This window comes from Cervus canadensis, chromosome 24, assembly GCF_019320065.1.
Source record: "Cervus canadensis isolate Bull #8, Minnesota chromosome 24, ASM1932006v1, whole genome shotgun sequence".
Lineage (NCBI taxonomy): Eukaryota > Metazoa > Chordata > Mammalia > Artiodactyla > Cervidae > Cervus > Cervus canadensis.
Window position 1 is genome coordinate 28,601,984 of NC_057409.1, and position 283,124 is coordinate 28,885,107.

The window sequence follows — 283,124 nt, forward strand, 5'->3', positions numbered from 1 at the left end:
CCCCTCACAGGAGCGGCCTTTGTCTCCTCACAGACAAAACCAGCCGGGGGTACTGTGGCCCTGGGGACCCGGGACAGAGGAGAATCTGTGCTTACCCTGTCCCCAGGGAGCTGGCGGCTGTGACCTGCTCTCTTGTTTCCCTGACACCTTCTTTGGATGCGGCTGGGAAGTTTCCCCGTCTTCTCCCGATTCGCAGGGAGTGGGGTGTGGAGACTGTGGGGTGAGGGGAAAGCAGCCCCCTTTCCGTGACTGTGGCTTCCATCCCGCCTGGCTCTAGACTCTGGAATCTCCTCCCTGGCCTGGCCTCAGAATTCAGGTCTCTGGGCTGTGTAAATAAGAGTGGGGTGTGGAGAAGAAATTCCTCCTCCTTCAAGCCATGGCCAGACCCACTTGGCTGCCTGGACTCTAGCTGAGGGGAGGAGGCGGAAGGAAGAAGGGTGGTCCCAGGGGCTGGCAGGGCTGGGAGACAGGCCTGGGGGTCTGGGGGAGCCTGCACAGGGCAGGACAGACAAAAAGCCCCCAGAGAGTTGGTTAACCCTCTGAGGATGGCGGCCAGCTGTTCAAAAGCTTCACTGGGGAGGCCAAGGCGAGGAACTGGGGGGCTGTTGTCAGGTACCCACCTGGGGGCTGCAGAGCGGTTGGAATCTGATGTCAGGTCTTTTTGACAGACCGGACTCTGCCCAGGCTCTTCTTTAACCGTGGTCCCCTACGTCCCCTGCCTCTGATCCATTCTGTGGAATCCTGCATCTCTGTCCCTGACACCTGGGGGCCTGGAAGGAGAGATGGGGGCTGGGATACACATTAGAACCTACCAGATGCAGTTTCTGGTGCTTTGAGGAGAAATGGATGGAAATCGAGGGACGAATTGCTGGGATTGGACCCCTCCATGCATCCACAAAATTTGAAATGGGAAGCGTAGGGAATCCCTGCTAAAGCTTCCCGGAAGGTTCTGGGGATCCTCTAGCTGCTGTCCCTGGGGTTCTGATCTCCTTTGGTGATGAAAACAGAACAGAGGATGTGTGATTTCCCATGAGGCACCAAACCCCAAAGGACACATTTCTGTGTCCCGTCGAGGCCATGCACAAGGGGGCAGGATTTCACTGACCTTCAGGAGCTGAGAAACCAGGCATTAAGCTCAGTGAAGTGTGCTGGAGCCAGGGGCTGGGAGGGGAGAGCTGGGGAGATGCTCCAGGCAGGGCTGGGCCTGCCTTCTTACCCTTGTCAACCACGGTCTCTTCCCTTCCTCTCTGGAGGGTCATTGGCTTAAGGACACCTCCTGCTGGCCAGTGGATGAAATTAAGGACTCTCTACCTTCTGAGCCCTATTCATCAAGATCTCCTTGTCCGAAAGGGCTGAAGCTTAGAAATCCCTTCCTTTTCTTTCTTCCCATCCTCTCTTCCTTCCTTCTGTTTGATGAGTACCTGTCATGTTCTTAGTGTTGAGAAGTGTTAAGAATCCTCATATGGAAAATCACCTTGTCCTCCTCTCTCAGCCTAGGCAGGGCCAGGTTTCAGCCTATCTGAAGAACTTCCTTCTCTTTAACAAATTCAACCAGTGATCCCTTTCGATTAAACTTTGCTCCACTTGCCCAGTTTCCTCACATCTCACAACGTATCCAATTCCTCTGGCGCCAGGGTTGGGGCGGAGGGGGGGCTGTGGAGATTATAGGACCCGTGCCCCCACCCCCAACCTCCGCCACCAGAGAGAAGGAAGGCCTGCTCTGCAGCCTGGCAGAGATCTCAACAGTGCCAGGCACTTGGCTGGAGGTCGTTGGCAAGAGCAAAGGCAGGGTCTGCTGGGGATGGGCTCATATGCTCTATTTCCACCTAACTTCCCTGGTACCCCCGCTCCAACTTTCATCCAGAGCCTCCTTGGTGCTGTATGCTGTGGGGGCGGGAAGCAGTGGAGGTACCCCTTGCTTGGAGATTGTTGGGGGCTGAGGTTTGTCTTTCTTCTCTCTCTAGCCAGGCGATGGCAGGGCCCCCTTCCCTCTTCTTCACCGTGTTCACTGTGCTCCTGCCAACCTTCCCCAAAGCTCTTTCCTCACTGTGGGGAGCTGAGCTGGGGATGTAGCGGGGGGCCTGACAAATTTGCTGAGTGGGGGAAAGCTTGGAGGCGGGAGTGAGCTCGCTGAGAAAGTCGGTCCTCAGGCCGCATGCTGGGAAGAAGGAGACCGTGTGATGCTGTCTCTGTGTCGCCATCCTCCCTTGAGGAGGAGGGGGCCAGAGAGACGGCATTGCCATGGGGGAAAAAAAAAAATGGCCCTGAGATGGTGCCCAGGGAAGCCCAGACGGGGAGTGCAGGCAGCAGTAGGGGCGGGGGCGGCCCTTGGCTGGCGCTCCAGTGGCCTGTTACCGTGGGGAGGCCCCCGCAGGGTCTGCTCTCAGCCGCAGCTCTCCAGCTCTCCCGCCCCTTTTCTTTCTGGGCTTGGCTGCCTGGCTCCCCTCCCAGTTTCTCTGCAGCGACAAAAACCAGGGGCAAAGCTCACCGCTGCCTCTCCCCCTCCCCGAAGTCTGTCTTGGGTCTCCCTCTGCCTTTGTCTCTCTGTATCTCTCTCCCTCTCTCCAGAGTCCAGCACCTCCTTCTCACCCGCTCCTTTCTCCTGCTGCCTAGAGCCAGGGTCATAGTAGGGTGACTCCCCCCTCCCCCAAGCAATATTCCTGAGAGGCCCCAACCTCTGTTCACATTCTCTGAGCACCGCAGAGGCAGAGAAGGGTCCCTGGCATCTGATGGCAGCCACGTGACACGTGGTGATGGGACGGGGCACACCCTGAACCCTGAGGGGTGGTTCAGCCATAGCTGTGGGTGGCCCACCAGCTCTCATCCATCAGAGCTGGTTCAGCCTGGGAGGCAGGGGCCTTTCCAACTCATGGGGGTGCCTTTGGATGCTCAGAGCTCCTTCCCTCCTGTAGTTGTCTGGAGAGGGATCCAGGCAGCGGAGTTGGGGTGTGGCCAGGGTCAGAGGTTGCTGAGTTGGAACAGCCCTGTCTGGGAGGTGTTCTCACGTGCATGCCAGGCCCACGGATGTTTCTGCTTCAATCAGGGCAGCTGGAGGCCTCCGTTTAAGTTAATCACATTATGCTCTGGGGAGCAATATGGAAATTGGAGTGATGTCTGGAGGGAAATCCGCACACACAGGCACACACACGCACACTCACACACTCACTGCAGCTTGGAGCACAATGCTGCCGCCACCGCCGCCCAGGCTCGCGCCGCCGCCGCTGCGCCTTCCCCGCAGGTGGACGCCGGGCGCCTGGTACCGCCTCTGCTCTGCCCGCTCAGCCTCGCCTGCGGTCCTCTCCCCAAGCCTCCTTCGAAGTTGTGGTGCCCGCCCCCCAGCCCGCCTGGGAGGCCGGCAGGCGGAGGCTGTCAGGCCGAGGGGAGGAGAGAGGCAGCAGCTGGAGGAAGTCCCCCAGGGTGGAAGCGCCCTGCAGCGCCCGCGCCTCCCATCAGGGCTTCCGGGCAGATGGAGCCACGTCGGGGCCGTGCCGCGGGGGCCCCATCGAGTTCCTCCCGCTAGAGGGGCCGGGACACCCGGGCTGCTCCTGCGGGGCTAAGCGTCCCGGAGAGCCCTGGGCGGGGCTCTCGCCTTGGTCCTCACCGCCTCCCCAGAGCAGCCGGTCCTCCTCCCCCCGCACCCCGACCCTCGCGCCCGGGGTGGGGGGGCACTCACCTCGGGGGTCAACATGACTCGACTGAGCTGGTGCTTCTCTTGCGTGATTCGATGGAGCAAGTACCTCTTCTCCTGCTTCCTGCCCCTGCGCTTCTGCCTCCGAAGACAGGTAAACTCACCTGACACCTGCTCCACTCTTTCCTACCGGCACTCTCCTCGGGTTTATCACCCTCGTGCCCTCAGGGACACCTACCTTGAGCGGGTCAGTGTGGCTTTCGGGAGGCTTTGGGAACTCCTGGGGAGCCCCCTCCCACGCATGGATCCACGTCGGGGAGTGGACGCCCCTCTGCCAGGGCACAGCATCTGAGGTTCAGGTCAGAAGTCTAAAGGATAACACTGGAGTCTGTGCAAGGACGCTGGGAACCTGGGCACAGAGGAGCACTTCTGGGGATGGGGGGTGGGGGGCTTTCCGCATCTCTCTGAAATTTCTGTGGAAAAGGAGGCCAAGTCCCTGGAAACTCATTCCCCCCCACCCCCGCACTGGATTCAGAGGTTTCCGAGTTAAGGCTGGGCCCTTAACAGAGTGAGGCTAAGACTTAACAGGGTGAGAAATGAGCCTGGTGGATGTCAGGAGGGACTTCCTATCTATTCAGGAGGATGGAGAGACCTGAACCAAGCATGGAAGGGATGGGGGCTGGGGCAGTAGCTGGGTTAGTGAGGGAGGAGGGGTGTGGTGGGACCTGCAGTGCTGTGGGTGGGCATGCCATGGCTGAGCATCTTTCTTCCGGAGATCCTTGACTGTCTTCAGGGTGTGTGTGCTTGTGTGTGTGGTGGAGTGGCGTGGGGGAGGCTGGGGAGAGGGAGGAGGTGGGGGCCTAGCTGGCCAGCAGAGTAGGGAACTGGTAAAACTGCGTGTAACCTTAAATTCTCCCCTGGAGGCACAGAGAGAATTCCGAGAACGTGACCTTGAGCCCCCAGAAGGCTCCAGTGAGGGGAGGGATTTCAGGGGCTGGGGGTCTGGCTTTTGATCCACTCCCCTTTCCTTAGGGAAACTAGAAAGGGCCCTGTCATATGGGCGAAGGGGCTCAGTGGTACTCAGGTTAAGAGTCAGTAGAGCTGGTCTGCCTGGCTTTGAATTCTGGGTTTACCATGTCTTAGCTGTGGACCTTGGGCAAGTGACTTACTCTGCCTGTACCTTAGCTTTCAAACATGTGGAATAGGGATTATAAAAGTACCTATATCACTGGCTTGTTGTGAGGATTAAATGATGTAGGACATTTGGAATGGTTACCGAGTGCTTATTCCATAGTAGGTACTCAGGAAATATTTGGGATTTATTCTTGTTGTGCCTTTCCAGCAGGGCTCTCCCTCCTTGTAGACCTTCAGGCAGGCCAGACATGGGATATGTGAGGATGGAGGGGTTTATCCCTATATCCATTCTTCCCATCACACGCATAGGAAGGATTTTTCCACTCCATAAGAAGCTTGAATGTTCAGCTCCTCCTCCCAGGTGCTGCCTCTGGGACTCAGTTTCCCCCACTGCTACTCCGCAGTGAGGAAGAGGTGCCAGCAGGCTCCAGTCCCTCCAGTCACCCAAGGTGTGCTTTGAAATCTTCTAGCAAAATGCATTGTGTCCAGGGATTGGCTGGGAGGCACGCGCTGCGGACCGCGGGGCCAGAGCCACATCTACAGTCCTGTGGGCTCTGAGTTCAGATGCTGCGGAGTCCGGCTTTGCAGACTGGGGAAAAGGCAGCCTGCAGTGGGAATGGCCAGCCGAGACCAGGTCAGTCGGACCCCAGGCCACTTGGCAACTCCCCCTCATCATTTGCAGAGGTTGAGGATGACCTCAGTGCTCCTGGGTTAGGATAAGAGTGGGGGGCCGGGGGTGCGGGAGTTGGTGGTCAGCTGCAGCTGCCTGCCTCCAGCCTCTGAGAGTCCGAGTCAGGCAGGAAATTAGAGCTGGGGAAGAGATCAAGATCACCGAGTCAGGCTCTGGGAAGGGTTTTATTAAAAATTGTTAAGATTTGGCCCAGACGCTGTCCCTACCCAGGGTGCTGGTGGAGGGGAGGTAGGGGAAGGGTGCTGGTGGAAGGGGGTGTGAGTAATGTTCTTTCCTGGGTCGGCTGGGCCCAGGCAGGGCCTGGTTGGAAACTCACTTTCCTTCTTAAGGAGCATTCTGATTTCTGGAGTGCAAGGAGGCAACTCCGTCTCATACTAGAGGGGTGGTGGACATGGGGGAAAGGGCTGGATGTCCCTGGCCCATAGGATACTTTGGCGGGCATTCAGATGAATGCCCCATTCTCCAGGCTGATGTGTTTCAGGTCAGGCTTGGTGACTAGAGCATGGTTGGGACTTCAGACCCCATGCACCCTTTGGTTGCAACCTAGTTCAAAGAACATCCTGTCCAGTGGCACATGGAGGCTCTGCTAGGGCCCTGAGCTCCCCAGGACTCAAAGGCCAATTTTTAGGGGGCTGGGGGGCAGGGAGAGGGAGTGCGGATTATCTGAACAGAAACCCCATGGCTTCTGTTCTCACTCAGCACTCAGGCCCCAGGGCTTACTAGCTGTTAGTCATTTAGTTGTGTCTGACTCTGCGACTCCATGGAATTCTCTAGGCCAGAATGCTGGAGTGGGTAGCCTTTCCCTTCTCCAGGGAATCTTCCCAACCCAGGGATCGGACCCAGGTCACCCGCATTGCAGGCAAATTCTTTACCAGCTGAGCCACAGGGGAAGCCCCAGAATACTGGAGTGGGTCGTCTGTCCCTTCTCCAGCAGATCTTCCTGACCCAGGAATCGAACCAGGGTCTCCTGCATTGCAGGAGGATTCTTTACCAACTGAGCTCTCAGGGAAGCCCCAGGGCTTGCGAGGACTGTGGTTTTTCTCTTCTGATTGGCTCTTCTGGAACCACTAGGGAGCCAGTCAGTTTCATCCTGACCCAGGTGGCAGCACTGTCCTTGGCTTCCCTCTCTGTGTCCCCCTGCCCCCCAACCCAAGCCAGTCCTGGGCCTGGGCAGCTGACCTTCTCCTTGGCCAAGGAGTGGGGAGGACAGTTAACATATCACCTCAACATGGGACAGTAAGCCCTAGTCTCTGGGTGACAGTATTCCTGGAGGAACAGCAGGAAAATTCTTGATGCCCACAAGATGGTTATCAGACACCCTGGCCCCACTCTCACACATAGTAGCTGTGTGATGCTGAGCAAGTTGCTGGGCCTCTTTGTGCCTCAGTTTCTGCATCTATAAAACAAGAGCTGGTAGGAGGCTTAAATATGATACCACAGTTACATGTCTGGTTAGTTAATATTGCTGTCTCCAGGGGCACGGAGAGAAAGGCCCCAAGGGGGCCAAAAGATAGAGACGCAGTTACCGAGGGCTTTGGTGTCTGATTCCTGTGTTCTGTGCTGTTGGAATCTGTAGTTGGACATTGGTGGGGAATCCCAGCACCAGCTCTGCTCCTGCCTATTGAACGGGAGGCCCCTGGGACCGACTGGGAGGAGGGTTGTGGTGTGTGCGGCCCCGCGTGGAGACAGCGGGCTGCAGGGTTGGCAGGAGAAAGGCAAGAGCATGACTCTGGTCCTACAGCGACTGGACGGCAGGTGCTGGGAGCCACAGCTCCGGGACACCAGGGCGATCCCACCCCTCCCTCTGCTGCAGGGTGGTCATCTCTCAGATGAGAGGGGGCTGGGTTAGGTGAGCGGGGCCCCGAAAGCCAAACCCTCCTGGCAGACTTGTTTAATTTAATCTGGCAGAACGGCTTTAAAAGAAGAAAAGGCCAGCACTTAAAAAGTGCATTTTTCATATTTTGTAGAAAAGATTTTGTAAAATAATATAGATCTGGGGCTTCTCTTCACAGATCAAAAGATCTGACAGTGTGGGCCATGTCACTGATCCATAGCAGCTGTTGATGAGGAGCGGGGTCCCCTTTAGCTGAGCCTGCCGGCTCTCTGGGTCTCTGAGGGACTCCTTGCCCGCTCCTTTCATTTAACTTCTATCGAGCCCCTTAAGGTTCTGACTGTGACCCCTGGAAAGACCCTAGATCTTTCCAGCTCTGATGTTCCTGACCTTTGAATTTTGTGACCATGGTGACCGAGAAAAGACTTGAGATGTGCTACAAATGTAAAAAATAATGTAAAGTCTCATTAATAACTAATTACATGTTGAAATGATAATCTAGTATAAATATAGCATTAAAATAAAAAAAAAAAAGACTTGATGCTCCATTAGGAGATGTGCTGACAACAGGAAGAACTTTCTGATGGACAAGTGTGGAAGGAGAGGAAGAATGGGTTGGAGGGAGCTGGGATCTTGGCCTGGGAAATTGGTGGTCTCACAGGAGGTGGGGCTGGCAGGGACCTTTGAGAACATCAGCTCTGCCATTTTGCAGGTGAGGAAACTGAGGCTGGGATACAGGAATGCCAGGCGCAGGCTTACGAGGCCTGTTAGCTCTATTCCTGCCCTCACTCACCCTTCCTTCTGCCTCAGTTCAGCGCCAGCCCCAGAGCCTGCAGTCCTGGCTCTTTCCTCAACTGACTGCTGAGCTAGATAGAGGCTGGAGGCTGTGGGCAGCGAGCAGGAAGGCTCGGCCTGAAGAGGAGAGTGGGGTTAAATACCAGCCACTGCAGAAATGGCCGGGGCAGCGGGTGTCATGGCACCGGGCGGGGGCAGGTGCTGAGGCTTCTGGGATCTCAGCCGGGAAAACCCACCAACCCCAACAGCTTCTGCCTGTGAGTCTCTGGTCCAGGCATGGGGTCAGGACCCCAGGAAGGGCGATACTGGTCCAGCCTCTGGAGACTCCCCCTTCTGGGAGAGCTCGGAGATCAGCATGTGGCAGGAAGATATGGTGCTGAGGAAAGTTGGGTGTGTAGGCAAGGTATGCCAACATCCTTTCGGGGGGCTGGAGTGGACCAGGAGGAGGGTTTGGGAAGGGAATGTGCATGTGTGCGTGCTAAGTCACTTCAGTTGTGTCTGACTCTGTGGGACCCTATAGACTGTAGCCCGCCATGCTCCTCTGTCCATGGGCTTGTCCAGGCAAGAATCCTGGAATGGGTTGCCATTTCCTCCTCTAGGGGAATCTTCCTGAGTCAGGGATCGAGCCTGCTTCTCTTATATCTGCATTAGCAGGCAGGTTCTTTACCACTAGTGCCACGTGGGAAGCTCCTGGGAAGGGGATGCATGCTTGCTGTGTGTGTGCTAAGTCACTTCAGTCATGTCCGACTCTGTGTGACCCTATGGACAGTAGCCCATCAGGCTCCTCTGTCCGTGGGATTCTCCAGGCAAGAGTACTGGAGTGGGTTGTCATGCCCTCCTCCAGGGGATTTTCCCGACCCAGGGATCGAAACTGTGTCTTCTGTGACTCTTGGATTGCAGGCAGATTCTTTACTGCTGAGCCACTGGGGAAGCTCTGGGAAGGGGATAGTAAGTGATAAAAGTAGGAAAATATGTCAGGACCTATTGATTGGTAGATTGATCCATTGCTTCTACAATCATGTCTGATACCTGCTAAAGGCCAGGCTCTCAGGATTCAAAACAAAAGACAGGTCCTTGCCCAAGGAACTCTCCTTGTGTGGGTGGAGCAGAGGAACCAGCTGGGAAGGATGAATAATGGGTAACAGGGTCCTGAAACAGGGTCATCACATACAGTTAGAGACACTTCTGGTGGCAGAGTTGAACCTTCAACAGGGAAGATGGTGGTTGGGTAGGAGGAAGGACTTCCCAACTGCAAGAGATTAAGATACAGGGGAGACCTCCAGAGTCTCAGAAAAGAGGGATGGGGGAATTCTGGGGGCTGGATTCTTCCAAGAAGACCCTCAGTGCTAAGGTTCTCTACTCCAGTCTTTCAGTTCCAGCTGAAGGGACTGCAGAGGGAGCTGGCCTGGGGGCTGCAGGGCCCCCTTGGGCTGCGTGGGAGGCCAGACAAATTGGTTCACTGTGACTTGGTTTTCTGTCTTGTTCAGCGTTTCTGGGAAGCTGTACGGTGATTTCTCAGAACTCTTGAGATAGCTGCCGGCAGGCACATCTAGTGATGCCAGCCATAAAGGGCAGGGCTGTGGGAGCAGGACAGGGGGAGATGGGGTGGGCATGAGTGTGGAGATGGCAGGGCTGAGCTGGCTGAACCCTTGGGAGGGCTGGCAGCACTGGTGATGGTGGCTAGGGGTGGGCTCAGGGGCTCCCAGAGAGGCCCCCTTCCTATACCGCCCTGAGCTCCAGCCAGTCGAGAGAGGGAGGGTTGGCAGGAGTGTGTGCCTGTGGACATCCCCTCGGTGGCTGCAGGGCCGACTCCATGTGGGACTCTGCTTCATTACAGTGTTGGCTAAACTGTCATTTGAGCCCTGGCAGGCTTGGGAGGGGATATCCAGGGGGCACTGTGGTTCTGGAAAGGGGTGTAGGGTAGGGGCAGAATCCTTCATTGTTCCACGGCTCTGCAGAAGGGCTTGGAGAGATGTGAGAAGGGCCCTGATCTTTTACCTTATCATGTCTTCATCAGAACAAAGACTCTTAACTCAGGCACCCGCCCCAGGAGGGACAGAATGAGACATCTTGCTATAGTGTCCTCCCCTGACATCTTGGAATCGCCAAGTAATAGAGTCCTCTGTGCGCATCCACACATGGCAGCCCTTTCCCAGGTAAAGTGTGAATGTTTCCCTCTCGTTCTGGGTTTCCTAGGTAGATGTCCTGACTGGGCTGTGGGCTGGAAGCCAGTACACGGGGCTGGAGAGGTCCACCTGAGGGGAGAGGTTGGTTGTGTAGACGCTACCCTGGGATGGCACCGTGTGTGGTGCTGACAGAGAGTGGTGAGGGCGTGTTCTTGGGTGAGTCGGGGAGAGAGGCAGGGGATACATAACCCTTTTTACATGTGGCCTAGGGCATGTACCACACGCTGATGTGTGTACATAAGTCCTCAAGCAAGAGGACTTTCTTGCCAAGTTACTCAATCCAAGAAAATGGTCTCAGAGTGCCTGCTCTGGGTGGGGCCCTGTCCTCGGCATTCTATGTGTGTTTGTGTGAGTTGGACTATGGTCCTGGTGTGTGTGTGTGTGTGTGTGTGTGTGTGTGTGTGTGTGTCTACAGAAGGGGGTGGGGCTGAGCCCTCCTTCCCTCCCCTGGAAGTCTCCAAAAAAATAGTGCGGGTGATTCACCAGCCCCACCCACCCTCACTTGGTCCAGCTGTGGCCAGAGCTCAAAGAGGAAAGTTTCTGCGGGGGGACAGTGGAGGGGGGAGTTGAGACAATGAAGGCGCGGGGCAGATTTTGCTGGATTCCCCTGCAGCGAGCCCTGGGGATGCATTTGGAATCTGTACCCCTCGTCTTCCCCCCCCACCCCGGACCCCAAACTCTAGTCCCTGGGGTAAGGTGGTGGGGGGCGGAGGGAAGGGCTGGCAGGAGTGAGTAGGGGGGGACAGTGTGCGGGAGAAGTAGGCATGTGGAATGGTGGGAGGTGAAAACGGCCCTGGGAGGGGGAGCCGGGGAGGCGGAGGAGGAAGTGGGGAAATGCAAACCAAATGTTGGCCCAGGGCACAGTCAAGAAAAACAGACTCTCGCGGGAGCCTGGAGCGGGGCTCCTTTAGGAAGGGCAGGAAGGGCTGGGACAGATGTTTGGAGAAAAGAAAGAAAGAAGGGGGGGAAAAAAAGTAGGAAAAAGACGGAACGAAATTCACAGCCCCAAGGGCAGGGCCATTCTCCAGCCATCTCAGGCCTGGTTTCTCTTGAGTCAAGTGAGGTACAGGCTCAGAACTCGCTGAAGGGCACCAGAGCTAGCTAAGTGTGTGCAAGGGAGTTTGTGTTCCCAGGGCAGGAGGGCATGTGTGTGTCCTTGGAGATGGGATGGGACAGAAGAACCACAGTTCAGGCTGTGCCATCCCTTGTCAGTCTGTCTGTCCCTCCATCGGGGTTCTAGGGGTAGGGATCTGCGGGGAGTAGAGCGGTAGTGCTGGGTCAAACCAGAAGGCAGGAGCAGCCTGGGTAGCTCATAGGGCTTGGGTGTCTGGGACTGGGGGTACAGGGGAGGGTTCTGGGGGGCAGGGGCTGTCTCCAGTAGCTGTCCCTCTGCTCCGCCTCATGCTTACCCCTGGCAAAGCAAAGGCTTCAGACCCTGCAAGCCACCAGAGGAGCTGGGAGGAGGGAGGAGACCGGAGGCTGGGACAAGGGGTGGAGTGGGGGGAGGAGGAGGAGGGAGGGTGAGTTGGAGGCAGGCAGGGCGAGCGATGCTGGCTGAGCCAGAGCCGCGGCTGCTGCGGACTCAGAGCTCCCTTCTGCCTGCTCTGTGGGGGCTGTGAGCTGGGGGGGACCATCCGCCGGCCCCAGCGTGGCCCCAGGGACAGCACTCAGCGAAGATGACATGGATCTGTCTGTCCTGCATGCTCTGGGTAGGTGTGGTTGTGTTAGCTAGGAGGTCGAAGCCCCCACCCCGGCCCCTTCAACCTTAGCCTGACGCTGAGAGTCTGGGGTGGGGGGAGTGCTGGCCGTGAAGGAGGGGGCCTTTCTGCCTCTGAGGGACAGAAGGAAGAACCGAATTGAGTAGACTCTCAGCCTTAGTCCTTCCCCATCAATGGGGGCCCCTCGCCCCGGTCCATCCCCCCACCCTCCTTCCCTCTCCCCTCCGCTGAGTCCAGGAGCTGTGAGGAGAGGAAGCCGTCACAAAGTTGGTTTTTTCTTGGAGCTTCTCCTGTCTCCATTCCCACCCCCACCCTATCCCTCCTCTGCACTGGGGGGAAAATTCGTCACCCCTCAAGTTGCTCAGCCTCAGAGTTTGAGGAAGGTGCCGTGGTAGGGGGCCTGGGGAACAAGGGGTATTAACCTAGAAAATGGAATCTGGAGGAGCCCGGCTAGAGGGAAGTTCTGCTTGGATTCCATCACTGTTATCGCAATTTCAACGTCTAACCATTGCCACCTCTTCCTCCACAGCCCTCCCACCCTTAACAAGAACCACCCCCACTCACCCCCTAGTCCCAAGGAGGAAGACACGGCCTTGTCTTTCCCCTTCCTTGGCCCCAGATTCAGGAAGGTGTGTGTCGGGGCGAGTGCCTGAAGGGTGGGCAGGCAGGGTCTGGGGCCACGCGGTGAGGGTTAAAAGTCTTGAGGCCTGTCAGAGGGAGAGAGGGGGCTGACGGCTGCAGGAGGGGAGGGGGCGGGGGCGGGAGACCCCTTACTCAGAGGGGCTTGGCTGGGCTGTCAGGCTGGGCGAAGGCATGCGAGGGTCAGGAGGGTGAGGAAGGCTTCCCTGGCCGAGGTTAATGTTGGTCTCTCAGAGTGCCGGCTGGTTTAGGGGAGGGCGCTTCAGCCCTGGGTCCAGATGTGGTCTTTCCTGATCTTTCCCTGTTCCAGCTGGCTCTGGGGAGGACTCTCCTGGGCTTAGGCAAGCCCAGGCTGAAAGACAGTGGCGGGACATCAGAACTGGGCAGAGAGGGGAAGTGAGGAGGCCCTGGGATGAGGGCGTCTGGGTGGCGTGTGGGGCTCTCAGTAACAGACTGAAGGTGTCTGGAGCGTCCTGCACAGAGGGGGCTCACCGGGCTGCTGTCCACATCTGTATGATGGGAGCCATGGCCAAGTTCCTCTCTCCAGGCCCTTCCAGCTCCCCGGGCCCAGCTCTGGAAGGCCTGTGGACGGTGCTGAGGATGGAGCCTCAGGGAGGCTGGGAGGGAGGGAGGCCTGTGGCGGGAAGATTGGTGGTTAAACTTCCGGGGTGATGCTATTGTGGATGGAGACAAGGCCACGTCAGCAGAGAGGCTGTGGGAGAAGCGCCTCGTGGCTGTGAGCCTCAGTTTCCCCGGGGGGTGACATGAGGGGGATGGAGGGGAGGTGCCAAGACGTGAGCACGAGTGCCTTGTCCAGGTCACTCCTCTGCCCGAGAGCTGGGAGAGGGGACTGGGGACCAAGGGCTGGTGTGAATGTGACGATTTCTCCAAGGTCCTCCCCCCTCCTTTTCCTGTCCTCTCTCCTGTGAATCCCCACCCTCCTCTGTGCCTCTCTGGCTTCATGGGACAACCCAGCGGGCGCCTCTCTGTGGTGGTGGAAGAGGCTGGTGGGGTGGACTGGGGAGGAGTACGTCTTCTCTCCATCCTACCCTGGCCTGGATGCCCATCGCCAGGGTGGGCCCAAGTCCGGGGGGGTCAGCGAGGACTGGCCCCAGGGCACAGTCCTGGTCCCATCAAACTTCTTGTCCCCAGTCCTCCCTTGCAGTTGTCCCAGCAACTTTCTTCCTTTTTGCGTGGACCTCTGTGGGGCTGGGGTATAAGTTTGTAGCAGGGAGGGGAGGAGTAGATGGTGCAAATTGAGAGGCACCTGCTGGTGGGAAGTGGGTGACCTTTGTCACCAGGCAGGGCTAGCCTCAGACCAAGAAAGGGGAAAGATAAGGCCGTGTCTTTCATCATTTATCAGATGGGCAGCCTTGGCTGTCACAGTTCCCTCCTTGAGCCTCAGTTTCCTGATCTGTAAAGTGGGGAGAAGAATATACACCTTGTTCAGCTGGGGTGAGGAGGGAGATGACATGTGTCAGAAAACCAGGTACCCAGCACATAGTAGCTGCTAGGTATATGCGGGTCCCTCCCCCCAACCCACAAGCCCCTGCTTGGCTCACAGGATGCCCTGCACCCCAGGTCTAAAGTGGGGGGGGATCTCCCCAGGAATAGCTGCAGACATTTCATCCAAGAAGTCCTCTGTCCATGGCACATAGTTCTAACAAGCTGTAGGAATAAAAACCACTTTATTAGCTGAGGCACGTAGCTGTGTATCATGCGTAACTTGATTTTCTCATCAAATGCTCCCATCGTTTGCTATTACATATTCAAGTATGGTTTATTTAGAAAATAATTACATGCCTATTAATTGAGGCTTTTTGGTGTTAGGGCTGCAGGCCCTGGGAGAGGGCTTATTAGGTGGGGCTGAGAGAGCTACAAGGCAGCAGCGGGGGCCAAGTACAGCGCTGGCCCTGTGCTGAGCGAGCCGTGTGGCCTCTGGCTCAGCATTTGACTGTTCATCCTGAGTTTCTCATAGGAACTTGGATGCTGTCCTCTGAGGCTGCTCACAGCTGCAGACAAAGAAGTGTTCTCTCTTCTGAAGCCCGTGTCCCTCCCAGCGCTAAGCATGCATTTTTGTCAGAGGGTCCTCGTGAGCTCCAAGTTGCCTAGCGTGCAGTTCTGCCCTGTGAACCCGACTCTGATCCCTCTGTCCTGAACTCACGCTCTTTGGAGTTTCATTGGCCTGTAGGACTGTGCCCACTGTGGGGCCTCCTGACTGTGGGTTTGGGAGCTAGGCTGGGTGGTGTGACACTTACAGGGTCTGAAAGAAACCAGGCCCCTTTGTAAAATTTTTCAACATGACATTTGAGGCCCAAAGTCAGGGAGCAAATACGGTACTGTTTTTCTGTGGTGCTCAGAGGAAGGATGGCGGGCCGGCCAAGAGTGTGGTGCCTGGGTTTCATCCTGCCTTGTCACTCGGGAGCTCTGTGACCTTAGGCAAGTGGCTTCAAATCTCTGTTTCTCCATTGGTTTCCCCACCTACCTATAGGGTTGTTAGGTTTTAAAGGAGCCGATACATTTTAGAATAGCGTCTCTCCCCCAGTAAGGGCTCAAGAAATGTTAGCTCTCTTTTTACGATGGTGCAGTTCAAGGCCATGCAAGGTTAGGCACAACTAGGACCTGGGTCTCCCACCTCCCCATCCAGGGCTTTCCATTCTGGGAATCTCCCGGGAAGGGCAGGTGGGGTGTGAGGACAATGTGAAGGCCCAGAACACACAGGCTTTCTCCTGCAGGCAGCATGCATAGTCGGAGCACGGATTCTGGACATAAATCCTGGCTCAGCCACTTACTAGCCGTGTGGTCCGGGCAGCCATGTAGCCTCCCTGTGCCTTCCTTGTCTCCATGTCTCTGACTTAACTTATTTCATTTGAACCTCATTGTAATTCTGTGAGGTAGGAAGGGCAAGGATGGCTAGTTCCAGTTTCTGGCTAAGGCAAAGGGGACCCGCAGAGGGCAAGTGGCCTGCCCAGGGGGCCATGGTGAGTTCAGTGCTTCTGAAAAGTGGAAGGATATGGGCTGGAGGTTTTGCACCTCTGGTTGAGGGGTCGGAGGCCAGCAGCCCAGAGATGGGAAATGATGTTAGGGAAGCACTGTGATGCCTTCTAAGCACCACCCACCCATATTTCTTCCACCTGTCTCACCACTGATCTTGGAGTGCCGACTTTCTTCAAGAAGCTGGCAGATACTGGACAAATGATTGCAGTAAGATGGATATTATCCAAGAGGGAATCTGTAAGGACATTTAAGGACAGACCTCGCCTAGATTGAGGGAGAAGGAGGGACATATCAGGAAAGAGATGTTCTCCTCTTGGGAGGTGAACTTTACACTAGATCCAAAGATGAAGTTGAGACCGCAGAAATCCAAGTGCAGGAAGTAAGCATAACTGAGGAAGGATAAGATGGGGTAAACTGGCCAGAAGACGACCTTTGGGCAGAGGAGTCCTGACAATGTAGCTGCCAGGGCTTCTCCAGATAATACAGGTGGCAGCTGTTGACACACCCTTGGAAGTGGTGATACTGCCGTGGTTAGGGACTGGGGACCCTGTCTCAGACAGAATCTGAATCTTTGCTCCATCCCGGCTTCCCTGGTGCCCCAGAGCATGCTCCTCAGCCTCACTGTAGGATGTTGCGGTGAGGAATCAGTGAGAGAAGCCGTACCAGGCCCTTGCCATCAGGCCAGGCCCATTAATGGGGTTTCAGACCACCCACATCTCTGTGCCTGGTGTCTCAGATGGTAAAGAATCTGTCTGCAACGCAGGAGACCCAGGTTTGATCCCGGGGCTGGGAAGATCCCCTGGAAAAGGGAATGGCAACCCACCCTGGTATTCTTGCCTGGAGAATTCCATGGACAGAGGAGCCTGGAGGGCTACAGACCATGGGGTCGCAAAGAGTCAGACATGACGGAGCGACTAACACTTTTACCTTCACTGTGCCTTCCCACTCCAGGAGGTGATTTTTTTCATGTTAGAGCACAAAAAGGGACCCGGAGCTTAATGCTCAAAAATGTTGGGATGTGGTTTATGAAGGAACCATGTGGAGAGAGAGAGAGAAAGAGAAAGAGAGGCAGGCCAATGGTGAGAGATGGGCCAGCTCAGGAAGCCCTGTCAGGGGCCGAAGGCCACCAGGCAGAATCCGGGCTCCCCAAGCGTCCGTGTGCTCCTCTGTCACATGAGGAGCTCATTTATAGCCATTCTCTGCATCTTTCCTCCCTTGGAGACCCAGGGCTTCATGGCATAGGAGAGCTCTCTCCTCAGCTGGGTGAGGACCCCCGAGCCTGTGTTCTGTCCCCCAAGGGCAGGACAGCGGCAGCGGGCGCAATCACTGTAGGGAACCGAGGTCAGGCAGCAACTCCATTCGATTTGCTCCTTCCGACTTGCTTTGGGCTCACATTGTCCGGGACTCAGTGGACACGGAGCAGAAGCACAAGCAGGTGCGTGTGCCTAGTGGGCAAGTCCAGTGCACACCCGGGCGTGACAACACAAGACAAGAGTCCACATCTAGTGAGTGCTTACTATGTGTCAGGCGCTGTTCCAGTGGCTTTTCAGACATTGTCACAATCTATAGATGGTTACTACAATTAGCCCACTTAACAGATTAGTAAAGTGAGGCAGACAGGGGTTAATTAACTTGCCAGGGGTCACCTTGCTAACAAGTCGATTGCACAGGGCGCTGTGTCAGGGTGCCAAGCATGTGTGACTGAGGAAAGGAAGGGGTGCTGGGTGGCGCTTAGCCCAAATCGAATCATGAGGAAATGACCAGACACATCCAGATACCGAAGGCCATTCTGCAAAACAGCCGGGGCTCTTCAAAAAAGTCCGCGTCATCAAAGAGAAATCATAAGGTGGAGTCATGTGTCCACATGAAGGAAGAGGAAGGAAACCCAGCAACTAAACGTAATACAAGATCCTGCTTGGATCCTGAGTCCAAAATAAAAACAAAGGCAAAGACCCAGCTCGAATGGGTGCTATTGTGGCCAAAGGGCCCAGAATATACTACTGAATGTTAGATAATGCTATTGTTGTGAGGTTGAATTTCCTGAGGGTGGTGATTATATTGGGTTGAGGTGGGGGACAGAGATAGAGTGTGGACAGAAGTGGCAGAATGCTCACAAGCGGTGAATCAGGGCCAAGGGCATATGCATGTCCAACTTTTCCAGAGCTTTTAAACTTTCCACAATGAAAAAAGAAAAGTAGGATGGAGAGGTGGATTTTTGAAAGGGATGGTGGGGACGTTATTTGGGAAGATTTCCCTTCGGGGATGAGATTTGAATGAGGCCTTCAAGGATGCCTAGAAGCCTGACATATTGAGAGGCAGGTAGGACATTCTGGGAAGAGGGAACAGCAGAACCAGGGCTCAGATACGGGCCCAGGGCAGGGAGTTGGGGAGTGGGGCGTGGGGACTGAGATGGTTGGGTGGGCCGGGTATGGACCAAGGCTGCTCCCTGCTGCATTGGATAATGTGGATAAAATGCATCCACATTTTATCGTGGATGCTCGGGAAGGCATGGAAACCTTTCAGAGTGAGTGGGGATGACCCCAGAGAGCTGTGTACCTTAGAGGCTGTGCAGGGAGGAAGGAGACCAGGAGGCTGTTGCCACAGTCCCAGGCAAAAGTGACAGGGCCTCTAATAGGGCAAAGGCAATGGAATGAAAAAGCACAGGAGGGCCAAGAGAATATTTAGGAAGCAATATTTACAGAGTCTGGCAACTGGTTGGATTGGAGGGTGGAGGGCTGGGAGGCATTGAGAGTGACTCAGAGTTTTCCACCCGGGGTGACCAGGAACACGGTCAGCCCATTAGCTGGCTAGGGGCTGGGGGGTGATGGTGATGGTGAAGAGGAACTTCGATGGGGTGGTGTGTACGTGAAGGTGAGGTGGGGTTGGAGGGAGCTTGCATGTGCGGTGCTGGGGCGGGGGAGTGTCCCAGACTCCAGCCTGCAGCTCCACTGGGAGTCCCAGTCTTCCTCATAGAAATAATCGCTGATGACAATCAGGTCCTGGTGTCCCAACCCACGGTGATGAGACATGGAGGGGTGGATGGCTGCGAGAGGACCGTGTGACCCTCCAGGTCTGTCTGGGGCCTGCTTTATAGTGATTTTCTTTCCCAAGGCTCACTGGCTTGCCGACTTCTGTCCTCTGGCCTCTTCGTCCATGGCTCCTAGTGTGGGGCCCAGGGAACCCAGTGGGGCAGGGCTGGGGATGTTTTCTTGGGGAAGGGGCAGGAGCTCATGAGCTGAGGACCTCTAGGGTTATCAGTCCCTTTTCATCACCACCCCCACTCCATTGCACTCTGCCCCACGGGGCAGGGAGGAGCCAGTAAACAGCCATTCCCACCCCCAGGCCAAGAACTCCCGCCAAGGCTGCCCAAGCCAGATGTGCCACACCCCTCTGGCAGGCAGCTTGGCTGAACAGAGTGGGGGGAGTGGGGCAGGGAGAGATCCCCCAGAGGGCCAGGAAAGCCCTCTGATGCTGGCTGGGCTCGTCGCTGGGCTAGGGCTCTGGGCTTGGAGGGTGGGGAAGAATGACTTCAGCTAGGACCCTTTCCCTTTTCTGAGTTCTGGCTCTCGAGGGAGGTGGGCTGGGGACAGACCAGGCAGCTCCTGCCTTGGCCGGGCCTCTTTTGCCCTGAATTTTCCCTAGGTCCGTTAGGAGCTAATCCGGCAAGGGAGGGGCCGGCGTGCTTTGTGAGGCTGTCTGCCACTTGTCAGGGAAAATGATGCTCATTGTCATAACAAGCCACTACCCTTGAGCTTGGTGCTTTATGGGCTCCATGCTCAACCTCTGCCTGTACCTGCAGAGTAACCGTGGGCGGGGCAGGGGAGGTGCTAGACCCTCGTTTATCTTCTTCCTCTGGATTTTGACGTAAGATTGTTTGGAAGTTCTTTTTCTCCTGTCTAATCATGAATTCTGGCACCTTCTACCCACTGGGGTTTTGTTTTGCCTTTAGAAACTTCACAGCCATGACAGCTCCTTCAGATATTTGAAGATATTCCACCCTACACTTCCTCCTCCATCATCCCGGGAAACTTTCAGACCTCTGTGGATGACTCAACAAGATTACCAGACATCCCAGTGTATATAGCCAGGGATGCTGGCAGAGTCAAGGTCATGACCTGGGGTCACTTTCCTGGGCATGGCCCAGCTGGTCTCCTCACTCCAAGTGGGGTTGCCCAGCCCCTCACGGAGGGGTGAGCTCTCTCTGTAACCATCAGTAAGGCCCGCCCCCTAGATCCCACAGTCCCTTCCTCTCAAACTGGCCCATTGTTTCCCTTACACTGTGTACAGGCAGGCTGTCTTGTCCGAACCCCTCACTTCCATCTGGGGACTGTGAGGCCCGGAGAAGGCCACTGATGGTCCCAAGACTGCCAGTCTGGAAAGCCGGTCTCTAGACTCCCATCCCAGAGATCCTTCAGCCAGAGAACCAGGATGCGGTGGGTATAGGGGACAGGAATGTGATGGACCATCACCCAGGGCAGCTCAAAGAGGCCGTGAGCGAGGCCAAAGAGCGTGTTTTCTGAACCCCATTTCTGTTCTCCAAGCCCATGGGGGAGGATATTTTGTAAACCAGACTTTATGGAGTTGGCCAAGCAGAACAAGCAAGCCCAGGACCCAGGGGAGAAGCCTGGGTGTTTGCTGGTCAGCCTGGAAGGCCAGCCTGCTCCTCATCTGTTTACTGGGCAGATTCCACTGCCCTGACTTTGCTTTAGTGAGGAGGCCTCTTTCCCTGGGCTTTAGGGGAAGGGCTAGGTTTGGGGTCATAGGCAGATAAGGCTGGGGGATAAGCTGGTATGGGGAGCTTTGCTGACTTAGTTGGATGGGAGAGGCAGGCTTCTGGGGGCAGAGTAGGCTTGAGATGATTGGGCTTTAGGGCTTCCTGCAGGCCCCTTCAGACATGCCTTAAATTGAACCCCAAATCCCTTCCCTGCTTCTTTCCCCATCTAAGCCTTGGCTGCTGCAGTTGACAACGGACTGGGTCCCCTCCCTGGAAGGTCAGTGACAGAGATCATTTGGAAGGTCGCCAGCAGGGGGCTGAGATGGGAACACGGGAGGTGAGACCTCAGGATAGGAGAGGACTCATCTGCCCCTCCTGGTGTGGGATAGGGGGTACTGGGTCAAGTGCAGAGTCGGGCAGTGGCGTGCCCCCACTCTCAGTCTACCCCCGTCACACCCAACCTCAGCAGAAGCTCCCAGAACAAAGTGTCTGGAGTATCAGAACCTGGGTCCTGCTGCCTGGTCCAGCCAACAGGGGCCGCGGCTGGGCTCCTGCACCTGCTGGCTCTGCTACCCTCTGCTCGCTCTGTCTCGGCTTTGGGCTTTATCTCTGCTCCCTTCTGCCTCCCCACCATCTCAACGTATAGTCTGTCTGTCTCTTTGAATTTTGAGACAATCTAAAACTTCAGAAAAGTGTCAAATACAATACAGAGAACCTTCCCTCCCGCCCCCGAACTATTTGAGAGTAGCTGACCCATTGCCATACCCTCTCTGAATATGGCCCTATTTTCCTACAAGGACTTTTCCTACCTAACCCAGCACAGCCATCCAGGTCAGAAAATTGACACTGCTGAGTGACTACCTTCTCATCCTCAGGCTCCACTGAAGGTCAGCCCGTTGTCCTCATGATGTCCTTTAGGGGAGTGGAAAGAATCCAGTTCAGAGTCAGTGGTGGCATTTGCTTGTCAGGTCTCTTTAGTCTGCTTCAGTCTGGAAGTCTCCTTAGCCTTTGCTTGACTTTCGTGACCTTGTCACTTTGGGAGATTCTAAGCCACTTCATTGGTAGCCTGTCCCTCCGTTGGGGTTGGTCCGATGCTTCCTCCTGATTAGATTCAGCTTGTGTGTCTTTGGCAGGAGTATCGCAGAAATGATGTTCTGTTCTCACTCCATCCCCTCCCTAGTGCACGATCTCCACTCATCCCGTTACCGGTGACGTTAGCTTTGATCACTTGATTAAAGTGGAGCCTGCCAGGCAGAGTTACTCTTTTTCCCCCTTTGTAATTTATAAGCATGATGTGGGGAGGTGCTCTGAGCCTCGTAAATGCTCTGTTCCTCACCAGACTTTCAGTATTTTCACTTATTTCACGTATCAGTATGGACTGTCATTGCTGTTAGCATGTATTTTGATGTATCATTACTATCATGATGTATTTTGATGCTCACGTCTTCCCAGATCTGAGGAGCCCCTTGAAGCTGGCTCCTGTGTCCTTTTTGTCTGTCTGTTCCCTTTGGAGTCTCTGGTTCCCATTATAGTCTCTCTGTGTTTCCATCTCATCTCTCTCACTATCTATGTGCTTGCTTGTCTCTGTCTTTGTTTCTGTCTTTATCTTGATCCTCTTTTTTCCCTTCTCTGTCTGACTGTTGCTTTTCTCTCTCTCTGCCTCTCTTTGTATTTTTCTCTTTTGTGTCTCTCTCTCCCTCTGCCTCTCTCTGTCTTTCTGCCTCTTTCCCTGCTGGCTTTCTGTCTCTCCTTTCGTCTGTTTTTCTCTCTCTGTCTCTCGTGGCTCCATCTCTTCTACCCAGGACTCAGCTCTACAGGGCTTTCAGCTGCGAGCCCTGGACATGCTGGTTTGTATTCCAACTTATAGGCATTGCACGCATTTATGTATGTCTATTTGCTATCAAAACTTTGTGGGACACTGCCAGCCGTCCCCTGAACACCTAGAGCTGGGAGGCTCAGACTGGGGTGCTAGGAGAGGGGCTTGGAGAAAAAGAACCTTCTCCCTGGAACTGTGGCGTGTACAGTCGCATCTGTGTGTGCCCATGTGTGTGCTGGGGGCTTTGGAAAGCTCTGGGCCTGGGAGCCGGTGGGGCAGCATCAGAGTCTGGGCTCTGCTGGCCCCTGCTGCCGGAGCTGGGGAATGAATCCAGTCAGACACCAGGGGGAGGTGCCTGGGAGAGGAATGGGCGTTGGTACTCAGGGCGTGACTTCCCGGGGAGGGGGGGCGGTGTCCTCGGAACAGCCTGTGCCTGGGCTGGGGGCTGCGGGTGGGAGGAGGGAGGGGTTCTTAAGCAGCATGCATGACTTTGTGACTTAGAGTGTGTTGACATCTGTGGTCACAAGGGGGTGTGGAGCCCAACCTCACTGTCTGGAGGGGGCAACTGAGGCCCGGGTTAGTGGTAGGCTGGCGGCTGGCCCAGAGCTCACCGAAAACCAGACACAGAGAAGGCTTGGACTTGCCAGCCCGTCTCCCATCCCACATGTGCGGTGGTGTCATTTTAAAAAGGATATTTAGGGACTTCTCTGGTGGTCCAGGGGTTAACACTCCACGCTTCCAGTGCAGGGGGTGGAGGTTCAGTCCCTGGTCAGGGAACTAAGATCTTACATGCTGCATGCAGCTAAAAAAAAAAAAATTAAAAAAAAGATATTTAACCTATTGATATTTTCATAATAAAGAAGAGGAAATAGAAATAAAAATGGGAGGGGGGATTGGGATGGGGAATACATGTAACTCCATGGCTGATTCATGTCAATGTTTGACAAAACCCACTACAATATTGAAAAGTAATTAGCCTCCAACTAATAACAATAAATGAAAAAAAAAAGAGATGAAGATGGAAGACACCTTCTGGGCTGAGGCAGGGAGTAATAATGAGGATTCGAGAGAGAGCGGAGGGGCATGGCACTCACAGGGGTGAAACGTTGAGGGCCATCAGCAGTGGGATGGATGAACAAGTTAGCTGCATGCACTCGTGGAGTGCATGCAGCAGTGAGGAGGGAGCTGCCGCTGTACGTGACCGCAGGGATGAATCTCACAGATTCTTGCTGAGCCAAGGAAGCAGACAGAGGGGTATATACTGTGTCATTCCATTCATATGAAGTTTAAAAACCTGGCAGAATGGATTTTGGTGACAGAAGTCAATAGTCTTTACCTTGGGGTGATAGTGACTGAGATGGTCACGAGGGAGCCTCCAGGGGTGTGAATCCAGGGGGCACACATGTGTCAAATTGTACTGAGCAATACATTTAAAATCAGTGCACTTGGCTAATACGGAAAAAGTGATTAAGAAACCATGGAGGAGCCTGTGCTGCCTGGATGCTGGGGTTTTTGGTTGTCTGAGTCCCACTGCCGTCTGGGAGTCTGGGTCACACCCATAGTTTTCTCTTTCCATGGGCGTCTCCTTCCAGAAATGGGCTCAGTCCCTTCACCACTGAAGGGGCTCCCACTTCTCCTTCTCCCAGTGCTGGCCTGCTTCTCCCTCAGTCTCCTGGCTCTTTCCCCAGGAGCCCAGCCTGACTTCTGTGCCTCTCCTCCCACAGCCAGAGGACCTGGAGGCCCCCAAGACTCACCACTTCAAGGTGAAGACCTTCAAGAAGGTGAAGCCCTGTGGCATCTGCCGACAGGTCATCACCCGGGAGGGCTGCACCTGCAAAGGTGGGTGACTGGTGGGGCCGTGGGGGAGGGGGAGCGTGTCTTCGCGGAAGGGAGAGGCTTGGGGTCCCGGCGGGGCTGGGATGTCCTTGGGGTTCCAAGTGGGTGCCTGGTTCTCATCTGGGAGGAGAGGCTGAGCACACGGATGGCGAGCGTGTAGGTGTGTGTGAATGGCACACGGCAGGTGATAGATGGCATGGAAATAGCAGGTAGTTTGTGTGTGGATGACATGAAGTGTGTGGGTGGCCTACAGATGGCATGTGAATGGCATGGGGAAGGCGTTTGGATAGTATGTGGTGGCAGGTGGATGGTGTGTGGTTGGTGTGTGGCTGGCGTGTGGGGGGGTGTGTGAAGGGGTGTGGTTGGCCTGTGGATGTCATGTGGTTGGTGTGTGGCTGGTGTGTGCAGGGCGTGTGGAAGGTGTTTGGGGGCGTGTGCCTGGCACTGGGAGTACTGCAAAGATGCCAAGCCACGGTCCTTCCCTTGTGGCAACTGAGGGGAGAGTCTAAGAGGCCCCCGGTTGGCCTCGGCAGAGGGCCTGCTGGCTGGCAGGCTGTTGCAGTCGGTGCTTTCACGTGTTCCTGGAACGGCCCGGGCTCGGCTGTCACCGCCGCCAGAGGAGTCCGTGTCTTGCCTCAGATCACACGGTGAAATCAGCAGGAGGCCCCGTGCCCAGTCTCGGCGACGGACACCACCACCCACATCCTTGCCACCGGCTGCCTCCCTCCGTCATCTCCCATCAGTCGCCATCACACCCCCCGCCCGCCATACGGCTTGAGTCCCTGAGCTGCTCATCTCAGGTGACTTCTCTCTCCTGGGCGACTGGAAGCCCCTCTGCCTCTCGCATCCCGACCCACCCTCTCAGCCCACCTCCGTGCCAGCTTCCCTGGGACTCGGTGTCAGTTCCCTGGGTTTCGCCTCGGGAGCCCCCACGCCCTCAAGACAAAGCGCACTCCTTCCTGCAGCCGTGCAGCCTGGCGGACTCGCCCCTTGCCAGCTCTCTGACCCACGTCTCCCCTGCCTCCCAAGTCCACAGTGAAACCAGCCGCACCCGTCGCACTTCCCGAGTATACCAAGTATGTCAAACATGCCAAAGCGCCAGGCTCTTTCTTTCCTGGAGCCTTTACTCACCCGCTTCTTTCTACCTGGGCTCTCCCCCTCCCTCCCCTCCATGCCTGTGTCCCAGAGGGGCTGGGAAGATGGGTGTCAGACCCTAGTGAACAGTGATGAAAACAATAGTGAGGCACACAGACACGTGATCTCATGCAGGGCTCATGGCATCTGGGAGGTGCTGGTGTCATCTCTGTTCTACAGCCAAAGAAACTGAGGCTCCAAGGAGTCAAGTCTCTTGCCCAGACATGCAGCTGGCTGGGTCGCAGTGGTATTTCCAGCGTGTGTGCTCTCTGGGCAAGGAGGGCTTCCTAGACGAGGAGTTGCTGCTGGTGTTGAAGTCGGAGTGGGTGGATGGAAGTGTGTGAGTGTGTGCATGCATTTGGGGGGCATTCCAGGCAAGCCTGTTACAGGCCAAGGGCAGACTGCAGGATTGGGACACCCAGACTGAGTTTAGGGAGCCAGCAGGAATGTGTGTAATACCAATATTAGCCACATGGTGGCACCCTCCTCCCAAGTGGTCTGACTGAGATGTGTTCAGTTGCTCAGTGGTGTCTGACTCTTTGCAACCTCATGGACTACAGCCCACCACGCTCCTCTGTCCATGTGATTCTCCAGGCAAGAATACTGGAGTGGGTTGCCATGCCCTCCTCCAGGGGATCTTCCCAACCCAGGGATTGAAGCCAGGTCTCCTGCGTTGCAGTTGGATTCTTTACTTTCTGAGGATGGATGGTGCTTAAGGGTCAGAGCTGGGAGAAGTCCATCACCAACTCCCAGAGCTTACTCAAACTCATGTCCATCGAGTCGGTGATGCCATCCAACCGTCTCATCCTCTGTCATCCTCTTCTCCCATCTTCGATGCTGGGAAAGATTGAAGGCAGGAGGAGAAGGGGATGACAGAGGATGCGATGGTTGGCTGGCATCACCAATTCAATGCACATGAGTTTGAGTAAGCTCTGGGAGTTGGTGATGGACAGGAAAGCCTGGGGTGCTGCAGTCCATGGGGTCGCAGAGTTGGACGTGACTGAACTGAACTGAACTGAACTGGGAGAAGTCAAGGAGGTATTGCCTAAGGTGGGGTCTTGCATGTTGCTTGCATCATAGCCCCCACCTCATCCTGTCTGTTGAACCTGCTCCTGTTAACTGCTGGCCAGTCCCCAGTTCCTTCCTTCCTTTCCCAGTGCTTCTTCCCTTCACCCCAGTGATGCCCGATACTGCTCTGAGAGGAGGCGACACAGGGCTGGGAGTAGAAGGAAGTCCCAACACACTCACCGGGTGACCTTGGGCACTCCGGCCGCACGTTCTGTGATAGTCTGTGGTCTTAGGTTCCCAGGATGACCTGGCTAGAGGGCCTGGGTGGAGGAGGGGCTTTGACCCCATGTGAATGGAAGGCTCCCACGGTGTGCAAAGATGTCCCAGGTCTCCTCTGGTTTGGAGCCTGGCCCTGCTAGTGTGAACCAGACTGGAGGGCGGGTGGCCAAGAAGGCTGCCAGGCTGGTCTGGCAGCTCTGAGTGAATGAGTGGCGAGAAGGAAGAAGCCGGGGCCACTCTCCAGAGGCACCAGCAGGTGTCAGAACTGGGCCACGGAAGGCCCAGGGGCCTCCAGCCCTGCAAGGGAAGACAGAAGACCCCTCGCTCTTCAGGCCACGTGTGCACCCCAGTGAGACAGGTGAGGTCACTAGGTTTGGGGGCAGGGTTGGGGCCACTGGGCTAATGGCGGGAGATGCAGAAGTGGATCGACTCTCTGTGGTTTGGAACCAGGAGGTCATGGTGGCAAGAGACCCACTTATCCTTCCCTCTCTCCTTCCCTCCACCCACCCACCCTCTGTCCCATTCATACATTCACCCACCCGTCCATTCAGGGGCACCAGAAATGGTTGCATAGATAGTTTGCTGGCTGAGGGGTCAATTTGCCAAGGCCAAACCAAAGGATTTGTTGTGCTCTCTAGCTCATGGCAAATAGATGGAGAAACAGTGGAAAAAGGGGCAGACTTTATTTTTGGGGGCTCCAAAATTATTGTAGATGGTGACTCCAGCCATGAAATAAAAAGACACTTACTCCTTGGAAGAAAAGTTATGACCAACCTAGACAGCATATTAAAAAGCAGAGACATTACTTTGCCAACAAAGTTCCGTCTAGTCAAGGCTATGGTTTTTCCAGTGGTCATGTGTGGATGTGAGATTTGGAGTATAAACAAAGCTGAGTGCCGAAGAATTGATGCTTTTGACTTGTGGTGTTGGAGAAGACTCTTGAGAGTCCCTTGGACTGCAAGGAGATCCAACCAATCCGTCTTAAAGGAGATCAGTCCTGGGTGTTCACTGGAAGGACTGATGTTGAAGCTGAAACTCCAATACTTTGGCCACCTGATGTGAAGAGCTGACTCATTTGAAAAGGCCCTGATGCTGGGAAAGATTGAAGGCAGGAGGAGAAGGGGACAACAGAGGAGGAGATGGTTGGATGGCATCACTGACTCAATGGACATGAGTTTGAGTGAACTCCGGGAGTTGGTGATGGACAGGGAGGCCTGGCGTGCTGTGGTTCATGGGGTCGCAAAGAGTTGGACATGCCTGAGCGACTGAACTGAACTGAGCTAGCTCCTCTTCCAGTCTTCAATCTCGGGCTGCAACCTGGTGACTGTCTGAATTAGTGGCTGGGGGTTCAGGGTTGAGTGTCAAGGCCCTGGATGCAGAGTCTCCATGGGGCTTGCAGTGTTGAGGGAGCTTTTGCTGCAGGCAGGGGCAGTGAGAACACCAGCCAGGACCTAGAGAGATGGGGGCACTGGGTCCTGCTTCCCACTGGCCGCCCTGCCCCATAGCTCCCCGCCTTGCACTGTTGAACGGACTATGGCTGAAGGGGGTGGGTGGGAGACAGGGTCGGGGAGACAGTCAGGGAACCCGGGGTCTAGTTCTGGTTCTGAGAGGCTCAAAGGTGAATGAGGCAGACAGAGAACAGAGGTGGGTGGACATGTGAGTGCCAATGTGGCAGATATACTGGCAAAGAGGTGGCTGTGAGACCGTGGCCTGTCTTCTGATGCACTGAGTGTTTCCTCCCAGGTATCAAAGGGTTAATAATAAACCCAGCCCTTTCTCTGAGTGGTGATTGTGAGGAGCACTGAGATTCTTTGTGTGGCTCAAAGTGAGCCTTGGTGTCAGGACTAAGGCTCCCCGTGGGGAGACGGAGGTGGATGAGACAGTGGGAGAAGAGGCCTCTGGGGCCTTTGTCAGTGGCCTAGCCTTGACTTCTGGGGCTGGCCATGCACAGGCCAGGTGAGCTCAGATAAATCTCTTGTCCTGTCCGGCATCAGTTTCCTCATCTATAGAAAAAGGGTTGGACCAAGATTTTCCACGGAGGCCCAGACCGTGGGAGGCCCTAGAGAATTCCCTTGTTAGCATCTGCAAAGTCTGGAAAACTCTCCAAATGCAGGCTGCCCCCCCACCACCTGCGTGCAGGCGTGCACCCATCTGACAGTCATGAACTGGGCCCCTCTGGGCTGAATGCCCTGCTGGAGCCAAAACTCAGCTCCTACCCTGGCAAGGCAGACGTGCTATTGGACAATTCCGGAGCCCAGTGTGTGTGAAAGGCTGCCTCTGACTCAGCAGATTTTCCTGTCAGTCTTCAGTAGGGAATCCATATGTTGTCTGGATCTTGAGGGATGTGTAGGAGTTCCTCAGTCCAAAGAGAGGGTTTCCCACAGGCCCCTGGGGGGCAGTGCTCTAGGGAGTCTAGGGTCTGCACCAAGGGCCCCAGCCTCCCGCCAGGCTGACATCCAAGGGAAGAGACCAGAATGGCACCTCAAGAGCCCCAGACTGCCATCCAGCCTTGAGTGGGGCCCAGACTTAAGAGCCCTCCCCTTCTTCATCTGGTCAGCTTGCAAGGTGGGGGCTGTCACCTGCAGTGTCCCTGAGAGTGGGATGTACCTGGGGAAGATGCTTCAGCCCTCAATGGGACAAGTCCACCTAGATGCCCTCACTAGCTGGGTTTGGGGAAACCTTGTTTCAGGGAGATTTCTCCTCTTTACTGGGAATCCCAGCTTTCAGCCTGTGTCCCAGTCACTCCCTTCTTGGAGTCACTGGAAGCAGCCTGGTCAAGTGGGAAGACACTGGGTTCTAGTCCTGGCTTCCTCTTGCCTGGCTGTGTGACCTTGAGTGAGACGCTTAACCTCTCTGGGCCTAGTTTTCCTGGTTCTCCAAACGAGGGGTTGCACTTGATCTGAGGTTCTAAACTGTGTTCCAGAGGAGCTGTAAGGTTCTTCAGGGGCCTGAGAAGGTAGGAAAAAGGGGGAAATCAAGGGTAGGCTTAAGGACCTGGGGCCCTGGAACCTCTGCCCACTTTATCTGGAGCAACTCTGGTTTCAAGAGTTAAATATATCAGTGAGCAGAATAGTGTGGTGATCCTGCATTTGGCTCAGACATCCTAGATTCAAATTCCAACTTTTACTAGTGAGGACAGCTTGCTTCATCTTTCTGTGCCTCTGTTACCTAACCTTTAAAATAAGACACACAGGGAACCTTCCTCCTTGAGTTACTGTGGGAATTACCTGAGACAATATATGTAAAGTGCTCAGAACAGATCCTGGCACATAACAAGCATTCAATAAATGCCAACCAATATCATTGACTGCAGTCACTAAATTAAAAGACGCTTGTTCCTTGGAAGAAAAGCTATGACAAACCTAGACAGCATATTCAAAAGCACAGACATCACTCTGCTGACAAAGGTCTGTCTAGTCAAAGCTATGGTTTTTCCAGTAGTCATGGATGGATGTCAGAGTTGGACCATGAAGAAGGCTGAGCACCGAAGAACTGAAGCTTTCAAACTGTGGTGCTAGAGAAGACTTTTGAGAGTCCCTTGGACTGCAAGGAGATCAAACCAGTCAATCCTAAAGGAACCTTGAATATTCATTGGAAGGACTGATGATGAAGCTGAAGCTCCAATACTTTGGTCACCTGATGTGGAGAGCCGACTCATTGGAAAAGACCCTGATGCTGGGAAAAACTGAAGGCAGGAGAAGGGGGTGGCAGAGGATAAGATGGTTGGATGGCATCACCAACTCAATGGACATGAGTATGAGCAAACTCTGGGAGATAGTGAAGGACAGGGAGGCCTGGCGTGCTGCAGTTCATGCAGTTGCAAAGAGTCGGATATTACTTAGTGACTGATCAACAATGTCATTGAGGGGGCTTCCCTGGTTGCTCAGTGGTAAAGATTCCACCTGCCAATGCAGGAGACATGGGTTCAAGCCCTGAGCGGGGAAAGATCCCCTGGAGAAGGAAATGGCAACCGACTCCAGTATTCTTACCTGGGAAATTTCCATGGACAGAGGAACCTGATGTGCTACAGTCCTTGGGGTCTCAAAGGAGACAGACACAATTTAGCAGTTAAACAACATCGTTGAGAATCCATGTAAGAGTCTAGCTGCATCAAGAGTTTGGCTACAAAAACAAAAACCACTGGATGGGATGATCTAGAAGGTTTCTTCTTGCTTCAACTTCAGAGCCACACCATACCCACTCCCCCTACCACCCCAAGTCATCTTGCATTAGGGTTCTCCAGAGAAGCACAACTAATAGGATGGATAGGTAGGTAGATAGACAGATATTTATTGTCAAGGATTGGCTCATATGATTGTAGAGACTTGGCAAGTCCAAAATCCTTCAGGGAAGATAGTCAGGTTGGAGACCCAGGGGAGAGTGACTGTTCAAGTCTAAAAGCTGGCAGAATTCCTTCTTTCTTGGGAAGATCAGTCTCTGCCTTTCAAACCTTCAACTGATTGGATGAGGCCCACCCACATTATGGCCGGTAATGTTCTTTACTCACAATCTACTGAAAGTTGACGATGAATATAAACCATCACACACCTCCAGGCCAGGCCACAGAAATAAGCAAGGCAGGGAAGAGCTGTGAAGCCCGGTGGGCAGCTGGGCAGGCTTCTGCCAGCTGGGGAAGGAGCAGAGGCCTGCCGGGCATGCAGGCGTTTTATCACCGGGGTCAGGTGCACACCGAGGCTATGTGCTCATTTTCCGACCCGAGGCCAGGAGGAAAAGGCCATTTAGATCCCAACAATGTTGACTTCCTGTGTTCCCAAGAGGCAGGAAGCCACCCCAGGACAGAGTCCAGGCAGCCCAGTGAGGCAGGAGTCAGCCAAGGGCTGGGGTTGGGGTGCTCCACCCCACAGGTGACCTACAGACCCCTGCCCGCTCCGAGGCTTCTGGCTCCATCTCAGCCCACCGGCCTGGCTCTCTTGTGAAGGGGCAGTGTTGACACCCACTGGCCGAGGTGGGGCTCCTGGGCTCCATGGAGCTTTGGTTTGACAGGGTTCCTCCCCAGGAGTCCTCATCTTGCATGCTCCCTGGCCTTCTGTGGGTGTGCTCAGGTGGGGTTGATCCTGAGATGTGTGTTGTCTACGGAGGTCTCGGGTATCTGAGGGATGCTAGGAGGGGGAGGTTGGAGTTCTCCTGCCTTCGTTTCCCTGGAACAGGGGTCAGAGATGCAGGGGACTTTGGTGGTAAAGCAGGCAAGTGAGTGTGGACAGAAGGCCATGATGGAGGCCCCAAGGATCCAGAGAGAGCTGCTCTGTTGCACGACACTCCAGCTGAGAGAAGAAGCCTTTGTATTTTAAACACTGAGCCAGTTAAAGAAGACAAGGGCCCAGGCCCAATCTGCCCTGGAGGCTGCTAGTTGGCTGCCTTATTTTCTGAGCAGGAGTCTGAGACTCAGAGATGGGAGTGACTTGCTTTGGGTCACACAGCTGTAATAGCAATCAGGACTAGAACCCAGTTCTCCTGACTCAGGGTTTTTCTGTATAATATCATAACGGTGATGGAGATGCTGCTGGTACAACTAACAGAACATCCTCTGGGTGCCCAGGTATATTAACTTCTTTAATTCTCACAACAACTCTGTGAGGTCGATGCTATTATTAGCCCCATTTTAGAAATGAGGAGATGAAGGCTCAGAGTGGTTAAGTAACTTGTCCCAGATCACAGAGCTGGTGATGCATGACCTGCATCTGAGCTGAGAGTCAGTCTACATGCAGCCAGGTAGGAAAGTGGGTAGATAGAAAGCAGGGCCCATGGGGGAGTAGGTGAGGATAAATCAACTCCTTCAGTGCTCCCACCCTTTGCCAGGCTTGATTGTAGGTGGTGTTTGCCCTGAAGCACTTAGGAAGACTGGCTATGGTCCCCACCTGCCTTCTCCCAGCAGGGGGTGGAGCTGAAGTGTGAAGTTCCCTACCTCACTTGGGTGTTTTCCGTTGCTTCAGAATGTCCACCCTGGTCCCAAGGGTTTAGGCTGCAGAGAATCCTTCCAGTTTGAAATTTACTCCACATTTACTGAGTCTCATCTATGCTAGACCCAGTACTAGGGGAAGGGGCAGGACACAGATCTACAGGGTTGAACAGGACCTGCCTTTCTGTCTTAAAACAGTTGAATGTGGGGGAGAACAAATAATAAAGGAATGCTTAGATAAGGTGATAAGAGCTTTGTTGTGGGTTGAGGATTCTTGGAGCACAGAGGAGAGAGAGACCATCTTTGAATGCTTTATTATCCAGGGTGAGCATTTTGAACTGGGCCTTGAAGGATGTATAAGAGTTCACCATTCCAGACATAAGCCTTGTAGACTCAGAGTCTGTGGAGTTTGGTGTGGCAGGGACAGATCTCTTTATGGACAGTGGCAGGAGGTGGAGGCAAGACGTAGGCCTAATAGGTGTGTTGAGCTGGACAGAGGGTTCTAAGCAGGGGTGTGATATGATCAGTTTGTTCCTTGGAATGGCCTGTGACTGTGGATTGAAGGGAGACAAGGCTGGTGGGGAGATGTGGCCCAGGGAAGGATAATTGGTCTGAACTGGTACAGTGGTAGAAGAGAAAGGTTGAGACTCAGCAGCCTCTTTGGATGACTAACTGCTTGGTAAGGTAATGAAACGGAAGAAGGAATTACAGAGAGGAATATATAGATACTCAGGGAGCAAGGAAAGACCCAAAGGATGACCTCTAGTATTAGTTCTCAGCATCAGCCTTTGGCCTCTTGCTTTCTGAAGGATCGTGTGCTCTGGTATCTGTATTAGTTAGCTGTAGCTGCGTAACAAATTACCCCAAATCTTAGCAGTTTACATCAAATACAAAATTATTCTCTCACATAGATTCTGTGGGTCAGGGATTCATGAGTGGGGCCTCACCCATATACCTTGGTGGTTTGGACTTGGGGTGTCTCATCAAGTTACTGTCGAGATAGCCAGGGCCGTAGTCATCAGAGGGCCTGACGGAGTAAAGATCCACTTCCAAGGTGGTTCAGTTGTATGCCAGTCAACTTGGTGCTGGCTGGCAGCAGGAGGCTCAGTTGTTCCCCACACGGCACCCCCATTGAGCTGCCTGAGTGTCCTCATGACATAGTAACTGGCTTCCCCGCAAGTGAGCAATCCAGGAGACAGAAGCTGATAACTTAGCCTCAGAAGTTACACACTATCTTTTCTATAATATACGATTGGTCTATAAACCAGTTCATCGTGTGAGGGGACTGCAGAAGGATGTGCTTACTGGGAGGTGATTCACACTGGGGCCCCCTTGGAGGCTGCCTGCCACAGTTTCCCTTTCTATGACCCATTTGGACGCCTCATTGATCTGAGAAGTGAGAAGCCAGATGATCAGCATATTTCAAATTACAGCAGGAGGGATGCAAGTTAGAGAGTAGGAATACTGCCCTGTGGGAGAATACCGGAGACAGGTGACCAGGATTGTAAAGGAGTCTTCCCTGGAGGGGGCTCAGGGCAAGAGGATTTCCTTGGGGTTGGGAGCAGGTGCTTCTTAAGGCATAAAAATTCACCTGTGGGGGCTTGACCACGCTGGGGCTGCCTGGAACCTGCCACTTGAATTCCGTTTGCCAAGCTTTTGTCTTTTGAGCTGGGGGCTGGGGAGGTATTTCTTTGCTCCCCACTGTAGAGCTTTCAAGGACAAGCTCTTTGCATTCCAGCACGTAGGGAGCACTCAGTACATTGTGCTGCAATTGGCCAACGATTTCCCCATCTGCCCTCCGTTCAAGGGCATTTGCTGAGTGTCTGCCCACTGTGTGACAGGCAGGGCTGCCCTGTATACTCACGCAGGCCACTCAGTGCCAACGGCGCCTGCCCAAGAGTCTTGGAATTAGTCTGTGCTTCGTTCACCAAGCCTTGCATCCAGGTACAGGGCTGGGTCCACCTGGATGAAGGACATCTTTGTGCCATTCCCACAAAGACCATGTAGTCAGTGTCCTGGGGGCTGGTCTGGTGGGACTTTTTCTAAAAGATGTTGTTTGGCACCAAAGATGGTGCTTGTAACACACACTGATCTAGCTGCTGGGGATACAGTCTGAACAAGACAGACATGTTCCCTGCCCTCATCTGTCTAGTGTGGGGAGACATACTATATAAAGGTAAGCAGGAATTTCCCAAGATGACTTCAGATTGTGAGCCGTGCTAAGAGGATTTTTATCAGGGTGCTGCTGAGAAAGAATCACGGGGAGCCTACTGTAATTTGAGTGGTCATGGAAAGACTCTTTGGAAGAGATAGCTTTCAGTGGATTCTAGAAGTAGAAGACGGATGTGGATCAGTGAACAGTGGAGAGCTGGGGTGAGGGAGAGCCTTCCAGGCAGTGAGAACAGCAAGTGCAAAGGCCCTGAGGTAGGAAAGAGCTCGATACACGCTGTGAATGTCAGGAGTATGAAGTCTGATGCTGGAAGAAGACGGGAGTCCTGGCTCTTACTGTGCTCCCAGTGTGTAGACTGGGCTTGGGAGGCCTGGAGTGGACCCTTAGGGATGCCTTTAAAAATTTTTAATTTAACTAATTATTTTTGGCTGTTCTGGGTCTTCACGGCTACACAGGCTTTTCTCTAATTGTGGCGAGCAGAGGCTAGTCTTCGTTGCGGTGCGCAGGCTTCTCATTGCAGTGGCTTCTCTTGTTGTGGAGCACAGGCTCTAGGGCATTTGGGCTTAGTTGCCTGAGGCATGTGTGATCTTTCCGGATCATGGATTGAACCTGTGTCTCCTGCGTTGGCAGGCGAATTCTTCACCTCTGAGCCATCAGGGTAGCCCTTGAGTTCATGCTCAGTCGCTCGGTCTTGTTTGACCCTTTGTGACAACAGGGACACAGTCCTCCAGGCTCTTCTGTCCATGGGATTCTCCAGGCAAGAATACTGGAGTGTGTTGTCATTTCCTTTTCCAGGGGAATCCTCTCAACCCAGGGATTGAACCCGCATCTCTTATGTCTCCTGCAGAGGCAGGCAGATTCTTTATCGGTGAGCTACCTGGGAAGCCTGGGGAGGGAAGCCCTACAGAATGCCTTTTTGATTGACTATAAGATGCTGTAGGGAGGGTTATGGCTCAGGAAAAGACTTAAGTGCTGGGTGGGGATGATTAAATAGGTGTGTGTGTTAGTTGCTCAGTCATTTCTGACTCTTAGACTGTAGACCCAGGACCCCATGGACTGTAGCCCGCCAGGCTCCTCTGTGTGGAATTTCCCAGTCATGAATACTAGAGTGGATTGCCATTTCCTTCTCCAGGAGATCTCCCCAACCCAGGAATCGAACCCAGGTCTCCTGCATTGCAGGTAGACGTTTTACCATGTGAGCCACCAGGGAAGCCTGATTAAATGGGGGTGCATATAAATTCCTGGGGAGATCTTCAGTCAGGTCAATGCAGCAAACATTTATTAAGCCTCTACTCTGCACTAGGCACCACTTGTCACATATGTGTGTGTGTAGGTATGTGTGTTTAAGAGAGAGAGGGAGAGAGACAGAGAGGAAGACAGAGAGAGCGAGGAGGTCCCTTCATTGAAGGAGCCAACAAGTGTAGGAAGCAAGATGGTCAGGAGAAGTACACTCTGTGGTGATGCCTTCAAGGAGGAGGGGACAGTGTCTGCAGAGGCCTCCAGAGGAGGGGCCCAGGACTTATTCTTGTAGTTGTTCAGACGCTAAGTCGTATCTGACTTCGGGATCCCATGGACTGTAGCACACCAGGCTTCCCTGTCCTTCACTATCTCCTGGAGTTTGCTCAAATTCATGTCCACTGAATTATTATTCTTGAAGACCTGGCTTTTGACTAGCAGAGGAAGGGGAGGCACTGGGTCAGGAGGCACTGGCCCAGTGGGCGCCTACCTGGCTGGAAGGGCTTTCAAAGCTCAGGCCACATGGCCTGAGGCTTTCTTAATTCTACATTCCAAGGCCAGAAAAGGAGGCACGGGGATGGGAATGGGAAGACCGCTGTTGTCAGAGTGGACACACCCTCTGGAGGGAGTTGCCACCTGGGGGTGGTGAGGGTGGGACACTCAGAGAGAGGGCTAGAAGGATGGGCATGACTTGACTTGGGTGGCCGGGGGTGGAGAAGTCCCCGAGCTGGACTGTGTGACTGGTGGGGTCAGGAAAGCTTTACTCAGCACTGGCTGAGTCACAGGCCTGAGCTGTGGCCAGAACTGGGTTCTGGGAGAACAAGGTCCAGCCAAGGTCACATCGCAGACTCCGCCCCATGTCCTCCAGCTTCTGTCCCCAACCCCTACCACCGCAGACAAACCAGAAGCTTTCATGTGGGGAGCCATGGAGGCTTTATCGACAGCTCTGGGCCTTCCTGTGTGCCTCGGTCTCCCCTCTGCACTTGGCTGGAGATCTGTTTGGCTTGAGGTTGGAAATGGGTGGGTAACTATAGATTCGGGCTTCTTTGGTGGCTCAGTGGTGAAGAATCTGCCTGCCAATACAGGAGACCTGGGTTTGATCCCTGGATCGGGAAGATCCCCTGGAGAAGGAAATGGCAACCCATTCCAGTATTCTTGCCTAAGAAATCTCATGGATAAAGGAGCCTAGCGGGCTGCAGTCTGTGAGGTTGCAAAGAGTCAGATGCAACTTAGTGACTAAACAACAACAACAAAACTGTAGATCCAGGAGGAAAGGCAGCTGACCGAGGCCAGGGCTGTGAGGCTCTGGGGTCAGGGTCCATGGCCCACCTGCCTTTGCAGGCCTAAGTGCGTGCAGCAGCTCAGCTCAGGAGACCCCTCACCCCATCTCTGGGACCTGGTGGGAGGGGACTACCAAATCCTGGGTGGAGGGCCCTGGGGGTAGGGCGGGCAGGGCTGGGACATTCCAGGCTGAGGGAACCCCACAGGAAATTTGATTCCAACTTCTGGTAGTGGGAGGGCAGAGCAAGTCGTGTGTGTGTGTGTGTGTGTGTGTGTGTGTGTGTGTGTGTGCACGTGTGAGCATGTGTGTGTCTGTGTTTCAACTCATGTGTGTTTTCTCATGAAGTTTGTGAGTTTGTGTCCAAGTCTGTGTCAGCCTGTACTCTGAAGGTCTCCCATGAAACTGTTTGTGGCTTGCCAGTGGGTGTGTGAGGCTGGCTGTGTGTACTGCGTGTGCACGTATGCCGAGTGTACGTGTGTAAGTGGTTATTGGTGTGTGTGGGTGTCAATGTGTATGTGTGCGTGCACAGGCCCTCTCCTGGCCCGCGAATTGGGTCCGTGTGTCTCTCTTTGCCAGAATGAGAGTGATGTGGTTCTGGGGTACCGCCTGCTGCCTCCTGTGTAAGGAGAGACGGTCCTCTTATGCCTGGCTCGGCTGGCTAGGGGCCTGGGTCCAGACTGGGTCGGCCAGGACCTAGCCACGGAGTGGGTCCCCTCCTCTCCCGCTGCTCCTCCCAGCTTCCCGCGCCGCCCGAGGGGCTCTGGGCGACTGGGGCCTCGGCGCCTCCCGGGCGTTCCCGCCCCGCAGGCCCCGGGGAGCCGCGGCAGCCCCCCGCCCCTCCTCTCTCCGTCCCTCCTTCCCTCCGTCCCTCCTTCCCTCCTGAGCGCGGGTTGCGGGCGGGGGTGGGAGGAGATTTCGCCGGAGTTTCCATTTCATACCTCGCGGCTAAACTTTCTTTCTGTGTCTCGCCCTCTTGCAGTCTGCAGCTTCTCCTGTCATCGGAAATGCCAGGCCAAGGTAAGGGGGCTGCTGGCCGCCCGGTCCCGCGGGGGACTCGAGGGCCGGACGGGCTTGGGGTCCCGGGACTGGAGCGGGGGCTCCGGCGGGCCGGGGGGCGGTGCCCCGATCGTCCCCTCCTTCTCTCTTTGTTTATGCAAAGCTCCTGGGCCCCGGAGAGGACTCAGGTCAAGGTGAAGGCGAGAACTGGGGCCGGGGGAGCTGCGAGCGGGGGATGGGGGCGCGGTGCGCAGGCTCGGCGGCTGCTGGGGGTGGCTGGCGGAGACCGAGCTCTGGGGGCAGGGCCTTTGAAGGTATTTCCCCTTAGTTCTCCAGGGGGTGGGGGTATGGAGGGGCAGAGGGATGCTTTACAATTACCCCGTGGGCCGCGCGGAGATGTAGCCGGCCGGATTTGGCGGGATGGGGGTCACAGCCACAGGACCCCGAGGGCGGGAGCATGGGATAGGTAGGGGGTGGAGGGGTGAGGTGGAAAAAGGTCAGAGCTCAGTGTCGCGACCTCTGGGCCTGGAACCTCTTGAGCGACCATCCTGCTCTTGATTGGCCGGGTCCCTCATCCTCGGTCTCATCCTCGGTTTCCTCATCAGTGTTTCCTGGCTGGTCTTGAGGGAAAGGAAAACCAGAGGCAGGAAGACCAGAGGGTTTGCTGGGTCCTGATTGGCCGAGCTGGCTGATCCCTGGGTTGGCTGTATCCTCTCAGGCCCTGGCAGAAGAGTGATGGATCACCAGTGGCAGCCTTTTGGAGTCATGGGGGTGGGGGTAACACCAGGATGGATTATGATGGATTACTTGGGAAGGAAATTGTTCTGTTAGATGCGCTCAGCTTTCTGGAGCTGGAAATGCCCTGCCTTAGCTTTCATAGGCAGCCCAGTCTGCCTGCCTTCCTCCATTATTGTTAATATCTTCCCTGCCCTCTAACCACCCGCTTTGCCATTCACTCTTGATCTTTCAGGAAGGAGTTCAGGGAATGGAAGGAGGAGGAAGGATGCTTCAAAAAGGAACTTTGAGCAGTGGAAACCAGCAGAGCATCTTCTGCTCTGCTTCTTATTAGCTGGGTAAACTTCTCTGAGCCTCTGTTTCATTCTTAAGGATGTGGGAATAAGAAAAGGCTATTACGAGGATGAGATGGGATAATACGTGTGATGCTCAGCACAGTTCCTGAGACACAACAGGTGCTCAAAACATAGCAAGTAATTGATGATTATCAGTCGGTAGCTCTGAGGGCTGAGGGTTACCTTGTAGAAAGGTGGCACTTGTAGACCTTGTGGACCCAGCAGGTCTCTCTTAGAGGGGACCCACTTCCTCCTGAGTGACTTTGCTCAGGCCTTGCTGAGGGCTGTGTCCTCCTCATCTGGAAACTCCAGGCTGGGGGGCTCTCCCAGCACAAGTGTCAAAGGCCTGGCTTGTTCCTGCCATCTGGGTGGTTTCTGCCTCTTCTGTTGTCTTCTGCTTTTCTGACCCCCTCAGCCTTTTCTTCTCCAGGTGGGGAGTGAGTTTCTGCTTCTCCTTCCATCTCCTTCCTTGTTTTCATTCAGAGCAGAGTTTTTCCACTCTTAATCCCAGAACTTTCTGGTGTTCTAGCTCCTCCCCAATATGCCCCCTCCTTCCTGCACTTGTTTCTCTCAATGACAGTGGACATTTACAGTGCTGTAGGCCTTAGAAAGCACTTCAATGCATTATCGGTTCTATTCTTTTGATTCTATCAGAGGATAAACAGGCTGAAAGATCCTTTGGTTTTACAAATAAGGAAACTGAGGCATCCAAAGGCTGGATGACTTTCCCAAGGTCTCCCAGTATAATCCCTCACCCACCTCTGTCCCTGGGCCCTTGTACTTCCTTCTAAACGTCCCCTCCTTGCCTATGGGCAGACATTCCTTGGTCCTTACCTGCCCCTCCCCCTTTGCCATCCATCTCTTGCAGTCCTGGATGCAGTCAGAGAGGAGAAGGGGATGAATGCACAGTGAAGGGTCTGAGTGGGCTAATGGTGGTGGCTGGGGGGTGGTGGGGGCAGTGTTCTGGAGAGGCTGAGACGTGTGATAGAAGATGGGTCCTTGTTGTACCGCTGCCTCCTGTGTGGAGGCAGAGGGATGACAAAGATGACTTCTGGGGGGTGGTGCACAGCCTGCTTGGCACTTCTCATATATGTTGGGAGTCAGAATATACCAGGCTGCAGCAGCCCTGCTCTGCCCAGCCGAAGAGGCCAACGCAGAGGGGAGAGGTGGACTGCCAGGGCAGCAGCCGGCCAGACGGACAGATGGGCCTTTTTGTAGGATTTTCCTCTGTAGGAAATGGGACCCACTTGTGCTGTGAGCTCCACCCAGCTGGCAAGCCTCTCCCCTAAAACCACAGTTCTTACTACCGCCCTGCTGTTTCCTTTTGCTGGGAAAGGGTGATGTGAGCCCCAGAACACAGCAGAGCTCTGTACTCCAGCTTTTATAACCAGATCAACTTGGAGGTCATCTCATCCATCCCCCTGCCTCTAGACAGGATTCATTAAATCAGTGTTTTTTGAGCTCTTTCCATGTGCCAGACACTGTTGTAGGTGAACAAGACCAAGAAAGCCTTTGCCTTCATGGGACTGACATTCGAACATGGGAGACAGCTGATAAATAGCCAACCAAGTTATGAAGGAAATGAGCTAGAGCGGAGGTTAGAGGATGATTAGGCTGAGTGGCCCAGGGAAGCTCCTCCAAGGGACCGTTGTGTGAGATGAGACCCAAATGATGCTACATGATGATTTGAGAGATGGAAAGAGCCAGTACAAAGTTCCAGAGGTGAGCTGAGCTTGTCACACTTCAAAGAGGGCTGTGTAGAGTAGAGAACGCTGGAGAGGAGAGAGCGCTGGAGGGTTTTGAGCAGGAAAGACATAAGCCACGCTTCACTTGGAGAAGCCCATTCTCACCTTGAGCAGGCAAAAGGGCAGGAGCAGGGAGATGGGCCAAGAGGCAGCTGACATTGCCCAAGTGAGAGTGGCTGGCAGTGTAGTCCCTGGTGCTTGCAGGAAAGATGGTAAGAAGGGACCAGACCTGGGATGCATGGTGGGCCAGAGCCCAGAGCCTGGCCGGTAGAGGAGATGTTGGGTGTGAGAGGCAGAATGGGATGACTCCCAGGTTTTTGGCTGGAGTCGCTGGCTACACGTGGTTCCATTTACTGAGATAGATGAAGTGTATGAGAAACTTCCAGCGAAGAGGGTGCCGGGATGTCTGCTTTGTTTGGTCTCTTGTTTCACAGTTCCTTTCCCACGCACTGGGGAATTCTTGCTGACGTCGATTCTCCTCTGTCCTCTCAAATTCAGCTCAGTCTGGCCACCCCTCTAGTAAGTGGCTAGCTCTGGATGCCTAAACATTCTTTCGCCCAGGCTGTTCCTGCAGCATGAACCCAGGACTTTGAGAGGTGCCCTGTTATTTATAGTCACAATACAATGTAACAAGTTACCCTCAAATTTAGTAGCTTAAAAGCAGCCAACACACAGTTTCTATGAGTCAGAAATATGGGGGTGGCTTGGTGGGGTTTGGTTCTAGCCTGGGGTCTCTCCTGGGGTGGCAGTCAAGATGTCAGCTGGGGATATCGTCTGAAGGCCTGATGGACTGGAGGATCTGTTCCAGGATGGTTTACTCTTGTGGCTAACGAGTTGGGGCTGGCTTTTGGCAGGAGGTCTCAGTTTTTTGCCACACAGACATCTCCCTAGGACTGCTTGAGTATGCTTACAACATGGCGGTAGCTGCCTCAGAGTGGGTGAATCAAGAACGCAAGGCGGAAGCCCCAAGTCTTTTATATCCTTGCCTTGGAAGACGAACACTGTTTCTGCAATATGCTGTTCGTTAATGCAAGTCAATTCCATTGAGAGGAACTTCCCTGGTGGCTCAGAAGATAAAGAATCCAACTGCAATGCTGGAGACAGGGGTTTGATCCCTGGGTCGAGAAGATCCCCTAGAAAAGGGAATGGCTAACCGCTGCAGTATTCTTGCCTGGAGAATGCCATGGACAGAGGAGCCTGGTGGGCTATAGTTCTTGGGATCACAAAGATTTGGATACAACTGAGCAACTACCACTTTAGCCTCATTGAGTGTGGGAAGGGCCTTGGAGACAAGAACCATTGAGACCATTTGGAGCCTGACTTCCACAGATTTCCAGGAAGAGAGCAAAACTGATCTGGCTTTTGGAAGGTCTCAAGAGTGGTGGGAAGGGCAGGACATAGGAATTAGACTTACCTGGATTTGAACTCTACTTCTGCTGCCTTCCAGCTGTGTCAGTTGGGTTATAGAGGATTAAGTTCCCATTGGCACATAGTAGGCATCTTCTCCTTTCTTGGAACCATAGGCAAAGATAGAAAAGAGCTCAGATATTCTGTGCCCCATTCTTTGCCACTTGGAGTTGCTTGAGAGGAAGTGCTGGTAGAGGGGTCTTAGTGCTAAGCTCAGAGTAGATTGAGCTGTTTATTGCACTTAGAACTGTTGAGAGATATGTTGCGCCCTTAACTTCTAGAACAGTGCCTGTCTGATAGTAGAGGTTCCATGAAGAAATAAAGGAGTGGAATAAAGGAATGTTGAGAAACAAGAAGTTCCTATGTAGGGAGAGGCTGAGGGGGTGGATGAGAGCATAAAAGAAGGAGCAGAAAAACCATTTTAAAACCCCTTCAAAATGCTCTCCTACAGCTTGACACAAAGATGCTCCAAATAAAGAATTCCCTGGTGGTCCAGTGGTTAGGACTTGGTGATTTCACGGCGATGGGCCTGGGTGTGATATCTGATTGGGAACTAAGATCCTGCAAGCTGCATGGTGCAGCCAATAGAAGAGAGAGAGAAAAAAAAGATGCTCCAAATAATAAATCTAGTCATTTACATTTTCTAGTTGGGATACAACTCACATATCATCAACTGATAAATTTGTACATATTTATGAACCAGATCAAGAGCTAGAACATTTCTGGCACCCCAGAAGCAGTCCTTGTGCCCCCCTCCAATCAATATCCCCCAAAGGTAATTGCTAGTCTTACTTATAACCTCAGAGATTAGTTTTGCCTGTATATGAACTTCATATAAATTGAATTAAGCAGTATGTTTACTTTTGTGTCTGGCTTATTTCATTCAGCATTATGTCCGGGAGGCTCATTTGTGTTCTAGTGGGTTGCGGTGGTTCATTCTTTTTTTATTGCTATGTTGTATTCCAGTAGGTGAATAAACCACAATTTATTTATCCATTCCACTGTGTATTGCCTTTTGGGTTATTTCCAATTTGGAACTGTAATGAACAGACCTGCTATGAACATTTAATCACCTGTATCTACACTGAACTTTGTAACACACAAAACATTTTCCCTCACCTTCTCAGTCCTAAGAGGTGGGCAGGGCTCATGGGAGCCCCGTTTTATAGATCTGTTGTTGAGACTCAGGGAGGGTCTTGGCTAAGGGCACCTTGATGCCAGTAGCTTTCTGGTACTGCCCTGGTAAAAATGGGTGGGAAGCAGGTGAGAAGAGAAGTGAGTTGAGAGTGAGCCAGAGAAATGGAGACAAATAGAGAGAAGGGGCTGATTCAGGCACTGGCATTTCATCGTGGTTCCTGGAAGCTCCACTATCTAGCTGCCCCTCCAAATCTCCTTTTTAAAAAGCTAGTTCCATTAAAAAAGAATATTTATTTTTGGTTTTGCAGTGTCTTAGTTGAGGGTCTTAATTTCAGCCTGGGGTTAGTTGCTCTGTGGCATGTGGAATCTTAGTTTCCAGACCAGGGATCGAACAAATTCCCTGGTCCTGCCTAGACCCCCCAGACTCCCTTCGTCCCCCCGCCCCCCAACCCCCCGCATAAATTTCTCCAACGGGAGCAAATTGTGAGTTTCCCTTAGTCCTCACCCTTAAGTCTCATAGGGGTCCTCCTCTTTCCCCATTGTTTCTCTCAGTTGAGGATTTAAAATGAATGGCCCAGGATTTGTCTTCCACTTTTATTTGAGCACGTGCACAGTGTGTATATACACAGTAGATTTTCTTCTGTTTTGCTTTTCTCTTCACTCGCCTGCTATAGGGTTCCACAGTCTCCAGATACATTTGTTCATGTATGTATTTATTTACTACTTTAAAGGAGATTTTACATTTTCGGTTGGTTTTGTTTTTATTTGTCGTTTTTAACCTAGTTTGTCTTTTAAAAATTTATTTTTAAAATATCAGTGTACAATATACAATGTTGTGTTAGTTTCTGCGGTGTAACAGCTGTGTGTATCCGTTTATCCCCTCCCTCTGAGCCTCTCTCCCATCCCCCCCACTCTTCTAGGTCATCGCAGAGCACCCAGCTGAGCTCCTTGTGCATACAGCAGCTTCCCACGAGCTATCTGTTTTACACGTGATAGTGTATGTATTGACATACATATTCTTCCAATTCGTCCCGCCCTCCCCTCCCCGCCAGGCTGGTTGGAGATTTACAGAAAAGTTGAAAGAGCACAGAGTTTCTGTGCAGCCCACACCCAGGTTCCCCTAATCCGGATACAGTGTTTGAGAAAGCCTCTTTTCACTCCCGATTTGCCCCCTCGCTTTGAAATAGCAATTCTCGCAGACAAGGGTGGCTCCTTCCAGCAAAATGCTGGTTGTCCATTCCGGGTCTGATAAGAGTTCAAAGAGCCAGGTAGCTGCCGAGCAGGCAAATTGCCGGGACCTGCACCTCAGCCTCCGGGCAGTCCCTTCTCACCTTGCTTCCTTTACCTTCTCCTATCCTTGGGCTTCCTTGGGTGGCTCAGTGGTAAAGAATCCGCCTCCCAGTGCAGGAGACCCTGGTTTGATCCCTGGGTTGGGAAGATTCCCTGGAGAAGGAAATGGCAACCCACTCTAGTATTCTTGCCTGGGAAATCCCACAAACAGGAGTCTGGTGGGCGGCAGCCCATGGGATCGCAAAGAGTTGGACACAACTGAGCAACAACCACGATAACACGCTCTTCGCAGCCCCGGCTCTTCGTTCTGCTCTGCACCAGGGGCATGAAGGGAGGAGGCTGCAGCAATGACTGGGTCCCCTCCCCTGTACCAGAGGGGTTTAAATCCCATCCTTTAAGCTTGAAAGGAAAGGAAATCCCATAATTAACCCCCATCTTTCAGTCACATTATTCAGTCACATTACATAGCACCTTTCCTGCTCTCTCATAAACACACCTGCAGCCTCCCTGCACAGTTGTTGGAGACTTGCTGTGTTTTCCTGCTACCGGGAAGCAGGGTAGCAGGAGGACGTTCATGGCTCTCAGACCCATCGATTGCTCTGAGTGCAGTGAGTGTTTAAGTTCTTTGGACTCGGAGACAGACTGTTGAGTTTAAATGTCTTCTATATTAACAACTGGCTGTGTGACCCTGGCAAGGGTTTTAACCTCTCTGAGCTCCAGTTTCCTCATCTGTAACATGGATTATAATAGGACCTGTTTTGTAGGACTCTGTGATATCCCAACTGAAATGCCAAGCTCAAAATAAGTGGTTGAAATGTTGCTAATATTTATTTTGTATTTTTCTTGTTGTCTTCTAACTCTGTTGTTTTGTTGCTAAATCGTGTCTGACTCTTTGCGACCCCATGGACTGTAGGCAGTCCCCCTTCCCAGGCTCCTCTGTCCATGAGATTTCCCAGGCAAGAATACTGGAGTGGGTTGCCATTTCCTTCTCCAGTGGATCTTCCTGGCCCTGGGATCAAACCTCATCTCCTGCATTAGCAGGTGAATTCTTTACCATTGTGCCACCTGGGAAGCAGAGAGTGAATTCCCTGGTGGCCCAGTGATTAGAACTCTGGGCTTCCACTGCAGGGGCAGAAAAAAAAGGTGAGGAGAATTTGAGGGACCAGCCAAGGTTGCTGAAGGCCCTGGTGTCAGGCAAAACTAGATGCTGACATGTGTTTGGCTTCTCTTTTCCCTCTCCACTGTCAAGGAAGAATGAGGAAACAGATGTCAGCGAATATAATTTGTCTTTTGCTTGCTTGCTTGCCTCAGGGCACCGAGACCTGTAGTCAGGGTTCCAGATCTTGTCTGTACTTTATAATCACTGGGGTGCTTTAAAGATAGTGCTACCTGGGTCCTCCTCCCCAGGGAATCTGATTTAATTGGTTTGGGGCATGATCTGGGCATTGGGATTTTTGAAAGTAGCCACCAGGGTTGTGAGTGTAAAATGGTGCCACCATTCTGGAAAGCTGTTGGCCATTCCGTAAAAAGTTAAACATGCATTTGCCTTATAACCCAGCAATTCCACTCCAAGATATTTACCCAAGAGAAATGAAAACACGTCCCTTGCACATAAATTCTTAGCAGCTTTATTCATAATAGTCCCAAACTGGAAAAACTCAATTAGTCAACAACAGCCGAATGGACAAATTGTGACATAAAGTTCCCATGGAATACTACTCGGTAATAAAAACGAATGAACTCTTGTTATGCATAGCATTGCTGATGAATCTCAAAAACACTGGGCTTAGTGGAAGAAGCGAGACACAAATGGAACAAATGGTTCCATTTTTATGAAATTCTTGACAAGGCAAAACTCTCATGACAAAAAGCAGAGTAGTACTTTTCTGGATCTGGGGGGTGGTGGGAAGATTGTTTCCAAAAGGGTGTGAGGGAACTTTTTTTTGGACGGTATATAGATGTCCTTTATCTTGATTGTGGTGGTCGTGGTTACCCAGAGTATATATTTGTCAAATTCACTGAACCATATTCTTAAAAGGGATGCCTTTATTGTGTATAAATTATGTCAATAAAGTTGATTTAAATAAAAGTTTCCCAGCTGAGTCCACTTTGCAGCTAGTCTTGAGAATCGCTGGTCTGCAGTTTTTGAAGACCCATCTCTGCCCTTGCTGTCTTGGTCAGCACCCAGCACAATGCCAAGTGTATAATAGCGCTTTCAGCAGTCAAGGACCTCTCCTAGTCATCGTCTTTTTTTTTTTTTTATAGCAACTTTACTGAGGTGTAATTCACATACAGTACAATTCATCCTTTTAGAATGTATAATTCAGTGGTATTTTGTATATTCAATGTTGTGCAGCCATCACCACAGTCAATATATCATCTTGAAAAGAAACTTCATATATTAGATTTTTTTAAATTTTACTGAAGTATAGTTGATTTATAATGTTGTGTTGATTTCTGCTGTATAGCAAAGTGATTCAGTTATACATTTATATCCATCCTTTTTCATTTTCTTTTCCATTATGGTTTATCACAGGATATTGAGTATTGTTCCCTATGCCATACAGCAAGACCTTGTTGTTTATCTAGTCTGTATATGCGATTGTGTGAGCTTAGTCTCAGTCCTGTCCACCTCTTTGCGACCCCATGGACTGCAGCCCACCAGGCTCCTCTGTCCATAGGATTCTCTAGGCAAGCATACTGGAGTGGGTTGCCATGGCCTCCTCTGGGGATCTTTCTAACCGAGGGATCGAACCCAGGTCTCCTGCATTGCAGGTGAATTCTTTACCATCTGAGCCATCAGGGAAGTCCGTGAATAATGGAGTGCGTAGTGTATCCCTTCTCCAGGGGATCTTCCAGACCCAGGAATCGAACTAGGGTCTCGTGCATTGCAGGTGGATTCTTTACCAGCTGAGCTTCCAGGGAAGCCAGTTCTATATATATAAAGTTTACACCTGCTAATCCCTCCCAGCCCACCCCTCCCGAGCTCCCTCTCCCACCTGGCACCCACAAGTCTGTTCACTGTGTCTGTGAGTCTGTTTCTGTTTCATAGAGAAGTTCATTTGTGTCACGTTTTAGATTCTACATTTGTGATGTTGTATATTTGTCTTCCTGTCTGACGTTTCATGTAGTATGGTAGTTTCTAGGCCCATCCTTGTTGCTGCAAATAGCATCCCTTCATTCTTTTTATGTCTGAGTAGTATTCCATTATGTGTGCGTGTGTGTGTGTGTGTGTACATACACTATGTCTTCTTTACCCATTCATCTGTTGAAGGACATTTAGGTTGTTTCCATGTCTTGACTACTGTGATTAGTGCCGCTGTTAACATAGGGGTCCGTGTATCTTTTTGAATTAGAGTCTGAGTATGTAGCGGGATTGCTGAATCATATATGGCAACTCTTTTTAGCTTTTTGAGGCACCTCCATACTGTTCTCCATAGTGGCTGTACCAACCTACAGTCCCACCCATAGTGTAGGAGAGTTCCTTTTCCTCCATACCCTCTCCAGCATTTTAGAGACCCCATACATTTTAACTGTCCCTCAATCCCTCTCCTTCCCACACCCTGGCCCCAGCCCTAAGCAAACACTAGTCTGCTTTCTATTTCCACGTATTTCTCTATTCTGGAGATGCCATATAAATGGAACAATAGAATGTATGTTCTTTAGGGCTGGCTTCTTTCACTTAACATAATGTTTTCAAGGTACATCCTTTTTATGGCCTAATAATATTGCATTGTATGAGTATAGCACATTTTGTTTATCCATTTATCAGTTGATGGACTTTTGGATTGTTTCCACCTTTTGGTTATTGTGAATAATGCTGACATGAATATTCATGAACAAGTTTTCATGTGGATATATGTTTTATTTTTTTAAATTATTTATTTTAATTGGAAGATAATTACAATATTATGATGGCTTTTGCCATACATCAACATGAATCGGCCCTAGGTACACATGTGTCCCCCCCATCCTGAAGCCCCTTTCCACCTCCCTCCCCATCTCATCCCTCCAGGTTGTCACTGGACACATGTTTTCACTTCTCTTGGCTCTATCTATCTAGTTATCTCTACCTATGAGTGAAATTATGGGGTTCTGTTTTAACTCTACATTTAACTTTTTGAGGAACTGTCAGGCTGTTTTCCAAAGTAGCTAATGTTAGTTTTCTAGGTCTGCTGTAGGAAAGTATCACAGACTGACTTGAAACAACAGAAATTTCTTGTTTCACAGTTCTGGAGGCTTAGAAGTCCAAAATTGGACCATATGCCTCTGAAAACTGTAGGGAGAATCCTTCCTTGTGTCTTTGAGTGGGTTGCTGTCAATCTTTGATGTTGCTTGAGTTATAGATACTTCACTTTGATCTTTATCTTCACATGGTATTTTCTCAGTGGGTCTGCTTATCATCTTTTCTCTGTGTATGTCTGTCTCTGTGTCCAAGTTTTTCAAGGACACCAGTCATATGGGATTAAGGCCCACCATAATGATGACATTTTAACTTGATGACCTCATTAAAGACCCTACTTCCAAATAAGGTCACATCTGAGGGATGAGGAATTAGGACTTCAACATACCTGTTTTGGAGGGGAGGTGCGACACAACTCAACTTACAACATAGTGCACCATTTTATATTTGCACCAACAATGTATGAGGATTCCGACTTCTCTACGTCCTCATGAATACTTATTTGACTTTTTGATTCTAGCCATCCTAGTAGATATGAAGTGATATCTCATTGTGGTTTTGATTTGATTTCCCTGATGATGAATGATGTTGAGTATTCTTTCATGTGCTTATTGGTCATGTATATATCTTTTTTTGAGAAATGTCTTTTCAGATTCTTTGCCCATTTAAAAAATTAAATCATTTGCCTCTTTATTGTTGAGTTATAAGAGTTCTTTGTATGTTCAGGATACAAGTTCCTTATCAGATATATGATTTGAGATATTTTTTCCCCATCCTGTGGATTGTCTTTTTACTTTGTAGCACAGATGTTTTAAACTTTGATTTAGTCCAGTTTATCTTTTTTTTTTTGGTTTGTTTGTCTGTGATTTTGGTATCATGTCAAATCCAAAGTGATATTTAGCCCTATGTTTTCTTCTGAGTTTTATAGTTTTGGCTGTTACCATTACATCTTTCATCCATTTTGAGTAAGTATTTATATATGGTGTGAAGTAAGGGTACAGTTTCATTCTTTTGCATGTGCCTATCCAGTGAAATACCATAGACAGAAGAGCCTGGTGGGCTCCAGTCCATGGGGTCACAAAAACAGTTGGATACGACTTAGTGACTCAACAACAACAACAACAAACCCAGTTATTCCAGAACCATTTGTTGAAAAGACTACTCTTTCCTCACTGAATGATCTTGGCAACATTGTCAAAAATCAGTTGACCATAGATGTTGAGGTTTTATTTCTGGAGTCTTAATTGTCTTATTCCATTTAGAATGGAATAAGGATATGTCTGTCCTTAACACCGGTACCATGCTGTTTTGATTACTACTGTTGTGTAGTAAGTTTTGAAATTGGAAAGTGTGAGTCTTCCAGTTTTGTTCTTCTTTTTCAAGATTGTTTTGGCTGTTTTGGGTCCCTTGAGCTTCCATTTGAACGTTAGGATCAACCTATGTTTTCTACAAAGCAGACAGCTGGTATTCTAATAGGGACTAAATTAAATCTGTAGGTCAGTTTAGGGAGTATTGCCATCTTAACTGGAGAAGGCAATGGCAACTCACTCTAGTACTCTTGCCTGGAAAATCCCATGGACGGAGGGGCCTGGTAGGCTGCAGTCCATGGGGTCGCTGGGAGTCGGACACACTGAGCGACTTTACTTTCACTTTTCACTTTCATGCATCAGAGAAGGAAATGGCAACCCACTCCAGTATTCTTGCCTGGAGAATCCCAGGGAAGGGGGAGCCTGGTGGGCTGCCATCTATGGGGTCGCACAGAGTCGGACACGACTGAAGCGACTTAGCAGCAGCAGCCATCTTAACAGTGTTGAGTCTTCTGATCTGTGAGCATGGGATATCTTTCAATTTGTTCATATCTTCTTTAAATTCTTTCCATACTGTTTTGTAGTTTTCAGAGTAGAAGTTTTACACTTTTGGGGAGCTAAATTTACTTCTAAATATTTTATTCTTTTTGATATTATTATAAATGAAATTGTTTTCTTAACTTTATTTTCAGATTGTTCATTGTCAGTATATAGAAATACGATTGATTTTTGTGTTTTAAAGATTTGCGCTAACCTTCATGAGCTCATTTATTAATTCCAGTAGTTTTAAAATTGAATTCTTTAGGATTTTCTGTATACAGGATCATGTCATCTGTGAATAGAGGTAGTTTTACTTCTTTCTTTCCAAATTTTCTTTCCTTTTCTTCCATTTTTTTTTTTTTCGCCTAATTGTCCTGGCTAGAACTAGGAGTGGCAAGAGGAGAAATCCTTATCTTGTTCCTGATCTTAGGGGAAAGCATGCAGTCTTTAACCATTAAGCAGGATGTTAGCTGTGGGGTTTTCATAGATGCCCTTTATCACATTGAGGACATTTCCTTCTATTTATAGTTTGTTGTTGAGTGTTTTTTAAATCAGGATTTTGTCAATTTTTTTAACATCTGTTGAGATGATTGTTTGCTTTTTTTTTTTTTCTTTAAATTCTGTTGATATGGTGTATTACAGTAACTGATTTTCAGACGTTAAAACAACCTTGCATTCCCAGGATATATCCCATTTGGTCAGGATGTGTAATTCTTGCTCTTATGTGTTGCTGGATGTGGTTTCTAGTATTTTGTTGAGAGTTTGTGCATCTTTATTCATAAGAAATATTGATCTTTAGTTTTCTTTTTGTTGTAATGTCTTTGTCTAGTTTTGACATCAAGGTAATACTGATCTCATGCAATGAGTTAACAGGTGTTTGCTCCTCTTCCACTTTTTGGAAGTATTTGTGAAGAGTTGATATTGATTATTCTTTAAATGTTCGATAGAATTCACATGTGAAGTCATCTGGGCCCGAGCTTTTCTCTGCATGCAGTGTTGCTAGTTCGGTTTAACAGATAACTTTTTTATATATTCAGATTTTCCATTTCTTCTTGAGTTGGTTTTGATAGTATATGTTTTTCAAGGACTTTGTCCATTTCATCTTACTTACCTAATTTATTGGCCTACAATTGTGCATAGTATTCCTTCATAATTCTTTTTATTTCTGTAAGGTCAGTAGTAATATCCCCTCTTTCATTCCTGATTCAAGTAATTTTGTCTTCTCTCTTTTTTTCCTGGTCAGTTTACTAACAGCTTATCAACTTTGTTGGCCTTTTCAAAGAACCTATTTTCTCTCTAACTTGAAGGGTTTTTCATCATAGTCACTTTGTGTATAGCCACTGTTTATTGAGTATCCTCTGCATGGTGGCTGCTTGACACTCATCTCATTGAATCCTTGAAAAACCACACATGAAGTGGCTATAATTGGTCACACTCTCGAAAGGGAAAGCCGAAGTGAAGCTTTCTGCCCCAGTCCTGTAGCTAGCAGGCCGCTCAGGGCTGAGTATTTAGCTCCAGTGCTTGATGGCTTTTCACTACTTCCTTTCCCACCTTCAGCCTCTTTTCTCTGCTGCTGAGGCTCTTTTTCTTTTTTTTTGCTGGTTTCCAAGGAGAAGAGCCATGGGTCACCATTCCCTCACATCACCCATCAGTGGGCCTCAGCCTCACCTGATGAGCCCATTAAGCATATTCTTGCCACCCCTAACTTTGGTTCAGTGGGTCTTGGCTTGGGCCCAGGCATATGCATTATTTTCTAAGACTCCCCCCTCGCCCCCCAGTGATTCTGATGTTGGAGTCCCTTGATAGCACCTCACTAACAGGTCTTTGCCTCTGGAAAGTCCTCTTCAACTCCTCTGGGCACAGGCCCCTAGGGAGCCACTGGTTTCTCTGGCTTCTGTTCTCCTGGCTTTTGCTTCCCCCACAGTGGGCGTCAAGGATGAGGTAGGTCTTGGGCGAGAAGCCATTTTATCTCCACTTTCTAAAAATTTTCAGGAAGCTGTAACAGCCCCTCTCACCCCCCGCCCCCCCCGCCCCAACAATCTTCCCAGAGTTTTCTCTGAGAGTATAGGGCCTTCAGGGGTTAATAAGTAGGCCTGGAGTGTGTCATAAGCAGTCAGTTAGCGTGCGCGTGCACACACACACACACACACACATCTGAGAGTATAGGGCCTTCAGGGGTTAATAAGTAGGCCTGGAGTGTGTCATAAGCAGTCAGTTAGCGTGCGCGGTCTCTCTCTCTCTCTCTCACACACACACACACACACCCCCCCAAGGCTGGGGGAGAAAGTGACACTGAGCTGTGACTGGCTTCTCATTTTCCTGGAATGTGGTTCCCAAAAGGTCTCATATTTTTCAGCGTTTCTGACTCTGGGACTGTGTAAACATCACACGGGGGCTTGCTGCATCTGAGAGACTGCAGGAGTTAGGAAGGGGGAGGGTGGGAACCCAGGGCAGGGAGAGGAGGGCAGATGGGAGCTGGGGAGTTGGAGCCAGAAAGGGAGACAGGGGAGGACCTGGGGTCCCGTAGAAACAGGACACGTGGTAAAATATGCAGGAGGGAACAAAGACCAGGGGTTCCTACTAAAGAGGGATCTGGTGAGGGCTGGGGTCTGCGGTGCAGGGAGCGGACAGGGGGGCCACGGCAGGTTAGAAGGTCTAACGAGAGGGGAGGTGACTCTTGAACCCCTGGCCCATGCCAGCTTCCCTGGCTGCTTCTGGCTTTCAACTTAGGGGGTTTGCAATTCACCCGGAGCTGGCTGAGCAGGGAGAGTGAGGGAGAGCTGGGGTTTCCCCTCCTGGGGCACCTACCTTTGCCCAAGAGAAGCTGCTGGTCCTGAGAGAGGGCCCTACGATGCTTCCTGAGGACCTGGCAGCCATCCGACCCTGCTTGGCTCTCCCTGGGGAGAGTCTTAACCTTCTGAGCCACTGACCCAAAGCCAGTGCTGGAGCCTGGATGTGCTGGTGGAGTTGGAGCCCCTCTGGCCTTGGGCTCTGGTGGATCTTTTTTTAATTTATTATTTTTTTGCTATGCTCCATCTTCGTTGCTGTGCCTGGGTTTTTTCTAGCTGCGGAGAGCCGGGGCTACTCTCTAGTTATGGTGCACAGACTTCTCCTTGTGGTGGCTTCTCTTGTTGCAGAGCACAGGCTCTAGAGTGCTCGGGCTCAGTAGTTGTGACACATGGGCTTAGTTGCCCTGAGGCATGTGGGATCTTCCTGGACCAGGGATCGAACCCACGCCCCTTGCATTGGCAGGTGAATTCTTAACCACTGGACCGCCGGGGAAGTCCTCTGGTCGATTTTGACTTTGCTATTTATGTGAGTTGCATGAGAGCCGACAAACCATTCAACCTCTGAACCTGGTCTCCTCATTGGTATAGAAACAGTAACACTGATATGGATCAGCCACCTTGCAAGGCTGGTCTGAGGATTAGAGAAAATGTAGGTGAAATTTTGGCATGTGATATACTCTTTCTCAATAGATGATAACTCTTATTCTATTATTCTGAGACACAAGGATAACAAACAGCTAAGCGCCCCGACACCCCCTAGCCAGCAGGCCTGGCTCGCTCCACTGGAATGACCATGGCCCACATTCCTTTATCCTCCTCCCACACTGATTCCTCTGCCTGTGGTCACCTGCTGGCCCCCTGCGGTCACCTGCTGGCCCCATGTCCTCCTAGGACCTACGAGGCCCCTGCTCCCTCTCTCTGAGGTTTTGGCCCATGGCTGGTGAATGATTTGACCAATTGTCATTGGCCAAGCTGGCAGGCAGCAGGCAGGCAGGGTGGGATGTTGGCGGGGGGCCATTAGGAGGAGAGGGGTATGTGTGCCCTGGGGCACAGTGAAACACAGAGCCAGTCACAGATTAACCTCCTGGCCTGTTTCCACCTGCTGGGCCTGGGCACCCAAGCGAGAGTGTCCAGAGGTGTCTGGGTTCAAACCGGGTTCTGTTCAAGGAAGCAGGGAAGGAAGGTCACTTGTGGGTCATGTGTGATCGGAGGAGCCGTGGAAAGGCTCCAGCGCCCTCTCCTGCACTCTGAAAATCACACTGGCTTGAATTCCCCCATCAGTCTCTGGCTTATGAAGATCCCTATGCCTGTACAGACAGGCTCATTTAATCTAATCCTCACACCGGCACTAAAGGATAGGCATTAGTGTAATCCCTTAGGACACAGAGGAGGAAACGGGTTGAGACGATGGAGCATGTGCTCACACAGCCAGGAAGGTAGTGGAACCGGGACCCAGGAGTTGAACCCAGACTCTGGGAGAGCCTCCAGGGGAGAGTCTGCCTGGAGGTGACACTGACCTCCTGTCTGACTTTCCTTCTTTAATGCTCATAACTCTAATTGGGCAAGTTGTTTGTTTATGACTTGGGTTCTTTATCTATAAAAGTCATAAAAATAGTTCCTGCTTGAAGATTATTGTGAGAATAAGAGTGAAAGCGTCTAAAGTGTGCAGAGCAATAGATAAATACCAGCAATTATTGTCATTATTATTATCATGGCCCCTCTGTGCATGGGGTCCTAGGAGAGAGACAGGTTGGGTGGACAAATTCTGCTTTACTAAGCTTGCCTGGACCTCCAGGGTAGGCAGTTGGAGTGGTCCATACTCGAGAGGGCTGTCTTGTGAGATGGTGAGCCCTCAGCAGCCATCTTGCGTTATGAGGAGGAGGTTGGACTGGAAGCAGTGAAGATCTCTTTTGTGCTAAGACTTGGGAGCGTCGGAGACAGAGCTGGCTTGGTTTCCTGCTTTCCTCGCTTACAACTGGATGAGCTTGGACCATTTTCTGAAGTGCGCTGGTTCTCGGTTTCTCATCTATACACTAGGGTCACAAAAACCTTCCTCCAGGGTCATAGTGAGGGTTAAATTAGCTAGATATGGAGAGTGCTCTTCAGCTGCTGGTGCCCAGTAGCCAGTGATTTGTGACAGCTGCAGCTGGAGGGGTAGCATCGTGGTGATTATCACTAGATGTCGCGTCTGGCCCTCTTCAGGTGACGATCCCAGAGCTGGAATACCTGTGTGTTCCACCTGTGTCATCTTATCCAGTTTGCTCTGCTCCCTGGGCAGTCTGCCTTCTTCCTCCTCTGCCCTCTTTTCCGAGTGTCTTTGTCTGATTCCAAGGTGTCTGGGGACCTTCTCAGGTTGAATTCACTTTCCCTTCTAAGGACTTAATTCTATTATGTTTTTCTGGCTCTCATTCTGACCCCTAATCTGTGTCTTTTTCAGGACCCAATTAAATTAAATAAATTTTTTTGAAATAATTTTAAACTTGCCGAAGATTTGCAGAAATGGTACAAAGAGTACCAGTATACTCTTTTCTCAATTTTTATGGAACTGTTACACAATTATCAAAACCAGAAAATGAACACTGATCTGATGCTATTAACTAATCTACATATCTTAGTAGAATTTGGCCAGTGTTTCCATTACCTCTTTTCCGATCCAGGATCCAGTTTCAGATCCCACTTTGCATTTATTTATCACATCTCTTTAGCCTCCTCCAAGCTGGGACAATTCCTCTCTTGCTCTGTCTCCTTTGACTCTGGCACTTCTGAAGAGAACTGCTTAGTTATTTTGCAGAATGTCCCTCAATTTTGGTTTATTTGATTTTCTATTTCCATCATTCCTTGATGGCTCAGACAGTAAAGGATATGCCTGTAATGCAGAAGGCCCGGGTTTGATCCCTGGGTCAGAAAGATCCCCTGCAGAAGGGAATGGCAACCCACTCCATTATTCTTGCCTAGAGAATTCCTTGGACAGAGGAGCCTGGCAGGCTACATTAATGGGGTTGCAAAGAGTCGGACATGACTGAACAACTAACACTACTACTACTTCTTTGTTTATTAATTGGAATTCTACTATAAAGAACTGTCCTTTACCCCACCCCCACCCTATTTGTGTACTTATTCAATGTTTAATTTATGGGTCTTTTCAAATGGGTCAGCTCTTCGCAAGTATTGGAGTTTCAGCTTCAACATCAGTCCTTCCAACGAACACCCAGGACTGATCTCCTTTAGGATGGACTGGTTGGGTCTCCTTGCAGTCCAAGGGGCTCTCAAGAGTCTTCTCCAACACCACAGTTCAAAAACATCAGTTCTTCAGCACTCAGCTTTCTTTATAGTCCAACTCTCACATCCATACATGACTACTGGAAAAACCATAGCCTTGACTAGACGGACCTTTGTTGGCAAAGTAATGTCTCTGCTTTTTAATATGCGGCCACCTGATGCGAAGAGCTGACTCATTTGAAAAAGACCCTGATGCTGGGAAAGATTGAGGGCAGGAGGAGAAGGGGATGACAGAGGATGAGATGGCTGGATGGCATCACTGACTCGATGGACATGGGTTTGGGTAGACTCTGGCAGTTGGTGATGGACAGGGAGGCCTGGTGTGCTGCGGTTCATGGGGTTGCAAAGAGTCGGACACGACTGAGTGACTGAACTGAACTGAACTGAATTTATGTCTGTATGGGATGTAGATATTCATTTTATTTTATAAGTTATAATCCAATGCTTTCGTTGTTTTTCTTGGGTCAGATTGTCTCAGCTCTGGGCGCTGGGAGTTCCTTTAAGTTGGTAGGACCCACGGTGTGTGAGCTGTTATTTTCCGCCTGTAGCAGTGAGGGTTCTCCAGAGTAACAGAACCAATGGGATATTTAGATGGAGAGAATTATTTTAAGGAATTGGCTCATGAGATTATGAGGACTGGCAAGTCTGACATCTGTAGGGCAGTCTCTCAGACTGGCAGCTCAGGCTGGAGTTGATATTGCAGCCTTAAGGCAGAATTTCTTTCTCAAGAAACCAGTTTTTGCTTTTAAACTGATTGGACGAGGCCCATATTGGATCCAGAGTAATCTTTATTTAAGGCCTATTAACCTATCTACAAACACTTTCACACATACCTAGATTGGTGTTTGATGAAATCACCAGGTACTCTTATCTAGCCAAGTTGATACAGGAAACTGACTGCCACACCCACTCATCCTATAGGAAGCATGAGAGTTACTTGGCTTTTCATATGTCAGCATGAGTGGGTGGATAGACATCACAGGGCCCCGTCAGGCTGGTTTGGGTTGGAAGTTTGCAATCCCAATCCAGGTCCCTTTAGTTTCCAGATTTGACTTTTGATTCCTGTTCTTTGTGACAGCTGGGGCAAATGCCTCCTTTACTCTGTAAAATGGGAGAATCACTGTTACTGGGCATGGGTGGATTCAAAATAATTTTTGTACAGCTTGTGGGATGTTAGTTCACTGACCTGGGATCAAACCTGTGCCCCCAGCAAGTGGGAATGAAGAGTCCTAACCACTAGACCACTGGGGAATTCTCATAAGAAGGATTTTTAAATGCCTGTCTTGGAAGTCTGAGTGAGAACATCCCAACACACAGACATGCACACACACACACACACACACACACACACGGCTTCCGATACCTTCCAGGACTTGCCGCCAACCTTCTGGGAACACACCTGGGGTATCCCTCCATCCCGGGAGAGGCTGAGGGGCTGTTAGCAGCAGCTGTTCCTCTCCTTAATCTGATCACTTTGAAAGAGGGTCCTCAGAGAGTTCAAAGTGGGTTAAGCACAGAGCCCAGGCAGGAGTTGTGGCTCTGGGCACACACGTGTGTGTGTATGTGCGTGTGTTTAGTATCCTGAAGTCAGATAGGGAAGTACAGGGAGACCCCTGTGGGACTTGAGCCTGTGAGGGGCCCACAGGTGCTGAACTCTCTGACTGGACAGGATTCTCTGAAGCTCTTAGAGGTAGGGGTGGGGAGGTAGGGGTGAGGGGGCCTGGCTTCTCCAGAACTGGAGAAGCTGAGGTGGAAACTAGTGGGAAAGGAGCCTTCATGCAAGAGGAAAACCCTAGCTATATCCCCAAAGACCTGCCCTACTGAGAGGGTCTTGGTGTTCCTCCCACCTCCCTGGAGGTCAGTTGCCCTCTTTCTTTCCATAAGGGGAAGCCCAGGCCCAGGGCAGGTACCAGGCACACCTGTGGGGAAACCAGATTGTTCCTCTGATTTTCATGGAAGACTACCTAGGAGGAAACAGGTTGATACTGCAGCTGGAAGGGGTAAATTCTAGGGGCTGCTGGTGGGAGCCCAGCAAGGAGCCCCAGGGGACTGAAGGGGCAGCTGGGACCCCTTGACTTGAATCTCAAGGATAGAGGTGGTTGTGTTTGGCTGGGAAGGGCTGGCCTTCTAAGCACTGGGGTGTCTGTAAGGGCAGGATGATGAACCCAGGAGAATCCTGGAGTCCCAGCCTGCTTTGCCCTGACCTGGGGAGTACTGCACAGGCCAGCTGTGCCCCTTAAGAGCACATCTGTTCTTGTGCCAGCCCTGCACCCCACTGTGAGCCCAGCCTCTGGGGCAGTGACAAAAGCCAGGAGATGGGACTGGTGTCAGTGAGCATCCTTGGACCTTGAGCTGGACCAGCCTGAGCCTCCGTTCGTTTCTTCCTCTGGAAGATGGAGATCAGGAAATAACCTCTAGCTTGCTGGGTGCTGTGGGGAGAGCTTTGTAGATGCTGCTCCTTGAGGGTCAGTGTCCTGTTCTTGGCTGGGGCTATGAGTGGGGGCGCACCACTCATAGAAGCTGGCACTCCTCCTGCCCCCCACTCACTGGACCAGTTAGGAGGGGCAGGGATCTCCCGGGACTGCTTTGCAGGAGTGGTCCCTCCCCTACAGGGAGTCCTCCCCCTGCTCTCTGCAGCTGCCTCTCCTCCTCCTCCTCCTCCCTGCTCCCCCTCCTCCCCCACCCCCCCTCACCCGGGAGGATGATAAACAGGCTGCCAGCTCCGAATAGGGCCTGACCTCAGCGGCGAGGCATCTCCCTTCGCCCCCCACCCTCCCAGCCGCCGGCCCTGCATTCCTGGAGAGGATGAGGTTGAGCAGTGGTGCTCACCCCTCCTTTGTCCTGCCGGCTGCTGCCCACCAGCCGCTTCCTTCTAGCCAGTCTCAGCAGAGCCTTGAATACCAAAGGGCCCAGCTGGGGGCCTTGGATAGGATAGTTAACAACAACAACAACAATAATATTATTATTAATGATAATAGTGGTTATTATTTATTAAGCAATTAGGTTGCATGCTAAGCACATTACATGGATCATGTCACTGGATTCTCAAGACAGCCCCATGAGGCTGCTATTATTATTCTTCCAGTTTTAGCACTGACAGGGAGGGGAAGGTGGGTTGGAAGGGGGCCCTGAGGCTCAGAGAGGTCAAGCTGCTTGTCCCACCCCACACAACTAGTGAATGGGTGGAGCCAGAACCCCCCAGCCCGCCATGCTGCAGATGTCCCAGTGGTCCCCTGCCTCCCCATCCTCTCCCCTTCACCCCTTCCCCCACCACAGTGTTAGGCTCCAGTCAGCCGGTCTGGTCCCTGGACTCAGGACATAGTCCTGAGAGAAGATGCAGCCATGGGTGGCAAGACTTGCTCAGGGGACCGGAACTCCCTCAGGCATCTCACCTTTCAGGGAAGATGGATGGGGACCGCCTGGGTGCTGAGAACTTTGCAGAGGAAGGTTAGTGTCCCTCCTCATTCCTGTTCCAGTTCTTAGAGATGTGAAGTTAGAGATCTGGGCAAGTAGGCAACCCTCTCCAAGGTACTACTGTAATGCTTTTGTTTTCAGGCTCTGATGGACAATGAAAGGATTCTTTTATTAGTATTTCCCCTGTGAACTTCACAGTCTCAGAAATTATACTCATTTCCCCAGGTCTGTTAGTCAAACCCATTTTCAGCTACTGACTAGAAGTTCCAGGAGGTGTGGAGTAACCAACCTCCCCTTACTGAGTTGCAATAATTCCAAAGCTCAGAAGAGTGGTGTTCTGAAATGTTGACCAAAGCTCACCATCTTCCATTTTTACCATCCAGTTCCCCTAGTGGTCTAACCACCATTCAACTTGCTGTAGTCCTTCCCTTTCTGCCACTTCTGTGTAATAACTGTCCAGCCACCCACACCAATGGTGCAGGCCCTCCCTGCCTTCCTCTCCTTCCTTTTCCTCCCATGGTCATACAGTTCTTGTCTTCCTTTCCAACTCTTTCATTGCTCCAGCTCTTGGCGGGGCTTTAGACTCCTGCTGGGTTGGTTATCTGCTTGCCTTTGAAGTTCACCTAGCAGCCTTGAGTGTCAGAGGGATGTGGGTTCAAATCCAGGCTCTACCACCAGTGACCTTGGGGCCTGTTTTTTCTGAGTCACAGTTTTCCCATCTGTAAACAGGCAAGATATTGTCAACATCCAAGGGTGGTCTAGAGGTTGGAGATTCTAGAAATTTAGAGCCAGGCCTGAGCTGCCCTTGATAAACAAGCAGCCATCCACTGTCTATCACCAGCTACATCAACAGGGATCCCCAGCAGCAGCCCACTCTATCCTCTGTGGTTGATGTCTCTGGTGTAGCTGCATCCCTGCAGATAGGTGCAGACAAGAGCTTGAGCAGACAGCAAATGACTCCCGCAGTGGGACAGTTACCAGCTTCCCATGCAGTGGGTGAGCTCCTTGGTTTCCCAACCGCTGTCAGGCTTGGTCTCCTTTCATCTTTAGATGCTCCCTGGTGGTCTAGTGGTTAGGATTTGGTGCTCTTTCTCCTTTCCTCTTTTACCATATCAGTCATCACCATCCTACACTCCTACACTATAACATCATTTTTAAAAACTGACTTGTTTTTTAACCTTTTACTCATTCTAAGACTGGGCTTAATCTATAATTATCTGTTTTAGTTTCTTGGTAAATTAAACTAAAAAATTAAAATACCATTGTTGAACCATGTTTCCAAGGAAAATCATCTAGAATGCTACATCTTAGGAATTCTGGATCAGGTAAATTTCTCTCACCCTTATATGTGGTGGTTTAGTTGCTAAGTCATGTCTGACTCTTGCGACCCCATAGATTATTGCCTGCTAGGTTTCTCTGTCCATGGGATTTCCTAGGCAAGAATACTGGAGTGGGTTGCCGTTTCCTCCTCCAGGGGATCTTCCTGACCCAGGGATTGAACCCAGGTCTCCTGCAGGCAGTCTCCTGTATTGCAGGCAGATTTTTTACCAACTGAGCCACCATATATATATATATATATATATATATAGCCAGTTCTTTATTATGGGAGCTTTGAAACATCTATAGAAGTAGGAGAATACTACTATATAATAGTACCCATACTCCTGCTTCAAAAATTGTCAGTTTCTTGCTATTTTTGATTCATTTGTCCCTCTTCACTTTCTTTTCTTTCTCTTTTTTTGCTGGAGTGGGTTTTTTTTTTAAAGCAAATCCCAGACATTATATCATTTCACTGTAAATATTTCAGTCCATATCATTAACAGATAAGGACTTTTAATTTTAACGTAACCATAATACCATTATCACCGTCAACATAATTAATAATATTTTCCTAAAAGCAGCTAATACCTCGTCTGCATTCAGTTTTCCCTGATTATCTCAAAAATGTCTCGTTTCGGTTGGTTGGTTTGAAAACTATGCTCTAGTCTCTCTTTCTATTTCCGTAATAATCGTGTGTCTACATGTATCGTTGCCTGTGTCTCTTCACTAATCAAGTGCTGATACAGGATCCCTTTTTCTGATGGGTCCCTATTCTGTAGTTTATATCCATCTCCTCTCTCATTCCTCTTTTTCTCCAGTATAGGTGTCCCTGCAGACTCTTAAGTGGGGTCTCTGTCCAGCTGGCCATGAAATCAGGAGTCTAGTATTTATTTCTCCTGGTTCCAGTTTCTGTTTCCTGGCGTTGGCCTGGCCGACCTGCTGCGCTGTGCCTAGGAAGGAGGGGGCTTAGGAGGAGAGGCAGTGGGTGCTTCTTGGGTGAAGTTGATGGGGGGGGGCTTGGGGGACAGGTAGGAGCCCACGTGCCCATCTCCGTTGACGCCCCACCTGATGAATACTGTATTCCTGAGATGTCCATGGCAGCCTGGCTTGCTTGGAGTGGGGGCCAGTGGGCCGTGCTGAAGGGGCTGGCCGTGAGGGTCAGGCAGCTCTGGGAAGCCTTACTGGGCGGCTGGCCTGGGGCTGGCCAAAGCCTTGTGGGAACATGCCCCTGCTTTCGGCCGTGCTCCCCATCGTGGTCCCACCCCCTGGACCCCTGCCCTCTTGCTTTCATTGCCAGCCAAGGTCCTGCCCTCTAGGAGCCTGGTCTCAAGCTTGGTGCCGCTCTGCTCCTCTGATCCCATCTCCCTGGGGCTGGGAAAGTCATGCCCCAGCATCCCCGGGGACTGTGTCTTTCCTCTCCCGCCTTTGCTTCCGAGGTCTCATGCCTCAGCCCTTTGCCTCCTGGGAATCTTGAGGGGATGGGGGTACTTGGGTCCTCTTTCCAGATTACTTCTCCTGATTCTGGGCACCTTGACGGATACTGCAACCCTTCCCTGGATCTCAGTGCTCTCCTGTGACAAATGCTCAGAGCAACGCTTTACCTCCTGACCGAGTGGTCAAGAGGGATGTTTGGGGTTTAGGCATGTGCTTGTGTGCACACACGTGCTTGTGAGTGTGTGCACGTGTGTGCACCCAGGCTTTAGAACTGCAGCCCTCGAGCATCCAGGGCAGAGGGAGACTGAAGAGAGGGCTGCCCAACATCTCCAAGGCCCGACAGAACTTTCCAGCTTCTCACCCCTGTGTATGGTCACATCTCATATTCCCTTCTGCTGCGTCTTTTCCTCTGGGGATCTCAGGTTCCACCTCCAAGTATTTCTATCTTTCTTCTGTCTCTTTCCTGTCTGACTTTTCTCTCTGTGTCTATGTCACCCTCTCCTTTCTGCTGTGCCCCTCAGGACTCTGTAGGTACATGTCATCCTCAGGGTCCTGCCTTCGTCCCCAGCCTGCGTCCTGATGCCCTGCAACCTTTTGTACAGAACCCCAGCCCTAAAAAAGCAATGACCCCTCCCTTTTGACTCCATACTCAGGGGGTCCATTTATCTCCCAAGTTTCTTCCAAAACTCTCTGTGACTTGGGGGTTTGTAGGACTCCTGTCCTCCTGTCGTCTGTCCAACTGATGAACACCCGTCTGTCTTCCTGTTCCAAGGCAGCTACAGATGCCCAGAATAGCCCCCGACACTGGACACCTTTGTGGGGGTGTTGCCCTCCTGTGTGTGTTACTGAGGATGCCCTCTTCCTGAGTCTGTAATGAACGAGTCTTTTCTCTGAGAAAAACGATCCCTGAAAATATGTGACTTAAGACTCAGCCAGGACCTGTTGTTTGAGGTCCTAGAAAGAGCCCTAGCTTAGGAGTTAGAAGACCTGGGTTCAAATTCTGAGTCTCTTTCTTCCTAGCTATGGGAGCTCAGTGAACCTGGGTCACTTCATCTGCAAAATATCAGCAATATCACTGATTTCATAAGTGGTGGAGAGGATGGGGTGAGACGAGGTGCCCTGGACACCCCTTGGCAGTGGGGGGGCCCCGGTTGGGTGCTCTCAGTCCTGGAGGTGTGTGGGGTGCGTTTGTCCAGCTTGGAGGGACTGGAATGTGGGGAGGATGACCTATAATTCAGCCCACTTCTCAGGATGCATGCAGCCCTCCTCTCTTGCCTGTGTGGGGTGGGTGTCTCCGAGGGGTCCCTGGAGAAGGGAAAGTGCCAGGCTCCTGGCCAAGGCGTCTGTCTGTACTGGTGGCGCCGGCTTCTTGGGCTCCTCCAGCACGGCGCTGCGGGTGGGTGGAATCCAGAGGGGTGAGACACCGAGGCTGGAACGTGCCGGGGATGCTTGGGGCTGCTTATCTCTGGCTAGGAATGTGCTGCGGTATTATTAGCCGGCAGCCTTCTCGCCTTTGGAATAATCACCCTGGTGGCGTGGCAGACACCTGTCCGGCTCTGCCTGCCCAGACAGCCCTCTGGTGTCTGCACCAAACCTCCTGTGCTGGAGCTCATGTGTGCCCGTGTGTGTGTGTGTGTGTGTGTGTGGATCTGTATGTACCAGTGTAAGGCACGTGCCTGTGTGGGTGCAAGTGTGCGTGTCAGTGTGGATCTTTGGGGGCCTTTAAGTTTGGAAGTGCATGTGTAAAGAGTGTGCGTGGCTATCTGCAGTGATGTGTGCATGCCTGTGTGTGTGCGCATGTGTTTAAGTGCACATTTGTGTGCAGTGTGGATACGTGTGCAGGCATATGTGCGTGAGTGTGTGTGTGTATGAATGTGTGAGTGTGTGTGGTTACATGTCTATGTCTGTGCGTGCTCCTACCTGGTGGAAGCAGGAAGCTCTCCTGAGGAGGCCTAGGAAGCAGAAGGGAAGTAAAGGACAGAGGGGAGACTGGACCCCACCAGGGTGTGGGGAGATGCCGGGAGATGGAATGGGGGAGGCAGGACAGCAGGCAGACGTGCAGGGCAGGCAGGAGGGGCTGCTGGGGCTCTCAGCACCTGAGGTCTGGGCCACTCCCCTAGGCTAGACTCTCTGCGGCGAATGGTAAAGAGCCCCGAGGTCAACTGGCCTGAGTCCAAGTCCTACCTCCATCATTCACTAGCCTCGTGAACTTGGGCAAGTGACTTAACCTCTTCAAGCCTCAGTTTCCTCATCTGTATGTTGATGATAATACTAACCTGCCCAGTAGAGTTATTGGGAGAATAAAAAAAGCAGTGCGTGGTACCCAGAGATAAATGATAACATTTATCAATAAATGCTTGATAAATAAATAATAAAATAAATTAATAATCAGTCAATAAAAGCTTGATAAATGATAACATTATCACCATCATCATGATGACTGTGCATCTCCCTGTCTGCCCAGCATCTGGCTTGACAGTTCTTCTCTGGCCAGGACTTTCAGGCAGAATGTGGGACCCCCAGCTTATCTCACCCATGGCAGACCATGAGAGGGAGGCCTAGAGTGGGCACGAGACTGGCCCAAGGTCACCAGGAAGCCCGGCAGAGCCATAAAAACACAACCCCCTGGATCCTGGCAGCTCATTCTACCAAGAAAGGCTACCGAGGCTCTTTCTGCCTTGCTGGTGTTTCTGGGTTGGAAGCGCCTTGCCAGGATGGAGCAGTCAGGAGAGTCTGGAGGGCTTTCTCGCCCAGGCCAGCTGCTGCATGCAGCCCAGGTTGTTTCTGCTCACCACGCAGCTTCTTACAGGACGAGGGGTCCACCCTCTATTCCAACTGCCCTCCGATAAGTCGTTGCTTCTGAACTCCCCAGATCCTACTACAAATCCTGACTCTTGGATGTCACTATGATTATGATTTTTTTTTTCTTTTCTCTTATATTGCTTCTGATTTTTGCTGTATGTACCTTTGTTTCTTTGTTATTAAGTGTCTAATGGTTTATGATATCTATCTTCTTTGTGAATTGTATGTTTTATCGTTAAAAACATTCATCTTTGTTTCATTAAAAAAAAAAAAAACTGACTCTCGGATGGAGAGAAACGGGAGTCTATGGGGGCAGGCCCCAGGATTTTTGCTCCCTGGCTGACCCAGTCCTGTGCAGAAGAGCTGGCCGTTTGGCTGTGGACTGAGGTCCTCACACCTGGTTGAGCTACCCTGGCCCCGCCTTCCGCCCCCAGCTCTGGTCAGACAGGAGTGGAATTCCTAGGAAGCGCTGGGCCCGTGGAAAGCTCGGCCCCCCACCTACCCCACCCCTGTGCCCTGCCAGCACCTCCCACATCCTCTCCCTTGGCCCTCCTAGGCCTCCCTGGAACTCCCAGGTGCCAGGACGGCTGCCCCCCTGGGGTAGGAGGCCCAGAGTGTTGCCAGGAGTGTGGAAGTGGGAGTGGGCACCCTGGTGCTGCAGCATGGTGGGGCGCTGGTGGGCAGAGGCAGGTGGGATCTGCCAGGATCCCTGAGCCTGGTCGGTTGCGATTGCCCTGGACGCCAGCCAGAGAAGACTTGTTTTTCATAACCACCACCAACTACCCGGAAGAAGAAAAAAAACCAACAACAACAAAAACAACCATCTAACTTTTTTTTTTTGGAATCTGCTGTTAATGGCCCATTGGCTGTACATTATTAAACAGGCAGCTGGAGATCTGCCAGGGTAGGGTGCTTGAGCCAAGACTCACAGCCTGAACACAATGTTCCTAGGAAAACAGTCACCCGTGGGGTCCCTGGGGAGGAGCACCCATGGGGAGGGCTTCCGGCTGTTGCCCCTTGTCCTGCTCTGCCTTCCCACCCCTGCTTTTGCTCTGTCTGTCTTGTGGGGAGCAGGGCCCTGCTGCACCTGGATCCCAAGCATCCTTTATCCAGGCCCTGTGGGTCCCTCACCACCCCAGGGGCCCGAGTTGCTCTTTCCCTTCTCATGGTTAAGTGGACGGGCTCCTGCTGCTGTTCTCATTTGGCTGGGGTGGCACCAGCTCTCCTGGGGGTGGGCTGGGAGCTGGACGCCTGGTTCTCTATTCAAGTCCATTGACCCTGTGGTGACATTGGATTCCCTCCTTCTCTTTTCTGGGCTTCAGTTCCCACATCACTACAAGGAGAGGATTGGTCACTGCGTGTGTGCATGCTGAGTCACTTCAGTCTTGTCCGACTCTGTGCAACCCTATGGACTGTAGCCCGCCAGGCTCCTCTGTCCATGGGATTCTCCGGGCAAGAATATTGGAGTGGGTTGCCATGCCCTCCTCCAGGGTATCTCCTCCACCCAGGGATCGAACCCGTGTCTCTTGAGTCTCCTGCATTGCAGACAGATTCTTTACCACTAGCGCCACCTGGGAAGCCCCAGGACTTTTCCGGTCAGCTCTAGATTCTCACCAACGTTTTGTGAGTCCTGATTGGGTATCTTTGGGGAGAGCCTGGGGGGATTGTTACCCAGACTTTGGAGTCCTTCTAGCTCCCTCCTTGATGCCATCGGTGAGACCAGGGGCCACGTCTCATGCAAGAGGGGCTGGCGACTGGACCTCTTCATGTCCTTTTGGACAGTCCTTCCAACCACCTTGAAGCCAGCCAGGCTAAAGGTCAAAGGTGTGAAGGTGGCATCAAGTAGGAGAAAAGCAGAGGGCCTGGGGTTAGGGTGACCGCCATCTTAGTGAAGCCAGTGTTGCACTCGGGGTTCAGTGTGGGGTCTGGGACATGCCAGGACTGGCCCACTGTCTTCTTCATGGTCAGCTGCTTCTGGGATGTGTGTGTGGCCGGGGGGTTAGTAGTTTGGGAATGGATCTTAAGGAACCTTCTCTGAACCTCTGGAGATAAGATGGCATCATCTATGCTTTGCTGTCTTATCATGATTGACTTTGGGCAAGTGACTTCACCTCTTCACCTCTTGAGCTTCCTGCGCTGTTCAGAGCAGGCAGGGATTACACCCGCTCCCAGGGCTGTGGTGCAGAGTGAACGCGCTCCTGCATGGACGGGCCTGGAATGGGTGGAGGGCACACCAGCCGTTGGGAGGGATGTGGTCCCTCCCACTGGCATCCTGCTCTTTTCGCTCTTGTCACTGTGCACACCTCTGTCTGTGCTTTTGCTTGTTCCGTGTCTCTCCTCCAGACGCTGAGAGCAGGCCTTCTATCCGGCTTTGCGCCTGTCTACCCTGCAGTGCTCACAAAACGGTTGTTGACTGAGTGGGTGAATGAATGAATGAACAAATGAATGAAGAGCAGCTGGAAAAGGATCAGAACCAGAGAAATAGCTGAACACCTAGAAAGTGGAAAGATCCAGAAACTGAAAGAGTTGGGAATGTCCAGCTTAGGAAGTGACTATTCTGGGAGATTGTGAGTGATTGTGTGTGTGTGTGTGTGTGTGTGTGTGTGTGTGTGTGTGTGTGAGTCGCTTCAGTCATGTCCGACTCTGTGCGACCCTATAGACCGTATCCCACCAGGCTCCTCTGTCCATGGGATTCTCCGGACAAGAATACTGGAGTGAGTTGCCATGCCCTTCTCCAAGGGATCTTCCCGACCCAGGGATCGAACCCCAGTCTCTTACATCTCCTGCATTGGCAAGTGGGTTCTTTACCACTAGCGCCACCTAGGACTAAAGATTTGAGGCTTGTTCTCTGAAGCAAAACCAGGCGTCTCCGGTAGCGGGCAGCCTCTCAGCCGTGGGAGCTGCCTTGTTTATGGGAGGAGCTGAGGGCCGGGGCTGTGCAGACAGAGTCTGGGGGTATGCCAGGCATAAGGGGAGCCCTGCGTTGGACAGGATGTCTCGACTCAAAAGACCTTGAGGCCCCTGCCCGCTTGATGCTGCTGCTTCAGCTAGAAAAGTAATCGCAGTCATAGCTGATGTCTGTGAACTTCAGTTTCGTCGTCTATAAAATGGGATTAATAATGGTCAATACCCCTCGGGTTGTTAAGAGGATTAAAGCGAGTTAATACCCACAAAGGTCTAAGAACATGGAAAGCACAATAAATTTTGAGCATTTATTAAATGAGACCAAAGAGTTTTATGGGAAGAAGAGATGAATCTTGATTTTGGGTGGGAGTGGTGATGGCTTCTCTAAAGGAGTAGGATTTGGGGAGAGCATAACCATACCGGGGTGGGGGCGGGGGGAGAATGCTGCTCAGGCCAGACTCTGCACTCAACAGTGCCTTAAGTGGTTAAGTGACTTGCCTGAGATCATGCAGCCAGTGAGTGGTTAGCCAGGCTTGTGTAACTCCAAAGCCTGGACACTCTCTCCACTCCCGAGCCTTGGTAGGAGGGGGCCAGATTTCTCTGATTCTCATACCCAGGGAAGGACATCAGTTCATTTTAAGGTGGAGCTTAAATGGTGATTATTATCTATAGGGATTATTATTTTCTATAGGAACCTCAGTTCTCAGGAAGGAAGTCTCCAATTCTGTCCAACCCTAAAAGTACTATGTAATTAAAAAAAACCTGGGGAGAGCATGAGAGTAGGACAAGGGTTGAAATTTTCAGCAGCTCATTGCCAGGGGGCCCAGGGCAAGGAGAGAATCATAAGAGGAACCCTGCAGATGTGAGTTTAGATGTTATGGAGAAGGAATGATGAGATGAGGGGCACCTTGAAGGGGGGGAGTGTTTTTGGGGAGGGAAGTAGATGCCCTGAAGGGTGAGGCGTGGGCGAACACCATGCTGGTGATAAGAGAGAGGAGGGAGAGGAACCCAACCTTTGGCAGGAAGTGGGCCGCTGCAGGGCTTCAGACTTTGGGCAAAGGTGGCCAGCTAGGGCCCGTCCCCACAGAGCTACTGGGCAGGCAACGAGGCAGTTTTAGGGAGTAGGAGGCTAGTTGACCAGCGAGCCAGCCTGGGATAGCAGGTCCAAGCTGGAGGTTCAGCCACTAGCCCGGCTCCTTGCCTCTTCCTGCCTGGCAGCCGGCTTGGCTAGAGGTCGGTTCACATGTTGGGGCCAGCGCTTACTCTGCTGATTGGCACCCTCAGGCCTGGCCTTGTCAGGATGCTATCCTGTCCTTAGCAACTGCTCAGCCCTGGCTGTTTCTGCCTCTTGGACAGTCAGAGATGAGTGGGAAGTGGTCCCAGGCTCAAGGAATTCACAGATGGAGGGGCAGAAAGACAAAGGGAGGTGTACATGGGCAGTGGAATTTGCTCTGGCTCACCTTCCTAAGACAGTTTTTCAAGTATTTGATGATGAATGTTGTATCCTTTCTTTATCATCTGAAATAAAAATGGGGCCCAATTTCATTAACTTTTCTTGTGCTTTTTTAAAAAGAAATATTTACTGAGTGTGTACTGTTGTCCTCCTCTGGGTGCTCTTTGGTTTATAGCGTGTAGAAGAGAACTTGACATTTCTGATGATGTCTAAGCTGTGTGGTGTAGAATGGAACTTTCCCTTCCTTTAATTTTGATTCCATACCTTTCTTGAGGCAACCAAAAGTTGCAAAAGTTCTAGGGTCAGCCATATCCTTCTGCCATATGAACTGAATTTGTTTTCACCAAATCTTAGACCTTTTCCTACATGATTGATTAATTCAGTGTTTGAAAAAAATGACCTTTGAATCTTAGTTTAGGACTTCACTGCAAGAGAAATGTTTCCTTGCTAATTTCAGCCTTTTTTATGGTCAGTTTTGCACTTCAGTTCAGTTGGATACCTTAGCTTTTCTTTCTGTATTTTGTTTTCTTCGTGTGCTTGGTAGCCTCCATTCTGAGTCTTCACCTTAGTTACTGATAAGTATTTCGGACAAGCCAGGGCAGAGGACAGAGCCCTTTGGCAAGTCCGGAAGTTGACATTGATCTATTAATCAACACTCCTTGGCTTGCTGGCTAGGAATCCACTCGACTTTCTATCTTTTCTCTAACTATTTCAACATGAATCCTGCCAACACCTTCCTGAGATCCAGATAATTCAGGTTAGGGGATTCCCCCACCGTCCAGTCCAGGAACCTTATAATAATGGAGTTCTGGTGGTGGATGTGGCTCTACTGGGGAGGGATGTGGGTCTCTGAAAGGATTCAGGCTGAGCCAGTAATCATCACTGGGGGAGGGCTAAGAGGAATCCTGCCTGGAGGCATCTGAATCTCAGAGTTCTTCATGCTTTAAAATCGCACTTCTCAGGGGAGATAGCGATTTGCGTGCAGTCAACTGACACCGGCAGCCAGGGATCAACATCTGCCTGGAAACTTCCAAGGGACCTGAGGTTATCCGATAAGGAGATGAAAGCCAAGAGGGACTAGGCGTGACCTTTGGTCCCCAAGCCATTGGTGGCTGAGCAGGGCTGGAACTGACTCCCAGTGCCTCTCCTGGCTGGAAACTGAGGCAGGCTCCAGGGAGGGAGGGGCTGCCAGCGGGTGTCCTGGGCACCGACTGTTGGCAGATGTTTTCCCCAGGCTTCCCCTGCCCTCCTGATCCTCCATCCTCAGACTGTGGTGCAAATCTGAGAGAAGGAAGCCAGAATGTGGAAGGCCTGTTGCTTCTTCTCCCTCATCCATTTCCCCTGGTGGCTCAGATGGTAAAGCGTCTGCCTGCAATGCGGGAGACCTGGGTTTGATCCCTGGGTCAGGAAGATCCCCTGGAGAAGGGCATGGCAACCCACTCCAGTATTCTTGCCTGGAGAATTTCATGGACAGAGGAGCTTGGTGGGCTGCAGTCCTTGAGGTCACAGAGAGACACAACTGAGTGACTAACACATAGCATTTCTCTGTCCCTAGGGGGCCTGTGTGGCAGAGGGCCTGAGGCAGGGCTGGGAATGCATGCAAATGAGATGCAAATAGGGGAGTGCGGTGAGGAGGGGGCACCCCTCTCCTGCTTCAGTCTGGCCTGAGTGTTAAGGATGACAAATAGGAAAGGAAACAACCAGTGACCTGAGCTGCAAAGCCCGGTTCAGGAAGGAAACGAGGGCAAAGGGGCTCTGTGGGGCAACAGGGCAGGGTGTGTCTCCTGGAGTCAGCTTTGGAGGGTGCCCTAGCCAGGGTTCCCAGGGGTGGCCCTGGGATGAAAGCATTCTGGAGGACAGCCTCAACTCATCCCGAGCTGCCGTGGGGTGGTGTGGTCAGAAGCGGGAGGCCGCAACCCAAATGCACAGACAGACATGCCTAGGATGGTCCCCCGGGGTCTGGCTTCCAGCCAGCTGTGTGTTGGACCTGGCAGGGTTCTGAGACCCAGGGTCTCTCCCTTTGGGGTCTGGGCATGTGGCCCTGTCTTCTCTGTGGTGGAGAAGGAGGAAGAGAGTGGGGTCCAAGGGTGCTGGAGGGGTTGGCTCCAACAACTCCCCCAGCAGGCCACTCCCCTGCCCCCACCCTAGGAAGATTTTAGAAGCCAATCCCTCCCTGCTGGGTGTTTGTTCTTAACTCTTAGCCCAGGTCAGAACAGCTTCCCCTTAGTGCTGTAAGAGGCTGGGAATCTGGCCTCTCAAGAATGGGGGCTTCAGTGACATGGTGCCCTCCAGGGGGAGCACTGGGACCCAGAATGCCTGGTTGTGCTATGTGGGGACTGAGCCTTCTTGAGCTGGAAGACCTGGATCCAGATTCCTTCTCCTTCATCAGCTGCTCTGTAATGTTGGGTGAATCATTTAACTGCTCTGAGCCCATCTCTAATTGTGGGATAAGAATCACAGTCACTTCCCAGGTTTTGATGGGGGTCTGTGTGGATGAACACAAGGGAAAGGTTTGGTGCAGGGTAGGCATTTAAATAGCAATGAAAGTGAAATGAAGGAGCAAGTGAGATCAGCTCTGGATCGACAACCCCTCCACTCCCACCCCACCACCTCCCAGGGGGCTGAGAGGCTGAGAGAATCTTGGGCCTTGACCTTCTCTTGGCTCTTTCTTCTCTGTCTCTGTGTGTGCTTCTGTCCCCATTTTTGTCCCGTCCCCCCGCTCTGCGTGGTAGTGTCTAACTCAGCACCTGGCCCCAACATGAGCTGTTCATTTTCCCTCTCTTCTCAATGGCCTCTCTGTGGCTCCATGGGCGCTCCCCCCCCCCCCCCAGCTCCTTTCCTTCCTCCCTCTGGGTCCCTACTCTTTGTCCCCCTGTCTCCTCCTGGCTTTTCTACCCTCTGTGTCTCTAGCGTTAATCTGCCATTAACAAGCACCCATTGAACGCTCGTTAGATGCCAGGCACTGCCCTGTGCCTTTCTTGGTTCTTCTTGTCTCCTTGCCTCCCTGCTGCTGCTTCTTTGCCTCCCACTCCCTTCGGCCTCCTGCCCTCCCTTCCCCCAGCTGCACTGGGCTCCAACACTGGTATTATTCAGTTTTATGAGAACCCCCCAGGCCTGCCCCTGAATGGACCAACCACAACTGGAACCAGATGTGCGGGACTGCGCTTGGGGATGGGACGGGAGGAGGGAGGAGGGAAAGGGGGCATGGGCTGGCTCAGGAAGGGGGGAGGGGTCGGGGGAATGGGAGATGGGAAACCCTGGGAATGCTGAGTCTTCCCCAGCCCGGAGGAGGAGGAGCTGGGTGGGGAGAGAAGGGCTGAGCAGGCTTCTTCGGAAAGCAGTTCTGGCTCATGTGTGTGTGTGGGGGGGGGGCGGGGGGCGGGGAGAGATCGGCTGTGGGACAGCTTTTGGAAATACAGGGCAAGGCTGCTCTCCTTTGAAAACCTCTAGTTCCTTGACTTCCTCTCTGTGTGGTTTTTAGAGACTTGCTGAATTCATGGTTCTGTACCCAGGTGCTGGAACAGGAAGGCTGGGATAGAGGGAATGGTGGTGGGGCTCCAAGCACCACTGGAGGAGGGTGCTTCTCAGAGCCCCCCTGCATCTGCTGCAGACCTGGGGAGGGTGGGATGCTCCTGGCACATCCACGTATCAGTCTGATGGTTCCCATGTCTTAGCATGGTCAGGTTTTCTGTCTGCTGTCATAACTTTGAAGATAAAAACTGCATACATTTATCTTGATACAGCCTTGTGCAGAATTAAGTGTTTAAAAGAGCCCTTTTAGTCCATTTTTAATCTATCACCCATCCATCTCTCCATTTTTCCATTATTTATTCCACATTTATTGAAAATCTACTAAGGGCCTCCCAAGTGGCGCTAGTGGTAAAAGAACCCGCCTGCCAATGCAAGAGACACAGAGACTCAGGTTCCGTCCCTGGGTGGGGAAGATCCCCTGGAGGAGGAAATGGCAACCCACGCTAGTAATCTTGCTTGGAGGTGTCAACATTGTGCTAAGCACTGGACACAGTTGGAAAGGAAAAGGAAAAGGACAAATAAATCTTTGCTCAACTATTGAGAGATATGGGAGTGCACCTAACAAGTGCCTGTCTCAGCGTTAGTATAGGAGCAAGAGTGTCAGGTATTCAGAGGAGTGGTCAGTACCTGCCAAACGACTGGCGAAGGATCCATGGAGGATGTGGCTTTTGAACTCCGCTCTGAATGGTGTGATGGTAAGGTTCAAAGGGCAGGACCGCATCGCAGAGGTTCTTAATGTCCTGCTGCAGACCTGGGACTGGGTATGTAGGTGGTGGGGCGCCAGTCACTATCTGATGTCAAGCAGGATGACAGTGGATGTGGGTTGGAAGGAGGCGGTGGGGGAGGATGACACTTCTCTGACGAGGGGAGGGTTCCTCTTTTAAAGCAGATTCCCCCATCCACCTCTGGAAGAGCGTTGATGGCTGACACGGACCCCTCTCCCTTCCCTCCCCTGACCAGGGCTGGCCCAAGCTCCTGAGTGGCCCTTGGTCTGCAGGGGGTGTGAGGGTCAGGCAGGACCAGGGTATACGGAGACAGCTTTGCCCCAGAGTCAGGGCCAGTGAGGGCTGGGCAGGGACCCGGGGAGGCCTGAAGCCAGAGACACGTCTGGAACGTCTAGAACATCTCAGAGTCATGTTCTGTGGGGCCAGGACTTTCCCATCTCTGGTCAGTACCCATGTGTTTAGATTGAGGCTGCCGTCAAGGCTGGTAGGTACTGAGATGCTGAAATTTGGGACTCTGGGAGGCCAGACTCATCCCATCTGGGAAGGGATGAGATCATCTTGCTCTGGAGACAGGGGGTGAATGCAAGGATTCCTCTGTCTCTGCCCTCCCCTAGCAGAAGGTGCCTCTATTCTCCTGGGCTTCACTGTCACAGGTGGTGACAGTGAAGGGGACCTTAGAGGTGTGGTGACCATCTCTGTGACACTGGCCCCAGATGGCACCAAATCTTTCTAAGGCTGTTTGTTCCTCCCAGGCCTCCCCTATCACTTTACTCTTTGGAAAATTGAAGCCTGGGGAAGGGTTTGGCTGGATTCAAAAAACTACTGAGCGTCTGAGCCGGAAAAGATCTCGAAGACCTTCCGATGCTTACTCCCTGGATAGCTGGGGAACCTGAGGAGGCTCCGAGGTGCAGGTCACTGGCCTGCTGGCCCAGGACCTCACAGGAAGGTGGCCCAGATGGCCGAGAGGAGGGCCTTTGAATCTCTGGAGGGGCTGAGTGGTGGGGCGCTTGGCTTTGGAGCCAGCCCATGGGATCAGAGTTCCCACTCTGCACCATCCTGTGTGGTCTTGGACAAGTCAGCTAACCGCTTGGAGGTCACTTTCTTCAGCTAAAATAACAAGGGAGATTCAAAGACTTAAGTGAGAGACAATATTCATTAAGTGCCGGGCATACAAACAGGTGTGAGGCAAATGACTTTTCCCTTCCCCTCGGGATAATCCTATCTGTTTCTTTTGTCATTTGTGTGGTACTCCAAGCTTCAAATCACATTTCCCCCCGTTTTTTTTTTTTTTTTTGGCTGTGCCACAGGGCATGTGGGATCTTAGTTCCCCAATCTGGGATCAAACCCGTGCCCCCTGCAGTGGAAGCCTAGAGTCTTAACCTCTGGACCACTGGGGAAGTCCCATTCCCCTAATATTTTTAATGTAAGAAATCTTTTGCATATAGAAAAGTTGAAAGGATAACATGGTAAACTGACTGATTCTGTAATGGACAGTTTGTTATATTTGCTTTATCACATTTCTGTCTCTTCCTCCATCAATCCATCTTATTTTTTCAATATTTTTCAAAGAGAGTTGAAGCATGCATTTCACTAACTAGAGTTCAATGCAAATCACTTTTGAATATAGAGTCACAAATGTCCTAACTCAGCCCAGAGGAAAAAAAGCCTGGGTTGTTATCCCACATTTGACAGAGAAAAAAAACAAAAATAGGTTCAGAAGTGAGATTCTAGGTCTCCAGTCACAAAATGAGTTGGAAACAGTATAAAGCTGGGCGGTTTAAAGTTGGGAGTTGCTATTATTATTACTGTCTCATCAACCATCCTTCTCCACCCAGTAGCTCTTGGGCCATTTCTCTGCCGTTTTGTCTCTTCCACGGGGGAGTGGAGGGTGGGGTTTCTGGATTTCTTGGCATCTTGCCCCTTTCCCCACCTCTGCCCCGAAAGCCCTCTGCCCCTCCCGGCAGGTCCCCAGGGAGCCTGCTGCGCCTGGCTGAAGGAGGGGGCAGGCCACCCTTCTTGGCATCCCTTGCCCCAGACGTATATACGTGCCCTGACTCCCAGCCTGCAGAGCCGGGGAGCTGGGCGTGAGTGTCCTGGCCAAGTGCTTCAGGGGTTAAAGGAGGCGGCGGGCGGACTGCTGGCCGGCTCCGGGAAGGGGGAAGGAGGAGGCGGTGCGCCGGTAGCCCGCCCGCCTCCGCTGGGGGAGGGAGCCGGGCGAGCAGCGCCCTCGCTCAGTTGCTCCCAGCAGTGGCCCTGGGACCAGCTCTGCTCGCTGCGCCCGCTCCCCGCCTGGACACAAGGCTCACTCACGCCCTCCTCTCGGCAACCAGCTTCTTGCCAGCCACAGCTGCAGCCCCATCACTGCCCACCGCCCCGTCCTGTGAGCCCAGACACCCATCCCACCCAGTGACTCCTCTGCCGGAAAGGTGAGCGTGGGGTGTGCGTGTGTTTGTGTGTATGTGTGCGGCGGGCTGCCAGCACTGATGCTCTCAGGACCACCGATCTGGGTGTAAATTAGGGGAGCGGGAAGTCGGTCCTGCCTGGTCACATGCCTCCGGCTCAGTGGCCCGTCCTGGCCATCGTATCAGTCCTCTGTCGCCGTCAGTGCCTGCTTCTGGCAGGGATGTCTGGGGCGCGGTTGCCAGTCAGAAGGAGTTTTGTTTCCTGGAGAAGTTGCTGGTGTCAGTGGCTGCTTGAGACCGAGGCCAGCAGGGACTAGCGAGGAGTACTCTCTGACTGAGGCAGGCGGGAGGTCAGGGTATTCAAGTCTCCAGGGTCCCTTCCCCTGCCTGCTTTCCGGCAGGGAGAGGACCCAGACGCAGGCAGCTTTTTCTCTCCATTTCTTCCCCTGCCGGAGGCTGGAGCTGTTACTGGGTACCTTCTTGCCCCCTGGGGCTCTTCTTCCTCTCATATCTCATCTCCCCGGGGCGGGGGTGGGGGTGAGGTGGCAGGCCTGCGTCTCACGGGTCGTTGCTCCTTTGCCCATGGGCACAGCCTGGCATGAATGCCCCCTACCGCCCTCCCCCAACTAGCAGCTCCCAATCCTTTCTCACCCCTCTGGGCAGAAATAGCTAATCCAGGTGGTTAATGAACAGACACACACAGGTGCCTTTCAAACCGCACCCCCCTCCATCCCCACTGCTTTCTCTGGGCCCTGACCCTGCGTGCCACCCCTTCCCAAGCCCCGAGCATCCAAACAGAGCTAACTTCAGGGTCTGTTCCCCACCCCTCATTCAGGACCAGGGCTGGGACTGCCTGCCCAGATGTTTTTAGGTTGGCTGCTCTCTTAGAAGAGGGAACCGGGAGGGTGGTGACCGAGGGGTGACATGCTGTGTTCTCAAGCCAGTCTCCCTCCAGAGGGGTGGGATGGGGTTAGGGGACAGAATGTGTGCTGGTCGGAGAGGAGCTGGTTTGGCCAGAGCAGGACAGATGGCCGTGGCGTGAGGCTAAGAGAGGTGGCTGGAGATGAGGGTTCTAGAGCCTTTGCGGGACAAGAATTTCTCTTCTGGGAGCCCCAGGGTGCCTTCTGTGTGGCCCAACCAGGCCAGGTGTTCGAGGAGGTGGGGAGGGAGCACCCTTGAGTCTCTGCTGGGCCCTTTCCTGAAGCTGCCTGGGTGGGGTGGGGACCATTGTGGTCAGGCTTGGCCTTAAGTTGCTTCCACCCCTGCCAGCGGGTGGCTACTCCAGCCGCCCCCACCTTGGCTTTACCCCCAGGACCTCAAAACTTGCTACATCTTAAGGCATCCTCTGCCCCGACCTCTCTGGCCTAGGGCTGGGGGAAGGAGGCCCTGGACCTGGCTCTGGATGCGGAGCTGGCTGGGAGAGCTGTCAGTGGGATCAGCGCTGGGGTTGCGGCTTAGGGTTGGCCTTGACGCTGCTGTCCCGCAGAGGGCCGGGAGTGGAGACAGTGGGCCAGAGCCTAGGAGGGTCTCAGCCAGGCCAGTAGGACTGAAGCCAGGACTTTGATCTGGAGCTGAGAAGTCTTGGGTGGCGGAGGAGGCAACCTGGGAACCAACCTCTGCTTCCAGACCCCTGGCCTTGAACCCTTCTGGCCCTTCTTCCTAATCCCTTGTCCCAGACTTCACACTTCACTTCCCTCAAAGCCCCAGTTCAGAGGCTCCCACGGGGGGGCTGTGAGGTCCGGAACTGTGAACACAGGGGCCTGGAGTGGGGCTGGGGTATATGGGGAACAGAGGAGTTCAGAGACGAGGTTACCGTTTGGTGACCGTCTTCTCATTGCCGAGGGACTGCGGCTGAAGCTTTGGAGTTTGGGAACTCTCAGTGTCCTGTTTTACTGAAGTAAGAGTAGGAAGCAAAGGGACAGAATGGATTTTTGTTTGGTGAAGGAAACTTAGGTCTGTTTAACGTAGGGCTTTCCTAACAAGCCTAGCGGGTCAGTGGGAGAAAGGGCTGCCTTGTAAGGTAGTGAGCTTCCCGTCCAGGGAGGAGTTCGGACAGAGGCTGGACAACAGATTCCTGAGCTGGGATGTGGTTAGAAGGGATGACCTTGAAGGTCTCTGGGGATGCTGAGGTCCTGGGATTCTTGGAGTCGGGGAATTCTCTGACACTGGGGTCAGGGAGCAGGAAGGCAGTGGCCTCTGGCCTGGGGCGTGGGCACTGGCAGGACCTCTCAGGGTCCTCCTTCTCCCTGCCAGTGTTTGGGGAACAGCGATCCTGATACTCTGCCTTCACACCCATTGCTCATCAGCCCACCACGTTGCCCCAGCTGCTTCCTGCAAAGATTCGGAGTTTCTTCCTATTCCTCTTGTTCTGCTCCTTGCCTTGCCCTGCTGTTTAATCCCACAAGGGTTAGAGCGGACCTGTGCGCTGAGGACATGGTGTGGAATGGAGGGCCCCCTGCCCCTCTGCAGTTAGAGCCCACTCCCTGCCCTGAGATGCTAACTGGGGACAGTGGAGGGGGAGAGAAGTCTGCTAGGGTGGGTAGCTTGAGCTCCTGTCCAGTTTGTCCCCCACTGGAAAAAGGGGCCTCCCCAGCCTGCCTGGAGCTGGTGGGCAGTGGAGCCAAGATCTTGTGAAAAACACAGGGGTTGTACTTCTCTGAGCCTCAGTTTCTGAGTTTGTAAAATAATACGGGTTTGGGGTTGTCCGGGCAGCGAGAAGTGGTTTGTGTAACTAACAGCTGGAGGTGCAAGCCAAGAGAGTTGTTCTAGGGCCTCTCTGGGGTGTGGGAGGAGCCGGTCACGTTCTCCCCCAACACCAGCCTCTCTAGACCTGTTTTCCAAGGTTTGGGGGTGGCAGGGGGAGGGAGGTCCTTGAAAGCAGAGAGGTGAGGTGGGGTGGGGGTGGGGCTCAAGATTTCTGAGCACCAAACCCTGGGAACCATGGGCGTCCCCTGATGGAGTGTCAAGGTGGGCTTCTGGGCTGGACTCTGGACCCACACTGGATGTCCCAACCTGCCTCTCTCTGCAGCCCTTCCTCTCTGGATGACCCGTGAGCCCTTTTCTCCTTAGTGCGTGCATGAGTGCTCAGTCTTGTCTTTTTGTGACCACATGGACTATAGTCCGCCAGGCTTCTCTGTTCATGGAATTTCCCAGGCAAAAATATTGGAGTGGGTTGCTATTTTCTTCTCCAGGGGATCTTCCCAACCCAGGGATTGAACTGGAGTCTCCTGCATTGGCAGATGAATTCTTTACCCCTGAGCCACCTGGGAAGCCCCTTTCTCCTTAGTGGGAGAGTGAAGGAGGAGGGTCCTGGCTTTGACTGAGGATGAAATCCTTGCTAATGTATGACTTCAGCACCTCGGGACCTGATGAGGCTGCTTAATTAGGACCCATCTTCCTCTGGTCTGATAAGGACCAATGGGAGGGGCAGGAGGTGAGGGGCTGGAGATTTCAGGCTGGGAGCTGGGGTGGCTGGTAAAGGGTTTCAGGTGCAGCCGCTTTGGCTTCTTGGCTTATTTCTGGGGCCCCTAGTCTCTTTCACTCCAGAAAGGGAAACTGAGGCCCAGTTGAGGGATAGTGCTGAAGCGGGGCAGAGGAAAGCCCTCCCAATTACTAGACTCAGAAAAAAGCAAATCAGAAATGAGTGCGGTGCTGCAGGAGGGAGAGAGTGGTTTGGGGAGACTGGGGGGACTTCCCGTGTACTGTCCCCCCCCCACCTGTGGCCCTGGTCTTAGCTTTCAAATCTATTAGGCTTGCAGAGGTGTGGGTACCAGTGAGCTGGAACGAGGGTAGTGGGGGTGGCAGGGCTGCCAGCCTTGCGGTTCATGCCGCCCCCCTGGGTGTCCCTCCATTATGCACGGTCACCCGTGCCCTCACCTCCTTCCTAATCTCCAGTCGCCTGAAACTCTTTCCCATGGGACGGGTTGGGGGGCTGGTGGAGGCCTTCAGAAGGTGCAGCTGGGTCCCTGGCCAGCTCTCTCACCCAGGTTGGTGACCTTGGCCATCTTCCTTCTCTTCCATACTTTGGTTTCCCTCTGAGAGGGTGGTTGGTCTCCGTGGAGTGGGAGCTTGCCTGAGCCAGCCCCTGGCGCTGCCTCCTCCAGGGTCCATCTGGTCGCTCTAATCCCTGCCTTTTTAGGGCTGGAAGCCTGTAGCTTGGGCCTGGGTGTTCCTGGAGGCAGACAGGGACTGGCCCAGGAGGGCGGAGTCCCCGGGAGCTGGTGAGGCACAAGAGGGCCAAATCCTGTCCGTCTGCCACTGTGGGGAAGGGCCCCAGTCCCAGGTCAGGTCCCCTGGGAACTTCCTAGGCATTCTCCAGCAGAGAATATGGGGGTCCCCCAGTTTCCTAGCCCTTGCAGGCTTCCTCTGTGCCCACCTGTCTTGTTGCTGGATTACAAGCTCCTTGAGGGCAAGCCTGTGCCTTTCGCCTCCCTGGTGATGCTTGCTCTACCTGGCAGAGTGCTGCTTAACATGAACCGATGGACTAATGGGCTCAGGGGACAGTTTTAGACAGCTTAAAACATTTTAAGTTTATTCTTTAATATAATTTTAAAGGTCATACTCCATGTACAGTTATTACAAAATATTGGCTATTTTCTGTGTTGTACAATATATCCTTGTAGCTTACCTTACACCCAATAGCTTATAACTCCCACTTCTCTGCACTTATTCTCCAGCACCTCCCGCCTGCCCCCTGCCCCCGCCAAATACACACACTGGTAACCACTAGTTTCTTCTCTGTATCTGTGAGCCTGCTTCTTTTTTTGTTCTATTCATGAGGTCGTTGCATTTTTTAGATTCCACATATAAGTGACATCATACAGTATTTGTCTTTCCCTGTCTGACTTATTTCACTTAGTATAATGCCCTTGCCAGTTTTAATGACAGTTTCTGCTTCATGGTTTGTTTGTGAGGAGCAGATGAGTTAGTTTCTTGAAAACACTTTGAACAGTGCCTGGCACATAATAAGTGCTCAATAAATGTTAGTGATTATTATTATTATTGGTGGTGGTAGTGGTGGTGGTATTCTAGGTGCCCAACTCTGGGTTGGCTCTTTTCTCTCCTGTTGTGGCTGTTCCAGCCCTAAGACAGGGAGGGTTGTGGGCCCAGAGAGTGGAGATAGTGGCATTGTTTTCCCTCAACGGGTCCTAGCCTCAGAGCCTAGAGAAGAGATTTCCTTTCCCTGCCTAACTCTCTCTGTGTGACTGAGGGGAGGTGGGAGATATGGGAGCCTCTCCAGGCTTTCTCTGCCCAGGGAGCTGTGTTTATGGAGGACTCTGAGAAAGCTGCCATCACTGTAAACAAGATGCGTTATTATAAACCAGCCCAGTTTCCCCTTCTTGGCTCCCATCCCATTTGTTGATGAGAGTCACCGAATCAGAGACTCCCAGGCTCAGCAAGGATGTGGCCTGGTCTCCAGGCAGGCTCCCCTTAACCATGGGCTACACGCACAGGGGTAGCATCTATATTTTAAAAGTAGGATTCCCCCAGTAATGCTGCAAGTTGCTGCATCTTATGCCCTCTAGGTCTCTCCGAAGTCTAACCTGCATCCCTCTCGCTGTAGCCTTAGTTCAGTCCCCTGTTGGTAGGAGGTGGGGGAGAACCATGCCCAGCCCTTCCTGTCTGTCTTGAAGCTGGCAGCTCTGACCCCGTGATGGCAGTTGCAGGCTCCTGGTCGTGCTGTTTCTCCATCTCAGGCCTCTCTTGGGGTCACCTGCTTTCCGGCGCCTCTGATGGTCCTCATTAGTCAGGGTCAACTCTCAAGACCTGCCACATATACCCTCCACCTAGTCCTGATTCCCACCCAGGGAGGCTGAGGTTGTTCCAGGTCGGGGGGTGTGAGCTCTGTTTCCGGACCCCTGGCCCGCCCAGTTGCAGCTGTAAAAAGCATTAAGCAATTTTTTTTTGAAGAAAGAATGGGCTTGGGCTGATGATGATGACAGCTGGGGAGGGTTCCTGAGTTCAGCCTGGCCCTATCTTGCTTCCCCGTCTTAGCCCCTGCTCATTTCTGTCCCATTTCTAGGCCATTGCTCATCTAGAGGAGGGGCTCACCTTTGCCCTTTGACCTCAATCAGACCTGAGCAGTCACTTGGGCTCCGACAACCCTTTACGGGAAGCAGCCTGTGGGTTCAGCATGGGGCTTGATGCTGGGGTGGGACTGCCCAGGGGCAGGCAGAGGGCTTCAAGGGACACGTAAGGGAGGGTTCCTGCCTTGGGGTCCCTGTGGCTGAGGGTGGCAGGAGAGCAAGGCACCTGCCTCTTCCTGCACTTGGGAGCAGTCCCTTCCCTTGCTGGGCCCGGTGTCCTCATCTGTAGGAAAGAGGGCTGGAGGGATGCTGCGCTGGAGGAGTCTGTGAGTCCCTGTCCCTTCTGAAGCCTCCCCTGGTCCCAGGCTTTGAACTTCACCTTGGATTGACCTTGCTTCCCTCCCCCAACCCCTGCCCCCACCTCTGGCAGTGGCTGGCAGGAAGTCCTGCTGATTAGGGCCCTAATCGCCAGCTGAGACTCCCAGAAACAGCGGAGCTGGCAGAGCAGAGAGGAGCCGCCAGGCCAGGAAGGGGGAAGCATGGGGAGCAGCCCCCAGTCAGGGGGGACATGGACTGGAGTGGTGGCTGTGACTAGGGGGCGCTAGATGCCTGCGTGGGTTAGGCGTTGGCTCCTTGGGCCCTGGCAGTGCCGAGGACTCGCGGCCAAGGCGGTGTGGCAACAGCTGAGTGCAGCTGAGCACGCTTAAAACTTTCTGGGTGTCAGCCCTCTGCCAGGCAGGGTGCCAGGGATATGTGCGGGGCTGGAAAGGCCAGGGAGACATGGTCTAGTAGGAAGCAAAGGGGAGTCGCTGGAGGGTCTCTGCAGCATGCAGAGGGGGTATCAGGCAGGAAGGAGTGCACACGAGCTGATAGAACGGAGAAAACTTTGGAGAAGAGGTGCCGTTTGAGATGGGTTTTGAAGGTTGAGAAGGAGTTCTGCAGGAAGGAAAAAGGACAAAGGCTTCTCTGGGTATGAGGGGAGGCCTGCACAAAGGCACAGGGGCATGCTGTACTGATGGATGAAATAATGGCTCCAGCTGCGTGTCAGAGTCAGGCTTCGGTGTCCCTCCTAACTCTGCTGCTTACTAGCTGTCTGACCTTGGGCCGAGCCTCAGTATCTACATCTGTAAAACGGGGTTAACATGCAATCTCATAGAGTTGTGGTGGGGATGGAATGAGATCGTACTTGTGAAGTGCCTGCTTGTGAGGCTCAGTGCCTGGCACAGGCCAAGCCCACAGAAAGTGGTTTGTGTGGGGAAGGCTGGCTTTAGGGGAGCCTGGAGGTGTTGCTTGGGGTTCAGCTGTGGGGGGTTTACAGCTTGGGGTTCAGCTGTAGGAGAGGTTAAAGAGGGAAGCAGCAGAGGGCTTTGACAGAGAAGAAACACAAAGAGATGGTGATTTGGGCAGGTGAGAAGCCCAGACTGGGCCAGGGAGACCGGGGACAGGTCCCAAGGCCAGCCTCCTGGAGTCCCCGGGCTGGGAAACCCTCCCCTGAATCACTTCATGCCTCTGGGCTTCTTTCCCACGTGCTGTCTTCCTCTCCAGGGTCAGAAGGCTGGGGAGGCCCTGAGATCTCCTTCCTGGGTGATCTTTCGGGCCAGAAGAGAGCATGGGCACAGCTCTACATGAATGGATGGACAGACTGCAGCAGGTGGGAGTGAGGGTAGACTGTTGGCAGCTCCCATTTCTAAGGAGTCATACAAGAGAGACTCCTTTAGGGGGTGTTATTTACCCAGTAGGTGCTCACTCATGAATAAGGGCGTCCCCTGGTCAGGGCGGAGGCAGTGGTGTCCTATCTGACCGTCAGTGGGCTGGTGAGTGTCTGGACATGGGCTGCCTGTCCAGAGCCAAGAGGAAGGTTGAGTGTTGCAGAGGCTGGGTGTTCAGTGACTGTGAGGATGAGGGAGCAAGGATTTCAGGAGCTTTAACTTCCCGAAGTGAGGTCCTGTCCCTCGGGTGGAGTGGCATGGAGGTCAAGACCACATACCCTGCAGCTGCACTGTCTGGGTTTGAATCCTGAGACCACCTCCTGCAGACTGTGTGACTGCCAGCCACTTGGCTAACCTGCCAGGGCTTCAGTTTACTTAACTGTGAAATGTGGGCACCAGAAAGATCTGTGTCCTATGGACATATTGCATATGTGCATGCCAAGTTGCTTCAGTCATGTCCAACTCCGTGTGACCCTATAGACTGTAGGCTCCTCTGTCTATGAGATTCTGTGGGCAAGAATACTGGAGTGGGGGACTTGTGGTTATTATTACCGTTATTGTTATTACCACTTTTGGTGCAGAGGGAGGGATTGGGGCAGGGGCTTCTTGGCAGGGATGAGAGGAGCCACCCAGAGGGAGGTGAGGGGAGTGCAAGAGATAGATGGAGCCTTTGAAGAATCCTCGGTGCCTTGTGAGCTGCTTGGGACGCCACACAGGGCGCTGCCTGTGCTGTGGCCAGCTGAGCTGAGCAGAGCGTGGGAGCGGAGGCAGCAGCCAGGCCTGGATTCCCGGCTGGAGTCCTGGGAGAGCAGGGGCGAGCCGGGGCGAGGGGTGGGGGAGGAGAGGTGAGCAGAGAGGAGGCCAGGACTCTCCCTAGTCCCCAGCTGAGACCCAAGGAATTCTTTCCATCATCTCTTGCCAGAGGTCCTGACCTTTTAGCTCCAGGGCCTTTGGAAGGCTTGTGGTCCAGTCCCTGCTTCCTGGGCAGCCTGTTTCTGATGCCCCTTCCCTGTTAGAAAGTGATCGCTCTGCATGAACTACTGTCTGGCTGCAGTTCCTTTGGGGTGGAGGAGCAGTCTGGTGGGAGGAACAGCTGCTTTGCAACAGGAGGGAGTGAGGGTAGACTTCAGGGCCCTGCCCTGAGTTGGGGCAGGGGAACGGTTAGCTGGAGGGACTGATGGCGGGGGGATTCAGGTGGCCTGTTTCTAGTCCCTCTTTGGCACTGTGTGACCTTGGGAAAATCACTTCCGCTCTCTGGGCTTCAGTTTTCTCATTTATGAGAGGAGAGGGTGGAGTTCTTGATTTCTAGTCGGTGTTGAAATTCTGCAAGTCCATAGCTCTTTCTGAATAGTGAGGTCCTTGCTTTTGGGGCCCTGGGAAGAGCTGTCTGGCATGGAGGTGCGGGCTCTGGAGGGTCTTTAGGTATCTACTGAGAAGCTTGCTGAGATGCTGGGGAGGTCCCTTCCAGCCCTGGCAGTGGAAGATTCTTTGCCCAGTGACCACTCCTCAGCTCCATTTCTTGGAACAGAGCAGAGGGCAACAGCTGTCTTGAGTTGAGGGGCCAGAGCTTCTGGGTCTCTGTCCCATTCTTTTAGGGGGGCACGCGCTGGCAGGATGAGAGCTGGTGGAGTGAGAGAGGGAACTAGGCAGATCTGCCAGCTCCCTCTTGGTCATGCTTAGGGGACAGTGGGAGTAAGTGATGCGCTTAGTGGAGGGCATACAGAGGAGTGAGTAACAGTCGTGAGTAATGGCTGAGTGTGTCTGTCGGGCAGGTGGCTCTTAGACTGTACAGAGCTGTCCAGGGCTCCGGAAATGCTCTCTGGAGGCCCAGCCACTGAGTCACGGCAGCCTGAGCTCCGCAGCCCCTGCCCTCCTTGGGAACCCAGAGTCCCTCGTCTCCTGGAGCTTAGCAGCTGCAGGCCTGCGTCCCCCGCCCCTTTGCCTCTCTTGTGTTTTTCTGCACTGGCCCCTCCCACCACCTATACCTCCACCCCGCCTTGACCCCATATCTGCCCTGTTTTGTCTTCAAAGCACCCTGGTGACTTGATCGTCTGAAGGAGTATAGATTTTTTATTCTGGCTGTCCTGCGTTTGAGTCCCAGCGCAAGTCTTGGGAAGTGAGTGGTCTGGGCAACTTAAGTCTTCTGGTTGAGTTTCAGTGGTTGCATATGGAGGAACGGAGTGTTGCTTGTGCATATCGCTGAAAGGGTTAAATGTGATACTGTGTCTGAAGTAAACGGTATCCGGTACCTGGTAGGTATTCAGATAAAGCGGTTGTCCCACAAGCCCTGAACTTTGTTTGGCTCCTCCTTACCACCTCCACCTCCAAAATTCCTGCTTCCATGTCTTCATCCCATCGTTTTCAGGATGCTTATCTTCCAGTTGGATCTGCCCCATCCTTGGTACATGTGCCGTCCTGTTTCTGCCATCTCGTATGCAGCTTCCGTCAGTGTGCCCTACACTGCCCCCTCTCCAGTGGAAGTATGCGTAGGGCTTAGGTGGGCTGGGCGAGGGGAATGTGTCACTTGTCTGGCCTCAGGGGGCGGGCAGGCTCCTGTGGGCACCTCACGCCTCCCACCTCTGCCGGTTCATGCTCACCCTTCCCCACTGTCTGCCCACGTGGGGGTCATTTCCCCTTCTGGCTTCCTGAAGTCAGCTGAGCTCAGGGCCGTGCAGACTGCCCCTGCCAGGGGGTGTGCTCCCGTCTGTGAGGCTCTGCTTGGGGTGGGGCAGGGAGGGGGCACCAGGGATTGACTTTGCATCTGGGCCTGGCAGTGGTCCTGTGGCGTGTGGGTGCGCTGTGTGTGCCTCGGGGCATCCGAGCTCTGTGCAGTGTCTCTGGTCCCCGGAGCCTCCATCTGATGTGGACTCCCTCTCCTGTGTATTGAAAACCTGCCTGTGTTTTCCCAGCCAGATAGAGCCTGGTCTTCCGCTGCCCCTGCCCCTCTCTCCACCCCCTCTTCCCTCCAGACCTGGTTTTGGATGCGGATGCGTGCATCTTGAAGGGCCTCCCAGGGAACAAGGAAACATTGAGGGGAGGGGGGAGTGGATATGCGTCAGATGGAGCCCGAACAATGCTGGTGACAGCCAGGCCTCTGCTGGCCTTCAGTGCTGGCCTGGCTTCAAGTCTCTGCTGCTGGCTAATTGGGATCGGGAAGGGGCTTCCTGTGACTGGGCCACAGATGGATTTAAAGGAGCTGCGGGAGCCGGGCTGTCCTGCCCTGGAGACCTCGTGCCCCTGGGACCCCTGGAGCAGTCCATCAGAGCAGATGGGGCTCCAGAACACTAGCCCTTGACATGCACTAATTGTGCGGAACCATCACACTGGCTCCTCCTGCTGCTGCCATCTGTGGCCCAGGAGTTTTCTACATGAGTGAATTTTCAGATAATTGAAGCTTAGGCCATGTAACAGTCGGAAGTGCCAAAGAAAAAAGTTGAATTGTTTTGATGATAATCTTTTGCATTGTATTTATACTGCTCTGAGCTCTGACTTAAGGTAGATTCCTCTTATTGTTATTGTTCCTCAGTTTTGACCTCTATAAAGTGGGCCTATGAACAGAACCTACATCACAGGGTTGGAGAGAGGATTATGTGAGTAATCGAGAGAGGATTACACATCAAATGCACATGGTATGCCCCGTACAGTTTGCTCACCTATAAACAAAGGCGTTGAGGCATGGAGAGATGTAGGAACTGTGTCCAGCTCAAATGGAAAGGGGCTAATGTTTTCCAAGCATGTGCTGTGTTCCAGGCATTTTTACTTGTGTCATCTCAGTCAACTTTATTTTGTCCTCCCAACCAGTGGTAAAGAACCTGGCTGCCGGTGCAGGAGATGTAAGAAACACGGGTTCGATCCCTAGGTTGGGAAGATTCCACTGGAGGAGGGCATGGCAATCCACTCCAGTATTCTTGCCTGGAGAATCCTGTGGACAGAGGAGCCTGGCGGGCTACAGTCCATAGTATTGCACAGAGTCGGACACCACTGAAGAGACTTAGCATGAGCGCACGCAACCATTCTGCAAAGTAGGCCTCCTTATCCCCAATTTAGCTCTCAGTAGCCGGTCTGTGGCAGATGGATATTTGAGCCCAGGCCTAACCCTCGGGCTCCTCGAAGGCAGCTGCGGGTTTGGTGCAAGAATCACCTGTCATTCGTAGGCTGTGTGCATCTTACAAAGCCACTGTCCTGTTCTACTGCTGTCTTGACGGTACTCAGACAATACCCACCCTCAAGCAGGGTCTGCACGTGGCAAGTCAGTGGCTCTGTAGGGACGAATCTTCAAGTTTCCTGTTTCTGTACCACAAGGCGAGTATGCGTCCCCTTGGCTTCCCTTGTGGCTCAGCTGGTAAAGAATCCACCTGAAATGCGGGAGACCTGGGTTCGATCCCTGGGTTGGGAAGATCCCCTGGAGAAGGGAACTGCTACCCACTCCAGTATTCTGGCCTGGAGAATTCCATGGACTGTATAGTCCATGGGGTTGCAAAGAGTCAGACACGATTGAGTGACTTCCACTCCACTAACCCAGTCCGGGGCTTTTCTATCTTACCTCTTATCTTTTGGTTGGATACTCATGCCCCTCAATGTGTTCAGGAATTTAGAAATGAGGACCCACAAGCAGAAGGTGTTATGATCTTTTAGAGTTGAACCTACTTCCAGTTACCACGTTTGTGTTAGGTTCACAAAGAGCAGTTTGTAGTCAAGTGATGAGACTAAATGACTTTTAGCAGCTTAGGGAAAGCAAGACTACAGATGGGCTTGGAGAATACAGAATTTTCTCCTGTTTGCTTTTCTTTTGACAAGCCTTAAATCTTTAAAGAAGCGGGTAGGCCTTCAGCAGCATTGGGCAGTGACGCAGGTAGCGTGAAAAGCCTGAAGAACCAAAAAAGCTTTGGGCCATTTCTTCAAATCTGAGATGTCTTTTTTTCCCTCCTACATTCTGTTTAATGCTTTTGAACTTGGAATGCATCTTATGATTGAAAGTGTACATTTTCGGGTAGCCTTCCCTCCTCAAAAGCTATTGTCCAGTTGATGCTACCCCAGACAGTCAGTGATATCTTTGAGATTAGGAAACAGAGCCATGCGCACCTGTGGTTTGCAAAGCCTCCTGAAGATGTGGAAGGGCCTGAAGCCTGCAAGCTGTTGTCCTGTTGTCCTGAGAGCTGACTGTGGCTGAGTTTAGGAAGGCACAGGGAACCTCTCTTGTCTCTGCAGGTTTGAGGATGACCCCCAGCCTTGGAATTCTCAGTTTGGGGCCTGGCTCAGCCCATCCTCTCCTCCACCCCTGCCCCAGCCTCTTCTGCTGGGGCCCCTTTCATGCTCCTTGGCAGGTCCTGACCCCTCTGGCTTCTTGGGTTTCCCCCTTGCTCTTATTAATACATTTTTTTTTTCTCCCACACATCCTTCTTTCCTCACTGTTTTAGCACAGCTTAGGGTCAAAGACTTTGATCCTTCAAGTTTTCATCAGGGACAGAAACTCTCATGGAGAGTAAGGGGGTAGGGTGGGCAGTCTCTCTCTGGGTGTAATTTCTGGAAAACCAGATGGACTTGAATCCCAGTGAAATAATAGCCCTCTTATACCTCCATTACAGCAGTTCTTGGGCTCGTTTGTAGTTCTCTGTTTGCATGCCTGTCTCCTCCACTGGGCCACAAGTTCCCCTCCCTGGTCAGGCCATTCTTATTCCTCTCTGGCTCTGAAGCTGGGAACGTGGCACCGAGGACCCCTGTTACTGTTGGTGAAGAAGTGCACTGCCTTGCTTGTGTGCCCATCACCTCCTCCCTGTCCCCGGTTCCACTAGAACTTTGACCACAGACCACAGTCCTTTCCTTCACCAGATTCTTCTAGGAACTTCCTAGACACAATGTTTTCTGTGCTGGAGGTCACGTCCTCCACCCCCCTGCTCCAGAACAAAAGGCTCTTCTCCAGGTGGGAAAGAAGAGCTGGGGTTTTCCCTGCTCTTTAGGTCTTAGGAGAAGGTGACCTTGGAGTCTGCCTGTCAGACTCCTTGTTGAGGGCCTCCGCTTATATAACAGAGGCCCTGCATCCTCTGAGTGCTCCGGGCTGGGCCCCTCAGTGGTGGCCGGTTTCTCCTCTGTCTTCTTACATCCCCTTGGAATGTTCTTGGTAACCTCCCTACTCTGCTCAGAACCCCAGCTCAGAGTCTCCTTTCACTTTGGTCTCCTGTTCTGCCCCCACCCTCCTCTTGACTCTGACATCTTCCCAGGCCACCTGCCTTAGAAGACATGTCCCCCATGAAACTCTTACCTGTGACCCCTGATTTGTGGCAAAGTGCTGTGGTCCTGGGCAGAGCCAAGTCATGGGGTGCCACCAGGTTGGAACTCTGGTTCCATTACCTACTGCAGGCCAAGGCTGTGACCTCTCAGAGCCTTGTTTCCTGCTCTGTAAAAAGGGCTGATAACCCCTACCTCACAGTGTACCATATGGGAAAACAAACAAACAAACTTGAAAGTTGTATTCTCTGGCTGGAGCAAGGGCTTCGAGGCGGAGAGGTGAGAAGTGGGACTGGAAAGAGAGACACAGCCAGGTCCCGAAGGGCTGTGAGGACCATATTAGGGCATCTGGACTTTATCCCGTGGAGCTGGGAGCCGTGCAAGGACTTCAGGCAGGAGTGGCATGACCGGCTGTGCCTTGTAGGAACAGTTCCGTGGCTGCTGAGTGGAGAGAGGCTTAGAGGGCTGGGCTGAGGGCAAGGAGGCTGATGCCAGGAGGCTTTTGTAAGAATCTCCATGATTTAAAGAGGCTAGGGGTGAGGGAGTGGCTTGGAAGGATACTCTGGTGGAGGAATTGGCCAGGCTTGGCGGGGAGGGGGGGTGTAGGAAGAATCCAGCTGACCCTCAGGTTTTTGGTTTAACAACCTTAGGTGGTCGGGGAGTGGGGTGGACGTCAATGGCAGTGAGGGAGCCAGGAGGAGGCAGAATGGGGACAGGGCTGTGAGCCCAGGAGGCTGACCCGTGTCGAGTCCTGGGCCCAGCTCTGCCCTCTTGCCCCTGCACTCCCCACCCTTGTCATTGCCAGGCCTCTCCTGGGCCTGTGGCTCCCCTCTTGTGCTCCCAGGACCTGGCACGTAGGAGATGCTTGGTACCTGTCTGTTGAATTCAGCTTCTCTAACTTTCTTGCTCACAAGGGTTTGCTCACGAGAAGTCTGGCCTGGTATGCAACTCGGCCCTCCAGGGTCACTGATTTTGGGTGTGGGCCAGTGTGGCCCCTGAGATGGGCACTTGGGGTCCCGACTTGGGTCTCAGAGGAGGCAGATCGTCAGAAAAGATGTTCTGCCACCAGTTCGGCATCCAGAGATCTGGGTGCTATCTTATGCCATCCTCCGGACAGACTCTGAAGGGGACTGGCTGGCGCTCAGTGCCAGACCCACCTCACCTGCTTTGCTGCTGCCACGACCTTCTGGGGAAGTGTCTGCTCTGAAATATCACATTCCAGCAGGCTCAAGAGGGTCTGGCACACCCGGCCCTCCCCTTGTATGGGGTTGGGCTGTGCAGGTCAGGGCTGCTGTGTGTGGGTGTGGCTAGAAACTTCCCTTTCTGGAGGGCCCTTCTTGAGCGTGCAACAGGACTTGGCTGCCGGCAGGGGCTGCGGCGGCCAGTGAGTGGGGCCTGAGAAAAGGCTCCTAGGATAAGAGGAAGGCTTGGGGTTCAGGGGAGCTGCTGGAGCTTGGTGGGGGAGAATGACTGGGTCAGTGGTCCAAGAGGGGCCTGGCCCAGGAGGATTTGGGGAGGGGATGGGCCTAGAACTCTGGGGGCAGTGACTGGAGTCAGCTCTCTGGGTCGCCAGTGTGTCTTGTCTGCTTGGCTTCTAAGTTGGAGACTTCTGGGCTTGGAGAAAGGCTCAGGCCCCCTCCCTGTCCCCGGCTGGCTCCCTGGCCCTGAAGGGGACTCTGGCCCTGAAGGGGCATGGCCCCCCCCCGCCCCCTCACCTCGAGGTGTCCCTGGGAACAGGCCCCTTCTTGCCTCCAGGAACTTGACGCAGTTCCTTTCCCGGTCGTGAGCAGAACTCTATATAAGGGAAGGAAACAGCAGAGCAGGTTGAGAGCAAGCTCTGGTGAGGATGGGTGGCCTGGAGGGGAGGCACAGGCCTGGGGAGGAAATGGAGCCAGGGCAGGGGCCCCCTCCTTCTCAGGAACCCCCCGGCCCAGAGCTTCAGGCTCGAGGTTCAGGCTGGGAGGCCAGTGTCTTCGAGCTGCCCTGGGGTGCTGCCCTTTGCACCCTCGGGCCTTGTACTTGCCCAGTGCCCATCCCCTACCCCCATGGCTGGGCCCCGTGTAGCTGTCTGACTGTGAGTGTCTACACTCACCCCTCGCCTGGTTTCCAAGCCAAGCCCTGGTCTAGTTGGCGGGGGCTCCCAGCCTGCCTTGGTCTGGCTGGCAGGGGCTGGCTGGGCTTTATAGAGCCCCGCGGGGATTCGTAATGTGAACTTGGAGGTGCTGGGCTCTCCACACACGGAGGTCATCTGATCATGTCCTCAGATGCGGGGTGCGTGGGCTGGGTCCCTCCAGGATCATAGTCTGCATTATTCTTGACTCCTTGGTATCACCTCAGTGACCAGGTCTGGGAGGATGGCTGATTCCTGGCCACCACAGGTTCCTTGAGTGGGGCCCAGAGGATGAGCAGCAGGCAGAGCTGAGGGCGGGATCCCCGGCTCTGGAATGCAGGAAGGTGGCTGTGCCCTCCATGCTCTGGGTGGAGGAGAGTAGTAGAGTCTGGAGGGGGCATATGTTAACATGAGGTGAGGATGGGGGCCTGTAGAGTTTCAGGTACCTGAGGGCCCCTTAGGGCTTCCCTGATAGCTTAGTTGGTAAAGAATCCACCTGCAATGCAGGAGACCCCGGTTTGATTCCTGGGTCGGGAAGATCCGCTGGAGAAGGGATAGGCTACCCACTCCAGTATTCTTGGGCTTCCCTTGTGACTCAGCTGGTAAAGAATCTGCCTGCAATGCTGGAGACCTGGGTTCGATCCCTAGGTTGGGAAAATCTCCTGCAGAAGGCTACCCACTCCAGTATTCTTGGGCTTCCCTTGTGGCTCAGCTGGTAAAGAATCTGCCTGCAATGCAGGAGACCTGCAATGTGATGGCCCCTTGTCTCTAGACTTCAGGGCTCCTCCCCATCTTTCCCCCTCCCCCCATTATTCTTAGTGTTACTGAACAACTCCTGCTTGCATTAAGCTCCCCATCCTTCACCTCCCCTGGTCCCTCTCCTACTCAGGCATCTTCAGTGGCTCCCCAGTGCTGGCAGCTGAAAGTCTTAACTCCTCTCCTGGGCCTTCAGAGTCTCCCATTATCCAGCCTGGAGGGAGACTTTCAGGCGTCTGCCTCATCTCCTTCTACATGCCTTCCAGCGCCATCTCTTCCTTCCCTTCCCCCATCCTGAGTCCCAGCCCAAGGGGCTTCTTTTGATGTGGGAAGCATTCCTACCTCCATGCCTTGTTTGTGTGGTTATTTCTACCTGAAATGCCCTTTCCCCTTCGCCACCTTCAAAAACTACCCATAGACCTCGTAAGCTCCAGGTTCTGAGCAGAACCCCAGAGCTTCTCAAGGAAAATGACCCGTGGGCTTCCTGCCCTCCTGGGGCTCACAGGGGGAACCACACAGGAGACAAACAAAAGCAATGTGTTACTGAGGCCTGGCTCAGGTGCCCCCTCTTCCATGGAGTATGCCTGGGTAACCCCCCATTTCCCTCCAGCTTTCTCTGTGTTCTCACAGCCCCAGCTCTCTGCCATAGTGTGGGCCTCATCTGGCCGCGGGGCAGTGTGGCTTGCTGGGAAAGGCAGGCATTGCAGGCAGTCTGACCTGGTATCAGTCCTGACACTGTCACTTGATAGATGTGCCATCTTGGATCTCACAGAATTGTTGAACTGCCTGAGCTGTAAGACGAGGATGCTAAGAACCTACTTCAGGGGGGTCATGAAGAGGGGTGGGTGTCATTCCAGGTGGGTGCCTGGAGTTGCTGGGGGAGGCATGTGCAGTAGGTGTCAGCAAGAACTTCTCTGGAAGCAACCCAAGTGTCTACTGATGGATGGACGGGTAAACACAATGTGGTATAGTCATATGATGGAGTAGTATTCAGCCTCAAAGAAGAATGCAACTCTGATACATGCTGCGACCTGAGAAAGTCTTGAAAGCATTATGCAGAGTATGTTAGTTTGTTGGGTCTGGCATAACAAAATATCACACACTCAGTGGTTTATTTATTTATTTGGCTGCCCCGGGTCTTAGTTGCGACACACAAGATTTTCAATCTTGTTGCAACATGCAGCATGCAAACTCTCAGTTGTGGCATGTAGCATCTAATTCCCTGACCAGTAATCTTACCCAGGCCTCCTGCATTGGGAGCATGGAGTCTTAGCCACTGGACCACCAGGGAAGACCCACGAACTCAGTGGTTTAAACAACAGAAATTTATTTTTTCACAGTCTGGAGGCTGGAGGTCAAGATCAAGGTGCCGGCAGGTATGGTTTCTGCTGAGGCCCTCCTTGGCTTGTAGACAGCCACCTTCTCCTTGTGTCTACAGTGGTCCTCCCTTTGTGCATGTACCCCTAGTGACTCTCTGTGGGTCTTGATCTTTTCTTGTAAGGACACTAGTCATATTGGATTAGGGCCCACCTTAATGGCCTCACCTTAACTTAATCACCCCTGGGGCTTCCCTGGTGGCTCAGACGGTTAAGAGCCTGCCTGCAACACAGGAAATGTGGGTTTGATCTCTGGATTGGGAAGATACCCTGGAGAAAGGAATGGCTACCAACTCCAGTGTTCTTGCCTGGAGATTCCCATGGACAGGCTACAGTCCATGGGGTTGCAAAGAGTCAGACACGACCGAGCAACTAATACACACATTTAAAGGCCCCATCTCTACATACAGTCATATTGTGAGGGGCTGGGGGTTTGGACTTCAACCTAAGAATTTGGAGGGATACTTCAGCTTATAATATTTAGTGAAATAATCCAGACAAAAATACAAATATTGTATGATTCCTCTTATATGAGGTACCTAGAATAGGCAAGTTCATAGAGACAGAAAGTAGATGAGAGGTTACTGGGGTGGGGGGAATGGGGAATTATTGTTTGATGGGTTTGGAATAATGAAAATGTTCTGGAAATGGATAGTGGAGATGATTATACGGCATTGTTAATATACAATGCCACTGACTTAAACTAGTTAAAATGGTAAATTTTATGTTATGTGCATTTTACTGTAATTAAAGTGTGTGTGTGTGGGAGGCTAGCAAGATATGGGAGAGATCTTTTTTCTGCCCAGGATTATATAAAATGCTCAATCCCCAGACTCAAGTGGTTCTAGTTTGGCTGGGCTGTCCTCCAGCCCTGGGGACCAGGTGGACATGGGTGTGGGGACCCGTGAAAGGCTGGGATGTCATGTAACCAATCCTCAGACTTGAGGATGGGAGTGTCACCCATTTGGGGATGAGGTCCTGCCACTCATCAGGTAGTGAGGTAATGGGGGCAATGGGAGGCGGGTGCCTGGGTTTTCACCTACAACTCTCCCCTTCCGGCTGGTTGACTCTGTTATGATCTCTTCAAGCCTCGATTTCTTCACTTGTAAAATGGGAGCAGTAATACCGACTCTGCAGAATTGGAGGGTCTCAGAGACAACACAGGCATATGGTAGAATTAGCTCCCTTGAGTAGGGGCCTAACAGATGGCAGTGATCCTATCGCTAGTAGTGGTGACTAGTGCCTCCTGTCCTTGGGCCTTGAGCTGCTTTCATCTTTCCATAAATCTTTCGTGTGTGCCTCTGTGTGCTGGGACTAGCATGATGAACAAGGCATACTCCTTTCCTTTAGGGCACCTGATTTCTCTATTGAGTAACAAATTATAGACAAGGAAATAAACACATCTATAATTACACATTGTATTTAGGACTGTGAAGGAGAGAGAGGAATTCAGGAGAGAGGATAGCTGTGTGTGTGTGTGTGTGTGTGTGTGTGTGTGTAGCTTAAGGGAGTCAGGGAGGGCTTCTCTCTAGGGTGGTAGCATTTAAGCCAAAGCCAGAAGAATAGGAAAGACCCAGCTGTGCAGGCAGCTGGGCTAAGAACATCTGGGCAAGGAAACTGCATACTCAGAGGCCCTGAGGAAGAAGAGAGCTAAGTGTGTCCCGAGGACTGAGAGGAGCCCACCCCTTGGGTGTGGCTTTGGGTCCTGGACAAGGGGAATGGACACAGAGAGACATTGGGGAACAGGCCAGGGGACGGGTTGTGCAGGGCGCCCCCTGACTGGGCTGCCTGCTCTCAGGACTCTCCTGTCCTGGGGGGAGTCTCCTAGGCTGTGTCCTGTTGTTGGCACTGTTCCCAGGGACCTCTGAAGTTCAGAAAATATTAGTGGGTGGAGGGCTGTTGAATGCCAGGCTTTGGCCCCAGTGCCAGGCTATGGAGCCTGGTAACGCGCACATCCTGGCAGCATTCTTGCCTTTCTACCTCCAGAGCTGCACCGTTCTGCTGCAGTGGCCTTGGGCAAGTCGTTACCCTTGCTGTGCCTTAGTTTCTGCATCTGTGAAATGGGGGTAAAACAGGATAACTCATGCACCTTTTCCCCTGTGAACTTTAAAGAAACTTTTTAAAATTGGAGGATCATTGCTTTGCAATATTGTGTTGGCCTCTGCCATACAACAACGTGAATCAGCCACAAGGACACATATGTCCCTTCCCTCCTGAGCCTCCCACCCCATCCCACCCCTCTAGGTCATTTCAGAGCACAGGTTGAGCGCTCTGTGCCCATATAGCAGCTTCCCACTGGCTCTCTATTTTACACATGACAGTGTATCTATGTCAACGCTACTGTCTCAGTTCGTCCCACCCTCTCCTTCCCTACTGTGTCCAAAGTCTGCGTTTTTATTAGGATCAAATGAGTCCAGAGAAAGGGCTTAGGACAGCAACAGACACACAGGTACATCCCATAACTTTCTGTTCCTGCTGTCATTGTGTAGGGCTCTGGGGAAACTCGTCTTTACTGGAGAGTCGGCACGGCAGAGAGGGCCAGGCCACGTCCTTGTCTACAGCCAGACGGTTGGGCTTGCGTCCTGCCTTCTCTGTTGGACATTTGATTGACCTCTGTGCCTTGGTCTTCTCAGCCACAAAATGGGATGCTCAGGATTGTGGGAATGGAGTGAGTTAACTCACGCCAGGTACAAAGCAGAGTGCCTGGCCGGTAGCAAGTTTGATGGGAGTATTTGCTGCTGCTGCTACTTTTAGTATTGCTACAGTTTTCAGAATGGAAAGGCTGTGAGCCTCAGGCCCACCGGCTCATACCCTCTGTGTGAGGAAGGATCGTGGAGGGAGACTCGGGGAGGAGGCTTACCTGAGGCCGAATTCCCGGGCCTGAGACCTGGAATCCTGTCCTGCCAGCCCTGGGGAGACAAATGACTGGCACCCCCGTGTCTGCGCTCTTTGCAGAGGGAGGGCTCCTAGCTGGGGTCCCCAGAGGCAGTGGGAGTCGTTGCTGCGGACACCAGGAGTATGGGGCCGCAGGGCCCGGGCCAGAGTGGCAAGGGGCTCTGGCCCTCGCTGGCACATTCCAGGCTCCTGAGGGGGTGGCCAGGAGCCAGGGTGCCGGAGGGAAGGAGAGAGCCTTTTAAGGAAACATTTCTCTGCTTTAAAAAAAAAAAAAATCGAGAGACAAGAAACATTGAAACACACAACAAAGTTAGTGGGCTGGCTGGCGGGCTGGCCTGGAATGTGCAGCTGTGGGTGGTGGGTGGAGGAGGCCCTGGGGGGCAGCAGGCCATGAAGGGGCACCCCGGCATCAGGCCCGCAAACTGGGGGTCCACAGTGCAGATCTAAGTCCTCAGAGAGGACAAGGATGGGACCTGGGGTCAGGTTCCGTGGTTCCCCATTGCTTCAGGGTGGTACTTGGAGAAGGGAATGGCAACCCACTCCCGTATCCTTGCCTGGAGAATCCCATGGACATAGGAGCCTGGTGGGCTACAGTCCAGGGGGTGGCAGGGAGTCGGACACGATTGAGTGACTAGTACCTTAGGGTGGTCCTAGAGAAGAGGCTCTCCCTCTTGTCTCAGAGGACACCTGTCCGTCCTGCCTTTGCCTCAGTATGTGTCCGTAACCCCCCTCACTTCCCTAACCCCCAGTCCCCAATGGAGACCAGACACGCACTCTCGGGTACTGCAGGGGAAGACAGCGGTGGTGGATGGGACCTGCCTGTGGCTGGGAGGCCGTGGCACTAGCCGGCAGCATCCTCTCCTCTTGCAGCTGATTCCACATTTAGGGTCTCAGCCCTGTTCCAGCTCTAGCTCCGAGAGAAGGAGCAGAGCAGGGTGCTGATCTGTGGGTTGGCCCACTCCCACTCGGGCCTGAGGGCCCATGGGTGTTAGGAAGAGTGGGACAGGAGGGCCTGGCCCCAGGAGGTTGAAACCTACAAGCCTCAGAGTGGGATTTGGGGCTGGGGGTGGAAGGAGACAGGGAGGAGGTCACTGCTAGATGCTGGGCTCCTGCTCTGAAGGTGCCTAGGGGACAGCAGTGACTGAGACCTTGTCTGATGAGCAGGGCGTCCTGAAGGCTGCAGCCACCTCCAGACTTCCCTGCCCTTCTGTCCTGTTTTCCTGGCATCCTCCACCCCACCCTGGGTCACTGATCAGCTGTGTGACCTTGGGAAAGTTGTTTAATTTCTCTGTGCCCCCTGTACCTCATCTGGAGGTATGATAGTACCTACCTTACTGTTGTTGAAAGGATTACATGGGTTAATGTGTGGGTAAGACACTGATAATGGTGATAATGGCCCTGGTGGCCCGGATGGTAAAGAATCTGCCTGCAATGCAGGAGACCTGGGTTTGATCCCTGGGTTGGGAAGATCCCCTGGAGGACGACATGACAATCCACTCCAATATCCTTGCATGGAGAATCCCCATGGTCAGAGGAACCAGGTGATCTACAGTCCATTGGGTTGCAAAGAGTCGGACATGACTGGGTGACTAACACTTTCAAGGTATTGATAATAATGCCTGCTATATATTGATAGTACACATTCAATATAGTTATTGTTCCTTGTTTTGGCTTCATATATGATTCTCCCAAGTCCTAGAGCAATGTCCAGTACAGGGTGGTAGGTGTGTGTGCTGTGTGAAGTCGCTTCAGTCATGTCTGACTCTTTGTGAAACTTATGAATGATAACTCACCAGGCTCCTCTGTCCATGGAATTCTCCCAGCATGAATACTGCAGTGGGTTGCCATGCTCTCCTCCAAGGGTGATAGGTACTGAGACTCAACTCAGGTCACTTTGCTGGAGAATGAGTTGGCAGGGAGCCTGCAGCATGACGGGGTCAAGAACGCAGGGATGCCAACTCCCAGCCCCTCCACCTCTTCCAGAGCCCGGGCACATGGTTCCATAAGTAGGGACACCTTCTGAGCTGACATGTCAAGCCAGGTGGTCCCTGGAGCTGGTCAGATGATAAAATAGGGTCAGGGGACAGAAGGACTCAGCTGAGGGTGATGCCTCTATGAACAGCCAGCTCCGACTGGGGCTGGGGGCTGTCACTGCTGTTATAGAGTGGGGGGCTGGATCACCCACTGTTGGAGAAGGTAGCCACCTGCTCTTTGGTGATCCATGGCTTATGTCCAGACATCCTCATGCCTGGGGCTGGGGGAGGTGGGGAGAGCTTCCCCCTCTGTCCCCTCTGTGGGCCCCTGCATGGTGTTCAGGTCAGGAATTGGAGCCAAGGTTGAGGTATGAGCTCCAAGAAAAACGTGTCCTGGCTAGAAAAAAAGGAACACACCACGTCTCTGATAAAGGCCTCTGCTAATTGTCAGGGTAGTGGTTTGGCTGCCGGGCCCCTGGGGAGGGAGTGTTATCTCAGGGTAGGGAGCAATCCAGCCCCCTCTCTCCGCCCATCTCCCTTTGACTCGAGGCCATGGGGCCACCCCCTCCCTCATCAGAGGAGAAGATGAGGATGATGACAAAATAATAGCTCACCCTCGGAGAGTGTTTGCACCCTCAAGACCTTTCACATGTATTAGCAGAGTGGCTGGTTTCTTTTGGAAGAGCCGACAGGCCCTTCCCCAGGCCATTTCCCCACATGGTGTGGGAAGCTTGGCCAGCCCTCTGCAGCTCTGACCTTTGAGTGAGACACCTTGGCATTTGGGAGAATGGAGGAGGTGACTTTTCCTTCCTAGAGGTCTTAAACATGGTTTTAAAAAAAACAAAAACAAAAACAAATCTTACCATATTGCAGAAAATTTAGAACATAACACAAAAGAAAAAAAACAACAACAAAACACCTTATTCTTATTACCTTAACCCTGGTGATTTGACCTCCGGTCTTTCTGCATATTTCTTTTTACAGAATTTTAAGAATGTGTCCATTTCATTTTGGCCTCTGCATCTGAGCACTGTTGCCTAGGCATTTTCATGTGTTGCTACACAGTCTTCCAATGAACTCTCCTCCTGGAGGGTGTCAATGTTTGTGAACTGAAGGGAGGGGTGTCTAGCACAGGCTGGTGGGGGAGCAAAATGATCTCAGGAGGCCCTGGGTTTCTATGGGGATGAAAGATGCTAACCTTGCCCTTTCTCTGTTCCTCCCACAGGTGGCTGCCCCCTGCATTCCTCCATCCAGCCATGAACTGGTGGTGAGTGACAGTCCATTCCTGCCCCGCCAGCCCACCCTCCTCTCTTTCCTCAGCTCCTGCTGCAGCTTACTTTGCCCCTGTGCATGCTCAGTCGCTCAGTCTTCGCGACCCCATGGACTGTAGCCCTCCAGGCTCCCCTGTCCACGGGATTTCCCAGGCAAGAATACCGGAGTGGGTTGCCATTCCCTTCTCCAGGGGATCTTCCAGACCCAGGGATCCAACTCACGTCTCACATGTGTTCTGCATTGTAGGCAGATTCGTTACTGCTGAGCCACTGGGGAAGCCCCCAAGCATCCTGGTAGCCCCCACGGGTGCTAGGCCATTAGGTAATGAGGAAGAAGGGGCCATGTCCTGAAGCTGAAGCCCAACTTGGAGGAAATGAGTCATGAGGTCCCTTCGTGACTTCATGAGACTCGGGGCCTCTTATTTCAATCTTGAGACTTAAGTCCTTGGAAAAGCCCATAAAAGGGCATCTCGCCTGTCTCTAGGCCTGGTCAGGTGCCTGTTGTCTTGGGGCTTACAGAACAGGGAGATGGCATCTCCTTTGACCTGCCTGGTCCCTGGTCAGGTCCCCTTTGGCTGGAGGTGGGGAGATGGATGGCATGACCCACAGAGTCCAGGTACCTGGGAAATTAGTCACATTCAGGCGGCCTGCTCCATCTCCAGGCTCTTTGGCTGACTCTGCTTTTCTGCCTTCTCTCCATGTCCCAGACCCCCGCAGTGCTCCCTCTTTCCTCCAGTCAGGCTTCCAGAAAAGTGTGGATGGGGCAGGACTCCTGTGAGTTATGGGCTGGGGAGAGGGGCCTGCTCCAGACCCATCCCAGCTGGGCTGATTTGGAATGTTTCCCTCCCTGCCGTCTCTCTGTCTTCTTACCCTTCAGAGCTCCCTCCTGCTCCCCAGCCCAGCACAGGAGGCAGGCGGGGGCCCTGGGGACTGGAGAGGGAGGGCCCTGCCTCTCCACACACACACACAGGTGTGCACTTGTTTGTGACTGGAGTTTGTGATGGAGGCCCAACTGGGCTCCCTCCCACTGATGGGTATAGAGGTGCCTGTGGTGACACTGATGTGGGTGGGAGTCTTGGGGAGTAGGCAAGGGCCCAGGGGACCCAGGCAGTTGGAGGTGTCTGCACATGACTTGCTCAGCCTGGATGCTGGCATCTCACTCGGGTTTCCTGGTCTTTTCTCTTCTGACACCCAAGTGCTGTGTAACAGTGGGCCAGTCCTGCCCTCTTTCTGGACCTCAGTTTCCCTTTTTGTCAAAGAAGGGGGCTGCACTCGATGCTCCAAAGGCCTTCTCAGTTCTGATACATATCCGCCTCCCATCCTTACCCTCTATTCAGGGTCATTGGTGGAATGAAATAAAGCATGCAAAAAAAGAAAAAAAAGGTATGCAGAAGTGATTATGACTCTTAGATGTCTCTTGGACGCAGAGCAGAGTCACTGCCCTCTGCCCTCCTGGTCTAGGCCCAGCCATGACTTGGCTCGGCCTGGATACTGGAACATTCCACAACCTGGCTCAGGCAGGAGTCCCTTCTGGTATCTAACTTCAGTTCCTCCAGCTGGAATGCCAGCCTGTTCCCTTCTGTTCCAACCTGTGACCCCTCCTCACATAAACAAAGCTCACAAGACTCCCAGAGGTCAGGCATTCCATATCCTTTCCTCGCATCGGCCCCTCCTTCCTAAACTCACTGGGCTCAAATGCTTTTGGGCCTCACCTCTGCCCAGCTGTGTGTCTCCAGATGTGGAGTATTCTTTGCACAGAGCTCAGTCAAAGGTCATCTGACAACAGCAGGGCTTAGGGGTTGAATACTGTGGGGATGAGGCCAGAGTGCAGGCCTGGTTTGGAACTGCCAGCGAGAACTCTCTCTGGGATTGCGGAAGGATGCCGTGGAGGGCAGGCAGGGAGGGGTGGAGAGGAAGGAGCCCACGTCTCAGCATTTCAACCCGACTGCTACTTGGCTGCTGGGAACAGAATGTTCTTGGCTGGTCGAGGATAGTTGGGGGGCCCTGGGGTCTAGGGCTCTCCAGTCAGGAGCCAGATGCTTGACCTCTGGGAGTCTTGTGAGCTTTGTTTACATGAGGAGGGGTCAGGGATTGGAACCGAAGGGAATAGGTTGGCGTTCTGACTGGAAGAATTGCAGTTAGATACCAGAAGGGATGGGCTTCCCAGGTGGCGCTTGTGATAAAGAACCCATCTGCCAGGGCAGGAGATACAAAGAGATGTGGGTTCAAACCCTGGGTCTGGAAGATCCCCTGGAGGAGGGCATGGCAACCTACTCCAGTATTCTTGCCTGGAGAATCCCATGGACAGAGGAGCCTGGTGGGCTACAGCCCATAGGGTCACAAAGAGTCGGACAGCACATCACGGCAGCAGAAGGCACTCCTGCCTGGGCCAGGCTGTGGAATGTTCCTGTCTGTAATGTGCCCGCCCTGGGCAGAGGGGCCCTGACCCTTGTGGACGTTGCATGAGCCATCTGGTGGGGGAGTGATTGTGACACCGAAGATTTCCCCACCTGAGTCAGGACCTGCCTGCCTCCCCCCAGGAGTAATCAAGAGTGAGGAAGTTCCCCAGGGCCTGGGTCTGTGGCCATGGACACATTGGTGAACCTCTCTGGACCTCAGTTCCTCCTCTGCGGGTTGGGAGTTAGTAACAGTACCTACCTTAGAAGGCTGTGAAGAGAATAAAACTCACCGAATCAGTCTGTATTCAAAGCCTCCAATGGCTGCTCACCCCTGAAATTAAAGGCCCAGGTTCTTCCATTGGTCTACACAGCCCTACAACGATGGGTAGATTTCCTTTCTCACCTCATCTTCTAAAAGCTCCCTCCTTCTCTCAGTCTGCTGTGACTACCTGGCCTTCTTGCTGGTCCTTGAACATCAGCCAGATACTGCCTCAGGGCCTTTGCACTTGCTGATCTTTTCCCAAGGATAGCTGCCAGGCTCTTTCCCTCCTTGAGGTCTTTACTCAAGTGTCAGATTTTCCTTCCCCCAGCAACCCTCTCTCCCTTTCCTGCTTTCTTTGCCCCTTAGCATGTGTTACCATCCTACTTGCTGATCTCCTTTAAAAGGCTCCCACCAACATGAAAGCATACATTACCATATGTAAAATAGACAGCCAATGGGAATTTGTTGTATGACTCAGGGAACTCAAATGGGGCTCAGTAACAACCCAGAGGGGTGGGATGGGGAGGGAGGTGGGAGGGATGTTCAAGTGGGAGGGGACATGGGTAAACCAATGGCTGATTTATGTTGATGTTTGGTAGAAACCAACACAATACTGTAAAGCAATTATCCTTCAATTAAAAATAAATAATAAATAAATAAAAAAGCCTCCCACCACACCAGCCTGTAAACTCTATGATGACAAGGGGTTTCTATCCTCTATGTTCTCTGCTGTATTCCCACTATCTGACACACAGTAGGTACTCGATGCATGCTTATTGAGTGGCTGGAAGAAAGGCATTCAGCCAGATGCTCAGCGCAGATTAGGTGTTCAATAAACAGGACTGTTGTCCTCTGATTCTTTGCTCTTGGGCAATGGGGGTCTATTGGGGGGGGCCAGTCTCCAGCTGGAAACTCTGATACTGTCCCTGGGGAGGGAAAGTGGCCCAAGGGAAGCCGGGAGAAAGTTTGCCTTCCCCTAGAGAGCACTCAACACCTGTTTCCTCACGGCAGGCAGGCAGGCAAGTGCTTTGAGCAGGTTCAGAGGAGGGAGGAAAGGGCGGGTCGTATTTTTCCTTCCTTTTCCCTTCGATGCCTGCCCTTCAGCCTCTGCAGGGCTGGTCTCTGGGCTCCCCGACCCCTCCCTCTTGCCTCACACTGTGTGTTTGTCTTTTTGTTGAGTTTTCTCCATGCCCCCAGCTCTCCCTCTGGCCTTCTCACCCATCTCACTTCAGTTCAACCCCCACACCCCTGCCCCAGGATCGGGACCACTCATCCTTGGGCCCAGGATCTCTGCCAGCTTCAGGGCCCTGCCAGCCAAACATTTTCCAGCCTGTGCCAGGCCAACCAGGGCAGAGTGGCTTAATCTTCAACCCATATTTTCATCTTACTCAACAGATGTTGCCCAAGGCCTTGAGGAGAAGGGTCCTAGGGTCACCTCCCTCCTGTGGGGTCCACTGCTGGGGGCGGGCTGGAGAGGGCTGAGGGTGTGCTTGTCATGGATGCTCCTGATCCTTGGAAAGCGCTGAGGCAGCTCTTCTCAACTTCGGAAAAATAAGAGTCCAAAGGAATTTCCCGAGGGTGATGGCCAAGTGCAGTGGCCACCGAAGTGGGCCAGATCTGAGCCCTTCTGCACCCAAAGGCTGGCACCTAGGAGACCTGGGTGGGGGGAGAGCTGTGTGGGCACTGCTTCTCCTCTGCAGGCCAGCCCCCAAACCAGGACTTGAAATGCTCTGTGGAACAAGTCCTGCTGAATCACAGGTGGGGTGGAGAGTGTGTGGTGGGGGACAGGGATGCCAGGTTGGTTTCAGTAATCAGAGCAAGTGAAAAGCTAACCCATGTATGGAATTTCCTCTTTGCAGACCTTTGTTGTGAGAGCTTTACAAAAATAAACTCATTTATTCTTTAGCACAGTGCAGTGAGGGAGGTGCTGTGATTACCCCAATGTCTCAGATGAAGAACCCTGATAAGACCTAAGGCCACAGAGTTGTTTGGAGGGGGCCCTGGGGTTTCATCTCAGTAGCCTGGCACCAGGGTCCACACTCGTAACCATGATCGTGACAAATGGGAGTGGTTTATTACACAGCAGCTGCAGTTCTCAGAGCCTTTCCCCTGATGCTGGGCTCCCCGAGCCCACAGTGACTTGTGTGGAGGTCTGGACAGGTGTGGGCCCATCTTGGGGAGAGGAGCAAACTGGGGCTCAGAAAGCCCAGGTGACTGGTTCACGGTCACACAGCAGTGGGGGGTAGGCTGGATCAGCAGTGGGGTTGTGGATTCCTAGGCCAGCTTTCTCCCTGATACCCTCAGTGATTGCTGCTGATGTCAATGCCTGCTATTGCCAAGTGGGCTTCTCCTGGATTTCTTCTTCTAAACAGTGCTAGTCATGAGCCAGAGGGCCTGTGATTTAGGGGCCGGTCTATCCATCCATCTGTCTGCCATCCATCCTGTAGCCTGCCAGGCTCTTCTGGCTATGGAATTTTCTAGGCAAAAGAGTCCTGGAGTGGGTAACCATTCCCTTCTCCAGGAGATCTTCCCGATCCAGAGATTGAACTTGAATCTCCTCCATTAGCAGGCAGATTCTTTATCACTGAGTCACCAGGGAAGCCCCATAGCCCACTCTCCACCCATCTATCTGCCATCTGTCCTACCAGCTAACAACTCCCGAGCACCTCCCTCGTGCCGGGCACTGCATGCTGGTTCTTTTCTGCTGAGTGCCAGGGCTTCTGGAGGGCAGATGTGGATTCAGTGGGCGCAGAGCCACAACAGTGAGAGGACCACAGGACATGTAGTCAAATCCTGCTCTTTCTTAGGAGAAGAAACTGAGGCCCTGACATTTTTTTTTTAAATCTGATTCACCTTTTTTTTTTTTTAATTGTGGTAAAATATGTGTGTACTCACTAAGTCTCTTTGGTTATGTCTGAATCTTTGCAACTCTATGGACTGTAGCCCTCCAGGCACCTCTGTTCTTGGAACTCTCTAGGCAAGAATACTGGAGTAGGTTGCCATACCTTCCTCCAGGGGATCTTCCCGACCCAGGGATCAAACCCACGTCTCCTGCGGCTCCTGCATTGCAGGTGGAATCTTTACCACTGAGCCACCAGGGAAACCTGTGGTAAAATACACATAAGATAAAAATTACCATTTTAATCATTCTGGAGTCCAGGTCAGTGTATTAAGTACATCCAATTCATTGCACAACCATCACCACCATCCACCTCCAGGACACTTTTCATCTTATGAAACAAAAAGCTCTACACCCATTAAATAAGAGCTCCGTAGTCCCTGCCAGCCACCTTTCTACTTTCTGCCTCTATGAATCTGATGACTTAATGTACCTCATATGAGTGAATTCATACAAAATTTGTCCTTTGTGACTGGCTTATTACCCCTCCTCAAGGTTCATCCATGCTGTAGCATGTGTCAGAATGGCCTTCTTTTTAAGGCTGAGTAATACTCCATTGCATGTATTGCTGTTTGTTGTTCAGTTGCTATGTTGTGTCTGACTCTTTGCGGCCCCATGGACTGCAGCACACCAGGCTTCCCTGTGTATATACCACATTTTACTGACTCATGTGTCTGTCTATAAATACTTGGGTCATTTCCACATTTTAGTTACCGTGAATGATGCTACTATGAACAGGGGCATATAAATATCTCTGTCAATCCCCGCTTGCAGTTCTGCTGAGTATATACTCATGAGTGGAACTGCTGGATTACATAGTAATTCTGCTTTTGACTTTTTTTTGGAGGGACCACCATACTGTTGCCCATGGTGGCTGTACCATTTTGTATTACAACCGGTAGTGCACAAGAGGGTCTAATTTCTCCACATCTTTGCCCAAACTGTTTCTTCTCCTTCTTCTTTTTGATAGTAGGAATCCTAATGGTTGTGAGGTGGTGGTCCTCAGATTTTCAGATAACTCAAGGTATCCCAGTGTCAGATCTAGGGTGAGGAGGCACCAGGTTGTCTCGTGGAAGAGAAGAAGGCCCCTGAGAAGCACGTGGAGCCCCCCAGCCCAGCACTGCCATCCTGCTCTCCATTAGGGAGAGTGTCCAGCAGTGGCTTTAGTTCATCTGAACTCCCAACCCCGATGCATTTCATCCCAGGGCAGTGAGTAGGCCATGAGGGGCCATCTTTTGGAGATTCTGGAAAACGGAGTAAAGCCAGGAGAAATGAGCCTGAGAAAGTCCTGGTTTTCAAAGGAAAGGGCAAACTCTGAGCACTGCATTCCAAAGAGGATTCGCAGAGCCATGAGGGGGGTTGGAAATCAGTTTGTGTGCCCCCTCGACTGCCTGGTGTGGAGAGGGAGGGTATGGGGTGGGGAGGTGGGTATAGAGTGGGAGTGAGACCTTCCTGAAGGACAAACTGGCTTCCTTGCCATTGCTCTCCAGAGGAGCACCTCCTAGGTGGAGGGTCTCATAAAGAGGAGGAGACCTGGGTGTAGAGAAGAGTTTTCTAACACCTAAAATGGACCGTCAGGGCTGTCTGAGGGAGTCGTTGTCTGTCACTGGAACACATCACACTCACTGATGCCTGTTATGGTGCAGATAGAAGGTCCTGTCACTGTGGGGAGTGCTTGGGTGGAAGTCCTCAGGGCCCACTGAGGTTCTGTCCTTACACTTGGCTGTGAAGGGACGTGGTCCCCAGAGGGCAAGGCATCCATGCATGTGCTAACCACATCCCTTTTGACTCCCACTGGGAGAGGCCCCAGTTGGGTGAAGGGCCTCGCCCTGTCTAGTGGGAGAGAGAGAACTCTACTGTGGAAGTGAACTAGTGCCTGGACTCAGGGGTTCTGACCAGAGGTAGCCTTGGGGTCCAAGGAGGCAGCCGTCACTCTGTGCTACACTGGGTGGGCAAGCCTGCCTCCTGTTTCCAGTCCAGTTAAGACTTGAGCAAATGGACAAGAAGAGGGAAGGAAGGCGGGCCTTCCAGAAGGCATCAGGGCTGAAACGGAGAGGGCTGAAACAACAGACCAAGCTTGGGGGCCGGAGCAAATCCAGCGCCCTTGCTGGGGGGACGAGGGGTCGGGCCGTCTTGTTTCATTGGCCCTGGCTGGGGTGCTGATGGGAAGAGCCTGGGTGTGGGAAAGGAGGCAGGAACCCAGGTGGCACGGTGGTGGGCAGTGAGGAGCAGAGGATGCAGATAAGAGGAGGGAGAAGGAAGTGGAGTCCACGAGGAAAAAGGGGCCAGATAAGGGAGAGGAGTCCAGAAGCCAGGTTGGGGAACTTGAACTTGATGAGCCAAGCACTAAGGGCCATTGTGGGTCCTTGAGTGGGGAAATGACCCAAAGCAAGCGTTGTGAGTGAAGTCTGCACCAGCTGTGGGGTGTGGCTTGGGGGTGAGGGGGCTGCCAGGAGGAGGGCTGGTAGACCAGATGACGCTGGTGCATTTGTTGGGCAGAGGACTTGTGCAAGGGCAGCCAGGGGGGCATGGAGGAAGGGCCTGGGGAGGTGCACACCCCCAACGCCTTGTCTGAGAGAGAGGAGGACAACGTCCACAGGGAGGAGAGGGTGGCAGGAGGGGGTGAGAACTATTCCAGCCTGGCTCAGGGCCAGCACGGTGAGCGCATGCGGGCAGGACAGGGTCGGGGGGCAGGGTCCACAGTTGCCCAGCCTCAACCACCTGGAGTCGGGTCCTGGGTCCCTCAGGGTGAATTGGGGGGACCCTGAAGACAGGTGTGAGCTTGCCCAGGCCCCTCCCTGGGGGTGCAGGGAAAAATCAGGCATCACATTCCATTTGTTCACAACCAGCTTGCTCTTTTACTCTGGTGGCCTCTGCCTGCCCAGGAGAGGATGTGGCCCCTGAAGCAACTTCATCCAAAGACTCATGGGCCCCGGGCTGCTGGCGCCCTCCCCCTCAGCCCCTTGCCCTCCATCTTGATGACCCCCTCTTCCCGGGATGCTGGGAAATAACTGGAGGTGAAGGGCTGACCGGCGCTCACGTGGAGCTGGCCAACCACCCTGGAAACTCAGTTTCCTTATTGGCCGAGAGAGATTCAGAGAGCTCCCCTGCCTGCTGCTGCTGCCTTGTTACCAGGTTACTGGTCCTGGACTGGCTGTGGGGCCTGCGAAGTGCCCTCCCGGCCACACCCCCTCTAAATGTCCCGTTAATGGTGCTTCCCTGCCCTTCCCTTTGGCTTTCAGCCCCTTTTCTTCATCTGCTTTAGGGCTCTATTTTGAGAACACATGAGCCTAGAATAACGTGCTCTGGGTCCTCGATTCTCCTCCCAACGGGCAGGCAGCGCTGTCCCTGACCTCACAGTCCATCCGTGGCAGTAGGTGTGATGTCATGGGGTCTTTTTGGCCTGAAAAACTGTCCAGATTCCAGGCCTCCCAGGGGGCAAGAGAGGGGAGAGCTGGAGGGGTGGGAGGGGGGAGGGTGTGAGGAATTTCTGGACGGAATGTTCCTCCGGAGGCTGAGTCCGCATTCTGCCCGGGCCCCTCCTCCCCCTAGTCCAGGACTTGGGCACCTCCCCCCACCCGCCATGGCCCTCTGCCTTTTCCTTCCTCCAGAACATCAGCCCACAGACACATTTTTTCCCAGCCCACCCTCCCTGCCGGCCACCGACGTGTCCTCTTGCATGAACCTTGAGGCAGTCATCGCAGCCACAGCAGCCTCAGCAGACTGGCCCCTCCTCCGGCCCACACCATTGGGGGTGGTTAAACCCACTGAGAGGACATGCTTGTCTTTTTTTGGAAAGAAAAGAAAAAATTGAGCAAAGGATGTGCAGCTTCCCTTATCCATCCTGTGGTTCACAACCCCTCACATTCAGGAAGTTCCCTCTGATGTCTGATCCCAGTCTCTCCTACTGCAACCCATTTCCTCCTCTTCCTCTGGAAGTGTATTGGAGAAGCCTCATCCTCCTGAGGGCCCAAGACAATTAGTTTTTAAGCCGCAGAAAGCTTGTTCCCAACAGGAGGGCAGTTGATTAAGAGTAAGAGGAATTGGATGAAGATTATGCCCAAGAGGAGACTGAGCATGAGGTGGATGTAAGGAGCCGCGTTCAAAAACCAGCTGTCTATTTACTGGCTGTGTGACCTTGGCCGGGTGGTTTAACCTATTGGCCCCTCAGTTTTCCTCACCTGTGAAATGGGATAATGCTTACCTGGTGAACATTGGTTATGAAGACTGATAATCATGAAAGTGAAGAGCCCAGTGTTAAGCCCAGGGCATCCTTAATACCTACTGAGTCGTTCTTGTTATTGCAGTCACATTATGAAAAGGCACCTCCAGTCTAGGACCAGGAAGAGATCAGGCAAGTGAGGCCCCTCGCTGCAACATTGGAGGAGGTATTGCTCTCGGGGTTGTGCACCATGAGGCTTGGCCATCAAGCAGTACCAGGTCCAAACCCTTCCACTTGCTCCTGAGCTGGATTTGAGTTGTCCTGCCTGGGGGCAGGAGGCATTCTGGAAGACCCCTGGTGGGGCAGGTGATTCGGCTTTGAAAAGCCTGGGTTTGTCCTGGGATTGGGCAGAGGGTGGGGCCAGATGGGGGTGGGTGGGTACCACCCTTATCTGGGTTCCATCTGCTTCATCCTTCTACTGCTGAGCCTTGAAAAGTGAAAAGTGAAAGTCGCTCAGTAGTGTCCGAGTTCTTTGTGACCCCATGGACTATACAGTGCGTGGAATTCTCCAGGCCAGAATACTGGAGTGGGTAGCCTTTCCCTTCTCCAGGGGATCTTCCCAACCCAGGGATTGAACCCAAGTCTCCCACACTGCAGGTGCATTCTTTATCAGCTAAGCCACAAGGGACCGCTGAGCCTTAGGGGGAAGGAAAAGCAGAGTCGGCCAGCTGGCACCTGCTCACCTCGCCTGCAGGCCAGCTGGGAATTGGGGTGAGGGGCAGCCGGTGGGCTTAGTGGTGGGCTTTATGAAACATGGGTGTCCACCGGAGTCCTGCCATGCATCTCACTGTGAGAGGCTGAGCAAATCATACCCATACCTTTCTGTACCTCAGTTTCCCCATCCATGAAATGGGGAGGGAGGAGATGGTGTCTGAGGAGGGGTGTGCAAAAATAGGGTGTGTGTGACAGCCAAGGCCTAGTGGGTCTCTGTCAGCCACTGAAGCCCTGATGGCCTGGGAACTTCCTGTAGCATACCCAAGCCTCCCTGCAGGACCTGGGACAGGGGTGGCCTGAGGGGAGACCCCTCTCCTGTTACCAGTTCCCTTGCCTTTTTCATTCCCACTAGCCCCAGAGCTGGCAGTGCCTGGGAAACAGGGAAGCCGGACTCCAATCCCAGGAGACCTGGGGTGGAGGCGAGGGGCAGAGCAGAGGGGAGGGGAGTGCAGTGTGCATGCTGGGCTATGTTTGCAAACACTGCAGGAAAACACTGGATGTTGAGATTGGAAGTGTTTTTTTGGAAATTTTTAGCTCCTCAGAAAGCCTCTTCACTAATGTTGAGGGCAGGCGTTTAATGGCTGGCCCTGTGGCTGGCCTCCAGCTGGCGTGGGAAGGGTGCGGGCAGAGGGGCTGGTGCTCAGATGATTGCTGGCAGGGAGAGAAGTTGCTCTTGCCCTGCTGAGGCCTGTGGTTTCTAATATTGCCTCCCTGGTCTGCCCTGTGCCAGACCCAGGAGGGGTGGGACAGGAGGGTCAAGGTGGGGCAGGGTGGGGTGGGGTGGAGACGATAAATAACAGCTCACATTTATGGAGAGCTTCCTAAGTGCCCAGCCCTGTGCTGAGTGCTTTCTCTGCTTCATTTCATTTGCATTTCACAGAATAGGGCCGTGCAGTCCCGCCGGGGAGCAGCAAGGACACGCTGACCTGCCCGAGGTCACAGTTAGCAGCAGAGAGTCAGGATGTGGCCCGGCTGGCTGCTGCCAATGCTGCCAGTCTAGACTGGTCGTTTTCACAGTGTCGTCCCCGGACCTGGAAACCTATTAGAAATGCGCGCTTTTGGGTCCTTTCCTAGTCTGTGGGTTCTGGCCTCTGGGGAGGGCCCAGAGGCCCGCCTGTCTGTCAGCAGCCCTCCGGGTGATTGGTGGGCACAGTCCAGTTTGAGACCCCCAGCTCTCCCTCTGCCCTGCCCGGTCAGGGTCTCTTGGGAGACTTTCCCCAGAGCAGGACGAGGGGCTCTCCGGGGCCTGTAATGGCCATGAGGCAGGCATTCTGTCTCCAGCTTCTCCATCCCACCCTGCTTCTGTCCTTTCTCCCTGTCAGGGAGGCTGATTGTACAGACTGTGAAGAGTGAGGGCGTTGAAGCCGGGAGATCTGGGTCCCGACTCAGTTGTGCTGTGTAGACTCTGCATGCAGAAGGTCCCTGTGGACTGCTCTCTAGGCCTTCCCCTCCCCGCCAGGAGGCCAGAGCCACTCAGGGTGGAGGCACTCGGGCGTCCTGTGCAGCCTGTGGCCTTCACGTGAGCAACACAGAGCCGTGGACCAGAAGAGACAGGCAGGGGATCCAGGGGCGGGGGCAGCCTGGCTCTGCCTCTGAGGACTCTGCTGGGTGGGGCTGGCTGGTGGTGGGAGGCTGAGAGGGATGCTGGTCCTGATTGTCAGGCAGCTCCTAGAGCTCTGTCTAGGGCAGGGATCCCTGGGGATTTCTTGTGGGCTCATTTGCCTCCTGCCCCATGGCCTGTGGCTTGGGAGTGGGGGCTCTGGGGGAGGGAGGGGGCAGCTGGGGGAGGGTTAGGGCTGGGCTGGGTGGGGACAGAATGTGGCATCTTTATTGCTCTGCAGAGTCATCCTCAGACTCCAGGTGGGTCAACGGAGGAGGCTGGGAGGGGCTGGCTGATCTACCTCCCCACCTCCAACTCCGTTCTTGGACCCTGTGCTCCCTCAACCGTCCCAAGCTGTCTTGACCCTGAACTACACAGGAGGCTTTATTCACCTGGAAAGAAGTTTTGGCCTCATCCTCCTGTCTCTAGTGTGTGTGTGTGTTAGTCATTCAGTTGTGTCTGACTCTTTGCGACCCCATGGACTGCAGCCCGCCCGGCTCCTCTGTCCATGGCATACGCTGTCTCTAGTACAGTAGGATAAAGTTTGTGCATTTTTAGAAAGAGCACTACTGCCTTTAGCTCAGTCTGCTTCCTTCCTCCAAGCCTGAAAGTGTGTTAGTTGCTCAGTCATATCTGACTCTTTGCAACCCCATGGACTGCAGCCCGCCAGGCTCCTTTGTCCATGGCATATTCCAGGCAAGAAAACGGAGTTTTCTGGTTGCTGTTTCCTTCTCCAGGGGATCTTCCCAACCCAGAGATCAAACCCAGGTCTCTTGCATTGCAGGCAGATTCTTTACTGTCTGAGCCACTAGGGAAGCCTGTCTTGGTCCAGTTTTCTCCCAGATGCCAGAACCTTTCAGAAGTCATTTCTGTTCATTCCCCAGTCTTCAGACATGAACAGCGCATCCTCAGGTCCTGGGGATAGGGTTGGGGCTTGTGTTTCCTATTCTGAGATCCATTGTCTATACCTGGTCCATGGTCATCTCAGTGAAGACTTGTTTCCATGACCTTGACTCATGCCCACTTGCAAGATTCAAGCACCCCTCTGACCACGTCACTGAATTGCAAATGGAGCCCTGGAGACTGTGGTTCAGGAGGTGGCCCTGGAACGAGAAGTTTTTCTCTTGTGGCGAGGGAGTCTAAGGAGCCCATGTTTCAGGATGCCTTTAGTGGGAAGCACTTCTCTTGGTCTGGGCGAGGGAAGGATGTCACCGGGGTGAGGGACAGGATCAGTCCTCAGGTGTTTAGTGACTGCCCACTACACATAAACTAGTCTCCAGAATGAGGGATGTGGCAACTGAGTTGGTAAAAAAAAAAAGCTGCTTTGAATCTGTTTTGGAGAAAAGTGGGATAAGAATCACAAATAAAACAATAGTTGGAATGAGACCTATTCCCACAATGAGATTACTCATGCACCGAGGACCAGATAAATAGCTCAGACAGTAAGGCTTACTGGAGTTCTGAGGTGGGAAAGAGCCCCCCCTTGCTGGGGTGTTCAGAGAGGGCTTCATGGAAGAGGAGAGCTTGCAGGAAAAAGTGAGAAGTCATTCCACAAGCCAAGTCCTGGATGTAGGAATAGCAAGGAGTCTGGATGGAGCAGAGCTTTGGGGCATGGAAATTGAGGTCTGCAAGGCGGGGGGGCAGGGTCCGTGTGGGGTGGTCCTTGAAATCCCACTAGTGTGAAACATCATGTCTGGGACTGCTGCAGTTTCACATACCTTGAGGCGTAGATCCCCAAGATGGGGTTCCAACCCTTTCGTTCCCCTTAGTAGTCAAGTGGCTTTGGCCCACTCATCTGATTTTTCCTTATTGGTAAAGTAAGGCTCAAAGATGGTAAGAGTCCCTGCCTCACTGGGCAGCATCTGGGGTAGGTACACATGCCTGGCAGGTAGGAACAGGAGTCACTTACTCACTCCTTGTTCCCTTTCGAGAGGTTGGAGTTAGGGCCCTCTTGAGGTGTGTGGAGCTGGGTTGTTCTAGGACCAATAGGATGGTCTTTCACTTTCCAAGTTCTGCCTCCAAGCCTGGGGTCAGCATATTATGTCTGAGTCTTGGGTTGGCGCCATCCAAGCTGTCTCCAGAGGTCTTCTGCCCATCATGGCCTCCAGCCCCGGGGAGAGAGCCAACCTGTTTGTCTTGTGGCCTCACACTGTATTCTCCCTCTGTCCACAGCCCGTCAACACTGAGACTGTTTTGAAGAATGTAGTGGACACGGTGAGTGATGGCAGGCGGGGTGGGGGCAGGGAGCAGCTTGGGGAGGCCGGGAAAGCAGAAGGAAGATGGGGGGACAGTGAGCAGATGTGTTTGAGGACACCCTTCTGGAGTAGATTTGTGGAACTTGGGGAAGGGTGGGGACCTTGTGACATGCGGAGCCGGACATCAGACCATCCCCCTGTGTGTTGGGAAATGATTGCTGGGGAATGAGGCAGGCAGGGAGGAGCATTTTAGCCAGTGCTAAAATGTGGTCTTCTTTATTAAATATGTAGCATGTGAGAGAGCCAGGAAGATCTTTCCAAACACATCTTTCTGCCTTAGCAGAAGGACAGATGGTTTCCTCAAGGCTGCATGGAGGAGGAAGGGAAGGAAGTAGGTGGATCGTGCAGTGGGGAAACCAAGGCTGGCAGCTAGCTGATGGGCTTGGAAGACTTGGGCTCATATCTCAACTCGGCCAGGGTTCTATCTGTGAGAGTGTAGCATGTCTCAAGCCTGTCTGTGCCTCAGTTTTCTCATCTGCAAAATGGGAATAATGATATCTCCCCAGGAGAGACACACATGAGTGGGTGCGGTTGGCTCCGAGGGGCCTTTAGTGGACAAAGAGATGCTGCACAAACAAGCAAGTCCCCTGCAGGCCCCCACCCCCACCATAGCCACACCCAGCAGTGAAAGACACGGGACCTTTTGATGACTTTCCTCGACTCCCCTCTCTGACTGCCTTTTCTTTGTCTCCAGGGAGAAGGAACCTTTCGGGGTGGAAACACACGGAAAAACCTTGAGGAAGATGTAAGTATGGGGAAGGGGAGGAAGAGGAAGACATGGTGGTTCCCTGGTGAGTGGGGGATGCGGGGAGGTGGATGACGTCTCATACCTGTCCTGTTTGGTGGGGCATCCCTCACAATCTCCTGTCTAGAAGGGCAGACAGGGTTACTCAACTCAATTCCAGACTGAAAGAAAGAAAGAAAGTGAAAAAATGAAGTCACTCAGTCATGTCCGACTCTTTGCAGCTCCATGGACTATAGCCTGACAGACTCCTCCATTGATGGGACTTTCCAGGCAAGAATACTGGAGTGGGTTGCCATTTCCTTCTCCGGGGGATCTTCCCGACCCAGGGATCGAACCCTGGTCTCCTGCACTGCAGGCAGACTCTTTACCATCTGAGCCACCAGCAGGGTGGGGCAGAGGAGTGAGCAGGCCCATGACTTAGCCTCAGTCTTGGGCCTCAGTCTTGGCTTCAGCCTCCATCCAGCTCAGCTGGACTCAGGGCTCATTTGCCCATCACTTAAGCAGACCTCAGTACTGCAGGGTGGGGAGGGAGGGTGTGCAAGGGCTGGCTGGCTGGTGAGCAGTCACTAAAGTAAGGGCCAGGGGAACCAATGACACTGCATGCAGCAAGAGGGACTAAGGGCAGAGATGAAGTGGGACTCCTGGGCTCTTGGGGATCATAGGCTCTGCTTCTTTGGACAGAAGAGGCTTTGAAAATGGCTAAATGCTATTGATTCAGGAGGAAGCTGAAAGATGGGCTGGTTCACCTTGTGGGCTTCTCTTGCCGTGTGGTTTTTTGGTGGAGGGTGACAGGCAAACTCCTTAAGTGGAAGGACCCAGGGAAGGAAGGAGGGGCTCCCTCCCCTACTTTGAGCCCAACTCGTGCCTGGGCTTGTCCTCACACCCCAGGGGCAGATGCCCAGTGAAGTTGGACCTTCTCTTTCTTCCCCGCCCTTCTCTGACAATTCACCCCTCAGCGGGCCTCTCCATCCTCTCCCGCCCTCATCTGCAGAGGAACAGGGAGTGGTTTTGGCGGTTGGCACAGGGGGAGCTGTTGATGGCATGGGGCCGTATCATCTGACAGCTGCCTGACCCACGGCGGGGAGGGCCTGGAGGGAGGCGCTAGGCTCCTGGAGGCAGTGCACGTCGGTGGCGAGCCCACTGCCACTCCACATTGCCCAGCCCCACAAGGCGGAGGTGTCCCCAGGGCCGCACGGGGGCTGGCCAGGAGGAGGAACATGCCTCTCAAATTAGTGGAAAAGGTATGCACGGGCCCTATGGGTGCGGAGTACACATGCTGAGAGGGACCCTTGTCCACATTTGTGATGTTTCTGGGGCTGGGGTGCAGGGGAGGAAGCAATGTTTTGTGTACCTACTAGGATTAACTAGCTTAACCGACACAAAGTGAATTCTATAATTCACGAAGTGAATTCACAAAGTGAATACTATATGCTCAGTACATGTTAGCCATTCTTATTACTATTATTTTGGCTAAGGGCCAGAAGCTGGCCTGGGTATTTTTTGATCCCCATGACATCCCACTATGGCAGATGCTGTGAACCCATTTTATAGATGAGGAAACAGAGGCTTGGAGGAGCTCACTATTGCAATGAATATCTATCTTCTCCATTCCGTCCTGGGACCGCTGCCTAGATCTGGTGTTTCCAGGACTCCTGACTCTTGGCCAGGGGACAGGGTGATGTTGTGTGAACCAAGCCTTTTAGCCCATGGTCTGGACATTCTTGTAAGTCGAGTCCTAGGGCAGCTGCTCCCCACAACCCCATCCCAGGCCACATAGATCCAACAGGGTAAAGGTGCAGCAAGAGAAAGTGAAGTTAGACATCGTGAAGAACTTTTTGACATGAGAGTGTGTCGGACTTTGGTCCTGGGGAAGAAAGAGGTTGCTGCCTAGCTGGGATTAGAAATTTTTTAGGGGAAAATCTGTTGATCTGGGATGAAAGTATGTGTGTCTGTGCGTGCCAGGGGTGGTGTCTTGCCTTGATATGGGAGGAGTGATGAGTCTTGGTCTGCCTAGTCTAGTTAAAGGAGTTCATGAAAGGCTGAGCAAGTGAGCAGATTCTAGAATGACCTGTGTATTGCGAAGGAAGAGAGAAAACCTAGTTTTTGAGGTTCAAAGAAACCTGTCCCGGGTTGAGTGACCCCAGGGTCCCCTGCCCAACCACTGAGCTCTCTTGCCCTCTCCCCGGGTGAGGAGACCGTTTCTGAAGCGGCATGGCTGCTGCTCTGGGGCTTGTTGCTGTGATAATGCGCCTGTTTGTTGAGCTGTCTTCCTGTCTCTGGCCCACGGCCCGGGACTCACAGGGCAGGAATGGCTGTTTTCCTCCAGCGAGGCTGGTGTGTTGCAGGGTTTGTGGATGGTGTGCTGTGTCGCACTTTGTTTTGGAAAAATCCAGGCGGGTGGGCAGGAAGGAGAGAGGAAGGGGTGTGGCCGGAGGGGCTGGTGCAGAGGGGAGGGGGTGGCCACAGCCCCCAGAGGAGATGTCGGGGTGGGGAAGGGCCCCTGACGTAGATTGGTCACCAGTCTCCGGCTGCCTGACATGGCTGCTGCTGTCGCTTACATACCCTCCTCCCAACTGTGCCCCCTGGGGACCTGGGCTCCGGAAACAGCTTTCCCTTTGGTCCACTGCTGTTGTGTTTGGTCTGTGGACCTCAAAAGAAGGCAGGACTCTTCCCACACAGTCCTTGCTCCAAACCAACCCCGCCCAGATCCTGCTCTTGCTGCGTGGTGGGTAAGATGAAGGCGAAAAACGGAACCGAGGGTCACAGATCTTGAGTGGCCCCGGAGTGTCTGAGCGGTAGTCAGCGGCTCCCACCGGCATTGAGGACCGAGGTCAACGGTGTTGGCGGAATCTGCAACAGGAAGGGTGAGGGTTAGATACCAGGAGGAACTGGCTGATAGGAAGAGACATAAGACACGGTTTGGGGGAGGCTATGGAATTTCCTTTTACAGTGTCCTTTAAGCAGAGGAGCGACTGCGTTTTGATGATGACGGTGGGGGAGAGATCTTGGTGCCTACAGGAGTTGGATCAGAAGTTCTGTTATGGATCTGTGTCTTGGGAGGCGCAGGGAAGAAGTTCAGAGCTGTGGGTAGATGGCTTTGAGAGCCCCAGAGAGGAAAGGAATGGTATTACAGGCAGACCGACAGCTTATTTTTCTTTATAAAATAAAATCTTCAAGTATTCTTTTTTTTAAAAAAAAATATATTTATCTATTTGATCGCATCAGGTCTTAGGTGCGGCGCGCAGGCTGTTTGTGGCTGTGCATGGGCTTCTTTCTAGTTATAGGCGTGCGAGCTTCGTTGCCCTGCAGCATGTGGGATCTTAGTTCCCCAACCAGGGCTCGAACTCATGTCCGCTGCATTGGAAGGGGAATTCTTAACCACTGGACCAGGAAGTCCCTAGAGAACTCTTTGTAAAACCCTTGGGTAGTTTTCCCCAGAGGCTCTTGAGTGGAACAGGTAAATCACACCTGACTGTGTTGTACCCATTTTACAGAGCAGTCAGTGAGGCCTCATGGCTGCTTCTCACATGGGCTTTGTAGATGAGAATCCTCCTTTGTAGAATGGAAGCTTTCTGAGGTCGGGGGCCTCATGCCTAGCTGGTGGCCCTCAGCAGAGTTCACGGAATGAGGGAGGGGGTATGAAGATGGAGTGCAGAGGGGACCTCATCCTTCCTGAAAAAGGCCCCGTGTGAGTCGGCTCTGTCTCCAGTCCAGTCTGCGAGGTCACTGTGTCTCTCAGAGCCCTGAGCGGTGTCGCTCCCATGCCCCGCGCCCGCCTCTGGTCCTCCAGTTCTCCCATGACTCCGCCCAGCCGCCCCCCGGCCGTGTTACCTGCGCACGGCTGCATTCTGCCAGTGAGTGTCACATGCTTCCAAACTTTGCAGAAAACAGGAAGCCCCGTCAGCGAGAGGGCAGCCCAGTGATTCATCAGGGGATGACCGTCCAGCTGTTCGTCCCCATCCTCCGCGCGAGGGTCACTGTCCAGGGCGGCTTCCTCCCCTGCCTCCCCTCTCCCCCGCCCCCCTCACCGCTGGGCTCGGCTTGGACTTTGTCTTATCACCTCTGGAGGCGGCGTGGCCAGACTCTGCTGGGGCCAAGTTTTTATTTATCTTTCCCGGCTTTTTGGGGTGGGGAGGCTGAAGAATGTGGAGTGTTGTAACTGGGGAGGGGGGTGGAGAAGTGGGACCTGGCTCTCCTGCTCCGTGCTTCCCTTTCGCTCCTGTGCCTGGGGAGGCTCTTGGCTCCCCTCGACCCCCTAGTCTTCCCACCAAGCCCAGCTCCGTATCCCTGAGGCTCCTGGGGGCCTGGCCCCGTGGTCCTGGCCACACCTCCGGCCTTGGCTATAGTTGTGGCTTCCAGTTGTTAGAAGCAGCTGTAGTGGCCTCCTCCAAACATGGCTGTGGATCAGCAGTCTACGGAACCGAGGGGCTATTTATAGCAGGGTGGCCCTGGGGCCTGGAGCCGGGCCTAGGGCCTGGGGAGGTTCATCGTCTCCTCATCAGGGACCGGAGAGACGGAGACCGATGAAGTGTCGGGTTTCTGCGTTCCTCTGAGCGGGTTGTCTTGGAACAGCCTGGTTTGGGTCTTGAAAACCAAACACAACTCAACCCCTCCTTACGGCCCCCCTCCACTTCCCACCCCCCAACTCCCCATGCCTGACTCATGCAAACCCAAGTCCTTGGGGCCAGGAGAGCTGTGGAGACAGAGAAACTTCCCGCCCGACAGCGCGACTTGGCTGTTTCCTCCTCCCGCTGCCTCCAGGCTGAGCTGTTCCCGGCTGCGCTGCAGCCCCGGGCTCTGGCTACAGCCTTCTTGCGAAAGGCTGGATGGAGAGTCCTTCTCTTAGGGGGGCTGCCCTGACTTGGGGCTCAGCTGGGTGCGGGGTTGCAGAGCCCACCCACCCCCGCCTCGTTGGTGCTGCGTGGAGAGGGCTGAAGGGGGCTCCTCTTCTTGGGGACCCAGTGGTCCAGCCCGGAGTCTGAGGATGAATCCTGCTGGTCGTCAGGACTGGGGGGTGAGTTGCTGTAGCCTCGGTTTCTCCTCTCCTTGGTGGACTGTGCTCCTCTCTCCTCCAAGAGGATGCAGCTTGGTGGTCACGAAAGGCTGGTTTAGGGGAGGCTCAGGCATGTTTGGAAGGTGCCAGTGGGCTCAGACGGCTCTGGCTGGGAGTGTCCAGGTAGGGCTCCGATTCTGCATCGAGTGAGGTGGATGCAAGGATGGGTAGCAGCTGGTGATGCAGGGTTTTGCTTTTCTATAGAGGTAACTGTTTTGTTGTGTCTCTAACTATCCTTTTAATTGTACTCGATGTAATAATGGTAAGAACATCTAAGGACCAGATATGCATAATTCCCTTTACTCTTCAAATAACCCCATGATTGTTGCATCTTACTTGTGACATTGGGGCTTCCCTGGTGGCTCAGATGGTAAAGAATCTGCCTGCAATGAAGGAGACCTGGGTTCGATCCCTGGGTTGGGAAGATCCCTGGATGAGAGCATGACAACCCACTCCAGTATTCTTGCCTGTGGACAGAGGAGCCTGGAGGGCTACAGTCCATGGTGTTGCAAAGAGTCGGAGATGACTCAAGATCAGCTATGCACAGCACAGCACTCGTGACATTACAGAGGCTCAGAGCATTGAGTGGTGCGAGGTTGTCCAGCAGGATGCCGTGGGGACTCTGATCCTGCACTTTTGTTGCCGTATCATACAGTTTCCCTGAGATGTTTTGGACACCAACTTGGGTCCATTTGCCTAATTTTGTACCAGTCGACAGCCCTAGAGATGGGAGCGGATGAGGGAGGTAACAGACGATGGGCAGTGGGTCCTTAGAAGCATGATTTGCTGCCTAGCTCTAGTCAGTACACACCGTGCCTGCTGGCTTCTTGTCTCAAAACTTTGGACTGACCTGGTGTTGCTGCTTTAAAGGAGAGGCTTGTGGGCAGCTGGTGGTCAGAGGAGAAATGTTCAGAGCTGGACGGAGGGGTGCTAGCGCTCTCATCTTTCCTTCTTTCATGCTTGAATCTCTGTTCACCACTTGGGATTACTGTTCTGATATCTAGCACATCAAGGTGAAATGAGTGTCCATCAACTTAATAACTGTTTTATTGAGTGTAAACTCAGTGCAGGTGGCACCAGCCCAGGCCTGGTGCATTTCTGGGCATTGGGGATTTCTTCCTTGCCCGGAGGGAGGAAAGCGCTTCCCCTCGGGGGCTTATAGGCACACAGGCACACTCACGTGGGATTGGCATCGATTGCTTTTGGCTTTGAGTTGCTGTGTTGCTGGGGCTTTAGGGCGCCTGGGCTGGAATGTTGGCAGAAGCAGGAGAAGGAAATCTGTGTTTGCCCGTGGCCCTGACCACTTGTGTGGACAGCTCTCTGCTGCTCTCCTGCCACCCAGCTGGTCCCCGTCCTAACGCCGCTCCTCTCTTCTCTTTCCCAGAGTTCCACCAGAGTTACACCAAGTGTCCAGCCTCATCCCCAGCCCATCAGGTATGCCTAGACTATAGGGGGCAGGGGGTGAGGGGCAGGCAGTGAGGTCACTGTGGTGTTCCCAGCAAGTCATGCCTTTGAGTCTCTAATGCCAAAGTCATGAAGCCCCTGGTCGGGAACATGGCAGACGTGGAAGCTTCAGCGAGAAGATGTGGGTAGATGCCACTGGGAATCAGTCATGTTTTGAATTCTAGTTTGAAGCCAGTCCTTGAGCTGGATTCTTTATTTACCTGCATGATCTCATCTAGTCCTTGCAACAACCCTGCAGGGTAAGTATTTTATCCCCATTTAACTGATGAAGAAACTGGGTCTCAGGGAAATGAGGCAACTTGTTAAAGGTCACGCAACCACAAACAGGCAGCACTTGGATTTGCCTTCAGGACTGGCTGGCATTGAGGCCTGTGCTAGATACTGTTCCTTTCCATGAGCAGTGACTTCTGATATTCGAGGGTCATTTATAAAAGGAAGGTTCTCTGGCTGGCTGGGCTGATGGGGGCTGGGGCAAGGGGATCACAGGGGACTCGGTGCTTGGCTCATCCAGAGCTACTTTGTCCTGGGTCCAGGTTCTCTGATTTTTTTGGCTTCCTCTGCCTCTCCTTCATCCGAGGCTTCTGAGATGAGTGAGAATCTGGCCCCAGGGATCTGGGGCCCCAGCCAGAGAGGGCTTGGTGTGTAGCTGAAGCTCCCAGTGGGCTGTAGTCCCTCTCCCAGCTGTCCACAGAGAGTGGACGGCCCCCTTAGCAGATCCCTCCTCCCTTGTAGCTGAGAATCGGTGGGTGCAGGGTGTGATTCTGATGTCGTCCAGGTGGTGGCGCTGTTCTGCCTTCCGTAGGAGCCCCACCCCCACACGCTGCCGGACCAGGAATGATCAGGACTCAGAGGCCAACCTCACAGTGGGCTCCCAGCACACTGGCATCTCTGTTACCGCGTCCCAGTCCCCGTCCCCATGGAGAAGCTATATGTCACCTTTGGCTCCCCTGTCTCCAAGCCCCATCTATACAGTTGGCTCAGAGCTAGCCCTGGAGATTTGGATTCTGCCCCGGTTCTTGGCGTCCTGGGGCTGTACACCCTACTGCCGCCCCATCACTCTGAAAACCCCAGTGGTATCCCTCCCACTGCCCCTCCAGTCCCAGCTTTAGCTGGAGGTAGTGAGAAGTTATCAACATGAGTGTGGTCCATCTTGGGTAGTGAGCGGAAGCAGGAGGCTGGTGATGGGGTAAGAAGGATATGAGGTGCCCCTAGAAGCTGCTGGGGGCCTTTGGAATGGATTGCCAGTGTGCCGAGACCCCTTTCCCCATCCCGTGCGCTCACCCTGGACCCTCCTCTGGAAGAGCAGCCGGGTGAGGTGGGTGGGCACTTCCTCTCGGTGCCCGGCCCAGGCAGACCTCTCTTAGGAGCTCAGATGGCACTGGGATTTCTGGGGTCCCCTGCCACTGCGGCAGCATCCTCGGCCTCCTGGGCCCTTAGAGACCAGGGAGCTCACTGGCAGGAAGAGCCCGGGAGGCGGTGGGAGCTGCCAGAGGTGGGGGGAGAGCCAGCGAACAAAGGGCAGGAGTCGGCCTGCCTCCAGGGAGGGCTGGAATGTGCACTGTGGTCTGGCTTACCTGGAGCCCAGGTGAGCGTGTCACCTGAGCTGCCCCTGCCCCTGAGGGGCCTCCCCGCCCACACCACAGCTCAGAGCAAGCGGAGGGCGGTAGAAGGCTCAGCTCTGGGATGCAAGAGCCCTCGCTTCGGGCTCTCCTTCCTCTCTGGAGCCCTCCCTGGATCCTTCGAGAAGCTTCTGCCAGATCAGGTGGCTGCCGTGTGTTGGGAGGCTGAGCTGGACTCCTGGGCCCTGGCTGGTTCCGGCCCTGGCTCCGACCTCTGGGATCACAGGTTGAAGGCAGTGCCGATGGGATTGATGAGCACCTAGGACTGGTGTCATCACTCTTTGTTTCTGAAACGGCCTGAGATCCTTGCCGGCTTCTGCCCAGCTCTGTTCTCCCCGGCTCTCCCAGACTGGCCTTGAGGGCTACACTGGCCTTGCCCAGGGAAGCCTCTGGCCTTGGCTCGGGGTCAGGGAGCAGCCAAGCCCTCCTGGGTTAGATCTGGGGCCATGTATGGTGTGGAGGGGTGCAGGTTCCTGGACCTCGTCCTGGGCCTGGATTCTGATCTGCTGCCTGCTGTCTCCCCAGAAACATGAGTACGAGCCGGACCACGGAGGACAGCTGTGAGCTGGACCTGGTGTACGTCACCGAGAGGATCATCGCCGTCTCCTTCCCCAGCACAGCCAATGAGGAGAACTTCCGGAGCAACCTCCGCGAGGTGGCCCAGATGCTCAAGTCCAAACATGGAGGCAACTACCTGGTGAGGATGGGGCCCCCCGCCCACTGGCCCAGGGCCCCCATCCTTTCTGCCTGCCGCCTCTTCCTGCTGGTGTCTCATCCCACCTGCTCCTGCACCAGCTCTTCCTCCCCTCTCCTCTCACCTGCCCTTGACCTTGGGCGTCTCTCGTGGTCTGAGTCCTCGCTCACTGTCCAGCTGCCCTCTGAGGAGTGTGTCTGCAGCTGGGACATGGGATCTGAGCCAAGTCGTGTGTGTCTGTCCTTGTCCTTGTATGTGTGCATGTGTGTGCGTATGTGTGGCTTGTATGTGTGCGTGCTTGTGCATGTATGTGTGCAGGCAGGGTGTGTGTGTGCATGTGGTGTGTCTGTACAGGTATGTGTGCTTGTGTATGTGTACAAGTGGGCTGTGTGTATGCTGTGGTGTGTCTGTACGTGTATGTGTGTAGGTATGTGTGTTTGTGTGTATATGTGTACGAGTGGGTTGTGTGTCCACGTGGTATGTCTGTATGTGTGTGGGTGTATGTGAGTGTTGACCAGGAGGAGGGAGTAATGGTGACGCTCATGTTATTGAGCGCCTGTGATGATCCAGGCCCTGTCCTAACTACCCCCCACGTATTTAACATCACGACAGCCCTAGGAAGCAGCTACTGCAGGAGCAGAGAGGTGGGGTATTTGCCTGAGGTCACAGCGTCAGGAAGTGGCAGAGATGTCACGCTGTCGGTGCCTCTGAAAAGTCTGAGGGCAGAGCTATGGCAGATCGTGTTTTGAGGGACCTCGTGTTGCTGAATAGAGAATTGTACCTGGGATAGGAGAATCTCCCAACCAATGTGGAGGAGGTTACCCCCGACTCCTCACCCACTATGGGGGTCAGAAAGGCTGGCCGGGGGATTGGAGCTATTCTGGCCCCAGAGGAGGGCTCGGGCCCACGTTATAGGAAGGTCCGTATGGGCTGGACCCACGGACCGGCCACGCCATGGTGAGAGAGCAGAGGCAGGGTCTAGGGCTGCTGTAACTAATTCCCACAAATTAGGTGGCTGAAGACAAAAAAATTAATTTTTGCACAGTTCTGGAAGCTAGGAGTCCAAGTCAAGGTGTCACTGGGGCCGTGCTCCATCTCAGTCCTGTGGGGGAGAATTCTCCTTGCCTTCTCCCCTCTTCTGGCAGCTCCTTGGCTTGTAGGCGCCTTGCTCTAGTCTCTGCCTCCATCATCACATGACCTTCCTTCTTCCCCGTGTCTGTGTGTCCTCTCCTCTTCTTATAAGGACACAAGTCGTTGGATTTGGGGCCCACTCTGAAGCCAGGATGATCTCATCACCAGACCCTTGACTACTTACATCAGCAACGGACCTGTTTCCAAATAAGGTCACAGTCTGAAGTTCCGGGTGGATGTGAATTTTTGTGGGACACCATTCAGCCCTCTATAGAGACCCATCCATCAGCTCTGTTGGACGTTGTTAAGAGTCTGGCTTTAGGGACTTCCCTGACGGGCCAGTGGTTAAGACTACATACTTCCACTGCAGGGGACATGGGTTTGATCCCTGGTTTGGAGACTAAGATTCCACATGCTCCATGGCGCAGCCCAAAAAAAAAAAGACATTTGGCTTTAAACATCAGAAGGTTCTATGCTGGCTCTGCTCTTACCAACTATCTGATTTTGGCACTTAGCCTCTCTAAGCCTTAGGATACCATCTGTAAAATGGGTCTAATGACAGTATCTACTTCAGAGGTTGTGGAGAGAATTAACGCACCTTGTTAAATGTCAAGTCTTTAGTGCGGCCTGGCTGGCTGTGGACACCCAAGTGCTAGCTGTTGTTAATGGCATAAAGCATATTCCTTTATGGGATTCAAGAGTGATGTAGTGGTTTAGTCGTTAAGTCATGTCCGACTCTTGCGACCCCATGGACTGTAGCCCACCAGGTTCCTCTGTCCATAGGATTGATTCTCCAGGCAAGAATACTGCCATTTCCTTCTCCAGGGGATCTTCCTGACCTAGGGATTGAACCTGGGTCTCCTGCATTGCAGGCAGCCTCCTTACTGACTGAGCCAACAGGGAAGCCTATGAAGAGTGGACCAGAAGCCATCTAAGATCCTGCCCAATTTCAGAAGTCCAGAGTTCCATGAGTCTCTGCTGTATTTTCCCCGCTCTGTCCCACCTGTTCCAGACCCTGTGGTCCCCTTCTCTCCCCAGGAGACATCACAGGGGCCTTTGAGCTTCCCAGGCCTTGCACTGGATATCGGGAGTTCTGCCTGCCTCCTCCAGAGATGGAAGATGGGAATTCAGAGACAGGGGGATTCCCGTGGGATGTGGTCAAGTGTCAGGGGGTGTCTCCTGGGAGGTCAAGGATCTGAGAGGGTCCACCCAGCATGGTTTGCACCCTTTGATAGAGGGTGTCTGACCACAGAGCAGTTGCATTTCCATGGGGTGAGTTTCTAAAGGCACCATGTGAAGTAGAAACCAGAGATGGCCAAATGCTTATCAGTTGCCACCACTGGATCTTCATACAGTGTGGGGAGACACCCACTTTGGGGGTGGCACGTGGGGCCCAAGACAGATTCCATCCCCTTCTCACCTTCAGTTCAGGATGTCTGCTCATCCAGGGGCAGGGCTGAGTGTCTACATACCTGTCTCTGTCTCCCTGTTCATCCTGAGAACCTGTAGTTGGTTCCCGTCGGTCAGTGTGTGTCTTGGGGGGTGCTTCATGTGTGTTCATGTAGTAGAATTTCCAGCAGGGAAGACGGAGAGAGAGAGAGAAAGGGCCAGCCTTCTCACAACCTCTTCCTTTTCCTCCTTCTAGCTTTTCAACCTCTCTGAGCGAAGACCCGACATCACGAAGCTCCACGCCAAGGTGAGCCTGTGGCTGTTTGGGGGTTTGTTTTGGGGAGTTCTCCTTGCCTGGGCTCCCTTCCTCCAAAGATCCCATGTTAGAATCTTGGAGGAAAGTGCTGTGACTGTTTGCAAAGCCTGTTCAAAGTCACTGTGCTCTCTTCTGTTTGGAGAACTGAAACACACATAGTGCTTCTGTGATACGAATTACAGAAAGCAAAGCTCAGTACAGTCATTTCCACCCAGGCCTGCCTCTGGAGGTGTGCACACACAGTCCCTGGGGTGGGGCTGGGGTTGTGGGATTTTTAGTCTTGTTGACCAGTCTTCTGGATTTGCACCAGCTGGGAATTGCCAGTGCAGGCGTCCGACAGCCAGCTTTCTTTCACTTGCTGTTGAGTGAGCCATGTGTGGAGGGGCTCTGCGTGCCGCTCCAGCCCCTGGATTCTGGCGCCCGTCGCTGTGTGACCTTGGGTGGGCGGTAGGGTTCTCTGGGCCTCGGTTTGCACGTCTAGAAGTGGACGGGCTGGATTAGATGAGCTCTCTGGGTCCTTCTGAGCACAAGTTTTCCTGTACTTTAAGGTTCTGTGAGTTAAAGTTTGAAGGAGGCTGATGACTGCTGGGACCTTCGGGGGCGCTAAGCTTTTGCTTTATACACATATGAGAAACTGGGGCTGGGGCCAGGGCCGTGACTAATCTGAGGTCCCACAGGGAGCCGGTGTCAGAACCAAGCCTTGGACCAGTGTCCTCGGCCTCCACACCCCTGCCTCTGAGCGGGGTTGATGGGCAGGGCAGGAACTAATGTCCCCTCACTGTCCCCCACCCCCGTTGGCTCTCTGCGCTTCTGCCACTTCTTACTCATGGCTTGGGCCACAGGTCCTGGAATTTGGCTGGCCTGACCTGCACACCCCGGCCCTGGAGAAGATCTGCAGTGTCTGCAAGGCTATGGACACCTGGCTCAATGCAGACCCCCACAATGTGGTCGTCCTACACAACAAGGTCAGAGCGGGGATGGCAGGATGTTTGTGTGTGATGAGTGCATGTACCTGCCCGAATCGTTGGATTGTGTGAGTGTGCAAGTTTGTGTGTATTCTCCTTCTTGGGGATAATACATTCTGTCTGGGGCGGCACCCACAAGAAGTGGCGGCTATCAGCCTCTGGGGCCCTCAGGTGTGGTAGATAATCAACTGTTTCTTCTTTTTAAGATTCAGCCCCACCTGCTTCGTCCCTACTCCTTTTCTGTCTGAGAGCTACATTCCCTCTCTCCAACCCCTTTTCTTCCAGGCTTCTGATTGGGCTCTGGGGTGGGAGGGCCAGCCTTAGCAGTGAAGGCTTTTGTGTTTGGGGCTCTTTCAGGGAAATCGAGGCAGGATCGGCGTTGTGATCGCGGCTTACATGCACTACAGCAACATTTCTGCCAGGTAAGAGAACCCGAGTCTCCTGTTCTCTGAATATTGACAGCTGGACCCCCTTCCCCACCCACCTAGGGCCTCGCCCTTCCTTGGGATTGGAGGATGAGGACAGAAGAGACAAGAGGTGCTGAGGACAGGGCGAGGACCCCCAGAAAAGAGAAAGTCCCTGCCCACAGCTCTGGGGTAGGGGCCCTTGGACAGAGGGCAGCATAGAGCAGAGACCATCCTCCTATCTGGGGCCCCAGTGGTGGGGGGAGCCGCTGTGGGAGGTAGGCCCTGCATGGGCACCCCGCCCAGCTGGCTTCTTGGGGCCACTTTCCTTTGCCAAACTGCCTTCTATTCACCCCAAAGAGCAGCGAGGGAGTCACAAGGAAATGTTGGAACACATCTGGGTCCAACAGAGCCATCTAGATTTCTTCTCATCCATGGCCCCTGCCTCTGGCCATCAGGGGCACCTTCCCACTTTGGTGTCTGCAGCAAGACAGAATAAGAAACAGCCAGCGGATGGGTTCCATTCTGATCCGGCTTTGCAGAGAGGCAGAGGAGTTGGTCCATTCATTTTGTCATTTGACAATGGTCACGGAACAGTCACTGTGCAGGCTGTTCTAGGTGCTGAGAATACAGCAGTGGGCAAAGGTGGGCCACTGTCCTCGTGAGTGTTAAACTGAGTGAACAAACACATCCTTAAGAGCAGGAGGCAAGTCCTCTGAGAACAGAGACTGGAGCAAGACGGTGGGGAGGGGAGGTCTCTTAAGGAGGTGATGTGTGAGCAGAGACTGGGATTAAGTGGCGGGAGGCTGGGAAGGACTGAGTCATATGCGGTCTGGGTGAGTGGGGGGCGGGGCAGAGGACCTTCCAGGCAGAGAAGAGAGTAGGACAAATGCCAGCAATGGGAATGCCAGGGCCTGGCGTGTTTGGAGCTGAATGAGTGAGGGGGCAAAGACTAGAAAGTGAAGCTGCGAGGGGGCAGAGTCCAGGGGCCTTGCAGCCCTTAGTGAGGACTTTGGGGTTTATTCTAAGAGGGACATCGGTGGAGAGTCTAGAATGATCTGTTTCTTTATATGAGAGTTATGTGATCTGTCTCTTTATAAAACGACCTCTTTGAGGATGAGTAGAGTGTCCTCTGAAGGGCTTGCCAATAGGACGGTAGTTTTATGACTTTAAGAAACCTGACCAGCTTAATCTTTGCTTAATGGTGAACATTGCCTGTGCCGCTACTGTGTGCCCACATGTGCCAAGCTCTTTAGAGATGTTATCTCCCTCAATTGCCGTAACAGCATTCAAAGAAGGCATAGTTATCACCTCATTTGCCAGGAAAGGAAAATCAGGTTCAGGAAGGTTAAGTGACCTTCCCCAAAGACCAAGGGCCACTAAGTCAGTGGTGGACTTGAGATGGGCTCCCAGGGTGTCTGGTTCCAAGGCTCCCTTGCTGAGTATTGCAGCACACAGGAGGGAGGGATGCTGGAGCAATCCTTTCCTGAAAGCATCTCAGGACAGAGCGACTGGAGGGCTCTGCAGGTCTGGGGAGCAGGGGTGGGAGGACAGGGGGATCGTGGAAGTTGGCTCCTCTGACCACCTGTCCCTCCACACAGTGCCGACCAGGCCCTGGACCGGTTTGCAATGAAACGGTTCTACGAGGATAAGATTGTACCCATTGGCCAACCATCCCAGAAGAGGTGGGTCTCTAGGGCTCTTGGCCCAGTACATACATGTGTGTGTGTGTGTTCGCTGTATGTGGGAACCAGCCTTGTGAACCCATGGGGACTAAACGGTGTACCTGTGTGGTGGCGTGCCAAGCATGCATGTTCAGGTCCAGCCTGGAGGGGCGTGAACTCAGGAACCTGTGGGCAGCTGTGTGTGCCCACAGGGCGGCACAGCAGTTGGCTCCTGAGGTTGGTGCCAGAGATCAGCGGGGCCAGCAGTAGGGGGTGGAGGGGGGCGTGCAAGAAGACAGCTTGCCTGAGAAAGCAGCACCATTCTTGGTCCTGGAAACGGGGTTGCTTCCGTGTTTGGATGGATCTGCAGAAGGCTGAAGTTACTGCCGTCTGCCCTGAGAAGGTCACAGACACTCAGGATGAGGGTCCCCTTCTGCTGTGAGAGCTTTAAAATTTTACAAAGGGCTCTCAGTGATATGGTCCACAACAGCCCATGTAGGAAGCAGAACAAGGGTGGATTTTGTCATTCGTCTGATGAATTTTCTGTACTCTAGTATGTTCCAAGTGCTGGTGATATCTAATTGAACAGGATGATCTTTAGCCCTTAGTAAGCTGATAACTCTGTTGAGAGCTTTACACAAGTAAATAGACCATCAAGGTCATTTTAGGCAGTGAGAAGTGCTTTGAAGGGAAAAAAGCCAAAATAGAACATGATGGACTAGAGTGTGTGACAGGGGTGGATGTGAGAGGCTGATTCCGGTGGATCAGCCTATGTGCCTACTCTGAGCACAGACGATGCCATGCGAGGTGAGGTCTGAGAAGGGAGAAGGAAGCATATGAGTGAAGGTCTGGAGTAAAGGGTTCAGGTAGCAGGTTTGAAGGCCACGGTGTTTCATTGACTTTTCCAGCCCCTTGGAACACTGACCAAGCAAAGCAGGACTCCCTAGCCACGGGTCCTGGAGCTTTCCAACCTCTCCAGGCAGGGGATTCCCAACTCACACCCCGTCGCTTCCATCTCGCCTGGCTAAACGTGTGCTGGCTCCACTGGGGACTGAGTTTCTGCCGTTGTAGCAGGAAGCCCAAGCAGAAGTGAGGGAGTCCTTAGGCCACCAGTGCCTTACAACCAGCACAGGGCAGTGGGTAGCCAGCTTCCGGGTCAGAGATCAGAAACGGAATATCTTTATGTGCAGAAAATTCTGACTAGGCTGTCAGACACAGCAGCAGTGGGTCAGTGAGAGTCTTCCTAGGGAGGAAAGAACTGCTGTTCAAGATCCTGGCTTGCTACATATGGCTGGTGGCCTTGGTCGCGAGTCTGGCCCTTGGCCTTAAAAGATTAGATTCAGATAAGAGGAGCACAATGTTTATGATGGTACAATGTGGCGTGGAGAGCGTGGGCAGGGCAGTCACATCTCTGCAGCTAAAAGCCTGGAGGATGGGGATTAGTGTTACTTTCAGGAATAGGGTGGTTCAAGGATTCCACTGTGCTCAGTATGTGCTTACATAGCGTGCCATTGGGGGGTGTGTGTGTCTGTGTTTACATTATCTGCCTTGTATCTGCCTTGCCGCTCATATCTGTAGCTGCATCTGCTCATGGATGGGTAATTCTGTCTGTGCTCAAATGTGGAAGTGCGCCCGTTGGGGAGGTGGCGTTCGTTGCCGCTTTCCCGCCTTGTCAGTGTTACTTTCAGGGATTGGATCAGCTGGAGGAGCAGAGGGCAGGGAGAGAGGGAGGGAGGAGCTTTGCTTGCTAGCTCCCCCATTCATTGTCACCCCACCCCCGGGTTCATTGTCCCCAGCACACAGACACATCCTGTTGGCACGATCAGAAGATCTGATAGGAACCTGCCATTCCAGGTTTCCGGTTTGAGCAACGGGGCTGGGGGCTGGGCATGGGGCTTGAATAGGAGCTGGCGCTGCCCATCAGATTATCTTGCCAGGGCAGTCCAAGGTGGCCCCACCCCAGCTCAGGGACAGAGGCCCACAGGCCTGGAGGTGGGCCAAGAAGCTGAGAGTCAGGACGAGACCGTTGTCATGGTCATGAGGGTTCTGGTCCCACTCTCCTCAAATCAGAATACATTCTGATTGGTCCAGCTGGCATCCTCTGGCCAGTCAGGAGAGGAGGAAGCGCTGACCAAATGGACTGGTCCCTCCTTCTAGCAGATGCATCGGAGTCAGTCTGCTTCCCTTCTCCTCCCACCCACTCCCCTCTCACCTCTGTGCCCTCCTGCTGTGTGTCTTTGGGAGGCTAGTGACCCTTTCTGGATTAGTTTTCCCTTTCTTCTAGGAGTGGGGGTGGCTTTTCCTTCCAGTCTTCTAGTGAGAGCCTTGTTAAGGGAATTGCAGAATGTTGACTCTAAAGATAGGAATACTTAGTGGAAGTTAGATATCCTTCATTATCGAATGAAGTGATATAGAGTAACTTTGTACCCTTTTTGTGTGCCTGCTAAGTTGCTTCAGTTGTGTCTGACTCTTTGCGACCCCATGGATGTAGCCTGCCAGGCTCCTCTGTCTGTGGGATTCTCCAGGCAAGAAAAAGTGAAGGACTAGAATTATTAAGCCCTTACTATTTGCTATATTGTTATGTGGCTGGTGCGTCTGTGGGACAGAACTGGGGCCTGTGGGTACAAATGTAAACTTGGTTTGGGCTGGGGGCCAGGGTGTCAGAGCTGTCTGATGGTTGGTCATCCTGCCTTGTTCTGTAGTGCACGGCTAAATGATGCCTGTCAGGGATGTGTCGGGGAGGAAATTTGGTCCAGCTGGAGATTCCTGGGCTGGGAGTGAAGCGGGAAAGAGACGGCCACATTGACCACCAGGGGGCGCTGGAGAACCCCAAGTGGGAGGTTTGGCTGGGCTCCACTCTAGGTGTATCAGTACCTGTTTGCCTTCCTTACCTGAGGCTGCAGGCAGCAAGGATGGAGACCCCAGGTGCCCGGAGGCCTGGGGGCTGCTGGAGGTGGTGGGGAGTCGGCAGGGCCACCTAGGGCAGTGTGCTGGGGAGAAAGAGAACAGGATGGCTGTCCTCCAGTACAGGCCTCCCTGGCTGAAGCTGCCCTTCTCCCTGCCCCAGGTACGTGCACTATTTCAGCGGCCTGCTCTCTGGCTCCATCAAAATGAACAACAAGCCCTTGTTTCTGCACCACGTGATCATGCATGGCATCCCCAACTTCGAGTCTAAAGGAGGTACCTCTCTGAACCCCCTGGCTTCCATTCTCCTCCTGTCTTCCGTCTCTTTCTCTGAGGAGGCAGCGCTAGGTGGTAAAAATGCTGGCTAGCTGCCAAGTCTTAGGCTTGGTGTCTCAACTGTACCACTTCCTGTTTCTTTGCACCCCAGTTGATTCATCTGCAAAGTGGGTTTCATACTGGTCGTGCCTGCTGGCAGGTGACGCTGGATGTGGGCACGTTTGTAAACTCAAAATGTGTTTATTGTTTTGTTATTATTTTACAAATATTGATTTATTTATTTAATTTTGGCTGCGTTGGGTCTTCACTGAGGGATATGGGGTCTTTAGTTGCAGCATGCAGGTTTCTCTCTAGTTGTGGTGTGCGGGCTTAGTTGCCCCGTGGCAGGTGGGATCTTAGTTCCCCAACCAGGGGTCAAACACTGGAAACATGTCTCCAACATTGGAAGGCAGATCCTTAACCACTGGACCACCAGGGAAGTCTCTCAAAATGCCTTTAATAAAAAGTTAGCATTTTTTCCCTCTTTCTTTTCCCGTTTCTCCTTCCTCTTCTCCTCCTTCCCCTTCTCACTCTTCTTCCTTCCTGCTTCTCTCCTCTCCCCCTTCCTCCTCTCACTGTTTCTGCTGTCTTGGCTAACACCACCCCTCCTTTACAGGGTGTCGACCATTTCTCCGGATCTACCAGGCCATGCAACCTGTCTACACGTCTGGCATCTAGTAGGTATTCCACAGGAATGAGAGGCCAGGAATGTTGGCGAACTGAGGCTGAGGACTGGGGACAGGGATTGGAGGGCTGTCTAGAACCTTTTCTAGGAGGAGGGCTGAGGGATGCCTCAGTGAGCTTTCCCGACAGCCCCCTGGTGGAGGGGCAGCTGGAAGGAGGTGCTCTGCTCAGTCCCGTTAGCAGCCCTCTGTCCCTCTGCCTGTCTCCCTTAGCAATGTCCAGGGAGACAGCCAGACCAGCATCTGCATCACCATTGAGCCTGGGCTACTCTTGAAGGGAGACATCTTGGTGAGTTGCTCCTCCATCTCAAGCTTCCCCCCCCCGCCCCCACAGTTTATTTTTTCTTTCTTTTTTCATCCTGCTCCCCTCCTGTCTCTCTGGATAAGTGTGTCACTCCTGGTGGGCAACCAGCCTTGGGGGTGTTGACTGGCTCTCAGGGGCCCTGCAAGGCCTTCCAACCTGGAAGGTCCTTGTCCATCCACTTCCTCACAGCGGGATATGCCTTCCCTGGGCTTGCCTCTTGTTCCGGAGCATCTCCAGGGAAATATGGCTCTGTGTGAGCTGTTACCTCCGGGCTTCCTGCTGGTGACCAGGACTGCCTCAATTCCAGCTTCAGTCCTTCTACTTGCAATTTAAATCCACTTCTGTCTTCTCCATTTTGACTGCTGTGCAGGAACTTCTTTTTTTAAAAGTTTTGTTTTTAATTGATTGATGATTGCTTTGCAATATTGGTTTGATTTCTGCTGTACATCAACATGAATTAGCCCTAAGTGTACATATTTCCCCCTCCCCTGAAACTTTCTCCCACCTCCCAGCTGTTCCCACACCTCTAGGTTGTTCCAGAGCCCCGGTTTGAGTTCCCCGAGTCATACAAGGAATTTCCATTGGCTATCTGTTTTACCTGCAGGAACTTCTCGGGAGGGTAGTTTTGTCCCCACAGGGCAGGATTGGCCTCCAACCTCTGCTGTTCTGGAAGTTTCCCCAGAGAGCTCTGAGATCCTGTTGGGGATGGGTGACCTCTTCCTCAGTGGGTTTGGGGCCCAGAAATGGAGCTGATAAGGAGGCGCCCTGGGACTGACTTCCTCCCTCTGGGCCCCTGACGGGCTCTGCTGTCTCGCCCACCAGCTGAAGTGTTACCACAAGAAGTTCCGGAGCCCAGCTCGAGATGTCATCTTCCGCGTGCAGTTCCACACCTGTGCCATCCATGACCTGGGAGTGGTCTTTGGGAAGGAGGACCTTGATGATGCCTTCAAAGGTAGGCTCATTGAGTAGACAGGCAGACGTAGCAAGGAATAATTATACCACTGGATAGAAGAACCTAACAGAGGGGCTGTGGCAGCAGTGAAGGGTGACCATTTTCCCAGGGGAAGGGGAGTGATCAGGGAGCTGTCTCTCTTTGCTTCTTTCCTCTATTAGGCTTTATCTGCATCACATTCAGGTCTGGGACGTGTCTACATTCATTCACCCATCTGTTCATCTATCTATAAACCCACCAGCATCACTTGAGTGTCCGTGTGTGCCAGGCATGTGCTAGACCCTGGCGATACAAACAGAAAGAAGTCAGGCCCTACCCTTAGGGAGCTCACAGTCTTATGGGAGGAAGGGACACACAAACATGATACTGTGAAGTGACGCCTGCAGTGATGGAGACGTGCAGGGGTGTGACAGGTGGTCCAGGGAGGGGACGCCACCTCTGCTGTAACTTTCCTTCTGACAAGCAGTGGGTGTGATCTGTGTCCAGACTGGGTTCAGGCAGAGATCAGAGCGTGGGGCTGGAGCTCTGAGGAGGGGAGGCCTGAGCCCCCAGTGTGGTCTGGCTCAGGCAGGGAGAATGATATTTCTATGAAGAGGTTTCCCTGTACCAGAGCCAGGAGGGCAAACACAGAAGATGCTTTTGTGTTTGCAGAAGAGAATGTAAATGTTATCAGTCCTAACAAGGAAGGTAAAGGAATAACTAATGAGATAAAAGGGGTTGTGGAGAGGTTGGGAAGGGAGGGGCAAAAATTTCCTCCTCCTGTTTGGAGGGAGTCAGGACATGATCAAAAATGGACAGATCAAGAAATAGAGGCTCAACTGTAATATTTAAAGTTTCAGAGGTAATCAGAAGGGTGATTAATAATCATAACAAGATTTAAGATGGGAGGTGGGGATACTATAAGTGGTCCAAATTATTCATCTTCATAGTGTTGCATCAATGAAGATTATTTATTTTTTAATTTTTTTTCAATTAAGATTATTTAAAACTAATTAAAAATAGTGGCATAAAAACTGTGGTTATTTTATAGAGTCTTAGAGGTAGCTGCTAGTAGAACAGAACATAAAAATGGTAAGAAGTGGTTACCTTAGGCAAGTAGGACTGGACTAAGATGAGCAGGAGACTTAACATCATTATACATATTGTTTATTATATTATCAACCATGTATACATATGTTGGGCTTCCCTGGTGGCTCAGTGGTAAAGAATCCGCCTGCCAGTGCAGGAAATGCAGATTTGTTCCCTGAGTCAGGGAGATCCTCTGGAGAAGGAAATGACAACCTATCCTAGTATTCTCACCTGGAAAGTCCCATGGACGGAGGAGTCTGGAGGGCTACAGTCCATGGGGTCGCAAAGGACTCAGACGTGACTCAGCGACTAAATAACAATAAATACATATATTACTTTAATCTTTTCTAGAAGAAAACTTTCTGTGGAGTCTTTTTGGGAATTGATTGCCCTTGTTTTCCTTCTCCTTTTTCAGATGATCGATTTCCAGAATACGGCAAAGTTGAATTTGTATTTTCTTATGGACCAGAGAAAATTCAAGGTAAAAGCTGAGTTAGAACCCATTGATTCACTCCCTTCCCTCCATCCAGCCCTGTCCCACCTCAGCTCATCTCCACCACTTCCCCACTGGTCTGTTCTAAAAATATCAAGTTACCTGTGGTTGAGAGGCAGACCAGCAGTAGAGGATCTAGGTATCACAGTGGACCCCCAGCTAAACATGAACCAGTGACTTAATCTCTGGATAATAAAAATAAAAAAGTAGACAGGCGCTGGGTTGGATAAACTATTTTGGCCCCATTAAGTCATCATCCTCTTTTATTCAGAGACTGAGGGCCGTGGTGGATGGAGTGAGTGGCCAGGGGACTCTCATAGGTGCTGGATGGAAGTATTTATGAGAACTGAGGTGATTCGACCTGAAGATGAGAAGGGCAATTTAATAATAGTCGTTAAGCCTTTAGACTGGTTATATGTGGAGACCAGTTGTTCGCCATCTTATTTGGGAACTGAATAGGAAGAGATGAAGTCAGGTTACAGACAGAGGGACTCTGGGTAGATCAAAGAAAGGACTGCTGGGTCAGGAAGGTAACTCGCCCCAGAAGGCCTGACTTGTAGCTTTTCTGTCCACATCCTGGGCTTTTTCTGAAAGTATAGGTGAGATTCTGCCTCTCTCCTCAGATTTCTGCCTGGAGGAGAGAACCTCTTAAGTGGAGGGGCAGGGGGATGGCTGGGATGACCTGTGTCCTCTCAGCGTCAAGGCTGTGACTTGCCTGCTGTCCCTGGCCCCGTGGAGCCCACCGCAAGTCTCTCCCACACTCCACTCTGACTCAGGGCCAGCCTCTCTGGACTCTTGGCACTGTTGCAGGGGCCCCTGGGGCACAGATGAGAAAGAGGCAGCCACCCAGCCAGAGAGCTCCCCCCCAGCTCTGTTCTGGGGGGTCTTTGTTGCTCAGTGCCGCTGTCCTGGTTTACCCTTATGACCTGGTGTGAGCCTTTTCAAGAATGTAAGAAACCAGACTCCTGGGTTCTCCATCCAACTTAAGCCACTGGTTCCACCCCTCATGGTCAAGAAAATGAGAAGTCCCTTAGGGAGCATCCTTGGGGAGCTTGTTGGCTTCCTCTGTTTTTCCAGCTGCTGATCTGTTTTCTTTTTCTTTCTCTTTACTGTCCTCTCCTCCTTTCCCATTTTCTAAGGCATGGAACACCTGGAGAACGGGCCGAGCGTGTCCGTGGACTATAACACCTCTGACCCCCTCATCCGCTGGGATTCCTATGACAACGTCAATGGGCATCGAGATGATGGCATGGAGGGTAGGTGGGACCAGTGACTTCTAGTCCCTCTGCAATTGCATAGCCCTGCTCAGATGGCCTTGGGTCTCTTGGTTTGCTATGATACCATACTGGGTTCAGAGGGTTGGGGGGACAGAGGAGAAGTCCAAGACATTTCTGAGAGCTCACAGTTCAGTGGGGGAAGATAAAACTAAACATGAATGTGTTAAGCTATGAAGGCAGAGCCAAAGAATGCAGCAAACCAGCCATAGAAGTGTGTATTCTTGGTACCAAATGAGTCTCATAGGCAGCAAATGCTCTGAGATTGGCAGGGGAGGGATTCTTGAGATCTGGAGTGGTCTGGGAGGCCTCCTTGGAGAAGGTAGCCTTGCATGGAGCTTGAGATACCCTGCTGTGCTGCAACACTGCCTTTGTTAGATTTCTTTTAACCCTGTTGTTGGATTTCTCCAGGCTCGCTGCCTGAGTTCTCTGGGGTCAGAGCACTAGGAATGTAGACACAGTATTCAGGGCCCACAAGCTTTCATCAACAGCCAACGAAAATGTTTGCAAGCTGGAAATAAACCGGTAGGCTCCAAAATTTGAAAAGAAAGCAGCAGAATTGAAATTAATACATGTTTAATCTAGCAGCAAACCCTAGCATTATGTCAAATGGTCATTCACAACTCATATCAGCTCTTAAGAGTTATGCATGAGTTCTCTTGATTTATGTGGCTCATTTGAATATGTGGGGCCTCTGAAGTGAGCTTGTCTGGAGCTCAGGAACTCTTGAGACACCCTGTCTGGGGTTTAGTCACAGGCTTATTTCTCCATTCCCCGTCAGTTTTCAGCTGGGGTAACTGAGACCCCCTTTGATTTATACCCGTGACCAGCCTGTGTCCATTCAAGGACACTAGCACCCAGCCTCTGTGCTTCTGCACCCGGTTGAAGCTGGTTCTGGGGTGGGCGCCCTGGGCCACGTGCAGAGCTGGGTTAGGTAGCCCAGGGGCCCTCACCCTGCCTCCATCTCCAAGGTTTTGGATTTGTTGACTCCACCCTGAAAAGTCTTTTTGGCGTTTTTCTGCATAAAGTTTCTCTCTCTGACCTTGGACACTCCAGAATGAGCGATGGAGTTCAGAGGGAGTGGGATGAGGGTGATGGTGGGGCTAGAATTTCGGGTTTGATGAGAGAAGTTCACGTGCAGTGTTGCAATGGTCCAAGTTTGTCTTTGTACCTACTTAGTTCTTGCTCTTCTTTCTCCTGCCCCTGGAGGCCCCGACCCTGAGCCCTGCCCACTATGCTGAGGCCGCCCCCAAAGTACTTCTCCCTCCAATCATGTCCTCTTGTACCCAGTAGCTGGGAGGAGGAAGAGGATGCAATGAATCATTCCTGAGGTACCGGTGGCTGCCAGCCTAATTGTTCATCATCCTGGGGATGTTTGCATTTTTAACAAGAACACTTGGCAGTCTGAAGGAATTTTCAATGTCTCTCCATCTCTCCCTGGTGTGGATTCAATGTGATGATAAAAGTAAAAACATTTAGTAAACTATAAAGTGCCAGGCAAACAGAAGGTAAAATAATTAAGGGGAAAGGAGGGGCTACGGGAAGGATGGGACTAGGGTCAGAGTCAGACTGAGGGAAGGAAGTGGGCGGAAGGAGCCAGAGGCTGGTACCAGAGGCGGGGAAGGGGGAGGAAGGAGGGGGCGAGGGAGGCCCTGGGCTCCTCTCCCACCCTCTTACCCACCCTGCTTTCTCCTCCGATCTGCTCCCCCAGGCAGGGGGGTGGAACCAGTGGGACCTTCAGGCCAGTTAAAGGTCAGCTTGTCCTGTAGGGACAGAGGGGCTCCTGTCTGGAGGCTGAGATGCTGGCCTTATGCCCGAGGGTGGGAAGGGAAGGCTAAGGGCGTGGCTTATAGCCCAGCCGTCCTCCTCCCTGGCCTGGCTGGCCTAGGCTGGGGGCTGGGTGACTGAGGGGGTCACCTCACGTGGTCTGGGCAGACCCCACACTATCCCAGTCCCACTGTGTGCTCCCCACTGTCGCTGGGCTGCGGGCCCCACAGGGACAGGAGAGCCCGCCGGGGGCCTTGTACTGGGAGCGGTGATTGTTACTCCCATCCTGCTTTTCCTGGCTGGAACATTTCTGGAAGGCTGTAGATTCTGGGGCCTAGTTGTTGTTCAATTGCTGAGTCGTATCTGACTCTTTGCGACCCCATGGACTGCAGCACGCCAGGCTTCCCTGTTCTTCACCGTCTCCCAGAGCTTGCTCAAACTCATGTCCATAGTGTCGGTCATGCCATCCAGCTTGCATTTTCTTCTGGCTAGTTCTCTGGTCAGGGAGGGAAGCAGGAGTCCTGTGTCTGTTTTCCTGGTTGTGGGCCTGGTTTCCGCACATGCTAGTTAGGATAAAGGCACCTAACCCCCAAGACTCTGGGGGCGCTCAAGAGATGGCTCACGCTGGAGCCTGGGAGGGGCTTGGTCATTCGCTGGAGCTGGGGCTTGGCCTCGCAGGGCAGGATGTGGTACCAGAGATGGCTCTGCCTGCTCCCCGGAGAGGCAGGCCGACCCTGAGGTGCCGGAGTGCAGGGCGCAAGCACGTGTGTCCACCCTGCAGGTGTCCCCTCCGCAGCTCTGTGACCTTGGTCACTTCCAGGAGAGGCTGCTCACTCAGGACAGCCTCTGCTGAGGGACTGGCCTCTCAAAATACAGTGGGGGTGGTGTATGCAAGGTAGGGTGAGCACGTTTCTGGAGGCGGTCTGCCTTTGCTATGTCAGGCCCATGGGGGGTGGGTGTAGGAAGGGCCGGCCAGTCCCTCTGGAGTCCGCCGGGTGACTCAGAGTGGTGGGCGAGAGCCCCAAGCCCAGGTCTTGGCGACAAAGGTCATCTCTGGCCTGGGCCCCACCTCGGCGTTCCCCGCAGTGAGAGGCGGTCAGCGCTGGGGTCAGAACTCCCGCTTCCTCCAGGGAGCCCTTCAGGTGACCCCGACTTAACCTTGCCTGTGAGCAACCGTTCTGTATTTAACACCTCCCTCGCTGCCTGCATTGCCACCCCCCGGAACCTCATGCAGTTTTCCAGTTCAGAATGTGTGACCGTGTGACACTCAGTATGCTTGTCCCTTCCCCCAGGGAGTCCTCCATCAATCTCAGTGGCAAAATGAAGGAAGAAATCGTGTGAGGACTTCTGGTCCCTGCAGGCTGGTCCCACTCCAGATCAGGCTCCGGAGGGGAAGGGACCTGTCCTAGGGGGAGGCATCCCCACGTGTGGAACTGTCTTAGGACCTCAGCCCAGCCTGTGGCCACCACATTGCACGATGACCACACCGCACGTGGGGAGGGCAGCGATCTCGCCCAGGGTCCAAAGATCAGAGATGGGGCTGGCGTGTGGATCCAGGGATCAACTCCAGATCCCTCCCTCCCTCTGGAGCTCAGCTTCTTCCCTGCCTCACACCCGTCACTCTTCACCTTAGATGATAGAGTGCCCCGCAGGGTAGCCCATTTCCCTACAGGACTGGGCCAGAAAGTAGCAGCAGAAACCAAGGGAGAGTGAGCCTCTGTCTGGTGGACTGTGCTGCCCGGGACCACCTGTGCTCCTCTGCACTGGAGCCAGAAGTGGTGGTGTGGGGGAGTGAGGAAAGGTGAGGAATCCAATGAAGAGCCTTCTGGGCAGAGAAAGTTCCAGGCCTTGGGATGGGTGGCTTGGGGGCAGAGGGGGATGCCTGTCATCTCAGGGACTCCTTCCTTTGGGAGCAGAGCCCTCTGGTGGACCCAAGGGCCTGATGTCCTAGTCTGCGTTGGCGGCCGCAACAAAGTACCACGACTGTTTACCTTAAACCACAGACATTCATTTTCTCCCTGTTCTGGGGCCAGAAGTCTGAGATCAAGGTGTGGGCGGGGCTGGCTTCTCCTGAGGCCTCCCCCTTTGGCTTGTCGGCGGCCGCCTCCTCGCTTGTGTCTTCACCTGGTCCTCCCTCCGTTCGGGTCTGAGTCCTCAACTCCTCTCAAGGACATCACTCTTGTTGGGTTGGGGCCCACCCTTATGACCTCATTTAACTTAATCACCCCCTCTAAGGACTCCTTCTCCAAGTACAGTCATATTCTGAGGTCCTAGGGGTTAAGACTTCAACACAGCAATTTAGCGGAGGGTGGGGGAGACACGGTTCAGTCCATCACACCTACGAAGGGGTTTGCTGGGTTTCCAGTAGTTGGATGCCTAGAATCTTGGTCCCGAGTGAGGAGAAAGGGAAGGTCCGGGGTGGTGGAGGCAAGGAGAGCAGTCTGGTCCCCCATGAGCCTCCTCCTGTCTTTCTCTGGTTTGGTCTGGAGCCTGCCAGTTTAGCACTCTAGCTGACACCACGTTTCACAGCCTCCAGCAGCCCCATTAGCTCTTTGGCCTGAGTGCTAAAGCCCCGTGCCCAGATCTCAGCTCGCCGTGGGTGGGAGCGGGGCTGTGTTTTTTGCCTATGGTGCGCAGAGCTGTCTCCAGACTCCTCCAGAGTGTTCCAGGGCAGGCCTTCCTGGAAGCAAGTGCCAGGCCAGAGGGGTGTGGGCTGCCTCCCACTGCCAAGAAACTCACAGGTGGACGAGGCTTGCATTGCCTCCTTGCCCACCCAGTCCTTCCCTCCCTTCCCCCACCTCCTTGGACATTTCACTGATTAGAGTTTCTCAAGACTTAAAAGAGGACTGGGGGCGGGGAGGACTGGGGCTGGTAAGGCAGCAGGTCACTCAGAGCCAAAAGGAAGAATGAAGGGAGAAAAGACAAGACTGCTGTCCTGGCTGAAGATGGCCCGGGGACTGCTCACCAGCCCCTCTTCGGGGTTTTCCTCCTGCAGGATGTCCGGCGGCCCTTCTTTTGTTTCTGTGGGCAGCCCCACCAGAGCCAGGGGTTGGTGACAGGGGGCTGGTCACCAAGTCTCTTACCCTCAGGTTCCATGAGGAGAAGAGTCCCCTTCCTTGGGGGAGAGCTTCCGACTCCATGGGACCCCCATCTCCTCTGCAGTCTTTTGTCTGAGCTGGAGAAGAGCCTCTCCAATGGCAGCCAGGAGTCCCTGGTCTGTAGTGACTTCTCATCAGCTGGGCTTGTCCAAGGATTCCGATTTGTTTTTGAGAGAAAGGAAAGAGGAAGGGAGAGACACATACAAACAGGGAGAGAGTGAAAAGGAGAAGGAAGCAAGTGAGAAACACGGAGGCAGATAGACCCAGACAGATGTTGGCCTGGGAGGCAGGAGATCTGAGTGTCTTTGGTAACTCCTTTTCTTTAGACCTTTATTATTTCCTGTAAAATGAGGATGTTGGGGTAGCTAGCAATTCTTTCCGTTTCTTTGAGCTCATTGTTCCTTTTTGTGACTTGTGAGGAGCTAAGATGGATGTGCAGAGGTTCCCTCTCTTGAACTTGTATTGAGAAGCAGCATTGCTCCGTGGCTGTGTCAGTCAGGAGAGGCTTGGTTCTGCTGCATAACAAACAGGCCCAAATTCTCAGTGGCTTAATCAATAGAAGTGTATTACTTGCTCATGATGTGGATTACTGGATTACATGTCCAGTGTGGATTGGCAGGTGTCTCTGTTCATCTTACTTCCTCCAGGCTGGTCGTGGCTTCATGTCATAGGCGTGTCCACTACAGCTGCTACAGTAGGTGGAGGACACTGTGACTTGCTTGCTACTTCGGTCTGGACAAGACACTTTCCTTCTGCTCACATTACATTGGTCAAAACATGTCACAGATCGATGCCTAACTTCAAAGGGGGTAGGGAATCTGCGTGGAAGAAGACAGAAATATCATGGAACAGACTGTTGTCTACTCTAGGGATTAAGACTATGTGAGAATCAGAAGATCTGGTTCCAAGCTCTGTTTATAATTGTGTTCTTTGGTCAAGTCTCTTTGCCTCTCTGATGTCTTATCTGTAAAATCGGTACAAGAACAGTGCTTTCCTTCTAGGGTTATCGTTAAGACCCAGTGAGCTAAGATGTGTGGAAATGTGAAAAGCAGAGTGCCTGGTGTATACTATGCTGGCAATAATCGTGTCTATTATTATTGAAGTACTGGGGGAAAGAAGATAGAGGTGTGATTTTGATTGTATACAAGCGCTTTCTTCTTAAGAAAAAACATTCCCCTGGTCCCTCTACTCTCTGGGAACCATCTGTAGCTGGTTCTGTTCTGGGAGCCCCACTCTTGGAAGTCAGGAGACTTGCCTCTGATACCAGCTTGCTGGGTTACCTCGGAAAAGTTACTTTCCCTCTCTGGTTCTCGGTTTTCCTTAGCAGTGAATCGAGGCGGGTGGATTCCTAAGGGGACTTCCCCAGCGATGACAGTGATGATGATAAAGACAGTGACTAGATGGCAGCTGGCCTTGTGTGCCAACCCTGTGCCTGGCAACATTGCCTACATGTTGTCCTCAAACGCCTGTAGGCGGCTACTGTTTTGTAACCATTAGGCAGAAAAAGCAGAACTTGCAGGATGTGGTTTTAAAGCTTGCTCTGCCCCCAGATGACATTAGAGAGAGTCCCGTGTGCCTTTTCTAGTCACACTTGGGTAATACAAGAGCCTCTGGGCAGTAATCAATATGCCCAGTGCAGTGAACTTGATGTTTCGCCCAGAGTTAGTTCTTCCCCCTTGTCCGCCCTTACTGGGCACCAGGTGTGGATGTGAGGGGCAGGGGTGTTTCAGTAGGTTTTTCTCCCTCTTTTCCTGACTGATGAGAAGAGAGGAAGGAGGGAAGGGATGGGAGCCTTCCTGCCTGCCTGCACCACTGTGAGGTTGCTCTGTGTGGGGGCACAGGTATGGGTGATATGACGTCTGAGCTCTTTGCCAGAGGAAGGTTGTGGAGGCATCGAGTGCTGTTTCCCCCTGCAGCACTTTGTGGGCATTTTGGAGGCCTCCCCCCCGACCTTGAATCCTGAAGAGTCTCTCCTCATGTTTTCCTTTGGGTGGGTGACTGCAGCTCCGTCAGAGGCTCGGGACCCTTTCTCGGCCTGGGCATCCCTTGCTCCCTCCACCTCCTTCTGCCGAGGCGGTTCAGCCCTCCAGGGGGCCCTCTCGGATAGGATCTGAGGCAGCCTTGGGGCTGACTCTCTCCCCTGGGTCTGCGGGAGCCTTATGTGCTCTTGGGCTCAGCAAAGCCAGGGACTGAGGGGGCCAGTGCATCCCCTGTCTGTTCCCCGGCTGGCTTCTCACTGTGTGGACTTCCGGGCCCGTGCCAGGCCCGTTTCTCACGTTTTCCTGCTCCAGCCAACTCTCATTGAGCTGAGCAGATGTGACTCACGTTGGGTCACTCCAGATGACTCACACTGGGCTGAGCAGACTCCCTGAGATGAGGGGAAAGCCCTGGCAGGTGGCATTTGCAGCAAAACAACTCTTCTCTCCAAGATGCCTGTTAGAATCCCCTACTTTCTTATCTTTTCATTCACTTGACATGAATATGTGTGTGTGTGTTGGGGGAGTGGGGTGGGGAGAGGGGTAGTTTAGAGCCACAAACAGTTTTCAGCCATCTCTGTCTTTAAAATATTTTTAAACAGCTAATATATATTCCCAATATAATATAATCAAATATAATGAAATGACATTACATTGATGTAATTTAATACCATAACTTCCCCTATTTAAAGTATACTGTTCAGTGGGTTTTAGTATATTTACGCTTGTACAACCATCACCATAATCTGATTTCAGGACATTATCACCCACCTCGAAGAGACTTCACTCATTAATAGTCACTCCCCACATCTTTCCCCACCCCTGCCCTAGTCTACTTTCTATCTCTATTTATTTATCTGTTCTGCATAGTTCATGTAAAAGGAATTATCCAGTATGTGATCTTTTGTGGCCTTCTGTCACTGAACACGATGTTTTCAGAGTTCATCCGTCTTGTAGCATGTGTTGGTTCATTTTGATTTGCTTTGCAATACTCCATTATATGGCCATACCACATTTTGTTTATACACACATCAGTGGATGAATATTTGCATTGTTTCCACTTTTTGGCTATTATGTAGAATGCTCCTGTGGGGATTCGTGTGTAATTTTTGCATGTCCTTATGTTTTCATTTCTCTTGGGTAGATATCTATGAGTGGAATTGTTGTGTTAGATAGTAACTCAATGTTTAATTGTTTGAGGAACTGTCAGACTGTCTTCCAAAGTGGCTGCACCATCTTACATTCCTACCAGCCAATGTATGAGGACTATAATTTCTGTACATCCTCACCAACACTTGTAATTTTCTATCTTTGAAACTCTAGCCATCCTGGTGGGTGTAAAGTGGTGTTTTATTGTGGTTTTGATTTGCGTGTTCCTAGTAATTAGTGATGTTGAACATCTTTGTTAATTGGCCATCTTCTTTAAAGGAACATTTATTTACATCTTTTATACATTTTAAAACTTGGATTCTTTGTCTTTTTGTTATCATTATAAGAGGTTTTTTTAATATCCTGAGAATATGTCCCTTATTAGATATATGATTTGCAAAAATTTTCTCCTATTCTGTGGGCTGGCTTTTCACTTTATTGATGTCTTGACGTCAGTCATCCCTTTTTACAAGCCCTGCCTTACTTTTGGAATGTGTTATTCATTTTCCTGGGGCCTTTGTCATAACTGGGACCCAACTCCTTCCATATGAACACTTGCTTATGAGTGTTCCCATTTTACAGGAGAGGAAACTGAGGCAGTCACACAGAGGTTAGGGACCTTGTCCAGACAATACCCTTAGTAGATGTTGAAGGCAGGATTCTGGGGTGGATGGAGGTCTGGAGCCAATCAGGGATACTGCTTCCCGTGATCTTAATCTGAGAGATTATACATCTGTAGCCTGAAATGCTTTAGGCTGCTTCATCTAATCTCTTTCCAGCCCTGGAACTGGTGCCTGGACTGGTCTGGAACACCTGCCCCATCACACAGAGAGGGAGGCTGGGTTTCAGGTCCTTGGATGGCGGGGCAACACCAAAGCCATGAGTCCTGCCTCTTGGCTACCTCAGCCACCTACATGGCCCATGTCCCTGCATCTACTGAGGTGAGGGGTGGGGGGATTTGGGTAGCAGAAAGTGGCCCCTTTGGGTATGGAGTGAGGCAGTTAATGGAGACAACAGCCTCCATGCCCTCTTAGAAGAACACTTGAGCACTATGGTGAATGTTTACCCTTGACATACTTTCACAGGGTGTGACATTCTTGCCTTCTGAACTCTGGGGTAAGACGTGGAAGAACCAGTTAAAGAGGGGAGGACAAGATTGCAGATGGTCCCAAATAATTCTAGGAAGAGGGTCCAGGGGTCCCAGGGTGGTACGTCTGCCCCTTGTCTCTGAGCAGGGGGTTTTAAGGGGTGATTTTCTAAGCACAGGTGCCGAGAGCCTGATTTTATTTTATTTATTTTTTCTCGTGCAGCTGGCTTATAGGATCTCAGTTCTCCGACCAGAGTTGAACCCCGGCCATGGCAGTGAAAGTGCAGAGTCCTAACCACTAGACCACCAGGGAACTCCCCCAAGAGCCTGACTTTTGTTGGGAAGTCCTAACCTAACTGCTGGAGGGGGCAGCCCTTCTGGTCTGGTCAGGGGTGGGGGAAAGGGCAGGGAGGGAGAAATTCAAAGCTGTTACTGGCAGCTTCAACTTCTGTCGCTGTTCTATCACAGGGCTTAGACTGCAGCAGGAGGGATCTGAGTTAGCCACCTGGGAGAACTTCCCAGCTGTGAGTGGGTCGATCAGCTGTGGCAGGGAGGTCAGACCCTTGTCCTCTTGGCCTGTTTGGGCAGAGATGTCGAGAAACAAGGGACATGGGCCTCAGTGTGGGGTGGTCTCCGTAGAGATAGTGACAGAGGGGTGGGATGACTTCTTGAGAAGGATCTGGGTCTCTTCTATTCTCCCAAGAGAGAGTTCCCTCCTGACCTGCTGGAACGATCAGAGTGCCGAGAATTTAAGTGTAGGGTCGGCCTGACCTTGTGGGTAAAGAAGACGACTCCACCGCTCCAGCACCTGCCAGCCACCTGCTTGGCGCTGCCCTGGTCGGGTGGGGCGGGGTGGGTCGGGTGCCCTCAGACCCTGAGCTGGCCTGGCTCTGCGAGGCAGCTGGCAGGCTTGGAGAGCGGTGTCTGCCCACGGAACATTCAGTAAACCAATACCCTCCCGACTAAATGTGCCTTTGGTCCTCCGTAATCTCTGCCATCGGGTGGAGGTTGGAAAACCGGAGCCACACTTGGAGCGGACGCAGAGCTCTTGGCCAGTGGCCTGAGCGGCACGTCTGCCCTCTTGCTGCGCTCAAATATCAAGCTCCAGCCCCGGGGAACAGGGGAACGTGCACTCTTCCCCCACCCCCACCACTCTCCCTGCTTCCTCTCCTGCCAGACCTGCAGACAGGTGCAAGTTAGCTGGACCCGGCGAGACCCCAAGATCTAACCACGTCCAAGAAAGGAAATTCAAGCTTCCATTGATCAAATACTTTTGGTCCCCAACGAAGGCTGCTTTTCACCCATCATTCCCTTGCTCCCTCCCCTCCTTCTGCTTTCCTTCTCTTCCTACTCTCTCTCCTTTCTTTCCCAAATACTTAGAGAGCACCTACTAGATGGTGAGCCCTGGGCTAGCCCGGGTGCTGTAGAAAGTCCTCTCTCGGAGTTGCCTGCAGACAGGGAGGGGAGGGGGTGTGGCCAGATCAGACAGGTGCACCATCTTCCTTGACCCACAGTCAAATGGAGAAGATCTTGGCCAAAAGCCAGGCTTCTCAGGAGAGAAGTTTCTGGGGATGGTGGTGATCAGAGGTGGATGGCTTTGCAGAAGGACTGCATCTGTCTTGGGCCTGAGAGCATAGATAGCATTGAAAACAGAATTGTTTTTCAAATCAAAAGTGGCCTAACAACATTGCTCAAAGGCTAGAAATTAGAGGGAAAGAAAGCCATCAAATTGCTCCGGCCTCCTTGTCAAGCTGCCTGGTCCCGTGATGGGCTGCGTATTAGGAGATCAGTGGGATGCAGGGGTTGGTGAAGGTGAGAATGTTGGAGAAGGTGGAGGGAGGGTGAGAGGAGCTCTGAGGAAACGTATGCATGGAGTCCAGGAGGAGAGAACAAATCAGGAGATTAAGAGGAAAGACAGCACACAAAATCCTGCAGTGGCTGGGTCCCTGGAGCCTGGATCTGCTGTCCAGTGCATGTGGCTGAGTGATGGGCATGGAGGGTGAATGGAGCTGGTGACAGTTGTCTCTCTGGATTATTCCTTGTTGGACCTATTCAGGCCCTGGGTGCTTCTCCCTGCCCTTGGAGGCTGTGCCTGGCTTCTTTCTCCTCGTCCAGGCCAGCTGGCCTGCGGCTGGCTCGAAGGTGCTATCTGAGGCTGGTTTGCTCCTGGGCAAAGTTCAGCTTCTTTGTTAGTGGTGCTGGTCTTCGGGTCCATCTCTCCGTCAGCCTGTGAGATTCAGCACCCTCCCTGGAGCGTATCTATGTCTTGCTCACCTCTCCTGCCTGCTAGCTGCTGCGCTTCTCTGCAGGCAACAGAGCCCATCCCTTTTGGTCCACCCTCCCAGGCCCTGCTTCCTGTCCCATGGACAGTTCTGAGCCCATTTGTGGGAAAAGGTTTCAGTGGATGTGGGATCCGTAGGGTGATCTGTCCTTTCTTCTTTCATGATTCCCCTTCCTCTACTTCCCCAGCTGCTCGTGGGTGATTCATCCCCCATACATCTCTTTCTTCTCTCCGCTCCTTCCCCTGCCAAGTTCAGTTCAGATCAGTTCAGTCACTCAGTCATGTCTGACTCTTTGCAACCCCATGAACTGCAGCATGCCAGGCCTCCCTGTCCATCACCAACTCCCGGAGTCCACCCAAACCCATGTCCATCTGGTTGGTGATGCCATCCAACCATCTCATCCTCTGTTGTCCCCTTTTCCTCCTGCCCTCAATCTTTCCCAGCATCAGAGTCTTTTCCAATGAGTCAGCTCTTCGCATCAGGTGGCCAAAGTAGACCTTCTAAAATCCTGGCAAAGTTGCTGAGCTCACAAACCTTCCATAATAGGCAGCCTCCATCGAGGTTAAGAAGGACAGTGTCTTAGAATGGTCTGAGAAGGGGCAAAACCCACATCCTTGGGAGGCAGTGGAAGCACCATAGTGGTTGACAGCGTGGGCTTGGGACTCAAAGCTGCCTGGGGTCAAGCCCTCTGTTGACCTTGGGCAAATCATTTAGCCTTTCTGAGTCTCAGTGTTCTACCTTGTAAAATGGGGACAAGGATATACTTTTCTTGTAGGCTCTGAGAATTAACTGATATAACAGATGGCTGCTCAGTTCTGTGCCTGCTCTGTAGTAAGTCATCAGTTCATGTTAGTTGTCACTGGTGGTATTGTACACAGTGCTTGTCTGAGTTTGCTGATCCTGGAACAGCTGTAAAGATGCTTCTTTCTCTTTCCTTTGAGAAAAGATATCAGGATGCAGGAGAGTGAGAATGATGTGATTATGGGTATAACCTTGAATCCACTGTATTGAAGAAGAAGAAAAAAAGAAAAAAACAAATCATTTGTTCTTTGGCACAAAGAACTGTCTGTGGTAACACTCATTTATTCAACCAACAAATATTTATGAAGTGCCTACTGTGTGTCACTATTCTAGATGCTGAGGATACAGTAGTGAACACAATAAAGATCCTTGCCCTTGTCGTGATTGTATTCTAGTGGGAGAAGACAAAGAATAAATTTTTTTTAAAGATATATTTGATGCTTGGATAACACAGGTCTGAACTGTGCAGGTCCCTTATATACAACTTTTCCTCCACAAATATGATACCTGTATTTTCATTTTATGGATTTTTTTTTTTGGCCACTCTTGGTGACATGTGGAATCTTAGTTACCTGATGAGGGATTGAGCCTGTGTCCCCTGCAGTAGAAGCTTGGACCATCAGGGAAGTCCCCCATTTTATGGATCTTTGTGGTGAAAAGTCTGTTCAGTTAGAGATTACAATATGTGGGATCAAGAGAACTAGTCCTGATTCTACCCAAACCATTTCAACTTCTTGCCCTTTGGTGAGTCATTTATCAATTCCTTTGTTTTGAGGGCAGAAAAAGCAGTATGTGGATTTTTGACTGTGGGATGTGGATGTTGCGTGGGTCATTGCCCTTAACCCCTGCATTGTGCAAGGGTCAACTGTATGTAAGAGAGCATGTTAGAAGATGATAAATACTCTGTGAAAAAAATAGAGCAGAGTAAAGGGTGATTGGGGGCTGTTGTTGGTTGGGCACTGAAATGTTTTAAAATTTGAAACATTTAAAAAGCTTATCAGCCTAGGCTTCACTGAGGAGGGGACATATGAACAAAGAATTGAAGGAGGTAAGAGAGTCACCCAAGCAAATATCTGAGGAATACCATTCCAGGCAGGGGTGAGGCGGGCAGCAAGTGCAAAGGTCCTGAGGCAGAAGCCCACCTGAGATGTTTGAGAAACAGCACAGGGGCCAGTGTGACTGCAATGAAGATTGTAATAGGAGTTGAGGTCAGAGGTAACCGGGACCAGATCATTTAGGGTCCGGTAGGCACTGTAAAGATTTGGCTCGTACCTGAGCTGTTTCATCTAATGACACATCGTGGAAATCTTTTCATAATAGCACACAAAGAGCCCTCTCATTGTTTTCAGCTGGGTAATATTCCACTGTGCATGGGTACTGTGTTTGATTTAACTAGTATTTTATTTAACTATAAATAACACGGACATTTAGGTTGTTTTCAATTTTTTACTGTTTTGAAAAATGCTGCAGTGAGTAACCTTTTGATTTGTGCATAACACCATTTCATTTGTGAAAATCTGACTGTAGGACAAATTTCTAGAAGTAGGATTGGCTGGATGAATGTATGCATATATAATTTTGATAGCATCAACTTGACTTCCATAAGGGTTGTATTAGTTGACGCTCCCAGTGAGCAATTTGATTAGGGACTAGGAGGAAAATTTCTCTCCCTTCTGCATACCTCCTCCACATGTGAGCTTCTATTTTGTGTGTGCTGTGGCCTCTGACTCTTTGTGACCCCATGAACTGCAGCCGACTAGGCTCCTCTGTCCATGGAATTTTCCAGGCAAGAATACTGAAGTGGATTGCCATTTCCTTCTCCGGGGATCTTCCTGACCCCAGGGGTTGAACCCGTGTCTCCTGTGTCTCCTGCACTGCAGGCGAATTCTTTACCACCGAGCCACCAACGCAGCCACAGGGGGTGGCTTCCATTAGGTGCCCGTTATTTTCTTTACTCCTCGTGACCCTCCTGTGAGCTGAGTATTCTTGTTCCCCTTTCACAGATGAGCAAACAGGCAAGAAAGGTCAAGTAATATCCCAGTGTTTACACAGCCAGAAAGATGTAGAACTGGGGTTCTGATGCCTGCCATTCCTCACCTTGGCTTCATGAGGATGAGAGTCTGAGCCACCTTGCCTCTTGTCCCTCTGCTCCCCTGCCCCGTGCACATGGGCATGTGGACCTAGCACTACTGCGCCTACATCCTGGAGACCCTTGCCGGCCAGCGACAGGTTGGGAAGAGGCCAGCCCTGGGGACCTGTGGTCACACTGGCTGAGGTGGCCTCCCCTTCTGTCCCTCCCAGCATCAGCCCCAGTGGTGAGACCTGGGAGGCTGCGATCTAGCTAATTCTGCTCTGGGTGGGGAGCTCCCCGCCGTCGTCTGCTGGGTCAGCTTGTTCCAGGGATTGGGTTTCGGCATTTCACTGATGAAAATAAATCAGCCTCTTTACTGCCGTGCGTGGCCCTCGGAACCTCTGCAGCCTGGCATGTATTTCCAGACTTCCTGTAAGTCACTGCTTCTGTCCTAGCCCCCAGGGCCTCTGTGTCTGCTGCAGAAATAGCCCTGGATGAGCTTGGAGCCTGGAGCCACCCAGGCAAGACCGCACAGGAGAGGAGCATCAGGTTTACCGAGTCCAAGGGCTCTGGGACACAGACAGTGCCAGGGGGAGCATCTTCTCTGTGTTGGATCCTTGAGCATCTAGAATTGGCCAGGATTTCAGGGACCCTTAGCTGACTGTACTCTCCTATTGCACGGAGGAGTACACTGAGGCCCATCCTCAATCACTCCGTGGTGCTCTAGCCCTTTGACTCCTAGTCTACTACTGCTACTGCCAGACAACACTTTCTCTAGGCCTGTGTATCATGCCGTGACCAGTTTGGATTTGGGGGGCTGAGTTGGAGAGAGTATGTTTTAGCTACAGCTGGCAGGGTAGGGGTCTGACTTCTAGGAAAGCTGTCTTGCTTTTGAGGGACATGAGAATGGGGAATTGGGAGCAGAACTGGATTTTCTTGAGGTTGAGGAGAATCTTCTGTCTGCATACCTGTCCCGATAGGGTAAGTGACCATGGTGCGTGAACAGGAAAGAGCAGGCAGCTTCTAGAGCATTCTGATAAAGCCCCAGCAGGTTCTGTGTGCAAAGGGGACCTGAGAGTCTCAACAGACTCCCCTTTCACCTGCCCCTCCTTTTTTTCTGTTCAAACATTATTTGCCCCCCAAGACCCTCCTACAGGGACATGCGGCATCCTGCCCCAGATGGCAGGCCCACTGGATTGCCCTCCCACCCTTCAGGGCCAGGGCCTGGTCTAGCCCCAGCCGGGTTGTGCAGGTTGCCAGCAGGGCCCCTTGGTTCTGGGAAGCAGCGCAGAGCAGTTGGTGGATGGGGGCCAGGAGCTACTGGTGGCCTTTCTCATTCTTTCTCCTCCCGGTCTGCGTCTTCACATCCTTACAGCTTGTCGATGCTGGTGCTCGTTGGAGACTTTCGCCTGGTGTTGCTTTGATTGCTTAAAAAACTGTTAGCAGCAAAGTGTTCTTTGATGTTTGTTCTCCTTCTCCAGGGGCAGTGAGATCAGATTTTGTTATGAAAGTGCAAAGCTTCTCAGATCCTTCCTTCTCCCTTTCTGCCCCCCTCTGTCTGTGTACTGCTTGACAGCCTTGGAGAATCAGGCAGGCGCTCTTTACAAGGATGAAAGCGGCCTGGGGTGGGGCCCTGGCTCCTGTCCAGGCCTGTGCCCCGTGGTGCTGTCTCTTCTGTGGGTCAGGAAGGTCACTCCCAGCTTGTTCCTCTTCATCAGGGCCTTCCTGCTTCTGACCCACACCTGCTCATGTGTGTGAGCTATGACACGAGTATTGGGAGACCCCCACAGAGATGCGTACTGAGCCTCCTTGTACTCGTGATTGCAGAGGGACCCATTTGGGAAAGGAAGCAGAGACCCCACCCAGAGCCCCCTTCCATCCCCGTTCCCACATCCTCTCAAAAACAGAACCACAGAGAGCCCCCTGTACACACGCATCACTCATGCATGGAACCCCACTGACCTCCCTGCCACTGCACACCCGCACAGAGTGAGGGGAGCTGTCTTTATAAAATATGACCAATCTGGTAACCAGTACTTATGTGAGGTACTTAAATGGGCCTGTTAAGTACCACCGACATGGGATTGACCCCAAGTGCAGAGATGGGTTCCTTGTGTCACTTGTGAACCAATGCTGGGGCAGCTCCCTACGAGTTACCAGAAATGCCTTGAACCCTGGCAGCATCATTCGGATAAATGGCTAAAATTCCCAGGAGCCACTTCGATGAGGACAGCACCCACTTGGATGTTGTAGTTTGGGTTTGGTTGTTCTAAACCAGTGTTGTGATTTGATCGTCACTGTCTACTCCCTTCATCCCATCGGATCCTCCAAGCTCTCATTCTTTGCCCATCTCTCTCTTCCTTCCTCCTTCCTCTCTGGGAAACAGAAACAGCTTGAGCGTCAGAGTCAGACTGGCAATGTAATCTTGAGCAAGCCACAGCCTCGAAGCCTCGGATCTCTCTATCAAGGATCTACCTTGAAGGGCAGTTGTTGAAGCAAACAGGAAAACATCCATTAACTGTTAGCACACAGTAACAACTCGCCCACCCTGTTCTGTTGTGCTGTCTCATCCTTCCTGGCTCCCCAAGCCCCACGTCCCACTCCCTACTCTTCCGCCGTCCTTCCCATGTGAGGACTGCTACCGAGATGGTGTTGAGGCCCGGGAGGAGATCCAAGTGGGGGAGGCAGGAGGGAGGTGAGTGGATCTACCTTGACCCTTGTCCAGCTCAGCCGTCTGCCTGGGAGTTGGCGATTCCCTTCCTGAGTGGTTCTCGGGCGCTGAGGCTCCTGCTCGACTCTCAGGGAACATGTTTCTGAAGCTGGCCCTGTCCGCTGCCTTCCTGGGGGACTGTGTGGAGGCCTTGGAAAGCTGGGGCCGTGCTGTGCTGGAAGGCAGGGAGATAGTCCTGTGGGGTGCGCTGAGACTTGTTTCTGGGCTATACCCCGCACCCGGCCCAGGCAATGGCCTCTCCGCAGGGTCCTTCCTCCCTCTCCCCCAAACCTTCACACCACATCCCCTGGAAAGTCCAGGCCTCTCTCCTCCTTGTGTTCTGCTTAGAACCAGAAGTCTGAGAGTTCAAAGCTCATCTTGCTCTTATCTCTCATCTTACCCCTTTGGAAACTGAGGCTCAGGAAATGACTTGGCCAAGGTCTCGTGGTGAGTTAGCAGCCCGCTGGGTTTGGGACCCAGGACTCCCGAGTCAATCCTGAACTCTGTCTCCCCAGACTCCCTCTGCCCTCACTCTGGCTCAGCCAGTCTTGGCTGTGGCACCGTTGACATGGGCCCGTTCTGTGTGTTGGAGGATGTTTAGCAGCATCTCTACCCACTGGATGCAATAGGATTTCTTCTGGATGTGACAACTCAAGAATTTCCAGCCATTTTCACATGTTCCCCGGGGAGCACACCACCCCAGGGAGGACCACTGTCTAGGTGTCCCTTCAGCCTCTGTCTCTGAAACCTTACGTCTCCCACTAGGGAGGGCGTGAGGTATTCCTTCCTCGAAGATGCTCTTTTCTGCTTCCTGCTTCCATTCGAGGATCAGGCTGCTGGGAAACTAGAGCACTCAACCATTTTGCTACTTTAAAAAAAATTTCTTTTTTTTTTTTTCGTTATCCTGGGTCTTCATTGCTGTGTGAGGGCTTTTCTCTAGTTGCAGTGAGCGGGGGCTACTCTCTAGTTGCAGCACACGGGCTTCTCATTGCAGAGACTTCTCTTGTGGATCCCAGGCTCTAGGCATGCAGACTTCAGTAGTTGTTGCACACAGGCGCAGTAATTGTGGCTCATGGGCTCCAGAGTGCAGGCTCAGTGGTTGGGACACACAGGCTTAGTTGTCCCAAGGCATGCGGGATCTTCCCAGACCAGGGATAGAACTGATGTCCCTTGGATTGCAAGCTGGATTCTTAACCACTGGGCCACCAGGGAAGCCCCATTTTGTTCCTTAAGAGAAAGAGCAAAAAGCCAGGTCTGGACAGTTGCCATCCCTCCTTCCTTGTGGTGCTTGGTGTTGAAGCTGTCTCTGGAGGTGGGAGACAGGGTGGCATTTTCGGGCATCCTGTTGGTAGTAACAGATGCCACGACGGTTCCAGAGTTTGTTGATTGAGCAACATCACATCCTCAGAGTCTGGGCCATTTTGTGAGACTCTTCTCTTTGCTGGTCACTCGTTGCCATGAGTTTTGAGCAGAGAAAGGACAGGCCAAATGATATGTCCTGAAGCTTAAGCATTGGGAGTATTTCATCTGGGCTGAGTGAGCTGGGGTCACCGAGGTGCTATTCAGGGTGGGGCTGGGTAGGGAAGGAGGACTGAAAAGCGGATGTCGGAGTGGTGCTTGTTTATATGTGGTGCCTCATTGCGAGCACGGCTGTGTGCTTTTCTGCTGTGCTGAGCGCTTTACACACATTGTATCGATCTTTACAATACTCTCTGAGATACTAATTTTATAAAGAAACTGAAACTCAAAAAATTAAGTAATTGGCCCAGGGCTGCACTAAGCTAGTTAAGTAGTAGTGTCTGTATTTAAGTCAGTGTCTACATGATCCCTAAGCCTTTGTTCCTGGTCACTGTGTTCCTGGCAGATGCTGAAGTGAGACAAATCAGAAGGGCTGGGTTTAATTTTAGGTTGTATTACTAAAGGCATGTGTTCCAGAAGCTGGGAGGCGATAGTGGTGCCTCTCATAGGTCACATGGGTTGTCCCTTGCTTCAGAGTGATAAAAAACCTCTGGTAGCAAGTGCTCAGGTGGTGAGGAGAAGCAGAGGGAGGTAGGGCGGACTCAGGGGCTTTGAGGGCAGGAGTGGGGAGGATTGTCTGTCAAAGGAGAGACTCAGGAGGATGTGCACATCACATTCAGTGTCTGAAGCTCTCGTGTGCAAAGATTTGGCTTGTCTGAGCCACCCCATTGGGTACCACAAACTTAGTGGAAAAGTTAAGGAGCTAAAACCTGTTAGAGCCACCTCATGATGCAATGGGCTTTGGGGGGTAGATAGTAAGATCCTTATAACTGAAAACAGTTTAGTATAGCTAGGACTTTTTTTTTTTTTTTTTGTCCAAACCTGTCTGCCTTGCATGCTCAACTGGAGAGTGTTTTACAATCCCGATTCCCAGGTCCTACCCCTGACAATGGGCTTCCCTGGTGGCCCAGATGGTAAAGAATCTGCCTGCAGTGCTGGAGACCTGGGTTTGATCCTTGGGTTGGGAAGATCCCCTGGAGAAGGGAACGGCAACCCACTCCAGTATTCTTGCCTGGAGAATTCCATGGACAGAGGAGCCTGGTGGGCTACAGTCCATGGGGTCGAAAAGAGTTGGACACGACTGAGCGACTTTCACTTTCACCTTCACCCCTGACAATTCGGCTTCTGGTGCAGTTAGTCCCTGGATGGTACCAGGGAACCATAGGATCAGATTGCTACTCACAAGAGATTGTTGTATGATGATGTTTCCAAAGTATGGGCCAGACTGGTAATTATATATGAAATTATTTTAGGTGTATTTATTTTAATGCGTATTAGAGGAGGAAGTATATAGCTTTCGCACCAAATCTGTGATATCATGGATATTGATGCCTCGAGCTACTTGAAGTTACATTTATTTTCAAAATTTTACAAAATCTTATAAAATGATACTATTGATGGGGCTCAGGTGTGCAGATGAAGGTGAAGCGTGTGTGCAGATAAAATCTAGGTTAACACTGTTGTGGGGAAGGGGTGAGAGGGTGGACTGGTTGACTGTAATCCTTTCAAGAGCCTAGTTTGTCCGTTAGTTCTAGAAGGTTCTGTGGAGATAAGCAGGATAATTGCAGTAGTTTGTCCAAATTGTCATCTTACAACTGTGCTGAGGAGCCTGGAAATCCTTCTGCCCCCAGTTTGGAGCCTGGGGCATGAAACCCCTCTTCTCTCGGCCTCATTCTTGATGGTTTCTGTGAAGTCTTCATCCCTGGGCTGGGGGCCTCCTCATCTCCTCAGTGAAGATGCTGTTAGGATAGGGCTGGGACAGAGTACAGGGCAAAGGGCACCATTTTTATTCTTCCACTTACTTTCCTTCTTTACGCTCAGCTCTTGCTACCAGTGGTTTTTATCACTCTGAAGCAAGAGACAACTCATGAGGGCTCTCTGACCTATGAGGCCTGTCACCTCCCGGTTTCTGGAAAACATGCCTTTACTAATACAACCAGTGCAGCCAGTGATGCTGACAATGGGCAGGGGCTGACTGGGGATGAGCCGTCTGCTCTGAAGAGGGAGAAGTAAGTGGCCTGTGTCTATTCTGGCTCTCCCTCCTGGGCCTGCAGTGCCTGACCTGGCAGTGAAGGGTCTGGGCATCAGCATGGGGAGGCTGTAGAGGCACTTTAGGGTGGCAAACTCACCGGGGCTCTGCAGGGGGACACCAGGCCCTGCAGCCCCCACTGGCCTGGCTGCAAATCCCTGGCCTGTGGGCGTGGCTTTGGTACATTCAGTTGATGTGCAGATAAGAGGTGGGCTTTGGCATCCTGCTGTCAGGGACTGCTGGTACTTTTAAGGGCACATCAGGACGGTGGTGGGGACTTTGGAGAGTGCCTTTGGCTTCTGAGGGGGCTGTTTTGGATCTGGGTGCCTGGGTGTGAGGGGAGATGTCACTGATTATTCCAGAAAGTTGTCCTTTCTGCCATTCGTGGTGGTCACAGGTGGGAACAAACTGAATACGAATGACCAGTCACCTGGAGGCCTCTCAGGTGGCCTGGCAGATCAGTATCCTTGACCAGACATCCACTGGCCTTCCCAAAGTCAGGTTTCAACAATGGTCATGGTTCCTGGGCCAGAAGCCAAAGCTTTGCACTGAGAGCCTCACTTTGGGGCTCCTTTCCCCCTCCTAGCAGCCTGCCTGAGTGATACCCCAGTCCCTCCATTCAGGCCCTGTGGTCACCTCTGGGAAATCCAGGAGCTCATGGGTTTTCTTCCCCTTTTATAAGCCAAGGAAGTGTCCTGGCTCCTAGACTCTGCCCTGTGGAGGTGGGAGGACGGGTGAGATGGAGGGGGAGAGAGGAAAAAAAGACTTCCACCTTATTGTTCAGCAGCTGGAAAATTGTTGTCATCTGTTCTGCCTTTCATTTGCTGAGAATGGGAAAAAAATGTGGAAAAATTTGGGGAAATAAATCTCAGTACCCTCATAGGAACTCTCACCCTTCTCTCTACCTCACATCCCAGCCGTTTTGCTTCCACTTCTTCTTTGGGTCCTGGGGCCACAGTGGGTTTGGGACTGGGGCTGGGCTGGGGTGGTGCTGGGGCTCTGCTGGGCTGTGCTGGGCCAGGAGTGGGCTGGGGCCGTTGCTGGACTAGGATGGAGCCAGGGTTGGAGCTGGGCTGGCCCGGCCACTTCTCACTCCGTGTGGAGGGCTTGGGAAGCCACTGTGATGTCATTCGAGAGCTGCATAGCTACAGGATGATAAGTGAAGCCCTGGGGACCCAGCTGGCTGAAATTACAGACAGAGTTTTATCCCACTGGCTTCCTACAAGCCAGAGTGAGGCAGAGCGAGCTGAGCGGAGAGGGGGAGAGAGCGAGTGAGAGCTGGAGGGAGGGAGGGTGTGTGTGTGTGTGTGTGTGTGTGTGTGTGTGTGTGTCTATGGGCAGGCAGGCGGCACTTGCTCCTCCCACCCCTGACAGTCCGAGGGAGCCTGAGTAGGACACAGACCGGCGGCGGTCGTGGGAGCTGCAGCCATGGAGGAATTATTTGAAACTTGAGGGACGACGGGGCACTTCAGAGCACGTCTTTTCCCTTCCCTCGCTGCCTCTCTGTCCAGAGGGTAAGTGTCTGCCGGCAGGTGTTTCTCCTGTGTGTGTCCTTGTGTGGCTCCCTGCTGGGCCTGGGGAGAGGGTGTTGGGCAGCTTCTGGGCCCCGGGGGCCGGGATCTGCGGTGGACCTGGACTCGGGAAGGGCGTGTGGCTCTGTGGGGGCTGCGGCCAGCAGTGTGCTGCCTTTGGGAGCAGATGGAGCCGACCTGGCCACCTCCCTCCTGGACTCGCTGCCCTGGGACATGGAGGAGCTGCCACCTCAGATCTGAGGGGTGGCTGCGTACATAGGAGCCGGGGGCAATGTGTCTGAGCCGGCCTCGCTCTTTGGGGTAATGGTTCATGGTGGAAGAGAATGGGGTGGGCAGAGGGCATGTGGTGGAGGCGTTGACTAGCCCCTGAAAGATTCCCGCTTGCTCAGGACAGCACCCCCCACTTCCCAGTTCTGTGACCTGAACTTTGAGGCACCCTACCCACCCCAGGGCTGACCATTCCCCCCACTGGCCTCCTGTGGGCTGCCATTCATGGCTTTTCCCCAACTTTGCCAGGACTCTTGGCTGCTCGACAGTCCCCCTAGCCAGGGATCTGATCTGTGAGTGTCCAGGCGGGTGCCTTGGCCTGGCAGAGAGGGACCTGTGTTGTTGTGGGCTCGGGAGCTATTTTTACCGTCCGGAGTGTGCCTGTGATAGCCGCTGCCTGAACAGGCCGAGGGCGGGGAGTGGGAGTGCCAGGCTCTGCCCCTAGTGCCTGGCGTGGGAGCCAGAGGCCAGGCTGGAGTCAGGAGGCTGGCCCGGCAAGTTCACATTCACCTCACAGGAGTGGGCGGGCCTGTGTCAGGGGCAGGTCACTCACTTTCCAGGCCCGGGTCCCTCGGGTCTGAAATAAAGGCCACCAGGAAGTTTTCTGTGCCTACTCCCTCTCTCTGGAGGAATTCAAGTTAAGATGGTATCTGTGTAAAGAGTGTGGGTCCTTCCTGAGGAGGGCCTGGGGACACGTCTGTCATCACCGCTTGACCAAGCCCCGTGTCTTATATGGTGAGGTTCTTAGGCCACAGTCCCAGCTGTAGCGTACCCCCCGCCCCCCGAGGCTCCTCCGGCCATCTTCACCTTGAAGTGCCATTAGGGGGAAGAGCATTCAACTTGGAGGCAGGCAGGCAGGCGAGTCTGTATGCCCTCTGCTCAGGGTGACCTTGGGGGTTTCCCAGAGCCTGTGGAACAAATGAGGGGTTGACTGTGGATTAACTGAGCCTTCGAGGCCCTTCAGCTCCCCAGATCTCCTGGCTTTTAAAATGCTCTCTTGGCTCAGCCGACTTGCTTGGTCCCTCTCAGACCTCCGTTCCGCTGCCTCTGAGCGCTGGCTGAGAGCCGTGGGGCAGTAGCGCTGGTGGGAGGGGGGCTCTGGTTTCCATTTCTGCCTGAATGCTGGCTTTCTCCATCTTCTGAAATTCGGATGGGACTGCCTTTGGATGCGGGGCTTAGCGCCTTGCTCGTTCTTTCTTACCTCAGCAGCTCTGGCGGGTGGCGGCCAGTTGTGGCTCCTCCCTGGGTCCACAGAGGCAGGTTTGGGGTGACCCTGGTGAGGTCCCTTGTGCAGGGGCCAGAGCCACCTGTGAGAAGAGGGATAGAAGCCCTGGGAAGAAGCTTGTCCTCTGCTCTCCACTCCCGGAAAGTGCAGTAGGTTCCCTGTGAGGGCTGCTAGAGGAGAAGAAAGACAGGTGTCTGTTTGCCCGCCCGGACTCCTCTGTCCCTGCCGCCGGCGCTTGTCACTGTGGCACCGTGGGCTCTTCCCGGGGTGAACCTGCGTCCCTTGGGCTGCACCTGTCGCCTGCCCTCTTTGTCTCTCGGAGGCCGGGACTCCTCTCTGTGGTTCCCCTTCAGAGACTCGGGACTTCTCTTCAGCCCCAGTTCTGAAGCTCTTCAGATCCCCCGAGGAAGCCCATTCCCATGTAGGAAAGTTCCAGAACTCTCTGCGAGCTGTTTTGAACAAAGGGTGGCCTCAGGCCTTGGCTGGCTCTGAGGGGTTGTGTGTGTGTCCGGGTGGGGTGGGGTGGGGTGGGGTGGGGTGGGCGCAGCGGTCAGCCTGGGTGGAGGCCAGCACTGTCCCAGAAGGGCCGCAGGAGGCCACACTTGAGCCACGGGGCTGAGGTTTCCCGCAGCCCTCTCCGCCGTCAGCCCTTCGTCACTCACACACCTGCCCTGAGGCGGCTACGGCTCAGCGTGTTGCTCTGGGCTGGGGGCTCCTTCTCTGGCTCCTCCTGCTGGAAGGTTTGCCTTCTGTGTGTCCTCCCGTTTCTCCTGGATGGAGCCTGGTGTTCCCCACAGAAGTCCAGATGACGGGGATGGACCCCCCCAGAAGCAGCACCCTAACTGTCATAGGCATATGTCTTAATTTAAGAACCGTGTGTGGACTCTGGGGTGCACATCACCCCCTGAAATGATGTGCAGAGTTTGTGTTTGTGTGTTTTGGGGGGTAATTCATCAGATACCCCCAGGGGTTCTTGTTTAAGAAAGTGAATGTCCCCTGGACGGGGCCGGAGTGTGACTGAGGAGTCCAGTGAGGGATGCTGTCGGGTGGGCTATGACTCAGCCAATTGCAGGGACCTCCATGGGCGCAGCCTATGCCACCAGTTCTGTAGAACACCCCTCTCATGATATTTTGGTGGCAATGTGTCTCTTCCCATTCAGGGAAGCTTGGGGTCCACCTTGAATCCCTAATTTTCCTCTTCTCTGGATAGCAGTGAAAGAAGAGCATCTCAGTGTCTTACAGGAGTATATCAAACTTTAATGTCATGCATTGGTTTCTCAGATGGTAAAGAATCTGCCTGCAATGCAGGAGACCCAGGTTCGATCCCTGGGTCAGAAAGATCCCTTGGAGGAGTGAATGGCTACCCACTCCAGCATTCTTGCCTGGAGAATTCCATGAGCAGTGGAGCCTGGCAGGCTATAGGCCATGGGGTCGCAAACCAACAGACAGGACTGAGTGTCTGAGCATGAATGTCCTGCAAGAAACACTGATGGAACATCTAATGTGTACCAGACCCTGCACTCTGTAGGGTCACCCTGTATAACTACGTGAGCAGTGCATTGAATTCTGTGCTCTCTTCACATACACCACATTATGAATTGTACTGTCTGGGAACTAGGTACTGGAGGATTGAGGGAAAGAGGTAAAGGCCTTCCTCAAGGAGTTTAGTGGGGAAAACAAGCATGGGCAAAATTAATGAATGTCTGGTGTGACCAGTGTTACAGTCATGGGAACAGGGCAGTGGGAACATTAAAAAGTTTATCTGGGTCTGGAGGACTGTAGGAAAAGGGGAAGGCTGAGGGAGGCTTCCCAGAGAGGTTCAAACTGAGCCTCCAGGAGGAAGAAGAGGTTTGCCAGGGAAGTTGATAGTTGTGGGAGCAGGGTAGGGAAGGGACTTTTAGGAGAGCGAACAGCATATTCGAGGCATATTCGAGCTTATAAATAGTAAGAGTAGAATGGGGCGTGGTCAGAGTATTGAGGACAGTGAAGATGAGGCTTCAAAAGGCAGGCAGGGGACAGATGATAAAAGGTCTGCATGTATGAGGAGGGAGGGGGATTGGGCCTTACTTTGTGGGTGATGAGAGGTGTGAAATGGAGACAAGAGAGGTTAGTGTGCCCGGAGGTTTCACGCCCAGGTCAAGGTGCTCAGTTCCTGAATCTTGTCACTCGGCAAACCTACCAGTAAGCATCTGAATCTTCACCTGATGGGCTGGAGGCCAGGCTCCGCATGGTTTAAGTGGTTGAAGTAGCTGAGTTAGCTATTAAGATGGGGGCCATCCTTCTGGGTGATGGGTGTGTTTGGTGCAGGGGTGAGGAGGGAGGGGCTGCTTCTCCTCTGCTTTTTCTACGGAATCACATCCCTCTGGCCTCCCTGGGACCCTTCTTCTGGCATTCATGTGCCGCTTCTCAACAGCCCCAGCCCCAGTCCCGGCCCACCCTCTCCCGTGGCTGGGGAAGAGGTTGCAGCAAAAGGGTTAACGTGCCCAGACCTTGCTCCCCTGGCTGCCTCCGGGCCAAGCCTCAGAGTTTGTCAGAGCTCACCTCCCTCCCTGACACACATGGTTTTTGATGCCTCATTCCCACGGTTAAGGTGCTGAGAGTCCTCTCGGCTTGCTGGGGCCCCCGCCTGCCTCTAAACCGCCTGTGTCTGGGGTGGGCACCATGCCCCTTCCTGTTGGCAGCGCATTGATTTTCTTCCACTTTGGTTGGTCATCACTGCTCTGGGTAATGTCTTTTAATGAATTGTTCTTATGCTGGATGTGGACCCAAAGGACTTCTTATCATGAAGGGCCCCATCCTGAAGACCTTAATAAATCACTCATGGTGCACAGCAGGCCTGTTGTGGGACACGGAGGGGATCTCTCTTCGCTGAATCACTTTCCTGCAGAGTCCACTAGGCTGGCATCCTTTCTTTTTCCTGGTTGGCCTGTCTGCCCTGACATCTAAACAAATGACCTCTCCCCACTTAACATTAGTGAGAGAAGCAAAGGTCCTTAACCTCAGGGCTCCAAACGCTGACCACCTGGGTCAAGGTTACTCAAGAGGTGACCCAGAGCCCCTGGAAGCTAGTTTAACTGCTGATTCTTGGTCCTGCCCTAGATCTATGAGTGAAAATCTTTGGAGATAAGGCCCTGGAATCTACGTGTTTTTTTTTTTTTTTTTTTTTAAACAATTCTCAGAGGACATTCTTATGAACATCAGAATCAGACAACTGTCCAAACTCTTTTATCACCTTAGCATCCTATGTTGATTTCTTTTGTTCCTTTTGAAGCACAACGGATGGACGCGTCTTTCCTTTCCAGGGGACTGGCCTGTTCTGTGCTTCCAGCCCCGCTCGAGCTCCCGCTGTTCACTGGAGGGAGCCTGGGGAGTAGGGAGTAGTCCACGTCCAAGTCAGCTGGGGATTTTCCTCAGAGCTTTCCAGAAGCATGACACGCACATCTGAATTACGGCCGCCGTGAAACAGGGGCCCCTTGGTGCAACCGAGCTCAGTGTTGAGGGTGGAGCCCAGGGCTTGGAGCAGCTGCTGGGAAGAGCGAGGTGTGGTCAGACAAAACAAGCAGGGCCTGGAAGAGACTGTGGACTTCACTACCCTAGAGAAGTAGGCAGGAAGTCCAGTCTGGTCTGGGCTGGGGACCTGGGCGATCTCCCCACTCTGGGCTGCCCATACCTTGTGTTTCCCCCTTCTGCCCCATTGTCACCCATCTCAACACCCATGGGCCCATCTGGACAGGTCCCTCCCTTATCCCCTGTCCCCTCCCACTGGGGGTCCAACTCCCTCTCCTCTGAGATGGTTTTACCTGAATCGGCCACACCCATGACAGCTGCTGGGACTTAAGATGCATCTGGTGGCTCCCTAGCTTGAGAGCCTTGAAGGCATCTTCCCTCACCACTCCAGTTCCCTCTCCTCCTCCCCCACTATTTCACTCCCCCTCTTTGCTCTGGCTGTGTCTCTCTTTTGCCCTTCCTGCCTTAATAGATTGAAACCAACATGTTCCGGCTCCTTGTGGTCCTGGTAAATAGCTCTTAATGTGGCCGTGGTCGATGGGGAGAAGGGGGTGGTGAGCGTGTTGTGTGGCATGGGGGACGCGGGCACTTTCCTTCGTCTCCAATGGGAGCAGCAGGTGTTCGTGCCTCATGGGTCATGCTGGTGGGGCGCTAGGGTTTCAGTCGAACCCTCCCAGGGGCTGACAGACCTGGGACAGGCCTGGGTGTCCTCTCTTAATTTGAAAAGGAAGATGACCCATTGAAAATGTAGAACCGCCTGGCGCGTGCTGCCAGCCCTGGGCATCAGGAGCAGCCGGCCCCTTCTTTGAGGACAGAAATAGACATTTCCATTTGTGCTTAGCAAATAGGATTCAATTAAACAGTTTCTACTTCTTCGATTTTCTTGCTAAGCCCCAGTGGCCTGGCAGCTATTATCCTGTTGTTGTTCCTGCAAACAGTAGCCCACGTTGGGGTAAATGACATGACAGAAGAAGTTTAATATTGGCATTTTCAAAGTCGATGGAGAGTGGGGTTGGCCCAGATGAGCCAAGATATCGGGTATTGGTGATCAGTGTGAATTCTCCCTTTCTGTCTTGGGAGATGCTTTCTTATCTCTCTTGCCAAACACTCTTCTTTGGTGGACCCTAGGGAGATCCTGGAGTGTGTGTGCTTTCTCCTAGAAGGAAGGGGCACTCAGGCCTGCACTGGTTTGCACCCAGGGGGTCTCGTTTCCTTCTGAGTGTAAATGGGAGGCCATGGGACACCTCACCTTTCACTCCTCTCCCCACTTCCTGGACTGGGTACGCATGGACCTGGGAGATTAGGAGGATGGAAGAGATCCCTAGTCCAGGAGGAATACTCTGTCATCTCACAATGTGGGCTGCAGAGTGGGGCCAGGGCCCAGGAAGGGGCCAGCAGCTTTCCTTTCCAGGTGAGAAGGAAGGACAGCTCTTCAGATTCCCAGTAAGTGGTGTGAGGGGCCCATCCTTGTGGGAACCTTCCCTTCCCCCGCCCATGCCCCTTCCCCACCAAGATCTGAGTGGATGAGAACTTTCTGTCTGTAATACTTTTCTCCTCTGGGAACAGCCAGCGGAGCCTCTGTTTTGTGAGTTTAGCATGGAGCCCGGTTCTTTGGAAGGACAGGGCATGAGGGGCAGCCTCTCAACTGCATTTTGGCCCCGTTAGGGATGATCCAGGGCTTACCAGGTGGCGCAGTGGTAAAGAACCTGCCTGCCAATGCAGGAGACACGAGTTCATTCCCTGGGTCAGGAAGACCCTCTGGAGGAGGAACTGGCCACCTGCTCTAGTGTTCTTGCCTGGAGAATCGCATGGACAGAGGAGCCTGGCAGGCTGCAGTCCATGAGGTTGCGAAGAGTCGGACACAACTGAGCAACTAAACAACAACAACAGGGATGATTCCAGGCGAGTTGGGAGAGGCAACGTGTGCACTGCTGCATCTCAGTAGCGCTAGGGGCAGGCTGTTGGAGAATCAGACCTTTCTCAGCCGAAACCCCATTTTAGTTCAGACCAGCACCATCCCCATGAGCCTTCGGCTGTGGCAGCACTCTGGCCCAGTGTCACTTGGGGCCTGCTGCTGGCTGAGGTCCCAAAGCCCCGGAGAGAACTGAGGACAGAGAGATGCTTCTGGAGAGTTACGTGAACGGGCAGCGCCTCCAGCCCCCAGGGGGTGTGTGTGCACGATGGGCCTCATCAAGCATCTCAGCGCTAGGGCTCGGGTGACGTCATTTGGCTGGCCTGTGGTTTGTGTGTGTGTATGTTGATCAGGATGTTCCTGTTTTGCGGTTGTCTGATCACTTGTTTTTGGCCGTGGGCTTCTGTATGAGTGTTTATTTTTAGAGGTTGCCACTTCTGGCCTGAGGGCTAGTCCTTGGGCATGGTAGGAGCTTGTATTTTCTGAAATGTTTGTGGCTTTAAATTTAAGTACTTATTTTGGGGGTATTGCTGCGTTTTTGTGTGTTTTTTCCTAAGGGTGTGTTTGTGTGTGTGAGATAAAACAGTGTAAAATAATAAAAAAGTTGTGTGGTCTTCAAAGTTCTGGTTTAATTTACTTTTATTTTAAATTTTAAATTAGTTCTGACTTAAAATCCCAGCTTTACCGGGTACTGCGTGCATGCATGCAGTCATTCAGTTGCGTACGACTCTTTGCGACCCCATGGACTGTAGCCGCCAGGCTCCTCTGTCCATGGGGATTCTCCAGGCAAGAATGCTGGAGTGGGTTGCCGTGCCCTCCTCCAGGGAATCTTCCTGACCCAGGGATTGAACTTGCATCTCTTACATCTCCTGCACGGGCAGGTGGTCTCTTTACCACTAGCACCACCTGGGAAGCCCTACCAGGCACTATATGTCTGCACACACATGGTTCTACCTTTCAGAGTCTCAGTTTCTCCATCTTTAAAATAGGCATAACAGCCCCCACTCACAGGATTAGAAATAATGTATGTGTAAATGTAGCAAGGTGTTCCCTGCATGTTAGCTGTCAACATTAGTATTTGTGTGTTTGTATCCACACTCGCTTTTTCTGACTGGGGGTGCCTGTCGGGTGTACTCCACGAGAGCCTGTGTCTGGGTGTTTGATTTGGGTGATTTCTGGTGGGAGAGTGTGTCTCTGGACGTCTTTGTGTCTGGTTTTCTGTGTGTGACTGTTGGTGTCTGGGCTGGAGTCTCTCCCGTGTTTGGGAGGGGGCTTTCTTTTCTTGCCAGTTGAGGGCCTGCCTTGGAGTGGGGGAAGGGGAGGGGTGTGTGTGTGTGTGTGTGCGTATGTGTGTGTGTGTGTGTGTAGGCTGGAAGCTGGGCTGCTGACTGTACAGGGTGTGAAATCAGAGTTCCTCTGGGCGGGGAAGTTCTTCACTCCTGAGTCAGCCCTTTGGCCTCCCGCCACCCAGCGCTCACTTTTTCCTTTCAGAGAAAGTATTGCTCACGGGGCCCCCCAGAGTATCTGCAGATGAAATGACACAGGGTCACCCCTCCCTGATGAAGACCTCTGCCTTTGTGTTCTCCATCCCTAAGATGTTCCCTCTACTCCTGGCCCCTGAAGCTCCTTTCCAGAACCCCCATGGACCCTGGCATCCAGAGGGAAACTGTTCTCTCTAACACCCATCCTGCTGGCTTTACTGAGCTCCAGCCTGGCCCAGCCCCTCTGGGTCTTTGGGAACTGAGTGCAATGCCAGAGCCAGGCTTTGAACTGGGGCATCTTGCCCCCAGGTCTCCTGACTAATCTGGGGCTCCGCTGCCTGGTCTGACCCTGGGTGCTGGAGAGGCTCTGCTTAGAAGCCCTGGGAAGAGGTCCTTTTGTCCTTCCTGCCACTTCGGCCTTATCTCTGAGGGTTGAGAGGATTCCCTTTGGAGATGCTGAAGGTGGTACACAGTGGGGGAATACCCCTATGAGTCTGCCAGCTGGGCGGTGCCTGCCCAGGCTGGACACACAGCCCCCATGTGACCCTCCTACTCTGCACAGGAGGGTTTAGCTGGCTACCGGTGTGGGGAGGGACCCCAGTGGGAGGGACCCCGCCCAGCCTGGCCACAGTCAGCAACCGCCTCCCACTGTCGCCATGCCCCCAGTTGTATGTTCTGCTCTCCATGGATTCCCCTTGGGGATCCAGGGAAGGGAAGCTCTCAGTTGCTTTTCTGGGGAGAATGGAGGATGTCCCACCTCCCACTGATGTCTGCTCTCCGTCTCTCCTCTGGTCCCTCTCTTGTAGAGGTTGTGGGCCATACCCAGGGACCCCTGGACGGAAGCCTGTATGCCAAGGTGAAGAAGAAGGACTCCTTGCACGGCAGCACCGGGGCTGTCAACGCCACGCGGCCCGTGCTGTCTGCCACCCCCAATCACGTGGAGCACACCCTCTCCGTGAGCAGCGACTCGGGCAACTCCACAGCCTCCACCAAGACAGACAAGACCGATGAGCCTGCCCCCGGCCCCGCCAGTGCCCCTGCTGCCCTGAGTCCCGAGGAGAAGCGCGAGCTGGACCGCCTGCTCAGTGGCTTCGGCTTGGAGCGGGAGAAGCAAGGCGCCATGTACCACCCTCAGCATCTCCGGTCCCGCCCAGTGGGAGGCCCTGCCGCGCCTTCCTCTGGCCGCCACATCGTCCCGGCCCAGGTTCACGTCAATGGCGGGGCCTTAGCGTCCGAGCGGGAGACGGACATCCTGGACGATGAGCTGCCCAACCAGGATGGGCACAGTGTGGGCAGCATGGGCACCCTGTCCTCCCTGGATGGGGTCACCAACACCAGTGAGGGTGGCTACCCGGAGGCCCTCTCCCCACTGACCAATGGTCTGGACAAGCCCTACCCCATGGAACCTATGGTCAACGGTGGGGGCTACCCCTATGAGTCTGCCAGCCGGGTGGTGCCTGCCCAGGCTGGCCACACAGCCCCCATGAGACCCTCCTACTCAGCACAGGAGGGTTTAGCTGGCTACCAGCGGGAGGCACCCCACCCAGCCTGGCCACAGTCGGCGACCACCTCCCACTATGGCCATGACCCCAACGGTATGTTTCGCTCTCAGTCCTTTCCTGAAACGGAGCCCCAGCTGCCCCCAGCTCCAGCCCGTGGTGGGAGCAGCCGGGAGGCTGTGCAGAGGGGCCTGAATTCCTGGCAGCAGCAGCAGCAGCAGCAGCCTCGCCCACCTCCTCGCCAACAGGAAAGAGCCCACTTGGAGAGCCTCGGGCTCAGTAGGCCCAGCCCCCAGCCACTGGCAGAGCCCCCCGTGTCTGGCCTCCCCGAGTTCCCTCGCGCGGCCTCCCGGCAGGAGATCGAGCAGTCCATTGAGGCCCTCAACATGCTGATGCTCGATCTGGAGCCAGCCACGGCGGGTGCCCCCCTACACAAGTCCCAGAGTGTGCCTGGGGCCTGGCCGGGGGCTTCTCCGCTCTCCTCCCAGCCCTTCTCTGGCTCCTCCTGCCAGTCCCACCCACTGACCCAGTCCAGATCTGGCTACATCCCCAGTGGGCATTCCTTGGGAACCCCTGAGCCAGCCCCCCGGGCCTCCCTGGAGTCCGTTCCCACTGGCAGGCCTTACTCACCTTATGATTATCAGCCGTGTCCGACTGGGCCCAACCAGAGTTACCGTCCAAAGAGCCCGGCCACCTCCTCCTCGTCTGCCTTCCTTCCAACTACCCAGAGCTCTCTGGGGCCTCAGCAGCCCCCAGCCTCTCTCCCTGGCCTCACCACTCAGCCTCAGCTCCCACCAAAGGAGGTGACTTCAGACCCATCCCGAACTCCAGAGGAGGAACCATTGAACTTGGAGGGGCTGGTGGCCCACCGGGTGGCAGGTAAGAGCCTCAGGGGCTGTGAGTGCTGGGTGTCCCCTCTTTATTCCCGCCACACCTCCCCTCTTTGGCCTTGGTTGGCTTTGCCGGGGGGAGGCACCGCCATCGTGCAGGCACAGCTCTCACGCATCAGTGAGTGCTACTTTGGCCTGGGGAAGAGGCTTTTAGGAACCTACGTGCCACCCATCCCCTCCTGCATTCTGTGCCTGTTAGACTCCAAGCCAGGCCTTGTGGTTCAAAGATCAGTGTCTCAGGAGTTTTCAATCTAGTGAGGAAAGAGGTACACAGACAGATTATTCTAACAGAGTGCAGTGTGTGCTACAACAGAGATGGGGACCAAAGCCCCAGAGCCTGGGTAAGTAAGGCTTACCACCTAGGACAGTCAGGGAAAGCTTCCTGGAGGTGGTGACTCTGGGATTGGAGTACAGATTTTTCTAGGCAGAGATGTGATGCTCACTGTAGCTACCTGTAGTGGAGAAGGTGGAAGGGAGGCCTCTGTGGCCTCCAGTTCCCTTTTGGGCCCTCCCAGAGGCATAACTATGTCTGAGAGGGTGCCCCAAAGTCCTTGGACTCTATCTGAGTGTTTAACCCTAGTGGGTCCTCTCAGGATATTTATGTCTCCAGGGAGGCCAAGATCCCCCTTCTTGTTCAGCTATCCTGCTAGTCCTTGCTTTAGGACCAGCTCTGTATGGGAAGCAGGCACTGAGAAACAGAGCTGTCTTTCCTACCAGAGAATGGACTTATCTTTCTGGAGAGAGGAGAGAGAGTGGGGCAACCAGACAGGTTTACTGGGGAGATAAAGAGGCAAGAAATGGCAGAGTGTCCAGGCCATGTTGCAAGGAACAGGAAGGGCTCCCTACCTTCACTTTGGCCTAAGCCTATAACCATTCCATGGGGATAGCTAAACTGTGTGGGAAATCCTATGAGCTGGCTTTGTCATAGGGGTGAAGCCCAGGCAGGGGTGGACCAGAGCCTGGAGTGAGGGGGACCTTGTGCCAAGCCCCTCAGATGACAGGGTGGTGGGAGGTCAGAAGAGGAGCCTGGGCAGCTGAGTCTGCCTTCTGTTCCTTTTCCTAAATTTAGGGGAAGCTGAGTCAGCATGCCAGCTGCAAGGAGGGAGACGCCCTTCTTGGGGATGGGCAGTGGGTTTAGGAAGGGAGCTGGGGCCAGGCCAGTTGACTTTTGGGCTGAGTCCAGGATATGGGGGGCAGGGATGCCCTGCTTCTGTACTTCAGAGCAGAACACAGCCCCCAGTTCAACTATGGATAACTTGAAATTGGCCATAATGGCAGTATGCACACTATAAAAATTGGCAATCAAGGGCTTCACCTTCTCTGGACATCTGGTCTAGCAACACATCATCAGCTTTATCCAAGGGCCAAAGGATAAGATGAGTAGCTCAATAACCCGAGGGGCAAAATGCTCCATGGGGTGGTCCCCAAGGGACTGCCATCTTCTATTTTTGTCCACATCTGGGCCAGTAAGATAAGGAATACTTGGTTTGTCAGTAGAAACCATTTTCTTCCTGGTTTTGTTGAAGGGAAAGGAATGGGTTCTCTCAATATTTTACAGAGTTGGGGTGGAGGCCTGAGGAATAGTGACACACTAGTCTAGTGATTCTAATGATGGGCAGTATCCAAAGAAATTTACCCTGACTCTGTGACTGGACTGTTCTCAGGTGTCTCTAGAGGTAGAGATTTCAATGCATTTTGGAAATCAGATGTGGATCTTATCCTTAAAGAGTCTAGAGTTTAGTAAGGGGGAAAAAAGAACTAGAACTTTAAAATGAAGTTATTCATAATATGAGAAGAGAAGTATGAAGTATCTAAAGAGGGTAGGATGAATTTCCTTCCCCTCCCAGAACCCTTCCATGTAGCTCAAGAGGAAGCCATACTTTAATGGCCTCAGAAAGATGTCCATCTTACAGTGGCTCTCCGCTCAGCCTTTTCTCTCCTACAAGTTTAAAGGTCTTGCCTGTCAACCTCCATATCCTGTAGCTGCTCAGGTTTTGGCTGCCAAGAAGTCATAGGGATGGAGGGATATTATAGGTACAGTATCTGTGTCCCCCAACCCTGCTGTCATCTCCTCCACCAGATCTGAGTGACTCCATCAGGAAAAGGGCTAAGATGTATAGAAGGGACAGTTATATTTGGTCCCTAGGGCTTCAAAAGGTCTCTTTGGTCCATGCCCTGTCATCACCAGTATTTCTTAGGTCAGCAGATCTTGCTTGCACAACTTCTTCAGTAGCTCTTCAGGATATCTGCAGTGCTTGTGTAGGTAAAGATGCACCAGCAGGATTAATTTGTAAAACAGTCTAGGAGCCAAGGGATAGACTTTCAGCACTACCTCTTCTCATTCTGTATTCTTCTGCAAGGAGCTGGAATATAAGCTTCCACATGAGTAACCTAGGAAGCTCAGATCTGAGGAGAACCTCCATATGGTCGTGAATATGATCTAGTTTCTTCTGGCTTTTCACCCTCAGGTCTGCCTTTTCCTCCTTGGCTGTCCTCTGTACTTCAATTCTGTGTCCTTGGTTCATGCCATTTTGATCCAACGACTACTTAAGTCTTATTTCAACTTAGCTCTCAGAAAATTTTAGAGTAGTTTTCTTAACTTGATAAAGAGTAGATACCAGAAACCTGTAGCACATATCACACTTTCTTGTGCAACATTAGAAGCAGTCCCATTACACCAGGGATAAAATAAAGATGATTGTTATCACCGCTATCATTTAACATTGTATTGGATATCCTAGCCAGTGCAATAAGACACAAAAAAGAAATAAGAGTCAGAGTTGTTGAGTCCAATCAGGTTTTCATATGATCCTGATTCTGGGCCTGGACTGATCTCAGGTGTCTCTAAAGGTAGAGATTTCAATGCATGTTGCAAATCAAATGTGGATCTTATCCTTAAGGAGTCTAGAGTTTAGTAAGGGGAAAAAGAACTAGAACTTTAAAATGAAGTTATTTGTAATAAGAGAAATATGAAGAAAAGTTCTGTGGGAATGAAGGAAAAAGAAAGATCACTGTCAGCTAGAGAGACTGGGGAGGGTCTGTGTTGTGTATATATTTTAAACAGAGCCTTGGAAGATAGGATTTTGAAATGGGTGAGATTATTGGAAAAGGAAGGCTCATAATGAAGCTAGGAAGGCATAGGATGTGTTTGAAGAATGGAGTGGATTGAGAGCCAGATAGGCTGTGTAATAGAGAGTCAAGAAAGGCTTGGAGCTTGGGGCTTGCATCTGGTTGGTTTTAACTGCCAGACAGAGAAGCTTGACTCTTAGCTAGTGGAAGTGAAGGAAGCCATTACTGTGTTTTAGGAAAGGATGCCATGATCAGAGCTGTAGTTTAGGAAGATATATCTGGTAGGTCTGGGGAGGAAGGATACAAAAGGGGAGAGACTTTGAGCTGGGAGATGCTAAGAGCTTATTGGCTGACCTAGGTGATGGGGACTGAATTAGGGTGCTGACCTTGGAAATGAAAAAGAAGAGATGGGGGCAGGGATGCTGTGGTGGGATGAAAACCAATGCATTTACAAGTTGATTGGATGTAGTAAGTGAAGAGGAGGGGGATATCAAAGATAATTCTGAGGCTCCATCAATAGAAACAGAATGATCGTTCTGTTAACAAGCCAGAAGTTAAGAGGAGGAGCAGTTTGGTGTAAGATGAAGATCTCAGTGTTGGTTATGTTGAATTTGTGTAACAGTGGAGACTCCAGATAGAGATGTATGGAAGGCAGTCAGATATCTGGAATTGGACCTGGAAGAGCAGAAGGAGCTATAGATTTGGGAGTCATCCTCACAAAGAATCTCTATATATCAGAAGGCATGGAGAGAAAAGAACTTAGAATGAAATGGCCGTGTGGGAATGGAAGCTATGCAGGGCCTTGAGAACGAATGTTCAGGGCAGCGAGAAGACCCCGAGACAGTGGGTCATCACTAGAAGTCAGAATAGTAAAGGGTTCCCAGGAGGTTAGCAATGTCACTGTGGCACGATCATGAAAAGGAAGACTCAGGAAAATTCACTGGGCTTGCCAACTAGGTGGCCTCGGGGGTTTTCAAAGGCATATTTTCAGTAGAGTGGTGGTGACAAAAGCCAGACTGAGGGATTGAGGAGTGAGAGATGAGAGAGTGCAGAGAGTGCATCATCTATCCTTTTGAAAGGTTTTGTGATAAAAGGGAAGAGGGTGGCAGCTAAAGAGGGTAGCAAGATACTGAGAACTTCTTTGTGTGAATATAGGAGCCAGAAGAGTTTTTAGAGACGGAAGAGAGAGAGGTTGAGTACGGAGGGAAGAGTGAGAAGAGAAAGATACAAGAGAGTGAGAAAGAAACTGATAGAACAGGTCTCTTTGGAGGTAAAGAGGGGGTAGGCTTAGGAGTAGATACCTGGGTAGATAATTTAGGCTCAACCAGGAGGTAAGGTAGGGGTTTCCCAGGTGGCACAATTGGTAAAGAATCCACCTGCCAATGCAGGAGATGTAAGAGATGCGGGTTTGATCTCTGGGTCAGGAAGATCGTCTGGAGTAGGAAATGGCAACCCACTCCAGTATTCTTGCCTAGAGAATTCCGTGGACAGAGGAGCCTGGCAGGCTACAGCCCATGGGATTGAAAAGAGTCAGATACAATTGAGCATACATCTGAGCTGAGGAGGTAAGGTACCTCTTCATGAAATAAGAATAGAGAATGGATACAGATATAGTGAAATATTGGTGTCAACTTTTGAGAGCTTGAATTAAGAACTCAGTTTTTATATTTCATTATGGAAAAAGGAGACGAGATCAAGGCCCATTCTGTCATTCATTCAACATGTGCTCCTTGTCTATGCTACATGTTAGCCTAGGCTCTGGAGAAATGGTGGTAAACAAAAAAGATAAAGATTTTTTTTTTTAAAGAGATGGAAATGGACAATAAACCAATAAGCAAATACACGTGTAATTTGTTAGATGGGTGATAAGTGCCATAGCAGTGAAATGCCAGTGAAATGCCAGTGAAGTGCAGTGAAATGCCAGTGAAGGGTAAAGGGTGGTGGTGGGGTAGTTGGATGGTCAGGGAAAAAACTTTGTTGGGTAGGGAGGGAATGTGCCAGAGAAAATAGCAAGTGCAAAGCTTCCTGAGAGAAGGAAAAGTCAAGGTTTCTGGCTTGAGCAACTAAAGGATGGAGTTGCTCTTCTTTCAGATGGAGAAGAATGTGGGAAGAGCAGTCTTCGAGGTGATATCAGAAGTGTGATTTTGGCCATGTTACATTTGAGAAGTGTTTAAGATGGTTCAGAGTTTAGGCGGGGAGAGATTGGAGCTTAGGAATGTGGGAGATATCAGTCTATGATGTCATGTGAAGTAAGAAACTGCATGATCTTACCAAGGGGGTGAGCACAGACAGAGTAGGTCCTGGGATTGAGTTTTGGAGCCTTGAGACATGAGGAGGAACCAGTTAAAAAAAAAGAAAAAACTGATATGGAGCAGCTTTTGAAGTAGAGAAAACTCAAAAGGTATGGCTCTCTGGGAGCCAGAAAGAAGTGATACCAGCCACTGTGCAGCCCCTGGGGTGTGAGATGGATTGGAGTCAGCTGGGTTGAAGAAAAAGACATCACAGATCCTTACAGCACATCCAGGCAGGCTCCTCTTAAGGACTTTTCAGTGGTGCCCAGCAGTTTGGGGCAGGAGTTGAAGTGGCTCCCGTGGAAGAAGATTACTAAGGAGGGTGTGATGAAAGAATAAAGGGCCAAGGAATGCCCTGATGCTTGGGGAGATGACCCTTGGACTGAGACTGGTGGGGTCACTGCTGAATCCAGGGGGCGGGAGATGACCATGAGAGGAGAGAGGTCCTGGAACGGGGACATGCTGACCATGAGGGTGGATGAGATGTGGAGCCAAAGGATTGAAATCTCCTGGTCCCAGGCTGGCACCCTCCTGCTCCACGCTGGGGTTAGGAAAGAGAGAGGTGAGTGGTGTCCTACTGGACCGCAGAACGTCCACCTGTCCTTTGGAGAAGTGAGACCCCGGATCCACCTTCTCTTCTTGTCTGACACCCTGCTCACCTCCCTCAAGTATGTGGCCGGGTTCTAGACTCAGAACACCAACTAATATTGATTTTTTTCTTTGTTTTTGTTTTGTTTTCGTCTTGTGAAATGCCTGGTCCCTGGCGTTCTTCATGTGTCCCGTGTCCATCTGTCCCCTGTGCCTGGGCGTGTTTCCTTCCTTGCCTGGTGTCCTCCTCTTCCCGCCTCCCTCGCTGCCCCCCACCCCCACCCCACGCTGCTTGCCTCCCCCCTGCCGGCTCCCTGGGGTGGGGGTGGGCAGCATACAATGCCAGGCTGCAGGGCACTGGGCGGAGAGTCAGCTCCTGGCACCCTCCTCTCCACCGGCTCCGATCTTCCTCTCTCTCTGGTTGGTTCCTCTTCCCCTCCCCTCCTTTTATGACTCACCCTAGCTCCCCTTTTCTCTCTCCTCCCTTCCAAACTTTGCCCACTTTCTTCCACCTCCTCATTTCCCATCTCCTCCTCGTGTTCCCTCCTTTCCCTCTTCTGTTCTCTCCATCTCTTTCTTCTCTTTGCCCCCGTTTCTTTTCTGACTGCCTCTGTCCTTGCTCCCTTCTGCCTCCCTCCTCTCTGCATGAGCGAGTGCTCCCACTTTCTGCATGGACACGGCCTGATGCTTCCAGCCTTGGCCTTCCCTGCTGGGAACAGGGTCTGGGGTGACTGGACCAACTTTTAGGCTCCTTGTGGGCATGCAGGTCTTTGCAACAAAGGCGCTCAGTGAGGGTTCGGGACAGCCCAGCTCTCCAGCTGCCTTGGCTCTTAGATCACCCGGGCTGTCCTGGCCAGAGCCTCTGCAGGAGCCAGGCCATGCTCAGCATGGACCAGCGGGCACAAGACGCAGAGTGGTACCCCGGCACCTGCTGCTCTGTCCATTCTGGAGTACACTCGATGGGGCAGGGCACCCCCCTCTGACTCATCCTGAATCTCTGATCCCAGGACCCATGGCCAAGAGTCAGAAGCCCCGGGTGTGGTCCTGGCTCTGCCTGTGACCACCTCTGTGATACTCCCGGGCAAGTCTCTGAATTGCTCAGAGCTCACTCTCGCAGCGTGACAAATGAAGGATCGTAGCCTGGCCATGTGCCTTTAGCTTGATGACTTGATGTTCTCCAATATGGTGGCCCTTCCATCCAGAGTCACGCTGCTCTATTTTAGAGTGATGTGGTCCACTGGCATCCTCTGCCCCAGCTGGACATCCAAGCCCTTAGACTTTTAGCTCTAGGGAGGGAATCCCCTCATCCCATCCCAGCTCCTTTGAAGCCAGAAGCCCAGGTCAGGGAGAAGATGGTATGCACGGGTTTATCCCATGCAGTGGCCTTAAGCAGCTCTGGGAAAAGGCTTAGCGGGTGGAGGGAGCTGTTGACTCCCAGGGGCAATATCTGGTGCTTTCAGGGCCCTCCTTCTCCCAGTCCATGGACTATAGGGAGATGGCTGTGGCAGAATCGCTCCCTGTTCGCCTCCTCTCCTGTCCCTCCATCTTCTTTTCGGCCCAGTGGTGGGGAGTGCAGTGTCCAGCTGGGCCTGGGGTTTGGGGCAGTTCTGGGGGTGGGCCTGTCCTGAGGGGAGCTGGCATGGCTTGCCCTGGGGCTGTTAGCTAGTGTGATTGCCGTGTGGCTTTCTGGTGCCCTGGCCCCAGCAGGTGGCCTCCCGGATCCCCTCGCTTCCGGAGCCCCAGGCAAGCAGTCGGACACCCAGCCCTGCCACCTGGAGCTGAGGAATCCAGTCTTTTGGAAAATGGAAGGCTGGAGAGAAGAGCTGGGTCTGTGAGGGTGGAAGTGGCCAGTCCGGGGGTTGTAGAGGAGGCATGTGATGAAGTTGGCACAAGGACATTTGTCCACGGATGCCGGGGTGGTGGGCAGCCATGCTGTATCTATGAATCAGGTGTATTGATGTGTGTTAGGGTGACAGCCTCTAGAATTGTGTGTGTGTGTGTGTGTGTGTATGTGTGTGTGAGATGAAGGAGATTCTTGACCTCGGGTCCAGGCCACTTCAGGGGAGCCTTGGAGCCGGCTGTCCCCTAAGCACAGCACCATCCTCGGGGGGAGCAAGTGAGGGCCCCGGGAGGAGCAAGTGAGGGCCCCGGGAGATGGGGCTGCTCCAGCGCCCTGTGCCCCGCTCTGGAGGTCTGGTGGCCAAGGTGGAGGCCCCGGGCTGAGGTGACCGCTGTCCTCCAGGAGGTGGGGAAGGCCCAGAGTGTGTGAGCAGCCCTCGGAGGACGACAGACGTCTTCTTGTGTAGTGTGTTACTATCCTAAAGGCCGCTTTCTGGCTGCTCCTTTGTGCTGCTGGGCTTAGAAGGCTGGACTCACCAGCTTTGCTGGGAAGACTTTGCAGAGTCCCTGGGCGGCCTGTCTTCCCCGCACTTTCTTCATAAACTTCCTGTGGTCCCTGGTCTTCTGCTGAGGAGGGGCTGACTGTGGAGGTTCTGAGGATGACTGTGACCCACCGCTGTTCCTGCCAGGCTCAGGCTGTGTGTGCCCACGTGTGTGTGTGTGTGTGTGTGTGTGCACGCGCGCGCGCGCGTGCATGCACATGCCTGTGTGTATGCAGGGAGTGGGGCACTACTGAGAATGGGGGCGGGGCCAGGAGACAGAAAGTCCTGGGGTCTGGGTGGGGGGATGTGCTGGGCGGAGAGGAGGTTGGTGGGAGAGAGTGGGGCTATTTTTATTATCTGTCCGTCTCTGGGACATGAGGGAGGGGTGTTCTCCCTTTGACACAGGCTGTCAGCTTGTGTCCAGACGTCCCAGCTTGGCTGAGGAACAATGGGGCTCTCTTCTCTCCCCTCTGCCATGGCCCGTCTCCCCTTCTGTAGAGAGGGACAAGAGAGAGGGAATATGGCTCTCCTGGCACTCGGGGGGCAGATCTAGGCCTGCCAAGGCGGACAACAGTGGGACACTGTGTTCAGAGAATGTAAGAGGCCTGGGGCTGGCCACTGGGGCTGCGGGGGGCGCTCCGTGGGAGAGGGTCTGTCCCCGTGGGAGTGGAATGTGGGGCTTCCCTCTTCTGCAGAGGGGGGCTGTGCCCTGCAGGACCCTACGCTTTGGATGGCAGCCTGTCCATCCCCCTGCCTCTGGACAGAGCTGGTCCCACTCTGGTGGTGGTGGAGAGGGGGCTTGAAGAAGAGGTGTGATTGCTCTCAAGTGGCTGACTGCCTTGGGCTAGACCTCACACCCTCCATGGCCTGGAAGCTTCCCCTCCCCACAACGGTCTAGCCTCCTCTCTGGGCCACTGCAACCCTCTGCAGCCCCTGAACGTGGAGCTCATGTTCTGAGTGCATCCGAGAGAATGTTCTGTGTCCCTCCGGGAGAGTCAGGGCCCTGAGTTAAAGCAGACCCGTTTTTCAAGGGCAGACATCGGATCCCCAAACAAGGACATCAGCCGCCCCTTGCAAAGACTCGGGCTCTGGCCGAGGGAGGCAGCGGGGCTGGGTGAGCGGGAACTCTGTGCAGCCCTAATGCGTTTCTTTTAACCTTGGGGCTGAACTTAGTTCCAACTCCCCCCCCCCCCCCCCCCGGGAGCCTTTTCCGAATGCGCCTCCTTTGTCACAATTATTATTAGAAAATCAATGGCTATGTCTGTTTCTCTCTAATGTTTTTGCCAGGAATGAAACCAGCGGCAGCTCTGGACCAAGCTGCTTGGGGAGGCTTGAGGGGGAAGGGGGCTTGGTGGAGGTGGGGGAAGTGTGAGCGAGGGTAGGGGACCTCCCGCCCCCGATTCTCTGAGGGCTGAGAGCCTGGGGTTGCCCTAGGGTCCCTGAGTGGGCCCTGCCCAGCCCTTCAGAGGTGTGCCCTGTCCTCCATCCAGGTTGATCCTCATAGCAGCCCCTGGTTAGGACAGTGTGACCCCTACTTTTCTCTTCTGCAAATAAGGGTCCTTCAAGGCAAGGGGCGTATTTGTTTTAAGTAAGGTGGTTTGTGAGTCCGGTTTATAGTCTTCACTCGGGGCTCTTTTTTCTCTTGGTTGAGCTGGTAGGCAGGTTGCCTCTGATGAATGAAGAGCTGGCAGTGAAAACTCAGGATACCACCCCAACCAGGGACCTTCTGCATCTGCAAGTGCTCTCCAGACAACGCTCCTAATTAGGGGCTGGTCTGAGTGCATGTCACTCCAAGTGACTGTGTGTGTGTTTGTGTATGTGTGAGAGTGTGTGCATCCATCCCTAGACTTGGCAGCTGGCAGCCTGCTGTTCATGACAAGTATGTAGGCTTCGCAGCCTGTGCTTTTCATAGTGGCCTCAGTGGTGGTGCCAGGCGGGAGCTAGGGATTCTTGGGGCCATGCAGAACCCCCTGTGAAGGGTAGATGACAATTCAGTCTGATTGAGGGTGATTTCTGCTTGGCTGTGCTGGCTTGTTGCTGAGGCTGTCTGGTGTGTGTGTGCGCGTGTGTGTGCCTTGGTGTGGTCGGTCAGCCCACAAGCGCTGGCCTGAGGCTGGTGTGGACAGGGTCTCATGAAACCTTTGATAAGTCCTAGTACCTCTCTTCACCTCGCCTGCCCTCTCGGGTGGTGGCGAAGGCAGGGCTGGAATTTCCTTCTGCAGGGTAGTGAGGATGAGGGGCCCGCCCTCAGGCTGGGTCATGGCCTCTGGGCCCCAAGGGAGTAAGTTTTCTAGGATTCTGGAGCCAGCTCAATGAGGCAATGGGTTTCGTGCGGCAGCCCAGCTGTGGGAAGAGGGAGTGGGAAGGGAGGAGGGTGAGGTTAAGGCCTGGGGAATGGGAGGGAAGTACACAGAAGCACAGGAGGCACTTGTCTGCAGGCTGTTTGCCTGCTGCTCTGGGGCAGCCTGGAAACCTGGGCCATCTTTGGGGCAAGAAAAGTGTGGGCATCCAGGAAGTGGGTGGGAGGTTTCAGAGCGGCGCTGGATGGATGAGGGTTGGGGAGCCCCAGAGAAGGCCAGCAGTATTCCAGGGGCCAGATGGGGCTGGGACATCGTGACAGGTCTTAGTCATTTCTTGGGTTTCTTCTCGGGAGCACCATTTGCAAGCTGATGCGTCATTCAGTCTTTCCAAGTCCTTCCCCACGGGCCTGGTGTTGCTTGTTGGTTGATGCAGTCGCCTTGGAGACTGTCTCTCCTCCCTCCACCTTCCCTCCTTTGCCTGGAAGCTCTGGCCCTCTGCCTCTGGGGCTTGGAAGAAGTTGACATCTGTTTCTTGTATCAGTTCTTTGTGCTCTGGGCCCCAGCCCTGTGCAGAGTAGAGATTCCTGCTGAAGGCCAGCTCAACCTAAGCAGATTCCCCCACCCAGCAGAGAAACTGGGGTGTGGGCAGAGGGAGGCTGGAGGGAGGAGGTGTGAGGGGAGGCAAGCCCAGCTCCAGCTTGGCCCCCTGAGCTAAGATCCACTGCCTCCTCTAGGGGAGTTGGGTCGGATTAATTCTTTTCCCCACGTTTTGCTCATTGCCCTCTCTGCCCTGCTATTTCTCCCAGGGGTGCAGGCTCGGGAGAAGCAGCCTGCAGAGCCCCCAGCACCTCTCCGGAAGCGGGCTGCCAGCGATGGGCAGTATGAGAACCAGTCACCAGAACCCACATCCCCCCGTAGCCCCGGGGTTCGCTCGCCTGTCCAATGTGTCTCCCCAGAGCTGGCTCTTACTATCGCTCTCAATCCTGGAGGACGACCCAAAGAGGTGAGTCCTGGGCCACAGAGGGTAGCAGAGCCCACCTGAACTACTTGACTTGATGGTCATCTGAGTAACAGTGATCTGTCAGTAAACTCAGTATTTTTTTCCTCCCTGCATCCTCAGCCTAGGGCTTCTCTATGGCTTGTGGAATCTGGAGCCAATTTCCCTCTCTAAATAACTTTTATTCCCCTACTTCTTCCATGAACACTGAGACTGAGGTTCCCTTCTTGAGCCCCAGAGAGCGTCCTTTATTAGGGTGGTAAGGACCCTGATATGATGTAGGTGACCACAGACTCTAGACTCCAAGCCAGATCCTACAGACTAACTGTTTTTGAACCCTTTCTGGATGTAGGGTTTCCTTGGGAGATAGATAATTTCAGTGTCAAAGTGTTTGTATTTTTGAGACAGTTTAGCAGTTTGAGGAAGTAGGTTTTAAACTTTAGTGAGCATAACAATCACCAGGGAGTTTGTTAAAAATGTAAATTCTCAAGTCCCCCTGTAGAAATTCTAGCCTATTAGACTTGGGGTGGGACCCAGGAATCTGATTCTGGAAGATTCTGATGTGAGTGGTCCATATTTGGTAAAATCCCAGGTTAATGGGTCCTTCTGGACAAAAATGGCTTTTGGACATCTTTTCTCTCCTGCCTTCTGTCCCTTCTCTTTGGCCTTGTTGTGAAACATTTCCAAGGCAGGTACTGCTGGACGATTGCCTTGCAATCAGTCACTTTCTGTTCTCTCGGCTGCAAGGAGTTGTTGGGGCCACAGGTGACGAGGATCTGCCTTTGACCTCTGTGTTTACTGGAAAGGATGACTAGTTAGGCTGGTAACTGGTAACTCCTCAGGCTCACAACTGTGGTTTTCCTCCCTTGTTCTCCTTCTGCAGCCCCATCTGCACAGCTACAAGGAGGCCTTCGAGGAGATGGAGGGAACCTCTCCGACCAGCCCACCACCCAGTGGGGGTAAGAACTCCATACTCGGCCTTCCTTCCCTGGGTGCCCTCTGGCCTGTGTAAGCTTCCCAGGTTTGGCAGTGCTGGCAGAGCTGGGTGGGGCCAGAATCTGCCGCTTCTCATCCCTACAGCTCATCTTAACTTCTGCTTCCCTTCCTCACCTCTCTTCACTTCTTTTCTGCTGTCCACGCTCACACATCTAAGATGCAGCAGCTGCATCCTGGGATCCAGGCTGACCTACTCTGGGGTCCCTGGACTCTCATATTATGGTTTGCTAGTTGCCAAGAGTCTTTGTATCCTATGTGTAAAACATCCCTCATCCTAAAGTAACATCCTAAAGTAACCCCTGGACCTTCTTGCTTCTGACTCCCATTTCTGTCTGCATCCAGGCACCTCTTCCACTTCCTAGTTTTCACCAAGGAAACAAAGGCCCAGAACCCTCAGGTTGACCATATGCCCAACGCATCCATCTCTTGGCCTCCAGACAGGAGCCTTTAGTCTGTGTCTTACTTGATGTTCTCACTAGAGTGGCAGGTCCCTAAAGGGCAGAGACATTTCCAAACAATGAGAAAACCTGGATGAGCCCAGGAGAGAGGAAGTATTCCATTTCATGGTAGAAGAGACATGAAGAGGAGCTGGAGGAGACCTGAGAAAGCAGTGATGGATCAGTCCCAGGCTGTGAAGGCCTCGGGGTTCCTGTAAGAGGCCTGAGTTGGCAGAGGTGAAGAGACTAGTGATGCTCCAGGGTTAGACTAGAGGGGGTCCACCCAAGCTATTCATTCATCTGGGTGAGAAGGGTGGAGAGTGAGGACAGGAGAGTTGGAGCTGGCCACGTGTTCTCTGGCAGCTGGCTGTCCTGCCGGGGGGAGGACACAACAGTGCTTGCTTTCTGTGCCAACAGAATTGTGTTGGCCACCATCTTGGATACGTACCGTGTGCTCAGTCATTTCAGTCGTGTCCGACTCTTTGCAACCCCGTGGCCTGTAGCCCGCCAGGCTCCTCTGTCCATGGGATTCTCTAGGCAAGAAAACTGCAGTGGATTGCCATGCCCTCCTCCAGGGGACGGAGAAGGCAATGGCACCCCACTCCAGTACTCTTGCCTGGAAAATCCCATGGGCGGAGGAGCCTGGTGGGCTGCAGTCCATGGGGTCACTAAGAATTGGACACGACTGAGCGACTTCCCTTTCACTTTTCACTTTCATGCATTGGAGAAGGAAATGGCAGCCCACTCCAGTGTCCTTGCCTGGAGACTCCCAGGGATGGGGAAGCCTGGTGGGCTGCTGTCTATGGGGTCGCACAGAGTCGGACACGACTGAAGCGACTTAGCAGCCTCCAGGGGATCTTCCTGACCCAGGGATCTAACCTGTGTCTCTTACATCTCCTGCATTGGCAGGCGGGCTCTTTCCCACTAGAGCCAGCTGGGAAGCCCATCTTGGACACACAGGAAGTTACATTTGTGAGTGGACTGTCCAGCAGAAAAATAACATGAGCTGTTTGCACTAGAAACTTCTCTAACAGCTCCATTAAAGGACATGCAGGAAACGGGAGAAATTAATTGTAACGATTTCTTAATTTAACTCAAAATATCCACAAAGTATTATCATTTCTATAGGTAAGTAGAAATAAAATATTAATGAGAATATTATCTTACAATCTTTTTAAGAAATCTAAAAAGAAGTTGGTGAAATTCATTCTAATAATAGGTATTATTTAGGGAATTTCTTGGTGGTCCAGTGTTTAGGACTTTGTGATTTCACTACCAAGGGCCTGGGTTCAATCCTTGATCGGGGTACTAAGATTACCATAAGCCTTGCGGTGGAGCCAAAAAAAGTTTTTGCTGTTATTTAACCCTAAGGATCTAAAGTATGATTTCAACATGTAATCAGTATAAAGACATATTTTTCATCCTTGTTTCATACAAGTCTGAAATCCACTGTGTGTTTTCACACTCATGGGACACCTCAGTTCAGACTGGACACACAGCAGGTGCACCATAGCCCCGTGTGGTTCATGACTGCCGTATTGGACCGTGAAAGCCCAGGGCAGTCTGTTCAAGACAGCTCTCTAGCCGTATAAAAGGCTTCAGACTCCTGGAATCTCTCCCCCGGTCTTAACTCTCCAACCTGCATGTGTGTGTGTGTGTGTGCATGCTCAGTTGTGTTTGACTCTTTGTGACCCCCCAGACTGTTGCCCACCAGGCTCCTCGGTCCTTGGGATTCTCTAGGCAAGAATACTGGAGTGGGTTGCCATTTCCTCCTCCCGGGGGTTTTCCCGACCCAGGGATCGAACCTGCATCTCCTGCATTGGCAGGTGGATTCTTTTACCACTGAGCCGTCTGGGAAGCTCCCCGCCCCACCACCTTCACGTTTGATCCAATTTCCTGTGGGTCCAAACAGCCAGGATCCTAGCCATCACCCTGCCTGGGATGAAGCCATCTGGGCTGGGCTAGAGTTGGTTCTACCCCTTGTTTCTGTTCCCATTCTTCTCTCCCTCCGGTGGGTCAGCCCTGGGTGCCTGGGGAGGAAAGAATAAGTTAGAGGTTTCCTCCAGGCACAGGGTTGGGAAAGAAAACAGAGGCGGAGCAATGCAAGGAATTCTTCTCTGGGGAAGCCAAGCCTTGCCTGGCTTCAGGGCCACCCCCGCGTCTGCCTCAGCAGAAGGGCTGGATGCCTGGGGACTGAGGGCAGGAGAGATGAGGAAGCTGGAGGTGCTGAGGGAAGCCCGGAGGAGCCTCCCACCGCCTCTGTCCCCTCGTCCCCTTTACCCCGTTCACCTGCAGCTCTGCTGCACCCACTAGGCAGACTTACGGGCCCAGAGTCTTCGTGGTCATCCCATGGACAGTGGTCTCTGAGGCTGGGCTCATTCTTCCATAATTAATTGCATTCAAAGTCATTTGTCTGACAAACATTACTAAGTGCCTGATAAGAGTCTATTGTAAGATGTGTGTTTGTGTGTATGTAATGAGAGAAAGAGGGACGCATAGAAACATGCAGGCCTAGACCTACCCCCTGCCTGGATGTGTGTGTTTATACACACTTGTCCCCTCTGCTATATCTGTCTGTTGGGTATCTCGGACAGAGTGAGGGTAGAGTGTAGGGCTGGGCCAACCATCTGGACTCCTGTGATGCCCCTCTGTTTCCATGGACACCTGTGAATACACCAGCATATGCACAAATGTGCGTGTGTGTGCCTAGTCGCTCAGTTGTGTCCGACTCTTTGTGACCCCATGGACTGTAGCCCACCAGGCTCCTCTGTTCATGGGGATTCTCCAGGCAAGAATACTGGAGTGGGTTGCCGTGCCCTCCTCCAGGAGATCACAAACAAGCTATTTAAATTACTTTCATTGGAAGATTATATTTTGGGAGTTTAGTTTCCTGAAGGTCTCACTGTCTTTTTGGGAAAGGGAGGAGACACCAGGGAGGGTCCCGGAGTTGCTGTGTGGCTCCTGGGCACCCCGAAGGCCACGGCTCATCTATTGAGGCCACTGGGGTGGGACAGGCAGCCTTAGGCTTTCGGCGGCCCTGTGTGACTGCCTGTCCTCCACGGCTGTGGGCTCTGCAGGGTCCTGAGAGCTGCGACAAGAGACACAGAGCTCCTTTCTTTCCTTCTCCTCAGAGGTGGGTTAGGAGACGTGGCAACTGCCACTGAGAAATCTTGTGACTGGGCAGAGCAACAACCTTGCAGGTCAGCTCGGAGTCCAGCCACGTCCTTGGCTGATGGGAGAAAGCCTGACCACCCTTTCTGACCTTGTATTATGTGACACTTCCAGCCCAGACAGGTGGCTTGGGAGGTGACCTGGGTTTGTGCAGGGTGGTCATGCTCTTGCCCACGTATTTTAGATATGGGGCTTTTTCCTCTTCCAGAACACTGAGGTTTGGGGGAAGTAAGAGAGCTCCCAGCTGAGAAATTCTGTCTTCCTGGGGTTTGCAAAGGGCCTGCTTGGCTGGAGGTCAAAGACCTGTGGCTGAGGACTGGCCTGGGGACTCAGGGTCGGTTCTGCTGGTGGTCCCTTCTCCTTCTGTCCTTTACAGATTGTGCCATCTTGATATTCCACTTTCTTTAAGTCCATCTGTGGGGTGTATGTGTGTGTGTGTGTGTGTGTGTGTGTGTGTGTGTGTGTGTTTGGGGGTGGGGTGGGGAATGTGAGAGGAGAGGTTAGAGAGACAGTGATATAGAGCAAGTCAGAGGGTGCCCAAGAAACTAGCGTATGTGTTATAACTCCACAGTGTGGAGGGACCGTATGGAAGGAACTCAGGGTCTAGGGACAGAAATGACTTTGTGGAGGTTGAGGGGCAAGGCTGTTTCCTGACTCCTTTTACCCTTCATCCTGTGGAGGAACACAGGAGATGGGATGGGGGAGTGGAGCCACCCCGGCATCCCCAGGGCGGGGCTGGTTCCTCTGCTCCTCCTCCTGCTGCCTCCCCAGCCCCGCTCCCCCGCATGCCCTCACTCAGGAGGGGTCCCCTCCCCATGCCTCCACCCGCACTCACTTCCAGCTCTCCCTCTTATTCCCGGTGCAGTGCGTTCCCCTCCAGGTCTGGCCAAGACACCCTTGTCTGCTCTGGGCCTGAAGCCCCACAACCCAGCCGACATCCTGCTGCACCCCACCGGCGGTGAGTAACTCCAGCGGGAAGGGACGTGGCTGGGGAGGCCGGAGGGAGGAGTGGGCAGCTGGAGGACGCCTGTGGTCCTGGGCAGGGCCCAGGCCTGGTGGGTTCTCAGGATTCTTCTGGAAACAAGGTGGCAGCCTGGCTCTGTGTCCATGCTGAGGTCAGGCCTGGGTGGGGCTCTCTGTTCGGGGGTTGAAGAGGATGGAGCCTTCCTGCCCTTGCCTTCTGGGGTCAGCACCACTCCCAGCATCCTCTGACGTCGGGGGGTTGGAGGCATGCCCTGTTTCCCTGGAGGTGGTTAACTTTCTGCCGGAAGCCTGGCTCCTGTGCCCCAGAGTCCACATGCTTGTGCGTGCACGCACACACACACACGCAGACATGCACACACACACAGACATGCACACACACAGAGACCTGCATGCACACACAGAGGCAGGCATGCACGCACACACATACACAGACATGCACACACACTCATACCACATGCAGACATGTACGCACACACTCCAGGTTCATACCTCGTCACTTTCCCCAGCTCCTCTCCTTCTTGTTGGGAAAGGGAAAGTGGAGACCCTGGGCCCTTAGTGACCATTTCCAACAGGCTGAGCCCAGAAACTTGCTCTCTAGACTCTGGTGTGGGCTGGACTGGGGTTCTGGGGACCAACTTTGCTTCTTTTCTTTAGTCCCCAGAAGACTGATCCAGCCAGGTAGGTGGGCGGTGGCATGACAGGTGTGAGCCATGCAGACACACGGCCGGGCACAGCCTCCCACTCAGGACGTGTCTGCATGGCCAGGGACACGGAGTCACTGGGTGGGGGGGCTGCCTGTCACCAGGCCAGCACACTCCTGCTTGAGACGTGGGGGCTGTGACAGGGATACGGGCCTGCTGCTCCTGAGAGCGAGGCCCTGTCTTACCTGTGCGCCCTGGAGGGCCTGCCTCTGCCTCGGCCTCACCCCTTTTCTCAGCAAAGTCTCTCTCTCTCAGGAAATAATCCCTGTTAATCCATCTCTCTCTCTCCTTTTTGCTCTTCCTCTCCCCTTCATCCCCTGCCTCTCTTTCCTGCCTCTCCTTCCTCCTCACCTCTCTTCCCATCTTCCCTCAGAGGAGGATGAGAGGAAGGTGCTGACAGAGCTTTCTGAAGGTAAGTGTGGCTTTGCTGTGTGACTGCTTCGTGCTCTCCGTGTCCGGGAATGGCTGTTCACTCCATTTGTTCTGCCTGGCTTGAGGGGGGTGCGTGGGGAGCAGCTCTCTTCTCTGATCAGGTCTCATGTGGCTGGGCGCATAGGCTGCCCCCCCCCAATCCCCACCCCCTGATGGCTGATCAGGGGGGTGATGAGCCGTCACTCTGGTGATGAGCTGTCATTCTGGATACTGACTGAGGTGCCCACAGCCCCAGGGCATGGGTCTTGGCGTGGCCTAGGGTCCAGGCACTAGTGTGGTGCCACCTTGCTGACAAAATGCTCCTCCTGGGAGGCATTCCCGCCCACTGCCTGGGGTACAGCAGCCCCTTCAGATGTTGGGGGCTCCTATCCCACTTTCTGGGTGTGCCCCACATGTACAGCTCAGAGCACGATTTCTCAGCCTCAGCACTACCGATGTTTGGGCAGGACAGTTCTTAGTTGTGGGGACTATGCTGAGCCCTGTAGGGTGTTTAGCACCATCCCTGGTCTCTACCTACTGTTACACATGTGGGTAGCACTCAGTCGTCATGACAATCAAAATGTCTGCAACATGACAAATGTCCCCAGGGGGGATAATCACTCCTGGTTCAGAGCCACTGTCTTGGAGTCACAAGTTGCCTTCTGGAAGCCCTTGCCTGGTTTCCTATCAGCACAGATGGTAGGATGTCTGTCTTTCTGGGATCTTGGATGTTTTGGGGGGGATTTTGAAAAAGCTATGGATTTCTACCCCCCACCCCGCCGCCCCCTGTCACACACAGATGCCTCGGGACATCCATGCACAGTTGTGACAGTATCTGGTTAGCACATCTGTGTCCTGGCTTAACCCCTGATTTAAATGAACTCAGCCTTGCACATGGAGAAGCAGAGAGGAGATGTAATCTGGTTGAAGGCCTTTAACTAATTTATTAGGAACAGAATTCAAAGGATGACTCAGAGCAGCAGGTGAAATGAGGGAGATGCTGGCCTGGGTGGCCTGGGCTTCCATGTCCCCATCTCTACCCTAGGGGAAGTGGGGGAAGGGGGTTGGACGAGGTGGGTGTTGAGCACCTTCCAGCTTGGATGTGTTAGATGTTCTGACTTCCCACCTGGGCCCTGGGTCCGTGTGGCCTGGTTTCTTTAAAGACTCCATCCAGTTTTGTTTTTTTTTTTTTGGCTGCGTCTTGGCTTGTGGGATCTTAGTTCCCAGACCAGGGATTGAACCCGGGCCCTCAGCAGTGAGAGTACAGAGTCCTAACCACTGGACCACGAAGGAATTGCTCCTTCCAGATTCTTAAGCCCATTTTCCACTTCCTTTGCACTCACTACCTTGATTTTCTATCCCCAAAGTGGGCATGGGTTGTACCCCTCTGAATCTGCCGTCTCCCATGTGAGATGGCTGGAGTTTTCCATAAAGCTTTGCCCACTACTAGCCAGCCAGAGTTCTGGCAACAATGCCAGATTGCCTGGGCGGTGCAGAACAAGGCAGCCCCCCAGAACAGATCCCAGAATGGGATGAACTACAGTTGGCTGTCACCCCTGGCCAGCCTCACACCCAGGGCGAGGACCTTCCCTGGGCTGGAGGTGGGCTGCTGGTTCTCGCCAGGAGTCTGGAATCAGCTGAGGCCTGGAGGGTGCTGTGTTCCAGGAGGCCACCCACCTAGGAGGCTCTCACCTCTCCTTGTGGCTGCTGACCTCCGCAGACTGGTGAGACCTATTCAGTCTCCAGTGGGAAGGTCTGAGGGTGACCAGCCCTGGCTGTGTGCTCCTCACTTGGGGATGACACTTCAACAGAATGGGACTGACACCTGGCCCTCGCACCTGATGAGTGAATCTCAGCCTACAGGCCCCGAGCCCTCTGACCCTCCTCCATCTCTCCTGGAGGCACGGAGTCTGCAGGGGAAGGGCCTTAGGGATCCGCTGTACCGCAGCCATCATTTTCAGGAATGTGGACCTGAGGTCTGTGTTGTGAGGTGGGGGTAGGCATCTGCCCAAGGTCACAGTTAAGAGGCAGCAGGGCTAGACTGGACTTACTGGTCTCCTGTTTGCTAATCAAGTGGCCACTTCAAAACCCTCCTCCTGCCTCCAGGCGCCGTGCCCTGGGATTCCAGCGTGGGCATTGGAATTGTTGTCTTGACCTGGAGTGGGGACAGGGGCCAAGGATGTGGGCGGCTGGTTCCATTTTTCCTGACTCATGCATCACCTTCCGGGTCAGACTAAAGCATATTCTTTGCTGACCCGCTGAAGCGCTGCTTGATTACCCCGCTGATATGTGTGAATTCAGAAAAAGATACCTATAAGGAAAAATAACCAGTAGGCTTATTCAGCAAGGGGGAGAAAAAGACTTTTGGGAAGTGTTCTGTTCAAGGTGCCATGCTAAATGCTTTACATCTGTTCGTTCTGTTCTTCATTGATTCAATAAATATTTTGTGTGCCTACTATGTGCCAGGCACTCTGGGGATATAATGATAAGCAGTGCTATGGTTCCTAATCTCATGGAACAAATGCATGACTGGTGACAGAATTAAATTATCACCGAGAACTATTGAGATAAGTGCTCCAAAGTGAAGAGAGACGGTTTTTACGAGACCCTGGCTGAAGAAGTAAGATGCAAGGGTGAGTGGCATTAACTTGGTGACACTGGGATGGGAGAAGAGCTTTCCAGGTAGAAGTAAAGGGCACTTGCAAAGGCCCTGGGTTGGGAGGAATAGCATTTTTTTCCCCCCATGAATTGCAAGGGCAGTGAAGTGAGAGCAAGGAGGAGCTGGAGGCTGGAGCAAGAGGCAGTGTGGTGCAGAGTGAGGGTCAGCAGGCAGGGATGGGAGCATGTGGGTCCTTGTCACAGTCATCTTATTTAATAATCACAGAAGCACTGAGGAAGGTGGTAGGAGCCCCAGTTTGCTGATGAGGAGGTGACATGTAAGGATGTTAAAATGACTTGTCCAGGCCCAGACAGATGATGAGGGGCATGGCTGAGAGTGTACGCTGCTTTCCATTGATTGCACAGGGTATGACCTCTAAACATGAACAGTGTCTTTACTGGGTGTGGGTGCAGGGTACCCTTCCCCAGGAAAGAAGCAGAGGAAGAAAGCCCATAGCAGTAAAGGTATGAGGTCAACATCAAGGATCTTCCAGTGGGGAAATAGGGAAAGAAATGGCTGAACCTTCTTTCCTAGAGGAATAGGAACAGGGAACATTCAGCTGAGGTTCTGTCTGTTCCCGTGATTAGATGGGTGGATTTGGCACAAAGGAAGACTGCAGATTAGAAATGGCCCCTGTGGGGATCCCTCCTGCTCTGAAATCCTCGGTGACAGATCCACCGTGCCATCTGGGTATTTTAAGGTAGTTCTGTGCAACGCAGATTTATGGAGCACCTACTTTGTGCCAGGTCCTGTGCTAGGGACTGAGGGCATAAAGATGAGTGAGATCGTCTGGTCAAGATGATATTTCAGCACAAGGTCGAAATGCTGAGCTGGGGAAACAGGGTATGATGGGGACTCAGAGGAGGGCCGTGTGGCCCAGTCTCAGAGTTTGGGATTCCAACTTTTGAGTTCCTGGTTTGGGCCTCAGAAGTTTTACTTCTTTCCTCTCTCCATCTGCGTGTCTTCATTTCACTCGGACCAAGCAGGCTGTTTCTCTCCAGGCAAAGAACCTTTTCTGCGAGGCAGAAAATGCACTTGAGGGTGTGGGTCAGGAGCTGACAGTGCCCTCAGCCTGGCGGGGCCAAGTCACCAAGCCTCCAGGCCAGCTGCTCGCAGCCTCCAACAGCCTCTTGGAATGGGTTTGGGCTCCTGGAATGTTCTGCGGGAGGCACCCTCCTGGCCCTACATCTCCTGCCCTTCCCAGTCCCCGTTGCCCCTGGGTCTAGCTGCTCCAGGAATTGGCGGAGAGGAGGAAACTGCAGGAGAGAGTGTGCAGAACAGCAGGAGAGGGGGTAGAGGGAGGCAGACTCCAGCAGGCAGCTGTGGGGCTGCTGATACACTGGCGTTGGAGCTAGCAGGAAGGAGTTAGAAGGGACTTGCTCATCTCCTGTCACGTGATCCAGGCTGGGCAGGTGGGTGTTCTCATTCCTATTTTACAGACGAGAGAACAGTCCCAGAGAGGTTCAGCAGCCTGTCCCCGCTCACCCTTCCAGTAAGTGAAAGACAGGGAGCTCACACGTTGTATGTTGTACTAAGGTGGGGAGGAGAGGAAAATGGGAAGAGATAGGGAAAGGGGGTATTTTCAATACGGAATCTGAGTCTGAAAACTTGGGGGAAATGGACTGTTTTGGCCCTCAAGGTTGGTTTTGAACAGTTATCAAGTTGGACTCAGAAAATCAAATATCTTCCCAAAGGGTCGCTCCTGCTCTGGGCTCATGAGGAGCAGAGATTGAGTGAGTCTCTACCCTGATTTAGTCCTGGAAGGTCAGGAAAGGGCAGCCAACCAGCCAACCAAGAAAGAGGATGGAGAATAAAGTGAGGGCAGGGCCAGGAGGGCTGGGTCTGAAATCCACAGGCTGGGAGCCCCTGAGCAAAGCCCCCAGGCTAGTTGGCCACCTGAACTCACAGGGCTCTTAACTGCAAACGTGGTGGGAACCACTGCAGGTGCTTCTCCCTGGATGAGTGGTCCTGTCTTCAAGTTCAGAGGCTGAGTTCTCTGAGAGCTGCTTTGTAAGCTGCTCTGTAGCTGAGAATCTGATGGGAATGAGGACGGGGCTCCTGAGACTGATGCTTTATGAATGTGGCCATCCTAAAGCCGTTTCAGGTTTTCTGATATCTCCAACTTTATAACATACTGTCCCTTTGGTGTTCTGTGCAAACTACATTCAGGTTCCTGACACTATGTTTGGGTCAAAAGGAGTTAGTGAGGACCTGGCCTTGACTCATGGTAAACAGGGCAGATGGCAGTCAGTGTCTGTGGTCCCGGGCCTGGCTCCGTCTTGACCCTAGGAGTGGGTGATGTGGGTGGTCTTACTTCGGTTTTACTGATGGTAGAAGTGGTATGTGTACTTTTTTTTTTTTTTTAATAGGATGGGGTGCTGATCCAATAATGTGAGCTGCTTACCCACCGTATGGGTCAGGTCTTGGCAGGAAACAGCTCATTCCAATGGGGCAACTGAAGAGGGTTTAATGGACTATTTAGATGGTCTGGGCAAAGCAATGAGGGATGGAGAAGCACCTCCCCGGGTGCTCCCGAGCAGGAGGCAAGAGCCGCCAGCACTCCAGGCCGGAAGAAACCAGGAGGAGCTGGAGGAGAGGGCCCACCCCTGGAGCTGGTGTCTTGGGTGGAGGACGCAGCCCTGGAACTTTGACTCTCTCTCCCCACCCACCCTCATCCTCTGTTAGCACTGCCTACCAGCCAGCTGCCAAAGGCCCAGGCCCTCTGGAGCCCTGAGCCCAGGGATCTGGGGGATGCTGTCAGTAAAAGCTGGCCTGCAGGGACACAGAGCAGGCTGGGGAATGAATCAGGAGGACACGGCAGGTGGAGAGGAGTGCAGACTTCAGGGCTCACCCTCGGGCATTTTAGCTTGAAGTTTTGGGGGTCAGCAAGAATTCAAGGGAAGGAAGAAAACGAATGTGTGCCACGTAGGTCTTAGTCACTGTGTACCTCTGTGGTGGGGACAGATAGGGGGCAGAGGGTAAAGGTCATGCATCTACTAGTTTGTGAGACAGACGTTTACTGAGGATTCATCGTGTGCCAGGCGCTGCGAGTACAGATCAGCAAGGAGCTTGGGGCAGCCAGGGAGCAGATGGATCCTCTTGCCATCTCTGGGTGGGAGAGAAGGATACTGGGTCCTGCAGGCACTAGGGTGAAGCTGAGAGCCTGGAGGGGTCCAGGCAGAGTTTTCAGAGAGTGACCCAGGAGGTGAGGGATGGGCTGGTAAGGTAGGCTCTGGCCTTGGGTCTCAGCTGCCATTTCTGTGGGTGTGAGTTCCTTTCTGAGGGTCCCTTCTGTCAATTCAAATTACCCCAGGGTGTGGAGCCGGCCCCCCAAGGCTAAAAACACACTGACATTCTCGATCCCCCTGATTTTCAGCTGGCGGTATATGCAGGGCCCAAGAGCAGTCTCTGGGCCAGGCCACTGGGGTTCTTAGGACAGTTCTGTCACCTGCTACTGTGTGGTCCAGACAAGATACTTACATTCTCCAGATTCTACTTTGCTCATATAGTTGTTTGCTATTTTTACTGTTATTGATAGTCTGTGAAGCTGGCTTTTCTCTGGCTGATGGGCTGCAGTTCTGAGTAGCAGCAGCCAAGGCTGAGTGTCCCATAAAGCGGTGGCCCCTCTCTTGGCCATCCAGAATTAGCATTGGGATTCAGGAGACAGTAGCTGTGGCCACTGATTGGCTCTGTGTTCTGGGGCAAATCTCTCTACTTCTCTGGGCTGAGGAGACACGTTACATCAGGAACCAGTAAAGTATGGCCAAATCCTGTTTTTGGAACGTTTTATCGTAACACAGCCATGCTCATTGCTTTATGTGCTGTCCGTAGCTGCTCTGGTGATAACAACAGTAGCATTGAGTAGCTGTGAGAGACACTGTCTGGCCCCCTCCCTGCTCCCCAGGGCTGCACGGACTGCAGTTCTTCCACTGCTCAGGCTGGTTTCAGTGGTTGCCCTAATTGCGGTGGGCATAGTGTTGGTGTGTGCTCAGGTCACGTCCCTCCTGGGACGAACTCAGAAACGGTGCCAGGTTCGGAGGTGGCAGGAACACCATCTGTCCCTGGAGAAGCCAAGAGTGTCCTCCTTCTTCTTCCTGTTTGACAGCGAGTTAGTTTGCAGAGGTGGAGTGGGGGGGCTTCCAGAAACTGGGGCGGGGGGCAGTTGGGGGGAGCACGGCAGCGGGGTGGTTGGCACAGGAAACCTGGGTCTGGTTGCGCCTCCAGCCCCTTCACTCTCCAGGTCTCAGCATGTTCACCTGCACAGTGACCTCTCTGGCACTTGCCCCCCTCTCCCCCACCCAGCCTTCCTCTCGGTCGTTCTGAACACCAAGTGGGATAATGATGTCAGTCTCGGGAGGCAGGCTAAGGGTGTCAGGCAAGGTGGATGGGTGTGTCTTGGCATGCGGGGCTGGATGTGACTCACCCACACAGGCCTGTTGCTAGGCCAGCAAGCCTGTTTCTGGACTCTGGGTGTGGGGTGGAGTGAGCATCCCGAGACGCAAGGCTGGGCTGGAGCTTGGGGTCCACGGACAGCCCAGACCCCAGCAGTGCCTGGGGAGCCGAGAAGGGCCTGGGGACCTGGGTGGCAGGGTTGGGGAAGAAAAGCTCAGCTAGAGGGGCCCCCAGTGAAGGACGGTGTCCCAGCTCCAGCAGGGAGGACTCTGTGATGGCTGTGTTCTGGGGTCCCTTTCTGGGAAGCTTCTCAGAATGAGGCTCTAGTTAGAGGTTCTCTGGGGGCTCTCACAGCTTCTCCACGATGCTGGAAAGAGGTTGGACCTGGGCAGGCAGGAGCCCCGGAGACGTGCCCCTCATCTGCTTGGCTGGCCTTTTGGGATTTCCCTCACAGGCTCTGGGGAGGCAGGTTCCCTGGGCTTGGGTGGGGTCCACACTCCACCCCTTGGATCCACACTCAGTCCCTGTCCCCTCGCCCCTTTCAGAGCCCCGGAGCTACGTGGAGTCGGTGGTACGGACGGCGGTGGCCGGGCCCCGGACTCAGGAACCTGAGTCCAAGAGCTTTAGCGCCCCAGCTGCGCAGGCCTATGGCCACGAGACACCCCTGAGGAACGGGACCCTGGGAGGCTCCTTTGTCTCCCCCAGCCCCCTCTCCACCAGCAGCCCCATCCTCAGCGCTGACAGGTAAGTGGGGGGCAGGATCCAGGCCCGGGGCAGCACGGATGAGGCCTCTTGGATCCAACTAGGGCATGGACGACGGGCAGAAATCGTATCCAGGGTTCTGCCCTTGGGAAACCAGCTCACTGGGGTGCATGGCAACAGCATGCAACTCCCCAGGGAGAGTACGAAGGTGAACCAGGCACAGTTCTTCCCTCAAATGTATTACTTTTGTTTTTATTTACTTATTGGCTGCACCATGCGGCATGCGGGGAGCCTCACTTTCCCAGAGATCAAATCCCTGCCCCCTGCAGTGGAAGTGTGGAGTTGTGACCACTGGACTGCCAGAGAAAACCTCCTTCCCCCAAGTTTAAAATAGAACAAGAATAGTTACTATGTTGTGACTGCTTCCCATGTGCCAGGCCTTTTGCTAAGTGCTTTCCATTTAAACCTCACAGCCATCCTAGGGGTAAGTAGTAGTGTTATTCCCACTTCTCAGAAGAGGAAACTGAGGCAGAGAGAGATTAAAGTAGTTTATTCAAGGTCCTACAGCTAAACAGTAGCAGAAAAAGGATTCAGAACAAAGGTGTCTGGCTCCGGAGTCCACATCTCTATCTTACCCCCCCACCCCGCCACCCCCCATCACAGAGCCGCAGTTAGAGGTTCTCGAAGCAGAGGTGTAAGCAAAGAGTTCTGAGCAACAGGCCATTATTTCTGGCTCAGTCTGCAGAGAGGGTCTCTGGGGGCTGGAAGTTCGGGAAGTATTTGTACTAAGGCCAGAGGATGAGCAGGGGTTGAAAGGTGAAGGGGAGGGAGAAGGCCTTCACGGCACAGCAAGGACAGGACCGGGGTGTGGAGGTATTGGGCGTGGGGTCTGGGGATCAGGTCACTGTGGGGTTAGAGGAGGGATGTCTTGATGGATGGGCGGCTGACATTCTAGGGGGTCAGACAGAGAGGAAAGCCAGAAACTTCCCAGAAAGGGAGGCTCCTGTGCTTGGGGTGCAGTGAGAAGCTGCTCGACTGGCGGGGTGGGGCATAGGCTTTATGATGGGGAGACAGGGAGATGACATTGGAGAGGAACTCTGAGATGAGCCCGGGTAGGGCACAGGGTGCCAGGCGGGGAGGCGGCCTGCACCGGCCAGAATTCCACCCCGCAGGAGGGGCGTCTGCCCCAACCATCCCTTCCCACGTCCGCTCCCCTTCTCAGACTGGGACCCCACGAGGCCGGAAACTATCCAGCCACCTCCCCCCACTTCCACAGGCAGGGGTGAGCAGTGTGCTCCCCCACCCAGGTGGGGGCGGGAGGCGCAGGTGAGCCGAGGCAGTTTTCTTCTGGATTCTTAAGAATCTGAAACCTCAAGCCAGGCACACACCCCCAGTCCACTTGGCCCCCTCCCTAGCCTCTTAACGGCTCCACTTGGGGAAAGGTCCGCCTCTGGGCAGAAGCTGCATTCTTCTTCTAAAGGAGAGATTTTCCTCATCTCTCACCCCCCACCATGCTGATATCCAAGAAGTCCTGACATTAGGGAGTTTTCACTTTTTCTCACTCAAATTCCTCCTGCAGTCAGATTCAGGAAGCCAGCACCTCGTCCAGGATTAACCACCCGAAACGCGCCATTTCCGTGTCCCCAGCTCCTCCCTCCCCCCATTTCTCAGAGTCCAGGTTATTCTGTACCGAAGTGGTGTTTTATTCTGGCCTCTTCTGGGATGTGTGGTAGACTTTGTCCTGGCCTAGCCCTGACCTTCTCCCTGCCCTTGGCTCTTGCCTGGCCCTCCCACCTCACATCACCCTGGGGACCTGAGCTTAACCGACCCAACCCAGGGTGGGGCCGGCTAGTCTCCAAACTCCTAGTCTGTGGCTCCAGGCTTTGGTGCATCCTCTTATGTAAGGACCCTTCCCCCCCGCCCCCCGCTGCCCCACGGCCAGCCCTCACCCACGGGCTCCTTGTGTGAGCCTGCCTGCTGCCTCCCTGCAGCCAATGCTTGTGCATGGTCCCTGACAACCTTTGTCTCTGCTGCCATGTCACTGAGGAAGTTTGGGTCTGGAAGGAATCAGAGTCATCTAACCCACCTCCCTCATTTTCTGTGTTGCTGTTGTTGTTCAGTCGCTAAGTCATATCAGATTCTTTGCGACCCCATGGACTGGAGCATGCCAGGCTTCCCTGTCCTTCACCATCCCCCGGAGTTAGCTCAAACTCATGTCCATGGAGTTAGTGATGTCATCCAACCATGTTATCCTTTGTCACCCACTTCTCCTCCTGCCCTCAATCTTTCCCAGCATCAGGGTCTTTTCCAATGAGTTAGCTCTTCGCATCAGGTGGCCAAAGTATTGGAGCTTCAGCTTCATCACCAGTCTTTCCAATGAATATTCAGGGTTGATTTCCTTTAGGATTGACTGGTTTGATCTCCTTGCTGTCCAAGGGACTCTGCAGAGTCTTCTCCAGCACCACAGTTTGAAAACATCAATTGAGAAAACTTTGAAAAGCAGAATCCAGGTTTCCCAATTGACAGGCCATTTCCTGTACTCCTGCATGGACTTGTACTTAATTTCAGAGGAGAACCTTTGTGGCCATTTTCCCAGGTACAGTGCCCTCTGAACTGAGTTTCATCAGTCTTAGAATTGAAAGCGGCTTCTGAGCTCATCTAATCTAACCTCCCAGTGGAGGAAATTTCCTCTATAGCATTCAAATCAAGAGGTTGGTCAGCCTCTGCTTAAATGCCCCTAATGATGGGAGTCTCATTACCATGTAATACAGCCTGCTCCATTAGTGGCCAGATCCAATGGCTAGAAAACAGATCCTATAATGAGCTGAAATCTCCTGCTGTGAGACTTCTTCATCTTTGTTTTTTTTTTTTTTTTTTGAGCTACCCAGGAATGGATGCCCAGTTACACTCTCAGTGTGTAAATGTCAACTCACCTGGGGAAAGTGAGTCAGGGCAAGATGCTTCCAGGAGGCCCAGGGCCCAAGTAGGTTAACTCCATCTCCAGTGTTCCGTTTCTGTGATGCTGGAGGGGGCAACAGGACAGCCACCTTCAGTTTCGATAGCAGAGATCTCGCTCTGACTTGTGGTTGAGCTGTCAGGGTGACGCTGGAGGGTACGAGGGCTTTGGAATCTGACACTGCTGAGTTGAGATCCTGGTCTTTCGTGAGCTGTGTGGCTGTGAGCCTATTGCTTAACCTCTCTGAGTCTCAGTTTCATCTTCTGACATCTTGAACGTAAGGTGATGTTCAAAAGCCTTGACTATTCTGTTCATGCGAGAGGAGCTAAGGACAGGGAAGCCTGGCATGCTGAAATCCATGCGGTCGCAAAGAGTCAGATATGACTGAATGACTGGACAGCAAAGTGGTTGGAGGGAGGGCTGAAGCTTCACGGAAAGCCTGTCCTTCACTCAATGCTGCCTGCTGACATCTCGGCCTGCCCGTGTCTCTCTCTGTCTCTCTAGCACTTCCGTGGGGAGTTTCCCATCCGGGGAGAGCAGCGACCAGGGTGCGCGGACACCGACCCAGCCCCTGCTGGATTCTGGCTTCCGCTCCGGCAGCTTGGGCCAGCCGAGCCCTTCGGCTCAGAGAAGCTACCAGAGCTCTTCTCCTCTCCCGACTGCAGGCAGCAGCTACAGCAGCCCCGACTACTCACTGCAGCAGTTCGGCTCCCCGGAGGGCCAGGCCCGGTCTCAGTTCAGTGTGGCCGGTGTCCACACGGTGCCGGGGAGCCCCCAGGCACGGCACAGGACGGTGGGCACCAACACGCCCCCCAGCCCTGGCTTTGGCCGCCGGGCCGTGAACCCCAGCCTGGCTGCCCCCAGCAGCCCCAGTTTGAGCCACCGCCAGGGGATGGGTCCGCTGGGAACCGGTTTCCATGGTAACACCGTCTCCAGCCCCCAGAGCAGTGCAGCAACCACTCCAGGAAGCCCCAGTCTGGGTCGCCACCCTGGGGCCCACCAGGTTTCCAACCTCCACGGCAATGTGGCCACCACTCCTGGGAGCCCCAGCCTGGGCCGGCACCCCGGGGCCCACCAAGGCACCCTGGCCTCCAATCTCCATGGCAATGCAGTAGCCAGCCCCGGAAGCCCCAGCCTGGGCCGTCACTTGGGAGGGTCTGGATCTGTGGTTCCCGGCAGCCCCAGCTTGGACCGGCACGTACCCTACGGTGGCTACTCCACCCCTGAGGACCGGAGACCCACGCTGTCGCGGCAGAGCAGCGCCTCGGGCTACCAGGCTCCTTCCACGCCCTCCTTCCCTGTGTCCCCCGCCTACTACCCCGGCCTGAGCAGCCCCGCCACCTCCCCCTCGCCGGATTCGGCGGCTTTCCGACAAGGGAGCCCCACCCCGGCCTTGCCGGAGAAGCGGAGGATGTCCATGGGCGACCGAGCGGGCAGCCTCCCCAACTACGCCACCGTCAACGGGAAGGTGTCCTCCTCGCCGGTTGCCAGTGGCATGTCCAGTCCCAGCGGGGGCAGCACCGTCTCCTTCTCCCACACTCTGCCTGACTTCTCCAAGTACTCCATGCCAGGTGGGCCTCCTTCCCCGTTCACCTCTCTTGCTGGCGGATGCCGTCCGCCAGGCAGGCACTCTGTCCCCGTGTCTGTTGTGGCATCTCCTGGGCAGACAGCCTTGGGTGGGTCACTGACCTCGGGTCCTCAGGTGCGTTAGCCATGTCACAGGAGTTGGAGCTGTGCTCAGAGCCGATGTGCTATAGTCGTGGGAGCTGTGGGGGCAGGATGGGGACGTGGATGTGACCAGATGCCTACGATGGCCCTGCTGTTCCGATGATCATCAGCAACTTCACAGCCACCACCCCTTGCTGAACACGTGCTCTGTGCCAGGCTCTGCGCCATGGTCCACCTTGTCAGTTCTCATGGCCACCTAGCAAAGTGGCTATTATTACCTCCATATTACACATGAGCAAAGTGAGGCTTGGAGAGGTTCAATCATTTGTCCACAGTCCCACAGTTAATAAGTGGTTTAGCATCCAGACCCTTACGACCTTAAAACATGTGCTCTTAAAACCTGATTGGAGCTGTCTTAGTGCCTTGTCTTGATAGTTTCTATAATTTAGTGTATCCTGGAAAATACGGCTTCCAAACCTGGACCACCCGCCCCCCGCCCCACTTTTTGCCAGCCGATAGCACTGTTCCCGCCTTTTGATTCCCACTTTGCCCACATCCCTGATAATAGATCTGGCAACCAGATGAGATAGGGGAAAAGGCCAAGGGTTAAGCATTTTTGCTGGAATCTCATTTCTACCAGCTCGGCTTAACAGAAGCCTGCGCGGGTTTACACAGTGAATTCTTATCACCAGAACTGGGCATCTTTAGCCGCCACTTAGAGGACTTGTTATCTAAACAAAAAGGTCAAGGCTTCAGCTGATGTGCATCTTTTCAGCCAGATCTCCAATCTGACTTTTTCCAGAGTGACCCCAGAGTCCTGGGGCATCCGAGGAAGATGTAGAATGCAGCAGGCAGCCTGGGATGGGCCCCAGCTGCCCAGAGTCTCCATGTGTCACTCCCGGGTCCTGCCCTGAGCCTGCCAAGTGACACTGCATGACCTTGCTTCCTGCTGCCCACCAGAGACATCTGGTTCCCAGCCCCAGTTCTTGGAGGATGCAAAACTTCTAGTAGTTGGGACATTTCCTGTTTCCCACCATCTTCCTTGCTTAAAATAGCCATGGGAGTCAACACAGGAAGGCACATGGGGCTGCAGCCGCCTCTGACAGCTCATTAGACAGGCAGCAGCAGCCCTGGGGCCTGGGACTCTGGAGCAGAGAGAGGCAGCTTGCAGAGTTGTGGGGCCCAGCTGCCTAGCCCAGAGGCCCTGTTCTGTGCACAGCTGCCAGGAAAAGGAGCTGACCTTCCCCCTGTCTGTCCTCCAGAGACAGATCCCAGAAGCCTCGCAGAATGTAAATAACAAGGTGAAACTGACTGGACTCAGCCCAGCCCTCATCTCTGGTCTGTGCCCTGAACTTTTTACAGCGCTGTGAGCACAGGGTCCTCTGCTTCAGCCCCTCCCTAGAGAAAGCAGGGGAAACCTACAGATCTGGAATATTCCTTTTTCCCCCTCTTCCCCCATCCTCCCTTTTGTTTCCTTTGCTGTCAGAAAATGAAGGAAGAGGTTGGTGAGTTAGTCCCACATGTCCTTATTCCCAGCCAGGAAGATACGATGTAGCTGACCTCAACTGGCTATTGCATCTTCTTACCTGGGAACATCTAACAAAAGCCTTTCGTGGACCATCTGTGTAACTTGGGCAAGTCGCTCCCCTTCCAGGAACCTCACATTCCTCACTTGTAAAGTTAAGCAGTGGAATACGATGCTCTCTCTCCAGAACATCCTATCAAAGCATCCGTAGTCTGCAAAGGGTCTGGGGTGGGGAATGTCTACCAGAGAAGTGGGGTGCGTGACACTCGGTAGACAGCTTCTAGTTCCAGGCCAACCCTTCCCCTATTTATCCCAGGTAGAACAGGAGCGATCATTTTGTTCTAAATGAGATTTTCCATGTGGGGAGTGAGGAGGAGCTTGGGGAAAGTGGACAGAAATGTGTTTTTCTGCTCTCATCCTCAAGGTTGTTATGATGAAGTGGAGAAACTGAGCCCATGGAGAAAGGGACTAGAAGGTGGGAGAGAGCTTCAGGAAGGATTTAGTCTGACTCTTCTAGAGAAAGGGCGAGGTGGGCTGGAGTAGGACTCTCGCTGGCTGGGGGAAGATGCTGTTCAGGCGCTTCAGCAGGAGGACAGCTGCGTGACCCACAGTGGTTGTTGGGAGATGGGGGAGGAAGCAGCTCAAGGCCCCTTCCAGCAATGCTCTGATGATGTCTGAGCAGATCTTCTTCCTGTGTTAGTTTCCTAGGTCAGCCATGACAGAGGACCACAAACTTGGTGACTTAAGGCAGCACAAGTCGCTTCTCTCAATGTAGCTGAGCTGGGAAGTCTAAAGTCAAGGTGGTGGCAGGACTGGCTCCATCTGCAGACCCTGAGGGAGACTCTATTCCAGGCTCTTCTCTTTGCTCCTCATGGTGGCTGGCAGTCTTGGAGTCCCTTGGCTTGTAGACACGTCTCCCCACTCTCTTCCTCCGTCTTCCCATGATGCTCTCCCCTTTGTCTCCCTTCCTCTTTTTTTATGAGGACATAAGTTATATTGGATTGGGGTCCACTCTAATTCGGCACAACTGCATCTTAACTTGGTTACATCTGCAAAGACTATTCCCAAATAAAGTTCCATTCACAGGTCCTGGGGGTTAGAATTCTAACATATCTTTTTGGGGGGACAGAGATGGAGACTCATAACACCTCCTGTCCTTCCCTTCTTTAGACAACAGTCCTGAGACACGGGCTAAAGTGAAGTTTGTCCAAGACACTTCCAAGTATTGGTACAAGCCTGAGATCTCCAGAGAACAGGGTGAGTGTTGGATGATACTGAAGGTCCTGGGGTCCATCCGAGGTCACACTGGCCGCTGTCCACCTTGTCTTCCCTGGGCAAAGGATATAAGCAGACTCACTCCTCTCTGCAGTGGTGGTGGTCACAGAGAGGAACTGGCCCCAAGCTTAGACAGTAGGAGGCACCTTCCCAAGGCCAAGGGCAGGGAGCAGGAGCCATGGTTGTAGCCAGTTCCTTAAAAGCTGCAAAGTCTTGATTTTCCAGGGCAAAATGAAAAGGCTGGCTGAGATCATATGGAACCTTAGCCCTCCATCTGCATGATGTGGGAGGTTTCTGCACATTTTATAGAAGAACATAGTTGGGGCTGTGGGGATGGAGACGAGAGGCATCGGCTATGAAAAGTCTGTGTGAATGTAGGGCAGGGTGACTTCCAGCCACGGGTCAGATCCAGGCTGCTGCTTGTTTTCATAAATATAGTTTTCTTGCAGCATCCTATGCCCAGTCACTCAGTCATGTCAGACTCTTTGCAACCCTATGGATTGTAGCCCGCTAGGCTCCTCTGTCCATGGGATCTTCCAGGCCAGAATCCTGGAGTGGGTTGCCATTTCCTCCTCCAGAGGATCTTCCCGACTCAGGGATCGAACCTGCATCTCCTGTGTTGCAAGCGGATTCTTTACCTGCTGAGTCATTAGGGAAGCCCCATCTATTGGTTTACTCACTGTCTGGGCTGCTTCTATGCTGTGATCGCAGCCATGAATAGTTGCAGCCAACACTGCACGGCCTGCGAAGCCTGAAATATTGACTGTCTGGCTCTTTACAGAAAAATTTTGCTGACTCTAGTGTAGGAGGACCTTTAGGAGTATTTATATTTTAACTTTAGGGGCTCTCATCTCATCTGAGAAAGAGTGAGATTTGAGGCCTGATAAGACCTAAGTGAAGTTGTTGTTCAGTCACTTTGCGATCCCATGGACTGTAGCATACCAGGCCTCCCTGTCCCTCACCATCTCCCAGAGTTTGCCCAAGTTCATGTCCACTGAATTGGTGAAACCAGTGCATCAGTTTCTCATTTCCTCTTCTCTCCTGATTCAGCTATCGCCCTCCTTAAGGACCAGGAGCCAGGGGCTTTCATCATCCGTGACAGCCACTCCTTCCGAGGAGCCTATGGGCTGGCTATGAAGGTGTCTTCACCCCCTCCGACCATTATGCAGCAGAATAAAAAAGGTAACACCAGCTTGTCCAGCAGGGCTCAGGACCAGGGGGTCCCTGCAATCTGTTTAGGTCCTGATCTGTTAGAAGGACCAGGGTTGGGAGTAGGGATGAAGAGGGTGGGAGGGTAGGATGGGGTGTGCAGGTCTCTTGGTTCTCATGGGAGCTGGTCCCTGCTAGTCAGACTCTTCAGAAAGATGGGTCTTGAGCTTGGCGATGACTGGGGTCAGAGAACAGGGGAGCAAGAGGACTGGAACCCTGTGACCGAGTATCCATGAGAGGTGACTAGCAGTGGTGGTCTCTCCATCCCAGGGTTCTGGCCATGTTATCGCTGTGAACCTTTCTCCATCACAGCCTCACTCACTGGAGAAGTTGGGAAGTGGTGCTGGGAGGTGGTCGTGGGGATGCCATGAGCAGTGACCCATCCACATTTCTTTCTCTTCGTCGCAGGGGACATGACCCACGAGCTCGTGAGGCATTTCCTGATAGAGACCGGCCCCAGAGGAGTCAAGCTCAAGGGCTGCCCCAACGAGCCAAACTTCGGTGAGCCACCCCTGCCTCCGTCCCCACAGTCTCAGGCCTGTCCCGGCTCCCCTGCTGCAGCTTCTGTCTTGTCACCCTCGTCAGAGATGCAGCAGGGAAATGCACCCTGACTCCCTTCCTCTGTGCTGTGGTGCCTTCACTCGGCCAAATTCCTTTCTGTTTTTGTCCCGCCCCACGGGGACCTGTTACTGTGACCGGTGGAATAACAACTATTAACAAAGGCTGCGATGTGAAAGCCACTCTGTGTGCTAAGTAGCTTCAGTTGTGTCCAGCTCTTTGCGACCCCATGGACTGTAGCCTCTCAGGCTCTTCTCTCAATGGGATTCTCCAGGCAAGAATACTGGAGTGGGCTGCCATGCCCTCCTCCAGGGGATCTTCCCGACCCAGGGATTGAACCTGCGTCACTTATGTCGCCTGCATTGGTAGGCGGGTTCTTTACCACTAGTGCCACCTTGGAAGCTTTATTATATAAAGCCACCTTAGGTACTTTATATCACTTCTGGTCTCCTGACCATCCTGTGTGGTAGGTGTCACGGTCCCATTTTACACACGAGGAAACTGAGGCTCATAGGAGTTAGACTTACCAGGGACACATATCTTGTAAGTTCCTGAGTGTGGATTTGACCCCGCCATCCTCACACTTCTGCTACACTCTCCTGAGAGGGTCCCCGGCAGTGGGAGGGATGTAGGAGAGATGCTGGGTGTAACTGTCAATAAAGGAAAGCTGTAGGGTACCCTTCTGATGCCCAGAGTGAGCCTTTAGAATCTTCCCCCTTAGATCTTGCTAACAAAGAGAGATTGAAGTTTCAACTTTGTGGGTGGGATGAGGGAGAGGTAATAAAGAAGTGGAAGATTATGGATGGGGGGCAGGTGGGTGGGCTGATCCTCAGTGCCCCTGGCCTGCTCCTAATAATTTTGCCGCTGCCGGGCTGTCTCTCTCTGCAGGATCTCTGTCTGCCCTGGTCTACCAGCACTCCATCATCCCGCTGGCCCTGCCCTGCAAGCTGGTCATTCCAAACCGAGGTAGGAACCTGAGACTCCTTGCCCTCCAAGCGCACCCTTGCGCTGGCCTCCTCTTTGTCTCAGCCCCCAGCCAGCTGCTCCAGAACGCGGGCCAGGCTTGGAGGAAACGGGTCATGCTGCCAATCTGGGGAAACTTGAAACCACTCTCTGCTTTATTTTTTCTAATAAAAAAAGAAGAGAAAGTTCACTTAAAAGCTTAATTCCAGAAATACACATAATTGACTTGCCAGATTGTTCTGGAAAATCCTCTGGAGGTTTTAAGAATTCATCCCTGTGTCCTCAGAAGTAAGCTTCATCCCACGGGAGGTGCTGGAAGCAGGAAACAGCCATGGCGGGGAGGACCATGTCCGGCGGAGGAGATGGGCATCAGTGGGCAGGGCCAAGGGAAGGGGGATGGGAAGGCAGAGGTAGGCCATGGGGCGTCCAGGTGTCTAATGGAGACGGGAAAGTACACTCAAGGGATCGCTTAGTGGAGGAGGTGGCTGCACTGTGCGTGGCTTGGGAAGGAAACAGGAAGCCTAAGATGTCCCTGGAGTTTCTGGTTTGTATGGCCAGGAGGGACCTGGGGCTGATGTGAGGAGCCAGCTCTCTTGACTGTGGGAAGTAAGCATGGACCCCAAGAGCCTCTGGACATACAGGGCGAGAATTTGAGTGACATTGGGGCCCGCAAAGGAGATTTTTAGTTTCTCTGAGAGAGGTGCCTCATCCTCGGAGGAGGGCCGATGGACACCCCAAACTCTTCAACAACACAGGCTTCCTTCATGCAGCCCCAGGTACGTGGGCCTCCCACGAGGGGAAAGGAATATGCTTGGTCATGAACTTGAGCTCCAGGAACAGGGAACTGGGGAGTCTTCTCCCCATGCTCTCTGTCCAGTAATAGAATATACAGAATTGTGTCTGGGACTTGCTTTCAGTCTCTCTTGGAGCTGCTGGGGTTATGTCCACAGTTAAAATCTCCAATATTATTTGGCAATTTCTGTGTATCAAATCCAATTCATTGAATTATTAATGATAATTGACTGTTATTAACTTAAAAGTTCAAATACTATTTAAATAGTCCCATTAACCATATGATTTAGATACTAATTAAATTGTATTTCTAAGGAATTTACCAAAGTAACTTCACAATTATATAACTGCTATTTATTTACATCGTATAAAACAGTGGTTCTCATAATATGGTCCCCAGAGAAGCAGCATCAGCACCGCAGGGAACTAGTTAAAAATGTAGATATTCTTGAGCCCCAGCTAATCAGAAACTCTGGGGTGGGGCCCAGAAATGCATGTTTTAACAAACCTGTATACCAAAGTCTAGGAAATGCTGGCATAAACTGCTTGCTAAGTTGCTTCAGTTGTGTTGGACTCTTTGCAGCCCTGTAGACTGTAGCCCACCAGGCTCCTCTGTGCATGGGATTCTCCAGGCAAGAATACTGGAGTGGGTTGCCATGCCCTCCTCCAGGGGATCTTCCCAACCCAGGGATTGAACTTGCATCTCTTATGCCTCCTGCATTGGCAGGCAGGTTCTTTACTACTAGCACCACTGTACTCAATTCTTATTACTGTTGAAATTATAGTTGTGCTGCCTTATGGTTTAATGGATTAGAGTGTTTACTGGTTTACACAAAGACATGTTGATGCAAAACAACCACATCAATGGCCACTTGAAGGCTTGCTTTTTGTTATTCAGGGACTAACACCATTTACGGAGCATCTCAAAAACCCAATGAGTGGGTATTCTCATCTTCACCTCTGTTTTGTAGATAGCTGATAATTGCCTGAACCTGGTTCTGTGGGACCCCAGAGCTCCCAACCAGGATACTGAATTCTTAGATCAATCGCTGCACGTTCAAGCTGGACACACGTGCCGACTGGCAGGGCTGGTTATGAGAAGCAGTATCTGTTGCACAATGTATTTGCAGAGCTAGCCTGAGGCCCGGCCAACGCTGTGCTTCTTTCCAGCTCTGGGGTTTTAATTACCAGCTGAATTAAATTTTTGTCTCAGACCCCACAGATGAATCGAAAGATAGCTCGGGCCCTGCCAACTCAACCAGTGACCTGCTGAAGCAAGGGGCAGGTGAGTGGGCACCCCAGACGGGATCCCTGCCCAGACCTTTCCTCCCCCTGGCCCTGGACCCTCCTGCAGGTGCAGGCTGAATGTCTCTCCCAGACCCAGAGGTCCCCAGGGAAACCACATTTCTATGTGCGATGCCTTCTCCAAGGCTGCTGCCTTCTCCCTGAAAAGAGGACCTGGGGATGGTCCCCACCCACGTCGGCCCCCATGACTCCCCCTCGGGTGGGTTTTTCCCCAGCCTGCAACGTGCTCTTCGTCAACTCTGTGGATATGGAGTCACTCACTGGGCCACAGGCCATCTCCAAAGCCACTTCCGAGACCCTGGCTGCTGACCCCACACCAGCTGCCACCATCGTTCACTTCAAAGTTTCTGCCCAGGGAATTACGCTGACTGACAACCAGAGAAAGTAAGACTCTTCTACTTGCTTCTGTGTTGGGCAACCCCACCACCCTGTGACCCATCTATCCATACATGTACCAACCCACTCACCAGCTGATTCATCCCTTCTGCCCATCTAACCACCCATCCATCCACTCATTCACCCATACATCTACCCGCCCACCCATCCATCCACTTGCTCACCCACTTACTAATTGATCTATCCATTCTTGCATCTATTCATCCCCCATCCATCTTCCCCACCCATTTTTCCCTTCATTCATTTATGTCTCCCTCTATCCATCCATCCATTCATCTGTTCTTCCATTCATTCATCCATTCTTCCTTCCTTCTACAAACATGCCTGCACTGGCTTTATAGCTATAAATACAATTGGTAGAAGTCCCTGCTTTCTGGAGCAGAGACCCTTTCTCTCATGTTCTCTCCCCAGGCTCTTTTCTTCCTCCTCCAGGGTCCCCCCATTTCTCATTCCTCAAGGCCAGTTTCTTCCTTCTTTCCCTAGTCTCTAGCATTTGGGACATGTTTCTACGACACATCTCTCTGTCCCTGTGCATTGCTTTATGTCCCCAAGGGGAGCAGCCCAGGCCATTGTGCTCATCAGGGAGAGGTTGTGTTGACCTGTGACAGCCACAGGTGGTGGCCTGGCCTGCGATGGGGGGCGGGGAAGAGCAGTCACTTCAGCGCTAACTGTTTATCTGATGCATGTGCCACAGGCTCTTCTTCAGGCGACACTACCCCCTCAACACCGTGACCTTCTGTGACCTGGATCCACAGGAGAGGAAGTAAGTCTCTTGTGGACACCTGCCCTCCCAGCTATCTCTCCAACCCTGGAAGTCTGTGTGTGTGCATCCATGTGTGATTGTGTGCACATGTGTGTGCACTCATGTGTGTGCTGCAAGTGTAAGCGTGTGCGTTCTTGGCTCAATTTGGGGATCTGCCTCTGTCTGTGGGACTGTGAGTGGCGTGGCTGTGTTGGCATCTTTTTGCGTTTTCCCCCACAGATTTGAAGCCCCTCCTGGGGACTCAAATGCCTGCTTCCACCCCTCTGACCTTGCAGCTGCTTCCCTCTCCACACTGGGGACAGCTCCCTGGGAAGCAGGCCACGGTGCTCGCTCCATCGCTCCACCGTGGACACCCCCACTCCGTGTAGTCTTTAGAGACCCTGGTGCCCTGGTACCGGGGCTGTGTCTTCCCCAGGGGTCTGGGCACTGGGGCTGGGCTCTGAGGGGGACATGATGGTTTACGCTGTGTCCTCGCTCTCTCCCTAGGTGGACGAAGACGGAGGGAGGTGCCCCTGCTAAGTAAGTGTCCTTCTCCCCCACCCGGCTGGCTGGTTGTTGTTGGCTCAGGGGGAGGTGGGTGAGGGAGCAGGTTAAACTCCAGGACCAGGTGGCAAGCAAAAGGTAGCTCTGGAGAAAACCTGGCCCAGGCAGCCAGGTCTGTGACCTCCTGCCTGGAGCTAAAGGCCTAGCCTCCCGCCTTATCCCTGTCCTGCTTCCAGAACCAGACCATCAGAGACTGAGGAAGGGAATCGAAAACCCAGAGTTTTATTGGGAGGTGATGGCAGTGGGGCAGGGGTTGTTTAAATGATTTTTTCTGCCACAGTCCTGGCTTCCTTGACTCCCTTTCCCGCTTTCCTGGTGGACTAGGCCTCCTCATTGGACTGCACAAGTCTGGGAGGTCTGAATTCCTTCCAGAATTCCAGGGATTGCCTTGTGGCCCTTTGGTCAATTTTCCATCCATTTCAGCATTTTTAAGTGCTTCCAGGGAACTCAGCCCTTGGGAAATTCAGACCAGCCAGGAGGCTGGCTCTGCCCTTGGGTGCCTGATGTTGGCGCGGTAGATGAGAGAAGTGTATAAATGGGCTAAGGTGCTGCAGTGATTTTCAAATTGTGTTCTAAGGAACCCTAGATTCCTTGGGTGTAACTGGGCTGCTTGAGGGGAGGAAAAACTCTGCTGTGATTTACGGTATTTATCAGCATGAATCAGAGTTTTTCTCAGTAAAACAAAACAAAGCATTGGAATAAGCTGGCTAATAAAGCTGACTAAGACTCACTGAGGTCTATAATTCCACCTTGTACTTCGTCAGGCGTATCCAGACAGCCCCATTTTTTTCTGATTGATTATATCATAGGTTGATGTTATGATGTTGAATTGTTACATTTATTGCCGTAAATATTGTCGCCTTTACATATCCAGACTTCATATGAGATTGGCTTTAGAGAAAGGAAATTTTCACTGTTAAAAAAAGAAAATTACAACCACTGCTGAATGAGGCATGTCAGGAGGGGACAGCTCACATCTGTGGTATCATGAGGCAGAGTGCTTCTAGGCAGGGAGAGATTTGGGGAAAAGTGTTAGTAGCTTGGTCGTGTCTGACTCTTTGAGACCCTATGGACTATACCCTGCCAGGTTCCTCTGTCCATGGGATTCTCCAGCAAGAATACAGGAGTGGGTTGCCATGCCCTCCTCCAGGGGATCTTCCCAGCCCAGAGATGAACCCATATCTCTTACATCTCCTGCCTCCTGTATTGGCAGATGGGTTCTTTCACCACCAGCGCCACCTGGGAAAAGAACCTGTATTTAAAAATAGGTCTTATAAGACAGGTATACATGGGTGCAGGGAGTAAGAGAGAGCTGATTTCATGGGGATGGGAAAGGGAAGCCGCCAGACTGCAAGCTCCTGAGGGCAGGACTGTGTCTACTGCATAAAGAAAGAAATGAAAAGATGGAGGCAGAGAGATGGAGAGTGAGGAGGAGGCTCAGTGAAGCCGCCATGGTCCAGATGAGTAGAACTGACCAGCACTGGCACGATGAGTCTCCCCCTGGGGGTGTCCAGAGGGGCTGTGAGGGATGGAGGAGACGTCTCCTGGCCCACGGTCATGTACAGCAGCAAGGAGGCCCCGGTGTCCAGTCCCTCTCGAAGCTTGCCTCCTTCTGTCTCAGCCGCCTCTGAGACTCACAGAGTTATTAGGGTTTCTGTGTCCCTTCTGCCAGCCGGGAGGCAAGAACTCTCTGTTTGAAGGGTCTTCTCCTTCCTCACCGCCGGGCCCTGCGAGTGGGAATGGGTCAGGGACTGAAGCAGGTTGATCCCAGGTCTGGAAATTCCTTATTTAAGAGCAGGTTTTGTGTGGAGCTTCCTTATGAACTCACCCTTGCTGAGGCCCAGGAGAGCTCAGGGCTGGACCAGGGTGAGGCCAGCGAGATGCCCTGGGCTCCACGTTTAAGGAGGTGCTTGCTCTCGGGTGCTTGTCATGCTCCTCTCCGCCCTCGGGGCTGAGGTTTCTTGCCTGCATCCACTCCTCCAAGCCGAGAAAGAGCTTGGGCTACGGTTGAGTTGGCCCAGGGACCTACGGAGCTGAAATAAACACCAGGGGAGGGCAGGTGGGCAGTGTTCAGGCCTGAGAGGTTGACCGGCTCTCATCTTGGCAGAAGCGAGCTGGGGTGGGCTCGCTGTCACGCTGGCAGCTTGGAGCTGCTCCCTCCCTCTGCCCTCCGCTCCCTCCACTGCACCCCCCAGTGCAGGAGGTCTGCAAGGCTGGAGAAGGGGATCTGGGGAGTGGTCCACAGCCCCAGCCTTCCCCACCTCCTGGGCAGATGATCACCCCAGGCCTCTGAGCTGACTGGGTCGATTCAGCACCTGAAACACATTTGGGAAGAGCAAAGCTGTGGGAAGCCCCCTGTGTGTGTACGTGTGTGTGTACACACGCGTGTGTGCACGGGATGGCAAGCCAGACCCAGCCTGGCTAATTTTAGCTGCTGTGTCCAGTCCTGGGCGAGGGGTTTCCATTGGAATCCCCAGCTGTCCCGATTTCCCCATCCAGCTCTAATTAGCAACGTGCCGACTGGGAGGGGACTTGAGCTCACATTCTGTTCTCTGCGCTCGTATTTTTAACTCTGTTTTGCAAAGAGAGAATGCTCGGTCACTCCAGTCCTAGTGTGGGGAGTCGGGGTGGGGGAACAGGTGTGGGGTCCTGCCCCCTCCCATTCTCTAGAGCACAGGAGAAATGTGTGTGTATGTGTGTGTGTGTGTACGTGTGTGTGTATGCGGTGGGGGACAGTGGCCCCCTGTTCTTTGGTCTCCCCGACCCTCTGGTGTCTGAGGACGAGCCTTTTGACAGGCAGATGGCGTTTTGTTTATGTGTTGTATGTAAGGACATTCGGCCAGGGGTGTGGCAGGGACGGGCTGAGAGAAGCTGGTTTAGGAATGTTCCATTTTATTTTTGGTGTCATCCCCACCTCTTGCTGTCTGGTCTTGTCATTCGTTCGCCTCCACCACCTCCTCCTCTTCCTCGCCTACCCCCCGCCAAGGGGAATTTCTGCTGACCCTGAACAAGTGACATGCCATCTCCAGGTGTGGGTTTCCTTGCTGATGAAGGGAAGAGAGGCATCTTCTTGTGGGCATCACCCTCAATGCCCAGTGCTTGGGGAGGTGGAGAGAGACAGGGAAGGGAGCAAAGATGAGCCTGCTCTACTGGGTGCCTCGCCAAGGCCTGGGGTTCCTCCTCCTCCCCATTCACACCTGTCTCCTGTCTCCTGCCCCTGCAGGCTCTTCGGTTTCGTGGCCCGGAAGCAGGGCAGCACCACGGACAACGCCTGCCACCTCTTTGCTGAGCTTGACCCCAACCAGCCGGCCTCCGCCATCGTCAACTTTGTCTCCAAGGTCATGCTGAGTGCCGGCCAGAAGAGATGAGCCCCTGCCACCCCTTGCCCAGGGCCAGGGCAGTGGGGATGGGGCATGTGGGGAGGGGACCCATGAATCCTGACCATCCTTGAACCCAAAAGGAGGACTTTGGGCCATTTTGGAGAAGGAGAGAAGAAAGTGTCACATGGGGAGAGGAAAGTGAATTGAGCGGGGAGGGGGAGAGAGAGAGGAAGAAAGAAAGAGATGGAGGAGAATAACTCAGATTCCCCTGGGGAGATGGATACTGCGAAACCCCCAGAGCCTCCAAAACTTACCAGGTCCACCTAAATCCCCCTCCACCCTCTGATGGAGCTCCTCGGGGGAGACAGGACTGATCTCCTTGGAGACCCACATTTTGAATGAAAATGGAAAAGCTCTTTCTCCCTAACCCAACTGCTTTGCAAGGAGAAATCCCATGGAGAATCTTTCTCTGGCCACCTCTGGGGTAGATCACCAAACCAAAAAGAGCCTGCATGGGACGTCCAGCGGCAGAACTTTTGCTTCTGAAAGTATCTCAGACCCCAGGCACCTAAGGTCTCTGCTTTGCCTCCGATGTACAGTTTGTGGGTGTGTTTATGGGGTGTATATATGGCCACGCCCACATCCTCACTCACTGATTTCTGTTTGCCTCTCAGCTAGAATTATAAACAGTTATACTTGTCCCCTGTGTTTGCACACACATGTGCACACCGTCCAAAGCAAGAAAGAGTCGGGGATGGGGTGACAGGGCAGCAAGGAGGGGGCGTAAGTCTGCTTCCCCAGGGGCACCCGGCATTGTAGGTAATGGACTTTCCTGGTCCCTGCACCTGCTCTAACAGCCTTCGGGGCCGCCAGCCCCTTCTCCTCAGCAGAGACCCCCATGGAGTGGGGCTGGCCACGCTGCAGCATTCCCCCCTGAACTGCTGGCACCTGGAGGCTGGGACGTTGGTTTGAGGAGATGAGGACAGATGTGTACGGGGCTTTGGGGGAGAGACCCCTCAGGAAGGGTGGCTGCCCAGCTCGGGGAGCCTTTTCCGAGGCGTGTGGCCCAGCCTCGGGGCAGGCAGGGGGCTCCCTTCGCTTCCAGTCCTCAGCCCCTTCTTGGCTTTCGTGTCCCAGATCAGCCGTTATCAGATGTGCCCCCGTGTTCAGGATGCCTTTAGGGTGCTGCGGAACGAGCCTTCCTGCCCTGCCCTGTTCTGTCCTGCAGAGTCCCTGTGTTGGGGCTCATCCCAGGACCTGCTTCTAGAAGCCCTGCTTGGCGAGACCCAGGGGAGACCCCTGTATTTCCTGTCCCCCCTCTGTAAGGGTGTGGGGGTCTAATTTTGCTGGGCTGCCCAGGGGAGCTGGCCAGAGCTCTGGGGGCTGCTTGCTGCATACCACATGGCCTGCTCTGACACCAAAGCCTTGCTCCCCACCCTTCTCCCTTGTTTCTCCCCCAAAGCCCAGCTGCCGTGGACCGGAGGGCAGAAGGCACACATTTAGGTCGAAGGGCCGAGAGTCCAGCTGGGCAACTGGGAACCCCCTGACCACCACCCAAGCACTCTAAGCCTGATGGAAGAATCCACCAGGACTCCATCCTTGAATAGATTCTTAAGCCTCTGGGTTCCCTAGAGAGAGGCACTGTACTGATATATAAATATATATAATATATATGTGAGACATACTGACAGAATCTGTAAGCTAATAAAATATAAGAAAAGGTTAAAAAAAAAAGAATAGGCAAATTGACAAGAAGTATTTATTATTTTCCCATACTGCTTTGTTGCCTCCCTGGCATAATCCAATCCCTGTCCCTCTCTGTGTTCCAAGCGAAGCCTAAAAGGTCAGGGCCTTCATCCTTGGAGCTATCAGGGGTCTCCTTGAGCAGGCCTTGGCCTTCCCTAGACTCTGATGGGGGCTCAGCAGAGAGGGGGTGCATGCGTTTCACCCCCTTCATCCCTTCTCATTTTTGGCAAGCCCAGGCCTGGCTGTCAGACCCCAGAGATGACGGGGGAGCTGCCCGCCTCCTTGCGGGCCCTGCAAGGGCAGGTGCGTGAGCCTGCAGGGACACGGGTGCGCGTGGTGGGCGTGGGTGATGCGTGCGTTTGTAGTTTTTCTTTTCCAAGAAGCTGTATCTGTGTGACGTTCTGTTTCAGGGAGTTGGAAAGGAGAGCGTCTGAAGGTGGCGGGGAGCATCCCCCCCACCACCCCACTTTCCAAAGATGGAAACCTTGATCTTGGTGACCGAGGTTCATCCCAGGGGCTCTTCCTTCTGAGGCCTTCAAGCCAGACACCCCGATTTCCCCTCTTTCATTCCCTACCTAACCCCAACTGTCTTCCCAGACAGAAGAGGATATTCTCACCTACTTCCTTTGTAAATCTCCCACTGGACTGCCCGGGGACTCTTTTCCTCCTGGTCTGGATGGCCGGGCGGAGCATCAGACCCCTCACACGTGCTTTTCCACCGCCCACCAGCAGCCCACCACCAGGAACAACCAGCCAGACCCCACCCCACTCAGGCCTGGACCGTGTGCGACTCTGGGAAGGCCCCAGGAGATGCTGGAAAGCCGATCCACCCCCTGCCCCACATGCTTCTGGAGGGAGCCCGTTTCCTAGCATGTGGCCTGTCCAGAAGAACGATGGGGAAGGGTTACCCCAGTCTCCACCACAGCCTCACCTGGGGGTCGGACAGCGCTTGGGAAGACACCGTAACCCTCCGTGTCTCACAGGTTAGGCCCGTGCACCCTGCACCCGTGCACACAACACGCACGCGCACACACACACACACCACACCATTGCATTGCAGTATGTTCTTGCCAAAGATTTCCTTTAAAAGAAAGAAGCACTTTTAATAATTATTGTTATTGTTGTGTAAATGTTTATCCTTTTTTCTCCCCACTCCTCCCCCTCAATCGTCCTTGCTGTTGTTTATTGTTGAATCTGTTCATCAGCCAGGAGAGTGCCCCTTCTGGTCTTGAGAGTGGGCTGGGGAGCCGGGGATGGGACAGGGGCTGGGAGGCGTAGGCAGGAGGCCCCGGTCAGCTTGGGAGGCAGGGACAGAGACCCCAGGCAGACCCCAACCTGCATCTTGTTGTGCAGCCAGCCCTCTGAGGCAGTCGGGGCCTCACGGTAGCTGTCCTGTATGGTATCTGGCGGGGGAGGTGGTAGGGCAGGGAAGTGACAGCCCTCCCGTTCAGTAGGGACAGAGGCCCAGCCAGGTTCAGGAGGCCCTTCCCAGATGGAGCCAGAGGGGAGGACTGGGCGTGGGAACAGGGGAGAGGTGACCTCAGAGGGGAAGTGGGGAGGAAGGGAGCTGCTGGATGGAGCTCCAGGGGTGAGCGATGCCCCTGTCCTGCAATGGATCGTGGTGTTCTGGCTGCCAGCCAGGTGTTCCAGGGACAGAGACTTTGTGCCCTAGATTTGGGAAAGGCCTTTTGACCCAGGGCCTCATTGGAAGTTCTCCCTTGGCAGTTCCAGATGCTTGTGGACTGCCAGGATTCCTTCTCCCCTGGCAGGGTTTGGAGGGATCCCTGGGTGTGTCAGAGACAGACAGGATGGGGTGGGGGCCCCGTGGATGCGTGACTATAAGGGGGAGCTGGTGGAACAGATGTGATTCTCTGAAAGGGGGTCCCAGGAGGGAGATGGGCTGGGCATTCTTCTGCCCACTCAGATGGGCTGAGCAGAGGTTGGGCAGACCCCCCCACACCACCCAGGGGTCTGTGGACAAGTCTGTGCCTAGAATGGTGTCTCTGCTTCCTTTTCCTGCGTTGTCACCAGCCCTGCCTCCTGGGCCTTCTCCCCTGCTTTGGTCTTTTCCAGCTTCAGAATCTGGAGGAGTCAAGGGGGCCAATGTGTTTTCTAAGGGCTTCCTGCTGCCTCTACATCTCCCCACCCTTGGGGTCCTGGGAGAGGCTGGGGGGCGGGCAGCATCCTGGGGCCACTCCTCACCCGGGTCCAGGCCCCGGCATCCTGAGACTGGAGTGCCCTGGGCAGTGGTAACACAGAAAGTGTGTGCGCGCGTGTGCAAGTGTGGGTGTGTGTGTGTGCGCGTATTTTGCTTGTCTCTTTAGGGGACTTAGGAGTTGGGTTGGAGGTGGTGGGCAATGGGATGTCAAGTTCACTATCACCCAGTGGCGAAAGGAATTGGGAAGCGAGGCTTGTAGGGTCCCCCGACCGGGGGAATCTCAGTGTCAGTGGCAATGGGGGTCAACCACACAGCGATGCTCCTCTGTCCTCAGATGGCCGAAATGTTGGAGGGCCTCTGTTTACTTCCCACACCTGGGCGCTTCCCAGCGGCAAGGTTAATTGTAGAGAGACAGCCCACTTTTGTTTCTAATCAGTGTTCAGCAGCTGGAGACTCTTCTGTGTGCCCACGTGTGGTCCGTGTCTGTGTGAGAGAGAGCACGTGTGTGCGGGCATGCCGTTTCCCCACCTCTCTCCTTTCTGACATGCCATTCAAAACAAATGTAAGGAATTCCTTACCCCGACTCCTGCCCCTGCCTCCCAGACCCTCTGCAGGAAAAACCCAGCATCCTCCTGTTCCCCTGGCTGTGTATTTATATAGATGGAAATATACTTTCTATTTTGTATCTTTGTGCCTGTAACCTCTGCCACCTTGTATAAACCCTGATGTACGCGACTTATCCTGGATATGAATGTATTGTACACTGAAGCTGTTCCACTCCTGTACAATGCTCTGTTTCTTTGCGATCCATTGTATGGCTTTATAAATGATAAAGTGAAAGAAAAATCCGTGTGTCATTAACTAGCTCTGTTGTTGGGAAAGGGGATCTGTTGCATCTCCAGTGGGCAAAAGAGTGTCCCACCCAGGCTCCGGAACTGTGGTGGGCTTCGGGGATGCTGCTGGGGATGACTCACCCCAAGCTCTCCCAGAACTTCCCCACCAGCCAGGTCTTGGGTCTGATTACAATGAGTTTTTCAGACTCTTAGCTAGAAGAGAAACTCAACTCAAACTAATTTAGAGGAAAAAAGGCATTTAATGGCACACATGGCCAAGAAGTCCAAGCACAGCTGAATCCAGGTGCTCAAATGGTAGAGGCAAGGATTTGTTTCCAAATTTGGATTAATTTTCAGGCAACCTCTCTCCCAGGGGTGGTACCATCAGATGCTCTAGAATATGGCCCCTTGAGGCCCCAGGCTTTTATCCTACCAGTGAAAAGAGAGCTCTTTTCTCCCAGTGTTTTCAACGACAACTTGGGACAAATGCTCACTGGCTCTGATAGACCCTGATTGGGTCACGTAACTAGTTCTGAACCAACCTCTCCGGCTGGGTCTGGGTCACGTGACTGTCTTTGGAGCCTTCTGAACCACTGGGGCTGAGAACGGGGCAGTCCTGGTCCCTGAAGGGGCGAGGTTTATCAGAGGATGGGGGAGCAGAGGCTGCTAGGAACACCTCTGGCTGCCGATTAGATGGCAGGTGTGTATCTCACCTGGACACCCAGCCTCGTGATCCTGGGTAAATTCTCTGCAATTCAGAAGGTTTGCAGTGAGGCATGCTAGCACAGTGCAGCGTTCCTTGGGAGATCTCAGAGACTCATACAGAATATCAACTGCAGGTGCCTGTTGAGTTGATTTGAGCTTGGATGAGCTGATTTGGGCGAGTGTGTTCTGAGACCCCCATGTGGCCAGCGTAGTGAGGACCATGACACACGGCAGCCTTCTCAAACTCTTCGGTCTAAGGACTCCTTTGCATTTTAAAAAGTTACTGAGGAGGACTTCCCTGGTGGCCCACTGATCAAGAATCCACCTGCCAATGCAGGAGACACAGGTTCGATCCCTGGTCCAGGAAGATTCCACAAGCTATGGGATAACTAAGCCCATACGCCCCAACTACTGAGCCCATGTGCCTTAGAGCCTGTGTTCTGCCACAAGAGAAGCCACTGCAATGAGAATCTCACGCACTGCAGCTAGAGAGTAGCTCCCGCTTGCTGCAACCAGAGAAAGCCCGTGTGCAGCAGTGAAGAACCACTGCGGCCATAAATAAATAAACAATTTTTTAAAAAAAATCACTGAGGACCTCAAAGAACTTTTGTTCACATGGGTTATCTCTTTCTATAGTTGCCATATTATGAGTTAAAACTGAAAACATTTAAAAATGTTTATTCACTTCCACAGCAATTTTAAACTCACCACATGTTCACATAAACAACATTTTTATGAAAAGTGATATTCTCTAAAACTAAATGGATTGAGTGAGAAGGAAGACACTGTTTAGCATTTCTGAAAAGTCTCTTTCATGCCTGGCTTTGCAGAAGCCAGCTGAACTCTCCTATCTACTCCTGTATTCCCTGAGTTGTGATATTACACATGTTGCGCCTCTGGAAAACTCTACCATACACTCGTGGGGAAGGACAGTGAAAAAGACAAGTAACAACTCAGTATTATTAAGAAATTACCTTTGATAGTTTTGACTTTAAACCGACTAGACTTCGAGAACTGCCACTCTCGGGGACGAGGACATGTGGGCACACAGACATCCCGCCCGTGATGGGGGATTAACACATACTGCACCGCTACCCCGTGCTAGGCTTCGTCCTGTCTGATCTTCCCAAAGGACCCAAGAGGCAGGGGTTGTCACATTCAAGCACCAAACAAGGAAACTGAGGCTGTGAGAGGTCACATAGCTTCTAACTGGGCAGAGCTGATGCTTGTCACTGCTGGGGATGGCCGGCATTTAGCACACCTGCGAAGTGTGTGAGCATCATGTGCATTTTCTCACGGGCATGCACCCAGTGAGATAAGGGCTGTGTCCTTGTCTTCACTTTACAGAGAAAGAAACAGGTTCACGGGGGTTCAGAGAAACCACAACGTTGTCAAGTGGCAGAGCCAGGTTAAGAAGCCGGGGAGCTGACTTCCTAGCTCACACCTCTTCCTCTGCTCAGGGTTCACATCGGAAGGAAAAGACGGAAAACACGACCGATGAGCAAAGGGCAGGCAGGAGAGTAAATCGATGGCATTGCTCAGGCAGGAGGAGGTCAAGGGCTGGGCAGTTGCGGGGGCTTCCTAGGGAGCGGTCCAGGGCTCCTGGTGTGTGATGGAGGGCACCTTCTGATGCTACCCAGCTATGGAGCCATGTGGGTCCCCGAGGCTGGGCCTGGTACAGGGGACGAGAACCAGGCTTGTGCACCTGGCTGATCTAGCCTGGCTTGGAGGGAACTAAACAGTGAAGCAGGGTGCTCCTGGGGCCCTGAGGAGGGAAAAGGGCTGCAGCTGCTTGAGGGTGGGGAGGTGACTGCTTATGACCCACCTTAGTACACAGAAAACCTAAAGGACTTTCTCAGCTTTTTTTAAAATTTTTAATGTTTTTTGAACTTTTAATTTTGTATCAGGGGATAGCCGATTCACAATGTTGTGATAGTCTCAAGTGAACAGCCAAGGGACTCTGCCATACAAATACATGTATCCATTCTCCCCCAAACCCCCCTCCTATCCAGGCTGCCACATAACATGGAGCAGAATTCTAAAAATCTTCTCATTTCTTGTAAAAAGTGTGGCCCACGCTCTGTCAGCCTAAGCATCATCCGGGAGCTTATTAGAAGGGTGGGAGCTCTTAGTCCTACCTCAGACCTGCGGACCAGAATCTTCCTGTTAACAAGACTCCCAGGAAGTCTGCACAGCCCCTGAAGTCTGAGCAGTCTGGGCAGGTATCACACAGTTGGGACTTGACCCCAGGGCCTGAGACAGGGAGCCCAGGCCTTGCCTCGGCGCCTCCTGGAACGTCAGGACTGCAGTGCTCCTGTCTGGGTCTCCACAGGGCTGAGTCACCCTAGGCCTCACCCTGGGGCTTGCTCTGCTGATGGGATTCTGGAGTCCTTGCAGAGACGGGGCCCTTTTAGGGGTGAGGCCCGGCCCTGGAGAGCAGGAACTCCTCTTGCAGCAGACGGTGTAGGGAGTGAGCAGAGTTTGACTCGGGAAGGGCAGAAATATCAGCTGAGGGGAGGGCAGGAGGGGCAGGGAGTGGGGCTGGGGGGCGGAAGTGAGGAGTCAGTGTCAGACTGGGCTGAAAAGGAGCAAAGCCTGGGTCCCACCCAGAGGGTGAGTCAATTGGTCTGAGGTCCAGCTGGGGTGCTGGGGTCTTCCATCTCTCCCCAGGGATTCGACAGGCAGCACTCCTTAGGTGGACTCTTCCACGGCAGGTGTGTGTGCACCGGGGATGGGTGGGGAGGAGAGCAGAGTGGGGAGAAGTCCCCCCTAGATGGAGGTGGGCTTCCCACGGTCAGCCCTTCCCCACATCCCTCCTCCTTGGGGAAGAATGCCATCCAAGTGTCCCTCCCCTGCACCCAGGCTGGGCTGTACCCAGCCCTCCTAAGGGCCGGTCTCTGGAGGGGATGTGCTCTCTAGGGCCCATAGACAGACAATGATGGGGAGGGAAGGGCCTGGAGAATCGAACTCCAGGAACTCTGGAGTTCCTCCTCATGGGTACCCTGCCAGGCTCCTCTGTCCAGGAGATCCTTCAGGCAAGAATACTGGAGTGGGTTGTCATGCCCTCCTCCAGGGGATCTTCCTGGCCCAGGGATCAAACCCGCATCTCTTGTGGCTCCTGCATTGCAAGCGGATTCTTTGCCGCTGAGACACCGGGGAAGCCCAGATCAAAGTTGGCCTTCTTTTCAAGAACTAGATTTCCCTCATTAATTGGTGAAAATGACTGTTAGTCTCAACAGTTTCTAAGTAGTTCAAATTGTGGAAAGGATACACTGCTTCTAAAAACACTGACAGTAAGTGTAGGAACACACACACACACACACGCTTAATAGACTTGGCCCCTTGGGCTGTGCTGAGTCTCCATGGAAGGCATCTCTGTTCCTTCCTTCTTCTTTCCAACTCTCTAGTGAGCGTTCAGGCCCAGGGGTACCAGGCCAGCGATGGGCCAGGCCCCCCCACCGTGAGCCCACCCCTATCTGCGCTAATTAGCAGACTGGCATAATCAGAGAGGGGAGAGAACAGCCCGCGGGAGTTCTGCAGGTCAGACCCACTGGAGGGCCGGGTGCACACCACGCATGGCCCCTGAGCGAGCTGCAGCAGGCTGAGGAGGACCCGGCGAGGAGAAGAGCTCGGCTTGGAGCGTGAGGAGGATGGGGTGCTGGCTGTCCAGTGTGCGGTGACCTCTCTTGGAGGAGAGAGTCAGCCCTCTCTGGGCGTCACAGCGTCATAGGTGAGGGTCGCAGGGAGGTCAGGGGAGAGAGGGCTGCTGGTAAGGGAAAGGATGCTTTGGGAGGGCTGAGGTCCGGGATCCTGGGAGTGCGAGGACTGCAGGGGGCCCCCTCCCAGTCTCCATCCCCGGCCAGGCTGCGGGCTTAGCCTGGGAGCGCCCCCTTTTCCGGCCGGAGCCGGTAGTGCAGGTGTGGCGGGGCCCTGTAGCCGCCAAAGAACCGCCGAGCCCCTGCTGGTCTCAGAGTCAGGCTCGGCTGGGTTTGGTTCCAGCTTTGCTGGGATCTCAGGGAGGTTTTTCCCCCTCCTCTGGGCCCCAGTTTCCTCATCTGTAAAATGGGCTAGCACCTTCTCCGGAGGTGTGAGGACTGAGACTGTGTGTGACGTGGAGCATGTTCCTGGGTCTGCTACTGGGGTGCTGGCCCTTCAGGAATATGCGCTTTCCCCTGCCTTTTCTCCTGCCTCTTGCCTCCTCCACACATTTTCTCAGGGCTCTGGGGAGACTTGGCAGCAGAGAGGACTTGTAGCTGAAAGCCTCCCGAACGATATCGATCTCACTGGCTCCTGACTTCAGACCGCAGTGCTTAGGGGATGGTGGTCCAGCCGCCTCCATGGCTCCAGCTTTTATGGGGTTTTAGAGATCATCTCTGGTCATCTAGACAGGATGTCCGGATTCTGGGCCCCTTCCCTCAGCCCCCGCTCCATCCCCTGACTCCTGCTTGGTCCTGGGAAACCTCACATTCCAGGGTTAGGTCCTGGGAAAGTGTGAGCTGTCCGTAAGGTCACCAGGCCCACTCCACCACCCTCCTCCAGCACCAGATCCTGCCTGAGCACAGTCTGATGGCAGCACCACTGGCCCTCCCTCGGGGACTCGGGTGGTTGGAGATTTCAGGAGTAGGGACACGTGGTGGGGAGGCCTTGATGAGGGCAGGAGATCAGGAGCGATGAAGAAAACCTTACAGCCGTGGAGACCTCAGGGCCACCTTGGGTAAGTCAGTTACTCCAATTCCTTAATTCACCAAATATTTATTGAGCATCTATATGTGAGGCGCTGAGCAATCCTGGGGTGTTTCTTTCATATTGTAGAATCCCAATCTAAGGGCAGTGGGGAAGGGAGAGCAGGGGCCACCTATAAAGCATCAGCAAACGTAGCGTCACAGTGTGATAAATGCCCTGGAGGAAAGGTACATCATGCGGTCAGAGTTTGTAAATAGATGCGGATGGTCTGGGAGAGCCAAGAAAGTGTCCCTTAGGAAGTGACAGTTTCTGAATGTTAAGGTCCAAAGGGTGAATAGGAGTGGACTTGGGCAATGAGGGGGGCAAGGTGTTTCAGGCGAGGGAATAGCTTGTGCCCAGAGCACGTCCGGGGTGGGAGGGGGCGTGTGGGTCGGGACCCTTGTACCTCCCCTGGGGAATACCTTTGACAGTGTCACCTGCCACTCCTTTGGAGGCCAGGTAGAAAAGTAGTTCTCTGCACAGGCTGTGGTGTCAGACTGCCTGGGTTCAAATTTTAGCTCTGGCTTTCCTAGTCGTGCGACCTTCGGCCGGCTCCTTGACCTTACGGTTCCCACATTTGTAAATGTGGGATAGTAACAGTGGGAGGTTGTGGTAAGAACTAGGAGTCTATACTTGTAAAAACAGCTTGGGAACAGCAGCTGGCAACCAGCAAATGGTCATCCACGTTAGCCTGGTTTATTATTCATGTATTTAATATTTCCCCACTCCCTCACTAGACTATTAAGTCCCTAAGAGCAAGGACCCAGGTCTGTATCTAAAGGCCCAGCAGAGTGTCTGGTATGCGGGAGGCCCTCTATCAGTGTTTGTGGAAGGAGTGAGGTAACGACAAGGTCAGAGTAACCCTTGGAGCAGGTGATGGGGAGCTTGGACCAGGAAGGGTGGATGGGTGAGGTGGGGCTTATTCGGTCATGTGAAGTGTTTGGTGTTTGTCATAAAAGCAGTGGAAGTTTTCTTGAAGGTTTTTAACCAACAGGGTGGTAGGATCAGGTTGGCATTTTGCAAAGATGACTGGGCTGTCTGTTTCAACATCTGTTGAATGCCAACTATAAGTTGAGTTATTGTATTAGCTGTTTTCTCATTTATTTGTTGATAAAATGACCCTGGGGAATAGGTATACAGCTAGGGAAATGAAAGCTTAGAAAGATTAAGTGGTTTGCTCAAGATCTCATAGCTGGAAAATTCTACATAAATGGACTTAAGATCGCTTTAGTTCTGTATCATTTAACATATTGGTTCAGCTTCTATAATAGATTTCAAATGAGCAAACACTTACATGAGATAAAAATTTATTTCTCTCTCAAGTGAAGGCTCTGGTTTGTATTATAGCTCTCCCCATGGAGTTGTCCAGGGATCCCAGGTCCTTCAGTTCTGTTGCTCTGCCATCCTCAATACATGGTCCATTATGGTCGCTCCAGTTCCTGCCATTGCAACTGCATTCCAGAGGTGGAAAGCAGGAAAAGAGGAAGGAAAGGGCATGCCCTTCTTCTTACAGACGTAATACATTGTTTCCACTGTACACATTGTTTCTGCTCAGTTGCCATGGCCAACACTGTCACATGGATTCAACTAGCTGCTGGGAAATGTCACTTTTAAGCTGTGCAGGCATGAGCCTAACCAGGGACTTATTACTAAAGGAAGAAGAGGAGAGTGGGTCTGGGGAGCAGCTCTTCTGACTCACATTCTGATGCCAGAGGGAAGCAGAGCTCCTCTGTTGTTTCAGTGGCGGGAGGTGAGGGGTGACTCCATGCTTCTTTCTAGGACCACACTCCGGGGAGGCTAAGCAGGTAGAAATGGAAAAGTTCAGTCAGTGATCAAGTGTAGGGGTGATGGAAGGAGAGGGTTGAGAACAGCTGCCTGCACCTTGATGACACACCCAGCAGTGTCAGAAGTTGGAAGTGTCGGAATATTGAGAAGAGCAGCTCTGAGAATTCCAGGTGGGAATGTTTACTGGGCAATGGACGTGAAGGGCAGGAGGCAAAGATTCAAAGTTGGAGCAGATTCCAGGTGGAGTGTCTGCACAGTCCAGAAGTCCCCCTCTGTCACAAGAAGAGCCCGACTTACAGGGCTGGACCTCAGCGGCCACGTCTGTGTACTCAGACACTTGACCACTTCCTCCCAGGATGGAGCAGGTTGTGCTGCAGTGGGTGCCTTACACAGCTTGGGGACCATCTAAGTTCTTGCCTGGACTGGAGAAAGGAAGAAAGAAAGGGCCTGGGGGCAGGGGGAGATTTGCTACATGGACTTCTCAACACTGTCCTTACAGAAGGGACAAGACATGAAGGATTAGGACTGGGACAGCAGCATAGAGGTCCCTGTGCTCCACGTGTGGTCCAGGAACTACTGTGGAGAGAGCAGCCTGACTCCCAGGCCCCCCAGGCCAGATGATGGATGTCTCAGGCTGAGCCCCTGGACTGGGGACTTGAGGTCCAGATGGACCTGTCTCAATGCCTGGGTGCTCTCGAAGCCCCAGGTATCGGACACAATTCAGTTTCTCATCCTTTCAGTGGAGAGGGTTATGGGAAGAGGGTGCTATGAAGAAGATAAGAGTTCTCAGAAGGAAGGCGGTGAACGTGGATGGGCTGCTGTCTCAGTAGGTGAAAGGAGTGAGAGCTTCTAGAAGGAGGAAATAGCTGGTCAACAGTCCAATTCTCCCTTGGAATCAAGTCGAAAGAGCCGCAGAGAAGGTTATTGATTGACGATGAGAAAGTCCCTTTTTCCCTTGGGAAAAGAGTTGACAGTAGGGTACTGGGGTTGTGGGCTGGGGAGGAGGCTTAGCGTGGCACCTGGCTCAAAAAGGCTCCAACAGGTGTTGAACTGGTGACTTGATTAGTGATTGTTGTTGTTCAGTCGCTCAGTTGTGTCCGACTCTTTGCGACCCCGTGGACTGCAGCACGCCAGGCTTCCCTGCCTTTCACCATCTCCCGGAGTTTGCTCAAACTCATGTCCATTGAGTCGGTGATGCCATCCAACCATCTCATCTTCTGTTGCCCTCTTCTCTTCCTGCCTTCAATCTTTCCCAGCATCAGGGTCTTTTCTAATGAGTCGGCTCTTGTCATCAGGTGGCCAGGAAGAGGAGAAAAACAGCAAGTGTGGACAGCTTTGCAAAAACCTTGACTTTGACCCACGGCTAACTTCTTTTCCTGAGTGCTGCTCTCTGCTTACAGCTCGTTGCATTGGTCTGGCTTTCACCTGTATCAGAAGTTGAGGTGAGATGGGTAGAGACAAGAAGGAAGGCGATTTGTCCTGGAAATCTGAAGCCCCCTGGGGGTAGCCTTTCAGGAGAGGCTTCCTGATACCTAAGCAGTCGTATCAGCAGGGTCAGTGGGGGAAGGAGAAGCCTGTTCTCAATGACAGGCCTCCAGTGACTAAAGCCGTGAACTCTATCCCACGTGGAGATAAGAGAGGTGAGAACCAGGTGAGCGGCAGTGTTAGCCTTTGTGTGGGCTCGGGTGGCGTTACAGCCATCTCACCCACTTCCTCTTCTCGGCTTCCTCCTCCGAGGCTGGTTCAGCCTCTACCTGCCCCAAGTCCTGGATTGGTGTTGGGGAGACTGGCTGGAGCAGGTGAGCGGGCAAGGAGGGAGGGGGCACAGACACCAGAGGAGGGTGGCGGGCCCGCCCTCATCTGGATTCGCCCTGTCTGTCTAGCTCCTTCACCTATCCCTTCCTATCTGCCTTTTCTCTCTTCCTCCCGTTTCCCATCCCCTCCTCTGTTTCCCAGAGATCCCTCCCAGCCCCCACCCAAGGAGGTAGACAGGGCTTTGGCTGTTATCGCTGTCCGTGCTCCCTCTCGGGGCGTGGAGACCAGGGGAACCTCTCTTTCCAGGGACCTTGGTTGGGGGTCAGGAGGGGCTTAGGCTTGGGGCAGGAAGGGCTGAAGGAGGAGTTTGGAAAGTCTAGCCAGGGCTGGGATTCTTGCGATAGTCCACACGGGGCAATGGCTTCTTAGTGCGGTCGCGGACCTAGCGCTCCCTCCAGTGGCCGACGGGGTCACTGCAGGCACTCGGAGCACCTTCTGGAAGAGGTCACAGTGGGCTGTCCGGGGAGCCAACTTCCAAGACCTAACGGATGCGGTGGGTTGAGAGCTGGAAGCTGAGCGTAATGGAGCACTTAGAGGCAGGCTGTTTATTGAAAGCTCCAGGAGGTGGTGGGGATGGATAGCTGGTGGCCTCTGTTTTCAGCATCGGTCACCCCCCGACCCCTGCAGATTGGCGCCGGTCCCCAGCTTCTTCATAACTTACCTGGTGGCGGGACTGGAGACCATGCAGGTGGCCAGTGGTGGCAGGAGCTGGTGAGGTGTGGCCCCAGAGTGTGGCTCAGTGGAAAGGGCACTGGACAAGCAGCCAGGAGATTTGGTTAGACTAGTGGCTGGCCAAGAGAAGTCCCCTCTCAGATCCTCCATGTCCTCTTCTTTAACTGGGCCCCTGGGACAGATGACATCTCTGGGTGCCTTCACACAGTCCTGCATGACCCATCCCTGTGTTCTTACTCCCTAGGTCTGCAAGGCCAATCAGTCCATCCCCCTGCAGCCAGCCTGAAGTTTACCCTCTCCGTCAAGTTGTCAAGCAGATGGGTGTCTCTCCCAGGCCAACAATACAATGTTCTGTTCCCTTGGCCCTTTAGAAGGATCTGACACTCTTGAAATTTTCTTCTGCTCACCCTCATGCCTTCTCCTTCTGTGCAAGCATTTTTCTGGAGAGTCCAGCCCTTACAAAGACAGAAAACAGCTGCTTCCAGTCCTCGGGGGTCTGGGTCTGAGAACCAGGAACAAAGCATCGACGTCCCCTGGGACTTGGTTGGTTTACTTCCCTCTTCTTCACAGTTAGTGACCCCCATGAAGAGAGTGAGATAAACATGTAGATTTCTCTCCAGCACTCTCAGGCCTCTGCTCTCACCAAAGTGCCCCAGGTCTTCATGAAAGAGAAGCTGAATCTGATGGAGAAGAAAAAATAAATAAGTGAATAAACCTCTTTTCCTTAAAAAGGAGGGGTGGCGGGTGCCTCTACACAGGCAGGGTCAAAGTTCTGATAAACTAAGTGTGAAACAAAGATGAGAAAACCCTTCTTTCACTGGCACGTGAAATGGGGAGGCAAAGTGAGGGGTTGAAGAGGACAAGCCTTTAGGTCCTTGCAATTAGGAGCTGAGTTTCAGCTCATGGTCCCTGGGCCAGTTTACCTTCTCTGTGCCTCAGTTTCCTTGTCTACAAAGTGGCACAGTAGTGACTCCCTGACAAAGCTGCATGAATATTAGTGATTCTGTATGTAGTGTCTAGCTCTGTGCTCATGTGGAACATTGGGAGTGAAGTGACACTTATTGACTGCCTATGTTATGCCAAGTCCTGTGGGAGATGCACAGGATCTCATGTACAAAAACCCCAACTAGGTGGTCACTGTCACCCCCATTTCACAGATAAGCAAACCAAGGCTAAAGAAGGTGAAAATTGAATTAATAAAAACTCACCTGTATCTGCTTCTAAAGACTATGGGCATATCTAGAAAGGTGTAGATAGGGTAGAGGCAGGATCCCTTTGAGGGCAGGGTCCTGAGAAGGCAGAAGCCCTTGTGAGATCAGAGAAGAGTCAGAGGGAGGGAAGGAGGAAAGGAGAGAGAGCAAGGATAGACCTTGGAGAGAAGACTCAGGGCTCATGTGACCTGGTGACCATCTCGTCTCACCGTGCCCTGTGCAAGCAAGACAGCCAAGCTCAGGGAGGGGAAGGGACTTTCCACAGGTCACTTGAACTCTTTGAACCTGGCTGGTCCAAAGAGCCAGTGATAGAGACCCTGCAACAGTCATCAAGAGGCCAGCAAGGCTTGACATGCTTTCCAGGATGCATCTGGGAAGAATCCAGGCTTGACTATGCATGGCACAGGGAAGCAGGCTTACAGAGGGAGTGGGGTCATTCTCAAAGAGGGGGTGCCAGAAGGTCAGTATGGGGTCTTCCTACCCAGCCCGAGCCAGGAGGGCCCCGAGACAGCCCTGAGAGGTGGGGTCACCTCTCCTGACTCCAGAGGGGCTGGGGATGCTCCTGGACTCGATAGGGGAGAACTGCCCTCATGGGAAGCAGGGAAGGTGAAGTCACAGGCAGGCAGCTCATGCCCAAGGACGTCACAGTTTAATGTCTGAATCAGCCCAGCATCCTGTTGGGGGCAGTGAGGCCAGTTGTCTTGTCCGAAATGCTCTCTCTCTCTCTTTTTTTTTTCAGAAGACGGAAGTGTACATTTGGCCTCCCTGCAGTCTCTGCCCTGGTCCTGGGAAGATGTTGGTTTTAAGAATGGAGGATGTAGAACGCTACACACAAACATAAATTCAAAATGGATTAAAGAAAAATGGTTCTGATGATCCTATTTGCAGGCAGCAAAGGAGACACAGACATAAAAACAGACTTTTGGTTTCAGACGGGGAGGGAGAGGGTGGGATGACTTGAGAGAATAGTATTGAAACATGTATTGTTGTTTGATTTCTCGATTGTGTCCAACTCTTTGTGACCCCGTGGACTGCATCACGCCAGGCTTCCCAGTCCTTCACCATCTCTTGGAGTTTGCCCAAACTCATGTCCATCGAGTTGGTGATGCCGTCCACCTATCTCACCCTCTGTTGCCTCCTTTTCCTCCTGCCTTCAGTCTTTCCCCGCATCAGGGTCTTTTCCAGTGAGTCGGCTCTTCGCATCAGGTCGCCAGACTATTGGAGCTTCAGCTTCAGCATCAGTGCTTCCAATGAATATTCAGGGTCGACCATATACAGAATAGATAGCCAGTGGGAATTTTCTGTATGATGCAGGGACTCCAACGCTGGTGCTCTGTGACGACCTAGAGGGGTGGAGTGGGGAGGGAGGTTTAAGAGGAAGGGGACATGTGTGTGCCTGTGGCTGGATCATGCTGGAGTGTGGCAGAGCCATCACAATGTTATAAAATAAGTGTCCTCCAATTAAAAAAAAAAAAAAAAAGAATGGGGTATGTGGAGGCATTTGAAAGGGGATGTCGCCCCCTGGTGGCCCTTGATGGTGGCACTGCGAGCAGAGGCCAGAAGGCCAGAGGAAGTGCCCAGTGCAGCCAGAGACATTGTCCTAGTTGAAAAATGTTTGAGGTCTTCCCAGTGTCAGGCTCCCTTTGTGAGAGATGCCCAGGAACAGGGCGCATGGGGGAATAGAGGGTGGTTTTCAAGAGTCAATTAGTGAGTATAGTTTTCTCTGGTGATACTTTGGGGCTATGAGCGTCCCAGGCGCACTGTAATAGTGGCAACGGTGTGGACAGTCACAGAAGGATGTGCGCTGAGCTCCTAGTGAGACAGGAAGGGACAGGGTACAACCTTTAAGGGAATGACATAGCCCGAGGACGCATCATAACTTGATTAGAACCTACTAGGTCCAAGATGGCGGATGAGTCAACTTCCATTAGACCTTGAGCCTCAGCACCTGATCATTGTAACACACAAGCATGCTAAATGACACGCCCACAGGCACCATGAACGTTACAAGGTCGACCACAAAAGCGGTGGGAAAGGGAGGTAGTATTTGGTTTTGAAGTAGAAGTTGAAGGTTTCCACGCAGATGAAGAGTATTCAGTGGGACTGGAGGAAGAATATCCAGGCAGCTGGAAGAGTGTGCAAAGTCATGAGGGTCAAAGGCCATGGTGTCTGTGGATGAGCGTGTCTGGGGCAGGGGTTGTGGACAGGGAACCTGGGCTGTGGAGGTGGGTGGGGCCAAGCATGAAGGGCCTTGGACACTTTGCTATAGAGTGTGTTTTTATATAGAAGAGCATAAACTACATTCGGAAAAGAACACAAACTCAAGTGCATAATAAATGTAGAGCTCAATGAATTAGTAAGTATATGGTATTGTTTCCAGTTTTGGACTATCATGAATAAAGCTCTATGCACATCTTTGTACTGTTGATGTTCACTCTTAGGAATTTCTTTCTGGATGTGAACCTAGAAATGGAATGGCTGGGTCAAGGGCTATTAATCTAGAAATGGAATGGCAGGGCCAAGGGGGTATTAATATATTCACCTTTAATTGATATTGTCAAATGACTTTCCAAAGCTCTTGTAGGAATTTACAGTCCTGCCGATAGTGTAAGAGGATCCCCATTGCTCTCCATCTCCATTAGCACTTAACATTGACAGTTTCTTAAATTCTAGCACTTCTGGGCTATGTGTAATGGCAGACACGTCAATGTATTTTTTAAAAAATAAGATTTATTGACACATAGTTTGTATAACAGTCAAATTCACTAATTTAGGTGTACAGGCCTATGAATTTTCACCAACCTATGTGCTTTTGTGATGAAAATATATAATATTTCCTCACTCCCAAAGTTCCCTTGCTTTTCTTTGTAGTCAGTTCTCTTCTGTCACTCTCAGCCCCTAGAAACCACTGATCTGTTTTCTGTTGTTATAGTTGTGCCTTTTCTGGAATGCTATGTAAAAGGGATCATAAGCTATGTGATCTTTCATTTAGCAATATGTTTTTGAGGTTCATCTGACATAAGCAAGGTGGAAACTTTGGAAAAATCAAATGAAAATGGTGGAAATAGAAAATATAGTAACAGAAATGAAGAATGTCTTTCATCACTAATTATCAGAGAAATGAAAATGAAAACTACAAAGAGGTATCATCACCTCACCAGTCAAAATGACCATCTTTTAAAAATTCACAAACAGATGCTGGAGAGGGTGTGGAAAAAAAGGAAACTCCTCCACTGTTGGTGAGAATGTAAACTGGTGCAGTCACTATGGAGAACAGTATAGACTTTCCTTAAAAAACTAAAAATAAGTTAACGTATGATTCAGCAATTCCACTCCTGGGCATATATCTGGAGAAAACACCAATTCAAAAGGATACATGCACCCCAACTTCATAGCAGTACTGTTCACAATAACCAAGACATGGAAGCAACCTAAATATCCATCGACAGTTGGATGGATAAAGAGAACGTGATAAAAATATAAACAATGGAACAGTATTCCGTCATAGTAAAGGGTGAGATGATGCTATTTGCAGCAGTATTGGTGGACCTAGCGATTATTATACTAAGTGAAATTAAGTCAAATGGAGAAACACGAATATCATATGATATCACTTATATGTGGAATATAATTTATGAGGCAGATGAACTTATTTTTTTTTTCTAAAACAGAAACAAATTCACAAGCAGAAAACAAACTTTTAGTTACCAAAGGGGTAAGGCGAAGGAGGGATAAATTAGGAGTTTGGGATTAACAAATGCATCCTACCATATATAAAATAGACAAGGTCCTACTGTATCGCACAGGGAACTATATATTCAGTATCTTGTGATAACCTGTAAGGGAAAAGAATGTGAAAAAGAATGTATATATTTCACTTTGCTGCACCCCAGAAACGAACACAACATTGTTAACTATCCTTGAATTTAAAAAATGTAAAAAAAGAAAAAAATCTTCAAAAGGTGAAGAATGTCTTTGATGGACTCCTCTCTCATCTCTTTCTTCCCTTCTATGTTGTTATTTTCAGCATCAATAGTGAGAGGAGACACAAATAAGAAAAGCATGTGACTGGTTCCTTGGTGGTTTGTGTTTCTTAGAATACCACTGCCTTGTTCTGAGTTCAAAGCAAGTTCCCATTCAGTCGAAGGTGTGGCCTCTCATGGCTGTCGGTGCCCTGTTTACCCAGTCATTGACAGACTGTGCTTACCTCATACTCACTTTTGGTCTTGCTGGATTCCCACGCATAGTGCATCCACTGGATTCTGTGCTCATGTGGCCTTGCCAACACCTGTATGTGTGTGGGAGGTAAGGAACTGGGGACAGTCTTGTTGCCGAGTCTTCTCTGCTTACGGACATTCTCCACGGGCGCATCGCACTAGACTTGCAAAACACAGATTCACAGATACACTCATTGAGAATGGCATTACATTGGCAGCAGAACATTAAAACAAGTACGGGGCTTTTCTGAACGCAGGGCTCTTTGCATGTACGGATCACATGCTCATGAAGCTGACCCTAGAGCCCTGCTCCATCCCTCCTTATCCTGGCCCTTCATCCACATGGAGCTGTAACTTTCTGTTTTTTTCTTTTTTTTAAATCGAAGTATAGTTGATTTGGGCTTCCCTGGTGGCTCAACTGGCCAAGAATTGCCAGTGCAGGAGAGGCAAGAGATGTGGGTTCGATCCCTGGGTTGGGAAGATCTTTTGGAGAAGAAAATGGCAACCCACTCCAGTATTCTTGCCTGAAAAATTCCATGGACAGAGGAGCCTGGCGGGCTCCAGTCCATGGGGTCGTAAAAGAGTAAGACATGACAGAGCACACACTCATGCACACAGTTATGATATTGTGTTAGTTTTAGGTCTATAGCACAGTGATCCAATGGACATTAATTTGAGCAAACTCTAGGAGATAGTGGAGGACAGAGGAGACTGGCATGCTGCCGTCTGTACTAAGTCATTTCAGTTGTGTCAGATTCTTCTGACCCCATGGACTGGAGCTGGCTAAGCTCCTCTGTCCATGGGATTCTCCAGGCAAGAATACTGGAGTGGGTTGCCATTTCCTTCTCCAGGGGATCCTTCTGACTCAGGGATTGAACCCAGGTCTCCTGCACTGCAGGCAGATTCTTCACCATCTGAGCCACCAGGCAAGCCAGGGGCGCGCTGCAGTCCGTGCAGTCACAAGCCGTCGGATACCACTGGACAACAACAACATGTTCTTTAACTTCTCTGTTTTTGAGTTTTGTTTGTGATTTCCTCTCCCTTGCTATATCCCTGTTTCTCAGTGATCAGCTTCAGAGATTATCCTGTCTTCTGCTATGGGAGATGACTGCTAATTCATATAATCCCACTTCCTACCAAATCGTTCCTTTCAGGTCCTCTTTTGTTTGAGACTTTGTGGAAATAAAATGCATCTTTATCTGTTGGTACATAAATTATAAAAATGTATCTTGAGTCCACAATTTTGTAAATTGAGGGTATTCAGGCCCATTTCCTTCATCTATTTTCTCCCCATTTACATTTAACGTTTTGCACATGTGCTTTTACTTACTATACTTGTTAGGGTGATATTAGATACAAACAGGAAGGAAACAAGTATGTCTCAAGGACAATAAAAACTTACTTACTGCTCGTGTAACAGCACTGGGAGATGAATAGGTTGGCAGTTCATTTATTGATTCAGTCTGATGGAAGCCTTATAAATTCAAAGACAAATCAATGTAGTTTCCATGGAAATAATCAGCTTTTCAGCCAGCTGGAAAGGATAAGGAAGGTGGACAGTAGTATATGGGGGATGTTTATGGACCAGGCATGGAAGTGGCAAGCGATTCTTCATGCACATTTCATTGGCTGGAATTCTGTCATATGGACACACTTTATTGCAAGGGAAAGATATTCTACTTAGGTGCTCAGGAAGAAGAGGAAAGCAGAATGATTCATTTTGATTAATAACTAGCAGTCTTTGTTATTTGTATATGGTCAAAGTTCATAGTCTTCATTTTCTCTTCCAAAGTTTATTTCTAGATTGAATCTAAAAGCTGAAAATCACCATCCTGTGTTTACATGAGCACAACTGTGTGGTCAGGATTCTAGTGCAGGACAGATTCCACTCTAGATCGCTTAACTGGGAAGAAATTTATTCAATGTGCTTCAACACCATCAGGAGGGTTGAACAAAACAGATGCTAGCCTAAGATTTTAGGAACTGCTTCGGAAACAGTCCCCAAGAGATCTGTGACTCTCCTGGAGTGAGGGAGCTGCCATCTCCTGAGATGCCACACCTGTCAGTTCTGTGACCAGGACGCTGTCTTGATGAAGGAGTCGTCACTGCTGGCTGTAGATCCACGTAGAGGTGCTTCGACTTAGCTAGCAGAATGGTCACTCTGAGCTCTGCCTGAACACTCTCAAAGCTGCTGGTTGGATACTTTGACTTCTGTTAATGCTGCCACAGAAACACCAGCACCCCCCTGGCTGTGTGTGCCAGCAGGAAACAAGCGGTAAGAACCCACCACTGCTTTCAGACACCTTGAGTGCCTCTGACGGACGGAGCATGAATCACATCTAAAACTTGAGCTGCAAGGGAGCCTGGGAAATGTAGTGCTCACTCACCCAGCCTCTGCCAAACAGAAAAGCGCAACAGAGGGTGGGGTGAGAGAGATGGAGGCAGAGTGCCAACCCACTCCATCCACCAAACTCCATCTTTTACCCATACTCACGTCTATAAACAACCTCTATGGGAACAACATTCCCTCTCTGAATACAGTGCAATCATCTCGTATAAATCAAATCACATTCACGATCTCCTCTGAAACCAATGAGACACCTAAAGTTGCATTAGTTATTTCAATCATCACTGGGTAATGAGCCTTCTTCCTCTTATTTAGTTACCATGCCATCTTGATATTTTGTAGCCCATGGACTAAATGATGTAATTAACCACCCAGCCATATTCCACAGAGAGTGGTAGGGAAAAGCAAAAGGGAGAAAGAAGAAATTATTATTATTATTTTTAAATAACAAAGAAAGTACAAGAATATAAGTGGCTGTCACAGCCCTCCTTTCTGCTGTTGACCATGAGGTTGTAGTGTCGTTTGGGTATTTCCCTGGTGAAGTGAACGACAACTATTCCTGAAGGCTCTGAGTCTTTGACAATCTTGTTTCTATTGGGTTGTTCAGTTCAGTCTCTCAGTTGTATCCAATGCTTTGCGACTCCATGGACTGCAACATGCCAGGCTTCCCTGTCCATCACCAATACCCAGAGCTTGCTCAAACTCATGTCCATCGAGTCAGTGATGCCATCCAACCATCTCATCCTCTGTCGTCCCCTTCTCCTCCTGCCCTCAATCCCTCCCAGCATCAGGGTCTTTTTGAATGAGTCAGTTCTTCACATCAGGTGGCCAAAGTATTGGTGTTTCAGCTTCAACCTCAGTCCTTCCAATGAACACCCAGGACTGATCTCCTTTAGGATGGACTGGTTGGATCTCCTTGCAGTCCAAGGGACTCTCAAGAGTCTTCTCCAACACCACAGTTCAAAAGCATCAATTCTTTGGTGCTCAGCTTTCTTTATAGTTCAACGCTCACATCCATACATAACTACTGGAAAAACCATAGCTTTGACTAGATGGATGTTTGTTGGCAAAGTAATGTCTCTGCTTTTTAATGTACTGTCTAGGTTGGTCATACATTTTCTTCCAAGGAGCAAGTGTCTTTTAATTTCATGGCTGCAAACACCATCTGAAGTGATTTTGGAGCCCCTCAAAATAAAGTCTCTCACTGTTTCCACTGTTTCCCCATCTATTTGCCATGAAGTGATGGGACCAGATGCCATGATCTTAGTTTTCTGAATGTTGAGTTTTAAGCCAACTTTTGCACTCTCCTCTTTCACTTCCATCAAGAGGCTCTTTAGTTCTTTGCTTTCTGCCATAAGGGTGGTGTCACCTGCATATCTGAGGTTATTGATATTTCTCTCGGCAATCTTGATTTCAGCTTGTGCTTCATCCAGCCCAGCATTTCTCATGATGTACTCTGCATATAAGTTAAATAAGCAGGGTGACAATATACAGCCTTGACGTACTCCTTTCCCAATTTGGAACCAGTCTGTTGTTCCATGTCTGGCTCTAACTGTTGCTTCTTGACCTGCATACAGATTTCTCAGGAGGCAGGTCAGGTGGTCTGGTATTCCCATCTCTTGAAGAATTTTCTGCAGCTTGTTGTGATCCACCTGGTCAAAGGCTTTGGAGTAGTCAATAAAGCAGAAGCAGATGTTTTTCTGGAACTCTCTTGTTTTTTTGATGATCCAATGGGTGTTGGCAATTTGATCTTTGGTTATTCTGCCTTTTCTAAATCCAGCTTCAACATCTGAAAGTTCACAGTTCATGCACTGTTGAAGCCTCACTTGGAGAATTTTGAGCATTACTTTGCTGGCATGTGAGATGGGTTAGACCTATCGGGTTGATAGGGTGTTCCATTTATTTGCCACTGAACATGGCCATCTGAGATGCTTCAGAAGATCCCTTGGATTCTTAACATATTTTCCCTGCTGCCACACACAGAACTTTATTCCTGTGAAAAAGTGAAAGTGTTGCTCAGTTGTGTCCAACTCTTTGTGACCCCATGGACTGTAGCCCTCCAGGATCCCCTGTCCATGGAATTCCAGGCAAGAATACTGGAGTGGGTTACCATTTCCTTCTCCAGGGGATCTTCCCAACTCAGGGATTGAACTCAAGTCTCCTGTGTCTCCTGCACTGCAGGCAGATTCTTTACTGTCTGAGTCACCAGATGCAACTTTATTCTCCCTTTGTCTGATTCTTATGCCTTTGATTTAATGGCTTAAAAAAGAACCACATGGCTAGGAAACAAGTTCGTATTCCTATGTTTAGTGGATCCATTTTTGTTTTCCTAGGGGACAATTTTCTACCTTTTGTACTTAGACCTCTACATCAACTTAGCCCAAGAAATCGAAAAAAAAAATGTCTGTAAGGGACCCTTAGAGTTATTAGAGAAGGGGTATCTCTATTTCTATTCCTTAGTCCTGTATGTGAGTATTTCTGGCTATAAGCACAATAGCACCCGATCTTACCTCCCAGTTCTGAGCACATACAGTGATCTGCAAATGACTTCCCACGCTCACAAGGTGTTGGCTCCAAGCTGAAACCGTCAACAGATTAGTCCACTGTTCTGTTACTCCAGCTACTTTGGGTAATGAGACCCATGATAATTCAAGCGTACCCTGTGGAAATAAGCCTTTTATCCATTGCTCTAAAATGATTTTCCTGGACAGTAGCAGTGTTGAGAAGGAGAAACAATGTTCCTGGCAGAGGAACCATAGGCAGAGAAGCCAAATTCATATTCCAGGAAGTGTCTACTTCAGTGAGGACAAATCACTTCCCCTTTCATGATGGAAGGTGTCTTACTGGGTGGTGAACTATTGCACTGGGTGCTCAATATTGGTCTCTGCTATTGCGTGCTCAGTCTAACTCAGGGAAGGGAAATGTGAGCTCTTGTATGAAGTCCACCCCTGCTATCAAGGCCACTTTGTTCATGAACCCATTGAATAAGCACTGGGCTGTCTGGCTAGAGAGACCAGCTGATATCCATTGAGTAGGTCATCTTGTTCACTCAATCACCAGAAGTCTTGTCTGCAGAGAGTGCATTTGGTAATTTTGGTAGGCAGAATGACTTCCTGATGTTTTTCCCCAATACTTTGGTGATATGACTTTGCAAAGTCATATCAAAAGGGACTTTGCTGATATAATTACGTTAAAGGTAAGAGCTAGACTATCCTGGATTATCTGGGTGGGGTCTGATAAGAAGGGGCGGGAGGATGAGGGTCAGAGAAGGAGATGTGAGCATAAAGCAAGATCAGAGTGATGTGATTATATGCGCCAAGGAGCACAGGTGGCCTTTAGAAGCTGGAAAAAGGAAGAATCCATTCTCTCATAGAGCCTCTAGAAGGAACAGAGACACACTAGCACCTTAATTTTAGCTCAGTGTGACTCATTTCAGAATTGTAAGATAATACTTTTGTGTTGATTTAAGCCATGAAGTTTGCGGTAATTAGTTATAGAAGCAATAGGAAGCTAATATAGTAATTCTTGCCTTATTGCTGACTTAATCAGGAATGTTTTCTGTGACTCTCTGTTGAAGGTATTTTAACATCTAAAGGAAATATCCATATATTTCTATTTACTTAGTTTAAATTTTTGTATCATGAGCAGATCCAGGGTTTAGTCAAATGTTTTCCAGGATTTATGGAAATAATTCCATCTGTTAAATCATCTCAACATTATCGATCATATTAATGGCTTTTCTAACAATGAGTTTTCCTGGTATTCCTAGGATGGTCCCAGTTGATCATGTTTTTAATTTTTTATGCTGAAATTACAAAAGGCAACTTCGAGGTATAAGTAATATCCTATAGATTGAATCCCCTTAAAGTGTATACTCTTGTTAGTTGTAGATAGCCATGAAACTATGACCATAATTAAGATGAAGTCCTTTTCTAGTAACTGCAAAAGGGTCCTCATTCTTCTTTATAGTATGTCCTTCCTTCTACTCCTAGTCTCTGGCAACTATTAATTCTATTGCTATATATTAGTTTGAATTTCCTAGAATTTTTTAATAAATGGAGTAATACCATATATGACATTGTACAGGAGGCAGGGATCAAGACCATCCCCAAGAAAAAGAAATGCAAAAAGGCAAAATGGTTGTCTGAGGAGGCCTTACAAATAGCTGTGAAAAGAAGAGAAGCAAAAGGTAGAGGAGAAAAGGAAAGATATACCCATTTGAATGTAGAGTTCCAAAGAATAGCATGGAGAGAAAAGAAAGCTTTCCTCAGTGATCAGTGCAAAGAAATAGAGGAAAACAATAGAATGGGAAAGACTAGAGACCTTTTCAAGAAAACTAGAGATACCAAGGGAACATTTCATGCAAAGATAGGCACAATAAAAATAGAAATTGTATGGACCTCACAGAAGAAGAAGATATTAAGAAGAGGTGGCAAGAATACACAGAAGAACTGTACAAAAAAGATCTTCACAACCCAGATAATCACAATGGTGTGATCACTCACTCACCTAGAGGCAGACATCCTGGAATGTGAAGTCAAGTGGGCCTTAGGAAGCATCACTACAAACAAAGCTAGTGGAGGTGATGGAATTCCAGCTGAGCTATTTCAGATCCTAAAAGATGATGCTGTGAAAGTGCTGCACTCAATATACCAGCAAATTTGGAAAACTCAGCAGTAGCCACAGGATTGGAAAAGGTCAGTTTTTACTCCAATCCCAAAGAAAGGCAATGCCAAAGAATGCTCAAAATACCACACAATTGCACTCATCTCACACGCTAGTAGAGTAATGCTCAAAATTCTCCAAGCCAGGCTTCAGCAATATGTGAACCGTGAACTTCCAGATGTTCAAGCTGGTTTTAGAAAAGGCAGAGGAACCAGAGATCAAATTGCCAACATCTGCTGGATCGTCGAAAAAGCAAGAGAGTTCCAGAAAAAATCTACTTCTGCTTTATTGACTATGCCAAAGCCTTTGACTATGTGGATCACAACAAACAGGAAATTCTGAAAGACATGGGAATACCTGACCACCTGACCTGCCTCTTGAGAAACCTGTATGCAGGTCAGGAAGCAACAGTTAGAACTGGACATGGAACAACAGACTGGTTTCAAACAGGAAAAGAAGTACATCTAGGCTGTATATTGTCACTCTGCTTATTTAACTTATATGCAGAGTACATCATGAGAAATGCTGGGCTGGATGAAGCACAAACTGGAATCAAGATTGCTGGGAGAAATATCAATAACTTCAGATATGCAGATGACACCACCCTTATGGCAGAAAGTGAAGAACTAAAGAGCCTCTTGATGAAAGTGAAGGAGGAGAGTGCAAATGGCTTAAAACTCAACATTCAGAAAACTAAGATCATGGCATCTGGTCCCATCACTTCATGGCAAATAGATGGGGAGACAGTGGAAACAGTGAGAGACTTCATTTTTTGGGACTCCAAAATCCCTTCAGATGGTGACTGCAGCCATGAAATTAAAAGATGCTTGCTCCTTGAAAGGAAATGTATGACCAACCTAGACAGTATATTAAAAAGCAAGGACATAACTTTGCCAACAAAGATCCGTCTAGTCAAAGCTATGGTTTTTCCAGTAGTCATGTATGGATAGAGTTGAACTATAAAGAAAGCTGAGCACCAAAGAATTGATGCTTTTGAACTGTGGTGTTGGAGAAGACTCTTGAGAGTCCCTTGGACTGCAAGGAGATCCAACCAGTCCATCCTAAAGGAGATCAGTCTTGAGTGTTCATTGGAAGGACTGGTGCTGAAGCTGAAACACCAATACTTTGGCCACCTGATGTGAAGAGCTGATTCATTGGAAAAGACCCTGATGCTGGGAGGGATTGAGGACAGGAGGAGAAGGGGACGACAGAGGATGAGATGGTTGGATGGCATCCCCGACTCAATGGACGTGAGTTTGAGTAAACTCCAGCAGTTGGTGATGGATAGGGAGGCCTGGTGTGCTGCAGTCTTTGGGGTCACAAAGAGTCAGACATGACTGAGTGATTGAATTGAACTGAACTGAATATCATATATACTCTTTTAGTTTTAGCTTCTTTCACCCTGCATATTGATTTTGATACTTAGTCTTTTTTGGTGTTTATCAGTAATCTGTTCCTTTACTTTTTCTTTTTACTGCCAAGTAGTATTCTTTTGCCAGAGAAAGCAATGGCACCCCACTCCAGTACTCTTGCCTGGAAAATCCCACGGGCGGAGGAGCCTGGCGGGCTGCAGTCCATGGGGTCGCTGAGTCAGACACGACTGAGCAACTTCAGTTTCACTTTTCACTTTCATGCATTGGAGAAGGAAATGGCAACCCACTCCAGTGTTCTTGCCTGGAGAATCCCAGGGATGGGGGAGCCTGGTGGACTGCTGTCTATGGGGTCGCACAGAGTTGGACACGACTGAAGTGACTTAGCAGCAGCAGCAGTATTATTTTATATAGATACACCATTTTTGTTTATCCATTCACTTAAATGATGGCTATTTAGGTTGTTTTCACTTTATTTGGCAAATGAGAATAAAGCTATGTGAGCCTGTGCAAGTCTTATGGTGGACTTAAGGCTTTTCTTTTTCTTAGGTAAATACCAAGGGATGGGTGGCTGGGTCATATGGTCAGAATATTTGTAATATTCTAATGAACTACCAAACAGTTTTTGGAAGTATTTGTATCATTTTACACTTCTTCCAGTAATGTATGTGGGTTCTAGTTGCTCCACTTCCTTACCAACATTTGGTAGAGTCAGTCTTTCTAATTTTAAACTTCCTAATTTTAGTGCTAAGAAGAGATAAATCCACGCACCTATGGACACCTTATCTTTGACAAAGGAGGCAAGAATATACAATGAAGAAAAGACAATCTCTTTAATAAGTGGTGCTGGGAAAATTGGTTAACCACTTGTAAAAGAATGAAACTAGAACACTTTCTAACACCATGCACAAAAGTAAACTCAAAATGGATTAAAGATCTAAACATAAGACCAGAAACTATTAAACTCCTAGAGGAAAACATAGGCAAAACACTCTCTGACATAAATCACAGCAGGATCCTTTATGACCCACCTCCCAGAGTAATGGAAATAAAAGCAAAAATAAATAAGTGGGACTTAATTAAACTTAAAAGCCTTTTGCACAACGAAAGAAACTATAAGCAAGGTGAAAAGACAGCCTTCAGAATGGGAGAAAATAATAGCAAACGAAGAAACGGACAAAGAATTAATCTCAAAAATATACAAGTAGCTCTTGCAGCTCAATTCCAGAAAAATAAACGACCCAATCGAAAAATGGGCCAAAGAACTAAACAGACATTTCTCCAAAGAAGACATACAAATGGCTGACAAACACATGAAAAGATGCTCAACATCACTCATTATCAGAGAAATGCAAATCAAAACCACAATGAGGTACCATCTCATGCCAGTCAGAATGGCTGCTATCAAAAACTCTACAAACAATAAACGCTGGAGAGGGTGCAGAGAAAAGGAAACCCTCTTATACTGTTGGTGGGAATGCAAACTAGTACAGCCACTATGAAGAACAGTGTGGAGATTCCTTAAAAAACTGGAAATAGAACTGCCATACGACCCAGAAATCCCACTGCTGGGCATACACACTGAGGAAACCAGAATTGAAAGAGACACATGTACCCCAATGTTCATTGCAGCACTGTTTACAATAGCCAGGACATGGAAGCAACCTAGATGTCCAGTGGCAGATGAATGGATAAGAAAGCTGTGGTACATATACACAATGGAATATTACTTAGTCATTAAAAAGAATTCATTTGAATCAGTTCTAATAAGGTGGATGAAACTGGAGCCTATTATACAGAGTGAAGTAAGTCAGAAAGAAAAACACCAATACAGTATACTAACGCATATATATGGAATTTAGAAAGATGGTAATGGTGACCCTATATGCAAGACAGCAAAAGAGACACAGATGTAAAGAACAGTCTTTTGGACTCTGTGGGAGAAGGTGAGGGTGGGATGATTTGAGAGCATATCGTTGAAATGTGCATATTATCATATGTGAGGCGGATCACCGGTCCAGGTTCAATGCATGAAACAGGTGCTCAGGGCTGGTGCACTGGGATGACCCTGGGGGATGGGATGGGGAGGGAGGAGGGAGGGGGGTTCTGGATGGGGAACACATGTGCGCCCGTGGCTGATTCATGTTGATGTTTGGCAAAAACCACTACAAAATTATAAAGTAATTAGACTCCAATTAAAATAAATTAATCAAAAAAAGAAACTAAAAAAGAATCATGTCATGAGCCTTTTGTTTTTTTCTGGCTATCCTACAATTTTTGATTTTAAAATTTAATTTAGTTGTGTTAGAGAGATATTCTGTATTATTTCAATTCTTTTAAATCTATTGATGCTTGTTTTGTGGTCCATCTCGTGTACATAAAACATGCAGTTTCCGTGAATGTGTGCTCTATAGTTGGGCATAGTGTCTCTAACTACCAGTTTCGATAACATGGTTTAGACTATCATTCAGATCCTTGAATAACATCTTTACCTTTACAGCTCTTCACTGATGATCTTGTCTAGTCAGTCTATTGATTGTCAAAAGAAGGATGTTAAAATCTCCTGTGATGACTGTGCAGTTGTTTCTTTTCACTTTTAATTCTGTCAAATTTTTCATTGTGTATCTTGAAGCCCTTCTGATAGTTGTATACGCATGTATGGTTATTGGTCTTCCCAGTAAATTGATCCTTCTGTCCTTATAAAGTATCTCTATTTTTGGTAATATCCTGTCTTGAAGTCTATTTTATGAGATATTTATATAACTACTTCAGCCCTCATATGGTCCTGTATGGTATATCTTTTCAGTTCATTTATTTATTAATTTCAACGTATCCCTATCTTTATATTTAAGGTGTGTTAGGTCATTTTTTTTTTTAATCCGTTCTTCTAACCTCTGCTTTTACATTTGACAGTTTAAGTCACATCAGTCCATTTGGTCTGCTATACCCAAGTACCACAGTCTGAGTAGTTGATAAACAACAGAAACTCATTTCTCACAGTTCTGGAGGCTGAGAGTTGAAGGTTGAGGTGCCAGCATGATTGTGTTCCAGTGAGGGCCATTCTCCCAGTTCATAGGCAGCGCTTTCTTGCTGTGTTCTCACATGCCAGAGGCGCAAGGGAGCTCCGTGGGGTCTCTTAGAGGAACATTAATTCGTGAGGGCTCCTCCCTCATGACCTCATCACCTCCGATTACCCTGAGTAGTCGTCCCTCCATATATTTGAGGGGTTGATTCTGGGACTCCTGCAGACACCAAAATCTATGGATGCTCAAGTCTCTATAAGGGCGTAGTATTGCACATAACAGGCTTCCCTGCGTGACTCAACGGAATCCACCTGCGATTAGGAGATAGGGGTTTGAACCCTGAGTCAGGAAGATCCCCTGGAGAAGGGAAAGGCTACCCACTTCAGTATTTTTGCCTGGAAAATCCCTTGGACAGAGGAGCCTGGCGGGCTACAGTCCATGGGTTGCAAAGAGTATGACATGACTGAGAGACTGAGCACATATTTTTGCATATAACCTCCTGTATACTTTAAATCAGGCTTCCCAGGTGGCACTAGTGGTAACGAACTTGCCTGCTAACGCAGGTGGATGTAAGAAAAGCGGGTTTGATCCCTGTGTCTAGAAGATTCCCTGGAGAAGGACATGGCAATCCACTTGAGTATTCTTGCCTGGAGGATCCCATGGACAGAGGAGCCTGGTGGGCTGCAGTTCATAGGGTCACAAAGAGTTGGATATGACTGAAGCAACTTAGCATGCTTCTTCACCTTGACTGGAACATCCTTATGCTAACAAATCACTCACTCTTTATCTGAAATTCTAATTTAACTGAGGATCCTGGAGTTTCCTTTGTTAAATCTGGTAGCCCTCTTGAAGGGCCATCTCAACTTTAGTGCTCCCATGGGTTCAGCTGTGTCTCCTCCCAGCACAGGTGTTGATCCTGGGAAAGCTCCCAATACATTTCCTGTTGTTCTTCTCCTCAGAGTCAGCCTCCTGTGGAACCTGACCTGCAACACCAAGTCTCCACTGCCTTCTTCTCTGGTCCTGAGATCCCTGACCCAGGGCAGTCCAGTCCCCAGGGCACCCTCCACCCTGGGGTTTCTGTTAGGTGGACTTCATCACAGCTCAGGTGTTGTGGTGGCCTGGTGTCCACTAGGGGGCAGTCGTCACCCACGAGTGAGCCCCAGAGCGTCCCAGAGAGGGTAGGGGGTGGGCTCAAGGAGAGGGAGCTGCTGCGTGTGGGGTGTGTGCAGCGTGGGTGTGTAAGACCTGGAGGGCACATGCTGGCTGTGCAGGCCCCAGCTCGAGTGTGCATGACCTGTGCGTGTGCACACGCGTGTGTGCCTCACCCTGGGCCCGTTGCTCCTGTCAACTGGGCCTGTTTTCTCATCTGTCCAAGGAAGGGGGGGACCTTCACTCTGACAGCCAGCACCTTTGTTGCTCAACACTTTCGGGTGACATCTTTAAAAATCTTTGCTCATTTAAGAGTTAAGGATATCAGGCCAGTGACTGGAGTCGGGGGCCAGGGAGGGGAGGAGAGAAAGAAGAATGGAGAACTTTTGTCTTCTGCTCTCAAGAGCAATGCTTTAATGGATGAAACAAAATCTGTATTTTCACTTTCATAAAAGTTTTATTTCAAAATAACGTGCATTGTTAAGTCCTCTACAAAAGCACTAGTGCCCTTGGATAGCGCTCCAGTCATTTTCAGGAATCTGGTCCAAGCCCTAGTTCTCAGAGCTGCTGGGACTTTCCTACCAAGAGCCCCTCACCCAGAGGAGAAAAATGTAGTGGCGAAGACCTCAGGCATCAGGGTCAGCCTGCCTGACCCAGTGGCATCTGTAAAATGGGAACAGTCTTTTCAGTTAAGAACCAATTCTGACTCCAGGATCTGGCTGGCCTCCCATTGCTTTTGTTGACCAAATAGATACTTTTTATACATAATGGCCTGCCTTGGGCAACCTAGCCCCTCTGTTTGAAATTAAACCCAGTGCCTTTGTTCTGTACCCTATCCACCTGCAGATGGCTACAGGAAGGAAGAAATTAACACATCCCCTCCCCAAGAGGCTTGCCATTCTAGGAGATATTTGCAAGATTAATGGCCTTTTAACTATGTTTCCTCACCTCTCCCCATCTCTGTTCTATATGGAACCTGGCATCCAGACCCTGATAAGATGATTATTTTGAAATGTTAGTTTCCCATCTTCTTGGTCAGGTTAGCCGGCTTTCCGACTTTGTCGCATTACTTGCCTGTACACCTCCTCACTCGGATTCACCTGCCTGTCGTGGGGCAAGCAGAGCGAGGTTGGACTTGGGAACAGTCGCAGCAGCGTAAGTCATGGCATGGTTACTGTGTTAGTGAACACCAGCAGAGTGTCTGTCTCAGCTCCCTCCCACTGTGGTGTGTGACCTTGACCCTTCTCCCTACTGTGGTGTGTGACCTTGACCCTTCTCCCTGCAGGACGGTTGTTTCCTCCTCATCAACAGAGAGCAACAGTGCTCACTTTGTGCAGCTGCAATGAACAGGGAGGATATTTGTAGAACCACCCAGTACACAGTAGGTCCTAAATAAATTCCAAGTTCTTTCCTGGACCAGCACGGCTTCCTGATCCAAACTTAACTTTGTCCTGTCCCCCTGACCATGATAAGTCAGCTGATCTCAGTTGGCAGAGACCTTTCCAGGGTGTCTGTACATAGGGGATGATGAGAGGGCAGGCTTTCAGGAAGACTCAGGGGAGGACAGACGGGCCTCCCACAGGGCTTTTGCTATGCCTATGAAACCACCGGTGGCTTACTGCTCCTGGGTCTGTGGGTAAAGGGAAGAGGTGGCAATGTCCGGTTATGTCCCCTGGAAGTCACCTCTTTGCAGGGGGGGCCATGCCATCTGCTTCTGTGAGAGAGGGGGATCCATGTTCTGTTCTCCCCGTGTTTTTCTCTGCACCACCCCTTGCTCCCATGTCGATAGCTGGCTCGTTTTTAACCCCAGCCTTTGGAGGCTGGCGCTACAGGGTAGAGGGCAGGAATTCCTTAGATTCTAACTCCTGGCATTTTTTCCCCCTGGAAGCCTGAGTTCTTTGAGTCGTGAGTGCCTTTGAGGGACAGTCTGAAGGCCCAGTGCCTGCTCCCCTGGCTGTGCCCATGGCAGACTGTGTGATGTGTCTGGGGCTGGGTTTCTTTGGTAGTTATTGGCTCAGAGGCAGCAGAGCCTCTGGGCTCCCGAGGACTCTGTGGCTTTGGCCTGGGTGTCTCCACAGTAACCAGTGGGGACAAGTGGCCAGTGACCACGTGTGCTCCCTTCACCATGCATGCTGGTGAGAGAGAGGTTGGGTGGGCATCTCATTAACGATGGAGACTGACTTTCCTGCCTCCAGGTGGGACGTGGGCTCAGAGACAGATTTAACTTGATTCAAAGACATTTTTAAAAATGACGTTTGTCACACACCTGAAATTGTGGAGACAACGTAGCGTTGCTATTTCTGAATTTCTTGTAGCTCCCGCACCGAGCCTGGCCCACCGCACAGGCTCAGCAGCCCTTCTCCTTATGGGCCAGGCTACCTGGCAAGGTCTCCACACTGTGGAAGGCCTGAATGATGGGCTTGACTGGGACAGCTCAGGGCTGGGTCTCTAGATGGCAGACGCCTTGAGATCGGCAGCCCCAGAAGGATTGGACACGTTGGTCCTCTTTGGGAAGGTTGGCTGGAGTGGATGACCATAGTAATAGCCACCATTTATTGAGTGCTTATGATCTGCCGGGCATACTTTGAAGAAGCCCTTTGTGTGTGTTATCTCAGGAGTTCTCACAACAGCCTATGAAATTGGTACTCTATTATCTCCACTTTACAGATGAGAAAACTGAGGCTTGGAGAGGTGACATCCATCACCAACGTGAAGAAGCTAGCAGGTGGCAGAGCAGGACGCTCACCCAGATGATCGATGCTGGAGCCCCGGCTCTAAGCATCTGGTGCAAGTAAGTAGTTGACTGATGGGCTGAACAAATACCGAAGTGCAGAAATCATAAATTAGTCAAGTTGGCGAATATCAAGGCAGATGAGTTTACTTGCATTTTTGAAACTCTTCAGGGACCCTTTCCCTCCCTGCTTCCCTCAGAGTCCACTCAGCCTGTGGGGTAAGCGAGGTCCCGTGGCCGTCTCTCGTGGATCTGCTGGAAGCTTCTGGTTCTAACTCTGGGCTGAGAGGTGGGATCCCTGGTACCTTTTCCCTCAAGGATGGGCAAAATCATTCTTTTTCTTTTTCTTTCCCCAATACCACTTTGTTAAGGCAGAAAATCCTTGAGAAGTGAAGTCACATTTTCCATGCCCCTGAAAACTCTGGAGAGCCGGAGAGCTGATGAGTATTATTGTAACCAGAGGAGGCTGGGGACAAAGGAAGCTTATAATTTTGTAAACAGGGGCTTGGGAGAGGCCTGCCTACGATGGCTTTCCAGGGGGAGGGACGAGGGGAGAGGCAGGATTTGGAAAACATGAAACTCAGGGGAATTACAAGACTAGTCAGTGTTGAGGCCTGTTGCCCAGGTGGACACCCCACCCCACCCCGGGGATGGGTCGGTGGGGGGGGTGTTTCAGAATCCTGCCTCCTTCTTCACTCACTGCTCCCCAGCACCCCCTGATCATTTCTGCTAAACTCCAAGTTGACTTGTTGAAGGGGCAGGATCACTGGGCTTGGGGTGAAGAGCTTAGCAAGTTGAGGGCCTTGGTTCTTTAGCCTCAGTCTCCTCATCTGCAAAATGGGATGGTGAAGGCTCTGCCCCAGACAGTCTCCCCTCAGCATGGTGATGGAGCCACACTTCTCTCTCACCCTCCCAAAGCTTCCACCATTCCCCACTGCCTTTGGGCCAGACCATAAAGTCTGTGGTGTCTGCCAAGAGAACTCTCATTTTCTGGGGGTCTGAGAGACCTCCCCTAACCTCAAGTGGAAAGGATGGTAAAAGCTGTGAGCATTTGAGTGCTATGTGCTAAGTCACCCCCATTTATCTTATTTAATGTGCAGAGCAAACTTACTAGGTAGGTGCTCTGACTACCATCTTCATTTTACAGGGTTATGAGTGTAAAGGTGCAGGGGAGGGAAGTGGGAAGCCCAACACTGTGCATCCATTTATCTGCAGGGTCCCCCGATGGACCCACCTTGCACTCTGCCCTCTCCTCCCCAGAGTCCCCTGAACAGTGGGTTTGAGCCTAGGATGCTTGTCATGAAACACATCTTAGCACCCTGGGATAGAGCTTGAGCAACTGTGGGCAGGAGAGCTTCTGAGACTAGTTAGCTGCTTGCCTCTTTGTGAGATAGGCCCATTAAATGAGGGAGAGGTAGAGAGAGAGACCGAGAGAGGCTGGGAGACAGAGAGGTGGAGAGGGATACACCTGCCCACAGCACTGGGAGAGAAAGGTACCCAGAGACACTGAGACGGAGAGTCAGCACCCCCGTTACCAAGGCGACCCAGCCCGGGTAGGTTTCATCACTTAAGCCGTGTTTTGAAGGAAGAGAGACAGACCATGAGTGAGGGCTCTCCAGCCTGGCTGGGGGAGGCCAGAAGCCCCTTGGGATGTGTGTTTTGGCCCACAGGCTGAGGACGGCACGGCCCTTGCCTAGGGAGTGATGAGTCCTCCTCGAGGACACAGGGGAGCTCATCATTGCCCTCTGGATTCTCAGGGGGCAGCTTGGCCTGGATGAGGAGGAAGTTTCAGGGGAGCCTGGGAGGTCTCTACCCCTTGCCTGGGGCAGGGGGGACAGGCTTCCGCACTTGGAGGTTCAGGAGAGGTAGAACTAGGTCGGGGCTGGGGGAGGGGAGGCAGCCCATGCTTACGGAGGAGACCCAGGCTGACCGCGAATGTGCTCCTTCCCCCACCCACCTATGGGACCCCCTCCCCTGGCTCCAGCCTAGTCGCCTGCTGTAGAGACCTCCAGCCAAGAGCAGACGGCTGGTAGCCCCTGAAGGTTGACATTTTCTTTCCATCTTTGAATTCACAACCCTCTCCCGTCCAGGCCATTTGTCTTTGGAGGGACTTTTATTTTGGATCTTCTCTCTATATCTGTGCAGCCTCAGTGACAGCCACGTGGCAAGCAAGAAGAAGCAGCAGCCACTCACTTGGACCTAAATTGAGAGGTGATGAATTGGGCCACCTGTCCCCAAACTTCCCTCCCACACAGCCTGTCACAGAGTCTGACACCCCCTCCCCACCACCAACCTAGGATCAGGGTTTGACTTTGGAGAGCTGCAGGAACTCAGCCTTCTCCTTGAAACCCTGATCCCTCCAGTTTGGGGAAAGAGACTGTGAGCCCAGGGGGCAGTGCTCAGGCCACGATCATTCCCCCTTTGCAATTCGGGCACTGGTGCGTCTAAGGGCAGTGAGGGGGTGAGGATTCCCACTCTGGAGCCAGACTGACCTGAAAATCCTGTGCCTGTTTCCTCCTCTGTAAAGTGGGGTTAATAATACTGCTTTACCCAAAGAGTTTGACGTAAAGTGTTTAGAACAGCAGCTGGGTGTATAAAACCTCACCCAAAGTTAAAGACTTTCCCACGCCTCCCTGCCTCACTGCAGCATCCTCAACGCCTTTAATATGCTAAGGGGAACCCAGAGGGCGCCAAAAGGCTTGGTATGGTGGCAGCATTTTCGAGGACTATTTGACCAAAGAAACCTGTTTCTGTGACACATATAATGGGATTGGAGTTTCTCAGATCATCTAGCATGCTTAGTCACTCAGTCATGTCTGACTCTTTGCAACCCCATGGACTATAGCCTGCCAGGCTGTTCTATCCATGGGATTCCCCAGGCAAGAATACTGGAGTGGGTTGCCATTCCCTTCTCCAGGGTATCTTCCCAACACAAGGATCGAACCTGGGTCTCCCATGTTGCAGGTGGATTCTTTACTGTCTGAGCCACTAGGGAAGCCCTAAAAAACATTGCTAATCAAAAAACCTCAGTTTTATAGTCCAAAGAGAAGGGGAGGTGTCCTCTCCCAGTGGTTGGGGACTAGCTTGGGGCTCCTGATCAGGGGGCATCTGATCCAGCAGGGGGAGCAAGTGGAACAGGCCCCCACAACTGTGCCAGGGGCATGGGCTGTGCTCCCAGGGGCCTTGGCAGTCACTGTCTCTCGTGGGCTCTTCAGGGGCCTTCAGGCTTGGAGGTGTGCCCCCCTTGAAAAAATGATTTGCTGCCAGGGTCCAGCACAGACACTCAAAGGTGGGCTGATGGCAGCTGGTCAGAGTGGATAATGGGGGGTGGGCTAGTGGGCTCTGACCCTGGAAGGAGCTGAGCTGGTCAGTTCTTACTCCTAGGACCCGGGGACACAACGGACGGGGCAGCAGAGATGCGATGGTACACGTGGAAGATGGGGGGGTCCATGGGTAACACTGGGTCCAGAGATTTTCATTAGCTATGTGATTTTTTCTTTAAAAGAAAGCTAAAAAGGAACCCCACTAGATGCAAAAAGAAGATGAAAGTCAAGCATTCTGGTTGAAGTATTTGTGGGGAAGTCTGGATAGTGCTGATCTTGTCCCCCCACCGTGGGACAGGGCGGGCACTCAGAGCTGTGTGTCCAGATCCTTTGCGAATGCCTGTCCTCCTGGTATAATGACTCCTGTCCCGGGAGGTACCACGGGGGCCTGTCTGCTGGGCGTTGGGGGCCACACAGGAGGCAGAGCAAAGGGGCTGAGCTGGTCTTCATTCCTTCCAAGCATCTCCACGGTGGAACCTTCTTGGCTGACAGGAGAACTGGTTGATACTTGGTTTCGGCTCTAGAATCTGGATCCTCGGTCTGGATGGTGACCTCTTTGACTTTGATCTCCAGGGAGGATGATGCCTGCTTGCTGGCCCTTCTTACATCCCTCTGTCTCCCCGAGGAGAAGTACCTCCAGGGCCCTTGCTGCTATCCTGTCGCTTGTGATTTTTGAATTCCAGTACTCGCTGCTCTGGGAGCTTTGACCCAGAGTCTTGCTGGTACAAGACTTGCAAGGTCAATGGGATCACCACTATTTCCTTGGCCTCTTTTTTCCTCTCTGTACAGCTGATCTTCTAAGGCAACTGTTCTTTCCTTAGTATCTGTTTCTGGGTCAGCCTGGGTTATAGCTCAGGACTGGTTTGGACCAGAACTAACCCATGTTCTTTTGTTCAGAACTCTTCTAATGGGGGAAAGAGACACTTGGGGAGGGATGATGTAGTCCCCCTACAGGCCTTCTTTCCCAGGGGTTGAGTTGGTCACCCCAGCATCGGAGGCCCGTTTAGATTTCCATTGCCCTTTTGTCTTGACCCAACTTGTTCCCTTGTGGGGCGTTCTTGTGATTGACTAAGAGAACCATCCTTTTCAGCCTGTCTTCTCCACCCTCATGGGGTCTCAGCCCCCTGAAGAGGGTGACTGGAAGCTAGTCATGGTCCAGAACTAGGTCTGGAGGGTCCCGATTATAGTGCAGAGGCTTAAGAAAGTCCAAATGAGGCTCACCTGGGCGTTGGCGCCTGGTTGGCTGCTTGGCCTGTGAGGGTAGATGCCTTTTGTTTTGATGGGGGAGGGGAGATATGTGCAGTTTCTCATTGTCTGTGCCTGGGCTTTATGACCCTGAGACGTTAGGCCATGGAGGACAGTTCCCTGTATGGGAGGGAAGAGTTAATGACATGCGTGGGGCATTGTGGTGCGTGGCATTGCAGGTCCCAGCCTTTGTCAGAACCTCAGTGCCCTCAGGAGTCCTTCAGCGGCCCTGGGAGTCAGGGGTCCCCAAGGCCAGGCCTCAGCCCAGGTCGTGAATGCGCCAAGTTTGCGTGGGAACCAGAGGTCGAGCACCTGTCCAAGTCCTCTCTGGAATGGGCCAGGCCTTCCTGCCGCGGAGCCTGCAGGCTGCAGTATGTACATGGTCCTGTGTACCATCCCATATGTCCTTTCCAGTGGGTGTGCCAGCAGCTTGCGGAGCCTGTGGGTTCTCACTGGAAAGCCAGGGGTTGAGTCCAGGAAAGTTGATTTTTGTCTCCTGAGATGCTTGCTTGGGCCCCAGGCCAAGCTCTACTGAGGCCTGGCAGCTGACTGGGAAATGCTCTGCTTCCCTGTCATTGTGGACGCCAGCAGCAGCCTCTGGGGAGGAAAAAATCCTCATGGAGGGTAGAGCAGGGCAGTCATGCTGAGGAGACAAAACAAGAGGGAGGTGGGTTCCTGAAGAGTGGACAGACAGGCCTTCCTCTGGGATAGAAATGCTGACTGACCCAAGAAATAGAGTCTGACCCAAGAAAGGAAGAAGGAGGCAGGAGGAGGGGAGGAAAAACAGTGGGGATACTGAAAAAGGCCCCACAGACACAGTTGTCCCTTCTTGAAAGGGAAATCATGGAGAACAACAGTTGGAACAGGAGTTGAGCTGGAAAGCAGATGATAATGGGCTCCATACTTTGGAATTCAAGATGGCGGCACTAGAGAAGTTGACTCCACTTGGTAAGTGGAGAGGCCTCAGGTTCAGGCCGAGGGAACTCCCTGTTTGGACTTGGGCTCCAGCTCTGAGAGCCTTTCACTGGGATGCAAACCCCTGAAGACAGAGGTTCCTGTCTCTTTTGCTCATTGCTTCAATGCCAGTGTGTAAAATAGAGACGAGCACAGATCAGGTTCTCAAGAAAAAGAAGTTTGTTGACTAAATAAGTAATTTGAGCACAGGGGTATAAGAACATTATATTTTAGGGACTGAGCTAAAAGTCTCTTCCAAATTCACATGGGGGTCCTTGAAATGCTTGCAAGGGATATTTTAGGGATATTTTGGGTCATCCCACAGTAGGGAGCAAATGGAGGGAGAACTGTGGGGGGAGAAAGCAGAGAGAAAACTGAAGGTCACTGGTGCTGTGAGGGCAACCCAGGCTGGAAGACAAGTGATAGAAGGTCATGGTCAGGATGAGCGGGCAGAGGACCAGGCAAGGGAGTCAGATATCATATCAGATGGTCAACTCCCCTCCTGAGGCTGCAGTGGGTGACTTTCGGAAGTTCAGGTGGTCCAGTGATGTCTACCAGCTAACAGCAGGGCCTTGGAGCAAGAGTAGGAGTGAGAGTGACATGGGTTCTAGGCCACTGGCGCCGATATCAAAGCAGAATTCCAAGATGGGGCTCAGGACGGGTCCAAAGCAACAGGGAGGCAGCAGGCAGACCTGGGCCCGTGACTTAGGTCTGATGGCTGCAAGGAAGCTGTGTCTCCAGGGGCGAGGCTGAAGCTCCTTCTCCCTCCTGGCTTCCTGTTAGGATTCATTCTAGAACTTGGACAAGGTGAGCTGCAGATGGGGGTCATGTGACTCTAGTGGTGGGAACAGGAGAGACTCAGAGCTTAGGAAGCAGACAGGATCCTAACATGGGGTATCTCAGCATCAGGTGGGGTGGAGGAGGTATCAGTTCAGTTCAGTTCAGTTGCTCAGTTGTGTCCGACTCCTTGCAACCCCATGGACTGCAGCATCACTTGTCCATCACCAACTCCAGGTATGGAGACCCCAAATAAGTAAGATAGTCATGTGGACAAGAAAGGCTAATGAGGTCAACTGCAGACAGAGGTTGTGGGCAATCCTGAATGTCTTTATGTGATATGAGAAGGGAATTCTATTCGCTCTGTGGGTCAGACTTGGGTTTTGGTGCTTGGCTTGGAACGAGGGCACAGTCTTTCCAGGGAGGAGCGGAGAGTGTCCCCAGTATTAGAGGATGGCTGGGGAAAGACCTGCAGGAGGTTCCTTGGGGGATAATTACAGATGTTGAGTATGAGTGCTCGCAGGAGGGGTAACTGAAAATGGAGAGGGGGCAGGCAGGAGTCATAGTGTATTTTCAGACTTAAAAAGTGACTTTTCCCAGGCCGTAGGCAAGTTGGTGGAAGAAACATGGGTGGCAGTCTTTTTCTGCCACCCTCTGCTGCCTCTCCAAGCGCTTGGATGGAAGAGTTGGGGAAAGAGAGTCCTTACCATGGGGCTGAAATCAAGCAGCTCTTTAACTGACATCAAGTGGAGAGTGATTGTGTTTCCTGAGCCCGATTTCAGGGAGGGCATTTGAGGAGAAGGTCAGGGATTTGGACGGCGAGGAGATGTAGCCTTGAGGAAGCAAGGCGCGTCCGAGCCTTTCCCAGGAATTCAATAAAGCCATGGATGAAACTGATCCATCACTTTCTCAGAAGTGGGGGGAACGCCAGCCAGCTGGAGTGTGAGGCGGGAAGCCCCCCTCCTGGCGCTCTCAGGAGGGGTCTGGTGTCTGTTTACGCTTGTGCAGGCTGCGGGGTATGAGAGGTGGTCCAGCTAAGGGTACCGCTTGGTGAGTCGGCAACTTCAGGGTGGGCGAGGAAGGATAAGGGTGGATCCTTTTCTGTTGGCCAATCCTTGGGTCTTGGAACCCTCGCTACAAATACCTGAGAGAACATTCCAGTTTTTCATTCCATAAACACTTGCTGAAAACCAGCCCTGTGCCAGGTACTGGCTTAAGAGTTGTGTAAACAGTGGTGAGTAAAGGCAGGTGTGGTCTGCTGCTCCCATGGAGCTTCGTGTCAAGCGGGAGAGAGGGATTAATCGAGTAATTGTGGGCTAGGGTATATGCTCTAATGAAATTCGAAGGCCAGGGAGGGTTTCTTTGGAAAATGGCACCTGAGTTGAGATTGGAAAAATGCTGGACTCTGTCCAGGGGAGGGATGGTGATGTGAGGGAGCATGTGTTTTCCTGCTGGGGATGGCTCAGGGGCAGAGGCCCTGCGGTGGGCAGGAGAATGGTGCTTTCAAGGAATATTTAAAGAGCAGAGATGGAAGACCTTGCCTGAGAAAGGGCCCAGGCTGTGCAGGACCATGCAGGCCAGAGTCAGGCTTTGTGTTCATCCTGAGTGCACTGGGAAGTTTTGAAGGTTTTTATGTAGTGGTGGTGGAGTGTGGGGTATAGAATGTGATCGAAGATGCATTTTTCAAAGCTCCTTTTGGCTTCTCTATGGAGGCCAGATTTGTGAACAGAGTGTATTTAAGGAGAGCAAATAGAAGGCCATGGAAATCATCCAGGTGAGAGGTGATGATGGTAAACCAGTGCAGATGGAGGGAGATCTGAGTCTAAGAAATATAATAGCAAGTATTTATTTAGTGTTTACTACATGCCAGCCACTCTTCTGAGGGCTTTTACATGGAATGTTTAATCCTCACCAGCTGGTAGGTGCTATATCCCCACTTAAAGATGGGGAAATAGGCACATGGAAGTTTGGTAATTGGTGGAAACAGGGTTCAGACCAGGAGCCCACAAACTTAACCATCATTCTCTGCCACTCAGCGGTTTGGATATTAGAAGGTGAGCATGGGAAGACTTAGTGTTCCATTTAGATATGAGGGAGAGTTAGCATAAGAGATGCTCAAAGCTTGCTTCATGGGTACCAGTTACTCTCATAGGCACCAGCTGAATGGGGCTGGGTTTGGGAGAGTAGTTCACAAGTCTTATCTTGGACAGTGTAGTGGTTTGAAAATAGGTCCGTGAGTTCTCTGATATTCCTTTCTTCAAGAGACAGGGCTTGATTCTCCTCTCCTTATTGTGGGCTGGGTTTAGTAACTTAATTCTAATAAACAGAATATGGTGATAATGCCAGTATATGTTCTAAGACTAGGGCATAAGAAGTATTGTGGTTTCCATCTGGGTACTTTCCCTTAGGTCACTCGCCATGGAGGAATTCACCGTCATATCATGAGAAACCTTCGTGGCAATGAGCTGAGGCCTCCAGCCAATAGCTGTGTGTGTGCGCCGTTTTGGAAGTGGATCCTCCAGCCCCAGTCAAGCCTTCAGAAGACTGCAGCCCCAGCCCACTTCACTAGGGCCCTGGAGCCAGAACCACCCTGCTGTGCGTCTCCTGAATGTCTGACTCTTAGAAACTGTGTGAGATAATGTATGTTGTTTTTAAACCATAAGTTTTGGGGCAATTTGTTAGGCAGCAATAAATAGCTGATACCAACAGCCAAGGGTAAGTATTGGGTAAGCATTCATCATGATTTGAAATTAAAATGTGGATGTGGACTGCAGTTTGATGGTGGCTGAGCCCTTAGGAAGACACTAGAAGAGAAAGAGGCCCAGTTTGGGCTCTGAGGAGTTCTGACCCCCAGTGGCCTTGAGGAGAACGTAAAGTGGTTTTCCATTTGTGTTCTGCACTGTGTTGGTCTATGGAGTAGCCTTGGGGGATGGTGGAGCTTCGATGGACTGTTAGCCGTGCCAGGCCTCTGGTCTGATTCATTTGGAATGGCCCTGCTTTTCCTGTTTTTAGATTGGGGTTTAGAATAAGATCCATTCAGGGAAAAGCAAAGATCTGCCTCTAAAATACCTGCTCACCTGTGCAATCTCTATTCTTACAGATGATGAAACTAAGGTTCAGGCAGGTGAGGGACTTGTCCCAAAGGCAGGTAGCCTTGGATGTAAGTCTCTGGCCCCTGTCTAATGTTCTTGCCTCTGAATCTCCCTGCTTCCAGCTGTTTCCATGGGCCCTGGAGGGGAGAGGTGGGGGATGTGCAGAGGATGAGAGGGGTTCCTGCCCTTGTCATTATACCCCCCCCCCTCCAGGGGGGCAATGATATCCCCATGGACCCACATGGCACTTCCTCTGGGGAGGGGGCAGGAGCTGTGGGAGTCATTCCTGCCTCTGCTAGGCATGGAGCTGGTCAGAGCCTCAGTGTTCTCATATGTGAAATGGGAATGAGGATTCACCCTTCCTTGCCAGGCTGCTGTGAGGGTTAGATGAGGTGGCAGAGGCCCCGGGACCTGTCCCCAGTGCAGTGCTATATGACTGGAGCAGGTAGGTCCTTGCTGGCTGGGGAAACACATGCTCTTGGGCTCTCCCTGGGCAGAATGGGGCCTTTGGGGCCCTGAGATCTGGAAACCCTTACGTAACGTGACTCCTCTGTTACAGCAGATCCAGGCCAGCTCAGAATGCGGGAGCTGCCAGACTTTGCACAACCTGACCTGGCTAGGCAAGGCATCCCCCTGGGCCGGGTTTGTGGTGCAGATGGACCCTTAGCTGTTCTAAGTTCTCTTAGACTCTTGAGAACTCATCCTCCAGCCCCCCACTCCATGACTCCAGTTCCACAGATCTTTGCCCTTTATTGTTGTTATTGTTGTTTAGTCACTAAGCCGTGTCTGACTCTGCGACCCCATGGGCTGTAGCACGCCAGGCTCATGTAAATTGTATGGAAGGGATGTTATTAATAGAAATCAGAGCATACCCACTGTTTTACAGGGGACACTGAGGCTCAAGAAAGTGAAGTGATTTGTCTACTTCATTTGACTATGACTAATGTTCTCTACTTCGGCCACCTGATGTGGAGAACTGGCTCATTGGAAAAGAACCTGATGCTGGGAATGATTGAAGGTGGGAGGAGAAGGGGACAACAGAGGAGAAGATGGTTGGATGGCATCACCGACTCGATGAACATGAGTTTGAGTAAGCTCCAGGAGTTAGTGATGGACAGGGAAGCCTGGCATGCTGCAGTCCATGGGGTCACAAAGAGTCGGACACGACTGAGTGACTGAACTGAACTGAACTAAATGCCCTCTATGGGGCTTCCCTGATAGCTCAGTTGGTAAAGAATCCGCCTGCAATGCAGGAGATTTGATTCCTGCATTTGATTTGATTCCTCAGTTTGATTCCTGGGTTGGGAAGATCTGCTGGAGAAAGGCTAGGCTACCCACTCCAGTATTCTTGGACTTTCCTTGTGGCTCTGCTGGTAAAGAATACACCTGCAATGCGGGAGACCTGGGTTTGATCCCTGGGTTGGGAAGAGCCCCTAGAGAAGGGAAAGGCTATCCACTCCAGTATTCTGGCCTGGAGAATTCCATGGACTGTATAGTCCATGAGGTTGCAAAGAGTCGGACACGACTGAGCGACTTTCACTTTCACTTTCAATGTCCTTTACCACTCATGTCTTCTTTCAGGGTTTCTTTGGAATGATGTTCTCGATCTTAATGTCCACACCGCCGGCCCATGCTATCTAACTGTTCTTTCCTGGTCCCCAGGCCCTCCACAGCCCCTTCTTTCCTAACCATCCAGGCTATGGGCACATAACCCCTGCTTTTACCTTAATCCTGCCTGCATCACTGTTGATTGATTGACACCATGCATTTGGCCCTGGAACCCAGTCTGAAGCTTATGGCATGGGTCTCCTCTAGCTGGCAAACCCCCTCCAGGTGTGATGTGAGACTTTCCAGTCCTCGGAGGGTGGGTGAGGAATTCCTGAGAGGAGCCAGCAGGCTCCTGGGTCTGGGTGCCTCCTCCACCCCCACCTGGCTCTCCGGCACCCCCAGCCCTCCAGTCCCCTTGAGCCTCCAGGCTGTTTCTGAGGTTTGGAACCAGCAGAGTGTTTCCCCCGACCCTATATTTTCTTCTTCCACTTCTCTTCACTTGAAACCATTTGTAAGCAAAAACCCGTTTGGGGTGTTGTGTTTATTTTTTCCTAGTTCCACGGGAAATTACTCAGGATGTATAAGTATGTGTTTTCCTTAGAAAACAGATTCCTTTACATTTTGGCTTTGTGGTTTCCGAGGGAGGTGGGACCCACAGAAACCTAGACTGCCAAGAGGGCTCCCCATCCAGGAGTCCTCTAGGCCTCAGAATTACACCCTTTCTCCTCTGGGCACCAACCACCCTCTCTGGTTCCTTCTTGGGCCCCTCAACTTCTCAAGTCCCACAGGACTTCAGCCCCAGTGGCCAGATAGGTCTTCACCAGATTCTTCCTGATTCATTGAGTCCCAGGCTCTCTTTCTCTCTGTTTGGTGAAGATGTTGAGGCAGATCGGGGCATGAAAATGCTTTCCTTGCCTTCACCTGGATCGGGGGAGGTGTCTGTAAGGGTCTGCAGCATGGACTTGAAGCGTATTTCTGAGTTCTGACCTTGGCTCTGCCTCTTGCTGGCTGATGAGCTGTGAGTGGTCACTCGCCCTTCTGCCTTGCTTGTTCTCCCTATAAAGGGGCATGTTAAGAGTATTGGTCCACAGTAGGGGAGGGAGAGGGCAGAATGAATTGAGAGTAGCATTGACATATTAATGCATACGGTACCACGTGTAAAATAGACAGCTGGTGGGAAGCTGGTGTATAACACAGGGAGGTCAGCTTGGTGCTCTGTGGTCTACAAGGCTACCGTGAGGATTAAGGAGTTACACATGTCACGTGGTTAAAGCGTTACCTGATGGAATAAGCGTTGCATAGTGTTTCTTTTTCTTTCCATGGGCGTGTGTCTGACAAGTGCTTTTCGTCCTAGTTGTCATCCTAGTCCATTCCTCTTAGCTGGCAATGGGAGTTTGAGACAGGAAGGGAAAAGTGTGGGCTTCTTTCCTTGGCTTGGCCTGCTGACTCAGGGCTCTTTCTCACCCCCTTGAAACTTGCCTTTCTGTTTGCATGCCCATGTTCACAGCAGCACTATTTCCGATAGCCAAGAATGAAAGCAACCCAACTGTTGTCAACAAATGAATGGACACAGAAAATGTGATATTTTATTTACAATACTTGTAAGTAGTATAGGGTGTAGTACTTATTTAACATTCCATACAAATGAAGTCTTATTCAGCCTTAAAAAAGAATGAAGTTCTGACACATACTACATGTTCAATATGGATAAACCTTGAAGATATTATGCTAAAAAAGCCAGACACAAACAGACAAATTGGTGTGTGATTCCATTTATATGAGGTGTCTAAGGCAGTCAAATTCAGAGACACAAAGTGAATGGAGGTTCCCAGGAGCTAATGGGAGCAGCAATGATTTACTGTGTAGAGTTTCATAGGGGATGATGAAAAAGTTCTGGGCAGTTATAGTGGTGATGGTTTTACAGCAGTGAGAATGTACTTAATGCCCATGCACAGTACGCATATAAATGGTTAAAAGGGTAAATTTTATGCTATAGATGCAGCATATTAAAAAGCAGAGACATTACTGACAAAGGTCCGTCTAGTCAAAGCTGTGGTTTTTCCAGTAGTCATGTACGGATGTGAGAGTTGAACCATAAAAAAAGTTGAACACTGAAGAATTGATGCTTTTGAACTGTGGTGTTGGAGAAGACTCTTGAGTCTTGTGGACAGCAAGGAGATAAAACCAGTCAATTCTAAAGGAAATCAGTTCTGAATATTCTTTGGAAGGACTGATGCTGAAGCTGAAGCTCTAATACTTTGGCCACCTGATGTGAAGAGCTGACTCATTGGCAAAGACCCTGATGCTGGGAAGGATTGAAGATGGGAGGAGAAGGGGATGACAGAGGATGAGATGGTTGGATGGCATCACCTACTCCATGGACATGAGTTTGAGCAAGCTCCGGGAGTTGGTGATGGACAGGGAAGCCTGGTATGCTGTGGTCCATGGGGTTGCAGAGTCAGACACAAGTAAGCAACTGAACTGAGTGATTTTACCACAATAAAAAAGGCAGAAATAAAAATACATATCAATAATAATATTGGTATCTCCCTTTCAAGACCCTGTGAGGGGGTACTCATAAGAAGGAGCTCATCCCTGCAGGGGGCCTGAAGGTGAGATAGTCTTCCTGGAGGGACTTTGGTGCAAGAGATAGAGGGATAGATAACAAACCATAGTGCAAGGCATTCAGGACCCATTGTTGTCCTGAGAACTAATGTGGGGGGAGCCCAGGGGAAGTTAGAAAGTCTGCCTGGATGGTAACATTGGAGCTGGGCTTTGAGGGATGAATAGGAATTTTCAGCTCAGGATGATGGGACAGATGATAAAAGTCTGGAGAGTGGGTGGTTAAAGGGTTGAGGGACATTAATACAACTGTGTGACTGGACTGTGGGAAGCTGGGGGAGGCGGAGGAAATGATACTGGAAAAGGAGACTGGGGTCAGATGGTGAGGCCTCTGGGGGCCACACCAGAGCAACTGACATCTCTGAAGTTTTGTGGACCAGACTGATGTCTGATGTGCAAAAACCTCCTCTCTCCTCAGATCCAAGGATACTGCTCTCCTTGGCCTAAAAGAATACAGGTTTATTGTTGTTGTTTGTTTATTTTGTTTTTCACAGGATAATTCCAGGTCCCAGGACAAGCTTGGGGGTGATGTTTGGGGGATATCCAGGTCTTCGTTATCTCTCACCCCAAAGGTATTCTTGGGCTGTCTGCTCCCCACTTGGCCATTGTCTCTGAGACTCCTACTTCATGAAGCCTATTCCTTCCTGGCTTCCTTAGAGACCCCATCTCTGCTTTCTCAGAACTCAGCAGGGCCTTCTTCCTCCAGGATGCCCTCCTGGGCTAAGCCAATGGCACTGAATCCCTCTAACTCCCATCATGTTAAGCCCTCATCCTCATCATCAAGTTAAGCCATCATTAGGGAGAAGAGTGTCATAATAAGGGGCCTAAACTCTGGGCCAGAGGGGCTGAGTGGGCTCGAATTTGAACTCTGCTACCCAGTAGCTGGGAGAACTTGGGTAAGTGATGGAGTGCCGGGGCTGTCTCCTTGCCTGTGAAATGGGGAGCATCCTTTGTCTGCCAGTTGTATTGATGACCATGATCCCTGCCCATTGTGTTATGATGCTTTGTGCTTACATAGCCATTTCTTGGCCACTGAGTGGGTTGTATCTGGAATGGCGCTGGCAAAGGGAAAGTCTGGGGAAACTTGATGGAAACCAGCGTGACTGGAAGAGCAACTCCTGACCTCAGCTCAGCTTCTGGAATTGGGCTGGACAGTTGTGACTTGTACGTCTTATCTCTTTTTAACTTTCTCCCCTGGCCAGTTTCCCTGGGACTGTTCTCTGGGGTCCATAGAGATTCTAGGAAGCAGCCTCATGTCACAGAGATGCACTGTCTCCTCCTCCTGCCTGCACCGGGGGCCTGGCTGCGGGCGACATGTGTGTGTGGTCCTCCCCAGTCCCTGCAGGGCTCCTCTTTCTCCTAATGTGGGACTGTGCACCCATCTTGCATTAACTGGCATCTCTGAGTGCCATGGAGAGGCCAGGCACTGGGAACACAGACCCACAGGGCCAGATGGTGCCCAGCTTCTAGGGGCTTTTGTTCTAAAGGTCAGTGGTCAGTTTTGAGCACCAGTTCCCAAGCTCAAATCTTCCTTTGCATTATTTCATTTAATGCCGTCAGCAGCCTTAGCAGGGAGTGGCGGGCTCTCATCCTTCTTTGTTGTTGTTGTTCAGTCACTCAGCCGTGTCTGACTCTTTGCGACCCCGTGGACTGCAGCACACCAGGCTTCCCTGTCCTTCACTATCTCTCAGAGTTTGCTCATACTTATTACCATTGAATCGGGGATGCCATCCAACCATCTCATCCTCTGTCATCCCCTTCTCCTCCTGCCCTCAATCTCTCCCAGCATCAGGGTCTTTTCCAGTGAGGTGGCACTTCACATCAGGTGGCCAAAGTATTGGAGCTTCAGCTTCAGCATCAGTCCTTCCAGTGAATATTCAGGGTTGATTTCTTTTAGAATTGACTGGTTTGATCTCCTTGCAGTCCAAAGGACTCTTAAGAGTCTTCTCCAAACACCACAGTTCAAAATCACCAATTCTTCGGTGCTCACCCTTCTGTAGAGGAGCATTTTTTGTAATGAGAAAATGCCTAAGTCTTTCTGGGGGTGTGAGAAGGAGGCTTGGAGGCCCCAGTAATGAGAGATTCTCCTCCAGTCTCCATCCTCCCACTTAGACAGGGACTTCTTATCTGAATGATTTTGGTCATTTGAGTGATTCCTCTGGTGCCAGGAACAGGCCCTGTAGACCGGTTGACACCCTCTCCTGCAGACATCAGGGGCTTCCATGTTAGGTCAGGCCTGGTTAGCCTCTCCAGAGGAGGCCCAGCTCGGAGCCCTCAGCCATATCACTGATGGAAAGGGTGCAGGGAGATAGCGAGCTGGCCAGAGGACAAAGGCCAGAGGCCCCCCTCCCCACCCAGCCCCCTGACTCTGGCCCTGGGGTAGAAGCACGTGGCAGCCTGCCAGGGCACCGCATGCACACCCGGCAAACCAGCAGCGGGATGCCCCACTTGGGTGAAAATCACAGGCCGGACCCCGCGTGGTGCTGGGCCACGTGGGCCGGATGCGCAGAAGCCCTGATGCCCCTTGCATTACCTCCTAATTCCACCTTCTGTTTTCACTCGCTCTGCTTCCTGCTTAAATTCCCTTCCCAGGCTAAAAGTTTCCATCTCTGGGCTTGGCCCCAAAGTGAAATTCTTTGGAAACTTTCAGCTTAGTTCACTTAGTTATTGTTGAGTGGGAGAAGGTGGGTGGGGGAGACGATCTGGCTTATTTTTGATACCTCCAGATGAAAGCCCCGTGAGACCCTGAACTTCCCCCTTGGCTGTTTGGGTCTCAGCTGGGGTGCTGGGGAAAATGGTATCATGGAAACATCTTAGGGTGGGGGGTTGGGACCTCCTGAATTGCAGCCCCGCCTTGCTGCCTTACTGGTCAAGGTGCTCTCTCTCTCTGAATCTGTTCGTTAATTTCTAAAGCCAAATCTTTTGAATAAATCATTTCTAAGGTTCTGCCCTGGTACTGGCTGATCGATGCTTTAACCTCATGGGATGTTTTTTTCTTTGAAATGAATCCTGCTTCCTTCCATGTGTGGACAGTTATCGGGAGGTTCTAGCTTCTGCCGACGCCTGTGCAATTCTGTCAGCCTCCGCATCGTAATCAACCATGTGGCTTGACCACAGAAGTCTCAGGCTGGGCCTGATGGAAACCAGGCAGCTGGCCCGGAAGGAATTAGCCTTTTCTTCTCACTCCTCCTCTCCGTTTGTTTGGTTTGACTTGCATTCTGCATCAGGGATGAGCTGGTTGGGAGAAGGGTATGAAACTAAGAGCCTGGATCCACACATGCTTTTTGGCTTGGGAAATGAAAAACAAAATATTTAGTTGATTTTTAGTGCAATAAAATTATTATTATTTTTTAAAAAGACAGGTCTTTGGTCTGGCTTTAGCTGATTTCTGAACACAAAAATGGTTTCAAAAAATTAGCCATTCTATTAAAAAAAAAAAAAGACTTGTAAAATGGTCTATGTGAATTAAGTTCCTGCCGAGAGGGTCCTTTGCAGGTGGGAGCTGGAAGGTGTCAGACAGGGAGGGGATGGCAGGAAAAGGCAGAGACAGGGATTTTCAGATCATCAAGAAGTCCTATGGCTTCGACGCGATCTCTGAGACGTATGAGTAAACTGTCTAAAATGTGCAGGGAGAGAAGAAGGGGCTGAAAAGCCCTGCCTTTCCTGAGTCCTTGAAAACAAGAAGATTCCTTTTCTGGTGGCCCTGGCGTTTCTTAGCAGCCCTGCTGGGGGTGGAGGGGTGGATGACATGGCCTCTGGAGGGTGTGCTGATGCAACAGGGAGGTGGATCAGCCTCTCTGGTGAGTATGCAGAGGACAGCCCCCAGCTGGCTTGAGTGCAGGCCTTCCCCTGTGTCTCTCCCCCGGTCAGGGCTCAGATCTCTTCCTCTCTCCTCTGTCCTTTGCCGTCCTGGACTGGAAATCTGTTCAGATTATTTCAGAGACCTTCACTCAGTGCTTTTGAGGCTCTGTGGTTACTTTTCTCGCATCTATTTCCCTCTACACTCACAGTCCCACTTGGCCCTGGGATTCCTGTCTACCTTGTTTTTCCTTTGGTGAGGTGACCTTGTATTCTGAGACTTTGCTAACTTTTTCATCGGGGTACAGCTGCTTTACAAGGCTGGGTTTCTGCTGTTCAATGAAGTAGATGAGCTATGCGTGCTGAGTTGCTTCAGTTGCCTCCCACTCTTTGTGACCCTATGGACTGTAGCTTCAGTCCTGTCTGACTGTTTGTGACCCTATGGACAGAGGAGCCAGGTTCCTAACATTTCCTGCATTGGCAGGCAGGTTCTTTACCACTAACACCACCTGGGAATAAGTTATGTGTATACATATATCTGGGCTTCCCAGGGGGCGCTAGTGGTAAAGAACCCACCTGCCAGTGCAGCTAGATGGAAGAGACTTGGGTTCCATCCCTGGGTTGGGAAGATGCCCTGGAGGAGGCCATGGCAACCCACTCTAGTATTCTTGCCTGGAGAATCCCATGGACAGAGGAGCCTGGCAGGCTGCAGTCCATACAGAGTCTGACACGACTGAAGTGACTTAGCACGCGCGCACATACACATATTTCCTCCCTCTTGGACCTACCTCCTCCTGCCGTGCCCCTGGCTGCTGTCAAGGGCTTTACCCAGATCCCCACATTCAATCAGCTGCTGCTCCGTGCCTGGCTGTGGGGGTCCTCAGATCCCAGGCCTGTCTCCCTGCAGGGCTGAAACCCCCTCAGGGCCTGTGCTGTCAGGCCCCGGTATGGTGTCTGTGGACCTGGGGCACCCTACCCTAGTGGGCCCCATCCTCCAGAGAAAAATCTTAGAGATTATACTGGATGAATACCTTGGTAAGAAGACAGATATAATTCAGGCTGGATTTATGGTTATATGTTCATTTTCATGATACTCATTTTTCCTTATAATTTTTAAAGAAACTAAGATAAAAAAGGGTTTCCCTGGTAGCTCATCTGGTAAAGAATCTGCCTGCAATGCGGGACATCTGGGTTCCATCCCTGGGTTGGGAAGATCCTCTGGAGGAGGGAAAGGCTACCCATTCCAGTGCTCTTGCCTGGAGAATCCCCATTGACAGAGGAGCCTGGTGGGCCACATGGGGTCACAAAGAGTCGGACATGAGTGAGTGGCAAGGCACAGCACAGCAAGTTAAACAGTTCAGAGGGGCTGTTAGAACACCGCAGGCCCTGGGCTCAAAGCCTCATGGAGATGCTGGCCCCGCAGGCAGCGCTGTGAGTGGCAGGGCAGGCCTGACAGCCTTGTCTGCGGCTCTGGGGCTCCAAGAACACTCCTGGGCCCTGCTGCCACCTGAGGTAAGGGTGAACACCATTCCTTCAGCCACTTGGCTCCAAGGATCCAGAAAACCAGGAAGGCATCTGTCTCCTCCCTCCCCCTCATCTCCACCTCTCAACAGCCTTCCAAACCTGGCAGGGAATCACGCTCCAGAGAAAGCAACCTTTCTAGGCCCTTCCAAAGTCCCCTGAATCCCTCTCCCCTCTCCCCACACAGGTTTTGGATTTGCCTCATTCCGCTTTGGGAGTAGCTGACTTAACAGCAGTGACCTCGGCAACTCACTGCACAATCTGGGAAAGTCTCTTTTTCCTTCTGTCAGAGGAAGGTGGAAGTTCAAATTCAAGGCCAAATCCTGCAGAAATGCCTGGGAGGAAGGGTTTTCTGCTCCGGGATTTAGGTCCTCCAATACCCTCTACTTGCAGGCTTTGTACCCCGAAGCAGTGAGCCCCAGGGCCTTGATGGGGAGAAACACCTTCCCAGGCAGGCTCAGCGCTACTGTTGGTGGAGCCCAGGGTGGCAGTCCATCAAGCGAATGGCTAATATTCCAAAAGTTATAAACAGAGCTATGAACGTGTATGCTCTCTCCTTGACAAAATCCCTTTACAACAACCTAGAAGATCAGCTTCTAATTTGGGACTTCAGACCCTTCAGAGTCCTGTGCCAGAATATTCCGGAGGGGGGAGAACTGGTCCTGCCCACCCCACTCAGCCCTTGCTCTGCCTGCCACCAGCTCCAGCCCCACCCTGGAGCTTATGTGTACATGTGTGGGGTTGCTCCAGCTCCTGCAGCCAAGCTTGGCCACCCTCCAAGCCCAGGTGTGTGGGTGCTAGTGGAGTGGCTTGGTCCTGCCTCAGGAGGAGGAATCCTGGGCAGAGGCCTGGCAGAGACCCACAGTGTGGCTCAGAAGGAAGTGCTGAGTGCTGGGCTGACATAATCAATTTGCCTCCCAATCCTTGCCCTCTGGGGAGTACTGGGGCAAGGTCCCCACGTGTCTAGCTCTGAGGGTGGTGCTGTCCTCAGCTCCCCACCTCCAAGGAATGTTTGCTGCCTGGGTGTCTATTTAGATTTGCTGACTCAGCTTGTAAATTTGTTCTCGTTTTAAAAGGACTAAACTGCTACCTTGGCACGTGATTGTGGTGGCCCTGTGTTTGACTTTCATGTGCTGGAAGCTAAGAGAATTCTTTATTAAAGCCATTTATGAGCAAATTAGAGTCTTACAAAGCAAGTTGAAAAAGAGGCAAACCCATTAGGACACTAGGGTAGCTTTCTCCCTTATGTTGATGGCTGTTGGAAAATGTTGATAATTTCATAATTAAAGCTTTCATGGGACATTTTCATGACATATCCAATGCAGTCAAAGTCTATAAGGGTATGAATGACTCCCAAGTTTCACACCAACCCTTCTTACTCCCTAAATCGAGAGAAACATCATGAGTGCTGAGTAATGAAAATTGTTGCTTTTTAATCTGTAACTGAACTATTTGAATCAAGAAATCCCTTGGTTTGTCATCTAACCTTCCCAACACCAGCCTGAAATTTCAGCCTCCCTGAAGCTTCTCCTCATATGGATGCAAAATGGAGAGAATACCAAACTTTGTGCCTAGCTGTTTTCTTCCAGAACAATGACTTTACAGCGTCCTTAGCCAATTAAATCAACTATGATTACTGACCATGTGTGGGGCATCTGGTTGACTCTTGGAGCACAAGAGAGACTCATGCAAGTGTGGTCCAGACCCTCATGATGTTTACAAAACCTACTTTAAAAAAAAGAGCTTTTTATTTTGTGTTGGAGTATAGCTAATAGGCTACCTGATGCAAAGAACTGACTCATTGGAAAAGACCCTGATGTGGTAAGATTGAAGGCAGGAGGAGAAGGAGACGACAGAGGATGAGATGGTTGGATGGCATCACTGACTCGATGGATGTGAATTTGAGCAAGCTCTGGGAGTTGGTGATGGAGAGGGAAGCCTGGCATGCTGCAGTCCATGGGGTCGCAAAGAGTTGGACACAACTGAGTGACTGAACTGATAGCTGATTAACAACGTTCTGATAGTTCCAGGTGAACAGGGAAGGGCCTCAGCCATACGTGTACATGTATCCACCTTCCCCCAAACTCCCCTCCCATCCGGGCTGCCGCATAACACTGAGCAGAGTTCCATGTGCTATGCTGTAGGTCCTTGTTGGTTATCCATTTTAAATATAGCAGTGTGTACATGTCCATCGCAAACTCCCTAACTATCCCTTCCCCCCATCCTTCCCCTCAGCGACTGTAAGTTCATTCTCTAAGTCTGAGTCTCTTTCTTACAAAACCTACTTTTTTTTTAAAAGAGTAAGAAAAAAGCTCAAGTCATCCTCTTGCTTTACTGATACATTTAAATCCAATGAAGCTTCTTTTAGTAGCCAAGCATCACCTTTATAATAACTTGTGTGAAAATTTGTCACCATCTTTTTTTTTTCTGATAGGAGGAGGTGTGAACTAGGACCAAGTCCTTTGAGAAATCGAGAGCTCAAGAGTGTCTAAAAATCCATCACAGTGGGCCTGGCCACCAGCTCACTGTATCTCTTGGAGAAAAGACGTTTGCTTCCTCTGAGATGCAGTCTCCTAACTTACACTTCAAGACAACTGACCTTGATGATCTCCACTATTCCCTCCACCTTGACAAACACTTTCCAAATAGATAGGAAGCAGTGTTTTAAGCATAGGCTTGGAGGGACTTCGCTGTGCTAACCGTGATGCTCACTGTGATGCTCACCTTGAACTGTCCTGCCCTAGAGGTCTTTCCTTGTCAGATGTCTTTGTTACATCAGCGGCTTCTCTTATCCTTGAACTACTGTGGAAATTGCAGGGTGGATGGGTCCCAGCTGCCCATGGCCTCCCTCTGAGACTTCCCAGACCCCTCTGGTCAGAGAACAAAACCCAAGGGTTTCATGATGTTCCTATATCTGTTTTACTTGTCATGGTGCGGTGATCTCTATGTTTCCCATTAGATTAATCAATTCATTGCATGAATATTTATTGAGAGCCTGATAGTGCAGGGCATTGTTTTAGCCACAGTAGGGGTAAAACAGAGCCTTCACTGCATGGAGCTTCATTCTAATGGGGGAGGGTGGGGAAGGGGAAGAAACATACACACACAATGTGATGTCAGTGAGTGATAAATGTGTGAGCATTAGTATAACATATTAAGGGGACAGAGTGCGAAGCAAAAGTGCCGTTTCAGCTTGGGTGATCAGGGAGGATGTTCTGGAAGGTGACTTTGAGCAGAAACCTAAAGATGGAAAGGCATGGACTGAGATGTCTGGGGAGGGTAGTTCCTGGAGAGGCACAGTGAGAGCAGAAGGCCTGAGGTGGGAGCATGCGGACTGGGTTCCAGATACAGCAAAATGGCCAGAGGGACTGAAACCGGCTGACGAAGGGGAGATGCAGCACAGGTGGCCAGAAGCCTAGAGGTCAGGTCTCGTGGAGGCTCAGTGAGTAGGCTTTTATTTGAAGTGGGATGGGAAGCCTTTGAGGGGTTTAAAGAAGGGGACAAAGTACATATGATATGATTTGGTTTTTAAAAGGACCACTAGGCTGCTTCCTTGGTGGCTCAGACGGTAAAGAATCCACCTGCAATGTAGGAGACCTGGGTTTACTCCCTGGGTCAGGAAGATCCCCTGGGGGAGGGAATGGCTACTCAGTTGAGTGTTCTTGCCTGGAAAATCCTGTGGACAGGAGACCCTGGTGGGCTACAGTCCATGGGGTCGCAAAGAGTTGGACATGACTGAGTGAATAACACTTTCAGGCTGCTGTGTACAGAAGAGACAGAAGTGAAGCAAAGAGGGAAAAGGAAGGAGGGGGACCACTGAAGAGGCGACTGCAGGAGACCTGGGTGAGATGATGCTGACTTGGTCAGGGTGGAGGAGGGGAGAAGTGCTTGTGCTCAGGATGCCTGTGTGGGGCACAGACTGTCCAGGAGACAGTATCTGGCACAGAGCAGGTGCTCTGGGAAGGAAGGCAAGGAGAGGAGGACCATTGTGGGAGGTTGAGAGCCTGGAGAGAAGTGCAGGGCAGTCATAGCCTTAGAAAGCACGCCTCTGCACCTCCGTCTGCATCACCCACAGATGATCGGTGTGGGTGATAAAAAAAAAGCTCTTTTCCTGATGACAGCAGAATAGAAATACCCTGTAGGAGTCGCACCTGGCAGCTTCTATCCCCTAACCTATTGTTTCTTCCATTTAGGACCTTTCTTTCTTGGGACAGTGATTCCTTCTGCTGGGATGTGTGTCCCTGCCTGCCATGCCTCCTCCTTAATGTCTGCATCACCTAAGATTTGCTTCCTCATGGAAATCCTTGCCTGCTGCAGCCTCAGCTGCCAGTGCTGCCAGCGATCCCCTGCCCTGGGTTGAGTCTGGGCTCTGGTGTGGCCCCCATTGCTCCCGTTATGGTGGACCTGATCCATGGAGGCCCTTATCTCCCCCCATACCGGTCTCTGATGGAGTGTCACATAGCAGAGTATGGAATCTGGCTTCTCCAGGGGCTCTCCCAAGTTGCCAAGTGGTGCAACAACTCATGTGTGTAGGGGAGGTAATGCCCCACACAGACAGTGTGGACCCACAAGACAGGGGGTGGAGGGATCCAGTAGATGTATTTCTCTCCCTCCCACCATCTGATCACTGTTCTCAGGGGCGGTGATGATGCTTTGTGTGTGTCAAGCAGTCCTGTGTGCTGAGAGGCTAGGTGGCCTTTGTGTGGCTCTGGACACTTGGTGATGCATTCCCTGTGCCCGTTTCCTTTACCTTCCTTTTCCTGACCTCTCATTGCCTTGAGATCGCATGTCCCAACTGGCCTGAGCATGTAAGGGCTGCCTTGGGCTTCGTTTTCTTAAGTGGCCCCATTCATGGGCTTCTAGTGGGCCTTGTCCACCAGTTCCTGGTCCCTTGGCCACAGAAGGGGGCACGTGTCCCCCAGTTGGGCTGATAGAAGTGGTTACCCTGCTGTCTTTTCAATTCAGATTGAAGGAGCAACAGGTGTTCTGGCAATGAATCTGAAGATGTGAGTCTGACGCTGCTGGGGGCCATTCCCAGGGAATGCAGAGGAAGCCTGTTTGGTGGGGTGGGCAGTGAGAGCCCATGGCTCCTGAGACCCCGCTGCATCCCTGGCCAGCCTGCAGCTTCCTTCTGGGAGGCTGTGCATTCCTCCTCTTTCCTGGCTAATTTGGTTGAATTTCTGTCATCTGCTATATTAGTCAGGGGCCAGAGAACACAAAGTCCTTTGCCCACAAAGGTCCTAGCCAAAGCTGTGGTTTTTTCCAGTAGACATGTATGGATGTGACAGTTGGATTATAAAGAAAGCTGAGCGCTGAAGAACTGATGCTTTTGAACTGTGGTGTTGGAGAAGACTCTTGAGAATCCTTTGGACTGCAAGGAGATCCAACCAGTTAATCCTAAAGTAAATCAGTCCTAAATATTCATTGGATGCTGAAGCTGAAACGCCAATACTTTGGCCACCTGATGCGAATAATTGACTCATTGGAAAAGACCCCGATGCTGGGTAAGATTGAAGGTGGGAGGAGAAGGGGGCGACAGAGGATGAGATGGTTGGATGGCATCACCAATTTCATGGACATGAGTTTGAGCATGCTCCAGGAGTTGGTGATGGACACGGAAGCCTGGTGTGCTGTGGTCCATGGGGTTGCAAAGAGTTGGACACGACTGAGCGAATGAACAGAGAGAACACAGAAACCACTCTGGGTATTTTATAGAGAGTTGAACATAGGGAGTTGGTTACACTAAAGAGGGGAGAATCAAGAAACCAAATAGGAATTAAAGACACCAAGAAGGTTTTCACACCCCTGGGGCTGGAGGGATCAGGGAGTGGCATTACTGGCAACCAGGACAGGGGTTCTCCTGGTAGAAGGTGAAACTGTGGGCAGCCCGTGTGGTGGGAGCTGGAGCCTTGGGGTGGAGGCTGCTTGAAATCTACCCAAAGCAGAGAGGGAGGGACAGATATAGTGTGGTCCCCCCTTCCATCTGCTCCTCAACCTCTGTTGTGCTTTCCATGTCAAAAGTGAAAGTGAAAGTCTCTCAGTAACGTCTGACTCTTTGTGACCCCATGGACTGTAGCCCACCAGGCTCCTCTGTCCATGGGATTCTCCATGCCAGAATACTCGATTGGGTTGCATGCCCTCCTCCAGGGGATCTTCCCAACCCAGGGATCAAACCCAGGTCTCTCGCATTTCAGGCAGATTCTTTACTGTCTGAACCACCAGGGAAGCCCAGAAAGTTGTCCCCAAGTCAAAGGACAAGAGAGCCTGGGAAAGTGGTCTCCTACTACCTAGAGAGAGCAGAGTGGGGACAGAGGGTGGGGAGCAGACAGGCAAATGACAGACACACTGGTGGGTGAAGAAGCACTGTGCGTGCTTGTCATTTTTATTTCTTTAAAAAATATGTATTTATTTTATTTTTGAGTATTTTATGTATTATTTTATTTTTGGGTCTTCATTGCTGCATGCGGGCTTTCTCTAGTTGTGAGGAGCGGGGGGTCCTCTTCGTTGTGTTGTGTGAGCTTCTCATTGCAGCGGGTTCTCTTGTTGCCGAGCACAGGCTCTAGGCACATGGGCGTCAGTAGTTGCAGAGCTTGGGCTCTAGAACTTGGTTGTGGCATAAGAACTTAGTTGCTTCAAAGCCTGTGGGATTTTCCTGGACCAGGGATCGAATTGATGTCTCTTGCATTGCAAGGTAGATTCTCAACCACTGGACCACCAGGGAAGCTCTCATTTTTATTTTTTTTTTGAGGCATTGTCTGATTAACAACGTTGTATTAATTTCAGGTGTAGAGCAGAGTGATTCAGTTATACACACACACACACACACACACACATCCATTTTCTTGGGCTCCAAAATTACTGTGGACAGTGACTGCAGCCGTGAAATTAAGACACTTGCTCCTTGAAAGAAAGGCTATGACAAACCTAGACAGCATATTACAAAGCAGAGATATCACTTTGCTGACAGAGGTCTGTGTAGTCAAGGCTATGGTTTTTCCAGTGGTCATGTATGGGTGTGAGAGTTGGACCGTAAAGAAGGCTGGGTGCCGAAGAATTGATGCTTTCGAACTGTGATGCCGGAGAAGACTCTTGAGAATCCCTTGGACAACAAGAAGATCAAACTAGTCGATCCTAAAGGAAACCAGTCCTGAATATTCATTGGAAGGACTGATGCTGAAGCTGAAATTCTAATATTTGGCTACCTGATGCAGAGAGCTGACTCATTGGAAAAGATCCTGATGCTGGGAAAGATTGAGGGCAGGGTGAGAAGGGGATGACAGAGGATGAGATGGTTGGAGGGTATCACTGACTCAATGGACGTGAGTTTGAGCAAATTCCGGGAGATGGTGAAGGACAGAGAAGCCTGGCATGATGACTGAGTGACTGAACAACCATAAAAATACACACAGATACATACATGCATTCTTTTTCAATTTCTTTTCCATTATAGGTTATTACAAGATATTGAATATAGTTCCCTGCACTATACAGTACATCCTTGTTGTTTATCTATTTTGTATACAGTAGTGTGTATCTGTTAATTCTAAACTCCTCATTTTTCTCTTCTCCTCCCTTTCCCCTTTGGTTTGTTTTCAGTTTTGCAAATAAATTCATTTGCATCATCTTTTAGTTTCCTCAAATAAGCAATATTATTGATATTTGTCTTTCTCTCTGCCTGACTTACTTCACTTAGCATGATAATCTCTCAGTTCAGTTCAGTTCAGTTGCTTAGTCATGTCCGACTCCTCGCGACCCCATGGACTGCAGCTCGCCAGGCCTCCCTCTCCATCACCAACTCCTGGAGTTTACCAAACTTATGTCCATCGAGTCGGTGATGCCATCCAACCATCTCATCCTCTGTTGTCCCCTTCTCCTCCTGCCTTCAATCTTTCCCAGATTCAGGGTCTTTTCAAATGAGTCAACTCTTCCCATAAGGTGGCCAAAGTATTGGAGTTTCAACTTCAACATCTGTCATTCAAATGAACACTCAGGCCTGATCTCCTTTAGGATGGACTTGTTGGATCTCCTTGCAGTCCAAGGGACTCTCAAGAGTCTTCTCTAACACCACAGTTCAAAAGCATCAATTCTTTGGCACTCAGCTTTCTTTATAGTCCAACTCTCACATCCATACATGACCACTGGAAAAACCATTGCCTTGACTAGATGGACCTTTGTTGGCAAAGTAATGTCTCTGCTTTTTAATATGCTGTCTAGGTTGGTCATAACTTCCCTTCCAAGGAGCAAGTGTCTTTTAATTTCATGGTTGCAATCACCATCTGCAGTGAATTTGGAGCCCAAAAAACAAAGTTAGCCACCGTTTCCACTGTTTCCCCAACTATTTGCCATGAAGTGAAGGGATCAGATGCCATGATCTTAGTTTTCTGAATGTTGAGTTTTAAGCCAAGTTTTGCACTCTCCTCTTTCACTTCCATCAAGAAGCTCTTTAGTTCTTCTTCACTTCCTGCCATAAGGGTGGTGTCATCTGCATATCTGAGGTTATTGATATTTCTCCCGGCAATCTTGATTCCAGCTTGTGCTTCATCCAGCCCGGCACTTCTCATGACGTACTCTGCATATAAGTTAAATAAGCAGAGTGACAATATACAGACTTGACTTACTCCTTTTCTTATTTGGAACCAGTCTGTTTTTCCATGTCCAGTTCTAACTGTTGCTTCCTGACCTGCATACAGATTTCTCAAGAGGCAGGTCAGGTGGTCTGGTATTTCCATCTCTTTAGAATTTTCTGCAGTTTGTTGTGATCCACACAGTCAAAGGCTTTGGCATAGTCAATCACATCATCGTGATTATCTAGGTTGTGAAGATCTTTTTTGTACAGTTCTTCTGTGTATTCTTGCCACCTCTTCTGAATATCTTCTGCTTCTGTTAGGTCCATACCATTTCTGGCCTTTATTGAACCTATCTTTGCATGAAATGTTCCCTTGGTATCTCTAATTTTCTTGAACAGATCTCTAGTCTTCCCCATTCTATTGTTTTCCTCAATTGCTTTGATAATCTTAAAGAAATGAAACAATAATCCCTAGATCTATCTGTATTGCTGCAAATGGCATTATTTGCTTTTTTAAATTGAGTGATATTTATATTTATATGTGTATATATATGTACAGTAAACACACACATCACATTTTCTTTGTCCATTTGTCCATCAATGGACATTTAGGTTGCTCCAATGTCTTGGCTCTCGTAAATAGTGCCACTATGAACACTGGGGTACACGTATCCTTTTGAGTTAGAGTTTTCCACTCTGTGTGTTTTTAACTGTGAATCCCAGGGACCCAAGAATTCTCATCTACAGGAGGAGCACTGTGCCATTTCCAGAAAGTTCCTCATGAGGCACTGGTGGTGGTAGTAATTACGGTGGCCGTCCCTGAGAAGTCCTGCTCCATTGGAGGAATACACTGATTCTCCCTGTACATGTTTTAATGCCTTTACACCCATGTGGGGAGTCCACAGGATAGTGAGGTCATTCTTTAGGACTCGGTTGAGTCCCAGAGAGAACCAGATGTACCTTCAGAATTTCTACAGCCTCTCTGTCCTAGCACAGCTATGGTAAGACTCTACTGAATACCAGCTCAGAGACTGATCAGAGCTGAGTTGTGCCAAATGCATCAGCAAGTTCTTTCTCGTGTTTAGTCTAAGTCCCTGTCCCGGTATTTTCAGATCACCCTTGGAAGACCTGGGTAGTGACTGCCCTCTGTGGTCTAGCACAGTGGTCCCCAACCTCTGGCATCAGGTACCAATTTCATGGAAAACAGTTTTTCTGCGAACGGATGTGGGGAGGGATGGTTACTGGATGATTCAAGCACTTTACATCAATTGTGCTCTTTATTCCTATTATTTTTACATCAGCTCCACCTCAGATCATCAGGCGTGAGTGAGATCTGGGAGGTTGGGGACCCCTGATCTAGAAAATAATTGAGGATATTGATAAAAAGGAAAAAATAAGATTTTTGAATTTGAACTAAGTATGGACTTATTGAATTCTGATGATGTGGCAAAGGAGGGGCCAGGACGGGGGTCATGTGAGGGATTTTCAGACTCCAGAGTGACCGGAATGACGAACTGGAGGTTGTCCAGGCAGTGGGGTTTGAGGTCCGGTTGTGCTCAGCAAAGAGGTTCCTGGGAATCTAATGGGGACAATTTGGGGTTTCACAGATCATCTCAGCTGAGGGTGTTGCACATATGTTGGAGGGCACGCAGCTCCCTATACGTCTATATTTTAAAGTAAATAAAAGGCTCTCAGAGCAAACCACACAGAGTTGGATGGATTCAGATTCCAGTTCGGAAGCCTCTGCCTTCTGGCTTTACGGGAGCCTGTGGTGACCACTTGGTCTGGGAGTCCGGGTTGCTGGGTCAGCTTCTTGCTCCCACTGATGACTCACTGGAGCTCCTGTGGATGGGCAGCTTGCTGCCTGGGTCTCAGTTTTGCCCTTCTGCGAAACAGGCAGAGGGGACAGCGGGTGCCATGAAAACATGAAATTTTAGCTTGGTATTATAAGATTGAAGGCAAAAGGAGAAGGAGGCAGAGGATGAGAGGGTTAGATAGCATCACTGACTCAATGGACGTGAATCTGAGAAAACTCTGGGAGATAGTGGAGGACAGAGGAGCCTGGCATGCTGCCGTCCATGGAGTTGCAAAGAGTCAGACACAACTTAGCGACTCAATAATAAGAGCAACATTTTGGGTTGAATTGTGTTATATATTGAAGTCCTAACCCCCAGGTATCTCAGAATATGGCCTTGTTTAGAGGTAGAATCTTTACAGAGATAATGAAGTGAAAGTGAGGCCATGAGGTCCTAACCCAGTATGACCGGGATCCTGATAAAAAGGGGAAATCTGGACACAGAGACACACGTAGACGGAAGATGATATTAAGCCAGCCATCTGCAAGCCCGGGGGAGAGGCCTGGAGCAGATCCTTCTCTCCAGGCCATCAGAAGGACTTGAACCTGCCAACATCTTGACTTTAGACTTCCAGCTCAAGCAAGGTGAAACTCTTCGTTCTGCCTTTTCTCACCATGGAGGTGTCAGGGGAATCCCTGCTCCCCTTTTCCTTCCCCTCACCTACTCCTATAGCACCCTAATAAGCTCTGTTCCAAGTTCCATATTATTTTCATCTAAAAAATTTATTATCACACATATGACTTCAACTCTGCAAGCTTCCACCCCCCGCCACCCTGAGTATAAAAGGAAAATGGCTCTTCATTGGTGTCAAGAGTCAGTTCACCATGGGGAAACCAGTACAGCAAATGGAACGGAGGGAACCACTGGGAGGGGCCATCCATCAGGAGGGAGCTAAGGCAATAGAGACAGTTGGGAAGGGGGATTCACCACTTCTTCCCCAGAAATCTGGACAAGGAGTGGGCCGTGATCTCTGAGGCTTGACTTAAGGGCAGTTCTACTTGAAGACAGAACTGATGAAATGATTCCTGGGGGCCTGGAAGACTAATTCTCAAATCTGGTAACATCAGATTACCTGGAGACCTTTAATTTTTTTCCTCCCCCTTTTACATTAATGAAAATGCAAAATGCCACAGTGAACATCTTTGCATCTATAGGTATAGCTTAGATGAAACAGTGCAGGTAGAATGAAAAGCACTAATGTACTATTCTCATTGTCAGCGTGGCAACTTTAAAAGTCACATAGATTCCTCAGCTCTAACTCAAGTTGCTCTACCGGACTCACCAGAGGTGAGCCTCAGGTCTCTGTTTCAAAAGTTCTCCAGGTGGTTCTGTGTAGCTGACAGGCATAGGGCACACCTCTGGATGGAGATGGGACTTATCTGAGAGACCCCAGACTCTCCACCCTGGGACCAGACCCACACACCTGCATGCCTTGGCCTGTGGAGATGAGGTAGGCTGGGGGGCAATGGGGGCTGAGGGGACTCAGAAGTCAGGGGCTGCTGGTGGACAGAAGCTGGGTGACATTTGTGGGGAAGAGAGAGGCCAGGGTGGGAGAGAGGTCAAGAGCAGTAACCTCCTCGGGAAGGAGAATGGAGATTGCCCTTGCATCAGGATCTAGGCAAAGGAGAGTCAGCCTTCTCCCACATCGCTTTCTAAGACCAGCTCTGTTCCTATTACACAGGAGCTAATGTCTAACCTTCTTTCCCAGCTGTTCTATTTTCAGCCCTTTTCTTCCTTCCTTGTTACGTGATCATGAGCAAGTCACCTTGAATCCTAATTTCTACCTCTCCAAAGTGGACTAATACTATCTTTCTTATTCTATTTGATAGCACAGTTCTTAGAGTCAAATTAATGAATGTTCATGCAAGTACCTTCAAACCGTAAAGGGTTCAATCAATCCATCCTTCAATGTCAAGGTCAAATATCACTTCTGCCCCACCACCCTGGACCCTACCTTTCTCTGTGGGGCCAGGAAGAGTCAGGCTGTTTCTTCCTTCTCTCAAGGATCACATCACAGTCTCCTTTAAAGTGTGACCATTTGCTTCACATCTGGTTTGCTCACCAGACTGTGAGCTGTGAGCCCTGGAGGAACAGGATAAACATTTCATTCAGGGTTGCATCTCCAATGCCTGTCACAAGATAGGTGACTGGCAAATGTACTTTGCATTGAGGAACGAAGACTTTAGGCAAAGTGTGACACTGATCAGTCCCCAGAGGGCTGCAGAGCCTTGCTTTGTCGGGCCCAGTCCTGGGTGGGGACGGCAAACTCAGGTTTCTGCATTGCAGATGAACCCACAGGAGGCCCTGCTCCTAGTTTGGCTTTAGCCAGTCCATGGCTGCTCCAGCTCCAGCTAGCTCCCCTTCAGACCTCCTGCCTCTTGGTCTGCTGGGACTCCAGGGCAGCGGGCTTGACTAGTGTGCCCATTTCAGAAGGCAAACATGTAATTTCAGGTCATGCCCGGTGCCATTTGGAAGGAAGCTCAGGTTTCCCTAAGTGGAAACAGCATGCTCTGAGGGTAATTACGGGCTGGGAGGCATGTTCTGGAGTGAGACCCAGCACTTATAAGCAAAGGTTACCCTTTCAGCCTGGTGACAGGACAATTCAGGGAGGACGCCATCAGTCCCAGTTAAACCCTGGAGCATCCCAGAGAGTCTGCACCATCTGCAGCACAGGGACATCTGCCAGGATTCTGGCCCCTGGTTTCCAATGGACTCTGGAATGACTCTTTTCCACGTTAAAACCTCAGACCCAGATATGACAAGCCCCTCGTTAGGAATGGTGGGACTTTAGACAATCGCATCCACTTTGATTTCATGAGGAGGTTGAACTAGTTGGCCTCTGACCAGTTGTATGCTCGTGAAAGTTTAGCTCTCTGGGACAAAAAGAGCCCTGATCTGCAGGATCTGCTCATTTCTGTGATGGCAGCACTACCACCCCGGCAGATTTCAGAGTTATGTCATTGAGCGCAGACTTGCGCAGAGTTGCCATGTTGACTGTTGAGAGCCAGCCCTGCACATCGCTGCTTCTGGCTCTGGCGTCTGCAGAGCTCTGCTGCTGTTATCCAGTTGTGTGTTACGCAATGTTCCCTTGCTATGTACCTCTGCAGGTGTATTCAGGGCTGCAAATAATTTGTGAGTCCCAGGGCAAAATGGAAATGTGGGCCCTTTGTTCAAAGAGCAGGAAAAAAAAAAAAAGATGCCACGAGAGCTACAAAAACATAAAGCTCTCAAGGTGTTTTCTGTTTTTTTTTTTTCTTTATTTATTTTTGGTTCTGCTGGATCTTCATTTCATGTGGACTTTCTCTACTTGCAGCGAGTGGGGGGCTCCTCTCCAGTTGCAGTGCTCAGGCTTCTCATGGCCGCGGCTTCTCCTGTTGCAAAGCACAGGCTCTAGGGGCATAGGCTTCAGCAATTGTGGCTCGCGGGCTCCAGAGCATGGGCTTAGTAGTTGTGGCCTGTGGGCTTAGTTGCCTCGAGACATGTGGGATCTTCCCAGACCAAGGATTGAACCTTTGTCCCCTGCACTGGCAGGTGGTTTCTCAACCACTGGACCACTAGGGAAGTCTTTTTTCTTTTGTAATGTTTTCCCCCTCATTTAATTAAAAAAAATTTAACCATAGTTGATTTATGATATTATGTTAGATTCAGGTGT

At 51.9% G+C, this 283,124-nt stretch overlaps 1 protein-coding gene across 11 annotated transcripts; it reads left to right on the forward strand.

Annotated features, from left to right (window-relative positions):
- The first annotated feature begins 11,812 nt into the window (after nt 1–11,812).
- On the forward strand, nt 11,813–219,771 carry TNS1 (tensin 1). Of its 11 annotated transcripts, XM_043444803.1 has the most exons (36): nt 11,813–11,974; nt 23,874–23,988; nt 37,991–38,028; nt 101,035–101,076; nt 115,349–115,390; nt 116,126–116,176; nt 122,614–122,663; nt 124,838–125,009; nt 127,783–127,833; nt 128,685–128,807; nt 129,165–129,229; nt 130,813–130,896; nt 133,943–134,055; nt 134,711–134,771; nt 134,991–135,066; nt 135,904–136,033; nt 137,517–137,582; nt 138,734–138,850; nt 170,087–171,658; nt 177,951–178,037; nt 183,105–183,301; nt 184,179–184,254; nt 188,765–188,857; nt 189,538–189,561; nt 189,958–189,996; nt 197,592–197,790; nt 201,209–202,275; nt 205,068–205,154; nt 206,223–206,354; nt 206,790–206,882; nt 207,828–207,905; nt 209,908–209,979; nt 210,215–210,383; nt 211,090–211,158; nt 211,645–211,677; nt 214,925–219,771. In XM_043444803.1, exons 1-36 carry the CDS (start codon nt 11,942–11,944, stop codon nt 215,067–215,069), a joined length of 5,661 nt encoding a protein of 1,886 aa, XP_043300738.1. In that variant the 5' UTR covers nt 11,813–11,941; the 3' UTR covers nt 215,070–219,771. The 11 variants fall into 11 exon arrangements, 10 of the variants coding, with proteins under 10 accessions (XP_043300738.1, XP_043300736.1, XP_043300735.1 ...); XM_043444801.1 differs by lacking the exons at nt 11,813–11,974; nt 189,958–189,996; XM_043444800.1 differs by lacking the exons at nt 11,813–11,974; nt 189,538–189,561.
- Nucleotides 219,772–283,124: the final 63,353 nt, after the last annotated feature.

What these genes read in the sequence shown, in the direction of transcription:
- TNS1 (XM_043444803.1), top strand. Translation starts at nt 11,942, where the DNA reads ATGACATGGATCTGTCTGTCCTGCATGCTCTGG. An exon ending in GGAAAAACCTTGAGGAAGAT is followed by an intron (nt 116,177 to 122,613) that starts GTAAGTATGGGG and finishes TCTCTTTCCCAG; the next exon opens with AGTTCCACCAGAGTTACACC. An exon ending in CCTTGATGATGCCTTCAAAG is followed by an intron (nt 136,034 to 137,516) that starts GTAGGCTCATTG and finishes CTCCTTTTTCAG; the next exon opens with ATGATCGATTTCCAGAATAC.